Source organism: Sorex fumeus, unplaced genomic scaffold (assembly GCF_029834395.1).
Source record: "Sorex fumeus unplaced genomic scaffold, SorFum_2.1 ptg000131l, whole genome shotgun sequence".
In the NCBI taxonomy this organism is placed as follows: Eukaryota; Metazoa; Chordata; class Mammalia; order Eulipotyphla; family Soricidae; genus Sorex; species Sorex fumeus.
This window is the reverse complement of record NW_026606188.1, coordinates 14,043,619-14,331,976: the sequence shown is the minus strand read 5'-3', so window position 1 is coordinate 14,331,976 and position 288,358 is coordinate 14,043,619. Positions and strand designations below refer to the sequence as shown.

At 41.7% G+C, this 288,358-nt stretch overlaps 1 protein-coding gene across 1 annotated transcript; it reads right to left on the bottom strand.

Moving 5' to 3' along the window:
* Positions 1 to 75,162: 75,162 nt before the first annotated feature.
* MAN2A1 (mannosidase alpha class 2A member 1) lies at positions 75,163 to 280,733 on the bottom strand. Its single transcript, XM_056139074.1, has 22 exons — positions 280,246 to 280,733; positions 244,202 to 244,459; positions 241,846 to 241,990; positions 220,518 to 220,689; positions 194,282 to 194,409; positions 181,804 to 181,977; positions 178,717 to 178,903; positions 174,927 to 175,104; positions 170,188 to 170,390; positions 165,744 to 165,926; positions 156,680 to 156,794; positions 154,744 to 154,811; positions 145,319 to 145,484; positions 143,887 to 144,108; positions 142,317 to 142,439; positions 136,712 to 136,826; positions 118,163 to 118,296; positions 113,677 to 113,818; positions 110,735 to 110,868; positions 95,599 to 95,793; positions 79,112 to 79,222; positions 75,163 to 77,863 (listed from the first exon to the last, which is right to left on the bottom strand). The coding sequence occupies exons 1-22, from the start codon at positions 280,378 to 280,380 to the stop codon at positions 77,711 to 77,713; spliced, it is 3,441 nt and encodes a 1,146-aa protein (XP_055995049.1). The 5' UTR covers positions 280,381 to 280,733; the 3' UTR covers positions 75,163 to 77,710.
* Positions 280,734 to 288,358: the final 7,625 nt, after the last annotated feature.

The window sequence follows — 288,358 nt, the reverse complement described above, 5'->3', positions numbered from 1 at the left end:
AATTTGAAAACTAGCATTGGTACTTTCATTACAATGTTTTTGTATAAGGCTGAATCTAGGAGATGTAATGGTACAGCAACATGGGGGAGACAAAGTAAATGGACACAACTCAGGTAAAACAGAATATTTAAACAAAGACTGAAAGCAGATAAATGGTTTGTGTGTGTGTGTGTGTGTGTGTGTGTGTGTGTGTGTGTGTGTGTAGTGTGTATTTCAGTGAAACAGAACAGCATATTTCCTTAAATCAGAGCTTTTGGTTATGCTAAAGCATTATTCCATCTCCTTAACTCCAATTTCATTTCCAATCCACCCTAACCTCTTTTACACATGACCATGTCGAAAGCAAAGCTTGCTTGAGATCACAGGTCAAAGCTTGCTTGAGATCACAGGTCAAAGCCAATATTCCCAAAAATATAATGTAGTATCTATTATACAAAATCCAGATCCCATTCCTATTTTGGACAAACTTGCAGGCTGTCGAATGTAGCCTGCCCACAGGGCAGAGTCTGGCAAACTCCCCGTGGCCTACCAAATATGCCAAATACCAGTAACAATGATGGGTCTCATTCTCCTAAAGAGCCCTGAATATAATCTCAGGGCTAGGATGAAAGAGACGTTACTGGGGCCTGCTCGAGGCAATCGACGATTAACAGGATGATGAAATGAAAAAAAATTATACAAGACACTTCTTTTTTAAAAGGTGTGATTATTCCTATTTGTTGCTTGGCATGACACAATTATTGGTGCCTCTAACTTCATTATCATGAAGGGTTATGCCTCTATTTTCCTAATAAAATTATTAGGTTCAGATCTGATTTTGAGCTCTCTAATCCATTTTAACCGACTTTGTGCATGATGAAGGACAGCTATCTAATTCATGTTTATGTGTGACCGACCAGTTTTCTCAGAACCATTTGTTAAGGTGACCTTTCTTGCTCTACTTTTCTATATTTGCTCCTTTGTTGAAGATTAGTTATCCATATACCAGGGGATCTGTCTCTGGGCTCTCAATTCTATTCCATTGGTCTGAGAGTCTGGCTTTATTCCAGCACTATACTGTTTTGATTATTATGTCTTCACAAAATAATTTAAAGTTGGGAAAAGAGAGGCTCCCATTTTACTTTTTTCCTAAAATAGCTATGACTATTTGAGAAGTTTTATTACTTTCTAAAAATGTCCATAGCATTTGTTTTATGTCTAAAAAATTATAGAGTTAATATTCAAGATCTATAAATTACTTGTAAACATTAATTTTAAAAAATAAGCCCCCAAAAAGTGGGAAGATGAGATACATAGAAACTCTCAAAGAAGACATTTGGTCAGGAAGTACGTGAAAAATGCACTGCATCTTTTATCATCAGGGAAGTGAAAATGATAACAATAGTGAAATGTCATTCACACCAGTGAGACTGGCACACAGCACAAAGACCCAAAAGAACCAGTAATCATGTGCATTGGGGGTAAAGGACACTCATCCACAGCTGACGGGAATTTTGACTGGTTCAAAATATTTGAAAAGCAATATGAGCTCTTCTCAATAAATAAGAACTGAGCTGCCATTTTGACCCAACCATTGCATTTCTTGGCAACTAACTCAAGGACCCAAAAACTTTACCCAGAAAAGACATTTGAATTCCTATATTCATTGCAACTCTATCCACAAGAGCCAAAAATCTGGAAACAGCCCAAGATTCCAAGAACAGATGACTGAATGAACAAACTATAGTACTTTTAAACACAATGGAATAGAGTTTCACTGTCACTGTCACTATCCTCCCGTTGTTCATCGATTTGCTTGAGCGGGCCCAGTAACATCTCCATTGTGACAATTGTTACTGTGTTTGGCATATCGAATACGTCACAGGTAGCTTGCCTGGCTTTGCTGTGCAGGCGAGATACTCTTGGTAGCTTGATGGGATCTCCAAGAGGGGCAAAGGGATCGAACTCAGGTCGGCCATGTTGGCCGCTTGCAAGGCAAATGCCCTACCCACTTTGCTGTCACTCCAGCCCTGAATACAGTTTAGCTATAAGAAAAGATAAAATCATGTAGTTTGCAACTACATAGATGGTTCTGCAGAGTGAAAGGAATCAAAAGGAGGGGAAAATATCTGAGAACAGAATGACCTATCCTATATGTGAAATATAAAGACACACAGTAAGGGAATAACAATTGGCAAAATGCAACAGAGTGTGAAACTATTCTATAGAAATGAACTTACTATGATAGGAAATGGGATGGGGGAGGGAATGTTGTGGGGGGACACTCTGGTGGAAGGTGTGGTATGCCTAAAATGGAATTAATAATAGCAGTAATGACAACAACAATAATAATAAAGGCAGGGTTGGCAATTACCTCCAACTTGCTATTCAAATTTAGAAAATATCTTTTACTTTCCTTTCCTGAATAATTACAAAATACACTAAACGTAATAAAAATTTGAGATATCATTCAACAAAGAAATTTTAGCTTTGTCAATAATTAGAACCCACTTTTTCCAAACTAATCAGACTTATGCCTTTGAACAAACTTGAAATCCTGTGAAACCACTGATGTAATCCATAGTACCTGTTGTACCATCTGTAGATTCCAGAGAAAAATGAATGTGCTGGGCTTTAAAATCTATTAAGAATTTTCATTACATTGGCAGTTGAGCACTAACCTAAGTGTAAGGCAGTTATATGCATGAAACTCCAAAAGACTGCAAAGAGCTGGCTCAGTTATGAAGCTAGACTGAAAGTTCTATTATATGCAAGTTAGAAAGAGGAAAACTTGAAGAAAAGTGAGGCAGTCACTCTATTATTTCAGATAATAGAGTCAGTGATGGCACCAGATCTGACACCTGGGCCTTCAGATCATTTACAGTAACTGTCTCCTATAAGGTGCACCAGACATTTGGAGAAATGCGTACTGACTCATGTGAAATTAATCACTGCCGAGTAAGGCAAGCATCAACATCACTGCTTTTGACCCAACCTCCACAGCCTCCTATGCGGCCAATTCTGCAATGGCTTACCTCTAACATGCCATTCAATCCAATACCACCACTCTTTCTAGTCATTGTTCTGGTTTACTGCAACTGGTCCCAGAAACTAAGAAGCCATTATCAGAACAAACATGACATCTGAAAATAGTATAAACTGCTTGGTCAGATGAGTAATAAAGCAAGGTCAGGAAAGGGAGGAAAGGTCATGACTTGTCATGTTTTGTGTGAAAGAACAAAGTTTTTTCAAGTCATAGTCCATGAAGCATCATCTAATAAAATGTTAGTACATAGCAGGTATACAGAAATGAAAGGTACATCTTGGCACTAGAGCAATAGTACAGTGGGTAGGTAGGGCATGCTTTGCATGCAGCTAACCCAGGTTTGATCACTGGCATCACATCTGGTCACCCAAGCTCACCAGTAATGATTCCTGAACATAGATCCAGATGTAAGCCCTTAGCACCATCAGGTTCCCCCACCCCACCCCAAAAGGAAATGAAGATACATATCCTTTATCACAAGGAAACCAAAGAAGTCCACATGGTGAAACTCTAGTGTTTCTAGAATCTATAAATGGGATAAAGCAAGTTCTCCAAGAATAAAATGAAGTAGAATTTCAAAAGATAAGAATAAACTATGCAAAATGTCATCTGTATATTTCAGAAACAAAAGAATATTAGTATATAGAACACAGGTCCTTAATAGGAATATAGAGGTCAGGAATGTGGCACAGGGTAGCATAAATGCCACTATGTGAGGCCCGACATTCAATTTCTGGCAGGCACACACACACACACACACACACACACGCACGCACACACACACACACACACATAAACACACAATATGAATGTTAAGAGAAAATAAATGTAGAGAGTTTTCATTGCTTTTTGTTTCATTTTCTGAAGAAGTAGAAACTCTAGGAAATATAGAGACATAGGGTTAGGGAGAGATAGAGTGTGAGATAGAGATAGAAACAATTATGATAGATGTAGAATAGATACAGATATTGATTATGAGAAATTGACTCACATTATAGAAACTGACAACCTGCAAGAGCTCTGGGATGAGTCAGCAAACTGGAGGCCCAGGAGAGTTCATAGTTTAGGTTCAGTGGGACAGTCCAGGAAAGTGTGTGGTCTTGTCTGAAGGCCTGAGAACCAAGATAACCAATGGGAATGATCTCAATACAAACACTGGCAGACTGGAAACCCAGGAAGATGAAATCTTGGGCAGAAACATCTGGGAACCACTCTGTGTAAAGGATGTATCTAAAAATAATGCCAGCTGAAACTGAGAGCTGAGATACAAGAAGAAGAAAAGTGAGACAGAAAGAGAGAGACAGTGCTTAGATTCAGCCCTTAACTCAACTTTTTTGGTATTATTTAATTGCTTAAATTATATGAGTTTTTTTCTTAATTTTTATTAGTGAGACACCATGAGGTACAGTTGTAGACTTAGAAATTTAGTGCTTGGGTTTCAATTATAATCAATCAATCACGACCACCCTGTTGTTCATCGATTGCCTCAAGCAGGTGCCAGTAACGTCTCCTTCGTCCTAGCCCTGAATTTTTTTTTTAAAGTGCCATATTCAAGGCTCTTTCAGGGTTAGGAGAATGAGACCCATCATTGTTACTGGTATTTGGCATATTGGGTATACCATGGGGAGTTTGCCAGACTCTGCCATGTGGGCAGGTTACATTCGGTAGCCTGCCAGGTTGTCCAAAGTAGGAATGAGATGATAAGATATCGCGCGGCTGCGAATGCGGCCGTGCGCTTCCAGGAGCTGAGTGTGATAATCTCTGGATCCTGGCCGTTGTTGGGGTTACACGGCAGTTGGTGGGTGTAACTGTCTAGCTACTGGCAGGTCCAGTCCCAAACCGTGCAGGCTTGGAGATCTCAGCCCCGGGTCCCACACACCTGGGTTCCTCTGCCAGTTCTTTTATGTGTGAGGCTCATACAAGTGTGTGGAGAGTGGTTCCAGCAAGGCCTTGGCTGGGGCCCGGAGGTCTTCAGCTGTTGGGCCCTGGTGCAGACAGTCAGGCACAGGGTAGGAGACTCTGCCTTGTTCTCTCCCGGGACCTGAGTGTATACAATAATCAAATACCCATCCCTCCACCAGTGACCATTTCCCACCACCACGGATCCCAGTATCCCTCCCACCCCCGATCCCCCCATCCCTCCCTGCCTCTATGGCAGGGCATTCCCCTCTATTCTTTCTCTCTCCTATTGGGTGTTGTGGTTTGCAAAAGAGGCATTGAGTGTCAATCAGGTTTAGTATATAGTCTACTTTCAGTATGCTTCTTCCATCCTGGGAAGATCTTCCTAACACCCTTTATTTGGTGCTCCCTTCTCTATCTGAGCTGCCTTTTACCCTAGCATGTGTGGCTGGCATCCAAGCCATGGAGCAAAATTCCTGGTACTAATCTCAGCCATTCTTGGGTGTCAGTCTCCTATTTTGTTACTTTATGTTCTCCAGATGAATGCAATCTTTCTATGTCTACCCCTCTTTTTCTGAGTCATTTCGCTTAGCATGATACTTTCCACGTAGTACTACTTGCTTGTAAATTTCATGATTTCATCTTTTCTAACAGCTACATAATACTCCATTGTGTATATGTACCAGTTTTTTTTAACCAGTCATCTGTTTTCGGGCACTCAGGTTTTTTCCAAATTCTGGCTATTGTAAACAGTGCTGCAATGAACAAACAAGTGCAGATGTCAATTCGACTATACTTTTTTGCTTCTCTGGGATATATTCCCAGGAGTGGTATTGCCGGGTCAAATGGGAGATCAAATTCTAATTTTTTGAGAATCGTCCATACTGTTTACCAAAAGGGCTGAACCAGTCGGCATTCCCACCAGCAGTGAAAGGAGGATCCCTTTCTCGCCACATCCGTGACAGCACCAGTTACTTTTGTTCTTGTGGATGTGGCCCAGACTCTGTGGTGTGAAATGATATCTCATTGTTGTTTTGATCTGCATCTCCCTGATGATTAATGGTGTGAAGCATTTTCTCATGTGTGTTTTAATCATTCGGATTTCTTCTTTGAGAAAGTTTCTATTCATTTCATCGTCCCATTTTTTTTATGGGGTTTGAAGTATTCTTCTTGTGGAGTTCAGCCAATACTTTGTATATCCTTGATATCAACCCCTTGTTGCATGTGTATTCATCGAATATCATTTCCCATTCTGTAGATTGTCTTTGTATTTTGGTCACTGTTTCTTTGGAGGTGCAGAAGCTTCTCAGTTTAAGATAGTCCCATTTGTCTATCTTTGTTTTCACTTGCTTGGCCAGTGGCCTGACATCTTTGAAGATACCATTAGCTTCGATGTCATGGAGGATTATGCCAACTTTGTCTTCAATGTACCTATGGATTCTGGTCTGATGTTGAAGTTTTTAATCCACTTTGATCTTACTTTTGTACATGGCGTTAGGCAAAGATCTGAGCCCACTTTTTTTCATGTAGCCGACCAGTTTTGCCAGCACAATTTGTTAAAGAGGATTTCCTTGCTCCAATTCACTTTTCTTGCCCCCTTATCAAAGATTAGATGATCATATGCTTGAGGGGAGATGTGAGTATATTCAACTCTGTTCCATTGGTCTACAGCTCTGCCGTTGTTCCAGTACCATGTTGTTTTCATTATTACTGCTTTGAAGTAGAGGTTGAAGTTAAGGAGTTTCATTCCTCCCATTTTCTTTTTCCCAAGAATTGCTTTAGCTATTCATGGGGGCTTATTGTTCCATATAAAATTCAGGATTGTTTGGCCCATTTCTTTGAAGAATGTCATGGGTATCCTAATAGGCATTGCGTTGAATTTGTACAGTGCTTTGGAAAGTATTGCCATTCTGACAATGTTAATTCTCCCGATCCATGAACAGGGGATATTTTTCCAGTTCCTCGTGTCCTCTTTTATTTCCTACAGTAGCGTTTTGTAGTTTTCTTTGTACAGGTCCTTTACTTCCTTAGTTAAGCTGATTCCTAGGTACTTGATTTTCTGGGGCACAATTGTGAGTGGGATTGTTTTCTTAATGTCACTTTCTTCTCTTTCACTATTTGATTATAGGAAAGCATGGACTTTTGGATATTGATTTTATAGCCTGCAACTTTACTATACAAGTCTATTGTTTCTAGGAGTTTCTTGGTAGAGGTTTTAGGGTTGTTTAAGTATAGTATAATATCATCTGCGAATAGTGAGAGCTTGATTTCTTCTTTTCTTACCTAGATGCCCTTAATAACTTTTACTTGCCTAATCGCTATTGCAAGTACATCCAGTACTGTTTTGAACAGCAGTATAGAGAGTGGACATCCTTGTCTCACCCCTGATATTAGAAGGAATGCTCTCAGTTTTTTCCATTGAGGATGATGCTTGCTGTAGGCTTGTGGTAGATGGCTTTAACTATATTGAGGAAAGTCCCCTCTATCCCCATTTTGGTGAGGGTTTTCATCATAAACGGGTGCTGGATCCTGTCAAATGCTTTCTCTACATCTATTGATATGATCATATGATTTTCTCTTTTCTTTTTTTGATATGATGGATTATATTGATTGATTTCCAAGTGTAAAACCATCCTTGCATCCCCGGGATGAATCCCACTTGGTCACGGTGTATGATCTTTTTGATGAGTAGTTGAATTCTGTTTGCTAGTATTTTGTTGAGAATCATCGCATCCGTGTTCGTCAGGTATATCGGCCTGTAGTTTTTGTTTCTTGTGGTGTCTTTGTTTCCTTTTGGTATTATAGAGATATGGACTTCATAGAAACTGTTTGGGAGAGTTTCTGTTTTTTCAATTTCCTGGAAAAGCTTGAGAAGAACTGGCAGTAGGTCCTCTTTAAATGTTTGGAAAAATTCGCTAGTAAACCCATCTGGACCTGGGCTTTTGTATTTAGGAAGGCTTTTTTTTTTTCTGAAACACCATGAGGTACAGTTATAGACTTACAAATTTTTGTGCTTGGGTTTCAGTTATATAATGATCAAGTACCCATCCCTCCACCAGTACCCATCCTCCACCACCACGGGTCCCAGCATCCCACCCACCCCCCCCCCCCCGTCCCCTACCTCACCCTGCCTCTGTGGCAGGGCATTCCCTTTTGTTCTCTCTATCTCCTTTTGGGTCCTCTGGTTTGCAAGAGAGGCATTGAGTGGCCATCATATTTGGTCTATAGTCTACTTTCAGCTTACTTCTCTCATCCTGGGAGGATCCTCCCAACACCCTTTATTTGGTGCTCCCTTCTCTATCTGAGCTGCCTTTTCCCCTAGCACATGTGGCTGGCCTCCAAGTCATGGAGTAAGATTCCTGGTACTAATCTCGGCCACTCCTGGGTGTTAGTCTCCAATTTTGTTACTTTATGTTCCCCAGATGAATGCAATCTTTCTGTTTCTATCCCATTCTTTCTGACTCATTTCGCTTAACATGATACTTTCCATGTAGTACCACTTGTATGTAAATTTCATGACTTCATCTTTTCTAACAGCTACATAGTACTCCATTGTGTAAATGTACCAGAGTTTCTTTAACCAGTCATCTGTTCTTGGGCACTCAGGTTTTTTCCCGTTTCTGGCTATTGTAAAGAGTGCTGCAATGAACAAACAAGTGCAGATGTCACTTTGACTATACTTTTTTTGCCTCTCTGGGATATATACCCAGGAGTGGTATTGCTGGGTCAAATGGGAGCTCAGTTTCTAATTTTTTGAGAATCGTCCATACTGTTTTCCAAACGCTACTTCAGAAAAATAAAAGAGGACATGAGGAAATGGAAAAATATCCCCTGATCATGGATGGGGAGAATTAAAATTGTCAAAATGGCAATACTCTCCAAAGCGCTGTACAAATTCAATGCGATCCCTATAAGGACACCCATGACATTCTTCAAAGAAATGGAGCAAACTCTCCTGAAATTTATATGGAACAATAAGCCCCCACGAATAGCTAAAGCAATTCTTGGGAAAAAGAAAATGGGAGGAATCAACCTCCCTAACTTCAAACTCTACTACAAAGCAGTAATAATGAAAACAGCATGGTACTGGAACAAAGGCAGAACTGGAGACCAATGCAATAGGGTTGAATATACTGACATCTCCTCCCAAGCATATGATCATCTAATCTTCGATAAGGGGGCAAGAAAAGTGATGTGGAGCAGGGAAATCCTCTTTAATAAGTTGTGCTGGCAAAACTGGACAGCTACATGAAAAAAAGTGGGCTTAGATCTCTGCCTAACGCCATGCACAAAAGTAAGATCAAAATGGATTAAAGACCGCAACATCAGACCAGAATCCATAAAGTTCATTAAAGACAAAGTTGGCAAAACCCTCCATGATATTGAAGCTAATGGTATCGTCAAAGATGTCACGCCACTGGCCAAGCAAGTGAAAACAGAGATAGACAAATGGACTATCTTAAACTAAGAAGCTTCTGCACCTCAAAAGAAACAGTGACCAAAATACGAAGACAGTCTACAGAATGGGAAAGGATATTCGCCAAATACACATCCAACAAAGGGTTGATAACAACAATATACAAGGTACTAGTTGAACTTCAGAAGAAGAAAACACCCAACCCCATCAAAAACTGGGGCAAGGAAATGAACAGAAACTTTAGCAAAGAAGAAATCCAAATGGCAAAAAAGGCACATGAGAAAATGCTCTACATCACTAATCGTCAGGGAGATGCAGATCAAAACAACAATGAGATATCATTTCACACCACAGAGACTGGCCAACATCCAAAAGAATAAAAGCAATTGGTGCTGGCATGGATGTGGCGAGAAAGGGACCCTCCTTCACTGCTGGTGGGAATGCCGACTGGTCCAACCCTTTTGGGAAGACTTTTGATAAAAGTTTCAATTTCCTTGATGTTAATAGGTCTATTCAGGTACTCTAAATCTTCTTGATTCAGCTTTGGGAGATGATAGGAATCCAGGAATTTATCCATTTCTTCTAGGTTCTATTGTTTCGTGGCATTCAGACTTTCAAAGTAGTCTCTGATGATCTTTTGAATTTGTTTGGTGTCTGTTTTGATATCCACCTTCTCATTTCTGATTCGGTTTTTTAGGGTTCTCTCTCTGTTTCTTTGTGAGTGTTGCTAGTGGTTTATCTAGCTTGTTTATTTTCTCGAAGAACCAGCTCTTGGTTTCATTGATCTTTCAGATTGTTTCTTTGGTTTCCATGTCATTGATTTCTGCTCTAAGTTTTGTGATCTCTTTCCTTCTGCCCGATTTGGGCTCCTTCTGTTGATCCTTTTCTAAGATCTTGAGCTGTGAAGTTAAGTTGTTTATGTGCATCCTTTCTTCCGTCCTGAGAAAAGCTTGCAGAGCTATAAATTTTCCCCTTAATATGGCTTTTGCTGCATCCCATAAGTTCTGGTAGCTCATGTCTTCATTCTCATTTGTTTCCAGGTATCTTTTGATTTCGTCTTTGACTTTCTTCCTGACCCACTCATTGTTCAGCATTGAGTTGTTTAATTTCCAGGTGTTTGATTTGGTTCTCCATGTCTGTGTGTGATTCACTTCTATCCTCAGTGCATCGTGGTCTGAAAAGATGGTTTATACTATTTCTATCTTCGAGATTCAATTGAGGTACGTTTTGTGGCCTAGCACATAGTCTATTTTGGAAACTATTCCATGCACACTGGAAAACAATGTGTTTTCTTTCTTTTGGGGGTTTAATGCCCTGTATAGGTCTATACGCTCTTTCTCTTCTATTTCTTCGTTCAAAGCCAAAGATTCTTTGCTTAGTTTTGTTTTTGTTGATCTATCCAGTGATGATACGGCAATGTTGAAGTCTACAACTACTACTGTGTTGCTAGCAATGTCCTCCTTAAAATCTGTTAGCAGTTGTTTTAAATATTTAGCTGTTCCCTCATTAGGTGTGTATACATTTAAGAGTGTGATTTCCTCCTGTTGTACGTATCTGTTGATGAAGAGAAAATAGCCTTCGCTATCCCTTCTAATCTTTTTCAATGTGAAATTAATGTTGTCGGATACTAGTATGGTCATTCCAGCTTTTTTGATGGAACTGTTTGCTTGCAGGATTGTTTTCCATCCTTTCACATTGAGTCTGTGTTTGCTCTCACTGTTAAGTTTCTTGTAGGCAGCAGAAAGTTGGGTTCTGTCTCTGAATCCATTTTGCCACTGTCTTTTAAATGGTGAATTTAGACCGTTGACTTTGAGAAAGATTATTGTTATGGGGTTTTGTGTCGTCTTTTTGTAAGAGTCTGCTTGTAGGGTTTGTCTTGTCTTAGAGTAGCCCCTTTAGCCCTTCTTTTAGGTTTGGTTTTGAGTCTATGAAATTCCTGACCTGCTGTTTATCTAGAAAATATTGTACAGTTTCTTCAATTTTGAGTGAGAGTTTAGGTGGATAGAGTATTCTTGGTGAAACATTCATATCAGTGAGTTTTTTTCACTATATCTCGCCACTGCCTTCGGGCTTGGAGGGTTTCCTCTGATAGATCTGCTGTGAATCTAAGGGTTGCTCCTTTGTATTTGATTTCCTTCTTAGACCTTGGTGCTTGCAGTATTGTGTCTCTATTGGCAGCATTCATCATTCTAACTATGATATGTCTTGGAGTGTTTTTGTTAGGGTCTCTTTTAGCTGGCACCCTTCAGGCTCCTTGAATCCAGCTCTGGGAATTTTTCAGCGATGATTTGCTTAACCATGGCTTTTTCATTGGGATTGTTTCCCTGAGTTTTTTTGTATTCCAATGATTCTAATGCTGTTTCTCTTGAAATCGTCTCCTAGGAGTCTGATTCTCTCTCGAGCTATTTTGAGGTCCCTTGCTAGTGTTTGTTGTTGCCTGTTGGCTTGGTGCAGGTTTTCTTCTAGCTCACTGATTCTTTCCTCAGCTGTGGTCATTTCTACTTTTGAGGGCACATACTGAGTTTTTTATTTCATTTACGGAATCTTTGATTTGTGACATTTCTGTGCATAGCTTTCCAATTTCTGCTCTCATTTCTTCCTGGATTTTCTCGATTGTCTGATCGATTGTTTCTTTCATATCCTCCTTCAATTTACTGGATATCTGTCTGACTGTTTCATTGAGTTCATTGAACATCTTCATGACTTCATATCTGAATTCTTTGTCAGAGAGGTTCCGTAGGTGAGCAGCACCTACAGAGGCTTCTGGACTCTTCATCATGAAGAGTCCACACTTAAACTCCAACATGAAGAAACAACGTAAATCCCCACCACAACCTCCCCTTGTGGTGGGGATTTACGTTGTTTCTTCATGTTGGAGTTTAAGTGTGGGGACTAGATTCCTTGGAATGACTAAACTACCTGTGGCCACATGAGCCTTGGCCACGCCCACTTGTACAGAAGCCACCCCCACTTCTAAAGAGGCCACACCCCCACGGAAACCTGATTGGGGGGGGAGTAAAGACTGGGCGGGGAGAAGACCAGCTCAGCTTGGGGGACGAAGAGGAAGAGCAGAGGCTCAGAGCTGCTTTGTCTCTCAAGGTCCGAGAGGACGCCTGGGGGGCTTGCGGGGAGAAATCCAAGTCCCGGGTTCAAGAAGTGGCAGATAAACTGACCTGAGTGGGATGGAGAACATGGGTTATTTTTTTTATGCTTCATTTTGTACTTATGCTAACTTAGGTAAGTTCTTTGCTTTGGTAAGCAATGAGTTCTGACAGGTGCTGTGAGCACATGAGGAAGAGAAATGGACCTCCCTGTCTAAAGGCACCAACAGCTGACAGCTTTGCTTTTCAAATGGTCCTTTTGCACTAAGTTTGAGCATCCTTGAATGCAGACGACTGAGTTTGACTTAGCTTCTGAGCCTGAAGCTAATTTGTGAATTACTAATACCATATAAGTACTGAAAATTATTCTGTTCCTTTTGAAATTCTGGCAAGCTGGTGATAAAAAATAAACCAGTTGATGTTACTTAATGTGAAACATAAATTTTAATACCCCCTTTTATTGCTATGATTGGATCAGAAGCTGAGACACCGAGGTTCCAGATGAAAATTGCAGATGCAGACTGACTCATTTTTATCATAAACAAGAAGATCACTTGATCATTGACTTCCCGTTAATCATAGAGTTGTTCAAGCAGGCTCCAGTAACATCTCCATTTGTCCCTGTCGCCTGCCAGTGTAGCCCAATGGCATCTGTTCATTCTAGGAACATGAGGAGCCTCAAACCAATGGTTCAGGGTCTTGACAAAGTCTGACCATCTGGTAGGTGGGCGGCCACGTGATCTTTTGACAACCCGTGGAATCCAGTCTGTAACTGCTCTAGTCTAGTTGTTGTCTCCAAATCTCATTATGTGTCCAGCCTCTCTGATTTTTGACACCTTGGCAAATGAGACAGCATCCCTAATTCTTTTTTGTTTTTTTTCCAGAGTTTTATTTTTATTTATTTATTTTTTATATTTTTATTAGTGAAACACCATGAGGTACAGTTGTAGACTTACAAATTTTTGTGCTTGGGTTTCAGATATACAATTATCAAGTACCCATCCCTCCACCAGTGCCTATTTTCCACCACCACGGGTCCCAGTATCCCTCCCACCCCCATCCCCCCATCCCACCCTGCCTCTGTGGCAGGGCATTCCCTTTTGTTCTCTCTCTCCTTTGGGGTGTTCTGGTTTGCAAATGAGGCGTTGAGTAGCAATCATAGTTGGTCTATAGTATTCTTTAAGCATGCTTCTCCCATCCTGGGAGGATCCTCCCAACACTCTTTATTTGGTGCTCCCTTCTCAATCTGAACTGCCTTTTTCCCTAGCATGTCCTCAGATGAATGCAATCTTTCTATGTCTATCCCTCCCTTTCTGACTCATTTCGCTTAACATGATTCTTTCCAAGTAGTACCACTTGTATGTAAATTTCATGACTTCATCTTTTCTAACAGCTACATAGTACTCCATTCGACAACGGAGGTCGGAACTCCGAATTCTTTGTCTCATTTGAGTGAAACGTGATACTCCAAGCATAGCTCTTTTGATTCCCCTTTAGGAGACCTGAATAGTGCTCTCATCCTGTTTTCGTAGGGCCCAGGTCTCTGAGGAGTATGTTAATGCAGGAAGAACAGTGGAATAGAAGAGATGTGCCTGGAGCCATAGGTTCTTCATCCTCTTAGCTATTTCTTCGAAGCACTTGAAGGCATTCAAAGCCTCTCTCTTCCTCCTGCACAACTCAGGTGCCAGCCAGGTCATTTGTCATGTTGACTTTTCGAACTAGGTACACATAACTGTTGCATTCGGAGATGGTTGTTCTGTTGAGAACGAATGGAATGTCATGAATGAGACTGTTTCTCAAAAACATTGTCTTCGTGAGATTCAGCTGGAGTCCGACCTTTCCACACTCACAGTCAAAGTCAGCCAGCATTTGTGCCACTTGGCTAATGTTTGGTGGTATTAGAACGATGTCATCAGCAAAGCAGAGGTGGTGTAGTTGTCGACCGTCTATCTTCACTCCCATTCCTTCCCATTGCAGCCGTCACATGATGTTCTTGAGGGTGGCACAGAAAAGTTTGGGTGAAATGGTATCACCCTGCGGAACCCCTCTCTTGATGTCAGTGATCACTTCTTTGTAGAATGGTGAGATCCTGGTAATAAATCAGTAATACAGCTCACGAAGGATCCTGATGTATTGTGTTTGATAAACAAGAAGGTAGAATGGGAATTCCTGAATTCTCCTTTTCTTTACAGACACAATGATCTCACATCAACTTACAAATCGCCCATTCCTTCTAAAAGATTAGACAAGTGAGTTGTGTGTCTCCTCCAACTCCGAAAAATTACTAAAATATGTCAATATCAATGTATTTATATCAGAAAATAAATCATAAAAAGGAAGTAAAATAAATGCAAGAAAAAGAAAATTTTCAATTAACTTTCATCATGAATTATAGTTAATCAGAAATAGAACAATACTATATTCTAACAAACTGCTATTCAAAACAAAAGTTTATGGTCCATTGTTGTTGACATGAAGATTGAAATAGAACACGCTGAACTATTTTGGCTCTTGAATTTTATTACATGATTTTGGTAGGAATGCAAAACATTCTGCCAACCAACTCTAAACCTACATGTGCTTTTAAAATTTAAGTCATACTTAATTTGACTTAATTTAACTCCTTAAAACACTAATACATGAGCTCCCATCTGATGCAGAAGTTTCATTGCTTGGCATCAACCCTGATACCTCCTCCTCCCCCATACACACACAAAAAATCTGTTCAGAAAATACATTTGCTCTCTGATGTTCATTGTAGTACCAGACACACTAGCCAAAACTTGGAAACAATCCAAGTGTCCAAGAGTCAATGACTGGATAGAAAAAATCTGTAGCACAGTGGAACACTACTCAGCTATCAAAAAAGATGAAATCATGCAATTTGCTGCCACATAGATGAATGTGAAGAATATCATGCTGAATGAAGTTTGACATAAGGAAAGGGATAAATATAGAATAATGTCCCATATATAGGCTATAAAGATACATAGTAGGAAATAATGAATGTCCACAGGCAATGGAAACTGAAAACTGTCCTTAATAGGAAGCTCACCACATGAGAGAGATAGGTGGGCAATAGGAGAAGGAGGGACACTGAGAAAAAGGTGGCAGGAATGGGGTTACTGAGGGAGGATATGGTGATGGATTGTGTGATGCATGCATGAAACTGATCATTAACAGCATTGGAAAACCACAGTGCCTCAAATATAATTTTTGAAAGATCTTCAAGAGTGATTGTCAGATTTATGTCATGTTTTTCCAGATCTCTGAAAAGGATAATTGGAACTTGTCCTCTCCACCAATGCCATATATAATGAATAACACATTTTCCACAGAGAAAACTCTCCCTATGGCTCTCAAACCTTTGTCACGTGACTGCAGCGATGCCAGCACTGGTGCTGTCCACCACTGGGAAGCCGACCCTGCTGCTGTGTAGGCGGAATCACAGCTCCTTTTCCACTGGTGCTAGATCACTCACTTCTTGCTTCTGTCCTTCCTCTAGCAGAGAGAATTGTTCTTGTAGGGACCTAAGACAGTACAATGGGTAGGGCGTTTGCCTCTCATATGACTTACTGAGCTTCTATCCCTGGCACCCTGAACCCTGCCAAGATCCCTGAGCACAGAGTCAGGAGTAAGCCTGAGCACTGACAGAAAGAAAGGATGTTTTTATTTAACAGAGCAAGTAACTTAAAAAAGAAGAAAGGGGAAGAGGAGAAGGAAGAACAGGAAGAAGAAGAGGAAGAGGAAGAATAAAAAGGAAGAAGAAGAAGAAGAAGAAGAAGAAGAAGAAGAAGAAGAAGAAGAAGAAGAAGAAGAAGAAGAAGAAGGAGGAGGAGAAGAAGAAGAAGCAGGAGAAGAAGAAGAAGAAGAAGAAGAAGAAGAAGAAGAAGAAGAAGAAGAAGAAGAAGAAGAAGAAGAAGAAGAAGAAGAAGAAGAAGAAGAAGAAGAAGAAGAAGAAGAAGAATTCCTATGAAGTGTGCTTTGTGTGAAATTGGAGTCAGTCACAAACTAAAGAACAATTGACCCAGCAATACCACTCCTGGATATATCCCGAAGATGCAAAAAAAGTACAGTAGAAATGACATCTGCACTTCTATGTTCATTGCTGCACTATTCACAATAGTCAAAATCTGGAAAAAACCCGAGTGCCCGGGAACAGATGACTGGTTAAAGAAACTTTGGTACATCTACACAATGGAGTACTATGCAGCTGTTAGAAAATATGAAGTCATGAAATTTACATACAAGTGGTACTAAATGGAAAGTATCATGCTAAGAGAAATGAGTCAGAAATAGAGGGACAGACATAGAAAGATTGTGTTCATCTGGGGAACATAAAGTAACAAAATGGGAGACTAACACCAAAGAATAGCCAAGATAAGTATCAGGAGTTTCACCACATGGCTTGGAGGTCAGCTGCACATGCTGGGGGAGAAGGCAGCTCAGATAGAGAGGGGAGCACCAAGTAACGGATGTTGGGAGGATCCTCCCAGGATGAGAGATGCATGCTGAAAGTAGACTATAGACTGAACATGATTGCCAATCAGTGCCTCTTTTGCAAACCACAGTACCCAAAGGGAGAGAGAGAACAAAAAGGAATGTCCTGCCACATGCCACAGGGGTGGGGTGAAATGGGGGGGGGGGGGTTGGGAGTGATGCAGGGAGCATTGGAGGCAGGGAATGGGCAGTGTTGGAGGGATGGGTACTCAATCATTGTATAACTGAAACCCCAGCATAAAAATTTGTAAGTCTACAACTGTACTTCATTGTGTTTCACTAATAAAAATTTTAAAAAAAAGAACAAATTGTTCATGTCTGGTCCTTCATGCTGCCCACTAAAGGCCGGAGTTTTCTGGTGCTATCCTCCTGAGTTTTAGAAAGGACAGGTCAGTTTCCCTGTGACTTCATCAAATCACCGACATCAGCAGAATATTGCCTGCATGGACCTTCTCCTACACCAGTCCTCCACCCCTTTCTGCTTTTATCCACTTTCCCTACCAAAGCCCCAAGCTTCAGGCAGAGCCTCAAGTACTTTGGGGAACACGTGTAGCACTTGATGAGGTTGCTGGCATCTTATTTTCCACATCAACACAGTTTACTCGGATATTAGACCTGAAGTAGTCAACACCAAGATCTTGAAGGCACTTTTCAGGTTTTTTTTTTGTCTTATAAGAGAAAACTTCCTTTTGTGTTTCTGTCAATTTTGGGGAAAAGTTACTAGTGGATGTCCTTAATGAAAGCAGATGCTTTTCTGCTTTTCATACAAGCAGGGGTGATAACCCAAATGGTAGAACACATACCTCGCAGCTTGAGGTCCTGAACACCTTGGCACTGGAGAGTCCCCTTGGGCACTGCCAGGAGTGGCTCTTGGCTTCCCAGAACTTATCTTTGTTTTCTGTTTGTTTGTTTTTTCGTTTTGGTTCATTCCAATGTCACATCTGGCAGTGCTCAGGACTTACTTTTGGTTCTTGCTCAGGCATTACTCTTGGAGTGCTTAGGGAACCATATGCTATGCTGGAGGTTGGACCCAGGTTTCTAGGCAGAAGGCAAATACCTGAGCTGCTGTCCTCTCACTCTGGGCCTTCAGCACCTATTTTTTTTTTATAGTTTATGGTTTATTTTTTTTTATTTTATTAAACTTTTTTTTTTATTAGTGAAACACCATGAGGTACAGTTGTAGATTTACAATTTTTTGTGCTTGGGTTTCAATTATACAATGATCAGATACCCATCCCTCCACCAGTGCCCATTTTCCACCACCATGGATAATGTCCCCCCCACCCCCATCCCCCCATCCCCCCCTGCCTCTGTGGCAGGGCAATCCCCTGTGTTCTCTCTCTCCTTTTGGGTGTTGTGGTCTGCAAAAGAGGCATTGAGTGGCAAACATGTTCAGTCCATAGTCCACTTTCGACATGCATCTCCCCTCCCTCCTGGGAGGGACCTCCAAACACCCTTTATTTGGTGTTCCCTTCTCTATCTGTGCTGCCCTTTCCTCTAGAATGCCCAACTGGCCACTAAGCTATGGAGTAATCCTCCTGGTGCTGATCTCAGCTATTCTTGGGTATTAATCTCCTATTTTGTTACTTTATATCCCCCAGATGAATGCAATCTTTCTATGTCTATCCCTCTCTTTCTGACTCATTTCGCTTAGCATGATACTTTCCATGTTGTACCACTTGTATGTAAATTTCATGACTTCATCTTTTCTAAGAGCTACATAGTACTCCATTGTGTAGATGTACCAAAGTTTCTTTAACCAGTCATCTGTTCTTGGGCACTCAGGTTTCTTCCAGTTTCTGGCTATTGTAAAGAGTGCTGCAATGAACAAACAAGTGCAGATGTCACTTCGACTACACATTTTTGCCTCTCTGGGATATATTCCCAGGAGTGGTATTGCTGGGTCAAATGGGAGCTCAATTTCTAATTTTTTGAGAATCATCCATACTGTTTTCCAGAAGGGCTGAACCAGTGGACATTCCCACCAACAGTGAAGGAGTGTCCCTTTCTCGCCACATCCACGCCAGCATCGGTTGCTTTTGTTCTTTTGAATGTGGGCCAGTCTCTGAGGTGTGAGATGCTATCTCATTGTGGTTTTGATCTGCATCTCCCTGATGATTAATGATGTAGAGCATTTTCTCATTCAGCACCTATTTTTAAAAGGTAAGGGACTTAAAGCTATTTTTTATGAACCATCGAAAAGTGGGAAATACATATACATATGTGTGTACATACATATCTATTTATAACTGGGCTGAAAACATTACCAAACTCTGAGTTGCTGAATGATTTTTTTTTTTTTTTGCTTTTTGGGTCACACCCGCGATGCTCAGGGGTTACTCCTGGCTCATACACTCAGAAATTACTCCTGGCGGTGCTCAGGGGGACCGTATGGGATGCTGGGAATCGAACCTGGGTTGGCCATGTTGGCTGCGTGCAAGGCAAATGCCCTACCCGCTGTGCTATTGCTCCAGACCCAGAGTTGCTGAATGTTAATTTGCTATCCAGCTTATCTAAATGTCTATTTTTTTTTAGTAATGGGAGAATCAGATGTGGAACTCATATTAAAACAGGTCACTGTTCACCGATCAAAGAATTAGAAAGCAGAATAGTATCCAGATAGTCTAAGAGAACTTTCCCTAAAAGCTGTTGGGTGCAGATCTGACCCTCATATCTACTAGTCTAGGATAAATGCCCTCAGACCAGTGTCCACCTTAATTTCCTGTGAAATAAGAATAATGATTCCACAACATTGAGTCAATGTAAAGGAATTAATTTGTGTTAAATTCTAATATTATTAGTATTTAGTTTTTCATTGGCTCTTGGGGCTACACCCTGTGGTACTTAGGGCTTACTCCTGACTCTGTGCTCAGGGATTCCTCTTTGTAATACTTCAGGGACCATATGGGGTGCTAGACACTGAATGTGGGCCAGCTGCATGCAAGGCAAGCAACCTGTCCACTGTAATATCTCATTGGCCTACTACTAATAATTTTTAACTAAAAATACTAATAGAATTTTTAAAAATATGAACTATTTTTAAATAATAGATACCATTTTGTCCTTATTTATGCCAATAGTCTACTAGTACCATTTTTAACTGTTCATCTTAGAGCATCTTTTCAAAATCATCAGTACTGGCATGAATGAGATGAAACATACTTAAAATATTATGGTGGGAATGAGGTTTTTATTATTACAAAATAACCTTGCACATGGGACAGCCCTAGAATTTGCTGGTGCAAGTGGTTGAAAATTATGCACACAGAGGTGTGACATTAAACCTCTGAAGTTCCATATTATTGTAAACCAATGATCAGTTAAGGAATATTGCATACTAATGTATACCAATAATCGATCAATAAGAGTATAAAATAGAAAGTAAAATTGCCATCTATTAATACTTTTACTCTGTAAACTTAAATTTTACTGCTTTTGCTTAGGACAGGTATTTCATATCTTCCATTATCAGTCATATTCTTGCTTTTATGAACTGGTTGAAGCATTATGTAGGAAGCATTTGGAAATATCTTGAATGTTCAACAATAAAAGAATAGTCAGATAAATTTAGACATAATGTAGTTAAAGGTATCAAAAGTTTCTAGAACTGGATTTTTGTTTGTTGGTTTCTGTTTTTGAACCACACCACATAGTGTTCTTGGAGAATGTTCACATTGGTTCTGAGAGAGATGCTCAACCCCTAGGAGTGTTTGGTGAATCAGGTGGTATTAGAGCTCAAATCAAGGCCTAAAGCATGCAAAAGAAACACCTCAGCCTATTGTTTTTAAATAACTTTAAAATCATATAGCAATCAATCATCACAAAACTGACTTTCATTGATTTATTTCCTGATAATGCATTATCATTGCTCTAAGTCTTCTTAGAGCAAGCAATATAATGTAAATTTGTTATCTGCCTGCTAAAGGGACATGCTGGACAGGGGAGGGAAAGCAACTGGGGACATTGGTGGAGGGAAGGTCACACAGCTGGTGGGTCTGGTGTTGGAAAACCATATGCCTAAAACAATTGTATTATGAATAACTTTTAAATCGTGGTGTTTTAATAAGCATATCTTCTTTTTATTAAAAAAATTTTTAATAGTGAGACATCGTGAGGTACAGTTGCAGACTTACACATTTTTGTGCTTGGGTTTCAATTATACAATGATCAAATACCAATCCCATCTTAAAGAAAATAAAAGCAAATTGTTCTAGGGATCCAGGGAAGTCAGAAGCACCTTGCACGCAGAGACCAGAATTCAGTGTCCAGTAGTACATGCTCCTCCCTCAGCCCTGAGCTTTCTGGCCAAGATGCCTCCAGCAGGCTCTCACAGCTCTATCGGGAGCTCTCCTTCATAAAAGCTGAAGCATTTTTATACATAAAAATTCTAAAAGTATGGCCCTATGTAATTGTATGTAAGTAAATATAACATAGTAACATAAGTCTTTTTACATCAGCTTTTTTTCTCAATCATTTAAAATGTGTTTATGCTAACCTTACAAGCAACACCCACATTTTTGTAAATTTGGTAATTTGGGGGAATTTAGACCACAGCAGAGGTGTTCAGGGACTATTCCTGCCTCTGCGCTTAGGACTGTTTTCTAGCAGTACTTGGGAAAGTGCTGGGTAGGTCCCATGCAAGACAAGCACTTTAACTGCTAAGTGCCATCTCTCCAACCCAACAATCATGTTTTTATTTATTTTTAATTTTTTATTAGTGGAACACCATGTGGTAGAGTTGTTGACCTTACAAGTTTTTGTATTTGAGTTTCAGTCATACAATAATCGAGTGCCCATCCTTCCACCAGTGCCCATTCTCCACCACCAATGATCCCAGTAACCCTCCCACCCCTCCCATACCCTCATCCCATCCTGCCTCTGTGGCAGGGCATTCCCTTTTGTTCTCTCTCCTTTTGGTTGCTAAGGTTTGCAAAAAAGGCATTGAACACTAATGTTTTTTAAATGTAGAACTTTTACAGGAAATAAAAAGTTACATTTCCTTTGTAAATTCCACTTACTAAAGCTTCCTGTCTCCGAAACAAGCACAGAAAAATAAATTGTCCTATGACTGGACTTCAGGTCTTGAACACAGCAGTGAATGTAGTTGGCACAGTTTGAGCATGCCCATGGTCTAATGCAGCAGCTGAAGGGCAAAGGAAAAAACAAACTTTTCCTTGTTCCACTCACTTTCTTGATCTTCTTGAAATATTTTCTAATGAAGCCAGTCTCAGAACTTTTCTCTTTCTCACCAGCTCTTTCTTGTCAAATGACCAGAGTAAAATTATTTAACCTTCCTAAGTTATAATTTCCTCAAGTATAAAATAGAGATGATTTTCTCCATTTCACAGTACTACAAACTCTGTCCATGCAGTTCTGATACTGTATTGGAGGCTAAAATACTAACGTACTGAAGTACAGTTTGGCAAATGTCACTGGCCCTGACCCCTACTCAACCTTCAGTTCTCCGACTTAAGACATAGGGCCTCCAGGATCCCTGCTCCAGAATGATTCAAGGTTGTGAATCATGAAACTATGAAATCATCCGTGAAGCCTGTTGGTTAACTCTTGGTTATTATTTCTGGCTTGGCAACTAAACATAAATGAAGAGAATCAAATAAATGAGATTATTGATTGTAGAAATTTGAAGCTTATCTGACAACTATATCTTCAATAATTCCCCAAGGCAATAGGATATATTTTGTCCTTTGGGATAGAACTATTGCCTCTGGAAAAGCAAAGAGAACTTGAGGAGAAGATAAAACGATAGCAAATAGTGTGACCTAGAAGTGACTCTATTGGCCTTTACTTATGTATTTCCTATACCAAGTTCAGAGGCATGGTCAAGCCTAGCTGCATTGGAGGGTAGGCGAGGGCAGGAATGTAGATAATTAGTAGTGAACTTGCCTAGCACCTTGTGAGGACCTGAGTTCAATCCCCAATACAGAAAGAAAGAAAGGAAGAAAGAAAGAAAGAAAGAAAGAAAGAAAGAAAGAAAGAAAGAAAGAATGACAGTTTTTAACTCTATCTGCTCTACTTATTCTCTACACTTGCAAAGTCCTGAGGAAAAAATAAAAATGCAAATTCTTGAGCTCACATTTTTTGGCATCTACTTTGCACACCTGTTATACTGATTCAATACTAAAAAGGCTCCAGTAAACCTAAAGACAATCTTATAAACATTGTTGATCTTTTACTCCTTCAGGATCAGATAATCTTTGGAACCTAATAACCAGTCTTTGGAGGAGGAAAACCCATGCTTTTCATAGGTGCTCCTCTCAGTGACAAAGGACAAATTAAGTTTCTAAAAAGATTCATCTGAAAGGATTTTCTGACGACTTCTTTTTCAAGGTCTTCTCTCTCTAATTAGCCTCCCCAAATGGAGTGTTTAATACGTAACTAATCTTGAACTTGCTCTTTTCTCAGACTGAAGAAAAAAATTGCATATCATTTGGGTGAGCTATGATGCTTATGTTGCACATTTATCAGTGAGTGATGTTTTAGAATTCTAGATGGCAGATGTTCAGAGTTTCCTCATTGGCAGTATTAGATTGGGAATTACTAAGAGTGAATATATAAACCCTCTTCAATATGCAATCTAATCAAAATTGTTCTAAATATTAGCTTCTTAAATTCAAATAATTTCCCAAAGTATATTAGTTAAAAGTGAATAAAAGACATCCCTTTTAGGCTCCAGAGGAAAGTTGAGTCTTTATAGCCTTTATCATATGGTCAAATAAATCATTGGTAACAATAAGATGCAGTGTGTTGGTTTTAATATCTTCCTAACTTCACATGCACAGCAGTTAATCTATTTCAATTATTTTACTTTCACTAGTAAATAAGATATTTCAAACTATTTTATAAAAAAATGGCTATGCTGAGTTTGTTTTATTTTACCAAGCCATTTTCCAAAGTTTGCCTTTCTTTACTCTTTTACTTCAAATAAAGAAGCAGAACAAAATAAGTACCTAAAGGCTGTAACACAACTGACAGTAGAGCTCACCACATGAGACCTTGCAATGTTTGATTCCACACATTTGTAGACAATAAGCAACAGGCTCATCCATCTCTCCAAGCAGGCAGAGTTTCCTCAAAGAGCAGCAGAGACCGGTGGAAGAACTGTGACAAGTACTGAAGAGAGCACACACTCCAGGTATTGAGGGGAAATTCTCCAATTTCCTGTAGAATAGTCTCTTTCTTAATATTGGAGCCTTGAGTTGACTAAATGTTAAGATATAAAAGCAGCATATCTTCAGGTTTGGGGGCAGGGAGATATAAAACAAGGAAATATTCAATTGGGAAGAGTCAGAATCAAATAATAACTAATGGCATGAAGGAGGTGCCCTGGGCAGTGACTTTTCAGACATAGGGCTAAACAGAAAATGGAAGAGAAGAGAAGGCCAGGACATAAGAAAACACAGAGGGGGCTGAACACTTGGGGTTGTGGGCACACCACCCTGCCAGCCACTTGAACAGATTTGTCTTCTAGGAATGCAACAGGAGGTAAAACAGTATTTGGTCTCAGTTTAAGCTGAGATTCTAAAACAAGAGACAGATTTATAAGAAAATCTCTACAGGATGTATAATGGATGCGGTTCAATCCAGTGTTTGAACCTATAACCACTCTCACAGGAAGGGTATATAAAATGGTTGGAAACAAAACATCTGGAAAATAGCAGAGAAGGGGAATTCTTTTAGAGAAATTTTTTACAGCTGTAATTATCAATTTCTGTATTTCATGCTCTTTCCCCAATCCCAAGTGAGAGAGGAATTGATGTAGATTTCCTCTGACTTACGTCTAATTACAGGGGTTAAGTAATACCAACATCATGCTCTCTGAAAAGTAGAGTGAGTATTTAACTCACACCTGAGCAAAAGTTTCATATGACTAACAGCAGCCTGTGTGACTGAAGCTAAGTGGCTAAAGGAAAAACTGGCTATATTTTTGGAAGATACAGCAGTTAGTTTGGGGAGATAAATCAGACACTCAGGAGACTCAGGAGAGTGTTAGAAAAAGCAAAGTGATTAGTGAAATTGATAACAAATTCCTAGGAATGAGCATTTTCATGGAACCAGGAAAATCCTCCAGGATAAACTCAACTTTAAATATTCTTCCTAGATTGATGACAATCAAATAAGACAAACTCCTTGAAGTTCTTTCCATTCTCTTATCTTGTTAGGGAGTTAGAAGGAGTGCAGAGAATAACTGGCAGAGTAATTGATCGGTAGTCCATGTGGGCCTTCACAGATCACAGCTGGTGGGGAGAAACTTGAACTTTGAGTGAACTTTGAAGCTTTGGATGAACTGGAGACAGGTAGCTGAATGGACTCTACTCTGAATAACAAAGGTGACGATAAAAGTCAGTGACATCCTTCCCGGAATTTCATCTGGAAATTGGAAAGGGCTTTTGGATGACTTTGCAGCAGCAGTTGTAGCAAATAATAAAAATAAAAATAAAAATAATAATAATAAATTTACAATTTGTTTTTAATTATTTAGTTTTTTGGTTTGGGTTTTGTTTTTACAATAGTGCTAATTTGTATGCTTTTGGGGATTAAAGTTATTGTATTATCACCACCAGAGCATTAAAGACCCTCCACCAGTGTCCTTATGTCACTTTTAGTCTACCTCTACCCCTTCATTTCATAAGCTCAATTATATTGTCAGAGTTCAAGGGTTTGTTTCTATAGAACATTCCCTTTTTAGTTTCTTTATATACTGTAGATCAATGAGATTAGACAGCATTTGTCTTCCCTATGACTTATTTGTTTAACTGGACACCAACTAGTTCCATTCACGTTGCCACAAAAGACATGATTTGTTTTCCGTAGAGTTGAGTAGTATTTCACTTTGTATATAGGCCATTGATCTTCTTTTGATCATTTGAGGTGTGTTGAGAATTGGCTATTGTCAATAAAATGTTGCAATAAACAGATGCAACTTATACTTATCTTTTCAAATACATTGTAATCAAAATGACAAAAGCCAAAGAGTAACAGAATACTGCAAGTACCAGCTCAAGAAAGGAACTCATTCAAAGGAAATCCCAGAAGATTCATAGCAGACCAATCAAATTAGATACTATGGTCCAGAAAAAGAATGGAGGAAGGGGGAGTAAAGTAAAATATCTAAATGAAATGAGCACTTCAACAAGGGTACTTTATAAAGCTAGATTATCATTCGTATTTGAAGTAATGATATAACATTTTATGGACAAGTAACAACTTAGGAATTTCACACCCTCGAAACCAGTTTTGCATAAAGCATCAAAGGAGCTACCTTAAAAAAACAAAAAGACTTCACAACCATGCATAACTTATACAAAATGATGACAACAAATTCCTTCATCTCAGTAATCTAACTCAATGTCAGTGGATTGAACTCACCAACAAAAGAGCCAGAGTGGGAAGACCAGAAAATGAAACCCAACTTTCTTTTGCCACACGAAAGACACCCAAACTGTCAGGTAACAGTCTTGGGCTGAAAAAAAAAATTACAGGAAAATAGCTCTTTTAAAAGGTCCAGAGTAGCCATACTTCTATCAGAAAACATAGAATTTAAATTTAAGCAACAAAGACCATAAGGGACAGTGATGTGTAGGATAACATTGTTTTGTCCTTCCTGTGTAGCCTCAGGAAGTTTTGGTTTATTGGGTTGCTCCCATCACAGTGCTCCCATTGCTCTGTGCTTATTTGTAACTTCTTTCTTTGTGCTCTGTTGACTTGTAAATATTGTTTTTCTCTTCTCCCTAAGTCCTTCGCATAGTTAATTCAGAGAAATGTCCTTTTTGTATGGATACAAGAAGACAGTAAATGCTATGCTTTTGTAATGTGACTTTCAGTGTTATTTTCCTCCTGGGCATCTGTTCTTTCAACCTAAGCCTCAGCTGCCCTTACTTCCTAGCACCCTCAAAAGCAGGGTCCCAACAAGTGACTGGATGAAACCAGGGCAAGCGGTAAGCTATGTGCTACCCTGGCATCAAGATTGGCCTGGCTAGAGGTATACTCCATGGCTTGGAGACCAGCCGCACACTCTAGGGGTAAAGGCAGCTCAGATAGAGAAGGGAGCACCAAATCAAGGGTGTTGGGAAGATCCTCCCAGGATGGGAGATTAATGCTGAAAGTAGTCTATAGACCGAACATGATTGTCACTCAATGCCTCTTTTGCAAACAACAGAACCAAAAAGGAGAGAGAACAAAAGGGAATGCCCTGCCACAGAGGCTGGGTGGGATGGGGGGATGGGGGGGTGGGAGGGATACTGGGATTAGGGGTGGTGGAGAATGGGCACTAGTGGAGGGATGGGTACTCAATCATTGTATAACTGAAACCCAAGCACAAAAATTTGTAAGTCTACAACTGTACCTCATGGTGCTTCACTAATAAAAATTTTAAAAAAAAAGTTTGGCCTGGCTAAAATGCCATAATGCTTAACTATAAGTTAAGAGTTTGGTCATGGAAAAATGCTGTCATGATCCAAAAAGTAACTAGATTTGGACCCTGCTAGGGTTAGGAAAGATTGATCTGGTCTGAGCTCCGTAATCTGAGTCTGTGACAAAATGTTTCCAGGAGAGTTGCGTTACAAGCCTCAGTGTATCTCTTACTGTGTCCATACAAAAATAACTAGTATTAAGATGTTGATAGAGTTATTGGACTGAGGAAAGTAGAAAAATACTTTAAGAGATATTTTGCCCTTGGGCAGTCAGGAAGGGCTTTGAAATACCCCAGGTGGTGTTTCAGCCCTTGAGCCTGGCAGTCAGGAAGGGCTTTCTTTCTTCTTCTTTTTTTTTAATTTTTATTAGTGAAACACCATGAGGTACAGTTGTAGACTTACAAATTTTTGTGCTTGGGTTTTAGTTATACAATGATTGAGTGCCCATGCCTCCACCAGTGCCCATATTCCACCACTACATATCCCAGTATCCCTCCCACCCCCCATCCCCCCATCCCACCCTGGCTCTTATGTTAATTTTGCTACCCAACTGGGTGTAGTGTCTGACCAGAGTTCTGGGGAGTTGGAGAGCCAAGGGAGCCGGAGAGAGATGAAAGAGAGAACAGGGCGGCAAGATGGAGTGCAAAGAGACTAGCAAGGGGGGCAGAGAGAGAAGGATGTAGATGAAGAATACAGAAGCAGGCACATGAAGAGAGAGAGCCCAGTCTGTGAGATGGAGCATGAAGATATGAGCAGGAGAGACAGGAGACAAGAATGAGGGGCAGAGTGAGACTAGAACGAGAGGTTCAGAGAGACTGGGGCAGGCACATGGGGAGAATGGAATAAACGACATCTGATCAATCAAACGGCTTGGCTCTCATTTCCTCCCCCATCTGTCCCATGGCCCAGGCCACCCCAGGTGAGCTAGTGGCCTGGGGTCCCCCGAATGCGGGCAGCTAGGGGAAGAGCCGCTGGGGTCTCCCTGGCCACCCCGGAGATATTATACAATGATTACCATTTTTTAATGATAATGGGATCATTTCTCAATTTATCAGGAAGAGCTCACTCACATTCCACATATATGCTCCTAAAGATGGCCCACCAAAATATTTGTAACAACTGCTAATAGACATGAGGAAAGACATGAACAGTAATACAATAGTAGTAGAATAGTTTAACACTCCTATCTCATAGCTGAAGTAATTCATCTCAGCAAAAACCTAATAAGGAAGCACTGGTATTTAAGGAAAAAAAGGAAGAGATGAATATAGCAGATATATATATATATATGTGTGTGTGTGTGTGTGTGTACATATATATATGGCACTGCCCCCCACAAAATTGAGTACAAATTCTTCTTCTGTGCACAAGACATTCCAATGTAGACAATTATATTGTAGCACAAGTGTATACCTTAAAAACAAGAAGATAGAAACAGTATTAACCATTCTCTCAGATCACAAGGCTTTGAAGATGAAAATCAATTATAAAAAGAAATGGGGGTGTGCAACTCAAACACTTGAATATTAAACAAATATCTAATAAACAACCAGTTTGCAAAGAGGAAATCAGAGAGGAAGTCAAGATTCTGGAAAACAAATGAGAATGAAGATATGAGAATGAATATATGACCTACTGGAACATATGGGACTCAGCAAAAGTGGTGCTAAGAGGAAAATTCATGGAAATGCAAGTATTTATTAGGAAGCAAAAAAAAGCACCCACATAAATATCCTAACAGCACAGCTTAAGCAACTATAAAATGACAAATTAGAGGAACTCAAAGAAAGCAGAGTGAAGCAAGTAACAAAACTTATGGCAGAAATTCATTAAATGGAAACTAGAAGATTAATGAAACCAAGAGCGATTCTTTGAGAAAACAAATAATAACAAACCATTCACAAGACTCATAAAGAAAGAGAGAAAACTCTAGTAAACTGTATCAGGCATTAAAGGAGCATTATCATAACAGGTGCAACAGAAACTAAACAGAGCATCAAGGATTACTTTTGAAATCTTTTTTTTTTTATTTTTCACCACAAAACTGAAGAACTTAGAAGAAATTGAAAAAATTTTGGAATTCTAATGCTTCCCAATGTTGAATCAAGAGTAAATAGAGCACCTGAACAGGACAATTGCTAAGAAGGAAATGAAAAAAGTAATTAACATTATTCATAAAACAGAAGTCCAGACTCAGACTGGTTTACAAGTGAGTTCTTCCATATCTTTGAAGATCACTTCCAGTCCTTTCAGCCTCTTGGAGAAAGTTGAATAAATGGGAATCCTCCTAGTAAGGCATACATTTCATTGATACCAAAAGCAGACAGAAACTAAATAATAATAATAATAATAATAATATGTAGCACTGTAGCACTGTCCTTCTGTTGTTCATCAATTTGCTCAAGCAGGTCCAGTAATGTCTCCATTGTGAAACTTGTTGTTACTGTGTTTTGGCATATTGCATACATCACGGGTAGCTTGTCAGGCTTTTCAGTGCAGAGATACTCTCAGTAGCTTGCTGAACTCTCTGAGAGAGGGGGAGGAATCAAACCTGGGTCGGCTGGGTCAGCCTCTTGCAAGGCAAACACCCTACCTGCTGTGCTATTGCTACAGCCTGAGGGGATGCAAGAACCCATTAAAAAAAAAAAGAATTCAACTATCTTACCTATCCCACCACATCAATGATAGGAGCTGTTCCAGTCTTGTTTTTGGTAGCATTAACCCGTTTCTGCTCATTGACCAAAGTCCAGTTTGTCAAGATTTGTCAAAGTTGATCCTGTGATGATGCATGCCACCAGCGTTACCCCAACCTCCAGGGTGCTTCCAGTGTTGGCCGATGAGGCCATGGCCATGACTCATGTAGCCCCTGAGTTTTCGGGTCTTCCTCAGTCTGGACGGCATGTAATTATCATCATCATCATCATCATCATCATCATTATCATCATCATCACTGTATCACTGTATCACTGTCATCCCTTTGTTCACCGATTTACTCTAGCAGACGCCCATAACGTCTCTGTTCCTCTCAACTTGAGATTTTAGCAGCCTCTCCTTACTTGTCTTTCCCAATGATTGGAGGTTCTTTCAGGGTCAGGGGAATGAGACCTGTTATCATTACTGTTTTTGGCAAATCGAATATGCCATGGGGAGCTTGCCAGACTCTGCCCTTGCAGGTGAGATACTCTTGATAGCTTGCCACACACTCCAAAAAGCATACATATATAGTTGCTTACTGTCTGAACCGCATCAAATATGGTGTGGTAATTATGGAAAATGGGTAGGAAATGTCTTATGATGTGTCCAGCAGGGTGCGGCTTATGGGTGTGACCACTGGGTCGCTGGAGACTGGGAGAAGCAGGCAGAGGATCTCTGCTCCCGGGTCCCACTGAGCCCAGAGTCTAGGTCACAAAGTTCCATGTTACCTGAGTTCTGTGGGACTTCATTCGTGTGTGAGGCTTAGCCCGAGCATCCAGAAAGCAGCCTGGAGTGTGGCAGCAGTTGGGCAGCGGCTGCCGGGGCTGGGTCCCTTGGGACAGGGAGGGCTCTCACTCGCCCCACTCTGAGGCGTCCCAAGTGAAAACAAATTAAACAAAATAAATTATTCTGTATTCACGGGATATATTTTCATGAGTGGAATTGCTGGTCAAATTAGAGTTCTATTTTAAACTTTTTGATAGGTCTCCACACTGTGTTCCATAGGAAGGGATTCCGCGCTCATTTCCAACAACAGTGAAAAGGGGTTTTCCACAAGGTCCTCACTAAACTGGTTCCTTCTGATTCTCGGATGTAGGCCATTTGCCCTGGTGTTAGGTTGTAGCTCACCTATATTTTAGTAATCAGTAATGATGAACACATTTCAAATGTCTTTAGGTCATCTTTCTGTCTTCTTTTTTAAATTTTTATTAGTGAGACACCATGAGGTACAGTTGTACACTTACAAATTTTTGTGCTTGGGTTTCAATTATACAATGATCAAGTTCCCATCCCTCCACCAGTGCCCATTTCCTACCACCACGGATCCCAGTATCCCTCCCACCCCCCATTCCCCCCATCCCATCCTGCCTCTGTAGCAGGGCATTCCCTTTTGTTCTCTCTCTCCTTTTGGTTGTTGTGGTTTGTAAAAGAGGCAATGACTTCTTTGAGGAAATTTTCAGTTCCTCTCTCCATGTTTTGCATTTTGTTGTTGTTGAGTTTTGTGAATGTTTTATTTGGCTTGTTGGTTGCTTGATGTAGAAATGTTTTCTCCATTTTTTTGTGAGGGATATTTTAAAATTTAAAATTTTTAATATTTCTTTGGCAGTGCATAAATATTTTAGTTTATTTTTATTTTACCATTGAGTCATTGAAGACACCTCTGTAGTCAACATCAGGAGAGTTCAGCCTGTGTTGTTCTGAATGTATTCTATGTATTTCTCTAATAACATTTTGTTGTTTTGTTGTTTTTTTAAAATTTTTTTTTATTTATTGAATCACCGCGAGAACAGCCACAAAGCCTTCCAGTTGAAGTCTTGGTCTTACAATGATCAAACACCCATCTCTTCACCAATGCATATTTTCCACCACCAAGAACCCCAGTATACCTCCCTCCCACTCCTCCCCCTGCCTGTGTGGCAGAAGATTTCCACTTAACACTCTCTCTCTCTCTCTCTCTCTCTCTCTCTCTCTCTCTCTCTCTCTCTCTCTCTCTCTCTCTCCCTCTCTCTCTTTCTCTCCTTTGATAACATTAAATATTATGACAAAAGACCCACCAGTATTATTTGGAATTTTCCCCAACAATCAGACCTGCCAAAAAGGCATCATTAGATAACTTGCTTTCTATTGCTGATTATGAAAAGCATATGATATTGCGCAGCCACAATTGTGACTGTGCAATTTTGGATTTCTGATGTTTTTAGTAATTAGTCTGGAGGGATTTCTGCCAAGAGCCATTGGGTTCTGAGATTGGTTTGTGTGCCTCTGGGGTCATGGTCGTTCAGGAGCCAGAGGAGGCATTTGTAGGCGCCAACTCGGGGCCTCCTCAGGGCGGGGTGCAGGTCTGGTTCCATCCCCCATTACATGAGGTCTTGCATGCCTCATCACTGCAGTCTCATTCCTGGCTGTCTATTAGGCTCTGAAAGATGGCGACCACCATGCTGCCATTGCCAGGGGGAAAAGGTGGGAGGACAAACACCCTTCCCCTCCTGGAGCAGCATGGTGCCATAGTTAATTACACAGTCCATTTGCATTTCTGTTGGTCATTATATTTTGCTCAAATTTTCCCACCACTATTCAAGTATGCCTTCCAGGGACAGATGCTCGATCATTTACTTTCCATTGCTCACTTAGCATATCAGGAAAGGTCACATGGTCGCGTAAATAGCTGTGTGGTTTGGAGGAATAGTCCTGATGCCCACATACCAGAGTCATGGTTTTAGAAGCTCATGTCATCGGGATTCCATCTGGAGAAGGCGGGGAGACTGCATCTGATCCATTTGGGACCTCCAGGCAATACTGGCTTGGTATAGGGTCCAGAGAATTCCCCAGGTGTTGTGGTGCCTGATGGCCAGGATTCCTATTTTTTGGTTTTTGTTTTGTTTTGTTTTTGGCCATGCTTGCAGCGCCCAAGGCTTATTGCTGGCTCTGAGCTCAGGGATCACTCCTGGTGGACTCAGAGGAATCTATACTTGTTTAATATTTAAGCCTTTAATCTGTTTTGAATTAAATTTTGTCTACCGTGTGCAATAGGGGTTCAATTTTATTTATAGTAACCAGTACCTAACCAGTTTTCCCAATACTTTGTTGATGTGATTCTCAATTCTGGTCCATTGATGTGAGAGTTTTATTACATTCCAGGACCACACTTTTCTGATAAAATTATAGTAAAACTTACAGTTAAGGAATGCAATGCCTCCAATATTCTTTGTTTCTCAGAATTGAGGGGGGTATCTGAAGAGTTTTATAGTACCATATACATTTTAGTAGTGTTTGTTTTATGTCTTAGAAGAATGCCACAGAGTTTTTATAGGGATATCATCAAATCTGCAAAATATACAGATTTGGGTAGGATAATAATTTTAACATGTGATTTATGTATATACTTAAAAATGGAATACGTTTTCGTTGTCAATTCCTTTGTTGTTTTTTAGGTACATAATGTGTTAGAATGCAATGCAAAATGTGTATTCCTTTTCCTTTCTTTTCTTTCATTTCTCTTCTAGTTTTATACTAGAAATTCAACATATTTTGTGTATTTATTTTGTAGCCTGCTATTACATTGGTTTATTGATTCTAAAAGTATTTTGTGGACTCTTTAATAGTTTCTATGTATATCATCGTGTCAGTTGAAAGTTGCAATAATTTATATCTTTTCTCTTTTAAATTCCTCTAATTTTTTGGAAAACAGTATTCATAAGCTATTTTGTGATCATGATTGTCCTTTAATTTTTTTCTTTATTGCATACTAAGGCAACCAAAAATACATGTAAGTACATAAAGAGATAGGTAAAATCAAAATGCAGAATAACTCTAGTAGTAAAAAAGAATCTCACTAACCTAGAAATGAAAAAAGGTGAAAAAAGGTTAAAAAAAAAAAGTACCCAAATACACTTAGGAAAGTAGAGGAGTACAACTAGAGTGGGGGGGCTTTTATCAGAATTTGTTCTGGCAGTGTTTTATAAAATATCTCAGGACATACTATGTCAAAAATGTTCCTTTCTACCCTATATTCATGCCAACAATGGTTGGTTGTTCTTTTTGATGTATGCCAGTCTTCCTGGTGTGAGATGATATCTCATTGTTGTTTTGCTTTGCATTTCCCTAGTGATTAGTGATATAGAACAATTTTATATGTCTTTTGGCCATTTGTATTTCTTCTTTGAAAAGGTTTCTGTTTATGTCTTCATCCCATTTTTTGATGGGGTTGGACTGTTTTCCTTTTAGTGTTTTACAAATATTGTCTATAGCTTGGATATTAATTCATTGGATGAGTAATAAATATTGGCAAATAATAAAATGCAATGCAGAAAAGACACCTGCACTCCTATGTACATTGCAGCAATAGCCACAATAGCCAAAATCTGGAAACAATTCAAATGCTCAAGATCAGATAACTGGGTAAAGAAGCTTTGGTACATATGCACAGTGGAATACTACTTGCTACAAAAAAGGATATAGTCAGGGAATTTTCTGATAAATGATGGATCTGGAGAATATTATATTGAGTAAAATGAGTCAAAGGGAGAGGGATAGACACAGAATGATTGCATTCATCTGTGGCGTACGAAGAAAGAACATAGGGAAATAACCAAAGCCCAAAAGTCATAAAAATGGAGAGAAGGAGAACCATTCCCTAGCAGGGAGTTTACCTTGGGGCAGAGGGGAGATGGATAGTCAGGGAAGGAATCACCATGACAATGACACAGTGAAGTGGTCTCCCTGGACTAGGTTCTGAAAGGTGGTAAAGTGACTCTCATGTTACCTTTTCAGTAACAGTATTGTAAGCTAAAGTGTATGAAAAGGGAAAAGAACAAAAGAAAGTAAAAGAACAAACTGCCTATCATAGAGGCAGGCTGCGGGTGGGAGGGAAACTGGGGACCTTGGTGAAAGGAAGCTGACACTGAAGAAGGATTTGATTTGGAACATTGTAGCACTGTAGCACTGTCCTCCCGTTGTTCATCGATTTCCTCCAGTGGGCCCAGTAATGTCTCCATTGTGAGACTTTGTTGTTACTGTGTTTGGCATACAGAATATATCATGGGTAGCTTGCCAGGCTTCGCAGTGTGGGCCGAGACACTCTAGGTAGCTTGCCGGGCTCTCTGAGAGTGGCAGAGGAATCAAACTCGAGTCAGCCGGGTCGGCCACGTGCAAGGCAAATGCCCTACCTGCTGTGCTATGGCTCCACCCCTGGAACATTGTATGCCTGAAGTTCAATCACGAATAACTTTGTGATTCATGGTGATCCATGGTGGTGGGAAATGGGCACTGGTGGAGAGATGGGTATTTGATCACTGCATAATTGAAACCCAAGCACAAAAATTTGTAAGTCTACAACTGTACCTCATGATGTCTCACTAATACAAATTTTTAAAAAAACTAAAAAAAAATAAAAAGAATATTAAAATTGTATTCTCTCTAATGATACCGAAGTTCTGCTTTAAATGTCATATGATCTTATACATTATTTTTTCTATTTGTGTTTCTGCCTTTATCCTACACAAGTACATCAACATGTGCAGTATATTGTCTTTAGGATCATATGCTAGTCTCTGCATCCTTTCTGGTCTCTCATACATTGTAGAATGTATGTTTTTACACCCATTTTACAGTGCCGGATAGTAAAAAACAAGTTCAGGTGTGTTGTTCCCCACCTGGTCCCCTCAGAGAATGTGCTCAGATCTCGTTTTGAGTCTTCTTTCTAGCTTTAGGTTTCCTCTAGCCCACTGTTTGAACTTTCCTTCCCCATCCCTGCCCATCCTACTATCCACGGTAAAATGTAAAGAAAGACAGTGATATTTAAAGCTCAGTCCTCTATATGCCTTCCTCAGTCATTTCAAAAATCCTGTCTGGCCACATGTTAGATATGGCCAATTGTGGATATGTTCTGAAATACATACAATGATAATCCCAATGCTTTGGAACATGCTTCCACCATAAATTCCAACAAAATACAACCCCAAGGGGTTCAGACAGCTAGAATAATACTGTCTGATGTCTTGCATTTCTTATCCTTTCTCCTCCCAGCCACTCTCTGCAGAAATGTGAAGGACTTTTCAATTTGTCTCTCAGGTAGAAATGTTCTTTAGAACGTATCAGTTCTCTCTACACTATGGTTTATAAGAAAATTTAGTGTCCTGATTCCCCAAGCGTAGCATTTGATTTGTAAAAGGTATTTGACAAATGTAAACAACCGGTTTCCTCCTCTGAACAAAACGTGGATTTCAGAAATGCAGTCTCTAATTTTTTTAAATATGGCTTTCTACTCATAGCCAAGAAAGAACTTCTTGATTCTAACCTAAAATAAAATAATTAAGTCAATTGATTTATAATTGTATAACCCCGCAGTAACATTATTTCTCGGTTTAAAAAAAAGTCACTTTACTATTTGCAAAAACATTATTCCTGTAAAAATAGTTATTTACATAGATCTTTGTTTTATAAACCAGAATCTAAGAAAATAATTTGTGCAAACGTAAGCATATTATCTAGGGTCATAGATGGTAAATTCCTTAAAACCAAATATTTTTGTTTCTCTACTTTTGAGTTTCTTATATATATTATTATGATATATTATATGGTATTATATGATTATTATATATTATATAATAATATCATATATTAAAATATGATATAATAATTAATAACGATTATTTATATATTATATAATAATTTCATATAAAATTATAGGATATTATATAATTATATAATCTTTTATGATATAATATATTATTATTAATAGATGTAGCTCACTGACAGCAGTTTCTATCTTCGTTGTCTACGGAACAACATCCAATTATGATGAAGGAGAAATTAAGAAGTTCTACATAGAGCTGGTGAAGTTCTATAAAAAAGAGCACACCTTCTACAAGATTTTTGTTGGTGATTTTAATGCCAAGATAGGACCGAAAAGATCAGCCGAAGAACTCCACATAGGGATCCACGGCCTAGAATGGAACGATCAGGGTGAGAGACTGTCTGAGTTCATCATGTCGACCAATACCATCCGTGGTAACTCACAGTTCCAGAAGGCAGAATCTAAATGTTGGACATGGGAGTCTCTCGGTGGACGGTTCCACAACGAAATAGACTACATCATATTCAATCGATGGTTTTGCCTGAGTTATGTCACTGTTGTCCCAAAATTCCAAATGGGAATGGACCATCGTCTCCTTTGTGCAAAATTCTACTTCATGGACCAGGGAGAAAGGGCTGCAAAAGTGTAAGAAGAGAACCCACAGAACGACCACCAATTGGGAGCTCTTTGGCACTATTGAGGCAACATGGGAAGATGCCGTCGTTGAGAACACTGATGAAGAATACAATTGACTGGTTTAGCCCCTCCATGATTGTGCAAGGAATGCTGAGAGAGAGATAGCCACAAAAAGATGCCTGTCTTCAAAAACTCTCGAGCTTATTCACCAACGTGGCTTGGTGCAAGCCTCAGGCAACCTTAAGCGAAGGTTCAAGCTCACAAAGCAGTGCAGAGAAGCAATCAAGGAAGACCACAAAGAGAGAAGAGCAGCAGTGCTGGCAGAAGTGGTAGAAGCCGGGAAAAGCATTTGCAACACCCGCCTGTCTTTCACCAACTCCAAGACCAAGATGACTGCCCTCTGACGTCCTGATGGATCTATCACATCTTCCAGAAGAGCAATGCAGAAGATTATCCATGACTTCTCGAATCTCTTCAATAGCCACGTCCACCTGCTCACATACGAAATTCCGCAGGATGGATATGTCATTCCCAACGTTCTCCCTTTCGAAATCTGACATGCCATCTCATTGGTAAAGAAATAAACAGCACCTGGCCCAGACAAGGTCAGACATGAACACCTGAAGAAATGCCATCAGTACTCATCAGTACACTGGCTTGGCTCTTCACATGCTACCTGTCTGGATGCAAGGTTCCGTCCCAATGGAAAATGAGCAGGACTGTGCTACTGTACAAGAAGGGAGACATGCACAACATTGGCAACTATCGCCCTATCTGCCTGTTGTCTGTCATTTACAAGCTGTTCCCTCGAGTCATCCTGAATAGACTTGACAGAACTCTAGATGAAGACAACCATGTGAGCAAGCCGGTTTCCAAAAAGGATTCAGCACAATCAACCATATCCACACAATAATCAAACTCATTGAGGTTTCTTGGGATTTCAAGATGCCTCTCTGTCTAACATTCATTGATTTAAAGAAGGCCTTTGATTCTGCTGAGACTGAAGCGGTCATCGAGGCCCTACCTGAATAGGGCATTCAAACTCAATACATCAGGATCCTCTGTGAGCTGTATTGCAGATTCACTACTAGGATCTTACCATTCTACAGGGAGGTGATCATTGACATCAAGAGAGGGGTTCAGCAGGGTGATACCATTTCACCGAAACTCTTCAGTGCCACCCTCGAGAACTGTTGGGTAACATTGCTCTGTCCTTCAAGAAGCTTAGGTTTATCTGGTTACACCCATCAATCTGGTTACACCCATCACAGTGCTCCTGAAGCACTTCCACTTCCATTGTGTTTATCTGTAAACAATCTTCCCTATGCTCTCCTTCCCACCCAGTTAATCAGCTTTCCCCTTAATCAGACTTTGTTAATTTGTAAGATCAGTTTCCCAGAAATCTATGATTTTATTTGTATGAGTGAAATATTGCCTTTCTCCTCTCCCTATGCCTTATGAATAGTTTACCTTAAAGTAATATCCTTTTTGTATAGATACAGGAAGACCGTTAACATTATGCTTTGTAATTTAGGATTTGATTGGCCTTGAATATTATTCACTCCCGGGCATCTTTCTCGACTTAAGCCTCAGTTGCCCTTAGTTCCTAACACCCCAAAAGCAGGGTCCCGACGAGGGACTGAATGGACCCAGGGCAAGCAGCGAGCTACCCTGGCAGCGAAATGGGCCAGGCCAAAGTGCCACGATTCTTAACTATAAGTTAAGAGTTTGATCATGGACAAATGCTGTCATGATCCAAGATAACGACAAGACTAGGATCCTGCTAGGGGTGGGAAAGACTATTTGGCCTGAGCACCGTAGTCTGAGATCGAGATGGCCCTAGGAGAGCAATTCTATAAGTTTAAGATATTTCTTACTGTATCCATACAAAATGATTTATATTATATTCTTGTACACTTGTCGGACAAGGAGAGGAGAGGCACGCCCATGGGATTCTGCTCTAGGGTGGGTCCTTCTGCTGAGGAAGGATCTGTCCTAAGAGCGGTCTTCCCTGAGGCTAAGATTTCTACCCCTGTTGATCTCTACCCCTATTGATTGTGACCGCACCTATGTGTATTTGTTCCCCCAATTCCTCATGGAGAGAGGATTTAACTGTACTGTAGGAGTGGGGCAGGGGGCAGAAGGAAGAAGAGAGTTCAGAGAGGATGAGAAGGAAGAGGAGGATGAAGGGGGATGGAGAAGGAGAATGAAGTAGCATGGGGGCAGAGATAGAGAGACAGATGAGGAGAGAATCAGAATAAACTACGACTAATACCTACCAGCCTGGCCCTCGTTCCTTCCTCTGCCTGACCATCACCATCGACCTCTCTGGGGTGGGAGAAGGGTGAGACTACCGAATGCGGGCGGCAGGAGAGATAGAGCCACCACCACTGTGGGTGCCGTGCCCCCCTATCTTGTGTGAGTTTACACAGAGAACGTCATGTGATGACTGGAATGAGAAGGAATGGGAGTGAAGATAGACGGTCGGCAACCATACCACCTCTGCTTCGCTGATGACATCGTTCTAATGACACCAACCATCAGCCAAATGGCACAAATGCTGGCTGACTTCGACTGTGAGTGTGGAAAGGTCAGACTACAGCTGAATCTCATGAAGACAATGTTTATGAGAAATGATCTCATTCCTGACATTCCATTTGCTCTCAACAGAATGAATATCTCTGAATGCAACAGTTCTGTGTACCTAGGTTGAGAAATCAACAGGACGAATGACCTGGCACCTGAGTTGTGCAGGAAGAAGAGAGTGGCTTGGAACACCTTCAAGATTATTGAAGAAAGAGCTAAGAGGACTAAGAACCCCCAGCTCCAAGCACATCTCTTCGATTCCAATGTTCTTCCTGCATTAACATACTCCTCAGAGACCTGGGCCCTACAAAAACAGGATGAAAACGCTACTTGGGTCTCCCAAAGAGGAATAAAAAGTGTTATGCTTGAAATATCACACTTCACTCAAGTGAGAGAAAGAATCCAAAGTTCCGACCTCTTTCAATGATCAAGAATCGGGACGCTGTCACCTTTGCCAAGGTGTCAAAAGTCAGATAGGCTGGACACATAATGAGACTTGGAGATGATCGCCGGACTAGAGCCATTACTGACTGGATTCCATGGGATGTTAAAAGATTTCGTGGCCACCCACCTATGACATGGTCAAACTTCTTCATCAAGATCCTAAAAGATCAGTTTGAGGCTGTTTGTGTTCCTAGAAAGAGCAGATGCCATTGGGTTACACTAGCATGAGATAGGGATGAATGGAGACGCTGCTGACGCCTGCTCAAGGAAATCGATGAGTAACGGGATGTCAAGTGATCAAGTTACTATTATGACATAAAAATGGGAGTACAGAACTGTAACGATCAATCTTTACAGGGATATTTGGTACTAAGTGAAGATGGCATCTGTGAGAATAAGTAAGTGGTGTGAGATTAGTAGTGCCCATTCTCTCACAACTTGCACCCCATCCAGCACTCCAGTCCTGTTTCCCATTGTTCACCTGTGTCAACTTTTCTCTTCACATAACTAGCCAATCCAATGATCTTCTGAACCTCTCACTGTATTGATTTTTTTTTAATTTAATGAATCACCATGAGATAGTTACAGACTTACAAACTTTCATGACTGCATTTCTGTCAAAAAATGTTCAAGTACCTATGCCTCAAACACTGAACTTTCTCCACCAGTAATGGTCCCAGAATTCCTCCCCCAACTCCCACCCTTCCCATCCCCTATGTTACATTCTCTCTTAATCTCTCTGTCCTTTTGGGTGTTATGGTTTTCAATACAGGTATCAAACAGCCATCATTTTTGGTCCATAGTCTACTTTAGCATGCATCTACTAACCCAAGCAATCCCTCCTAACATCATTTACTTAGTGCTCCTTTCTCCATCTCAACTACCTTTTCTCCCAGCACATGAGATCAGCTTCCAAGACATGGGGTGATCCTCCTGACCCTTATTTCTACTGTCCTTAGGTTTTAGTCTCATATTATGTTACTTTATGTCCCACAAATGGCTGCAGTTGTTCTTTGTCCTTCCCCCTCTTTATGACTCATTTCACTTAGCATGATACTCTCCATGTTGATCCACTTATATGCAAATTTCATGATTTTATTTTTTATGGCTGCATTGTATTCCACTGTGTAGACATACCAAAGTTTCTTTAGTTTCTTTAACTAGTCAACTATTCTAACAGCTGCTAATATTCCATTGTGTAGATGTACCACAGTTTCTTTAACAAGTGGTCTGTTCTCTAGCACTCGGGTTGTTTCCCTATTATTTTGGCTATTGTGAAAAGTGCTTCAATAAGCATATAGGTACAGATATCATTCATACTGTGCTTTTTTGCACCTTTGGAATATATTCCATATGACCCTGCAATACCACCTCTCAGAGGTAATATTCTTAAAAGGGAAAAGGAGACCACCATCAACCGAGCCCACCTAGAATCTTTCCTTATAGCAAGTGTGGGTCACTGATAGTGAACAGGAGGGATCCACCTCCATACTACCACAGTAACATGAAACAGTGAAGATACCCGCCCAGAGGAGTGGATGAAGAAATGGGCCCTGAAGCCTCAACAGGGAATTTCCACAAATATAATCTCTCCAACAAAGAATTCAGAAACGAAATGTTGAGCATGTTCAACGGGCTCAAAGAAACAGTAGAACAGGCATCCAGTAAAGTAAAGAAGACATGAAAGGAACAGTGGAACGGACAGACAACAAAGTACAGGAAGAACTGAGAACAAAAGTAAGAAATCTACAAACAGATGTTTCACAAGATTTGGTAGACAAAATAAAAAACTCAGGGGGTGCCCTCAACAGTAGAATGACAACAGCTGAACATAGAATCAGTGAGCTTGAATATAAGCTGCAGAAAGCATACAGGAAACAAGATGTAATGGGGAAAGACCTCAAAAGAGCACTCAAATAAGAGACCTAGGAGATGAATTCAAGAGGAACAACTTAAGAATTATTGGAGTACCAGAAGGACAGAGAGGCAACCCCAATGAAGTAGCAATAATTAACGATATTGCCACTGCAAATTTCCTAGAGCTGAAGAATGCAGGCATCCAGATCCAAGGAGCCTAAAAAGGAGACCCTAATAAAAAGACTCCAAGACATGTCATAATCAGAATGACAGATACCACAGATAGAAACACATTACTGCAAGCAGCAAGGTCAAAGAAGGAAATCACATACAAAGGAACATCCCTTAGATTTATAGCAGACTTATCAGAAGAAACTGTCCAAGACTGAAGACAATCGGGGGTTATAGTGAAAAAATTCAATGAAATGAGCGCCTCACCAAGAATACTTTATCCAGCTAAACTCTCACTCAAACTCCAAGAAACAATACACTATTTCATGTATTCTTATGCCTGAGTCTTTCCTATTCAGGTCCTCTCAATGAGAATGCCTCTAGATCAGAGCTCTGTGGTACAGTGAATAAATCTTTAAGAATTAAGTGAATGTCAAAAATCTTGTGTTAGGGACAGCATGGCAAGAGGCAGCAGGAAACAGAGAGGACCCCTCCTCAGCCACAGGTGCCCAGATGAGCCCTAGGAGAGAAGGGAGACCTGCATTTTCAGTAGTGCCTGCAGTGAGACCCAAACTGTACCTCAGTATCTGTACCAATGCGTAGCCCCTCCCTGAACAGTCACCAGTGGCAGGGGCGTGGCCTCCCAGGCAGTGGCCATTCATGAATCCACCTGTTAATTTCCTTTTTCATAGAGAATTGGACTTATATCTTGATCTCTTATATGGAACTCTTACAAGGGAAGCCTGGCCACACAATCACATCAGACCAACTGTTCACTAGCCTATTTTAATCAAAATACTCCCCAAACTCACCGAAACAATGGTAAAAGCCAGAATCTATAAATCCAATCGAAAATTGCTCCTCTGAGTCAGCACTAGAAACACCACACAAGTCACACAGGAGCACCAAAGGGGAAAGTAATATCACTGAAGGGTAAAGAGGAGACCACCATCTACCAAGCTTTCTCAGAATCCTCCCTGGCAGTGAGAGGTACACTGATAGTGAACTGGAAGGATGCACCCCTAGACAGCATAATAGAAAAACAGGACAGCATCCCACCTCAAGGAGAGGATGGGAAAAAAAGCACCCTGAAACCCCAGCTAGAAATAACTACACATATAGTCTCTCTGGTAAAGAATTCGCAGACAAAATTGTGGGGATGTTCAATGAGCTCAAAGAAACAGTGGAACAGACAGCCAATAAAATGCAGGAGGATATGAAAGAAAGAGTGGAATAGACAGTAAAATACAGGAGGAAATGAGAGCAGAAATGAGAAAACTACAAACAGAAGTGTCACTAATAAAAAAAATTTGATAGACAAAATAAAAAAACTCAGTGGGTGCCCTCAACAGTAGAATACAAACAGCCGAAGTCAGAATCAATGAGCTTGAAGATGAGTTGCAGAAAGCATACAGGCAACAACATATAATGGAAAAAGACCTCAAAAATAGCTGCAGGGTGAACAAGAGACCTAGGGAATGAATTCAAGAGGAACAACATAAAAATCATCAGAGTACCAGAAGGACAGGGATACAACCCCCGTGAAATAGTAAAAGTTAAAGATATAATTAGTGAGAAGTTCCCAGAGCTATAGAATGCAGGCATCCATATATAAGAAGCATTAATGGTACCAGGTAAAAGATACCCTAATAAAAAGATTTTAAGGCATATTATAATCAGAACGAAGTCTACCATCGATGGAGACACAATACTGCAAGAAGCAAAATCAAAGAAGGTAATCACATACAAAGGATCATCCTTAGATTTAAGAAGACTTATCAAGCAAAACCCTTTGAGCCCAAAGACAGTGGTGGGATATAGTGAACAAACTCAGTGAAATGAATGTCTCACTAAGAATACTTTACCTGGCTGGATTCTTATTCAGATTTGAAGGAACAATACACAGCTTCATGAATAAACAGCAGCTCAGCAACTTCATAGACTCAAAACCAACTTTAAAAGAAGGAAAACAAGACAAACCCCACAAACATAACAAATCTCTAAAGAAAGATGGCACAAAACCCCATGACAATAATCTCTCTTTAAGTCAATGGTCAAGTGCACCAATTAAGAGACATAGAGAGTCAAAATGGATTAAAAAATTAAATCCAACATTCTGCTGCCTACAAGAAACACACTTAAAGTAGTCAGAGCAAACACAGACTCAAAGTCAAAGACTGGAAAACCATTCTTCAAGCAAACAACTCTTTCAAAAAAATCCATGATGGCCATATTAGTAACCAACAACATAGATTTTGGGCTGAAAAAGATTAGAAGGGGCAGCAAATGCCATTTCTTAACAATGAAGAGATTTGTAAATCAGAAAAGAACTACACTCCTAAACATACACATACCCAATGAGGGGCTAGCAAAATACTTTAAAAAAAAACTGCTAATAGACTTCAATGAGGTATTGGTAGCAACACAATAGTAGTTGGAGTCTTCAACACTGCCTTATCACCTCTGGATAGATCAATGAGACTAAAACTCAGCAAGGAAGTACTGGCCCTGAAGAAAGAAATGGAAGAGAGAGGGTTGGTACATATATACAGGGATTTCATTCCCCAAAAGCTGGATGCACATTCTTCTCCAGTGCGCATGGAACATTTTCCAAGTTAAACAACACGCTGGTTGAAAAACATACCTCAATAAAATCAAGAAGATAGAAATTGTATCAACTATATTTTCAGACCATGATGTGCTGAAAATAAAAGTGAATCACACAGAAACAGAATTAAATCTAACACCTGGAAATTAAACAGGTCAATGTTGAACAACCAGTGGGTTAGAGAGGAAATCAAGGAAGAAATCAAAAGATTCCTGGAAACAAATGATAATGAGGACATGAGCTACCAGAACTTGTGGGACACAGCTCAAGCAGTGCTCAGAGGAAAGTTTATAGCTTTGCAAGCTATAAGGAAGTAAGAAAAGGCCCACATAAATAACTTGACTTCACAGCTTAAGATCTTAGAAAATGGCCATCAAAAGGAAGGCAAGATAGACAGCAAGAAACAAAAATAAAACATACAGCAGAAATCATCAAGCCAAAATCCAAAAAAAAAAAAATTCAAAAGAACAATGAAACCAAGATCTAGTTATTTAAGACAGTAAACAGGATCAGTAATCCACTAGCAAGACTCGCAAAGAAAGGGAGAGGGAAAGAGAGAAAGAGAGAGAGAGAGAGAGAGAGAGACAGAGACAGAGACAGAGAGACAGAGTGAGAGAGAGAACACTAAAAACTGAATCAGAAATGAAAGGGGGAATTACAACAGATATCACAGAAATTCAAAAGATTATCATAGATTGATTGGGGAGTCTATATGCCATGAAACAAGAGAATCTAGAAGAAACGGACAATTTCCTGGATTCCTATAACCTCCCAAGATTGAACCAAGAAGACTTGGAATAGCTGAAGAGATTAATTACTATTAAGGAAATTGAAGTGGTCATCAAGTCTTCCCAAAACACAAAAGCCGGGACCAGGTGAATGCACTAGTGAATTTTTCCAACACTTTATAAAGAAAATACCTATTGCCAGTCTTTTTCAAGATTTTCCAGGAAATTGAAGAAACAGAAACACTCTGAAACAGTTTCTATGAGCCACATATCATCCTGATATCCCTATCTAGACAGAGTCACCATGAAAAAAAGTACAGGCCAATATCCCTGATAAACAAAGAAACAAAGATTCTCAAAGAAAATATTAGCAAATAGAATCCAACAACTCATCAAAAGTATCATACATCATAACCAAATGAGATTCATCACAGCGATGCAAGGATGGTTGAACATATGCAAGTTAATCAACATAATTCATCATAACAATAAAAGTAAAGATAAAAACTGTATGATCATGTCAATAGATATGAAGAAAGCATTTGACAGGAATTTTTAAAAATTTATTTATTTATTGAATCACTGTGGGAAAAGTTACAAAGCTTTCAGGTTTAGATCTCGGTCATGCAAATATCAAACACATTTCCCTTTACCAATACTTATTTTTCACCACTAAGAACCCCAATAAACCTCCACCCCCCCAACCCTCCCAATGCCTGTGAGGCAGATGAATTCTAGTTAACACTCTATCTACTTTGACTGGATTCACTGTTTCGACAAAAGATGCACCATTATTATTTAGAGTTTACATCCCCCAAATCAGACATGCTGAAAAAGCATTGTGAAATGATTTGCTTTCTACAGCTGGGTTCAAGAATTAAATGATGTCGCGCGGTCGCTATTGCCATTTTACTTATTAACCCTGGAAGTATTTCTGCTGAGAGTCAGATAATTAAGAGATTGGTTTCTGTGCTCTGGAGCCATGACTGTACCGGAGAGCCTCTCGTGGGGGGCAACTGGTGACCTCAGTAGGGCGTGAAGGACGAGCCGGGAATGCCCACCTTCCCATGAGGTTTTAGTAGCCCAACCGCAACCAGCTCATACCTGGCTTTCCACAAAGCTCCCAAGTGGCTGCCATCTTTCTTTCCAGAGGGAAGAGGGCGGAAGGGACCAACACCCTTTCCCCTCCGGGCAGACATGATGGCGTGGATTAACGAATAGTCCATTCACTTTTCTATTGCAAGCTGCTGGGCTCTGCATTAAGTCCTTGTGCTTCTGGAGCCATGGCCGTGCCGGAGAGCCACTTGTGGGGGGCAACCAGTGACCTTGGTAGTGCGTGAAAGATGAGCCAGGAACACCCCCCCTTCCCATGAGGTTTTAGTCGCCCTACCACGACCAGCTCATACCTGGCTTTCCACAAAGCTCTCAAGCGGCTGCCATCTTTCTTTAGCATTTGACAGGATTTAACACTTGTTCCTGGTGAAAATGCTCAACAAAATAGGAGTTGAAGGAACTTTCCTTAATATAGTCAAAGCCATCTACCACAAGCCCACAGAAAGCATTATATCCAATGAGGAAAAACTAAAATCCTTCCATCTAAGACAAAGTTACCCACCCTTGCCACTTATATTCAATATAATACTGGAAGAACTTGCCATAGCAGTTAGTCAAGAAAAATATATTAAGGGCATCCAGTGAGGAAAGGAAGAAGTCAAGCGCTCACTATCTGCAGATGACATGATACTAAAAGAACGCAAAAGACCTAACCAAAAAGTTCCTAGAAATAATACATTTGTATGTAGGGTAGCAGATTACAAAATCAGTACCCCAAATTTCATGGCTTTTCTATATGCAAAAAATTAAAGAGAAGAAAGAGATATTTAAAAACAATCATGTTCACAATCATGCCTCAGAAAATCAAGTACCCCAGAATCATCTTAACTAAGGAGGTAAAGGACTTATACAAAGAAAACTACAAAATGCTACTTCAAGAAATAAAAGAGGACATAAAGAAATGGAGACACATCCCCTGCTCATGGATTAGGATACTTCACATTGTCAAAATCACAATCCTCTCCAAAGCATTATACAGATTCAATGTGTCCCTATGAGAATACTTATGTCATTTTTCAAAGAAATTCCTCAACACTACTTAAATTCATATGGAATGATAATCCTCCACAAATACCTAAAGCAATCCTTGGAAAAAAAGAAGATGAGAGGCATCACTTTATGCAATTTCAAACTTTGCTGCAAAAAAGTAGTAATGAAAAGAGTGTGGTATTGGAATAAAGACAGACCTACACACCAATAGAATAAAGCTGAATATCCTGACACACACCCTGAAATACATGATCATTTAATCTTTGATAAGGGAGAAAGAAATATGAACTGGAGCATGAATGTCTCTTTAACAAGTGGTGCTGGAAAAGCAGGCAAAAAAAATAGTTTCAGTCCTCTATCTAAAGCCATGCACAATAGTCAGATCAAAATGAATTAAAGACCTCAACATCAAACCTACATTCATTAGGTACATGAAAAAAAAAGTAGGCAAAAATCTCCATGATATCGAAGCTTAAGGCATCTTCAAAGAAAAAATATCACTGACCAATCAAGTGGAAGCAAAGATAAAAAATTAGACTACATTAAACTAAGAAGCCTCTACACCTCAAAAGATACAGTGACTAAGATACAAAGACAACCTACTGAATTGGAAAGTTTATTCATCCAATACCCTTCTGATAAGGGGTTAATATCAAAGGTATACAAGGCACTTGTTTTTTACAAGAAAGAAAAAACATGGAAAAAATGGGCAGAAGAAATGAGCAGAAATTTCCTAAAGAATAAATTCGAATGGCCAAAAGGCACATGAAAAACATGCTAATCATCAGGGAGATGAAAATTAAAACAACAATGAGATATTATCTCACACCACAGAGACTGGCACACATCCAAAAGAACAAAAACAACCAGTGCTGGAGCAGATTCCAGGAGAAAGTGACTCTAATTCTTTGCTGGTGGGAATGCCCACTAGTCCAGCCTTTTTGGAAAACAATATGGATAGCCCTCAAAAAACTAGAAATTGAGCTTCCATTTGACCCAGCAATATCACTTCTAGGAATATTCCCTCGAGGCCCAAAAGCACACAGCAGAAACACCATCTGCACTCCTATGTTCATTGCAGCACTATTCACAATAGCCAGAATCTGGAAACAACCTGAGTGCCTGAGAACAGACGAATGGACAAAATAATTATGGCACATCTATACAATGGAATGCCACACAGCTGTTAGGAAAAACAAAGTCATGAAATTTGTTTACAAATGTGTGGACATGGAAAGTATCATGCTGAGTGAAATGAGTCAGAAGGACAGGAACAGATATAGAATGACTACATTCATTTGTTGGATATGAGAATATATATATATATATATATATATATATATATATATATATATGAAGACTAACATACAAGGCCAGGGAAAAATGGGACTAGGAGGAGTGGTCAATGGTTGGAATCTACCACAAGTGTGTGTGGGACAGAGGGTAGAGAAGGAACCAGTATAACAACAATAGTTGGAAATGATCAAGCTGGACAAGAACTGAGTGTTAAAAGTAGGTAAAGGATAAGTAGATACATGATAATCTTTCAGTATCTATATTGCAAACCACAATGCCCAAATCGAGAGAGAGAGGGAGGGAGGGGGAGAGAGAAAGAGAGAGAGAGAGAGAGAACTTTAGGGGCTTTTGCTCAAGCTGAGCATATGCTTTGCATGCAGGAGCCCTGGGGACACTGATGGAGGGAGGAGGATACTGTGAGGATGTGGGCTTTGTATCATTGCATGCCTGAAACAACTTTATTATAAACAACGTTGTAAACTATAACAGGCGCGAGATCCAAGAGACCCAGAGAGTCCCAGTGAAAATAGACTCTACTAGGAAAACTAAAAAAATTTAAAAAATAATATTGTATTAAACTTCTGTGTCCATTGTATAAGGACATTTTTACTGATATTAGAATGTAAGTACAATAGCTAAAGATTTCTTTTACTACAAAAAAAGTCTAATCTTTTATTGAATTATCATGAGATAGCCCATTACAAAACTGTTCATAATTGGGCTTCAGTCATACAGTGATCCAATACCCATCTCTCCATCAGAGTATATTTTCCATCACCAAGGTCCCCAGGTTCACACCCATACCCTCTCCAACTACCCCCCTCACCTGCCTCTATGGCAGACCCTTTTCTTCTCTCTCTCAGTCTCTCTGTCTCTTTCTTTCTCTCTTTCTCTCCCTTCCTCTCCCCTCCACATTCCTCTCTCTCTTTCTTTCTCTCTCCTTTTCGGCATTGTGGTTTATAATACAGATACATAAGTGTTATTCTACATACCATGTACATCAGTGTTTTTTTTCCCTTTATTTTATTTTATTTTTTTTAAAGTTGTAGATTTACAATTTTTTGTGCTTTGGTTTCAATTATACAATGATCAGATACCCATCCCTCCACCAGTGCCCATTTTCCACCACCATGGATAATATCCCTCCCACCCCCATCCCCCCATCCCCCCTGTCTCTGTGGCAGGGCAATCCCCTGTGTACATCAGTGTTTTGCACTTTAAGAACAATTATATATTACCAAAACACAATAATTAATATGAGGAAATTTAGAAATAATCTATTTTTATTCTCACCCTACTTTGACATAACTGTTGGTGTCTGTTCTTTCTGAAAATTTGCAAGTATAGATGCTAAGACCATGGATTCAAATTTCTGCTTTGCCACTTACTAGCTGTATGACTAAGCAAATGAACCTCTTATCTCTCAATTTCTTATTTGTAAATTAGGGATACTAATACTACTCCAAGTGTGAATGTTCTATGAACTGAGTGAGGTAATGAGATAAATTTTGCTAAGTGCTTAGTGTGGGGCTTCCTCACTGCTGGTGTGGAGACAGCAGAGTCTCTGGTGCCTTCTCATGTGGGCACTAACCCAATCTCAGAACTGCAGCTTCCACTGGGGAAACTAGCCTCCCCCAACCCCAATATTCTGCCAACAAGTAATATCACCCTGGGAGCTAGGGCTTCAGCGTTCAGATCAGGGACAATACATTGAACAGAAGGACATATTTTAAAATTACAAATGTTAAAAAGTTATGTTCTGGAAATTCCATGAGGTTCAACGTTTGGCTAGAGTATAGTCATGACCTATAAAGGACCAGGGAAATGCGGAATTAAGCTGGGCCATGTTGAAGGGTTGTGAATGCTAGATCAGATTGACCTTAGAAAGCTGTCAGGAGCCATGAGCTAGATATAGAAGAATCCATGAGGTTCCTCACAGAATGTCTCTAAATTTAAGGGGACATGAATGTCCAAATGAAGTGAAGTGACTACTCTAAATCACCCCTTGAGAACATATGCTTATTCTATCTTTTTTTTAAAAAAAAAAAAGCTACCAGTAGCTAGTCGTTACACCCACCAACTGCCCCCAGCACCCTGTAGTCCCATCAACGACCAAGACACAGAGACTATAAAACCAAGCTCTTGGAAGCACGCAGCCGCGAATTGTCTATTTCTCACTCTCAGATAATTCGGCAGGCTATGGAGAGTATCCTGCCTGCTCGGCAGAGTCTGGCAAGCTCCCCGTGGCGTATTTGATATGCCAAAACCCAGTAGCAATGATGGGTCTTATTCCCATGACCCTGACAGAACCTCTAATGTGGCACTTGCTAAAATCTCAGGGCAAGGACGAATGGAGACGTTACTGGTGCTTGCTCGAAGAAATCGGTGAACAATGAGATGACAGTGATACAGTGATACAGTAAAATGTTAATGCAGGTCTTCAAATTCTTGACAATTTGCCCAACTACTTAGTATGCAAGAATACTTCACATGCTACACTTCATCATTTCAAATTCTTTTGTGGCGAGAGGAGTTGTCTGGACCAAACCCCATGATTCTCAGAGGTTACTCTTAATTCTGTTTGGTGGATACTCCTGCCCGAATAACCCCAGTACTCAGGGGATTACATAGTTAGGATTGAATCTGGGTTTGCCATAGGCAAAACAAGAACCTTAACCCTTGTATTTTCTGCTTTCACTGTGGTCATCAGAATTGAACCCTGTATTTCATACATGCAACGCTGTGCTCTACCACTGAACCACATCTCCAGCTCTCTATTTTATTGTAATTCATTTATTCTTTAATAATCTGTTAGGTAAAACATTGCATGTTTAAAGTAGATATATATTTAAATCTTTCTCCAGATAAATCATTTATCAAATGATATTTCTTTGCCACCAGTTTGAAGTGCAATCTTTATATAATATTCTATATAGTGTATCTATAGAGGAAGATGATTGAGATTAATCTCTAATTTTCTTCCTTAAAATCTTTTTATGCCCTAGTCTCAAGCAAAAATATTTCCAGGGAAATAAAAGTATCAATTTGTCAGGTATATTGAGTCCAGTCATTCCCTAAGGAAAGCCGATAAGCAAGGCATAACACTTGAAAAAAATTATCTTTCAATCTGGCTTCCCTCATTAACTCTCTGACTTGAAGATGCACAACTTTAAACAGTCTATAATGCCACCTGTCTGACCTCTTTCACACTTAGAGTGAGACAGGAGAGTGTAAATTGATCTGCACATTAAAATTGCTCTAAAAATGAGAAACTCCTGAGAAGTGCAAATTATTCATATTCTCTCTTATTGACAAGTATCTAACAATTCATCTACAGAAGAATTTACTCAAATTGACTGAAATTAGATCAGTAACATTTGCTGGGAAGTGATGGCATATCACCTGAAGCATCTTCCTCTTTTCATTGTAAGTTGTTGGTTTAACTTCGAGGGGAGATATTGTCTCTAGTAGGAAGGGGTCTCTGTCTAGCTGAGGCCTTTCTCACGTGGCAGAACACCAAGACTGTGGCACATCCCCATGCTGAAGGCAGGTTATGCACGCAGGAGACCCATGTTCCACTCCCAGAGTTACAGGGGCCCGTAAACACTATCAGGAATAGCCTCCAAGCACTGCCCAAGGAGTGAGCCCTGAGCACTTCAGGGTGTCCCCATAAACAAACAAATAAAAGGGAGGACTCCCAGAAACCCAACCAAACAATCTACAGTCCTGCCACCATGCCGCCAGTGACTGACTCCCAGCAGGGCTGAGTGGAGCCCAGGCTGTTGCTAGAAGGGGTGTTGGGAAGGCTTGGTGAGGTGCTTCGGGCTCTTATTTATTGTTTTCTTGGCTCTGTAAGAAATCATACACACCATGGGGCAAAAACAATCAGTAGGGCACTTGCCTTGAATGCTGTGGACATGGGTTGATTTCCAGAATTCCACATGGTCCCCTGAGCATCATTAGGAGTAATTCCTGAGTCAAGAGCCACTAGCGGTAATCCCTGAGTACTGTCAGCCCCAGAGATCACCAGGGCTGAGAAATCACACTGATTCCCTCTTAGGTCCAGATACCAGAATCTAACTCAAAAGACCAGCAGGACCTTACGCCCTGTGGACAGCCCGGAGGCGTCTGCATTCATTGCAGGGCACTGCTTCTTATAAAGAATGTTCATTTTCAGAGTTAGGGCCCACCCATATCGCATCTCCAGGTCTTGGATTAAACCTACCAAGACCATTTTCCCAAATAAGGTTAGATCTGTGGGGTCTAGGAAGCCAGACATGAGGTTATTTTTGGTGGGTGCTGCCATTTCATCCCTCAAAATGCCTTGGCCCTTGACAAGAGGTCATTGCACAGCTGGTCAGTCATGTGCTGTCTATTGTTAATTTGAGACCCAACTGGTTCTGGCTGATGCTAAGGAAGTTCATGCCCCAATGGTGGCATTTTGCTGTTCCAAAAATGTACATCTAGAATCTCTGAGTCAAATTACCAAAAGTTGAATTTAAAGATGATATGCATATGATTATCTCCTTCCTGCTCCCACTCTACATTTCCCACTCTAAATAGAAGACAGTCAAGACACATACTTCCTGCTCCAATAAACCACATTGGCTCCTGGAGGAAGATGATGGCCACCATGCTGATCCTGGATGGCATCTAACCAGGAAGCTCTTCTCTCTCAAAGCAGTTCTTTCAGTCAGAGGTCAGAGTTACAAGAAGATGCACTGTGAAACACACGAGGGAAGACAACACTATAAAAATAAAGGAGGGAACAGGTCACTCAGGAGGAAGAGGGCTGTTGAAAGGAGGTAAAGTGTGATCATGAGGTCCAATCAGTAACAGCACCATAAACCACAGTGCCGAAAAGTTTTTAAAATGTGCCTGTCAGAGAGGTGGTGAGTGGGAGAGAAACTGGGGACGCTGGTGAAGGGAAGTGGACATTGGTGAAGGAATTGGTGTTGGAACATTGTATGCCTGTTAAGAATGACTTTGTGATACAGAGGGGGGAGAGAGAGAGAGAGAAAGAGAGAGAGAGAGAGAATGAGAGAGAGAGAGAGAGTAGATTGGGAGCTTGCTTTGCACATGGCCAAGCAGAGCTTGAACCCCAGCACCACATAAAGTTCCTCAAACTTCACTAGGAGTGATCCCTGAGCACAGAGCCAGGGGTGAGCCCCAAGAACTTCTGGATGTGGCCCCCAAACAATAAATAAACACAGAAGGCCAGAAAGGGAAAGGAATCTTTGTCCCTTGGTGGGAGATGCCCCTTACCCTGTGTCCCTGTGTTGAGCTGCCCCGTGGGACTTGCCAGGCCTGGCAGAAATCCACATCAGCTTTCTGGGATTTCTCACTCTTCCCTCCAGGCCTACTTCAGCCTCCCCAGAGAAAGTTTTAGGTTTAGAACGTTTAATGGGAAGGAAACTCTGACAGTCACAGGAGTAAAACAAAATAAAAATACATTTTCACTCTAAGCAGATCATTCTATTCTCATTCCTAAGCATCTATCTACTCAAAGGTACCATCACCAAAACATGGAGAAATAGAACTTAAAAAGGATATTTGGTAAGAACTGTGAGTGTTGCCATGGAGACCAGTAAAAATGCATTTTGTTTCATCTGCTAAAATAGCATATTGCAAACCAGAATAAAATCTGTTTGGGAAGCCTTTTGATTTGGAAATTAGGTGATGTAGCTTTAATTAGTAAATCAAGGAAAGTCTTTCTGGGGAGGTGGAGTGATTTGTCTAAAGTCCCAGGGCCCCACGGCTACTCTTTCACAGTGTTGGGGACGAGGGTTTGGGAAAGTCCCTAACTCTCTTCTACTTTAGCTGACCCATTTTTTATTTCAGTACAAAACATTCCCTGAAGAGCTGGCTCCAGGACATCTGCGTCAAAGCACCACCAGCAGGCAGAGGTGAGGCAGTTAGGAACCGGGCCCAGCATTGACAGCCGCGTGGTCCCGGCTCCCACCTTCACCTCCACCTTCCTGGTAGCCAAAAGGCAGCTTTGGACACAGGGTCACTGTGTTTCAGTAAAACTCTGTTTACCAAAAAAAGCCTTTGGACTAGTGAGTGACTTTCTCAGCATTGAACTACAGACTGATAGTGTTCTTAGGCCCCTATACAAGCCAAGGTTGCAGTTCAGTCTTATTCAGCTGCACTTCCTAAAGAAAAGGAGTATAATAATACCCTCAGATAGCTGTAAGGATTACATGGTGTGCCTATTCCATACGTTCCCAACATCTGGCAAATAATATGGTTCAGGTTAGCAATGATTATTATTACCATTATTACACTTCTGGTCTGCCCTTCTGAAAAAAAGAAGAGAAATGATAGCATCAACGTTTAGCATTCTTTTCCTTTACCTCCATCCCCTCCTTGTTCCCTGATCCAAGGACAAGTCACTGCCTGGCCCTGAGTTGCTGGTCAGCCACTGCTAGTAGCAGTAGCTGAAGGTTGCAGTCCTAGGACAGGCAGTGGGCAGACTGCGCTCCCTGATTTCCGCAGAGCTGAGACGCAGTCTTCTGTTGGAGCTCTGGAAAATTCTAAACACCTCCTGCTTCCTGGCTCCCTGACACCAGGTGCTTAAATAAGTCGTTTTCATTTAAAACGTTGAAGAGCTTTCATTTTGTTTACTTCTAGAGATTTTTAATGAAACCAGGTGCGTAGTTTCAAAGGCCAGTCATTTTTGCTGCTGCTCCTCTTCCTTTCCTCCCTTCTATTTTGAAATTTTATACTCGAGGGTCCATCTTTTCTGAGCTTGTTAAAACTATGGGATTGTGGCTTCCACTTTGCTGAAGTCTCACTTATCAGGAAAAGGGCTGGGACTCATGGTAAGGTTTACTTGATGTCTGTCATTTTTATAGAATTATAAAATCCAGCATTATACTGAAATAGCACAGCGGTAGGGCGTTCGCCTTACAAGCGGCCAACATGGCCGACCGGAGTTCGATTCCTCTGCCCCTCTCGGAGAGCCCGGCAAGCTACCGAGAGTATTTGATATGCCAGACACAGTAACAACAAAATCTCCAATGGAGACGTTACTGGGCCCGCTCGAACAAATCGACGATCAACGGGAGGGCCTTTACCTTTACCTTTACCTATACTGAAATGACATGGGTCCAAGGGATTGCACTATGACAAGGTTATTCTACTTTTATTTTTTTATTTTTTGTTTTTTTTGGGTTACAACTGGCAATGCACAGGGTTTAATCCTGGCTCTGCACTCAGGAATTACCCATGGCGGTGCTCAGGGGACCATATGGAATGCTGGGAATCGAACCTGGATCGGCGGCATGCAGGGCAAATGGTCTACCTGCTGTGCTATTGCTCCAGTCCTCCTACATTTAAAAATATTAGACCCTTCACAAGCTAAAAGTACTTTAATAGCAGATCTTGTTAATTCTTTGACCTTTTATCTGGGCGACAAATATTCCTGAGTTTGTGGTTGACAAATTAAACCCTAGAGACAACCCTGAAATAGACTGAGGATTATGAATGGTGCTAGTTACTTAAGTCCATGTTTAGTTTAGATGCTATTTCACTGATAAAGTTTCATTACACTACTGCAGATATCTGGAGTCAACAGTATCATGCCTGAGAGTTATATTTCATAGTTGTCTGAATAAAGTATCACATAGCTACCAAAGAAAAGGACAAATGCAAAGATAAAGTCTCCTTTCTTCATAATCATGGGCAATTCTGTCAAATTAAGGCTTCCTAAACTATCTACACTTCTTTACCTTTTATATTCTTTTGTTTCTGTGTGTGTGTGTGGGGGGGGGCATACCTGATGTTTCTCAGGACTTACTCCAGGTTCTGCTCTCAGGAATCTCTTGAGGGGGACCATACGGGGTCCCAGGTATTGAATCCGGGCCATCAGATGCAAGGCAAATACTCTGCCTGCTGTACTATCTCTCAGTCCCTCCTCTCACATTTGGAAATGTACTAAAAATCAGTCTTAATGCCATACAGCATATCTCCATTTTCTTCTACAAAGTCCAAAGAATAGAAGCCACCTACAGGGAGTCTTTAAGCTATATAGAAACATTCCTAGTCTAATTTTCAGTGATTTTTCCTTTACAACTTCCAATAAGGGCTGGAGAGTGAACTTAATGGGTTGGAGAATGAATATTTTTTGTATGCAGAAGGCTCAGGTTGAATATCTCCAGCTCTGCCTGGTCCCTTGGGCACTAAAGCAGTCCCCAAGCACTGAACAGTAGTTCCTGAACACCACTGGATGCGGCCCCCAAAGTAAACAAAACACAAATAACCACCAAATATAAGATATGTTTCTGTGTTGTTTCATGTCACACTCTTCTCTCACCCTATTGGTTATCTGTTCATTTTTTCCAGGATCAGCTTCCACCCTCCCACATCTTTGCCTTCATCACCTCTTTATCCTTATCTCTGCAGAAGGAAACAGTTTCTTTCCTCTGAACTGAGTAGCACTCACTGGTGACCAGTGCTGGTGTGGCCTTCCTGTTTTTTGTCATGATGGGTACATTTCCCTTTAGTAGACATGGGGAAGGGTAATTAAATTCTCATACCCTGGAATCTAGTAGATGTACCTGTCCCCAAAGACCTTCAATAACTGTTTATTGAACTCTCAAAGTAAGATATAAAATTACCATTAGGCTATTAAAGGAAGTCCTAACAATTCAATGAGGGTGAATTTGTAGGTTTCACTGAACAAAATTGATTTTAAATTTAAAGTAATCTTATCAACTGCACTTAAAACATCCATTGAGAAAGACGAAACAAATGAGTCAGATTTTCTTAAAAACTCATATCCATACAGCTATCCTGAAAGGATCTCAGTTGTGTTGTTGCAAGGAAACCCAGCCTATGAAAAATAGTTTTTCTGATCTCCTCTTCCAGAGGCAAGTTTTGTACTGAAACAATGTCCTCTTCTCAACTTCAGATCATGCTTTGAAAGTTAACCAGTGAGGGCTCCATTTAGCTTAGTGGAAAGAGTTTTTCACACATCCAGACCCTAAAGACACATATTGCTTGCTAGTGTTGCCATTTAGATCTGGGACCGGAAAACGAGCCTCAAGGCTAAGCTTGTGATAAAAATTGGAAATCTGTATAGAGCATGGTAGCCAAGAACACTAGACTCCATATAAAGCCTTTAAAATATGCCCTTTAAAATAGCACTGTTCCAGCTTCCTTCGCCTCTTTGGAGATTCAGAAACTGACTTCAGAGTTCTTCAAGGCTATAAATCTATCTGGAAAGATCTTTAAAAATATTTAGAGCTATCTGATGTACATCTAAGAAACTGAGCCCCACTGACGCATAGCTTCCACCCCAGTTATTTGGTTCACCCCTTTACCTTTTGCCTCCAGAATTTGCTTGACATTTGGAAGGTTCATTTTGCTATACAGGAGCCAGTCCAATTCCACATTTGAATTGAAACATTTTCTGAGTGTATGTGCCAAAGGAACTCTGCAATATTCAGGCATTTTGCTAGTATACACAGCCCTGATTCTCTTTGCTTTTTAAAAACACTTCTTTTATGTTCAAATATATATACATTATATACAAGTATATAGATTAAATATAATGTAATTACTTGAATGCTTGTATTAATCATTTTAAGTAAAATATGCAAGGTGGCAAGACCAGTGCAGAAAAACAAAGTAAGGGGCTGTGGAACTGAATTCACAATTCAGTATGTACTCAAGTATTTACACACACACACGCACACACACACTCACATGCAAACACACACTACACTTACACATCCATTCTTTAAAATGTCTAAACAAGAGTACAGGTATTGTGAGAAGCACACATTTAAATGCTTTTAGCTCTTTGCATCGTAATACTAAGCTTGAAATGACTCTAGTAGATTTTTATTTCGCATACCAACTGGGTTGAAGTTGGCTCATTCAGGAACTTCTCATCACAAGGAACCACAGTTCTACTTATTTCTCTCTGCATTATCCTATTGATCTTTTGTTTCTGCAGGGCTGCAAAATAAGCAGGCAGCTTCATATCAACAACACGCAGTTCTGCTTCTGAGCACTACAGCAGGACAGACACAGAATCATCTCTCATCTGCAGGATATAAGGAAAAAGAAGAGGAATGACAAATTCCCCAAAGCAGTAGACTGAGAACCAGTCTTCAGTAGGAAACTACCACAAGAGGTGAAGGGGCCCAGGTGAGGGGAGACATTGGTACACTCTGGGAAGGGTGTCGTGCTAGAGCGAGTTACGCATGCAATTCTCCATTAACCAGACTGCAAGCCATGGTACCTAAAATCAAATTTAAAAAGTTAAATAAGTTTTCCTTTTTTGTTCACTCAGGGTCGTGCTCAGAGCTTAATTCCAGGCATGCCTCTGGAGAGACCAGAGGGGATGCCAGGAATTGAACCCTGGTTGGTGTGTGTAGGGCAAGAGCCCTCCCAGTACAGTCTGTCCTGTCCCTGCAAGTAAAATCAGTTTTAAAGAAAGAAGGTAGAAAAAAAAACAGTGGCTGGCTAATAAGCAGCTGCACAAGGGGGTTACGTCTTTTGGGAGGATTAAGAAAGCAGCACAAAATTTTTATAATTGCTAGTAATGGGAGCTTGGTAAAGGAACAGGAAAAGAACATCAACTAATAAGTAAAATGAAGATGGAAGGGTTTTTGCAGCCTTTTGTTGTTTCTCAGCATCTACTGGTGGTAAGCATTTTTTCATTTAGTAAACATATTCAAAACTATTATCTTATGATTTATTTAATTTCATTGATGTAATGTTATTTACAGTACTGTATATGTTATTTTATTTTGGATTTTGGGCCACACCTGGCAATGGTCAGGCGTTACTCCGTGCACTGAAGGATCATTTCTGGTGGTGCTGGGCATCCATATGGGCTGCTGGGGATTGAATTCAGTTTAGCTGTGTGCACGGCAAGCATCTTCCTGCTGCTATACTCCTGTGTTTTAAGATTAAGATTTAGTTTTAAGATTAGCATCATACCTCAATAACTACAGTTTACCACATTACAACCACCACCAAGCTCAGGATCTGTCCACCCTTGTCCTTAGGATCTCCTGCCTGGAATCCCTCTCTTTCCATTGCTATTCCACATCTGAGGAGACTGGAATTCTGTCCTCACTACAGTGGGTTTTCTTGCAGGAACATGTATGAATTTCTAACTTTTTCTCAGTTAAGAACTGGAGTAAAAAATACTTAGTGAAGGAGAGTGGGGCAATTATTATTAAATTGACTTCAAAAGAGATTCTTGAGAAAATAACCTCTGACCCAAACCAGAATGGTAGGGTGCCTCCCTTGAGGAAATGGGAGAAGAGAATCTTTGAAAGTAAAGAAGAGCAAAGTACCTAACAAGCATTTCAGCATGTTAGAAATGGTCAAGAAAGCTAGAAAAAAAAAGACTTACCAAGAGAAGGGCTATTTAGGGTGAGGATTTCTTGAAGCACACACAGAGACACATACAGAGAGACACACACAGACACACACATGCACACACAGAGACATGCACACACACACATACACACACTTGAATGAACAGGGATCAGCAGTAGAACTTAAACACTGGTCAAAAGATTGTATGCTGTTCAAAGTGCAATGGAAAGCAAAACATTTTCAATGGAAAGAAACTTTCCCAATTTCACTTTTTGTATTAAAACACTTGCAAAAGTTTTTTAATTCAGTGTGGTCCCAATTATTTATCTTTGCTTTGGCTTGGTCAGGGGTGTTTTATCTTTGAAGATGCCTGTAGCTGCAATGTTGTGGAGGATTTGGTTTACATTTTCCTCCATGAGCCTTATGAATTCAGGTATGATATTAAGTTTTTTAGTTCATTTTGATCTGACTTTTGTGCATGGCATTAGAAAGAGGTCTGAGTTCATTTTTTTTTAACAGGTAGCTACCCAGTTTTCCCTGCACCACTTGTTGGAGACTCCTTGCTGAACTTAATATTTCTTGCTCCTTTATCGAAGGTTAAATCATCATATATTTTGGGTTCTGTGTCAGATATTCAACTCTATTCTATTGATCTGGGGCTCTGTCTTTATTTCAATACCATGCTGTTTTAATTGCTACTACTTTGCAGTACATTTTGAAGTTGGGGAAATTGATGTCTCCCATCTTCTTTTGACCAAGGCTTGCTTTCAGTATTTGTGGGGACTTACTGTTTCACACGAATTTTAGGAGTGTTTGATCTATTTATTTGAAAAATGTCATGGGTATCCTTATACGGAGTGCATTGAATCTGTATAATGTGTGAAAAGTATTGCCTTTTTTTTATCCGTTCATGCTTTTTTAAGTTTTATTTTTTTGATACACCACGAGATACAGTTACAAAACTGTTCATGATCAGGTTTCAGTCATACATTGATCCAACACCCATCCTTCTACCAGTGTCCATTTCCCACAACCAATGACCCCATTTTCTCTCTTGCCACCCCCTAAGCCCGACTCCATTGCAGGCATTTTCTCTCTCTCTCTCTCTCACTCTCTCTCTCTCGCTCTCTTTTTCTCTCTGTCTCACTTTCTCTCTCTCCCTCTCCCTCCTCTGGGCACTATGGTCTGAGTGTTGCCATTATAACAATGTTAATTACCCCAATCCATGAGCAGGAGGTGTGTCTCCATTTCCTCATGTCCTCTTTTATTTCTTGAAGTAATATTTTGTAGTTTTCTTTGAACAGGTCCTTCACCTCTTTTTTTAAAAATTTTTTTTTATTAGTGAAACACCATGAGGTACAGTTGTAGATGTACAATTTTTTGTGCTTGGGTTTGATTATACAATGATCAGATACACATCCCTCCACCAGTGCCCATTTTCCACCACCATGGATAATATCCCCCCCCCAATCCCCCCATCCCCCCCTGCCTCTGTGGCAGGGCAATCCCCTGTGTTCTCTCTCTCCTTTTGGGTGTTGTGGTCTGCAAAAGAGGCATTGAGTGGCAAACATGTTCAGTCCATAGTCCACTTTCGACATGCATCTCCCCTCCTGGGAGGATCCTCCAAACACCCTTTATTTGGTGTTCCCTTCTCTATCTAAGCTGCCCTTTCCTCTAGAATGCCCGACTGGCCACTAAGCTATGGAGTAATCCTCCTGGTGCTGATCTCAGCTATTCTTGGATATTAATCTCATATTTTGTTACTTTATGTCCCCCAGATGAATGCAATCTTTCTATGTCTATCCCTCTCTTTCTGACTCATTTCGCTTAGCATGATACTTTCCATGTTGTACCACTTGTATGTAAATTTCATGACTTCATCTTTTCTAACAGCTACATAGTACTCCACTGTGTAGATGTACCAAAGTTTCTTTAACCAGTCATCTGTTCTTGGGCATTCAGGTTTCTTCCAGTTTCTGGCTATTGTAAAGAGTGCTGCACTGAACAAACAAGTGCAGATGTCACTTCGACTATACATTTTTGCCTCTCTGGGATATAATCCCAGGAGTGATATTGCTGGGTCAAATGGGAGCTCAATTTCTAATTTTTTGAGAATCGTCCATACTGTTTTCCAGAAGGGCTGAACCAGTCGACATTCCCACCAACAGTGAAGGAGTGTCCCTTTCTCGCCACATCCGTGCCAGCATCGGTTGCTTTTGTTCTTTTGAATGTGGGCCAGTCTCTGAGGTGTGAGATGCTATCTCATTGTGGTTTTGATCTGCATCTCCCTGATGATTAATGATGTAGAGCATTTTCTCATGTGCTTTTTTGCCATTCGGATTTCTTCTTTGAGAAAGTTTCTGTTCATTTCATTGCCCCATTTTTGGATGGGGTTGGATGTTTTCTTCTTGTGGAGTTTAACTAGTATTTTGTATATCCTGGATATCAACCCCTTGTCAGATGTGTATTCGGCGAATATCCTTTCCCATTCTGTAGACTGTCTTTGTATTTTGGTCACTGTTTCTTTGGAGGTGCAGAAGCTTCTTAGTTTAAGATAGTCCTATTTATCTATCTCTGTTTTCACTTGCTCAGACAGTGGCGTGGCATCTTTGAAGATACCATTAGCTTCAATGTCATGGAGGGTTTTGCCAACTTTGTCTTCAATGTACCTTATGGTTTCTGGTCTGATGTTGAGGTCTTTAATCCATTTTGATCTTACTTTTGTACATGGTGTTAGGCAGAGTTCTGAGCCCATTTTTTTGCATGTAGCCGTCCAGTGATGCCAGCAAAATTTGTTAAAGAGGCTTTCCTTACTCCACTTCACATTACTTGCACCTTTATCAAAGATTAGATAATCATATGATTGAGGGGAGATGTCAGTGTATTCAACCCTGTTCCATTGGTCTGCAGTTCTGCCTTTGTTCCAGTACCATGCTGTTTTAATTATGACTGCTTTGTAGTACAGTTAGAAGTTTGGGAGGTTGATTCCTCCCATTTTCTTTTTCCCAAGAATTGCTTTAGCTATTCGTGGGGGCTTATTGTTCCATATAAATTTCAGGAGTGTTTGCTCCATTTCTTTGAAGAATGTCATGGGTATCCTTATAGGGATTGCATTGAATTTATACAATGTTTTCGGTAGTATTGCCATTTTGACAATGTTAAGTCTCCCGACCCATGACCAGGGGATATCTTTCCATTTCCTCATGTCCTCTTTTATTTACTGAAGTAGCGTTTTGTAGTTTTCTTTGTACAGGTCCTTTACTTCCTTAGTTAAGCTGATTCGCAAGTACTTGATTTTCTGGGGCACAATTGTGAACGGGATTGTTTTTTTCATGTTGCTTTCTTCTCTCTCACTGTTTGCGTAAAGGAAAGCCATGGACTTTTGGGTATTAATTTTATAACCTGCAACTTTACTATACGAGTCTATTGTTTCTGGGAGTTTTTTGGTGGAGGTTATTGGGTTCTCTAAGTATAGTATCATATCATCTGCGAATAGTGAGAGCTTGATTTCTTCCTTTCCTACATGAATGCCCTTAATATCTTTTTCTTGCCTAATCGCTATTGCAAGCACTTCCAGTACTATATTGAACAGCAGTGGAGAGAGTGGGCATCTTTGTCTCATCCCTGATCTTAGAGGGAAGGCTCTCAGTTTTTCCCCATTGAGTATGATGCTTGCTGTAGGCTTGTGGTAGATGGCTTTAATTATGTTGAGGAAGGTCCCCTCTATACCCATTTTGGCTAGGGTTTTCATCATAAAGGGGTGCTGGATCTTGTCAAATGCTTTCTCTGCATCTATTGATATAATCATATGCTTTTTATCTTTTCTTTTGTTGATATGATGGATTATGTTGATTGATTTCCGAATGTTGAACCATCCTTGCATCCCTGGGATGAATCCTACTTGGTCATGGTGTATGATCTTTTTGATGAGTAGTTGGATTCTATTTGCTAGTAGTTTGTTGAGGATCTTTGCATCTGTGTTCATCAGGGATATCGGTCTGTAATTCTTTTTCTCTGTGGTATCTCTGTCTGCTTTTGGAATCAGTGTGATATTTGCTTCGTAGAAACTGTTTGGAAGTGTTTTTGATATTTCAATTTCATGGAAAAGCTTAAAGAGCATTGGGAGTAAGTCCTCTTTAAAGATTTGGAAGAATTCACTAGTGAATCCATCCGGGCCAGGACTTTTGTGCTTGGGGAGACTTTATATTACCATTTCGATTTCCTTGATGGTGATAGGTCTGTTCAGGTATTCCAGGTCTTCTTGGTTCAGCCTTGTGAGTCTGTAGGAGTCTAGGAATTTATCCATTTCCTCAAGGTTTTGATGTTCCGTGGCATACAGTTTCTCAAAGTACTCCCTGAGGATCCTTTGAATTTCTGTAGTTTCTGTTGTAATGACCCCCTTTTCATTTCTGATTCGGTTTATTAGGTTTTTCTCTCTCCCTTTCTTTGTGAGTTTTGCTAGAGGCTTATCAATCTTGTTAATTTTCTCGAAGAACCAGCTCTTGGTTTCATTGATCTTTCGGATTGTTTTTTGGGTTTCCATCTCGTTAATCTCTGCTCTGAGTTTTATTTCCTTTCTCCTGTTCGGGTTATGCTCCTTTTTTTGGTCCTTCTCCAAGCTCTTAAGCTGTGAGGTTAGGTTACTTATGTGTGCTCGCTCCTCCTTCCTGAGGAATGCTTGTAGAGCTATAAACTTTCCTCTTAACACAGCTTTTGCTGTGTCCCATAAGTTTTGGTAACTCGTGTTCTCATTTTCATTCGTTTCTAGGAATCTTTTGATTTCCTCTTTGATTTCCTGTCTAAGCCACTCATTGTTCAATAGTGCACTGTTTAATTTCCAGGTGTTTGATTTAGTTTTCTGTTTTTGTGTGTGATTTACTTCTAATTTCAGCGCATTATGGTCTGAGAAGATTGTCGATACAATCTCTATCTTCTTAATTTTCTGGAGGCATGTTTTGTGGCTCAGTATGTGGTCTATCTTGGAGAATGTTCCATGTACGCTTGAGAAGAATGTGTATTCAGCTTTTTGTGGATGAAGTGTCCTGTATATATCTACTAAGTCCCTTTCTTCCATTGTTTCCCCCAGATGAAGTATGTCCTTGCTAAGCTTGAGTCTGGCTGATCTATCAAGAGGTGACAAAGCAGTGTTGAAGTCTCCCACTAGTATTGTGTTGCTATTGATGTCTTTTTCCAAATCTATGAGTAGTTGTTTTAAGTACTTTGCTGGTCTCTCATTAGGTGCATATATATTTATTACTGTAAGTTCTTCCTGTTGTACAGATCCTTTGATCAATAAGAAATGGCCTTCACTGTCTCTTATGACCTTCCTCACTCTGAAATCGATGTGGTCTGATATTAGGATAGCTACCCCAGCTTTTTTATGGGAGCTGTTTGCCTGTAGGATTGTTTTCCAGTCTTTGACTCTGAGTCTGTGTTTGCTTTGACTATTGAGATGTGTTTCTTGCAGGCAGCAGAATGTTGGGTTCAATTTTCGAATCCATCCTGCCACTCTATGTCTTTTAATTGGTGCGTTTAGCCCATTGACATTGAGAGAGATTATTGTTATGGGATTTTGTCCCATTGTTCTGTTGAAATTTGGTGTATTTGAGGGGCCTTTCTTGCCTTAAAGTAGCCCATTTAGTTGTTCTTGTAACCACGGTTTTGAGTCTATGAAGTTCCTTAGCTGTTGCTTGTCTGTGAAACTGTGTGTTGTTCCTTCTATTATGAATGAGAGTCTCTCTGGGTAAAGTATTTTTGGGGAGGCATTTATTTCATTGAGTTTTTTCACTATGTCCCACCACTGTTTTCGGGCCATGAGGGTTTCATCAGAAAAATCAGCTGTGAATTTTAAGGATGCTCCTTTGTAAGAGATTTCTTTCTTCGATCTTGCTGCATTCAGAATTTTGTCTCTAAGGTTTTGGTCATTTTGATCAGAATGTGTCTTGAGGTATTTTTATTCGGATTTCTTCTAGCTGGTACCCTTCGGGCCTCCTGAATGTGGTCACAAGTTTTCTTCAGCTCTGGAAACATTGTAGCAATGATGTCTTTGACAGTTTCTTCTTCATCAAGGTTTTCTTCCTGTACCTCTGGGACTCCAATTATTCTTATGTTACCCCTCTTGGCTTCATCACGATCTTCTCTTGCCATCTGTTCCCGAATTGTGAGTCTCTTTTCCATTTTCTTCTCTTTTCTGGAGAGTCTCTGAACTTCATTTTCGAGCTCACTGATTCTGTTCTCAGCAACTGTTACTCTGCTGCTGAGGCCTTCCACTGAGTTTTTCAATTCGCCTACGAGATTTTTCAGGTCTGACATTTCTGATTGCATTTTCCTCATTTCTGCCTTCAAATCCTCTTGTCTTCTATTGGCATTGCTTTCCATTGTTTCTTTTAGTTCCCTAAGCATCCTACGTAGCTCCCTTCTGAATTCCTTGTCAGAGAGGTTGTCTAACACTGCAGTACTGTTGGTGTCATCTGGGCTAGACTCTTCAATAAGAAAGTTTGGTGGGCTTTTGCTTTGCTTTACCATTGTGACAAGTGTGGTTTAGTCCTTCATGTTCACTGTTACTATTCTGCTTGATATGCAGTGTGAGTTAAGATAGGCTTATGAGTTATTGGCTACTATGTTTCTAGCTAAACTAGAGAAGTTTCCATCTAAGAAGGTAGCTTATGGTTCCTATGGCATATGTAGTGGGAAAATATTTCGCGGCCGCTATTGCGGCTGCGGCTCTGAAAAGAGTCCCTTGCACTGAGTGAGGAGTTGGGAACGTCGATGGAGCTAGCTGTGCATGCGCACAGAGGGTCCCAGGCCCTTGGGGGCCGGCTGTACCTGGTTGGAATAGGAGCCGTTCGCTTGGTTGCCCAGAGCTGGGCCTCCGTGCCCGTCCCACCCAGACCAGGGGTAAAACCGGCTTTCTAGGAGGTGGAGCTAGCTGGGCATGCGCACAGAGGGTCCCAGGCCCTTGGGGGCGGGCTGTACCTGGTTGGAATAGGAGCCGTTCAGCTTGGTTGCCCAGAGCTGGGCCCCCGTGCCCGTCCCGCGCAGATCAGGGGAGAAAACCCGGTCCTTCACCTCTTAAGCTGATTATGAGGTGATTGATTTTCTGAGACACAGTTGTGAAAGAGGTTTTTTTTTTTAATATCTTGTTCTTCTCTTTCATTTTATGTATATAGAAAAGCCATGGACTTTTGGATATTGATTTTGTAACTCGCCCTATTACTATACAAACCTATTGTTCCTAGGAGCTCTTTGGTATTCATTTGGAATTTCTAAGTATAGTATCATGTCATCTGTAAATAGTAATAGTTTAATTTCTTCCTTTCTGGATGCCCTTGTTAACTTTTTCTTGCCTAACTGCTACGGCAAGTACTTCCAGTACTATACTGAATAGGAGTGGTGAGAGTGGGTAACCTTGTCTTATGGATGATCTTCAAGGAAGGCTTTTAGTTTTTCCCCATTTTTAAATTCTACTTTCTTCGTTTTGGCAGCCTAATTCGACCTTGAGATTTTAACAGCATCTCCTTCCTCATCCTTCTTAATGCTGCCATATTGGTGGCTCTTTCAGGGACAGGGGAATGAGACCCATTGTATTTGCTGGTTTTGGCATATCGAATACTTCATTTTAAATTCTAAATTTAACATTTTAAATTCCCCATTTCCTCAATATAGTTCAGGACTATATAGAGGAAATATATATTGAGGAATTCCTCTTTCTATATATATTTCCTCAATATATATTGAGGAAAGTTACTTTAACTCCCACTTTGTTGAGAATTTTCATCAGGAACAGGTGCTGGATCTTGTGAAATGCTTTCTCTGTATCTACTGATATGATCATATGGTTTTTATTTTTTCCACATCTTAAAAGAAATGCTGTCCAGATACAAAAAGTAAACAGAATGGGAAAAAATATTTACGCAATACCAATTTGATAAGGGGTTAATATGGCACTGGTAGAACAAGAAGAAAACAACCAAATCCATCAAAACATGGGTAGGAGATATGAACATAAAATTCCTCAAAGAAAGAAAAGTGGCCAAAAGGCACTTGAGAAAAAATGCTTTACATCATTAATCATCATGAATATGCAAATCAAGACAAAAATGAGATATCATCTCACACCACAGAGACTAGTACACATTAAAAACAAGAACAGCAGAGATGGGACAGATAAAAGGAGACAGGAACTCTCATTCAACGTTGGTGGGAATGCTGACTGGCTCAGCCTTTTTGGAAAACAGCCTTTTTGGAAAACAATGTGGGCATTCCTCACAAAAAAAGGTAAAGGTAAGGTAAAGGTAAAGGCCCTCCCATTGATCGTCGATTTGCTTGTGCGGGCCCAGTAATGTCTCCATTGGAGACTTTGTTGTTACTGTGTTTGGCATATCAAATACTCTTGGTAGCTTGCTGGGCTCTCCGAGAGGGGCGGAGTAATCGAACTCGGGTCGGCCATGCCGGCCGCTTGTAAGGCAAACGCCCTACCGCTGTGCTATTTTCATATGACCTAGCAATACCACTTTTATGGTAATATACCCTGGGGACCCAAAAACACACAGTAGATATGTCATCTACACTTGTATGTTCATTGCAGTGTATTCACAATAGCCAGAATCTGGAAAAACTTGAGTGCCCAAGAACTGATGACTGGTTAAAGAAACTATGGCACATCTACACAATGGAATACTAAGTAGCCACCAGGAAAAATAAAATCGCAAAATCTGCTTATAAAAGGATGGACATGGAGAGTACTATGCTGAATGAAATGAGTCAGGAGAGGAACAGGCATGGAATGATTGCACTCATTTGTTATATATATATAAAAAACATAGTGTGAGAGTAATAGCCAAAGACAGTGGAAACAAGAGCCAGGAGGATGGGTCCATGGTTGGAAGCTTAACACAATTGGGGCAGGGTAGGAAAGCTAGGACAGAGAAAAGACCACTGTGACAATGATAGTTGGAAATTATCACTCTGGACAAGAACTGAGTGCATAAAGTATGTAAGGGATATACCTTTCAGTACCTGTATTTCAAACCATAATGCCCAAAGGAGGGAGACAGGGAGGGAGGGAGAGGGAGAGAGGGAGAGAAAGAGAGAGGGAGGGAGAAGGAGAGGGGGGGAGAGAGGGAGATGGAGAGAGAGGGAGAGGGAGAGAAAGGGAGAGAGAGAGGTATTTGCCATAGAGGGTAGAGGCAGACTGGGGGTAGGGTGGGAGGAAAACTAGGTACATTGGTGATGGCAAATGTACACTAGTGAAGGGAAAGGTAGCACTGCACTGTAGCACTGTCCTCCCGTTGTTCATCGATTTGCTCGAGCAGGTCCAGTAACATCTCCATTGCGAGACTTGTTGTTACTGTATTTGGCATATCAAATACGTCACGGGGAACTTGCCAGGCTTTGCTGTGCAGGCGAAATACTCTCTCTAGGTAGCTTGCCAGGCTCTCCGAGAGGGGCAGAGGAATCGAACACGGGTCAGGCCCGGTCGACTGTGTGCAAGGAAAATGCCCTACCCACTGTGCTACCTGCTGATTTCATATGGGATGCCGAGGGTTGATCATTTTCACTAACGGAAGCACCGTAAATAACTGTCTCTCCAACCACATATTGGTGTCTTTTTCCTGATAAAAAATTTCTGTTTCTTACAAAGACAGCCTACAGAATGGGAAAGAATATTCGCCGAATACACATCTGACAAGGGATTGATATCAAGGATATACAAAATACTGGTTGAACTCCACAAGAAGAAAACATCCAACCCCATCAAAAAATGGGGCAATGAAATGAACAGAAACTTTCTCAAAGAAGAAATCCGAATGGCAAAAAAGCACATGAGAAAATGCTCTACATCATTAATCATCAGGGAGATGCAGATCAAAACCACAATGAGATAGCATCTCACACCTCAGAGACTGGCCCACATTCAAAAGAACAAAAGCAACCGTTGCTGGCGCAGATGTGGCGAGAAAGGGACACTCCTTCACTGTTGGTGGGAATGTCCACTGGTTCAGCCCTTCTGGAAAACAGTATGGACGTTCCTCAAAAAATTAGAAATTGAGCTCCCATTTGACCCAGCGATACCACTCCTGGGAATATATCCCAGAGAGGCAAAAACGTGTAGCCGAAGTGACATCTGCACTTGTTTGTTCATTGCAGCACTCTTTACAGTAGCCAGAAACTGGAAGAGACCTGAGTGCCCAAGAACAGATGACTGGTTAAAGAAACTTTGGTACATCTACACAATGGAGTACTATGTGGCTCTTAGAAAAGATGAAGTCATGAACTTTACATACAAGTGGTACAATATGGAAAGTATCATGCTAAGCGAAATGAGTCAGAAAGAGAGGGATAGACATAGAAAGATAGCATTCATCTGGGGGATATAAAATAATAAAATATGAGATTAATACCCAAGAATAGCTGAGAGCAACACCAGGAGAATTACTCCATAACTTAGAGGCCAGCTGGGTATTCTAGGGGAAAGGACAATTCAGATAGAAAGGGGAACACCAAGTGGAGGGTGTTTGGAGGATCCTCCCAGGAGGGGAGATGCAGGTTGAAAGTAGACTGGACTGAACATGTTCGCCACTCAATGCCTCTTTGGCTGATCACAGCGCCCAGGAGGAGAGAGAGAACAGGGGGGAATGCCCTGCCACAGTGGCAGGGGGGGATGGGGGGATGGGAGGATGGGGGGGGAGGGATATTATCCTGGTGGTGGAAAATGGGCACTGGTGGAGGGATGGGTATTTGATCGTGGTATGACCGAGATCCAAGCACAAAAATTTGTAAATCTACAACTGTACCTCATGTCGTTTCACTAATAAAAAAGAAAAAAAAATTTCTGTTTCCTCAAGTTAAGTTGAAAAGCATCTCTCAATTCTTCGTCAGTTCCCTGACCCTGACAAGGCGACTCCGATTGTTGGGGTGAATATTGCATGTAAAGGGTTTTTTTTCCTTTAAAAAACAAAGGGTTATTTTTTAATTCTTTTCTATTTTACAAGGCAGTTTACTACATTTGATTACATTTAATATTCAAACACCAATCCCAGCTAGTTGGGTTTTTTGAAGATGGGGAGATATTTGTTTCGGGATCACTCCTGCTGCATTAGAAATTTATTTAGAAAGAGTCAGAGTGGTAGTACAGCGGGGAGGGCTCTTACCTTGCACAAGGCCAATACAGGTTCAATTCCTGGAATTCAAACGGTCCCACAAGCCACAACAGGAGTGATCCCTGAGTGCCAAGTTCAAATAAACCCTGAGTACTGCATGTTGTGACCCCAAAATCAAAACACACTCACACACAGATACACACACTCATGATAATTTTGTGACCAGAATGAGGCTAAAGGTTTGTTCATGCTGAGCCCCTGTGGCTGCCCGATGGCAGAGCCACTTTGGGGGCTGTGGCTGCTGTGGGCATCCCTGAAGCTCATGGTCTAGGAGGCAGCCTCTGGCTGGGCCCATAAGGACCTTCCTTGGGATCCAGGGAGGAGTCCCGGATCTCAGGGCTGCAACATCCTCCCCTGTACACTGAGGCCATCACTCCTATCCTGACATACAGCCCAAATCCCAGGCTGTTTTGCATCCCCTGGAGAGGAAGGAGCATCTGGCAGTGTCTCCCCCAGGTGGGGCTTGACCTGGTACCCCAGAGTGCCTGCCATCAGGACATTTCCGGGTCCAAGGCTGGAACTTTCCAGGTCAGGGCTAGAGGTTTGTGAGTAGAGACTCACAGCTCTGACTTCTTGTGAGTAGAGACTCACAGCTCTGACTTCTCCTCCAGGTCTTTATTTTGGAGTCTACTGCTGATTCTTGGGAATAACAGGAAGGATAAGATCATGCTGAGGCTTGCTCCTGGAGGTTGCTTGCATGGAATCTTAGTGAATTTTATTCTTTTCATGAAAACATGGGGCTGGAGCGATAGCACAGTGGAAGGGAAGGGTATATTAGTGAAACCCAAACATGAACTACCTGTATATCTCACAGTGATTCAATTAAACAAAGAAATAAACAAAACCCCACTTGCTATAAAAGCAGGTCTGGAAAGAGGTAGAGCAAAGGTACAGTTGAGGTTCAAGATGCGTGAGGACAAGGACTGCTCCATGGCTTAGGAGGTTGAAGCTGGCCCCTCAGGACAGTCCCCAGCACCAAGTGTGTTTCTGATAATGGTGCCCTTTATGTGCTCACCCAACAGCTCCAAGTGTCTGAACACGGCAACTAAAGAGATGTTTGGCCATGCTGTCAGGAATACTGCCTCCTCACAGAATGTGTGACAGCACCACAACCAAAGGAACACGAGCCCTCCAGCATGTTGGTGGGTGTAGGACCACTGGCCACTGAGACAGCACCTGCCATCCGGAAAACCTGGCTTTGAATTGATGGGCAATGGACAGAATTTATAGGGTGTTTTCTGACAGAGCTTGGAACAGGGTATAAACTTATGGTTAAATAATTCAGAAGAGCACTTCTTATAAACTGCCCCAGGCCCAGCGCAGATGGATCTTGCTTGTTTGTGGTTCTAAAATGCAGATCAGAAGTCAGCAGGCTTGGGTGGTGTAGGGTAACATTCGTCTGTCCTTTGTTTGACATTGTCTGACACTCCCATTCCTCTGTGTTTATTGGAATATAGCTCTAAACATTTTAGGCTTACCATTGGTTTGTCCTTTCTCCCTGGCCGCAGGGAGTTTGGATTTACTGAGTAATACCCATCACAGTGAACTTGAGACACTCCCATTCCTATTTATCTGTAACCTCTTACTTTGTGCTCTGCTTCCCCAACAGGTCAATCACTTGTATCCTGTAATTAGACTCTGTTAACTTGTAAGGTCATATCCTTCTAGGACCTGCTTTTGTAAGTGAAATATTGCCTTTCTCTTCTCCTTATGCCCTTTTACTTCAGAGCAATGTCCTTTTTGTACAGACACAGGAAGACAGTTAATGCTATGGGTAATTTGGGAGCTAATTCAACTCCAAATAATACTCACTCCTGGTATTTTCTCGACGTAAGCCTCAGTTGCCCTTACTTCCTAGCACCCCAAAAGCAGGCTCCCAACAAGGGACTGAATGGACCCAGGGCAAGCAGTGAGCTACCCTGGCATTGAAATGGGCCAGGCCAAGGTACCATAATACTTAACTATAAGAGTACAGTCATGGACAAATTCTGTCATGATCCAAAAAGTAACAACTAGATTAGGACCCTGCTAGGGTTAGAAAAGATTAATCTGGCTTGAGTACTGCTATCTAAAATCTATAGCAAGATGTCTCCAGGAGAGCTACCCTAGAAGCTTAATGTATCTCTGTGTCCATACAAAAAGGCTAATATTTATGAATGTTTATGTTTGCTGGACTAGCACAGATGTTATTTTGCCCTTGGGTAGGTGATCCTGATGAATGAGAATCTGTCCTAGAAGAAGCTTCCCCTGGGGGAAGGACTTTACCTCTGTTGATTGTATGACCACACCTACACGTAACTGTTACCCCAACCACTCATGATTTGGGATAAGGCAGTGAGAGTGGGTGGGGGGGGGGGAGAGGAGGGAATGAGGAAGAAGAATGATGATAAGACTGGAATAAACTGCAATTGATACCAACCAGTATGGCCCTCATTCCCTCCTTAGTCCACCCATTGAGGAAGCGGCCTGAGACCACCATGCAGGCAGGAGCGAGAGAGAGAGCGCTGCACCTTTTGTATTCATTTTTGGAATACACAGGGTGGGACTGAGACCTGTGTTCAGAGGAAAGCAAAATCAAAGCCAAACACAGTTCCTGGAGAACATCATTCCCGACTGAGTGACAGCCTTTGGGCCTGCTTTCTATCCTTGAACAACCAGTAAGTTTCTCATTTTTTTGCTTCTGATGGCCTATATTGAAGGAGTTTTGCCCATTTCAGCCTCCCGAGGCTTCTGCCTTGTGCAACACAGCTGCCAGCCCTGGTTACTTCTCCCAGTTCCCTTTAAGCCGTAGAGTAATCCAGGGCTACAATCACTCTTACTTGACTTCATCTCACAGATCTCTCAGACCTACATTAATGTCAGTGTTTTGATATATTGGTGATCAAATACTGAGAGGGAGACAACTCCCATCATCTGCTAACGAAATTTGTTACTTTTTATTCCTATGTCTCTAGGATGTTAGCTTTGTTTGCTAACATACTAAAAAAAAAAAAAAACCTGTTTACTTTTTCACTGATTCACTTCTTAATGCCAAAGAAGTCCAAACTTTCTACTTAGTATGCATTCTGTGCATGGCTAATCCAGATGTACTTGCAGAATTTGTAGTAGTCCTTGACTATCCCTCATCTCTCATGCCAATAAAACTCCACAGGAGGACAAGTTGGGTGCTGCGGTGGAATGCTTTGAGATTCCAGACTTCCACCCACCTTCACTGATGATCTGCTCAAACAGACCTTGCAGGCTTCCTGTCTTGGCTTCCTCCCCGCCTCACCCTCGTCCTGGAATATGTGAAATTTGACTACAATCTGCCTCTTTCCTAACTGGCTCAAAATAGCCCACAGGACCCCACTGCTGGGAAGGACTCTAGACTCGCCTCAAAGTCCCCTCACGCCCACACACAAATTTACACCCACTCTCATATGACATTTCCTCTCTAAAATAATCTTTTTTAACTAAAATTGGGCTAAAGAGTGATTTATTCACAAAGGAGAGAAAAAAAACCATACCAACTATATCCTATCCCAGAAAAATGTTTTAATATCTCTTGTGTACAAACAGGATTTAAGAACATAACTCTAGAGCACCATGCACATGGTAAGATTTATATTTTATTAGAGATTTTATATTACATATTCCCAAAAAGATATAAAATCTTCCAAGAGAAAATATCAAAACCTATTGGTTCCAAGGTAAGCACATAATCAAAATGAAAGCAAAGATTTTCTTCCAGATAAAGGAATGTGAAAACATTTCAGCACAAATACAACAAAGACATAGGAAGGTAATTACAATGTTTTACAACACATTTACAGCATTTTATTTTAAATCAGTATTTGTATAAAAGAAGGATGCTCTGTTCTCAAACAGTGCAGTTGAAAGCCCAAGTGGAAAAAAAATAGAGGAGAGGTTAATGTGCTACTTGGTCAACAGAAATATTTGTGATAATAAATGTAATGAAACCTAAGCAAACAAGTAGGCCACAGAGATCACCACTCCAAGTGTATGGTTTTCAGTGTGAGCTGGAGACACTAAATTATTTAATCAGTTCTTGACCACAACCCAAAGCAAAAGCATCCTCTCTTCATTTCCCTGATTTATCCTAAAAATAAAAAAGCAGAAACTTGCTGGTAAAGAGATTTTCTGCTATAGCTGGTGGCAAACACACACTGATGAAGATCCTGACTGACTAGGGACAGACAGACCCGGCTCAAACAATGTCAAGTGGCAACGTCACTGTTATTGCAGCGATACTGGATTCCAAATGATCAGAACTTCCAGGATGATGAAACATACTCACTTAACCACGGACCATAGGGAATGTCCAGAGGAAAGTTTTATAGTTAAGATGCAAATAGTGATCTTATTCCTGGGATTTGCTTCTGGCAATCCTGACATCTGTAGATGTCCAAGAAAAGGAAGCTTTTTTTCTCTTCTGTAGTTGTTTATTCCCCTCCAAAAGGAGGACAGAAACTTACAGTACATGTTTATTGCATGAAATTATTCCCTTATAATATCTTTATCAACACTGGTATTGTTTCTTTAGTTATTAAAGGCAAAAGAAATCTATAAATTTAATGCAACTTTCCAATAATCTTAGGAGCTGCATCTTGACTGAAAATTCAGATGAGCAGCAGAACACGTATGAAAGACAAGGTGTATAAAGTTCTTCATAAAGATGCTGGAATAAGAGACAGCAGAAATTTGAAAGTCATCTAATACTAAACCTATGGATTAACGGCTAATTTTCTAGAGTCTGTACTTAAAGAATCCTCTTTCAGTTAAAGCTGAAAGTTTGGAATGATACTAATGAAGCTTCTAGTACTATCAGTTAGCAATGATCCCCAACCAATACATCAGAAGAACTGTAATGGCACATAGGTTAGACTTCACTGAGGTCAGCACACAGGGGAGTTCAGAACTCAGGACAAACACACTAAAAAAAATCATGATGGATTACAAAGAAGTGAGTTTCCAGCAGGGTCAAATTTAAAGCATTCTCTCCTTCAGAAACCATGAGGGCTCTGATGTCCCAGAATCCCAGCTTCCAGCTGCCGGCTCCTTGGCAGTAGCTTATCTCATTGATGATATTTTCCTTCCTTGTTTTGTTTTCTGACATCTCAGTACATTCAAATAGTCAAAATGTATACGGTGACATCACTACAAACTTAATGAAACAGATTAGAAGGTGGCCAGCATTGTCAGGTGAAAATGATACAATTTATGTGTCATAGAAAGTACCCAGCCCCCCACTCCTGACAACCCCTCTTGACCCAAACAGTAATATGGACACCGAAGGACTTAACAAGACTTATAAAAAAATAAGGCACATTTATTCTGATATGGTAATTTAAAAATAGAAAACCCCTTCTCAGAACATCTGTATTCAAATGAGCTGTGTAAAAAGACACCATGGGGGTGCCTGGAAGAGGTCTTGGCGCCCGTGGAATCGCTCCTACGGTTTCAGTGGCAATGGAATGAATTGCACCTATCCCATGTGATCAAGTAATGAAAATAGTTCTCTTTTACTACTCTTTAATGATTCAGAATCTGTTACTTCTGGAAATACATACAAAGGGCAGGATGGGGCAAGTGGTATAGTAGAAAAATCAAGTTAGTCCCATAGTAGGGGTGACAGATTGCACTTTTCCACATATTTCGGCACACAAATTTTCCTAACATGTTTGAAAGATTGCAATTATTTTGGCCATTAGCTACTTATTACCCACCAGCTTCTTTATTCCATTTTAGTAAAAAAATGGGAATTTTTAAAAAGCAGTGAAGTATCAGCAACATGACTACTTAGAACAATCTCTTTACAACCTCCAACACAGATATAATTATTGAGCGTTAACCTGAGATACAATCTGTTGAAAGGTTGTCTTTATTCATTTCTTCATCTGTTGCATCGATTCATACTGATGGTGGTTGTTCACGGAGGAAATTGAAAGGAAAAAAACTGGCATAATTATAGCATGGCTTTTTTCTTTTTCTTTCTTACCATATTGGTTGAAAAAAAGGAACAGAATTTCTGTTAATCATAGTAGCCAGAGGCTAAAATAATGCACTTCCTTATTGCATGCCAAATCGAGAAACATCTAAAAGCCAATGCTTCCCAGTCCAGAAAGGAAAGCCAGGTTCACCTCAACCGGATTCGGAATGTGCTGATTTCCATGGGACTTAAGCTGATCTCACTTATGTTGCGGGCGTTGGGAGGGGAGAACATCAAGGATAACGATGAAGGTACGAGACTCTCAACAGTAAACTTGCTGAAAAGGGTCTGGACCACAATCTAAAAAAGTAAATGATAAAAATGAGCATATTTAGTTCAACTGTGAAGAAAGGTCTATAGGTGCATGTGTATGCTCAGGGGTAAGAGGATGGGAAGAGTCCAAGAAGATGTCGGAATTTCCTTCTCAGGAGCAATAGGGGAGACTGAGACACACTTCGTGATTTGCCGCACTCTGGTCACCCGGGGGCTGCATTTTGGAGGATCTGTGCTCTCTTACCCAGACCTGTTTTCCCTTTTCCGCTAGAGCTGAGAGAGCAGGGGGCAGACTCCCCGAAGGACAGAGGCTTATCAAGTCAGAGAGTCCCATGCCCTGCCAGGCTCTTCTGATACCCCCTGGACTTCAAACTCCTTCAAAAATCTCAACAGAACTACTCAGGGCCATGCAGACCCAGACTATCACAATGACAGCACACACTGACCACACAGAGATACCAGTGCTATCTTCATCCTGACTTCATGTTAGTGAGATTAAAACGAAAGAAGCATCAGAGCTCCTCTGTTTGAGTAGCCAGAGCCCCATCAGGGTTCAGCACCCCCCCCCCCCCCATCGGCTGCAGGGAAGTGTTCTCTGTGGCAAGCTGCTCCAAGGGTGTTAGAGCAACAAATAGGTTCCCGTAGCCTTGGGGAAGCAGGAAAATTTGTTTGTTGACTTAAAGAAAGGTTGATTTCCAGGGCCATGTTGAGTGATTTTTCTTTTTCCCCTAACAGTGGGTAGAATACCAAGAAGGCTTGGAGACCTCTGGGTGAGACCAGGGCAAGCTGAGGCCCAGTGAGGCCGGGGCTGGATCCCACCACTTCTCAGGTGGTACTGTCAACCTAAACAAGCCCAGGAGAGGTGGGCAGTCTGGTGAGTGAAGGCCAGAGAGTTTGTCCCACCTCAGAGTGAACTCGCAGGAAGTTCCCCCGGGAGCAACTGACTGGAGAAGTCCAGCTGCCCATGGTCCTACTGTTGGGCTACTATGAAACTAGCTGTGGCCAGCATTGCTGGGGTGGCCCCTGCTGACTTCTATCGCAGCCGAGGGCACGGGGTGGGGTAGGCTGATCTCTCAACCCGTCCGACTCACACCGAGGGAGTTTGTGGGCTGCAGTCCCCCAGCAGAGGACACTGCATCCTGAGAGGCACTTTCTCAGGAATGGAGAGCACTCCCCTGCATAGGAGGGCCCTGGGCAGAGAGCAATGGCAGTGTCTCCTGGTCCTGTCTGACAGGGGCAGGGTAGTACAGCCCCGGGAGTGGCAAGTGGGCTCACCTTGCCCTTGCTGGTGGAGCATGACAGCCCTGTGTTCTTGCTGGAGAAGCGGCAGTCGAAGCCCCTCCTGTGCAGGATCAAAGCTGCCTCATCGGGGTGCTGGCCGTCACCCTGCAATGGAAGGGCATGGGGTTAGGGCAGACATGGAAACCCACACACGCTACCGGCTTGGTGACCTCCTCCCCAGACCACAAACGTCTCCTGGAGCCATGTGAGAGCCCCTCATGGTGCCCAGGAAGGGTCCTATCATGTCATCTGATGCCTTGGTCATTTCCTCCACAGGCCCCCAAGACCAGGGCTACTGTGTCCATACACTACCTACTACATCATCACATAAAGCACTGCATTTTTCTCCATTTTCTTTCCAGTTTATTCATCAGCTGAATAAACTGCAGCTCTATTTAGTCTTCATCTGGTCAATGATGATGTATCACCCACCTTAAAATGAGAACATGCTCCTTTATTGAACACTAATTTTTGCTAATTGCATTAACATTTTTAATCAGCAATGTATTGGTTCATTATTTCTACAGAAGACATGTACATTAGTTAGGCTTATCACTTTGCTAGGCCAACCACATTTCTTAGCTCGATGTATCCCTGGGATCTGTTACAGAGGCTACTCCTAGGAGGGCGACAAGGGAAAGACTGCACGTGGCACCAGTCACAGGCCATGTACACTTTCCTGTGCCAACAGGTCTCACACCCATTTAAGTTATGGTCTCATAAAAGGTTCAAGTCTTTGAACTTTTAAAGTGATAATTATTTTATTAAAATTTATGTTTCCTAGAGTGGGAAGACAGATATGGCAAGGAAAAAAACAATAAGCTAAGTAAAGTGAAAATCTCCAGGAGAGGCAGTGGGAGCTGAGAGGCATGCCAGCGGCAGAGCCCATGTTTCATGTGTCTAGGGCACTGCAGAGCAGCAAGGAGGCTCGGGTGTTCAGTGAGCAGCTGGGTGCTGCCTTCACTGACAGTATGATGAAAATGATCCCCCTTTCCTTCTGTGGCCACAGACTCAAATCTAGCCCAATTCTGGATCATCCTCACTTGGGGACAGGATTTAATGCATCTGAGATGCCTTTTCTGAAGTGCTGCCAGCATGCCCACTGCTGATTTGATTTTAATGTGCCTGAACAATTTAGAGCTGTCTTCACCTTAGATTCTTGGCTGGAATCACCTGTTTTTTATGATATTTCACACTGATAAAGCTAAGATTTTGTTTGAAGGGAGAGAAAAATGTCATTTACAAAATCTGGCTCATCTCAGGACCACATGATATACATAGCAAGATGAAATCCTGATAAAATTTCTAATGAAATTTCAATAAATTTCATAGAGTACTCAAACAGTACAACTACACATATAAGAAAACACTTCATTTATTACAGATATAAGATCTTTCAAAAGAAAAAGAGAACAGTCCCAGGTCATATGTGAATGCGTGAAGAGTCACTGACTCTAAAGAGTCACTGTCTCTTTCTAAATATCAGTTTGTCCGTTAAATGGAATTAATCCATGTCTATCTTCTTCATGGAGTTGTGGTATGGGGTAACTGTCGAAAATTACTATACCAGGTAGCTTAGCTAGCAGGATAGAAAAAGCTAGTACTGAAGCTATAGATGTTTTATTTCTGGGGCCATATCCAGTGTGCTCAGGACTTACTAATAGCTGCACTCCTGGTGGGGACTGGGGGACCAAATGTGCTGACAGGAACTGGACTTCAGGCCAGTCAAGTGCAAGGTAAGCGCCTACCCACTGTACTGTCTCTCCAGCTCTGAGATATGGATGTTTTAGAACCTGGACTGGGAGGCAGCCTGATACGTGGATTTTAACTGCAATTTATTGGCTGCTAATTAGGTTATCCTTTACTAGAAGATGGAGACAAAATCTAATGAAATAGTGTAATCAGGTCTGAGGCATAAAGTAGCACTGTAGCACTGTCCTCCCGTTGTTCGATTTGCTCAAGTGGCCACCAGTAACGTCTGCATTGTAAAACTTGTTACTGTTTTTGGTATATCGAATACACCATGGGGAGCTTGCCAGGCTCTGCTGTGTGGGTGAGACTCTCTTGGTAGCTTACCAGGCTCTATGAGAGGAACAGAGGACTCAAACCCAGGTCGGTCACGTGCAAGGCAAACCCTACCTGCTTTGCTATCTCTCCAGCCTTAGAGCCATAAAGTAATATAAGAATAGTGTCCAGCACGTGGAAAGTATCATGTTAATGAAATGAGTCAGAAAGAGAGGGATAGACATAGAAAGATTACACTCATCTGTGGAATATAAAGTAACAGAATGGGAGACTAACACCCAAGAATAGTAGAGATAAGGACCAGGAGGTTTATTCCATGGCTTGGAAGCTGGCCTCACATACTGGGGGGAAAGGCTGCTCAGATAGAGAAGGGAACATCAAGTAAAGGGTGTTTGGAGGATCTGCTCAGGATGGGAGGTGCGTGCCAAATGTAGACTATAGACCAAACACAATGGCCACTCAATGCCTCTACTGCAAATCACAACACCCAAAAGAAGAGAGAGAACAAAAGGGAATGCCCTGCCACAGAGGCGAGGTGGGGTGTGTGTGGGGGGGAACAGGGTGGGGATAGTGAGAGGGGATACTGGGATCATTGGTGGTGGAGAATGGGCACTGGTGGAGTGATGGGTACTCGATCATTGTATGACTGAAAAGTAACCATGAAAGTTTGTAAGTATGTAACTGTACCTCACGGTGACTCACTATTAATAAACAAATAAATAAATAATAATAAAAAAGAATAGTGTCTAGTGCTTAAAGTCCTCAGTATGTTATCTATTATTATTTCTATAATCCCTTAGATTATATTCATAATAGCTAGAGATTTAATGATACTCAGATTCAATTTATTAACTTCCTTTACTGACATAACTTTGTAGCAAAGGAATCAGAAAACAAAAAAATCAGGTGTCTACAATTCACCTCAGTATCATAACAACACTTTAATTCAGATACCCAGATTATACTGTTAATGAGACACTTTGAAAAGTACCTATCACAATTAACCTTGAGAGCTCCAGCAGTTTAACTCACAGGTCACAACTCCCCACCCTACTGTCTCCTTTTCAGAATATTTTACTCCATGTTTTCCTGGAAGTCTATTTTCTTCAAACAGGAAATGCCCCCCTCAACTGCACCCAAGGCTACAATCACCTCTTAGGGTCAGTTTAGCACCCACATAGGACTGTATTCAATCATCTATACAAAATATAACAACTGCTGTTACAACTACCACTACATATTTGCTCCTGCAATAATGAGTAAAAGGTTTACAGCAACCTACAGGTGACCAGAAAAAGTGAGATAAGAAACACCTTTGGAATTTACTGTCCTTACATTTTATCAGAAGTAGAAATAAATGAAACAAAAGAAGAATAAAACCATACAAATTACTTTTCACTAAAAGCAAAAAGTTATACTTTCTCTGAAAGCACACTTTCCTAAGGACTAGAACACCAACTGAAACAGTAATCATCTCCTCCAAGTTTAAAAAAAAAATCAAATATTCATGAAAGTATCAGTTTTCAAGCAAAAATACCTGAGGCAAAGCGGTTTTTCACTTTCAAAGTCTGTCTAGACATTTTATTTCCAGAAAACTGTTTTTCCAAGTAGGGAAACTGTGAATTTAACTTAAGTACGCATGCAGGAAAACAGATAACCTTCAAGTAGTCACAGTTAATACTATAGGAGAGTAAATAGATTTTTCAAAGATTTATATTCATTACTGCATTAATAGTATCTGCACTTAGAAAAGAGGGACAGGACAGAGGTAAGAAAATTCACAAACTTTGACACTGTACCGAGCCTTGTGCTGCATGACCTTCAAATTAAGCATCTCTGTAAAACGCAAAATGAGATTGGAGTTTAACTCTGCAGTAGGACTAAGCAGAACCCATATCTAAGGATAAACCCACACCCAGTTCATAGTCTACATGGAGCAAGGGAAGGATTTCTCCAGGCACTGGGTGGAGGATGAGGAAGAGATATGGATTCACAGAATGAAGCCAACAGAGCTAGGCTAGCAAGGTGAAAGTCACCACAAAATAGTTATGAGACAGGCACTAATGATATCACGTAACTGCTAAAAATCCAGGGACTGAGGTGAGATGCATGGAGAGCACCTCAGAGGATCAAGGGCCAATGACAATGACGGTAACAGTAACTGCTGATAAGACTTATTGAACACTTGGGGGGGGACTCATTTTGATCTCATAGTACCCCTTGACAAAGCTAGTGGGCAGACGACTTGTAAGATGATATTCAAATGTACGGACATCCCATGCATGCATCACATGCATCGTCTCGCACCCTTCAATAGGAATCATGGCCAACAATGCCAACGACCAGGCATCAATGCCCTTGGACTCCGCCTTCTGCAGTCTGAGCAGAGAATGCCATGATTCCACTGGTCCCCAATGATCTCAGCTGGCTGAACAAGATCAATAGAGTGAACAAGAAACAGGAGTGTCTCCCAAGGTTAATGTGCAGTGAATAACTTGGGATCTTATAAACTGGAAGTCTGTGGTGAGAGTCTGGAAGTCTGCACTCTATTAAGCTCCCTGGAGACCCCAATGTTGCCTGTCCAAAAGGCTGTCCCAGGGCTGAGGGTACAGCAGAGCAGTAGGGCACTTTTCTTCGTGTGAGAGGCACTAGGCTTGATTCCTGGAGCAACAAATATAACAAAATGCTGCTCCCATCATCTGAAGAGGCTCCTTCTTTTAATCATCAAGATCTCAATATTCTGGAAATGACAGCCTCTGAAGGAAGAAAGAGCAGATAGAGAAACAATCCATCAAAATATACCAAATATGGGTAGAATTGCCTAGAAGGCAAGCAGAGACACAGGGTTGTTACCTGAGGAGGAGAGAGGGTTGTGAGGAATGTCATGGGAGCCCACCTAAGGTATCAGGGGCTTCCACGCGTGGCAGAGAAATGGATAACAAGAGGAGGAGGGGAGGGCCCAAAATCCCAAGGGCGTGACACACCATCATCATTGGTGCATGTAAAGAGCCTATTTTTAATTAGTTTATAAAAGTATTTCAGCAAGGATAGTGATGAACTGCAACATAAATAACTCGAGATTTGGTGAAACATGGTCATAGAGTAGGTGGGGAAGGACCAGAATGTAAGGGTTAGGGGTAGATAGTCTTATGATGGGAACAGCACCAGAACTTCCATAGTAAGAAGGGTGAGGCTTATACACACAGAGAGAAAAGAAGCTGTATTCTAGAAACATGGGTAGTTTTGTAAAAGAAAACGTAAAAATTAAAAAAAAATATATATATTTTCCATCAATAGTTGGTGATTATTACTAAGTAGACCAGAGAAAAACAGGCAGCATATTCCCAACATTTTTGGCACGACTGCTTTCCCTCTTATCCCATGCAAGAGACAGAATAAGGTTCTGAGAAAGGGTCTTGAGTCAGATATGCCAGACAGCCTCCCAGAGCCACCACTAAATGGTTGTGAACTGAAAAATTTATCTATTATCTTCCAAGATGCAGTGCCTTTCTTCACAGTGCTGCAAGAGCAAATGAGGTATCAAGCATAATGACCCCCACATTTCTGAAAATTCTAAGGAACTGGCAATTAAGTATATCAGAAGTACAAGTGAAAGTGACATCAAGATTTGCTTTGTCAATAAACACTCATCTCCAATGGCTATTCGAAAAAAGTGCTACTCTGTTTTCCCCAGTGTTAGTAACACTAGTTCTGCAAAATAGATGCTATCAAAATGCTTTAAAAGCATTTACTCACTTAGACCTTGAACATCTCTAAAATGGGAACTATTATCACCTCCATGTTAATAATCAGGAAAGTGAGACTTGTTCCAAATCACCTGGTCATCCAATAGAGGGAATATTGGATGAGCATGATATGATGGTTGACATCTTCAGCCCCTGCATGGCCCCTCACAAAACCTCCTGAACCAATGAATCCTTTTTCCATGAGGACTCAGGTGGGCTGGGGTGCAGGTGAGCAGGGCAGGTTTGCCTCACAACCTTTAGAGAAATGTCAGGCAGGAAGAGAGATATGCCCTGTCACGTCAGGTGAGCCTCAGATGCATTTCTCATGCATCTGTTAGGCAGTGCTTAGAATTTTTTTGGTTTTGGGGTCACACCTGGCAATGCTCAGGGGATTCTCCTGGCTCTTCACTAAGGGAAAACTTCTGGCAGGGTTCAGGCACCATATGGGGTGCCAAGAATTGAACCTGGGTCCACCACGTGCACGGCAAAGGCCCTACCCGCTGTACTATCTCTCTGGCCCGGTCAGGAGGATGTTTCCTTAACCATAGGCCAGTGTAGATGTCTCATATTTTCTGGAGCTTACCTCTGCATGCTGAAGTCAAGAAAGACAGAAAAATTATTTCAATTAAAAAAATACATTGCAACCTTCAAATGCAGAACTCATTATTGTAGAATACAAGATGCCAACACATGAAAACGGAACAATCTAAAATGCACTGGTCTGGCTTCTGGACGTCTTCTGAATGGCCCAATCAATCTCCTCAAATGATTGCTAAGTTTTTAAACAATAAAAATGTGTGCTAAGTGCGGAAAAGGAAGTTCAAGACTAAGATGCTTGCTTTAAGTGACCCCATCACTGCATGTTGGCTCTCAACAGAGACAGGTGTGAGCCCTGAGAGAGCAGGTGTGACCCCCAAACCAAAACAAAACAATAAAAATATGCCAAGAGTCAAAAGGTAATGAGGAAGTGGCAACAACTGACACAGCAATATAAGCCATTCCGAGATTCAGTATTGAACATGGGCCAGTATAATAGTTATCTGGGGTATCAATATTTGTTGGATTTTTCCTTCCTGGATGAACCTCTACACTATTAAACTGGTCTCTCTTTTTTCTTTTCTTTTTTTTTTTTAATGTAGGAGTACTGGTATTTATTCAGTCATTGATTAAACTCATTGAATTGGGCATGAACTCCACATTACTTTTTAAAATTTTTTTAAACTGAATATTCGCGAGATAGACCATTATAAAGCTGTTCATAATTGGGTTTCAGTCATACAATGATCCTGCACCCATCCCTCCAACCAGTGCACATTTCCCTAATACCATCCCCCGAGACCCCACCCTCCCACCCCCAGCCTCCCTCTATGGGAGGCACTTTCATTCTTGCTCTCTCTCTCCTTTTTCTTTTGTGCATTACGGTTTGCAATACAGGTGCTAAGAGGTCATGGTGTTTGTTAAGGGCGTTTGGTATATTTATCAGGAATGGTAAGGCTCGTGTAGCTTTTCAATTGTGTGGCCACTTTGAGGTGTGGATGTGACTGCCAATGCTTCCAGAAGTACAGGGAGTTGGGGGAAGGTAGTCCATCCCGACCCCGAGAAAGCCTGGAGATTCAGTCACAAAACCCACATACCCAAATTTTCAGCAGATTATAATCTTGGTGAGGTCCGACCTGAGATGGTAGAGTCAGGCCGGGGATATGGAAGCGATTTTGGATTGTGGAAGCAAGCGGCTGCCAGGGACTCTGCTTGGGCGGGCCCTTGGCCAACCCACCCCCCTCCGATTTACCCTGCTCTGTTCAGCAATGTGAAGATCCGCGATTAACTGCGGCTTTTGATCTCTTTCGAGATTTATTTATGGGTCTCAGAAATAAGGCCAATAAATGAGCTTGTATAGCTGAGCCGGAGGTGGTTTGTGGGTGTGGCTCCCACATACCTGACTTCTGGCTATTTAATTTCTTGGAAAACATGGTCATGAGTTGTTGGGTTTTGGCCAGAGGCACAGCAGCCGTTTTGGGGTATCAGGAAGCCTGAAGGCACCATCAGTGCCGATGCACTTGCTCTACAACAGCACTGAAAGTGCCTTCAGGTTGTACAGATTGACTTGGTGGTGGTACCATACCCCCTTAAGCTGGCCTTTATCCCCTCTGCTAAACCCCTATCTATACCTCAGTTGCTATATACTATAAATGTCATCAGGGTAACAACATGTTAACTAAGCTTGTGCGCTCTCTATCTCTCTGTCTCTGTCTCTCTCCCTCTCCTCTCTCCCTCTCTCTTCCTTTCTCTCTCCCTCCTCCCTCCTTTTTCTCTGTGTTTCTGGTCTACATCTGGCAATGCTGAGGAGTTATCCCGGGCTCTGCATTCAGGGATCACTGCAAGCAGGGCACTGGGGACATTATGGCATGCCAGAGATGGGAAGTGGGTGACTACATGTAGGGCAAATGCCCTGACCATTGTACTACTGCTTTGGCCTCATTCTTCCTTTCCTTAAAATTCAATTTTATTACAGTTTGGGTAAGATTTTTACATTATTGTCAAAGTATATGGGATTATGTACAAAGTCACTGTACCCCATGCCACCAAAATGCCCATAACCCTCCACCACTAGCCCCATGTCACTTCAAGTCTGGTCCTCATCTCCCTAACTATCCACACAGGACTTATTAATCATCAAGGGCTTGTTATTCTTTCTTTTCTTTTTGTTTCTGGGTCTCACATGGAAGTGCTCAGGGCTTACTTACTCTTGGCTCTGCATTCAGGCTTCACTCCTGGTGGGCTTAGAGACCTTATGAGGTGTCACAGACTGAATCCAGGTCAGGTGAGTGCACAGCAAGCATACTACTGCTTTAGCCCTGGCTTCTTATTCTTCAATACTATCTTTTTCCTCCTCTTATATTACTATAGCTCAAAGATTAGTGAGCTCATCCATAATTTGTACTCCCTGACATCTCTTAACATGACGTTCTCCAGTTCTGTCTATGCTGCCGCAAACTGTATGACTACATCTCCTCTTAGCTGCACGTACCCAAACCAAAGCTTCTTCACCTACTCACCTGTGGCTGGGCATTTAGGTCATTTCCATAGTATGGCTACTGTACAAAGTACTGCAGTGATATGGACATGAACACCTTCCTGTGGGGTGTGTGTGTGGGGGGGGAGGGGGGGTTCAGGGCACACCTAGTGGTACTCATGGCTTACTCTTGCCTCTGTGCTCAGGGATCAATCCTGGCAGTGCCTGGAGGACTATATAAAGTACTGGGATCAAATCCAGGTCATCCGTGTAAAAAGCAAATGTACTGCTCACTGTACTATTTCCCTGGCCCCTGCATATATCTTTTTTTATCTAATGTTTTTGTGTTTTGCGGGAGATGCAAGAACTGGAATCACTGGGTCAAATGAAATTTTTAGTTGTATTTTTTTTTATGAAAAATCTCTTACTGCTCTCCAAGCAGCCAAACCAGATGATGTTCCCACCTGCAGGGGATGAAGATTCCTTTTTTTCCACATCCCCACCAACACCAACAGTTTTTGGTCTTTCTGATATATGGCATTCTCATTAGTGAGATGACATCTCACCATTGGACTGATTTGCATTTCTCTGATAATAAGGTGACAATGAGCACTTTTCCAGATGTCTATTTGCCATCCTTATGTATTATTGGCAGAAGTAACTTTTCATTTCCTCTCCCCATTGTTTGATGGGTTATTAAATTTTTTTTTTGTTAAGCTTTGTGAATGCCTTATATAGTTTGGATATTAGCCCTTTATCTGATGTACTTGTGCAAATATCTTTGCCCTTCAGTGGAGTGTCTTTAGCTTTTCTTTCACCATTTTAACTTGATATAGTCCCATTTTTTGTTGTTGTTATTTTGTTGTTGTTGTCTTTTTCTCTGGAGTCAAATCACTGAAGATAACTCTGAGGTCCATATCCTGTACAGTTTTGCCTATGCTTTTTTCTCAGCATATTGATGGATTCTGGCCTAATCTTGAGATCATAAACTCACTGTGAGTAAATTTAGTGAATGGCATAAGATGTGGTTTGAATTTCAGCTTTTAAGATGTGACAATTCAGATTTCCCAGCACCATTTGTCGAAAAGGTTTTCCTTGCTCCACTTCAAGACCAAGATATTCTGTCCCCAAACCTAAGGGTTTACGACTCATTCTCAATTTTGTTCCACTGGTCTGAGAGCCTATCTTTGTTCCACAATTCTGATTACTTTGTAGTGTAATTTAGCTGCAATTTTGATTACTTTAGAGTATAATTTAAAGTCATGAAATGCAATACTTCCCATCTTCTTATTTTCTTAGAATAGTTTTTGCTATTTGGAGAGTTTTATGATTTCATACAAATTTTAGTAGCTTGTTCTAAATCCTTAAAGGATGTCATCATGGTTTTATGGGAGTTTTATTGAATCTGTGTAATGTTTGGGTAGGAGGGACATAGGAACAACATTGTTTCTTATAAGCCAGAGACACATTCTGTATTTCCATTTCCTGCTGTCCTCTTCTATTTCCTTCACGAGTAACGTATAATGTATGATGCAGAAGTCCTTCATTCATTGCATATATAAATGCAAACTTTCTGTGTGTGTGTGTGTGTGTGTGCATGTGTGTGTAGGTGCGTACTGATTTTGTAGCTAGCTATTTTGTTGTACTTATTTAAAAGTTTTATGAACTTTCTAGTAAAATGTTTAGAAATTCGTTGATCATGTCATTTGAGAAGTCCTTATTGGAGGAAGCTGTGGAGCAGATTCCTTAAGGTACACTTGGCGCAAACACTTGTGTGGGCAGCATTATTCTTCTGCTCCTGTAGCCTACTTCTTTCCTTTATGCTTCCTGTGTACAACAAAACACAGTCACTACACGTGATGAGCAGACCAGCAGTGAAGAACTTTGAAAGTACACGGTGATATCTCAGCATGGATCCAGGTCCTGCATTATTTTCAACTATGGCCAGAGTCTTTGTAATTTTCCCAACTCTGGAAACTCCTTTGACATGAGCGCTCAGCTCCTCCTGTGCTGAAAAGCTTTTCAGCCTGATGAAAGCTGGTCTGGAGGTGTGGAGGGCACAGCCAAGCAGACTGTGTTCTTCTTTTGTTGATATATTGTATTACATTTATTGATCTATGTATAATGAACCATCCTTGCATTGCTTGAATGAATCCCATTTGAGCACTGATGTTCACAACAGATATCAGTCTGTAATTTTATCAGTTATACATCTGTCTGTCTTGGGGATTAGGGTAATGTTGATTCATGGCAAAAGTTACAATTTTGATCCATCTAGTTAGAACTAATAAACAAGTGCTGAGGGACACAGAACAAAGTCTTTGATGTTTTGTTAAAACTTATTAGTGAGCCTAGATGGACCATTAGTTTTCATCTTTGGGAGATTTTAGGTTTGTTTTGTTTTGGGGTCACATCTGGCAATACCCAGGGGTTACTCCTGGCTCAGCACTCAGGAAATTACTCCTGGGGAATACTTACTTGGGGGATCATACAGGGTGCTAGGATCAAATCCCAGCATAAACTCTACCCACTATACTATCATTATGGCCCCACTTAGGAAGATTTTTAATAACATGATTGGTCTCATCAGGTTTAGTACTTATTTCCTTATTAATCTTGGGATGTTATGTGATTCTAAGAACTCATCCATTTCTTTCAGGTTCTCCAGCATAGTGGCATGGAGTTGTCTGTAGAACCATTTTATGATGACTACTATTTCTGAGGTATCTACTATAATTTGTCCCCTTTCATCTCGGTTGAATTTCCTCACCTTTTGTTTGTGCATCTAGCTAATGGTGTGAACATCTTACCTTTTGTTTGTGCATCTAGCTAATGGTGTGAACATCTTGCTTATTAGTCTTTCATAAAATCAGCTCTGGTTTCCTTGCCCTTGTGTAGTTTTCTTGTCTTGATTTCTGCTCTAGTTTTTATTATTGCCCTTCTCCTATTTACTTTTGAATCCATAGCTGTTCTGTGTTGTTCTCTATCTGATTTCTCAAGATTAAGTCATTAGTATGAGCTTTACCTTCTACTCCGATATACAGAATGCTGTACTGCGATAAACTTCCCACTCAGTGCTGAATTTTCCTGTATCTCAGGGTTTTTTTTTTTTCTTTCAACCCTGGGTTCTTATAGTTTGTCTTCATTTTCTTTTTCTCCTCTTTGATCCAATTGCATTTAAGTATGCTGTTCAGCTGCAAGTGTTGGTGCTTGCTCCTACTTTCTCTTTATTGTTAACTTCTACCTTCACGGCACACTGACATGAAGACGTTTGAGCTGTGAATCAGCATGTACTCTCCCCTAGAGAATACCGTGTGGTGTGTCTCTGCATGTGCTCTAATCTAGAGAAAACCGTGTCATGTATTGGACCTTTTATGGTGGGAGAGGGGAATCTGTTTATGTCTAAGTTCCAATTCTTTTGCTTTTTCACTATGGCTCTTGTTTGTATTAATGTTCTTTCTGGTTGATCTGTCTCATGCTGAGAGTGGGGTATTAAAGCTGCCCACTTCTACTGGGCTGCCACCCATGTGTCTCCACAGGTTGTGATTAGCAGCTGCATGGCAAAGTTTGCTGCCCCAACAAAGACGTATGTTGCTAAGAACTTAACCAGTGTATAATGTCCATCTGTATCCCTGACTATTTTTTCTATCTTGAAAGCTTTTTGGTTTGATAAAAGTATTTCTGTCCCAACTTCCTGCAGCTTACTGCTCTGGGCTGTTCTCCATATCCTCACTCCCAGCCTGTGTTGAGTGGGACAGTTCCACTGCCTCTCTTCAAAGTAACAGGGTTGACTTTGTTTCTTGATCCATCTAGCCATTCTGGGAGATTTCAGTCCACTGATATTAACGGACATTATTGAAATGAAGGAATTTGCTGCCCTCTGCTAGGGGTTTTGTTTCTCAGGCTGCTTTACCCTTGCGTCTACTATATGAGACCATTCACTATCCCTGTCAGAGGTGGTTTACATTTATGAATGTCTTCAAGTGCTGTTTTCTGAAGAACGTTTTTGCCCCTCCTTCAACTTTCAGTGATTACCTTGCGAGGCAGAGGATTCTTGGTTGGAGATTCTTTTCATTCAAAACTTTCTATGTACAATTTCATTCTCCTTTGACTTATAGAGTTTCAGCAGAGAGATCTGCTGTGAACCTTACACTTCCACCACTGTATTTGACGTTTTTCTTTCTTCACGCTTTAAGAAGTTCTATCTTTGGTTCTTGTTTTTTGATTACAGTGTGTCTTGGTGGTAACTGAATTTACTTTCACACTTTTTGGGCTTCTTGGACCAGTGCTCCAATCTTTCATACAGAGAAAGTTCTCACCTACTATTCCTTTGATAAGCAGTTCATCCTCCTTTTTCTTTCTTCTTCTTCTGGAATGCCTTATGATTCTGTGGTTGGTACTTTTGAGTATTCTCAATAGTATTGCATGTCTCTTCATTTTCCCTCATTCTCATTTCTCACTGCCAGTACTTGATTGCTGTAGCTGTTTACGCTAACTTTAAGTTCAATGATTAGATTTTCAGCTTCATCCATTTTTTCTGCTGAAACCCAATAACAGTATTCTTTAGCTCCTTTATTTCTCTTTGAATAAGGTCTTTCATTTTTTCCACCAGGCTTTCTTCAAGTCCACTGATTCTTTGTTCCAATGACTTTTTCAGATTCTTAAACACCAATATGATTGACATTCTCAAGTCCCCTCAGGTCAAAAAGATCTGAGACCTTTGGGGTGACTGCAAAGATGCCTGTCCCCCTCTGCTGACACAGCCCTTTGAGTTTATTCACTGTTCCGGGTGTGGTGTTGTTGGGAGGCTACAGCTGCTGCCCTTACTCCACCCGTGCCTCCCTCCCCTGTGGGTGAGATGACTCCCTCCCCACGCCCTGGCTGTGCTTGGGTCGCTGTGAGCTGGGAGAAGGCTGCCTAGCACTTTTCAAAGAGCTTTCCTAGCACTATTCTATCTGCTCCTCACAAATGACCCAAACAAGGTCCATCTGGGATCAGTCCCCTTTGATAAATGGCGCTCAGTCAGCATTCACTCACTTCTCTACGGCAGTGAAATGGGTGTTATCTGTCCAAAGGTAAGAGAGCAACGGGAAGCCAGATGGCAAGTAAGTGGAGGCAAACTGCTCACAAATGTGCCCTCGCAGTGGGGAATGGAAGTTTCCTGCTCTGGTTTTTGGACCACATATGGCAGTGGTCGGGGTTCAGTACTTGGATGTCACTCCTGGTGATGCTTGGGGACCATACAGTGCTGGGAACTGAGCCCGGTCATTTCTCAGAGCTTCTCTGCACTCAGGGATCAATACTGGTGGCACTGGGAGGACTGTACAGGATGCTAGGGATCAAACCTGGGCTGGGACAGTGCCCTATCCACTATGCTATCTCTCAAGTATGTCTTAACTCCTGTGCTATTCTTTTGCCCCAGGATGCTTTCATTCTTAATGTATCTCCTGCCTCCAGGCCTTCATACTTGGCTCTTAACACCTACTGAAACAGATGCCTCCCAAATCTGCATATCATTCCTTTTCTCTGACTTCCAACAGAGTTTTTCTCATTATCATCCTTTCTGCTGGGCTCTCTACAACCACTTCATTCAAATTTTATTACCTTCTGGAAATGCTCTTCTCTATTTGCTTCTCTTTAACAATTACCACCACTATGTAATACATATCTTAAAATTCTACATTTCTCTTGTTTTTTTTTCTTCTTTAAATATCCTCCTCCTCCCACTCAAATCTAAGATTCAAAAAGGCAGGGACTTTTGACTGATTCCCAACACTATCCCTTGTGTTGTCAGCAGTAGCTTCGTATCTGCAGCAGGAAACAGGTCCTGCAGGCTTACCCACACCATCAAAAGAGACTTCTGACAGAGAGGCAGTCACAAAAGCTAAGGTTTGACTATACTTAATATTATAAGCCACATATATTTCCTACAACCAGGCATTTAAAGTCCTTTATCTTGAACACAGAATTTTAAATCCCTAAATGTCAAAATCTGTAGGTATTTATCCTTACTTGATTTGGTTTTGCTATACCCCTTCATTTTTTTAAAAATTTAATTTAATTTATTCATTTATTAATTAAACACTACGAGGTACAGTTGTAGACTTACAAACTTTCGTGCTTGGATTTCAGTTATACAATGATCGAGTACCCATCCCTCCACCAGTGCTCATTCTCTACCACCAATGATCCTAGTAGCCCTCCCACCCCCACACCCCATCCCCCACACCACCCCACCCTGCCTCTGTGGCAGAGCATTCCCTTTTGCTCACTCTTTCCTTCAGGGTCTTGTAGTTTGCAATAGAGTATACCTCTTCATTCTTAAACTAAACATACTTCTCCTCTTATGCAGTCTTCAAATATGAATATTTTCTTTTTTTTCATACTCAGACATTGTAAGATATCCCACAGAATCAAGAAACACACACTCTTTCCAGCTAAGTACATGTCAAGTCACAGTATCAAAATAACTCCACAAAACTTGAAAAATGAAGCCAAATGTCCAGTCTTTATTCTTTTCAAATGCACTTTGACTTTAAATGTAGGCATCTATGTCAATGAAAAACCATTAAAATTTTATACCCAATAAAACCTCTTGCCCTTCCTCTATTATCATCTAGTTCCCTTCTCAAAGTAAAAGTTTGGGCTGCTGTAATTGTCAAGAAAAAGAAACAGACAAACAAACAAACAAAAAAACAAAGTTTCTGAAACTGAAATAACTGAATGCTCTGCTTTCTATTTTTCTAGTTCCTGAGAAACACTAGATAGCAAAAATAAAAAGGTAAAAAAAAGGTAAAGGCCCTCCCGTTGATCGTCAATTTGCTCGAGCGGGCCCAGTAACGTCTCCATTGGAGACTTTTGTTGTTACTGTGTCTGGCATATCGAATACTCTCGGTAGTTTGCCGGGCTCTCGGAGAGCAAAAATAAAGAAAAAAAAATGTCCCCAGAGCTAATCTGCAGAGGTCTGGTCCTTTACTGGTTGACTCCATACCTCCAGACCCACTTGACCTTATCTGTGCAAAGACATGACTTTCCTGACCTGCTTACCACACAGAACTTTTCTAAGAATGAACTAAAACAAACAAACAAACAAACAAACAAACAAAAAACAAAAAAAACTAAAATAGTCATTGACAGGTTCTAAATTCCAGAGTAATAGTTAAATAAAAAGTACAATGATTGGATGCAGAGTGGCAGTGCAATGGGTAGGTGCTTACCTTGCCAGAAGTGGCCCCTTAGAGCAGAGAGAGGAGTAAGTCCTGAGCACAGTTGGGTGTGCCTCCCCACCCCTTATCCTTCTGTCCCCCTGTGGAAAACAACAACAACACCCAAATACCCAAAACCAAAAGGGAAAAACAAAAACATATACTGATTTTATCTAAAGGTGAAGCTGGTTGAGCTGGAGATTGCTCAACAAAAGGAAGCCTGAGTCTGACCCCTGATACCACACCCTGAGCACCACCATGAGTGAGCCATAGACAGAGCTGGGAATGGCCTCCTAAGCACCATGGCAGGTGGCTCCCAGCCAAATAATCAAATGAAAGTGAAGTTTCTCAATCAAGCCTTGAAGGACAGTAAAACAATATATATATTTTTCCTTTTTCCCAATGTCTCATACCAAGTATGCTCAAAAATAAAATAATGTTTTTAAAGATTTTTACAAATCTTTATCTTTGGGGAAATCTTTGGGGAAATACCTTTGGCTGTATTGTTCTCAGATTAACCAGGTGAATGTCACAAGGCAAAGGTGACTTCAATGGAAAGAATCCGTCCAGCAGGTGAAGGGTGGGCATGTAGACTTTCTCTGTCATTGGGAAGATGGGATGATTCAGGAAATAGTTGGTCAGATGGCTTAGGAGGGACGGGTAACTGACTGGGTGCTTCTCTTCCTCCTGGTAAGTGAAAATAAATATGCTTCAGAGTTATGCATTTGCTCTTATCCTCATATTAACTGAATAAACCAACAAACATTAATAGAAAGATATGAAATGATCAACAGTTTTGTTTCTTCCATATTAGAAATACAAGTCTTAGAAAATGCCTAACAGACCTCCTAGAAAGCCGGTTTTACCCCTGGTCTGCGTGGGACGGGCACGGAGGTCCAGCTCTGGGCAACCAAGCGAATGGCTCCTATTCCAACCAGGTACAGCCCGCCCCCAAGGGCCTGGGACCCTCTGTGCGCATGCCCAGCTAGCTCCACCAACTAGAAAGCCGGTTTTACCCCTGCTCTGCGTGGGACGGGCACGCAGGCCCAGCTCTGGGCAAGCAAGCGAACGGCTCCTATTCCAACCAGGTACAGCCCGCCCCCAAGGGCCTGGGACCCTCTGTGCGCATGCCCAGCTAGCTCCACCTCCTAGAAAGCCGGTTTTACCCCTGGTCTGCATGGGACGGGCACGGAGGCCCAGCTCTGGGCAACCAAGCGAACGGCTCCTATTCCAACCAGGTACAACCCGCCCCCAAGGGCCTGGAACGCTCTCTGCGCATGCACAGCTAGCTCCATCTACGTTCCCAACTCCTCACTCAGTGCCAGGGACTCTTTCCGGAGCCGTGGCCGGGAAATATTTTCCCACTTCACATGCCATAGGAACCATAAGCTACCTTCTTCGATGGAAACTTCTCTAGTTTAACTCAGTCACTAGAAACACAGTAGCCAATAACTCATAAGCTTATTTTAACTCACACTGCATATCAAGCAGAATAGTAACAGTGAATGTTAAGGACTAAACCACAGTTTTCACAATGGTAAAGCAACGCAAAAGCCCACCAAACTTTATTATTGAAGAGTCTAGCCCAGATGACACCAACAGTACTGCAGTGTTAGACAACTTCTCTGACAAGGAATTCAGGAGGGAGCTATTTAGGATGCTTAGGGAACTAAAAGAAACAATGGAAAGCAATGCCAATAGAAGACAAGAGGATTTGAAGGCAGAAATGAGGAAAATGCAATCAGAAATGTCAGACCTGAAAAATCTCGTAGGCGAATTGAAAAACTCAGTGGAAGGCCTCAGCAGCAGAGTAACAGCTGCTGAGAACAGAATCAGTGAGCTCGAAGATGAAGCTCAGAGACTCTCCAGAAAAGAGCAGAAAATGGAAAAGAGACTCACAATTCGGGAACAGATGGCAAGAGAAGATCGTGATGAAGCCAAGAGGGGTAACATAAGAATTATTGGAGTCCCAGAGGTACAGGAAGAAAACCTTGATGAAGAAGAAATTGTCAAAGACATCATTGCTACAAGGTTTCCAGAGCTGAAGAAAACTTGTGACCATATTCAGGAGGCCCGAAGGGTACCAGCTAGAAGAAATCCGAATGAAAATACCCCAAGACACATTCTGATAAAAATGACTAAAACCTTACAGACAAAATTCTGAAAGCAGCAAGATCGTAGAAAGAAATCTCTTACAAAGGAGCATCCTTAAAATTCACAGCTGATTTTTCTGATGAAACCCTTATGGCCCGAAAACAGTGGTGGGACATAGTGAAAAAACTCAATGAAACAAATGCCTCCCCAAAAATACTTTACCCAGAGAGACTCTCATTCATAATAGAAGGAACAATACACAGTTTCACAGACAATCAGCTCAGGAACTTCATAGACTCAAAACCGTGGTTACAAGAACAACTAAATGGGCTACTTTAAGGCAAGAAAGGCCCCTCAAATACACCAAATTTCAACAGAACAATGGGACAAAATCCCATAACAATAATCTCTCTCAATGTCAATGGGCTAAACGCACCAATTAAAAGACATAGAGTGGCAGGATGGATTAGAAAATTGAACCCAACATTCTGCTGCCTGCAAGAAACACATCTCAATAGTCAAAGCAAACACAGACTCAGAGTCAAAGGCTGGAAAACATCCTACAGGCAAACAGCTCCCATAAAAAAGCTGGGGTAGCCATCCTAATATCAGACCACATCGATTTCAGAATGAGGAAGGTCATAAGAGACAGTGAAGGCCATTTCTTATTGATCAAAGGATCAGTACGACAGGAAGAACTTACAATAATAAATGTATATGCACCTAATGAGAGACCAGCAAAGTACTTAAAACAACTACTCATAGATTTGGAAAAAGACATCAACAGCAACACAATTCTAGTGGGAGACTTCAACACTGCTTTGTCACCTCTTGATAGATCAACCAGACTCAAGCTTAGCAAGGACATACTTCACCTGAGGGAAACAATGGAAGAAAGGGACTTAGTAGATATATACAGGACACTTCATCCACAAAAAGCTGAATACACATTCTTCTCAACCGTACATGGAACATTCTCCAACATAGACCACATGCTGAGCCACAAAACATACCTCCAAAAAATTAAGAAGATAGAGATTGTATCGACAATCTTCTCAGACCATAATGCGCTGAAATTAGAAGTAAATCACATACAAAAACAGAAAACTAAATCAAACACCTGGAAATTAAACAGTGCTCTACTGAACAACGAGTGGCTTAGACAGGAAATCAAAGAGGAAATCAAAAGATTCCTAGAAATGAATGAAAATGAGGACACGAGTTACCAAAACTTATGGGACACAGCAAAAGCTGTGTTAAGAGGAAAGTTTATAGCTCTACAAGCATTCCTCAGGAAGGAGGAGCGAGCACACATAAGCAACCTAACCTCACAGCTTAAGAGCTTGGAGAAGGACCAAAAAAGGAGCACAACCCGAACAGGAGAAAGGAAATAATAAAACTCAGAGCAGAGATTAACGAGATAGAAACCCAAAAAACAATCCGAAAGATCAATGAAACCAAGAGCTGGTTCTTCGAGAAAATTAACAAGATTGATAAGCCTCTAGCAAAACTCACAAAGAAAGGGAGAGAGAAAACCCTAGTAAATCGAATCAGAAATGAAAAGGCGGTCATTACAACAGAAACTACAGAAATTCAAAGGATCCTCAGGGAGTACTTTGAGAAACTGTATGCCACGGAACATCAAAACCTCGAGGAAATGGATAAATTCCTAGACTCCTACAGACTCACAAGGCTGAACCAAGAAGACCTGGAATACCTGAACAGACCTATCACCATCAAGGAAATCGAAATGGTAATAAAAAGTCTCCCCAAGCACAAAAGTCCTGGTCCAGATGGATTCACTAGTGAATTCTTCCAAATCTTTAAAGAGGACTTACTCCCAATCCTCTTTAAGCTTTTCCATGAAATTTAAATATCAAAAACACTTCCAAACAGTTTCTACGAAGCAAATATCACACTGATACCAAAAGCAGACAGAGATACCACAAAGAAAGAGAATTACAGACCGATATCCCTGATGAACACAGATGCAAAGATCCTCAACAAACTACTAGCAAATAGAATCCAACTACTCATCAAAAAGATCATACACCATGACCAAGTAGGATTCATCCCAGGGATGCAAGGATGGTTCAACATTCGGAAATCAATCAACATAATCCATCATATCAACAAAAGAAAAGATAAAAAGCATATGATTATATCAATAGATGCAGAGAAAGCATTTGACAAGATCCAGCACCCCTTTATGATGAAAACCCTAGCCAAAATGGGTATAGAGGGGACCTTCCTCAACATAATTAAAGCCATCTACCACAAGCCTACAGCAAGCATCATCCTCAATGGGGAAAAACTGAGAGCCTTCCCTCTAAGATCAGGGACGAGACAAGGATGCCCACTCTCTCCACTGCTGTTCAATATAGTACTGGAAGTGCTTGCAATAGCGATTAGGCAAGAAAAGGATATTAAGGGCATTCAGGTAGGAAAGGAAGAAATCAAGCTCTCACTATTCGCAGATGATATGATACTATACTTAGAGAACCCAATAACCTCCACCAAAAAACTCCTAGAAACAATAGACTCGTATAGTAAAGTTGCAGGCTATAAAACCAATACCCAAAAGTCCATGGCATTCCTATATGCAAACAGTGAGAGAGAAGAAAGCAACATGAAAAAAACAATCCCGTTCACAATTGTGCCCCAGAAAATCAAGTACTTAGGAATCAGCTTAACTAAGGAAGTAAAGGACCTGTAGAAAGAAAACTACAAAACGCTACTTCAGTAAATAAAAGAAGACATGAGGAAATGGAAAGGTATCCCCTGCTCATGGGTTGGGAGACTTAACATTGTCAAAATGGCAATACTACCGAAAGCATTGTATAAATTCAATGCAATCCCTATAAGGATACCCACGACATTCTTCAAAGAAATGGAGCAAACACTCCTTAAATTTATATGGAACAATAAACCCCCACGAATAGCTAAAGCAATTCTTGGGAAAAAGAAAATGGGAGGAATCAACCTCCCAAACTTCAAACTGTACTACAAAGCAGTAATAATTAAAACAGCATGGTACTGGAACAAAGGCAGAACTGCAGACCAATGGAACAGGGTTGAATACACTGACATCTCCCCTCAATCATATGATCATCTAATCTTTGATAAAGGTACAAGTAATGTGAAGTGGAGTAAGGAAAGCCTCCTTAACAAATTTTGCTGGCATCACTGGACGGCTACATGCAAAAAAATGGGCTCAGAACTCTGCCTAACACCGTGTACAAAAGTAAGATCAAAATGGATTAAAGACCTCAACATCAGACCAGAAACCATAAGGTACATTGAAGACAAAGTTGGCAAAACCCTCCATGACATTGAAGCTAATGGTATCTTCAAAGATGCCACGCCACTGGCCGAGCAAGTGAAAACAGAGATAGATAAATGGGACTATCTTAAACTAAGAAGCTTCTGCACCTCCAAAGAAACAGTGACCAAAATACAAAGACAGTCTACAGAATGGGAAAGGATATTCGCCGAATACACATCTGACAAGGCGTTGATATCCAGGATATACAAAATACTAGTTAAACTCCACAAGAAGAAAACATCCAACCCCATCCAAAAATGGGGCAATGAAATGAACAGAAACTTTCTCAAAGAAGAAATCCGAATGGCAAAAAAGCACATGAGAAAATGCTCTACATCATTAATCATCAGGGAGATGCAGATCAAAACCACAATGAGATACCATCTCACACCTCAGAGACTGGCCCACATTCAAAAGAACAAAAGCAACCGATTCTGGCGCGGATGTGGTGAGAAATGTTGGTGGGAATGTCGACTGGTTCAGCCCTTCTGGAAAACAGTATGGACGATTCTCAAAAAATTAGAAATTGAGCTCCCATTTGACCCAGCAATACCACTCCTGAGAATATATCCCAGAGAGGCAAAAATGTATAGTCGAAGTGACATCTGCACTTGTTTGTTCAGTGCAGCACTCTTTACAATAGCCAGAAACTGGAAGAAACCTGAATGCCCAAGAACAGATGACTGGTTAAAGAAACTTTGGTACATCTACACAATGGAGTACTATGTAGCTGTTAGAAAAGATGAAGTCATGAAATTTACATACAAGTGGTACAACATGGAAAGTATCATGCTAAGCGAAATGAGAGGCATAGACATAGAAAGATTGCATTCATCTGGGGGATATAAAGTAACAAAATATGAGATTAATACCCAAGAATAGCTGAGATCAGCACCAGGAGGATTACTCCATAGCTTAGTGGCCAGTCGGGCATTCTAGAGGAAAGGGCAGCTCAGACAGAGAATGGAACACCAAATAAAGGGTGTTTGGAGGACCCTCCCAGGAGGGGAGATGCATGTCGAAAGTGGACTATGGACTGAACATGTTTGCCACTCAATGCCTCTTTTGCAGACCACAACACCCAAAAGGAGAGAGAGAACACAGGGGATTGCCCTGCCATAGAGGCAGGGGGGGATGGGGGGATGGGGGGATGGGGGTGGGGGGGGATATTATCCATGGTGGTGGAAAATGGGCACTGGTGGAGGGATGGGTATCTGATCATTGTATAATCAAACCCAAGCACAAAAAATTGTAAATCTACAACTGTACCTCATGGTGTTTCACTAATAAAAAAAAATTAAAAAAAAAAAAAAAGAAAATGCCTAACATATAATCAAATTTGCTTCTAAAGATCAGTGTTCACTAATGAGATGTTTAAAACTTGGCTCATTTCCACGAAGATCTTAAGGCAAAGAGTAACTTATCAATCTCCACAAAACCCAGGAGATGGGTAGGGATATTCATATGTTGTATGATGTCAAATGTTACTGTCCCCTTAGGTCTTATTTTTTAATTGAGTCACTCTGAAATATACCTCCACCCCATTTCTCTCTCTTTGTCTTCCCCACTCTCTCCCCCGTCTTCTCTGTCCCTCTCTCTTTCTCCGTTTGGTCATTGTGGTTTGCAATAAAATACCGAGAGATTATCATATTTTTTCCTTTACCTACTGTCAACACACAGTTCTTATCCAGAGTAATCATTTCAATCTATCTTTGTCCCTTTGGGTTTTGCCCATAATATTCTCATAGCTTTATTTACACACTTAACTATTTCACAAAATCATGTAGTAACCCAAAATAAGGTCCTATAAGTATTTCTCAATGATTTTTAAAGCTGACAAAATAAAGGTTTTCAATAACACAGGTGGCAAATCTAGGTAATCTGTTTTCATTAAATCCTTGTGAATTGCTTTATTCTTCTATATTCCCCAAACAAAACACTAAATATATTAAAAAAGTTATCACGTTGTCACATACAATGAAACGGCACAACTTATTCCGTATATTTTAAAAATAGTCTATCTTCATTTTGATGTATATCTCTGAACACTTTCGCATGTTTAAACATTAAAAAGTTTATGGACTGGTGCAATGCATATGGTAAATGGTAGGTATACCCAATCAAATCAATGACTATGTATTACCGTAAGCATAATGATTCAGATTTAAAAGCTCAGAGAGTACTACTGATGTCAGAAGGTTCTTCTGCACCCAAAACCTTTGTAAATTTTGAATCTTACCTTTAAACTTTGTTTTTTGGGTTTGGGGCGGTAACGGGCAGAGCTCAGAGGCTTCCGGCAGCATTACTACCGGCAGGGCTGGGCTGAACTCACACCTCTGAAATGCAAAGCAGGGACCCCTGTCTGCTCAACTACTTATCTGGCCCTCTTATTTTTAAAAAATGACTATTATGTATTTTTATTTTAAATACAAGGCTCAAATCAAAGAACTGGATATACCCCATGTGAAAATAGAGGGTATATAGAAAGGACAGTGTCATAGCAGCGGACAGAGGATACACTGGATGAAGCGTGCCAATCATCTTGCCAGCAGCAAACTAGAGATGCCATCACAATTCAGGCCATGGAAAGAAAATAGTTTTAGGTACTTTTGGGGGCCATACCAGGTGGTGCTCAGGATTTTCTCCTAGATCTGTACTCAGGGATCATTCCTGGCGAACTCAGGGGACATTATGGGGTGCTGGGGACTAAACCCAGGAAAATCAAGAAAATTACCTTTCTAGTGTAGTCACCTCCTGAAAAGAAAAAAATTTTAAGGCAGCGGAGGGACATTACTGTATTAAGATCATGACAAAAAAAAAAGGTACAAAAAATCTGTAAAAATACTACTTCACATTCCTTTTTTAAAGGGAAGATTCAATAAAGCACACCAAATAATGCTCTATAATAAAACTGACACTTAATGCAACGTGTAAAATAACAACAGAGGAAATATTTTCAACAAAACATTTTCAGTGTACTCCAAGATCAAAGGAATTAATTATCCAGGTCAGGGCTGCTAACAAAAATCACTTTTTAACAATAAAAGATAAAAGACTCCAATAGAATGAAAAGTACCTGCCATATCAGATTTGGAAAGCATGAGTCCATTTCAGGTAAAAAAAAAAAAACTTTTCTAAAAACAGCTCTGACTTTGTGCTCGAAGAGAATCTCTGGACAATTCCACAAGAAGCTGGGCTACTCTTTGACCAGTGATCTCATCTCAGAACAGAAAGGTGCAAATTTCTAACACCCCCAACCAAAATTTGTTTTCCTGATCCTCAGTGCCTTTCCAAATTCGCCATGTCAAAATGACTTGGGTAAATTTAAAAAATAAAACAAAACCCCAATAAACTCTGGAGCTGAGCCTTGCAAATCTACTGAACTGGACTCTCAAGAGATGGAGCTCTTGGAAGTGAGGTTTAAAGATCTGAACAGGAGAATCTCAGGCGCAAGTTCCAAACTGTTTTTGTAGCTCTCCATTGGAAACTACTGCTCCAGACATCCTCCCAACCTTCTAGACGACTCAAGGCACAGCTTTTTTGTTGAATCAAAACTACAAGTTTTCATAAGTTTAGGATGAAAAACATCAAGATTCATAATTGATTTAATATTTAATAATGTCAGTGATGTCAAAGGAAACCATGTCCTGCATGTGACCTTTGAGGATTCAAGGGCTCTGCCATTCACTGTCCTACACAAGGCCAGAAGGGATTTTATAGAAGGCCTTGGGGGGGTGGCACATGAGGGAGTGCAGGAAGCTGCCTGTGAGGGGCCAGCTTCATGGGTGGCTCAACCTTCCCTAACTCTCCACAGTGCCCGGGGCCTCACAAGGGCATGGAGCAGCTGGATCCCAGCTATTTGGATTCAGGTACAGGAAAGTAATCTACTGGTTTCAAGATCAACTTAAGAGTTTATAAAGCAAGTTTGGTCTTGGGAAATTGGTTCACCTTAGCTATAAATAAATCCCCCAGCCATGTACTACTAATACACTACAAAACAGTTATCTCTTTTCATGTTAGCTGAAAGGCTTTAGACTACACAAGTCTAGGTTTCTCCCTGTAGCCCTTCTGAAATTAAAAGTATGCAGCACATTTGGATTCAAACCACACTAAGCTGCGATGATTTCCATTAAGCCTTTTTTGGGGGGTGGGTGGGGGGTGTTTGGGGCCACACCTGGCAGTGGTCAGGGTTTACTCTTGACTTAGGGATCATTCCTGGCAAAGTGCAGTCAGGGATCACACCCAGGACTTGTTGGATGCAAACTGAGTACCTCACCCTGTACTATCTCTTCATTGTCCCGGTTCTTATTTCTTAAGTCAGAATTTCTTGCCAGGTTCTCCTCTACCTTTCATGAAGGTCACTTGTGTTATCGACCCCTATATACCAAAGTGATGGTGTCTACTTCAAAACTCATTAACTAAGCTGTCTCCTTCCTCTTTGCTTAGGTTTATTGAGCTACTCCCACAACAGTGCCCCTGAAGCACACCCAATTCCATCAAGTACTAATAAAAAGACAGAGTCTTGATGAAGGGACTGGATGGACTCAGGGCAAGCTGTAAGGTACCCTGGTATAGAAAAGAGACAAGCTAAGTACCATAAGTATAAAAAGTAAAGAGATGGTCATGGGACAAACTCTGTCATGACCCAAAAAGAAGTAACTGAATAAGGACCCTGTTGGGGTCTAACCTGGCCTGAGGACTATGGTCTGGAATATATAGCAAGATGTCCCCAGGAATAGTCAACCTTTTAGCTTAATATATATCTTACTGTGTTCATACAAAATGACCAGAAACATTATAAGAAGTAAATTCACTATGACTGTTTAAATGGCTTTCTAGCTGAGAAAAGGAGAAAGCAATACACCCTGGATGAAATCCCACCCTTAGGCAGATCTAGTAAACTGAAGTACTGAACCCTTAGATGAGATTTTGTCCTTGAGTTAACCTCCTGAAGGAATGGCTTTACTTCTGTTTGTTGTTATGATAATGCTCAACACCACCTTTGTGTATCTCCACCCTTCATGATTTCCATGTAACTATGTGTAAGGGGTAAGAGGGGACTAGAAAGTCAACAACAAGAAAGAAGAGGAGAATTGAGACTTTGGAGACTCTGGAACTTTAGTACTAGAAGGAGGACAAGATGATGATGATGACGGAAGTAGAGGATTGTGAGACTACGATGAGACGAGGAAGAACAGAATGAAGTACAGGACTTTGAGGTCTACGAGGAAACTAGGATGATGGAACTGTGAAGACTGGGACTAAGACCAAAATAGACTACAACTGTGCCATAACGGAGAGATGGGACTACGCTGGGAGAAGAGAAATTGACTACTGACCAGCCTGGGGCCCAGGCCCTGTTTCTCCATTCCCCTGTCCTTCATCTGTCTGTTGCCCGTCATCTGGCCTGGGGAGGCGGCTCTTGGCCACTGAATGTTTGAGTCCCGCACGCACCCCCAGGTACCTTTTATTGGAAACTCACAGGGGTCAGATGAGTTAACCAAAACAAACAAAACCAGAGAGAAAGAGAATGAATGAAACCACAGAACTCTGCTGTGCAGAGCTAAACGTCATCAAGGCTGAGCTAAGCCTGAAGGCTCTTAGGAGCAATCAGCCTAGACACATGCCTTAGGAGACTTTCATGGTATTGAAAAGTTGTTTTTCAGCCAACTATTAAAAAAGGCAAATCTCATTGCTCAGGTATTCCACAGACCTGGTCTCCTAACTCCTACATTTGCTTTTAAAGTCCCCAACCTCCCTCATGCATCACTTCCGTAAGCCCTGCAAGCATTTGTGGTCACCCAACTCTCTCAACCTCTGTTCTGTAATGGTATCCAGAGGTAAAATGACCTAATTCTTAGACCCAAATATGTCCAGAGCATTATCTAATTTCCTACTTCTATACCCTTGTCTGTAACAGCTAAGAGGGCAGGAAGTAAGAGTCAACGAAACAAATCTTCAGGTGCTCAATGCCAAGGAGGTGGTTCTCACTGTTACCCTGTTTGTACTTAAGCACTGTTCCTATGGGTTAGAGAAGCTCTGGGTATCTGTGTCTGCTGGTGTCTGCACACACACGCGAGGCTCTTTAGTTTCAGTTCTCACTGTCTTTGAGAACAGGACTTGCACCCAGGCATTCATCAGTATTGTTCCTCTAAGGCTCCCACTCAAAAATTCGCCCACAGACATGAGTCTGATTTGAAAGTAACACTCCTTCTAGAAGATTTAAATGATCTGTAACATCCGTTAATCAAATTCATTTTAATCAATTTTATTAGAATTAAAATCTATTTTCTTTTGTCTGGTGCATTTTTATTTATTTATTTATTTATTTATTTTTTCAATTTAAAGGAAACTATTGACTGAAGTCTAAGACTCTTGGTTGTGTAAAAGAAAAATTTAGCCAGCAAGGGTTATAAAAACAGCGATCAAATTTAAATCAATTATTATCCAAGGAGTTCCGAATAGGAACAAATGCATTAATTAACTTCTAAGTGAAAGTTCTATCGATTGAACACGAAAATTCCTATTGCCATGATTAGCGCATGTTTTGTAAATTAGTATTTATCTACACAGAAAAATCATAAAAGCCAGAATTCTTTTCCTCAGGAGGAGAAAGAGACGGAGCTGCCTGCTCTCAGTCAATGGTTTTCCTGTACAGTGAGTGCTGAAGCTAAGTGCTCTTGTCAGGAATTGATGTAAATCATGAGTTCCAAGCACTGGCATACATCTTGACATCTAAAATGGGTAATAAAATCTTTTCTCTAAAAGATTCTAGATACTGGAATAATTCTTTGCTTTAATTAGCAGTTGCCATTTTCTTCAATCAACCAGTACTTTATAGAATGCCTAACACAGGCTGGCAGGCCCTGTGGGACAGAGGAAAATGAAGTAGACACATCCCTGAAATCCAACAGAGGGAAAAGAATATGCATACGGTGAGAAGGTAGCAGAGTAACTGCGATAAACACAGTGAAACAATGAGTGATAGAAGCTCATTCAGTACTGCCTTTGTAGATTCATTCCTGCAACCTCTCCTGAGAGAGTCCTCTGCTAGAACAATGCAGAAAGCAAAGATATGGATAGCTAACACTAACAGTCTGCACGACACACCGACTTGGAAGAGGGGGACAGTTCTGAGAGGGCACAGGGGCTTGACTTGAAAGTGAGCCCTGATGTGAACTCTTGCCAAAAGCCCTCGGGGGACAAAAAAGTGGCAGAGATGCTCCAGCTGAGGTGTGCACAGAATGGGGGCAGTGAGCAAGCACAGCCCAGAGCAGGGACAGGGAAAGCCGTGGCAGATGGACAAGGCTCGGGGCAGACGCACAGAGGCACACTCTGCTCAAAAAACACAAAGCACAGCTTCCTGAGTGCAGCAGAGGCAGTAGAAAGGCAAAGCAAGAAGGACGGGGGAGGGGAGTTCCAGGAAACACAGGGACTGGGAGTTCAGGCGAATGGAAAGACGTTTCCTGATTTGAACAATTTGGGCAAACGCTGGTGATTACTGGTGAGGAAGGACTATTTCTGGGGGTCGGGCAGGGAAAGCTTGTCACAGAGAGATCAGGTTTGAGGTTGTGAGAATAATTTTGGATATGATGAGCTGGAAGTCAGGGGACAGGCAGGTGTGGTAGACAGAGGGGAAAAATACCTTGGGCATTTGTACCTGCATGTAGGTGGACACTCGGCCTGTAAACAGAAGAACCACAGAGGGAAAACCTCAAATACCCAGAGAACAAGGCTCCTGCCAAGGCTGAAGGGTTCTGGTACTTAATGGCTGAATAAAGAACAGAGAGGAAAAGCAGTGTCCCAAAGGTAGAGAGGCTCCCAGGAAGATTGGGACATGGAACTCTCCAAGGGAATATTTTTACATTTTAAATTAGACATGTGGTTACAACTGTGTTAACGTTTTATGGTTCCAGTGTGCGTGAAAATTACTAAACTGATAGTAACAGAAAAGCAGGTAGGGTGCTTCCTTGCATGCAGCTGACCTGGATTCGATCACCAGCACCCGATATGATCCCCAAGCACACCAGGAGTGATCCCTGAATGCAGAGTCAGGAGTAGCCCCTCAAACCAAAAAATAAAAAATAGACACACAAAAAAAATCTCAGAACCGAGCAGCTCACCACAGAGATGCCTTTGGACCTTGCACCAGGTCAATTTCACCAGGGTCCCTCACACAGAGCAGGCATTGTCCCTCCATCTGCCCCCTAGGAATCCTGGCGGCTGCCAACTTCCAGAACCCAAGGAAAAGCCCAGGTACTGGATTAGTGATGGCAAACTCGAGGCCTCATGGGATAGGGGATGGGCTGGCCCTTCCCATCTCCCCCCCCCCCATCACAGGACCCTGGAGGTCACACCCACTTAAGCTCCTTAATGGCCATGATCCAGAGACACACAAAAGAATCTCCGAACTGAACAGCTCGCTGCAGAGATTTTGCTAGACCCTGGATTATCTAAAATTTTAGATTTCTAGGAAGCACAGCAGCTCTTGTGACCCCCACAAAATCCTATGTTACTCATAGTGGGCCCTCCCATTGATCATAGATTTGCTCGAGCGGGCCCAGTAACGTCTCCATTGGAGACTTTGTTGTTACTGTGTTTGGCATATCGAATACATTACGGGTGGCTTGCCAGGCTCTGCCGTGCGGGCGAGATACTCTCGGTAGTTTGCTGGACTCTGCGAGAGGGGCGGAGGAATCGAACTTGGGTCTGCCATGTTGGCTGCGTGCAAGGCAAACGCCCTACTGGCCCTACAGCTGTGCTATCACTGGCAGCTCACACACAGGAAGTGCCCACTGAGTGGCGCCTTCATTTGCACTTTATTTTAAGGAACAAAAAGAAACAGTGTTTAACTGAACACTTAACAAATGAAAAGAAACACAAAGGACCAGACCATAGGGAAATACCAGCTCTAGGGGCTGGGGGCGGGGAGGGGCAGGAGGCAGGGAGAAGCTCAGTTAGTGTCATTATAGCGTCCCCAGAGAGGGAATGAGGGAGCAGACAATGATGATGATCTATGTCATCCAGCTGTAACCATGTAACAGGCAGGGCAGGGTACAGCGGTCAGGGGGCATGATGCTGACCTGGATCAGGGTTTGACCTCGTTCGTTTGACTGCAAGCACCACATGGTTGCTGAGAACCATGAAGCAGCTGAGTTCTAGAATCCAGGGATGGACTGGTCCAGAGGAAAGGAAGGCAAAGGTTTCTACTGACACAGAAGGGAAAGAGAAGGGGAGCAGGTGACGGGCTTCTAAAACAGGAAAGACCAAGCACACGCTTGGCTCTCTCAGAAGATGAAAAGACTTGAAAGGGTCAAGAACAGGGGAGTGGAGTCAGGAAAAGGGTCTTGAGCAGGGCTGAGGGTTAGGTCGGGGCCAACTGGGGGCTACAGCCAGAGGAAACCATCTGTAGAGTTGAGAGCAGCCGGGCTTCTGCCAGGCTATTTACTGCGGAATGATGAATTTTTACTTGATGAATGAAAATCAAGTAAGACAGACAGTGAGTCTATTTTCAAAAGTTACTGATCAAATCTAATCTCCTAAATTTGCTTCATTTACTTTATAAATACACTTTGTCCTTTAACTCTTATTAAGCCCAATTCTTTAGCTCTCGTTTCTCTCAAAATATTTTTGGGAAATTTCACCACAACTACTTCCTGAAGATTATCTTATGTCTATGTAACTAGCATACATAAAATGATCTGCATGCGGTAAAGGGATGTACATGACAAACTTTCAGCATCTATATCGCAAACCATAATGCCTAAAATGAGAAAGAGAGAGAGAAAAAAGGTGTTTGCCACAAAGGCAGGCAGGGGTACAAGGGGAATTGAAGAGGTGAGAAGGAAGTTGGAGACACTGGTGTTGGGGAATTACACTGGTGAAGGGATGGGTGTTGGAACATTGTTTGACTGAAACATAATCTTATATAATTTTGTAATGCTCTAACTCATGATGATGCAATAAATAAATGACTAAGTAAATAACTAAATAAGAATGACCTGCATGTTAATCTTATAAGATATATAGCCTGAGTTCTCTTTAGTGATATATTAAATATATTAAATATATGACAAATATATTAAAAGGTATCTCAACACTGGAAAATTTTATCTAAACATTATAAAAATTAAAGCATAAAGTCCCAGTGTTAAATTCTGAAAGGCAAAGACCAGTATCAGATTATCTGAATCCCCAATCTTTTCATACCATATTCACAGCAGTTCTCTTTTCAAGTAGAATTCGAAACAAACTTTCTGTGATCTTGTTATCAAGGACCCCTTGTTCAAGGCCACGGTTATCGTCCTGCATCAGTCTTCGATCCATGATCACTTCAATCTGACCTAACAAACAAAAACCAAACCGGCCAGAGTTATTTAGTACAAACACCCTGTGAGACCCCTCGCCTACAAGCCCACTAGAGTCTTGCTTCCACACTAGGAGGGAATTTTGCCCTGAGCCACCTGATCTACACACGCAGTGTGGATTTTGCATTCAGAACACCTAAAAACAACCCAATGAATTCAGAAATTCTTAAAACATACAAAATAGAAGACTCCATTTCTGCTCTTCTTTATTAATCTCTAGTAAGGTCAGTTAAGTAATTTTGAAATGTAATAGGATAGATGAGAATTACAGTGGAACTTAAACAAGAATTTAATCAAAATTGTACATTAACTCTCCCAAGTTTCCAGAGGCAGCTCTTGGAATTTCAAAACGTTTATAAGGCTAATTGGGAAATACATGGCATGCATGGAATCAAAAGAAAAATTCAGATGGGTATGATCTAAAGAGATGTGAAATTAAATACAGGTTCTTTGCTAAGAATTTTGGGGTGGGGCCCCCACACTCAAGACTGCCTTTTCTGCCAGATGTTAAGTTAGTGGGATCAGCAATGCTCTTTGCCATTAGGTCACAAAGACGTATCTGGTTCCTTTCTGCTCTGCAATAATTGCATAGGTCTAGTCTGAACTGTAAGCTGAAGTTAGGGTAAGAGATCACATACTAAATCAATTTATTTTAAAAAACCCTATCTTTATATTTAAGATTACACTAAACACAGTTGAAAACATACTTCAAACATGTCTATTCATCCATGCATTTTTTCATTCACCAATTCATTCATAATTATGTTGATGATCACTAGCCATAACAAAACATATATGATAATTTTAGTAATTATTATGCTGACAGTCAAACAATTTCTTTCCTCCTGGGTCTAGTTTCAGTCATAAAATTACCAGTGACTGTTAGAACTTTCATTGTTATTAACTCTAATTTTAGAAGACAAAGGCCTATAACTCACCCCCTGCACCCTGGAATTGTCGCTGGGGAAATATTATTTAGATTTTGATCACCTGACATGAAAATCATATAACAATCCCTTGGAAAGTCTAACTCTTCTCCCTATTTCCAAATGTTACACCATATAGTATATGACACTCAATAATTTCCTGACTATGTGCTAACTGCCTTCATATTCTGTCGGAATTCAAACACCACGGCACCTGGGGGGTCTATGGCATTCAAATACCAGGGCACCTGGGGGTCTATGGCATTCAAATACCAGGGCACCTGAGGGTCTATGGCATTCAAATACCAGGTCACCTGGGGCTCTAACACATTCAAACACCAGGGCACCTGGAGGTTTATGGCATCCAAACACCAGGGCACCTAGGTCTATAGCACCTGGTCATGGCCCACAACAAAATCCTCTTCCCCAGCTCAGTTTTATCAGGGCTGGGAGGAAAGTGGATGGGATCATGACTGCTTCAGTCCTAATATCAAAGCCCCTATCTATCAGAGTCTAAATCTAGACCCTATTTTTGAGTTTAAGGCAGCATTTACAAATGGGTGGTTGAAGTGTCTTACCTGTCATAAAGATGTTTTTATTTTTTAAAATTATGCCAACACTTATGACTAAACAATTTCATTGTTCAGTGTGTGTTGGCATAATTTTAAAAAATCCCAGACTTCTGATATCCTCTTTAAAGACTGAAAACTTTGAGGCCAGGGACAGGGTACCTGCCTGGCATAAGCCCAACCTCGGTTCAATTCCCAGAGCCATGGGTCCCCCTGAGCACTGTCGCAGAGCCCTGGAGGCCCCCAGAACTGCTGGAGTGTACTGTTAACTGCAGGCTTGAATAACATCATTGCATCCCTGGGTTCTTGCGCCAATCCGATGGATGATTGGCCGAGACTCACTGGGGGGCCTGGAACCTCTTGAGATAAACCTGCGAGTACCCACATCCCACCCATGCCAAAAAAAGAAACCAAAACCACTCAGGACTTTGGCAGCTTGGGGCCCTGCATCCAGTCACTGAACTGGCGCAGGGAGCAGAGTCCCACAGACACAGGCACAGGCTTCCCAGTGGCTCAGTTCAACACCCCTGCTGGCCTAACTGCGGCCATCTTTACTCTTACAATGCTGTTTAGGTCTTTATGGCATGAACTCATTCCTGTCCAGTGAAGGCCATGAAGAAAGCTTAGTAGCAATTTGCTCTTTTTATAATTGTAAGTATAGTATAGTGTGTGTGTGTGTGTGTGTGTGTGTGTGTGTGTGTGTGTGTGTGTGTGTCTGTCCTTAAGGCATAATCTAACCAATGTAAAGAAAGGAGGTAAATCAGTGACATGCACATGATGATAAAGCATGTGTATCGAAAAGGAAAAGAGTTTCCCAGCATGAAGTGTTAAGAGAAACTGAACAGTGTCTGCCAACAGTGTCTCCACAGAAACCCTTAAGTCACGCTGGTCTCTTCCCCAATCTGAATCATGGCTACCTCCTTTCCTGCACCAGTGCTGCTGCCTGGGGAAGACAGTGATTCAGAGAAGCGTATAGGTCTGAGTTGTCAGCTTCCGCCTCTGCAAACTTAGGTGACTTCTTGTAACCTTTAGAAGCCCAGTGCCCATGTCTGTCCATAATAACCGACTTCTCTGGCTGAGAGAGAGCTCCTTAAGACAACTGTGCTAAGACTTGGTACATCCTCAGTTCTTCATCTAAAGACTAAACAGGTCTTCAGGTTGTTCTCACAAAACCCCAAATTAATTCTGAAGAAGAATGCTGATGACTGGTCATGAGAACAGACAGAACTGAGAGAAAAGGTATAGACTGGGGAATGCTGAGCAGCTACAAGAGCCTACACGATACGCACCACTTGTCAAACTGGAGACACCGAGAGACTGGGCGGAGTGCAGCGTCAGGCGGTGCTCGGCATCCTGGATGTAGGCCATTGTGGTCATGGGGTACACGTTGGCTTGAAGAGGCAACTTGCTCAATGTCATTCTAGGCTGAATCTGTAACAAACAATTCTCTTAGAAAAGAACCAGTGACATTTACATATGGACTTTAAAAAGTTGGTACTGACCCCCAGATGACTTTCTTTCCAACAACTACAACTTGTTCAAGGAAAGCACTTAAAAATTGAAATTCTTCAAAACAATCTGAACAACAATCACAAGAATCTTAGAAAATAATTTTTAGTGAGAAAGGTAGAACCTGTCCAGCTTTTTAATATAGGCATTCCCATTTAAATTCAGAATAAAAATGTTTCGCAAGTCTTCTAGCTCTTCAATATTTGCATAAAACAAATTATAAAAGTATTAAGTATTCATTTCTCATCTAAATCTAACATACTGCTTTTGTAATGAATCCTAAGTATAATAGCTCTCTATCCCCTTTCAAGAACTATCTCTTATAATTCTTAAATCAGTTTTAATAAATACTAAAGATATCCCCCTAAATCCTCTAACATTATAATAATCAAATGCATATTTATATTTCTATCTATTCAATGCTTACTTCTTCTGTCTAGTTTCAATATAGGAAGTTTCTGAATTTTCTTGCTTAGGAACCTGTACACATGGCATATACCTCTACTTTTCTTTCTGGAGAGAGACGTGCAGGATACAACACTAGTCTCAGTGAGAGAGAACATTCACCTCAGCAAGAGACATCATCACCCTGCCAAGAATCTTACTTGTGGGGCTGGAGTGATGGTAAAGCGGGTAGGGCATTGGCCTTGCATGGGGCTGACTCAGGTTCAATTCCCAGCATCCAGCTGGTCTCCCATGCACTGCTAGAAGTAACCCTTGAGCACCGCTGAGTATGACCCCAAAATCAATGTTTTTGAAAAAAGGAATCTTACTTTACCATATAAAAGCCAAAAGCCATCTCTCTTTTCAAACTCATGAAAGTCGGACATGGAACTCAAGAAGACACGGACAAAATTCAGATAATATACTTCCTGTCTTGAGGACACATTAACACAGGCACACTACTGGGTATTTTCACAAATAAAATCTCTAATGTTCAGAATAGTTCTAGAGAATCTGCTGCAGCTTACTGGCTGGACAGCACAGAAGCTTTCCTCCAGCCCCAAATTCAGCAGTAAATGCAACCTGAAAGAAAGTCTCTGGAGATAGGCCTGACCAACAGTGAACGAGGGTGGGCTCTAACCCAGAGGCAGAGGAAAAACACGGGGATACACAGAAACACGGAGCCACTACGTGGCAACAGATAGGCTCGAGTGAGTGACAAGTCAACAAGACAGACTGAGAACCTCCCCCACTTCCTGAGACATGGAAGAAGCAAGAAAGGGTATTTCCTTTGGAGAGAATGGGGCCTCAGTCAACATCTTGGTAAGGATTTCTAGTACCTAGCACTGAAAGGAATAAATATCTGCTTTCAGCTACTCATTTTTTGGTGGTAATTATATGACAGTGCTAGGAAATTAGGAAACTGGTGAAGAAAGATCTATAAAATGGTTAGGATACAAAAGATAGTTGGAAGAATTCTCTTTTTCTCCTTTCCAATCCTGATACCCCCACTTTAATGAATTCATATCCTCCCCCTTTTTGTTTGGGGTTACAACGGGCTGTGCTCAGGATTTACTCCTGACTCTGTGCTCAGGATCATTCTGGAGGTACTTTGGGGAACACTTGTGGTGTTGAGGATCAAACTGGGATCAATCTCTCTTGCAAGGTAAACGCCTCACCTGCTGTACTCTCTGCCCTCTTAACTCATATTCTTATATAAGAAAAATGGTAACTATCCAAATCCTTTGGCTATCAAGAGACAAACATTTGTAAGAGGTCAGAAATCTTCTTCTCCAACCAAGATAACTAAGGGAGGGTCCTGTGTGTGGATGGGCCTTAGTAAGGGGGCAGGACAAGATAGTGTCATGGCTGACAACCCCTCGACAAAAGGAAGCCTGGGTGGGGGGTGAGGCACTCAAGTCCAGGATCCAAAGCAGACATTCCACTTGAAAACTTCCTGGCTCTTGCTAGTGAAGACTGTACCTGTCTCTGGGTACTGACCAGGCGTGGCCTGTGCATGTGTGATTGGGGTCTACACAGAGGTGGCACAGGGCATGCTAGTAGAGACGCTCATGACTTCCCCTTATTAAGGCCACAAAGCAGCAGCACTAAGGCCAGGATCTGTCCCCTGCTGTGGGGGCCGTGGACTCTGTGGCCATCGGTGTGCTCTTAGTATGTGCAGGCTGGGCAGTGTTCTCCCCAGAGTGCCATCTGCTAGGAGTGTCTAGGCTAGGTTCTCGATTGGACTGAGGGTCCAAGGCAAGTTCAGTTCTTATTCTATTTCAAAATGACATTTAAAATGGTCACAGCTGTCTCACAGTCACTCACACACACCCTCCCGCTTCTGTGGGACTCGATTTCCGGTTTTGCGCCAAGTCCCACTCTTTCCAAAGCTCAAAATAATGACCCATTTTAAAAAGCAGAAATATTTAGGTTATAAGTTTTAAAATAATATTTTATTTATTCAAATGCTCAGTCCTTGAAAAGAAATTCACATTTTTATTAACTTTTACTAAAACTTTTTTTTCATTCATGTATACACCCACACATGGGAATAATTGCTTCTGTCAATTTTAAGAGAGCATTTCTTTTGTATATAAGGAAAATGAATCACCATAAAATGGGACTTCATTTAAAAACCAAACAGCTGTAGTAAGTTAACATGTTAATTCAAAATGCATACTGCAAATTTTCTGCTTTGAAAAAGGTTTAAATTTAACTTTTCCAGGAAATTATCACAATCCCTTCCACTCATCCCAGTTGAAAAGAACTAAAGCATTCGTGCTGAAATTATTTCTATTCATCATCAAAAATTTCCAAGATACGAATGTCTCAAAAACATGCTAATATCTTAATATATTATTTCAAAGACATGTTGTCACACATATATAGTCTGAATATAAAAATTAGGTAATAGTCAAAAGAATGTTTATGAAATTAGAGGACAGTTAAAAAATTATGAATTTTCTTTTTATGACTTCAAACTGGTGAAAGTTTTGGTTAAATATATACATATCTGCATTTCTAAACAAATATTTCTTTTGGGGTGACAGGGGAAAAAAATAGGTCCATGTAAGTCCAGCCAGTCCCAGACACCTGGACATCTCATGAATAGAGCCGTTCAGGCCACACTATCCCTAGCCCTGACGCCAGACTGAGAGCATGGGGTATGAGTGGGGGTCTCAAGCAATCGGAAGGGAGTTTTGGAGTCACACTGAAGGATGCCACATGCTGAAGTTCCTCTATACTGCCTTCCCCTGAGAGAAAGAGCTTTGTCTCCTCCTCCTGAGTGACCTTGTCCTGTGCTTTCTCTGCCCCCCCTAAAACTTCTGCTTTATGCAAACCAGCCAGAGCTTCCCCAGTGGGCAGAACACTGGCTCCAAGGCTGCAGGGAGGGCCACGGTGCCAATGGAGTACGCTCTGCCTGCTGCTTCAAGAAGGCAGGCTTCTGAGAGGTGCTGGCGCTTAGGAACCCCAGCTTGAGGGTCTTCCAGGCCTTTCTGCTTGCTATATAGAATGCAACTGATACATAAATTGAAGAGAAACACCAGATCTTTAACTTTGTAAATTTTAAACACATATGTATTTTCATATGTATGTATTATGTACATATCTAAGTATGTAAAAAGGTATACGCATTTACTAATAAAAGCAGGGGAGAAGTATTCTTGAAACTAGAGTCTAGAAACTGTTATACATTGGAAAAGATTTATGGAACAGGTTCAATATGCATGAGTTTATTATGAGGAAAAAAAGATATGATCCATTATTAAACCTTGATTATGATTCTATTATTTAATGCATTTCTGGGTCTTTTTTTGGATTTTTGGGTTATACCTCATGATGCTCAGGGGTTACTCCTGGCTCTGCACTCAGGGTTTACTCCTGGCACTGCTCAGGGGACGATATGGGATGCCAGGGGTCCAACCTCTGTCGGACACATGGAAGGCGAATGCCCTACCTGCTGTAATATTTGCTCTGGTCCCTCTATTACATAGTTTTGTATATATTTTGGCATCAAAATGTTTAACATGAAAAATGCCACCAAATCTTCCTTCAGTAAAACAAACATTTTGCGTGTTCATACCTCCAAAATATAAACTTTATAGATCTAAAAAATAGTCTTCCAACTATTTGTTCTAACTTTGGAAATCTAGTTTAACACAGAATCTACAACTATCTATTAAAAATGAACTTTATTTTAGAAGCATTCTCCAACATTAAGTATATTTTTAAAAGGGCCCAAAATAAATTGGACCATCACCATACATAATGATTAAGTACTAATATACCCATGGCATAGACATTTTAAAGAAGAATTACCTGGTATCCATTTAGGTCAGTATAAAATCTGTTTTGACTGTTTATTCGAGAAGAAATTTTCATTGCAATTTCATAGTTAGATTTTTTCCGAATGTCCACAGTATTGGAAACTTCCACAGATTGTCCTTCTATCCCTAAATTTTTAAAAAATGACACATTAGTAGAAAGAAATTATGTTAGTCTTCTTAGATACATTACATAGTACCTTTCCCAAAGTTACAAATATCTTTCTTACTATCATTTAACTCAAATCTCATGAGTTAAATTGTGCCATAGTTACCTTACTTAAAATTACTTATCAAATGGTAGGAATCATTTTTTCAGGGGCACATATAAATCAACAGAAGGAAAAAATTGGGTGAGATAAATGTTGGTGAAAAGGAACATGCAGATGAATCTCTAGCAAGTTCTGGGGTACAAGCAATAATCAAGAGGAGAGAAAAGCCAGTCACCTCTCTTTCCATTGTCATTTCTCAGCAAGACAGACATTCTAGCCATAATCTTCAACATTCTTTCCTTACACTGGATATTCTAAGAGTTAAAAATTTCATCTCTGTGCTCTAAAGACAGTACAGCAGGTAAGGTACTTGCTTTGCCTAGATTCGATCACCAAGTGGTACATATGGTCCCCAGAGCACCACCAGGGGAGATCCCTGAGCACAGCAGGTGTGTTCCCAAAACAGAAAAGGCAAAACAAAACAAAAATTCTATTTTCTGTTTAGTAGGCAGCATTATTGCCCATAATCTCTCTCTAGGAAAGGGCTCAGGAGATCCACGGAGATAATTTATGACTGAAACTGATATTATTATATTAATATTTGTGGTAACTATCTGGAGAATGCCCAACAACCTAAATCATTTTTAATTTAATTTGGTACTCTTAGGACCCCTTGTTAAGGATTTATTTATTTTGCCCTTTGCTATGTAAAGCAAAAAACAGCTTAAAAAAAGTCCCACATGGATCCAGCTCATTTACTGTTTTTTGTCTTAGATAAGCTTGAAGTGCTTTACCCTACCCTAACTCTATGTTCAGATCCTAGTGATATTCTGGGTGTTTCTGTCACCCTACCCTAACTCTATGTTCAGATCCTAGTGATATTCTGGGTGTTTCTCAGAGATGGAGAGAGAAGTTTATGAAAGAAGATGGAGTATGCCTAAGAGATACAACTGGATCTTACAAGAAAGAATACAATTAGGGAAGCGGCAAAAAGACCAAGACAGATCGAATTCCCCACCAAGGGATTGATGAGGAAGTTCTCTTCTGAGGCCAGGGAAATAGTACAGCAGGTGAAACACCTGCCTTGCACACCTGAGGTGGGTTCAACCCCGGCACCTGGCACACCATATGATTTCTGAAACCCATGAGGGGTGACCCCTCAGAGCAGAATCAGAAGAGACCTGGCATATCGCCTAGTGTGCCCCCCCCCCCACACCAAAAACAAAACAAAAACAAATCAAAAGGGTAAAGTCAACCAAGTAAGTTTGAGAGCCTCTGCTTCAGACAAAGGGCTGTGTAAGAAAAACAAGGAAAAAAAAAAGTAAATGATGGAGAATGGGCACTGATGGAGGGATGGGTACTGGATCATTGTATAACTAAAACCCAAGCACAAAAATTTATAAGTCTACAACTGTATGTCATGGTGCTTCACTAATAAAAATGGGGAGAAGTTATGAACAGAAACTTCCTCAAAGAAGAAATAAAAATTGTCAAAAGAAACATTAAAAAAAAAAAACCTAGAGTGGGGTAAGGGGGACAAGGATGGCTTTTTCTGAGAGCCGAAAAGATCCCAAACCTTTTAGAAGGTGACAGCAAGTTGGAATCTGTTGGCTCTGTGTAAAAGACAGGAAGTTGGAATCTGTTGGCTCTGTGTAAAAGAACATAAACGCAGAGCATAAGGGCCGTGGCTCAGAGGCAGTAAGTCTATGGTGCAGGTGTGAGACTGAGCCCCGGGGTCACGGTGCATGTGACTCCCCTCCACCCGAACCCGACACAGCACAGCCGAGAATGCATCAGACAGGCCCTCAGGGAAGGGAGGGGGAAGAATGTTCAGGCCCTAACCACCAGCAACAAGTACCACCGGTGCTAAGTTTGGTGATTTACCATGTTTAGAAAAGCTGTCATGTCATCTGCACTTGTTTGTTCATTGCAGCACTCTTTACAATAGCCAGAAACTGGAAAAACCTGAGTGCCCAAGAACAGATGACTGGTTAAAGAAACTTTGGTACATCTACACAATGGAGTACTATGTAGCTCTTAGAAAAGATGAAGTCATGAAATTTACATACAAGTGGTACAATATGGAAAGTATCATGCTAAGCGAAATGAGTCAGAAAGAGAGGGATAGACATAGAAAGATTGCATTCATCTGGGGGATATAAAGTAACAAAGTATGAGATTAATACCCAAGAATAGCTGAGATCAGCACCAGGAGGATTACTCCATAACTTAGAGGCCAGCCGGGTATCCTAGAGGAAAGGGCAGTTCAGATAGAGAAGGGAGCACCAAATAAAGGATGTTTGGAGGATCCTCCCAGGAGGGGAGATGCATGTCGAAAGTAGACTATGGACTGAACATGTTTGCCACTCAATGCCTCTTTTGCAGACCACAACACCCAAAAGGAGAGAGAGAACACAGGGGATTGCCCTGCCACAGAGACAGGGGGGATGGGGGGATGGGGGTGGGAGGGATATTATCCATGGTGGTGGAAAATGGGCACTGGTGGAGGGATGGGTATCTGATCATTGTATAATTGAAACCAAAGCACAAAAAATTGTAAATCTACAACTTTAAAAAAAAATAAAATACAATAAAGGGAAAAAAAAAAAGAAAAAAAAAAGAAAAAAAAAGAAAAGCTGTCATGTATGAAAGTAGCATCCGCATAAGCCTAGAAAATGTGGGGGGCTTTCTCTTGTAAATTTATTTTACAGTCAGGACAGTGGTTCAGACTGACCACTAACAGTCTGAACCACTAACCTCTGCCAGTTAAATATACAAATACATTCCTTGGTTGACAAAAGGAAAGCTGCTTCTCCCCGCCCCTCCTTTTTTTAAAAAAATTGAAGTTACCACGAATTACCAAATTATTCACGCTTGGGTTTCAGGCACATACTGTTCCCACAAAACACCAATCCCTTTACCAGGGTGCACTTTCCTCAGCCAACCAACCCACCTCTACACAGGCACTTTGAAAAGTTTAGGCACTGTGACTGACAGAGAGGCACTGTGACTGACAGAGCTATCAATGATAGATTTCATGCCCAACATCTCAGTATCTCAGTGTCCAATAAAGAGAGGATAAAGAAACTGTTATATCTACACAAAGGAATACTACTCAGCCATAAGAAAAGATTAAGTCATACAATTTGCTGCCCTGTGGATGAATCCTGAGAGTCGCATGCTGAGTGAAGTCGGTCAGAGGGGAAGGGACAGACACAGAACCATCTTTTATAATGCAGGATATGATAAAATACAACAGGGAAAGACCAAATGCCCATGGCAAAAGAAACGCAGAGCAAGAGAACTGGACTTCAGTAGGAAAGCATCTTTTAGAAGTAAGAAATGTGTCACGTTAAATGGAAAGTAAGCAGAATACATTCTCAAACCAAAGAAAATGTCTATGGGATTTTAACAGACAAGCATTTATGAATGAACTCATCTTAAAAATAAGAGGTGCCACAAGGATGGCAGTCCTCCATGTAGGATGTCATTGGTTTGTCCTTCCTCCCTTGCCACAAGGAACTATGTTTATTACAGTGCTCCTGAGGCACATCCATTCCATTGTGTTTATCTGTAACCTCTTCCCTATGATCTCCTCCCCACTCAGTTAATCAGCTTTTCCCCTAATCAGACTCTGTTAATTTGTAAGGTCAGATCCTTCTAGGACACTGAACTTGTATTGTAAGTTAATATTGCCTTTCTCCTCTCCTTATGTCTTATGAATACTTTACTTTAAAGCAATGTCCTTTTTGTATAGATACAGGAAGACAGTTTATATTATGCTTTGTAATTTAGGATTTAATTGGCTTTGAATATTATTCACTCACGGCATCTGCTTTCTCGACTTAAGCCTCAGTTGCCCTTGGTTCCTAACATTCCAAAAGCAGGGTCCCGACGAGGGACTGAACAGATCCAGGGCAAGTGGTGAGCTACCCTGGCATCGAAATGGGCCAGGCCAAGGTGCCACGATTCTTAACTGTAAGTTAAGAGCTTGATCATAGACAAATGCTGTCACGATCCAAAAGTAACAATGAGACTAGGACCCTGCTAGGGATAGGAAAGACTATCTGGACTGAGCACTGTAGTCTGAGATTGAGATGGCCCTAGTAGAGGAATTCTATAAGTTTAAGGTATTTCTTACTGTATCTATACAAAATGATTTATATTATGTATGCTTATATGTTTGTTGGACAAAGAGAGGAGAAACACACCCAGGGGATTCAGTTCTAGGGTGGGTCATCCTGCTGAGAGAGTATCTGTCCTAGGAGGGGCTTTCCCTGAGGGAAAGAACTTTACCCCTATTGACTGTGACCACACCTATGTGTAATTGTTACCCCAACCCCCATGCTTTGGGATTTAACTAGACTGTAAGAATGGGCTGGGGGATCAGGATCCAGACTCCAGAAGGAGAAGGAGAAAGAGAATTCAGATCCAGATTTCAGAGCCAAAAGGAGAATGAAGGGGGATGGAAGAGGAGAATGAAGTAGCAGAGGAGGCAGAGGAGAGAGACAGGAATGAATGGAGAAAGGATTGGAATAAACTGCAACAAAGACCAACCAGCCTGGACCTCATTTCCTTCCTTCGCCTGCCCATTGCCATTGACCTCCCCGGGGTGGGGGAAGCAGCGTGAGACTACCAAACGCAGGTGGAAGGGGAGATAGAGCTGCTGCGGTCATTTTGAGTTTACACACTCGAGACATTAGTGGGGAGAGTGGGGGCAAGCAACCCCCAACCTGCTGGAGCAAGGCAGTGTTTCAGTCTTGTCCATGTTTACTCTTCTCTGAAGAGGGTAATGATCTCAGGGATTAACCACAAACAATACAAAACAAAACGGTCTTAAAAAAGAACATCACTGACTTAAATCACGCACCTCTAGAAACATTCACAAAGAATATAGCATCAAGAAATAAAGGTTTACTTCCACATTAACTCTATAGCAATAAATTACTTCCATTGAGAAAATTTCCTACTCAATCTCAGAATCATGCTCAGATCTGACTGTGGCAGCAATGCTTACAGACCCTTTAAAATATCCCTATCTATTCATAATCAGCCAGACCTTAATTTAAATTTTGTGCCAGGAGAGACTTTTAAAATAAGATCAAACTTAATATACCTATTTTGATAAAACAAATTAAACTCCACATGGTATTAAAAAAGTCCCCAAGTTCTCAAAGATAATTTGTTGTTTTTGAAATACCCTCGTGCAGAAATGGAAGTGTGGGATCCCTAGGCGTGGGACGCGCATAGGAGCTGGGGGACGTGGGGGTCCGTGGGCTGTTGGGCCTCGACAGGGTGTAGCTGCAAAGCTACTTCTGCCAAAGCAGATCCACCTGGGCAAGGATGGCAGTGCTCCTAGATGTCTCTGGCTTTTCTTCCTCCGGAAAAGCGACCGGCACTGGCTTTATAAGTTGTCCATGGATGGGGAGACAACACAGGGATCTTTTCCAGATCTGAGCAGCTAGAAAGTGTCCTTGTTCTCTGCCCTGCAGCACAGGCTGGGGAGGGCTCGTTCCCCGCCGCCCCCCCTCCCCCCAGCACTAGAGGCAGGCCAGGAAAGAAGTCTTCCACCAGGGCTGGGCATGCCCTCCTGCTGGGGCCTCCACACTCTCTGTGGTGACTTGGGGGCTTGTTTTTGATTGGGGGCCACACCTGGTGGTGCTCAGGGCTGACTCCTCACCCTGTACTTGGAGATCACTCTTGGTGGGCTCAGGGACAGAGCCGAGATCAGTGGCATAAAGGCATGCATCCTACCACTGTATTCTCTCTTTAGCCCTGCATTCTCTCTCTCTCTCGCTCTTTTTTTTTTAAATTAGGGGTCATTTCTCCTGTTGTTTGGGGGCCACTAGGGCTCTATCTGACAGTGCTTAAGATCCACAAGGATGTTATCCTAGTGGTCTCCTGCGGGGCAGCAAACTGGGCCATGCAGGAGTAAGAGGAAGGATAAATGCTCCCTCTTAGCAAGCGTGCGTGCTGACAAGAAACTTCTCAAGAGATGGGGACTGTGGCTCAGCCTTTATGCTCGGAGCACAGCTCTGCTGGGGAGTAAAGGTGGAAGCCACACGGGGCAAGGACAACACACACACACACACACACACACACACACACACACGCTGTCCTGAGGCGACTCATCCACCCCTGACCCCAAGCTACCAAGAGCCAGATCCCGGGGCAAACAGCACCTCAACTCTCCACCACCCCGCCTTGCGGGCACTGTGGAAAGCACTGAAGCTTCATGGGGCCAGACTGGGAGAGGTTCAGAGTGGCCTGGGCAGGGAGGTGGCTCCCAGCTTACTCTGAATGAGTAGAGCCCGGGAGACAGCTGAGGGCAGGGACATGAGCACCGTGCTGGATCCCTGCGACCACAAGGGCCCCAGGCCCAGCACTGTGTGCCCATATCACATCAGCCTTGGTCAGTGGTGACCTTGGAGGTGCAAATCTTCAAGTGTTCTGCCTATAGTTTCCTCAACTGAACCCAAAGTTTCTTAAAAACACAAGTGTCTTGAAATAGTATCAAAAGCCAGAGCAGCTGCTGGTCAGGTAATGGATATTGAATGACACATTCAGACCTAATCAGAACATAAAACACAGGAGTAAAAAGCAACAGAGAGGACAATGTGATAGGTGTCCCTTGGAGGGAAAATGAAGAATAAAGCCAAGAGGCCCTGCAGGGGACGCTGCCAGCAAGTGAAAAGGAGCTGCTGGAAGGTATGAGGGAGAAAACCCACGGCAGAAATGCCAGACTGTGCCATACATAAAAAACAGATACACACAAAATACTCTATTTCTACATGTGTGTGTGTGTGTGTGTGTGTGTGTGCGCACATACACTCAGGTATTTGCACATATTCTCATGAATAGTGTCTAGGAGGTAGGCATGGATTCCATAAGGATTCAACTGACTGTAATATGGGAAATAGTTGTCAAGAGTATACACACATAGATGTATGTATGCAAATACAGAAATATGCCTGCACATATAAATATGTAAGTGCACAAGCATAGATATTAAAATGCATATAAATATCTGCATACATAAAAATGGTGGCAACCAAATATATACGAATGTCTAGATATGTACTATGTATTATTTGCATACTGCAAACGTGTACATAATTTCAAGCATCTAAAAAGAATTGTTTGTGTCCAAGAAGGCTGGGAATCAGCCAGCCTCAGCTGGGAAAGGCCAGGGCTAGGAATCCGGGCCGGTGGACGCACAGTTAAGGGAGGGTCTCAGCGCCGCTCTCCTGATAGCCTCCACTGAGTGGACAGGACAGAGGGGCAGAAGAGACAAGGTCTCACTCTCTTCCTGTTGTTTAGCACCAGGAAAGCAACAAGGGTGCCTGAGAATTCAGAGGTGGCCAGTGTCCCGGGGTCACTCCCTCTGCAGGATTGATCCTCCCCAGCAGCGGACTGGGATGAAACCTAAGCCAACCCTCATTTACGGAAGACAGTTCAAGCCGCTTCCCCTCTTCAGAGCACCCAGACACCATCTGAAATGCGGAGTGTGCAGCTGTTAGATCGGACACCGCACATAGCCCCAGGAGGCCCAGGGCCTGGAGGAACACAGTGAGAGCCCAGCAGCCCAGCTCGCACCCCCAGCTCGTAGCAGCGGAACAGACAACTCGCCGGAGAGAGAAGGAATGACAGGCCCTGCCATCCACCCACCTGGGCAGGTGCAGTGCAGCAGGACAAATCCCGAGAGACATGGTTAAGTCCTCAAACAAGTGTGACCAACATTTGTCATGCATATCAAGTCCCATACATCTGAAATGCATCTCTAAACAGACACGGTGGGGGAGGCAGTGCCATCACTTCCTGACAGAGAGAATAGCGCTAAGCTCGCACTTCCGATTCTCATGGTCTTTTCTCCAATCTGGAACTATTTAGTTTTACATACGGTCCTCCCGTTGTTCATCGATTTGCTCGAGTGGGCCCAGTAACGTCTCCATTAGAGACTTTGTTGTCACTGTGTTTGGCATATCGAATACATCACGGGTAGCTTGCCAGGCTCTGCCCTGCGGGCGAGATACTCTCGGTGGCTTGCCGGGCTCTCCGAGAGGGGCAGAGGAATCGAAATCGGATCGGCCATGCTGGCCACTTGTAAGGCAAACGCCCTACCGCTGTGCTATGGCTCCAGCCCAGTTTTACATACACACTGACAAAATTTCAAAGTACCTTCTCTAGTCCGGCTTTTGTGATACTGCTTTTGTGAATTTATTTAGCTGGGAGTGAACACAGTTATTAATGAACACAATGCTTAGGTCAACTTGGAAACTATGCGCCTGAAAAGCAAATATTCCTACTTGAGCTTTATTTTGTAAATACTATACTCACACCAGAACATCTCAGGATAAAAATAATCCACACATCTGGATGATCACTCTCTTCATGGTAACTTTAAATTTTTCCTTTCTAAGATCTTAGCTGCCATCTAAAGTCTCCTTTCTTAAACTCTGGGTTGGGATCCCACATGGACCACAAAATGGGATATGGGGAGTCACTAAACATTTGTTTTAAAATAAATCTATGACTTTTATATGAGTGAATTGTATGTGCACCATTCTATATAGCTGCATCCCAGGGTCAGGTAGTGAGGGCTCACGAGGGGAAAGTGTAAGAGTCCCTGAGCAACGTGTGAGCTGACTCTAAACCTGTGATATCCACAGTGATTCTCTTTCTACCAGAGAAAAATTTTACATCTGGTTTCATGAATATACAGGTTAGCAAGCAGCATTCAAGGCCCAAATTGGAGAGAAACAGCCAGATGTACCGTTTTATTCTCCTTATAAAGAACTAACCAACTACTGTTCCCTGATCAACTCCACGACACACACTTTGTGGTTTGTGTTTCAGTGATGCATACATGACTGAACCTGCCTAATAGGAAGGGCACAGCTTCTGATCACATAAGCTGTGAGTTTTGTTAGAAATAATACCAGTGAAGAGGCCTGGGATCCGGCTCAAATGGGTGCACAACAGCTAGTATGTGGTAGGGCTCGGGGACTCGGTCCCAGCACTGCACCTCCTTGCAGAGCACCCACAAATAACAGGAGAAAAGGAAAAATCATACTGGTTGTGAGGATAATGACTCAAGTGAAAAACATTCACTGAAATAGGAAACTATCCTTATATTTTCCTACCAGACACAAATTTTAAGAAAGAACAGGGCTTTGGGAAGCAGTCAGTGAACATCTTATCCGTAACTTCCAATTTAGGGGCTGGAGAGAGAGTCCAGTGGGCAGAGAGCTGGCCTTGCAAGGGACTAGCTCAGGAGCAACTCCAGGCCTGCCAGGACTGTCTCTGAGAATGGAGCCAGGAGGAAGCCCTGGCACCGCAGGGTGTGGCTCCCCAAAAACAAAACAACAAAACACATACTCCCCAACACTACAGAAGCAGCGGCAGGAGAGATGGCACAGCAGGTCGGGCTTCTGCTGGTCCGTGCCAGACCTGGTTCACTCTTCAGCACCATATAGGGTCCACCCAGCCCTGCCGGGAATGAGCCAGGAGCTCAAAGCCAGGAACAAAACCTAATGCTGCTGGGTGTGGGCCCCAAACAAAACTAAACAACCACAAATTCCAAATCAGATGAAGTGTAACTAAAGCCCTTGCCTGTGAGGTAAATAAAATCACTCCCAGCTCCAAAGTCAGAAGCTCTCCTGTAATTTTCATCCATGATTCATGCAAGGTGGCCTGGGACACGGGGAAGAATGCAAGAATAATAGCCGAGTCCATCTCACGCCATCTTCCCTGGTGACAGAACTATCTATCTGAAGGCCCTGTTCCTAATAAGCTGATGACTAGGTAGCAGGAACTTAATATACGCATTTTCCATAATATGTTCCTTTCCAAGGTACTTTTTCTGGGAGAAGATGGAGTCTGTATACTTCTCAAGGAGTTTAAGGAGCTGAATGAGCCACCTACTTTTTTATGTTAACATTCATTTGCCTTACATTTATAAAAACAAAGAATAAAAGCAATGTTGAAGGCTATCTCATTCTAGAAATAATATCCACGCAGAGAGAGACGAACATTTGGAGATACAAAGGGTCCCCCTTAATAAGATAAATGTTCCCACTAGACGTCACTAAAGTGAGCAGGGCTACAGAGACAGTCCAAGGTGGGTTGGGCATTTGCCTAGCACGTGTCCAACCCAAGTTTGATCCCAGGCATTCTATCTGGGCCCCAGAGCACTGTCAGGAGTAATTCCTGAGTGCAGAACCAAAAGCAGCCTAGGCCTCAAGGGGTGTGGCCTGAAAACAAAACAAATTATTAAAATAATCAAAATGGTAATATAATGAAATTGTTTTGATTAATATATTGAGATTATTTTGATATTATTGCATGGCAACAATCAAGAGTTTGTCACTCAATCCAGAAAATATATAGTACTTGGAATCTTAGGTTGATACATTTCGTTTTAAGCATCTTTTTCTCAATTTTTATTTAGGTATTATAATTCACAATAGTATTAAGTCACTGGCTTTAGGCGTACAACAATCCAAACACTCCCAGCTCAGTGGCGGCATCCCTCCACCAATGGCTCCCAGCCTCCTGGCAAACAGTTGTTTAAAAACAATTTAGACATTATAACTGGGCGATATTTATAACAGTGTAAATACCTTCTTATACACTGACCTCTCCAAACAGCCCCAGAGTGCTCCAGACCCCACAACATTCTGCCCTCATGTCCACTCTACCTCATCACTACTCTCAACACACACCTTTCTTTCCTTGGAGAATGACAGAAAATCCAAACTTAGACTTATACACACATATCTGTATCTACCACTATTTGTTTAGCACAGTGGGTAGGGCGTTGCCTCGCACACGGCCCACCCGGGTTCGATTCCTCCATCCCTCTCGGAGAGCCCGGCAAGCTACCGACAATATCCCGCCCACACGGCAGAGCCTGGCAAGCCACCCGTGGCATATTCAAATGCCAAAAAAAGTAACTACGAGTCTCACAATGGAGACGTTACTAGTGCCTGCTCGAGCAAATCAATGAACAAAGGGAGGACAGTGCTACAGTGCTAATAAAAGACTAATAACAAGCCCTCAAGCCTTTGGTATGACATTAAGATAAAATTCTGGGGGGAACTGGAGATCAAAGTTCAGTGAGAAAATAAGTAAGTTCAACTTGACTGTTAGAGTTGAGCCTGTCTGGGCTTTAAAAAATTGCCTAATTTGTTATCAAATTATTACTGATTGCATGTGCTTATTTCAAAATGTATAATATGCTCAAAATAATCCTTCCTAATTGTTTAGCTGTATAAAAGAAAGTTAGATGCTGCTTAGGAATAGAAATATAATAGACACAGAATTCTTCAAATGTTACAGCTCCAGAGAGGAAGATTTAGCCAAGCCTACTTCATGCTTGTGATAACATTTTAGTCTTTCCAGCCCAAACAAGTGACATTTCTCCAAGACATTGCATCTCAACAGCTCAGTTCTTTTACCAAATATCCCCCTGCCCTCAAGGATTCTTGGTTCCTGTGATACTTACTGCCTAACTCAACTGGTCAGAAACTGTGTCAGGAGGATCCAGCAGGTACGATGTTCCAGGACTGATGGGCACGAGCTTGTTCCTACAATACTCCCTGAGGCAGACCCTCCCCAACCCTGTGTTCAGGGTGACGAAATCAAGCTCAAAGAGGTGAGAACATGCACAGGGTTGAATAGTTGCTGAGCACAATGCTGGATAGAGTCTAGGACGAATGCAGAGGTGGCTTTCCAACCAAGAGCAATTCCCAACTCTTACCCACCCTCTTTGATCTTCCCTATCCCTCTGCCCTTCACATATTTTTGGTGGATGTTTCCCTCTGAGAAGCTCTGGGTTTAACACAGCAGCTGCTGTCAAACCTCTGAGTTCTGAATTTGTATAACAAGAATGTGCTTATAGTCCCCTAAAATAACTTTGTGTTTCGTGCCTGAAAGGAATAATCAGATTCGATACATAACTACTTATTTCAATTTTTAAAAAATTCCAATTAGCAGGGAAAAAAACCTTTAGCAGTCAATTGCTTATTATGGTATTCCAAAAGTGTTTTAATTACCTAAGTCTGCCTAGTCATAACTTACTTAATGCCTTTTACTCTTAAATCAAACTAAATATAAAATTTAGTCCCGGGGAAAAATAAGGGATTGATTACAAACCATTTTAATATCCTCATGAATCTTTATGGAATTAAAAACAACCTTAGTGAGACTTTGTTTACAAGTTGGAAGACTCCAGGTATGGAAGTTCAAAATTCAAGTATCCTTAATTCAGAAGAAAATTCAGAAGCAGCAGTCAAGCATAAGACACACTTTTTTGGTGGGGGGGGGGAGGGATATCTTCTTAGATCACTCTGAACAACACTAATCACAGTAAAGAATCCACCGAATTCTTAGAGGCAAATGAGCTATTTCCTCTGAGACATTAACTCGATGAACAGAACTTAGCTCAGGAAATGAAAAGGCAAAAAAGTGCCAGTACTGGGAATCCAGTATGAGCACAGGGAGCCCTGTATGAAGGATCTGGGTGGCAAGGAGCACGGCACTGGGGCAGGAGCAGTGGAAAGCAAACAGTGTAAAACCAAACTTGGGTGAGGAAATGGGTCTGGAGAGAATACACACTTCATATGATACTAAGTTTTATGAAGGATCTCTGATATTTAACGTCACCATTTCTTTTTCTGCACTGTAGGAAACTGAGTCCCTAAGAAATTGAAGGTCAGCCTAGTTTGCATAGAGATTCAGATCTGGTTCCAATGTAGTTATATACTTAATTAGTCGAAGCTAATCTTGACACCCTGAAAGTCAGGGGTCATGCTCCAAATCAACTGAGACTATACCAGGGAAACAAAGAAAAACTAAACAAACTCTCTTTGAGTGCCAAATATGGCTGAGCAAGAAAATGTTTTTGTCCTTTCAGCCAAAGGAAAAGTCTTTTTTTCCACATTTTGTGATGGCAGTTCATTACAGTTTCACCTCCAGGCTAACTTGTTTTCTTTTAGTAAAATCTATCACATACAATACTTTTATAATATGTTGGTGGGAAATAGGCAAAAGTATTGCATTTCAGATATTTCTCCTAAGGGTTGAAATGTGGTCTACACATGCATTACTCACCCACAAACACCTGTGCGAGCAAGAGCACACAGTCCCGGGGGACCCTGGGGGCCTTAAGAGGAGAAGAAAGCAGATCTAAAGCTCAACCCTGCACTGGTGACAATGTACACAACACACTAGAACCCAGAGCAACCTCATTCTTCAACAGAAAATCAGGGCACTAAAGTCTAATAATTATAGTTCTGAAGACTGAAGCAACAGCTAACTAATGTAACATACTGATCATTTTGTCACTACAAGGTATGTTCTTTTTTGTGATGGCAGAATATCCAATGTAACACAAGGGAATGCAGTGATTTCTGCTTGTCCTATATTTTATCTTTTAATCCAAGATTAACCCAAAAAAAGCTAATGTGGCCTATTTAGTAATAACTAAAGCTTCAATGTAATGAAATATGATTTACACTATAAGTAAAATTAATCTTCACCTTAATTAATCCTGCAGAAAAATGCTATTTTCTATAAACAAAATAATCTTTGAGAAATCAGCTTTATATTATACCTTTCTATATAATTCTTTCAAAGGGGCATTTCATTAATCTTGGTGCCAATAAAGTAGATTTTTATTTTACCTGGTATAAGTCAGGAGATTAATAGAATAGAATCATTAAAAATACCTGAAACCACTGATTTTTTTTTTTTTTTGCTCTCTTGAAGCAAGCAGAACACAAGATTTTCCCTAACATATTTCTGGAAACCTATTGATTAAAGTATCTGAACAATTGTAAAATGAAAAAACCTGTATATAATATAGTAAATGATGTTAAAAGACATTAAACTTTGCTTACCATCTCGAATCCAGAGAGGTTAACTGAGAGAAACTAGAGCTAAATACTAAAATAAGAACAGAACTCAAAGTCAGGTTAAACCCAGATTTCCCAATTCATTCTGCTTCAAAAATCAATAAAGTTTATGAAATTCTAGAAGTGCTGCCTCATTCTAGTTCTTGACTTTGTTTTCTACTCAAGTTTAATTTTAGGGAGAAAAGGGTTAAAAAATTTTAAAATAAGGATGGAAGAATTTAAAGATATTTTGTCAGATCTCTATCAGTTCAGCTTTTCATGTAGAATATTTCAAATAAACCACCACAAAACTGTTTAAAGAAAACAATAAAGATAGGAAATCCATGATAATGATTTATTTTTGTTTCTTTATTCCTGTTGATCAGAAATATAATCTTTTATGTAATTAGCTGGTTTAGTAACCTAATACCATTGTGCTATGAACTTTATCAGTCTGCTCCGGAGTCCCCATTTGTTTGTCAATCATAAATTTGCTACTAACAACAGCTCTATGCATCATAAAAATAACCCTTGCATCTGGTCAGCTTAAAGGGCAAACTTGTGGCTAGAGAGACAGGCTGGCAGGCAGGGCTCCTGCCATGCACTGGGCATGCAGACCTTGCCCCGGGCACATCATAGAGCCAACTCCCAACCCTGTCAGGAGCGACCCCCGAGTGCAGAGTCAGGAGTCAGCCCTAAGCTCCACTGGGTGCACCCACCCCCCAAAACAGCGGGGACGTAGTGAAGTAGCTAAGTTAAATTTCTGTGTGCGTATATATATGTGTGTGTATACGTATATACATATATATAATAGATATTTTTTGCAGTATCAGGGCTCAAAGCCAGGGTTTCATATAAGTGAGAGTCAAGCTCTACCACTGAGCTACATTTCTAACTATATATATATATATACATATACATACATATATATATATATATTTTGGTTTTTGGGTCACACTCAGCAATGCTCAGGGGTTACTCCTGGCGGTGCTTGGGGAAACCACATGGGATGCCGGGGATCGAACCTGGGCTGGCCACATGCAAGGTAAACGCTCTACCCGCTATACTATTGCTCCAGCCCTCCAACAGTATTTTTGTTAAAGGAATATTTTTGCTTTGCTTTTGTTTTGGAGCGACATTGGCAGTGCTCATAGGGGCCCAGGTGCAGGGATCATACCAGGGTCAACTATGCAAGGCAAACAACTTATCTCTCTAGCTCTTGAGAGATTCTTTTTTTAAAGTCAACCTACAAAAGTACAAAAGTCTGGAAGGCGGTGTTCTCTTTGCACTAATATGAACCGTCACATTCTGTCTGGACACACTAATCAATTACCCAGAGCCTGATTTACATGAGGCCAAAGCTGAAAAAAACAGGTGAGCTTTGGAGTGAGTGTCTCAGCACACACCCTGTGTTGCTGAGTCTCAGGAAGGCACCAGGAGCCCCCATCACCCGAAGGTCTAACCTCTCCGTCCCGGGTCCCAGTGAGTGATTTAATCCTAAGCCTGAGCCTTAGGGATGTGTGATGGGAAGGACAGAGCAAAGTCCTTCACACCGGCCTCTGCAAAAGGCGCTCTCTTCACAACTGCACTGGTTTTCTGAGAGGCAGGTCAGATGAGAGGAACTCAAACACAAACACAGGGGAAGTCGTTCAGCTGAGCTAATGCCTCTAATGCCCACCAGTTACTTTCAAGTTGGAAAGAAAAACGTGCTCTAAGCTCGGAAGAACAGAAAGAAAGATTGATACGATGCTTTGAGTCGTTACAAACCTGGTTTCAGTTCCAATCTAGAGAAGGACAGAAAAACAGGAACACTCTTAACGTCATATTATACCTGGGGTCTCTATCTGTCAGTTCTCACAACCTTCTGGAGTTTCCTGCTTTCAAACTATTAATATCTAGTATCAAGAAAAGATGGTTTTAGCTCAGGGTTATTCTACCCGCGGAGACAACCAGATCCAAGTATAAGGTCTGCATATTTACTTTATGCTAATACTAAGAAGTGCTCTGTACACAATAGTGTTTTTCTTAACTGATCAGAGCCCTGGTACTGCTGCCTTGGTGGCCTGGGGTCAGTTAAATCCCACTGCTGTGCCTGAGACCTACCCACACCCCCATGCCCACTGCAGGACTCTTGGTCAACCCCGGGGCATTTCAGCTGTCCCATAGGGGACGGGTGAGTGGGAGAGAGGAAAAGAGACAATCACTTAGTTCTGATGTGTTTGTTTGAAAAAGGGGCAAGTTGGGGTATAAATCTCCAAACTGACTGAAGTGTACATAGCAGGAGACCCTCTCCCTGTCAGAAGTCCAGATCCCCTGGACAACGTAGGAAGACTTGGATGACGTGATGATGGGGATAGATACAAGTACACAAAAGCCAGGAGCAGACAGACTTGCCCGAGACGAGGAATTTTTCTGAGCTGCTTCAGCATTTTCTCTGATAGTCTTTCCCTGAAGCAGAAATGTTGAAGGGCAGTACGCAGCCAAATGTGAGGGCACAGTTCTGTGCCCAAGTGGCGATAATGTCATACCCAATAAACAGCTTTTCCATTAATAAATGGAAGTTTTAAGCGAACGTAAAAGCATGTATGAGCATATACACATAATAAAGCTATTTTCTATCCATAAAGCAAAATCTCTGGCTATAGCTGGAAATGCAATCTTAGAACTCTCACTAATGTTAAGTAATGTCTTATGTGAGAGTAGAAAGTGGTTGATAAAAATACTATTTATGAGTTATTATGGAGGGTTGGGAAACTCCCTAAGAATGTTATTTCAGAACCATGTACCTTGTAGGTAGCAAAGTGACTGCAAATAACTGAACAGTCACACTGAGGATGCGAAGTTAGCTTAAGTTTTATTTTTCATACCTTATAGAAACTCTTGAAAAAACAACCAATCAATCGTGAAAACAGATTTCATTTTTACCTGTACAATGACATGAGAAAGTTTCTTGATACCAGGAATTCTAACAAACAGCAAAACAATGATGTTTAATTGACCTGGTCACTGGGATTAGTTCTGCAGTCTGAGAAGGAGTCTGCTCAATCCAAACCAACTAGCCTCCCCTCATGGCCTGACAGCCTGACCCACAGAAGGGCAACAGTCATGGCATGAGGAAGCCCATGAGGGAGAGAGAGGCAGGTCCACAGGCCGAGTTGTGGGGGGCTGAGGTGAAATAGGGAATCTACTGCCTCAAGGAAGGAAACAGCACTTCTCTCTGACCACCCCAGTCACCAGGAAGTGCTGGGGGTCTGGGCTGAGGGGAGTCGGCTGAAACCCTGACAGGCTCAGCAGGCCTGTGCAATAATCCGGCCACGGAGTTTCCTGGGAAGCGGTGGCACCAGGCTGGACCGAGGAACTGGCTCTCTTCAGGGAAGGAAGTCAGCTCAAAATCCATCCATCCCGGGATCCGGAGGACATGAACAGTAAATTCCTAAGTTTGTATTTAGAAAATGAGAGGAAGGAAAGAGATACATTCTCCTGAGGAACGAGGGCTTCTCTTGAGTGGAAAGAGCAAACACAGAGATCTGCAGCTAACCCCCAATACGCTATGGAGAACCATGCCCAGGGGCCGGAAAGCCTCCCAGGAGAGAATTGGGTGAGTGCTCCCAAAAACCCCCAGTCGGCCAAGCCCAGGGGTGCCGATGGGGGGATTCTCTGACATTCTGAGCACACGGCCTCTGCTCCCGTCACTCCTCCCAGAGGGACTAGCCGGCCCTTGGGCCCGGGCTCCACTAGGGCCCTGTCTCAATGGCCCTCGTGTCTTTGCGGTGGTTGGTTCCATGCAGGTTTTTTTCTAAATACACCCCCAGCCTCCTCCTACCCCCACCGACACCTCCATCTTTCTGGCTCTAAGTGACCCTTAAGGAATGAAAGCTAGTTCCTATCACTGGTTAATGGAAAGTCTGCTCTACAGTGTCCTTAGAGCAACAGCTATCTGCTTGCATATTTACCCTCCAGAGAGCTGTGAATGGAGTTAGTGTAGAAAGCCTTCCCTATTAAGTTAAATCGCAGAGCTATACAGTTACAGGAACACATTCTCTATGTATGGGTTGTTGTATGTGTCAGTGTCGGGGAGCAAATGATCCATGAACTGAAGGACAGATCTGATATAATTCCCATCTCCTCAAATCCTCCAGCCACTTCTCAGATCTCAGAAATTAAGACTTCAGTAAAGGATTTCAGTGAATGAACTCATGACCAACACAGATTATGGCAGAAAGGAGAAAATAAACACAAGAAAAAATATACAGTTAGAGGATTTAAATGCTCTACAAGTTATATTGTCAAAGAATATTGCTTTCAATCTCACCAAAAATATGATGTCAACTACATACATATCAATCCTGAAAAGCAACTGCCATTTTATTGAAAATGACATGAGGAAAGAATTTAAGAACCAGCAGACATTTACAAATGCATTACTGTGTTTCTTACCCTTTATGTGGTACAGGCGGACTCTATGTGTGATATGTTCAAAAAAGCAGGTCACATCTGAGAAAATACGTCCATGCTGCACCCTGACCAAGGGTGGTGTTCTGTACTCATAAGGCTGTGAAGGAAATGACATTTTTAAGGAAAATATTTTGGCTTTTAACTTTTCCAAGAAATTACTGTAGTGTCTAAACTGGCAAACACAGATATCACTTCATATTTGCTATTTTAAGTGAAAACAAACCTTACAAGATATCAGATATGCCTATGTCATAAAAATGGCATGCAGGACCTCTTGTTACCACAGATACTGCTTGAAATAGAAAATAGAAATGTTTGCAACCTGATTGGTCTAAATGATCTGCAAACATTCCTCCCAGTTATATCTAATTAAAATCCTTTATACTGTCCATACACTATTTATTAAAAATTGCAAGCACTCTGGAGAGATGAGGGTTTCCCAGGCACACAGCTATTATCTCCACTGCCCACTAATGTCCACAGTCCAGACAGGGGGCCACAGGTAGTAGGATTCAGAAACAGTGTCATCATGGTCAAGTTTACGAGGCTATAAAACACTGCCCTTTTTTCTTGAAAGAACTAAATATAAAGAAAATTTACAAATATAAAAACAAAAACTATGGCAACCACTGGTTCTGTTTTCATCTCTTAGAAGCTGAATTCAAGAAATATGGGCATAAAGCCCATTAATTTATGTGACATAGAGCAACCTCAAACTATTTATGAAGAATTATATTTTCTTCAGCATTACACTTCTTAGTGCAGCAACAACATAAAATACTAGGCTTGCAATGTAAACTATTTAAGTAGGATAATATTTTCAGAACTCTGTCATCTTCTTCCAAATTTAACTCTCTAGCTAGAGAGAAAAATATTATGAAACAGTATACTTTGGAATTGGCCAAGTTCTTCAACTTCTCACGGCAAAACTGGAAAGGAATGGAGGGCGCTAGAGGCAGAAGGGATGGTGCTTCCTTCCTGAGAGAACATCAGCTCATTACCCCACATTCTTCATTCCTCTCCATACACCTAGGGATCCGACACACCTATCTATCCAATATTAAAGTATCTGAAGATAACTAATTTTTCACAGGGAAGTAGAATACTAATTTTAAGGAGAATGTAGAATTTGAGACAGTCAAGAGAGCAACTGACAGGGAAGGAATGTGAGAGAGGGAGAGAGGGAGGGAGAGGGGAGGAAAACGGAGGTGGGGGAAGGGAGAGGACAAAGGAGAGTGGGAGGGAGACACAGGAGAAGGGAGAGGGAGGGAGATAAGACTAAGAAGTAAAGAAATGACACAGCCAGAGCTGGAATGCCAGAAACCCCAGACTGGAGCGCCAAGATGAAATAATTTTAAAGTAGTATTGTTAACACAGGGCCAGAGCGAGAGTTTTAGCAGGTAGGGATAGGGCATTTGCCTTGCACGCAGCTGACCCAGGTTCGATTCCTCTGCCCCTCTCGAAGAGCCAGGTGAGCTACCAAGAGTATCCTGCCCCCAAGGAAAAGCCTGGCAAGCTCCCTGTGGTGTATTTGATAAGCCAAAAAACAGTAACAACAATCCTTACAATGAAGACGTTACTGGTGCCCGCTCGAGCAAATTGATGAACAATGGGAGGACAGTGACAGTGATTGTTAACACATAGTATTTCACAGTATGTGTATTTCATAGTATGTCACTTATTTTTCCTTTTCGGGGCGGGGGGGAGGGCTGCGAGCAGTGGGTGGGCTGAGCACACCCAGCAATGGTCAGGGCTGACTCCTGGCTCTGAGTTCAGCCATCACTCCTGGCAGTGCTCAGGAGACCAAATGGAATGCTGGATATCAAACCTGGGTTAGCCAAGCTCAGGGCAGACGTCCAACCCGCTGTATTATGGCTTTGGCCATAGTAGTGAATTTTTTTGTTTTAATGTATCAAAGTCCATCCAAACAAAACACTTGCCAGGTGACTAAAGTTAAGTGAGGAAACACTGATTAATAGTTTATACTTGGGCTCTGCTGCTTGCCCTGGGATGCCCCCAGTGATCTGCAACTGACTTTAAATTTCTTACTCATTTAAAAAGAAAATAACAAACAAAAACAAGGACTTTCATAATCTCCTATAATGTGCATTTGATTCTGTTTTGCTTGTTTGGTTTTTGGGCAATACCCGGTGATGCTCAGGGAACCATACGTGCTGCAGTGCTGGGGTTCAAAGTGGGCGGCCACATACAGAGCAAGCTGCACTCTGGCCCCTGGATTTGATTTGGTTTGCAGTGTGTTAAATAATGGCACAGAAGCAGCCTTTTCAGGAACTGGAGCAACAGCACAGTAGGGGGGACACTTGCCTTGCATGCAGCTGCCCCAGGTTCAATCCCCAGAATCCCATATATAATGGTCCCCTGAGCACTGCCAGGTGGTTCCTGAGTGCAGAGTCAGGAGTGACCCTCAGCATTGCTCGCTGTGGCCCCCCAAACACAACCAAAACGAAAAGTAATAGCATTTTCAGAAGGCAGGTCCTATAGGATAACACTGGTTTGTCTTTCCTGCCTTGCCACAGGGAGCTTAGATTTAATGGGTTACTCCCGTCACAGTGCTCCCATTCTTCTGTGTGTATTTGTAACCTCTTTCTTTGTGCTCTGCTTCCCCAACTGGTCCAATCACCTTTATCTCCTAATCAGACTCTGTTAACTTGTAAATATTGTTTTTCTTCTTTTTCTTAAGTCCTTTGCTTAGTAAATTCAGAGCACTGTCCTTTTTCTATAGACACAGGAAGACAGTTAATACTATGCCTTGGTAACTTGGGAATTAATTGACTTTGAATTTAATTGGCTGGAGCGATAGCACAGCGGGTAGGGCGTTCGCCTTACAAGCGGCCAACATGGCCAACCCGAGTTCGATTCCCCCGCCCCTCGCGGAGAGCCAAGCAAGCTACCGAGAGTATTCGATACGCCAGACACAGTAACAACAAAAGTCTCCAATGGAGACGTTACTGGGCCCGCTCGAGCAAATCGACGATCAACGGGAGGGCCTTTACCTTTTACTTTTTACCTTTAATTGACTCCAAGTAATATTCACTCCTGGGCATGTTTTCTAGATTTATGCCTCAGTTGCCCTTACTTCCTAGCACTCCAAAAACAGAGTCCGGATGAGGTACTGGATAGACCCAGGGCAGCTGTGAGCTATCCTGGCATCAAAATGAGCCAGGCCAAGGTGCCGTAATACTTAACTAAAAGAGCATGGTCATGGACAAATTCTGTCATGATCCAAAAAGTAGTAACTGGAGTAGGAGTCTGTAAGGGTTAGGAAAGATTAATCTGGCCTGAGTGCTGTAGTCTGAGATCTATAGCGAGATGCCAACAGAAGAGCCATCCTATAAGCTTAATGTATCTCTTACTGTGTTCATACAAAATAATATTAAGAAGCAGAGTTAAGATGTTAATTAAGTTATTGGACTAAGGAAAGGAGAAAAACACCTAGGTGTTATTTGCTCTTGAGCCTGATCTGTGACCAGGAAGTGATTTGATATGTTGGTTGTGCTACCCCTAAAGTAGGGGTGGGGGGAAATGAGATAAAGTAGGGAGTGAGAGAGACCTGAGACCTGAGAGAGACTGAGGCAGAAAGTCGGAGTGCAGAGAGATGAGCAAGGGAGACAGGAGGAGATGGGAATGAGGGGCAGGATGAGACTGGAATGGAGAGCTTAGTGAGATTGGAACAGGAGCATAGGGAGAAAGGAATAAAGGCAATGATCACCAACCAGCCTGCCTGGCCCTTGTTTGCTCCTTCGTCCACCCATGGCATTGGCCATCCTGGGTGGGGATGTGGCCAGAGACCACCGAACATAGGCAGAGAGTGCCGCGGGATTTCCTAGTTGCCTGATGATTACACAGGTCCCAAGGCACAATTTGGGAACAATTATTGTATCTTGAAGGTGATAAAGATTGTGTAAGTCTAAAAGCAAGAAGGAGGGGCCAGAGCAATAATACAGCAGATAAGGCATTTGTCTTGCACAAGGCCAACCTGGTTTTATCGCCATGGTTTTATCGCCAGCACCTTCCATGGTCCCCAAATCTGCCAGAAGTTATTCCTGAATACATGGAGATAGCACACAGCTCTGAGCACCACAAGGTGTGACCTAACAACCCAGGCCCCCCTCCCCCAAAAAGAAAAAATAATAAAACGAGGAAAGGGGAAATATCAAGTTGACTCCATGAAAATTAAAGTGCAATCAAAATAACTTTTAAAATAAAATTCAAATTAAAAACTTAATACATAAAATCTGCAGGAACAGAAATAGTGAGATAATGTCAAATTAAATTGTTGAAAAAAACTTTTCAACATAGCAAAATGGAGACATTACTTTTAGCATGCCTATTATCATAGCGAATTTCAGCCTCATCACCTTTTCTGTGTCACCCCTGTGGTACTACTACAGTATTCCCCTCAGACCTTTTCTGTGTCACCCCCTGTAGTACTACAGTGTTCCCCTCAGACCTTTTGTCTGTCATCTCTCGTGGTACTACGATGTTCCCCTCAGACCTTTTCTCTGTCACCCCCTGTAGTACTACAGTGTTCCCCTCAGACCTTTTGTCTGTCATCTCTCGTGGTACTACGATGTTCCCCTCAGACCTTTTCTCTGTCACCCCCATGGTACTACAGTGTTCCCCTCAGACCTTTTCTGTGTCACCCCCTGTGGTACTATGGTATTCCCCTAAAAAATTTTCTGTGTCACCCTCCATGGTACTATGGTATTCTCCTCAGAGCTTTTTGTCATCTCTCGTGGTACTACGATGTTCCCCTCAGACCTTTTCTCTGTCACCCCTGTAGTACTATGGTGTTCTCCTCAGATCTTTTCTGTGCCACCCCCTCCCCCATCCCCCTGTGGTACTATAGCATTCTCCTCAGACCTTTTCTGTGTCACCCCGTGGTACTACGGTGTTCCTCCCAGCTAAGTGTAGGGGAGCCATTCAGTGTCAGGGACCAAAAACAGCCCAGTCTCAGAGTCACCCCCAGCCTCTCACTTAGTCAATATAATGATTTTTTGATTTTTCAATATAATTCTGTCAACTCTAATCACTCTCAAACATTATATCTTCAGGTCTATTTCATCTATAACTAAATCTTCTCAAACAGAACCGCATATCCAAAAAGTATGTTTTTAAAGAACATACCTTCAATTGTGAACTGTCACCATGAGAGACAAAATATGGACATGTAGTGAAATAAAACTGAACACGTGGGAAGTGAGGAAATGTATTAGAAAAACAGACCAAATAATTTAAAAAATCCACTTCACCATTTCATCAAAGCATTGGCAGTGGTTAGCATGGATTTGTGGAATAATCACAAAAATTACTGTTTTCTTTACTTTCAAAGGTACCTAAATCAGACAGAGCCTCCTTTATGAAGAGAACTTAATAGAGCATCTTAATTGATTCCAATAAGGAAATTTATTTAAAACTCAACTATAAAATTCTAAATATGAAAAAGGAGAGAACAGTGGGGCCAGCTGGATTATCCGTATGAGGTAGGTAATGGAATCATGACCTCACACCGTTTCTTCATGGCCTTCCAATCCATAGATTCCCTGCTCAGGTCCTCGGCACTTACCTTGGATTCCCCGTCAGGTAAGAAGAGGTAAGCACCACTCTTGTCTCTTTTACTAGTGGTTCCATACCATGAAAATTGCACTTTTACTTGATGAGGTTTACCATCTTCTTTATTTATCATTTCCTACAAACAACAACAAAATTAAGGCTACTAACAACAACAAAATTAAGGTCCAGCTTGTTAAGAGTCACTATACTGTATTTATCTCCATAGATATGTAAAAATAAAAAGCTGCCCTGGGATTCAATCTCTAATATTTAAATTATTTGAGAGAACATCCAAACACTGCCTTAGGATTAAAAATCTTCATAATACAAAAATATGAAATATAATTTCATCTATGAAGAGAATAATAAATTCACCTACTTAAGTCAACTTTTCTCTTCCTACAAACAATATGTAAATTAAACCAGTTATTCTCAAATTTTACATGGTAGAGAAGATGGTCTAATTTTTTTTATAATTTATTTTTAATGTAAATCAGTCGTGGTTAATACTGTGTTAATGTTTGTTATTGTTGTACAAAGTACTGCACCACGAACACCATGCAAGTGTCCAGAATTCTCCACCACTGCAGGTTTTATTTCCCATATGCATGGAAAAATATTTTCGTTAAGTACAGTAATAGTAACTTAGTAAAATGTAAAGTTTTAAGTGCTATGTCACATTATACTGTTTTTGTATTATTAGTTTCAGCAGACATACATTTACTCAGTCAGACTATTTTCGAAGCTTCCACAAACATTCAGAAAGTGTTTGCATTCTGGTGCTGGGGGCTAGTCCTGACTGTGCACTGCTCGGGAACTGGTCCTGGGTTCCCACACGCAGAGCACGTGCCCCAGCTCGGGAGCTTCTCCCAGCCCTCCAGGAATGCTTCTGAACAATCACAAGTTCTACAGATCCCAGAGCGGTACCACCCTGGGCCACACTGGAGAGGAGCAGGTGGCAAAGAGATCAACCCACAGACCAAAAAGAAAAAAAAAATCCCCCCGAAAACCCTGCGTGAACTACAAAGAGATGGTGCAAGGCAACATGGTAAATCAAGAGACTTCTTCCCATCAAGAGAATTCTTCCCACCGGTTCCTTCATCCACCCCCTGTCGATAGAAGAGAGAGCATAACTCTTAGAAGGAGGCAGAGAATATAAGGTGAAACCATCGTTAAGAGCAGATGGTTAATATGCAGACAATACTGTCCTACAGCCTGAAAGCAGGTCCTGGGGAACACTGCTGGAGGGAAGCTGACGCTGGCGGCGAGACTGTTGATGGAACATTGTAGATCAAAAACCCAACTCTAAGTAACCTTGTATCATGGTGCTTTAATAGAACTTGTCTAAAAATCTGAAAAATCAAATCAAATAAAAAAAGACATAAGGCTAACATATTAGGATACATATGTACTCAAAAATATGAGCGTACAGATTAGGGAAAAACATTATGTACAAATCTTTCCCCACAGACAACCGACTCTTCAGTCAACTTAAGTCACCTATCCCCTTCATACAAACAATATGTACAAATTATAATAAAAGTGATAAGCTGCCTAAAATCTCAGAATTGTTCGGAACATACCTCCATAAGCCCAGACTGGTTAAATCGAAGTTTAATAAAGGAGTTCTCTAAAGTTATATCTTCTTTGGCACTTTTCATATTCTTAATGTTGAAAATTCCTGTATCTTTTATGTCACCATAATTAAACAAGGCATATTCAGATAAATGAGGATTTGAACTTGTTGATTCCAAAATTTTATATACTTTCAATCCCAATGGTGGTAATTTTGCTAGAAAAGTGACCTTTAAAAGATTGAGAATTTATTAAAGATAAATATAGCTTACTTAATAGAAACCATGTATTACTTTCATTAATAATAACCAATTGTTACATTTTAAAATAGAAACCACAATTCTATTCTAAAAATGTTTTGCTAACATGTGGGAGCACATATTTTAGTTAATCCAGAGGACCTAAAACTTGCTGAGAGGACTATCAAGGGCATTCATCTTTTCCTTCTATTTATGAAACTCTAGGAACTCTTGATTTGTGCTTAGGAAAATTCTCTCCGATGAAGTAAAGCCTTATTGTGAATAATAATTTTCTTCTTAGAAATCTTCTCAAAATAGTGATATTTCAATACATTAAAAATGAGACTGGTAAATTTAACATCAGCCGTAAACTAATGATTTCAGTCAATGACTGCCTGAGGTCCAGCAGACGTGTACGCTGAAGCTCTGCCCAGGAACCATGGCACCAGCTCCGTGCTCTGGATGGGGACCCTCCTTTAAAGCCAGACTGAAATTCTTCCTGTAAGCTAAGGGGTTATGAGTCTTTCTGAGCAGCGCAGTATGGCTTTTAACAAGCAGAGGCAATTCTCCTTTAGAGCTCATCGCTTATGGCTGGATCTTCACAAGTAGTTTGAAGTGCCCTTCATGTTCAAAGCACAAACTTTCTAGTGATGCAGGGATTCAGTTTAACTCTGTTTACTCCAAAACAATTTCTTCCCAACAATTTATTACTTAGGAGCAGATTAAAAAAAAAAGTAAAGAAAGAAAGAAAGGCAAAAAATTACTTATTTTACGAAAGCTTTCTTTCCTAACATATTATGTTACCTTACCATTATGAGAATTTGGACATACCCAAAATTATTTGTCAGTATGATATTAATCTTGATTTCAATAGGCATAATCATCATCAAACTGAACTATGTTCAATAAAAAGAAATTCAAAAAATCCTTGAGTAATGCTTATTTCATTAATTTGGGGAGAAGCTATAAGCACAAAAGTTTCAGTGATAACGTGTTAATTGTAATTAGAATATACATATAATAAATATATGTTTTTGGAAATAGGACCTATTTCCTCTTATTTGGGCCTGGGAAACCAGCTGGTATTTACAAATTTAGCAATCTCATAAACAACTTGATAGTTTAAGAAGTTATGCTTTTATTAACTGGTTATGATTCTTTTTTTAAAAACACGTCTTTCAGTTCTGTGGCAACAACATACCTCGTAAGCTGCTTCTGAAAAAGTATCTGCTTTGTCCCACACTGCGCTGATTTGAATTTCCACAGGTGTCCCTAATGCAGACATCACCTGGACATTGGGGGAACTCACAAAGACTGAGACTACTGAGTTTCGGTCTTGTTCTGAAGGATTACAGACCACCAGATGCCTGCAAAGACAGCTGCTTTACTACCAGGTCTAAAAATAATCTATGCCCTATTGACTGCCTATCAACAGTCACAGTGCTAATATTGGAGAAGACATACAAGGCACATTCTGGTGAAGTACTTGAAGAACCAACAATTGCATCACAACAAATACCACATAGTACAAAGTTAACACAGTAACATGTACTTTCTAAGAATAGAATGGTTTATAAACAGAAGACATTAATAGAATTAATTTTTGTAAATTAGAAAATGACCTATATACTTAAGATTTTATTTTCTATTAATAGGATCAGCTAGCTCTATACAACCAGAATTTTGATCCATGCTTGACCTCACTGGTTAAGAAAATACTGGAAATACTGGTTAAGAAATTATGTTTGTAGTTTGTCAACTATTAATTCCAATTAAAATTTTGGAATTTGTTTTGCACCACTAACAGAAAAAAAAAATACAGCACATATTTCTTACACCCTATTTTATATACAGGAAGCCTGTACTATTTAAAAAGTTGGTTCTGGAACAAAGGCAATTTGAAGTGAATTCACTTAAAGCTGGGGGGAAAAAAACTAGTAATTAAGAAAGCTTTGATTGGAACTTAGGTAGAAAAATCTAAATATATACAATGGCTAGTGAAATAAGGCAACATCTGAATCACGTGCAAGTCTTAGAATCAAGAGAAAATGAATTCACGGCAGTTTGGGGACAGTGTTCCCAATGGCCTTTTATACTGTCCCAATGGCCTTTTATACTGTCCCACATCTCTCATTTGCAGAGGATGGCTTTAAACATGAATATTTTGTAAATATCATTCATGATCTTTATCACCACACTTCTTACTCTAACCCATCATTTCTTCAGTTTTCTCAGCAGTTTTAGACTCCCAGACTTCATTTCATGGCGTTAGGAGCAGAAATTGTCTACCCATCATATCACGGGCTTAATGGAATCCACAGCTGCAATATTTTACTTTATAATCAATTTGTACCACATTATCTTCAAATAAATAAGTTATTTCAAAGAGAAAACCCAAGCAGTAATATAATTGAGATTGATTTATGAATATTTTCATGATCTCAAGCATTGTTTTTTCTATCCTATTTTATAACTGTAGGAATACACACAAAATTAAAGTCAAATATCAAATATCTCCCTCTGGCCAGAGCTACATCAGAGCTTGTAGAAATAACTTAGTATCATTTATTTAATGTCCCAGATAGTATATCAGTGCTCCTTTACTCTACAAAAGTGTCTTATGTATTTCGGTTGCATTACACACCTACCGTTTAAAAAAATTATTACCTATGCTGACCAAATTACAGGGTAGGATAGCAAAAAAACGCTGAAGGAAAGAAAAACATACACAAAACATGTTTATTAGAAATACTGAGGATTGACTCTGAGACGCCTGAAAGGGACAGCATGACAATCAGAGCTTCTGCTTCCTGCCAGGGAAGCACAGGCTCTCACACCCGACACATCATTTATGGTCACTGAGTCCCCACATACAGGAGAGACGACAATAAAACTCCACTTTGCATAGATGCAGATCAATTCAACTCCGAGCACAGTTTCAGTCAACAAACATTCCTGAGAGTATGGTCCATCCCTTTCACCCTCCAACCACCACCGCCAGCGCCTACTCCCCAACCACACGGTTTGCACCAGCAAAGGGACGGAACGTGTTCTATCCCTAGTGGGCTGGGGAGTGAAACAGCTGACGAGCACTTTTCCTTAGGACTGCAGGTGCCCAAGCAGCATTCAGCAAAGAGGGACTGACTACTGCACCCCGCCCCGCCTGAGGCCTGCGAAGCCGGGATCTGTAATCAGCTGGGCCTGTCTCCTGATTCTGAGGCTTGCGCAGGTTCTGAATGAACCTAGAACTTACAACGCCAAATTCTTTAGGCACTTCACCACACAGCTGGTGACGAAGACTGAAAATCAGGGAACAGGTGTCCAAGCATTAAATTAGATAATAAGCATCCAGAATGCTGAAGCTTAACATTTAAAGTAAACAATAACAAACCACAGTTTGGTTTTATATATTATTAAATCACTTTTTACAAAAAACTGTGCAGCAGGCTTGGTTTTGTTTCATTCCAGTAGCTGATTAGTATTGGACCATAATGATGTTTCTACTGTACTGAATGATTATGTAATTATCATACCAGGAATCTATTCAAAAACTCAATGTGTAGAGTATATAATGAATATAATGCTGCACTAAGGAAATCATTTTTAAAAACATAATTAGAAATTCACAGCATGTCTTTCAGTGCACAATGGCACGAATTTATACAACACACACAAACTGCTATCTGTACATTTTAAGTAGAGAACAGAGAAAACACGCTCATGTATGAATTTCTTCCTGTGGAAACAAGAGCAGCAAAGGTTAGCTATTTCCTGTTATCCAGCACTTGGTAAGCCCTGTGATACTGATAAATCTAAAACTCAAGTTTTTGAAGCCCCTTTATAAACAGAGCCAATGAGTTCTATCATACTCATTTCTGGAAATAAATTTTTGATCCAATTCTAATGGAAGTATTATATTTATATCCTAAAAAGGAAGACAGTTTATGGTTTACCTTGGAAGTAACAATACCAGAAGCACAAACTCATTTCTCCCAACTTCCCTCACACTTGCATTAGTATCTTATATGTTACCAAGTCACATCAAAACTGTTTCATGACATTAAGCACCTACAATTGGGGGCTACAGGCAATTACCTCAGTTCTCAATACATAAGGAACCGCCACAGCTCATGAAGATACACCACCCCTGTGACCTGCCAATCAAATTAGAGGGCAGACACAAATCTACTGGGGCCAGCAGATAAAGAAATGGAGAAAAACAAAAGGAGCCTGTATGCACATGTCAAACTGAATCACTTTATAAAAGAACTAGAATTCTGCTCTAACTGCAGCCATAAAGATCCTAAGGATGAGAACCACCTCAGCATCCATCCATTCACCTGTCTTCTGGAAATAATTCATGTCAAGTGAAGGAAGAGAACTGGGCCCAGCCAGGTCCTCTCTCCACAGCAAATCTAGGCAGTGACAGGACTGGAGAGAGACCAGGGTGACAAGAGCTTTATCCAGAGCCAGATGAAGGGCTAAGTGGCGGGTTATAGCCCTGCTGTTCTGAGGGACTCTGGCGCTCTCACCAAAGCAAGCTCAGGGACTGGCTAGTCAAGCCAAAAACACAAAAGATCCTTTTAAACACAGAAAAATATTCTATTAGTTAATTCTAAGAAATGGTCTAATTACAGATGAAAAACAATAAATTTGGTTTAAAAGTAATGCAACCTCTAAAAAGAAACACCAACTTTAACAAGGATACTCCCTCTAGATTCTGGGATTTTAATGAGCAATCACAATTACTTTTCTCTCCTTCCAGAAGTATGAAAGTATAAAATACTACTCTATTAAAAGCACGGATTTTGTAAATAATTGGAGAAATAACAGTACAGACAAAAGAAAACAAAGATGTACATTCTAAGTGGAGTGAGAGAATGACTGTACAAATATAAGCAATTATTGTTATTTCAGAATATTCCCACCATCTATTCTAGCAGAACTTGGGTAGTGAAACACACCTCGGAAACACCTGTATACAGAGCAAGGAGAAAAGAACCTGAAGTCACAGTGAGGACTGAAGAATCGCTAAGTTATCACAGGCTAATTCATTATATGGTTCTGGTTTAGATTAAACTAAAGTTTTAAATCAAGCAGTTTAATTTTTCATTTTGTGCTATTATTTGGGAAGGGGGTCTCCAAAGCAGTGATTAAGAGTTCCCAGATACTGCTGGTGATTCCTGGTCAATGAAGCCAGACAATTCAGTACAGTTGTGCTTGGGCCAGGTGGTGCGTGGGGGGCATCAGGACATCCAGAACTGTTTGAGGCTACGTGGACTAGGGGTTAAACCTGGGTTCCCGTGCATGCAAAACACGTGTCTCTGGCCACCAAGCTGTCTCCTTCAGAGACTTTCATCTTATCATTGTCGTCGTCATCATCATTGTTTGCTTTGGGACTATACCTAGTTGTCATTTTGATTTATAGAATTACATCACCATTACTAAAATGAATGCCCAAGACCTTCCATTCATGTTCTTTTGAGAAGAAGGGGTCATACCCATCTGAGGTCAAGACTACCTCTTGGCTCTGTGCTCAGGGATCACCCCTGGAAGTGCTCAGGAGACCATATGTGGTAAATATATAAAACTCAGGTCACCCACATGCAAGGCAAGTATCATACCTGATGTACTATCTCTCCAGGCCCCAGATCTCTATTTTTAACTGATACTTCTGGTTGTCAGGTAGAAAACAAATTTAAAGATACAAGATGTAAACAGGAAGATCAAGTAGGCAGTTATAATAGTCCAGATAGAAAAGCTGACCTACATTAGAGGGAAAGTAGAAATACAAGATAAGGAATTTCAGAAATAGGTAACACATTTTGTTAGAACGGTTTCTCTCTCTATATTTTTTTTTAAAGAATGTGGAAAAGGTTGCATGGTGAATCAGAAGAAGAATCTTCCATGACTAGAAATTAGGGCGAGAGAGGTATGGTGGTGCATTAAAGATGAAATACCATTAGAAGGGAGTGACAAGAAGAAGGTGTTTGGACCAAGTGTCTAGCTGTAGGCTAAGCAAGGCCTCTTGAATACTGAAGTCATCTGAAGATCATCTTCAGAGTTCTAACCTGATGACCCTAAACTGTCTTTTGATGACAAGCAGAATAACTGTCCCTTAATGATTTACCAAAAACACTGATCTCCAGAACCATCTACAGCACCCCAAGTGTTGTGGTACCACCTTAGGCTCTGCAGCCCAGCCCTCCATCTAAACACCCCCAACCACACTGGGCCGTAATGCACAACTGGGAGAAAGTGGCTATCAGCAAGGTAATGAAGCCCAAGAACTTCTCTTACTTCCTGCAAGGACAACACCAACTGACCTTTTAGCAAATTCTCACTTTCTGCAAGAGATTGGGAGAATGGAATCACAGTATAATAGGCCTTCACTTTTCAATGTGGTGATATTTTGGAAACTCATTTCCTATGACACTGTCACTGTCACTGTCCTCCCACTGTTCATCGATTTGCTCGAGTGGGCCCAGTAAAGTCTCCATCATGAGACTTTGTTGCTACTGTGTTTGGCATATCAAATACGTCACGGGTAGCTTGCCAGGCTTTGCTGTGCAGGCGAGATACTCTTGGTAGCTTGCCAGGCTCTCCGAGAGGGGCGGACGAATCGAACTCGGGTCGGCCATGTTGGCTGCGTGCAAGGCAGACGCCCTACCCGCTGTGCTATCGCTCCAGCCCAAGACTGGTTATTTCGCAGTTGAATTTTCCTTTCCAAAACTTCCTCCCCTTGTATTTATCAAACCAATACTGTGAAAATGACATATCCCAACAGAGAAGAAAACCAAATGTTTGTTGGTAGTGGCCGTGGGAATCACCTTCTTTGGCACCTTCTTTCCAAGTACATACAAGTAAAGCCTTAACAAAAATGAAGCTGCTGAGGCGAAGGAGCCGAAAGCAGGAGAGCTCTCGTTCTAGTATTCCCTTTACGATATTTAAAGTATGAAAGTGAGACGCCCACAGTTCAGTGCTCCTGGGAACAAAAGAACCACACTCAGAATTAAAGTGATAACCCTCATCGATACAACTATGTATTTCAGGGCTTTCCCCAAGTGGGGAAGTATTTTTAAAGACATAAGCATACAACTAAAGTATAATCAATATGCGATTTATACCTTCTATAAGCAAAATAGTACCGAAACATTTTCCAATTAGATGTAGAGTGTAAGAAAAAAAACAGCAAGTTAATAAAAAGGATAAACAATCTGCTCAAACTATTCTTGTATTTTTGACATTAAAAATCATAAAAAAGAAACAGATGTAAAAATTGTATGTGATTTGCTGACCCCAGGAGACTGCTGCCAATTAAGGTACTTTCACTCAGAGTTTTGTCTAAAACAAAATACCATCTGTTTTACCTAAAACATTAAGATGTTCAATTTTCCTGTCAATTCCGAAATCACATCTGTAGTCATTTTGTGAAAAGACAGCAAAAGACATTATATTTATGGGTGACTACATAAGGAATGATGTTCAATCAAAATGTAATTTTCATCTCCTGGAAGAAAATCTCATTTCTTCAATGACTAGAATGCTGTAACTTTGAAGCAACACACAGTACATAAATAGGCTGATTTCCACAAATAAAAAAGACCTTAAAAGTTAATGCAGTAAAATAAGGCTGTCTTGTTGCTAAAGACGGAAAAGGAAAACATGTTTGTATTCATTTTGTGTATCCCTGTTGGCACTGGAATCTATCTTACATGAGGCTTTTAGGTGAGAAGAAAACAACAATTTTTTTTATTGACGCTGCATCTCTTCATGCTACTGAACCATTATATAAGTGGTAAAAATGAGAAAGGAAATAAACACAAACCACTTTCTATTTCCAAAATACTTTCAGAAACAATATTGGACCTGACAGTGACACTCTTCCTATACAAACACACGAGCAAAGGAGAAAGGTGTGAAACATTAGAGAAAACACCATTTCCGGGGAACAGAGTCAGAAAGGTATAAAACAAGGATATATTTTGAAGAAAAAGTCACAAGTCAATCTCATTATTTATAGGATTTTAAGCAGTCATCAAGGCCTATAAAAATATCTAAATTTCCTAGTCTAGCCCCAAGCAGAACCCCGGCAGCTAAAAACCTCAAGAACCCGACCACCGCCATGCACAAGGCCACACTCCACATGTTCGGACGAGCCTCACCCAAGAGGGGATGAGCCTCACCCAAGAAGGAATGAACCTCACCCAAGAGTGGACCGGCAGGAAAACCCAGGTGTGCGGGAACCTTTGACTGAGATCTCCAAGCCTGCTCGGATTGGGACTGGCCCTCCTTCCCCCAGCTCCCCAGTTTTCCAGTAGCTTGGCAGTCACACCCATGAACCACCCCGGGCGGCATGTAATCTCATCAAATGGCCAAGACCCAGAGACTATAAACTCCCAGAAGAGAATGGCAGAATTTCCTGGACATTATAGTCCATCCATAACAAGCATCACAAAACAAATAGTCTAGCACTGTCTTTTTGGCAGGTTTGAGTGGTGGTGAGACTGGTGTTGAAATATAGAATATAACCAAAGTAGAGGGAGAGTATGGGGAAGGTTGTCTGTCACACAGGCAGGGGTATGGTGGAGAAATACTGGAGATTTTGGTGGTAGAAAATGTACACTGGTGGAGGGATGGGTGTTTGATGATTGTATAACCGAAGCTCAAACATGAACGCTTTGTAACTGTATCTCAGGGTGAATCAATAAACGGGTGGGGGGGAAAATAAAATAAAAATATAAAATTAACATTCTGAATAAAAAAAAAGTAACATTAAGTTCATGCCCAATTCAATCCGCTTAATCAATGGTTGAATAAATAGCAGTACTCTTACATTTAAAAAAAAAAAGGAATCAAAGAATCTGAGAAACTACTGCCATACTTCTGAAAAAAACATCCCATTTTTACTAAGAGTGAGTATAATTATTTAACTCTAGTGCCTGTTCAAATTATCAAATTCTTCCATCCGAGAGTACCATGATTTCTTCATTTGTTACTACTGATTTCACTGAATCAGTAACTAAAAAAACTCATGATTGAGAAGTCAAAATACGGATTTTAAAATCAAATTTATCAGCACTTCTATTCATGAGATTCTAATTTCACCTAAGTATAAAGAGTAGCACTGACATTTGGTATAAAAGAACTGTGAAAAATACTAAGATGAAGAACATTATTTAAAACAAACTGTTTAAACAGGATTATTCAAAAGTTAGTCATTGTAATAGTTTCAAAAATTTTGTCTGCAATAAAACCTCAATTACAAAGTTCAAAAATATATGTTCCTTAATCAATACATTGTATTTTCCAACTTTCCTCTCTCAGTGTAAGTGAAACTAAATTCACAGTGCTAACTGAGCAAGGGCAGCGCAGAAGAGAGGGGCTGATCAAATCCCAAACACTCAGACCCACACCCACAGCTATGAAGATGCAGAGAAGGAATAAGTATTACTTAGAGCGAGCATAAGTCATACTACAGCATAAATTCAATAAAAGCAGAATTTCATCACCAAAACAGAAAAAGAAGATTATGTCAAAAGTCAAACTTTCCAGTTCATTAGGAACACAAAATTTAAGCATCAGTCATTTAAACCCAAATGCATCAAACTATTACATATTAGGTTAAAAAAATATCAATACAATTGTAATGATATAATTAATTTTTCTTTTCACATCATTATCTGTTCATCCTAATTAAGGCCTAGCAAGCTTTGAAGTCTTCATCAAGGCTCTAACTTGAAGACTAAAAATTAATAGGAGTATATATCTACGTAAAAATCATGAATTATATTTTATAACTATTCTCTGATCTCATTATTTATGATTTTCTCAATTATATAGTAATAATTTATATTACAAAAATATGCTGTGTATTCAGGTAAGGATACTGATGTATAATAAACCTGATCATTTGATGGGTAAACAACTGCCAATAAAAACATATGAAGTTTTCTTTGGCAATCACAGGCAGTCCCCAATTAAATGCCAAGGTCTAGTGGACACCTTTCTCATTTACAAAAACACAGATCAATCGACCAATAATGAAGCAGTTTGATTAACACAAATTAAAAGTTACTAGGAAAAAGGCATTATAAAAAAATCTCATCTTGCTAAAATCATCTTCATTTACAAATAGGTCAGAGGCAGTCTAGGGTCATGGCTCTTGCCTTACAGCTGCTAACCCACCTCTACCTTCAGGCACTACCCATGGTCTCCCTGGGCACAGAGCCAGGAACAAGCCCTAAGTCCTGTCAAACATCACATACACACAAAGAGGTTAAAAGATTAATAAAAATACAGCAAACAGAACATTATCAAACATAAGCTAAAAATAATATTACTAAGATTTTTTTACTATAAAGCTATAGAATTACCATTCCAAGCTTTACATGTAAGAAAAATGCTATAATAGTTTGAGTATAGGTAAAGCACTGTGATAATTATTAGTACTGAACACAACACAAACTTGAACAAAATTCACTTCTCAGGAAAAAAATTTAAAATAATAAACTTTATGCAAAATATTTCTTTAATGTTTTATTTGCTAGTTAGAGAACAGAATTATCAAAACAGAAAGCCAAGCTAGAAATGCAGAATGCAGTATGTTTATGGAAAATTATTTACCGTGGTTTGCCATTCAGAGTTACAATCTTTTGTTGTGGTTGTAAGTCGTCCTTGTTTTGTTTCAAATCCTACAAAAATAAGAATACTTACTTTAGCAGTTAAGATTCAAAATTAACTATGTGATTCAAAATTAACTTGCAAAAATCTTGAAGATGGCACAATAGGAAAACAGTTCTTTTTTTCCAGATACAAAAAGCTATCAAACTTCAAGATATTTCTTTGTATGTATATTTCTACAAACGTAATTAGTGTATATTACCAGGACCACGGGCTAGAGCGAAAGCACAGCGGGTAGGGCGTTTGTCTTGCACGCTGCCAACACGGCCGACCCGAGTTCGATTCCTCTGCCCCTCTAAAAGAGCCTGGCAAGCTACCGACAGTATCTCGCCCACATGGCAAAGCCTGGCAAGCTGCCTGTGATGTATTCTATATACCAAACACAGTAACAACAAAGTCTCATAATGAAGACATTACTGGGTCCACTTGAGAAAATCGATGAACAACGGGAGGACAGTGACCAGGACCAAAGTTCATAATGGGTAATTCCATTTAGGACCCAAGTAAATTCTAGAGCTCTAGAGATAATTCTGCAAGATAATCTTACTATATTTTTGTTTCTGTGTTTCAGACACTTAAAAACATATCTATTTACTGCACTTGCAACTTTAACAAGGATATCTATAATCATTGATTATAAACATCAGTATTTGAACATACTGAAGTTAGTATTTCATTCCAGAGGTATGAAATCACATTACATAAGTAGAATCTAAGAATAAATAAATTGAAATTTACAAATATCTGATCTGAGTTGGGCTGTAGCGATAGCACAGAGAATGGGGCATTTGCCTTGCACGCAGCCGACCCAGTCGACCTGAGTTCGATTCCTCTGCCCCTCTTGGAGAGCCCAGCAAGCTAACGAGAGTATCTCACCCGCATGGCAAAGCCTGGCAAGCTACCCGTGAAGTATTCAATATGCCAAACACAGTAACAAGAAGTCTCAGAATGTTACTGGGGCCGCTCGATCAAATCGATGAAAAATGGGAGGACAGTGACAGTGACAGTGATCTGAGTTGTCAAGTCTAAGTGTAAAGAGGATTACAATCAAACTGTTTTTCCTACTGTCCTTCCTGGTTTCAGAATTGCCTGGTCTGCCTCTCAGAGCACTTTCTTTATCATCATCTCATCTGATCCCAGGAGGTAACAAGCTACAACAGATGCTATCATCCTAACTTACAGATGGGCTCACAGAAAGTAACTTTTTCAAGGCCCAAGTGATAAGGAGCACAAATTGAAGTGGATAGTACATCTCTCAGTTCCTTCATTTTCTTAATTAGTCAGTATCACTGCAACATATGGCCCTCTGTTGGCCCCCAAGATATTCAAAAGGGGTCGCGGGCATAAGTCCTGGCGTTAAGTGAGACCTAAAAGGAAGGCAGGGGAGTCACTGGGAGGAAACCAGGCTCAAGCCGGCTCTTGTCAGGAAAGGTTGTAAACACTGCCCGCAGCACTATAAGGGTTCCTCCCCAACTCAGAAGACTACTTGGGGTCTTAACAAGTACAGACAAAAGATTTACAGAAGTTCAAATATCCAGAAACTTCTAATTCAAGTCACAGTTAAAAACCAATTAAAATGTTCAGTTACCTTATAATACTACCTTCAAAGTGTTTTAAATGCCTATATTTTCACCTATCCTACAATATGTCCAATTATTTTTCTACTGAGACTTAAGTTAGCACAAAAGTCAAATAAGTCAAATAGAAAAGTATTTACATGAGATAATATAAATTTAAATAATGTAGGTAGCTTGTGAATGCACAAAAATTCATATTTCAATGTCTTTTTCGTTAAGTATCTTACTTCCTATTCTAGTTCAAGACTACAAAAACAACAACAAATTTGCACATCTGAGAAATATAGAAGATAACAACTTACCATTTCTAGGAGGGTATCAAAAGAGAATAAGTCATATGAGCGTTTATCTTTCAAAAGAAGAAGCAGGGTCGAATGTCCAATTATTTTCTTCAAATCCAGTAATGAATGAGAGAGCCTGAAAGCAAAAATTTCAGTAGTATGAGAAGTAAAAACTTCGAATGTCTTCATGTTCATTAATAAGAAAGTAAATAATAAACAATTCATCCTGTATTTATAAAGTGAAACTTATAAGAGACCTATAAAGTACTGATTTTTTTTACTCACAACCTTGTTTTTAGGGAAAAAAAAGTCAATTGGAAGCCTTCACAGAAAAAAATTCATTTAAAATAGAAAACTTTCTAGACATGTAAAACACAACTGATTCAAAGAAATACATGAACTGATTCAAATTTCTTACACTTTCCATGAATTCAAAACATTAAAAGTATTCAGCATGATCAAACCAACAGATTTAAGACATTCTACAAAAATACAGTACTTTGATACTTTAAAAAAAGGACAATAGCAGAGATGAGATTAACTCTGGTCACAAGAAAATTTAATCAGTCCACACACTTCAAAGAATTAAAATTCCTATATAATTCAATTAGGTAGCTGGTTGAATCTAGTTTCATGTTCTTATTCAAAGAACTAGAAAAAAGTTCTTCGCAGATTTGGATAACTGCCTTTGTCCCTTCTACTTCAACTGGTCACTGAAACTGTGAACTGTATTCAAATTGTAATTTTATGTCTTTGAAACACAAAAAGGTTATGAATCAGCTGACTCAGGATTAATGTGATACCATGATGGTACATTACCATCACTGCTGAAGTATTACACATAGAAAAAAAAAACTTCCTTGAATTTTTTTCAAGTTTAGTCTTATTTCCTGAAAGCTCTACAGAGCAGGTACCCCTAAGCAAAACTTGGGGAAATATGTAGAAAAACGATTCCAGTTTATTGTGTTTGTAGAGTGATTAAATTATTATCTCCTAAACAGTAAGCTGCTCTGGATCTATGCCTAAACACTTTGTTGCATGCAATCACAAATTTGTAAAGGTTAAAAGAACTTCTTTGTTATTTTTTCTGTTTTTTTCCTTCTCTTTTTGGGTCACACTCTGCGATGCACAGGGGTTGCTCTTGGCTCTACATTCAGGAATCACTCTTGGCAGTGCTTGGGGAACCACATGGGATGCTGGGAATCGATCCCGAGCTGGCTGGATGCCAGGCAAACACCCTACTCACTGTCCTATCGCTCCAGCCAAGAACTTCTTTCTTAAGAGAATAATATCACTTTAAAGTTATAAGTGATAATCAACATTTACTTGGTTAATAACATAATTAGATAGCAAAGTTATATCATCAAAATATTGTGGATTTGAGTTCGTCATCGGGCTGGAGCGATAGCACAGTGGTAGGGCGTTTGCCTTGCATGCAGCCAACATGGCCGACCCGAGCTCGATTCCTCCGCCCCTCTCGGAGAGCCCGGCAAGCTACGGAGAGTATCTCGCCCGCACGGCAGAGCCTGGCAAGCTCCCCGTGACGTATTCGATATGCCAGACACAGTAACAACAAAGTCTCCAGTGGAGACGTTACTGGGCCCGCTCGAGCAAATCGATGATCAACGGGAGGGCCTTTACTTTTACTTTTTTAGTTCGTCATCATCCAGTTAATTTCAGTGCATTCAAATATCTTCTAAGTTGGTAAAATATATTTTTACCAGTTCAAAACATTTCATGAATACAGTTCAGTAATAAAAACAAGTTCCTCAACCTAAGTTTCGTATTGTTTACATAGCTATTTCTTAATTGGAACATCTAAACCTATAGAATAAAAGCATGTAACTACGTTCACTATCAGTTAAAATTCACACACACATATTTGTAAAATTTATGTAAGAATATGAATCAAATTATATGAAAGCCACAAATCAATATTCTCGTCCTAAAGGTACACTCTCAGCCTTTGACTGAGATGACAACAGGAAATAAGCTCTGCATTCTCAAACTCTTTCTCAGAATGTATAAAGCCATTTTGCTTTAAAACAAAACAAAAATTTTATTGGAATTCACTGCAAGGATGTAAGAAAGAATCAATATACAGAAATCAATTAATGTAATAAACCAGAGTAACAAAAGAAAAAGTAAAATTTATATTCAAATGATGTAGAGAAAGCTCTTGACAAGAGTCAACATCCACTCATGACAAAAGTCCTCAACTAAATAGGGATGAAATAAATGTTCCTCAAAATAGCAAAGGCCATTTAGCACATGCACAGCCAACGTCTAACTCAACAGCAAAACCCTGAAAATTCCCTCTGAAATCAGGCATAAGGACATGTAATTTCACTAATATTATTAAATCTATTTGTATAAGTTCATGCTGCAGCAATCAAACTAGAAAAAAAAGTAAAACAAAGGTATCAAATTAAAACTGTCACTATTTGCAGATATGATAATATACATAAACGTCTCTAATGATGCCAAAAAAATCTCTTAAAACAATATACCAAAGCAGCAAAATAGTACTCTACAAAATCAATTCATAAAATTCTATTGCATTCATGCAAATAAACTAAAATCAACTCCACTTAAAATTTTGGCTCTGGTGCTATAATTTGTTTCTTATTAAGGGGTATTCATTAACAATGCTCCACTTTCTCTAGCAGTACTTCACTGAACTGTAATAGGAAGTTTTGGCAACAATAACCACTTCTCTAAGTACAGTGTATTCAATGTGACACCCACATGTGGTGTATACCCTCGGTGATCACAGACACTGTCAATATGTCAGTGGATCAAAACATCAAACACCTAGAAAGTGTAGTCATTATTGAAAGAAAAAGGAGACCAGTAAATGAAAAATATTACATGTTCCATGAATCGAAAGATTAATGCCTTCAAAATGGGAGCCAGAGAGGTAGTTCAGTGCGTCAGGGCTCTTGCCTTGCAAGAGACTGACCAGGATCCCATATGATACCCAGAGTTCCACCAAGAGTCATCCCTGAGCACACAGCCAGGAGTCATCCCTGAGCACAGTTGACGGTACCTCCCAAACAAAACAAAACAAAACAAAACATAAAAACACTGTCAAAATCCAAATCATTATACTAACTCAAAAACCCAGGAACATTGTGATGACATTCTTCAAGAACTTCAAACAAACTCCACTGAAATATATATGGGCTACTGAAACTCCCCAGATTACCATGATCATTCTGAGAAAAAAAAAGAAATGGGGGACAGAAGTGATAGTAAAGCAGGTTGGGCTCTTGCCTTGCTTGCAGCAAACCTAGGTTCAATCCCTGGCACTACATACGGTCTCCTGAGCCCTGCCAGGAAAGATTCCTGAGATCTGAGCCAGGATAAGACTAAGCACCACCAACATGGCCCAAAACCTGTTATCCCACACCCCCACCAGAAAAAAAGAAGGAAATAAAAAAATTGGGAGGTATCATGTTTTCTAATTTAAATTATACTAATATACAACAAAGCTATAGTAACAAAAAGTGTGCTGCACTCTCAGAAAGATATACTTAGACTAATAGAACAGAACAGAGAGCCCAGAGATAAACTCTTAGATTTACAAAGAGTTATTCTATGACAAAGGAGCATAAAGTGGAATAAGGGATGTATCTTCAATAAATGGGATGGGAAAACATGCCAAAAGTGAAAATGCGGGGAGGCGAGTTAAAATGGGGACATTGGTGCTGGGAACGTACCCTGATGGAAGGAAGGATTTTGGAACACCGACTAATCTTGAACAACTTTGTAAGGGACTTCTTAGTGATTCAATTAAAAAAAATTTTTAATAAAAATGAATCTTTACCTCACATCATACACACATGTTAATTCAAAGTGGATAAAAGGATCTTAAGATAAGACCAGAACCCATATATAAATGTTATTACATCAAATTAAAACATTTTTACAAGGTAAGTAATCTCAGACCAAAGTAAAAATAGTAAGAACAGGCTGGTATACAAGGAACCCATGAAGCTTAGCAGCAAGAAAAACACAACCTCATCAAAAAATAGAAAGAAAAGATGAACAGATATTTTCCCCAAAATGACATCTGGATGGTCTTATGGAAGTGTTCATTACCACTTATAGTATCAGGAAAATGCAAATCAAAATGATGAGGTATCCTCTCCTATCAGTGAAAATGACAATTATCCAAAGGGCCAAAAACAGCCTGCATCGACATGGACGAGATAAAAAAGGAATCTTCAGTGTTGGTTGGAATGTTTGGTTCGAACTCTATGGAAAACAGCACAGTGATTTCTCAAGAGAGCTCTCATATGACCCATCAATTCCTTCTTGACATCTACACCCCAAACACAAAAAGATTAGTCTGAGAAGATGTACATACACCACACACACACACACACACACACACACACACACACACACACTCTCATTATAGTTCTAAGTACAATAGTCAGGATACTGAAAGTATTCAGATTTCCAAATACATGAATGTTTAAGAAGTTGTGAGTTATAAATGCAGCGGAATACTACATATCCATGAGAAAAGACTGAAATGTTGCAGGAATGGATATTGAGGGTATCAAGTTTATGTGAAATAAGCCAAAAGGGCAAAAGTCAAAGGATTTCACTCAGTATACGGAGAAACAAAAATAAAGCAAATAAACAGTAGCAAATGCTAACAAATCCTGGGTGCCAGATTACAGAACTGAAAACTCCAAGTCAATGGGCAAGGGTATGGGGGATTCAGGGGGAACAATGAGGTGGGCTGGGGCACAGGGACCCATGGAGAAATAATGAGGTGGACCAGGGCATGGAGGACACATGGAGGTAATGAGAGTTGGACAGGAAGTTAAACTCCGACCTCTGATACAGTCCCCCCTGTCTGCCAAGAGTGATTTCTGAACACAAAGTCAGGAGTAAGCAGTGGGCACTGCTGAGTCTGTCCCAAAATTTAAAACAAAAAAAGCATTATGCCAGTTGCCAGTCTAATTCATTTTTTTTGGGTGTGTGTGTGTCATGATTGGAATAATCCTTCCAAATGCTAAGATGCTTTCTTGCTCTGGTTTATAAGTACATAAAATGTTTGATCAACTGCTTGAGAGCATGATTGTGTAGGTGTAGCAGAGAAAGCTAGCAGAACAAAGACCCTGAGGATAGCACTGGACCATCATCCTAAACTGGCTACCTGACTTTTTCACAGACAAAAAAAAAAAACCACACAGATAAGATGTTGTCTGTTTGAGGCTGGGATTACTAGCAGCCAATTCAATCCCCAACTCATGTACTTGTACAAAGGGGCATTTTTCTCAAGATCTGAGTAAACAGTATACAACAGTCCAAGAACAAGGGAACAACCAGTGTGAAATGACTCTTTGCTTCTCATTCCTAACTTATGTTTCTTAAAATATCTGGGCTAATGAGTTGATTATTGTTTATGACTTTTCAATGAAGCAAAGCAAATTTATAAATGTCAAGCACTTGAGAATTATTATTGCATCTTATTTCTCTAACATGCAATTTTGTATGGGAATGATTTTATATGCTAAAAGTAATATAAGACATATGGAGGAACTAATGATAGGCCTTCTGGAAAAATTACAAGATAGAAAATGTCCTGTAGTAAAAACTCAATGATTTGTACCCATATCTCTCAAGATGGCAATCAAACAGACAGCAAGCAGGAGGTGGAGAATAATGACTCAGTTCTATTTCTTCTTAGAGCTCCTTCCAGTCTGACTCTGAGCAGCTTCACTTTCCCTTCTTTCTGATGGGGCCACCCCTAGAGGTGCATGGGGACTATGCAGTGCAGAGGACAAAGCCAGGTGCATGGGGACTATGCAGTGCAGGGGACAGAGCCAGCCCTTGGAGCAACCTACACGCCCTAGTCGCACTTTTGAAGCCTAAAAAGAGGAGTAGGTGAAAAGCGAAAATCAATACCTTGGCCTTACTTTCAAAAATGCTTTCTATGGAAGACATACCAACACCATTATCATCTTATAAGTGTTTCCACTATGTGCCAAGTATCTATCTATAGACATAAGAAAGATTAAAATATAGTCAGGACAGACCCTCAAATATATGTACATTTAACCTTTGATGGTGGCTGGTCCTGGAGGTCTTCGGCTGCTGGAGCCCCGGTCGGGGCGGGGAGGAAAGCTCGACCCGCTCCCCTCCAAGGGGTCCCGGCGAGGGACACCCAGGCGCGGGGGCAAAAGACAAGTTTTGGACAAACTTGCAGGCTATCGAATGTAGCCTGCCCACAGGGCAGAGTCTGGCAAACTCCCAGTGGCGTACCAAATATGCCAAATACCAGTAACAATGATGGGTCTCATTCTCCTAAAGAGTTGTGAATATAATCTCAGGGCTAGGATGAAAGAGACGTTACTGGGGCCTGCTCGAACCAATCGACGATTAACAGGATGATGAAATGATGAAATGAAATGAAAACCTTTGATAAAGAGGCAAGAAGTATGAACTGAAGCAAGGAAAGCTTCTTGTACAAGTGGTGCTGGGACAAACATGGAAGAAAATGTAAGCAAAGTTTACACTGAAGCTAAAGGTATCTTCAAAGATCAAATATCACTGATCAAGCAAGTGGAAGCAAAGATAAACAAATGGGAAGACATTAAAGTAAGACACTTCTACAACTAAAAAAGAAATGGTGTCAAGATACAAAGACAGTTCACGAAATGGGAAAAATTGTTCATACAATACCCCTCTGATGGGCTGAAGCGACAGCACAGTGTGTAAAGCGTTTGCCTTGCACAAGGCCAACCACGGTTCGATTCCTCCACCCGTCTCGGAAAGCCCGGCAAACTACTGAAAGAATATCTCACCCACACAGCAAAGCCTGGCAAGCTCTTGTGACGTAATGGATATGTCAAAAACAGTAACAACAAGTCTCACAATTTGTTGTGAGATGTTACTGGTGTCTGCTGAAGCAAATCAATGAACATCGGGAAGACAGTGATACAGTGCTACAGTGTTACCCCTGATAAAGGGTTAATATCAAAGTTTATATAGGACACTGGTAGAATTACAAAAAAAAAAATCTCCAACCCCATCAAAAAATGGGGAGACAAAATGAACAGAAACTTCCTCATAAAAGAAATACAAATGGCCAAAAGGCACATGGAAAAATGCTCTTTGTCAGTAATAATGAGGGAGATGCAGATCAAAACAACAATGAGATATCTCAAACCAGAGACTGGCACACATCCAAAAGAACAAGAGCCACCAGTGTTGGCGCAGATGTGGGGAGAAAGGGACTCTCTTTCATTGTTGGTGGGAATGCTGACTGATCCAGACTCTTTGGAAAACAGCATGATAGACATTGCTCAAAAGACTAGAAATTGAGCTCCCATTTCACCCAGCAACAACACTTCTGGGAATATACCCAGAGCCCCAAAACACACAGCAAAAACCCAATATGCACTTCTATGTTCATTTTAGTACATCCGCAATAGCCAGAATCTTGAAACAACCCCAGTGGCCGAGAACAGATGACTGGATAAAGAAACTGTGGTACATCTATACAATGCAATACTATGCAGCTGTTAGCATGAAGTAATGACATTTTCTTATGAATGGATTGAAATGGAAAGTATAATGTTGAGTGAAATGAGTCAGAAGGAGAGGGACAGGTATAGAATGGTTGCATTCATTTGTGGGATACAAAAAATATACATAAAGTATAATACTAATATCCAAGGTGAGGCTAAACAGGGGTCAGGAGGATAGGTCAATGATTGAAAGCTACTCACAAGGGCGTGTGTGTGTGTGGGGGGGGGTGAAGGGCACAGGTAAATGCATATACCTGATAACCTTTCATTATCTGTATTGCAAATCATAAGGTCCAAAAGGAAAAGGCTAGCGAGAGCGAGAGAGGGAAAGAGAGAGAAACAGAGCGAGAGAAAGAGAGAGAGAGACAGAGAAGAAAAGTGCCAGCCATAGTGGCAGGTGGTGGGATAGGGGTCAAGAGGGAAACTGGGATCACCGGTGGGAGGAAAAGTACACTGGTGAAGGGATGGGTGTTGGAATATCATATGACTGAAATCCAATTATGAACAACCCGGGTTCAATTCCCAGCATCCCAAACAGTCCCCTAAGCACCGCCAGGGTTAATTCCTGAGTGTAGAGCCAGGAGTAACCACTGTGCATCACCAGGTGTGATCCAAAAAAGAAAAAGAAAAAGAAGAAAAAAATATGTATATCTATTAGAAAAATAAGTGTATATCACTGTGATTCAATTTAAAAAAATAGAAAAAAAATAATAAAAATAAATCACCATTGGAATACATAAGGATACAAGTCAACCAATAAAACCAACAATATTTTTGCCCAAATTTCTCCAAGGAATTCCAAACCGTACCATCAAAATACAAAAAACAAAAACAAAAAAAAAAACTCACACATAATATAAATAAAATAACATAAATCTAATTAAAATTCATCTACTCAGCATCAGTTGATTCAGATTGCTAACTTTGTATGCTTTGCACACTTTTCTATACTTTGTGTGTTGGGGACCAAAACTAATGGCCTTACATATGCAGTCTCTGCTCAACCACCAAACTGCTTCTGTAGATGCTCTTTACTTTTCACAGAATGTTTATAAACCAGAGACCCACTTTTTGTTTGGTTCTTCATTTTCCTTAATTTTTTCAGGGGTGTGGGAGCCACACATGGAAATGCTCAGGACTTTCTGCTGGCAGTGCTTGGGAGACCATACGTGCTAAAGATGCAACCAGGGTCCGCTGTGGTTGGCAGGCACCGTACCTATCTACTATACATGTCTCCAGCCCGGAGATCAATTTGGAAATTGATTATACACGTGTGTATCTCATATACATAATATATACTTCTATTTATATATATAAATATATACATATATATCACACATAAGCAGTTTGAAATAATTTAAATAATCATCAAAGAACACCATTATCACAGAGATATCTGGAATAAAGTCTAGACGACAGTCGAAATTCTTTCACAATGTAGGAATTGTGTCTGCACAAGTTCCATTGAACTGTTATCTGAATTTGCAAGATAATGCAGAATCTTAAATTTTTTAAAAGTTCATTTGTATTACCTGGTACCATAATCCACAACCACCCAGTCCTTTGCGGTTCCTGCTATAGCATCATGATGTTGAAATAGTCCCAAATTCCTTCTGGCTTCTGTCAGTGCCGTGTAAAGGGGTGATGAAAGAAACTGACTTATCTCATATTTCTCAGCTTGCTTCAGGGCGAGATAGTATAGAATTTCAGCAGCCCTAATACATAAAACAATCACAGATTTTTATTTCAAAACAAATATTTTAGTTAAATATCTTAAATGTTTACTTACTGATACGGTTTTTAGCTGCTTTTAAATAATACACAATTTTGGTGTGATTTATAATCTTTCAATATTTCAATAGGCCAATAATGATCAATCCATCATATCTTAATTCCCTCCACTCAAAAACTTCTTATGTGAACTTATATTAAGGCACTGGTAGTTCTAGATGAGCCTATAAGAAATCAATATCCATAAGGTAGGGCAATATCCACTGGTAGTCAATATCCACTATTCATAGGCTTACTGATGGCTGGACAGTGAAGAGAGCTCCACACAACAGTAAGAGATTTATAAATAATTCCATCCTTTCTTCTCCTGTGCATACAGAAGGAGGGACAGTGGGAATACTGAATCCTCACAGGACGAGGGACACTGGAGACAGTGATGCCCACGGCTCAGTTAAGACTATGAGTTGATGATAAAAAAAAAAAAAAACAGAAAAACTATATTGTTGGGGCTGGAGCGATAGTATAGCGGGTAGGGAGTTTGCCTTCCATGCAGCCTGGGTTCGATTCCTAGCATCCCATATGGTCCCCTGGACACCACCAGGGGTAATTCCTGAATGCATGAGCCAGGAGTAACCCCTGTGCATTGCCAGGTGTGACCCAAAAAGAAAAGAAAAAAAAATCCTATATGGAGATTTTATCAAAATAAACTAAAAGCTAGTAATATATAAACTACCTTTCTCACTTTTTAACAAAAGAAATTTAACAAAAGTAACAAAAGGAATCCTTTAAGATTAGCCTTAAACAAGAATGTGGAAGATTTCCAATATTTACCTTTTCTCATCATGATAGTTCAGGGGAGGATTCTAAAAAGTTCTTTAAAAGAGACATGGTTTGAGGAAATAAAAATATAAGAAGATTCGCTGCGTCAAACTGTCTTTGACAAAGAAGAAAATCATCACAGCAACTTTAAAATGTATAAAAGTATTCAAGAGCCAAGAGCCGTTCATAACTTCCTGTGGGGAAGGGCTGGCTGGACATAGCCAGCTACTCCCGGCCTGTGTCTCTGAGTTACTCCTGGCGGTCTCAGAGGACCATCTGCGGGGAGGGCTGGGTGGACACAGCCACTCCCCTCAGCCTGTGTTTCTAGGTCACGCCTATGATGCCTATGGTCTCACAGGACCATCTGTGGTGCCGGGACCAGCCTCAGACAGTTGCACGCAAGGCGAGTACTTTAGCTTCTGTATATCTCTCTGACCAAGTTCAGAGTACATTTTGTGTGTGTGTGTCGGGGGGGGGGGGGCGCACCTTTAAATTGTTGAAATAACAAAAAGTGAAAAGATACTAAATAACTTCCACTTTTAAATCCTATCCTTTCTGAAATTTATTGTATGAGAATCATTAGTTAAAAAATCCGTTCATACCTGTTCAGATATATTAATAATGAATGTTCATGGTTTCATTATTACTTTTGGTTTAAAATAATATCGACAATGGTTTCTCATGGACAGTGCTACAAGAACACACCGGTCACCAGCATACCCACCTCCCTCCCCCAAGGACCCAACACCATGACTATTATTTTTTTCAAATTTCCTAGAGAAACTTTAGTCCACAGAGAACTACATTTAGTTTAAAGCAACACCGTGATTTTAAAGGATACATAGACATTTGATATTAAAAAAAAGAAACAAGCTAATTTTAAGACTTATTTTCAATAACTTCCCATTTTGTCAACATTATTTACAAATAATCATTAGGATAATCTGCAACTATTACCAGACAATAAACCTATTTTCAAATAAATTACATTTGAAATTCACAATTTTAGTATAGGATTTTTTTTATTTTTATGGTAGAATTTTCAAAATATATTGCCTAAAGTATTTACATCATTTTAAATATGCTCAGTAAATATAAACTGAACAAATATTCAAAACTCTTGCCAGAAAATACTAGCAATTCAAAGAAAAAGCATCCAAGCTCTAAAGAAACTATTATTTAGCACTTTCTATTCTTTTTTACATTCAGAATACACAGCAGATATAGCACATCTGAACAGCACTTGTTTATATGTTTGTCTGCTGTTTGAGGCCACACCCACTAAGGCTCAGGGCTACTCTGAGATAGCACTTCTGGATCATAATAGTGGTGACCAAGGGGTTACACTGTGCTCCAGCGCTCTGAACATTCATATTTATTTTCCATACAAATTTACCATATACATTCATTACAGCCATACGGAATTACCTGGCATAAGCACTATTCACAATTATCAGAATCACTCAGGACAAGAACTGAGTGCTGAAAGGAGATGAATAACCTCCCAGTATCTATTTCAGAGAGAGAGAGAGAGAGAGAGAGAGGTTTTTGCCATTGGGGTGGGTGAGAGGGAAATAGGACATTCGTGATGGGAAATGTACAGTGGTGAAGGGGCAGGTGTTGGAACACTGTATGACTGAAACCCCATCATCAACTTTGTATCTGTGTATTTCATGATGATTCAATAAGGAAGGGAGGGAAGGGAGGGAGAAAGGGAGGGAGGGAGGGAAGGAGGGAGGGAGAAAGGGAGGGAGGGAAGGAGGGAGGGAGGGAGGGAGGGAGGGAGGAAGGAAGGGGAGGGAGGGAGGGAGGGAGGGAGGGAGGGAGAAAGGGAGGGAGGGAGGGAAGGAAGGAGGGAGAAAGGGAGGGAGGGAGAAAGGGAGGGAGGGAGAAAGGGAGAGAGGGAGGGAGGGAGGGAGGGAGAAAGGGAGGGAGGGAGGGAGGAAGGAAGGAAGGAAGGAAGGAAGGAAGGAAGGAAGGAAGGAAGGAAGGAAGGAAGGAAGGCAGGCAGGCAGGCAGGCAGGCAGGCAGGCAGGCAGGCAGGCAGGCTTACCATATATGTCAAGTGTTATTTTTTAATTTTATTTCAAGTATCATGGTTTACAAAACTGTTAATTTTAGGGCTTCCTGCATGACGCAGTCTCTGTCTGCTCCCCTCCCCACTGTCCCAGTGTCCCAAGCCTTGAGCTCCTTCCTACTTCCCTCCTGCCTCCCTGTGGTAGATTCCTACTAAGGATTCCTACTCAAGAGCAGTTCTAGTTCCCGTTGCCTCTGGGTGTTTGTTATACCCCTATTGTGTTTATTTTCTCACAGGAGAGATCATACTGTGTCTATCCCTCTCTGTCTGAGTAACTTCACTTAAAAAATCCACCCACAGAGAGAAATTACATGATTCTACATTTTTAAAAAGGTGAATAGTATTCCATTGTACATATCTACCAATGTTTCTTTATCCAATCCCAAATGTTAGTCTTGAGGAATAACAATGACACATCAGTACCAAGAATAAAACAAAACTCTGTATCAGAGTATATAATCCCTGGAGAAATTAATGAATTTTATAGATTTTCTAAACACATTCTATTTCCACTAGCTTATAGAAGGTATATGTATGATATAGCTTCACTTTTAACACTGAGATTTATCATGAAAATTATGAATCAACACGAACTTTTAATTTGAACTGAGTTGAAAATATATTTCTCATGGAGATGAATGGGTGTGTTGGGTGCTCGAATGACGCACCCCTCAGGGCAGTCTGATGACACGGGGGACAGTTTCCCAGAAATAATCCCCTTCAGTTTCTAGGAACATAAATTTTTCACCGTGGTAGTCACAGGACAGATTTTACAAAAGTGCCATGATACAAGCTTCTGAGAGTCTACATGAGATGTGAGACTCAGCGTGCTCTGTGCCCGCCATCAAGTGCCAATATACCCCCATCACTGTCCACAGGCCCCACACCGTATCACAGAATGTGCCTCAGGTAAGTGACTAAGAACTGAGGTGAAGCTTCTTATATTCTTCCATATGGAAAATAAACGAGCTCTGGGGTTTGAACTCTGGGATCCACATGCACAGCCCTACTTTCTCCTTTGATCTTCACACCTATTTCAGCAATTCAGTTAACTATCCATAGAAACATCTGATTATGTCCCAGCATATTGTCACAGCATGCAAAAAATGAAGATGATTAGAAAATATAAATACAGAGTACAAGACACATAAAATTACAAGAACTGCTGAGAAAAAAACCCATGTAATAAGTGAATTATGCTTTAGAGATATATCTGATTGTACAATTTCAAAATGACAGTAAGTAAATTCTAGCTGCATAAAAGCGACATATTACATATGACTCTACCAAAAGACTCTTACAACAGAAAAGACAGCATCAAGAGACGGAGCTCTCCCCAGCACACATACCTTATATGGGACTCTAATATCCGATCTAATCGCTTGTAAAAGGGCCTGGAGGTGAAGTAGCCACTCCAGTAATGGTCATCTCGGTCAGCGTATGTGAAGAAATCTCCACTTGCCACAGGGAACAGGCCAGGCTTATTCTTGGCATTTTCTATCTCTTCCTTATTCAAGGCATCAAAGTAATCAGACAAAGTCCCAAACTGGATCTAGTAAAAAGACAAAAGTGACACTTCAATTATTTCTCTCCATCCTGAAATGACTTCTAGCACTGAAAAGTCACATACAAGGGGCCTGGAGCCGGAGGACACTGGGGAGTGCGCTTGCCATGCACACGGTTGACCGGGTTCAATCCCCAGCAGCCCACAAGGTCCCCCGAGCCTAGCCAGGAAGATTACTGAGTGCAGAGCCAGGAGTAAGCCCTGAGCACTAGTAAATGTGGCCCCCAAACAAAAATACCACAACCTCACCCAAAAGATAACCACTAAACAGGAAAGATTATAAACATTTACAATGAGCTTTCAAGTCAAGACATATATGCAGTTCAGATTTTACAAAACTCGAATGCAAAAGGAGAAAAGTGGGCCAGAGAAATAGCTTAAAAGATCATGTTTTGCATGTATGAGACCCTTGGTCCAACCCTGGGTTCAACTGCATACCCTCTGAAAATCTGTGTCCGCCACTATGAGCACTGAGCAGTGAACAGTGAACTGGTGTCCAAGCAACACCCAGAGTGGTTCTTAGCAACTCTGGGAGAGCAAGAACACAGCAGGGAGGGTGCTGGCCTTATTCACAGCCAGTCTGGGCTCAATACCCAGCAACCTATATGGCCCCTGGAGCCTGCCAGGGCGATCCCTGAGCACAATGCCGGGAGTTCTTACACATACTTGGCTGTGTCACCCCCACGCTAACTTCACACAGGCATGGTCCGTTCATTCGCATCAGGCTCCAAATTAAACTAATGGAGGAAGATTTATACACATCAGACACCAGAAGGGCTATTTAGATGAACAAATGTGAGGATATGAAAATTTCTTACATGTCTCTAGAATTTTAAAATGTGCAAGAATCACAGCACGGAATAACGCAGAGACGAGAATCATAGGAAAGGAGCAAAATGTAGAGACTGATTGGATCAAATGTTTCCGAAGTCTGGAAGAACAGCTCTGCTAGTAACTGAGCAACTACGCCAGAGCCATGCGCACATACACACAGTTCCTGCACCTCCCACGCTTCCTCAGTTTGACCTTTTGTAAGGAAGACAGAAGACACTTTAAGAACAGCAAGTAATTTTTTTTAAAAAAACAGGACTTCGTCTACCAGCAGGTAACACTGAATAAAAACTCCTAAGACATGAACCATACGAACTGCAAGGTTGACTGTTCAATCTTACTAGTTTCTGAAAGCTTCTCCAGAAAAGGTCTTAGCAATAATTTAAATAACCAATATATAATCCATACTGAGTCCCAACTAGTGTACGAAAACCAAGGGAAAAATGAAACACCCTGAGAAACCTTTACCCAGATATTTAAAGGTAATGGTGTTACAAATGCACTGATTGGAGGGCAGGTGGGGTGGGAATATGCTCCTGTTAGTAACAGCAAGCTCCTGATGTTGTTGGTCCCTACTTCCACATGCGCTCACAAAGATAGAAATTGAGAGTCCTTTAGAGTCCATTTGGCAAAAAAATAATGGAATGGCTGAAAGCAGTCAACAGCACCCTAGCAGGGCAGTGGGGCTGGCAGAGTCCACCTCCCATGCTAATGCATGATGGACGATGTCTGTGGGTTGTGTCATAGTGAACAGGGTTCTGAGCAAAAGCCTTCAAAACATGATGGAAGACGATGTGCTTATCTGTCACCTCTCCACTATGCGGGCAGAATTTCAGTGAGAAGTAAATTGGGGCAATTGTGAGAGCCTCTTGGGCATTTCTCTGGTTTTTAAAAACATTAAGTTTCAACTACAGCATCTATTCTTATTTTGGTTTCACCAGTCTAGGCCAAACTGCTTTATTTGTCTCTCAGTTCCCTTATCCATAAGCAGAGATTATAGTACCTTTGAAAATTAACCAAAGGGGCCGGGGTGATAGTACAGTGGAGGATGCTTGCCTTGCATCGGGCCTACCCAGGTTCGACCATTGCTATATCAACTGGTTCCCAAGAACTGTCAGGAGCGATTCTGAGTGCAGAGCCAGGAGGAAACCCTGAGCATTGCCGAGGTCATAAACCGTTTCCCGTGGGAAATAAGGAAAAAAGAAAAGAAAAGAAAAAGAACCAAAGACTTTACTAAATTAAAGTATAGCACTTTAAAAACCTAGTACTGTAGCACTGCTCATCGATTTGCTCAAGTGGGAACCAGTTAACGTCTCCATTGTGAGACTTGTTTTTACTGTTTTTGGCATATCAAATATGACACGGGGAGCTTGCCAGGCTCTGCTGTGCGGGGAGGATACTCGCGGTAGTTTGCCAGATTCTCCAAAAGGGATGGAGGAATCGAACCCAGGTCGGCCACATGCAAGGCAAAAGCCCTACCTGCTGTGCTCTTGTTCCAGCCCTTAAAAAGCTTAATAGCTAATAAGCACTAGTAATATTGTGTTACTTCTCAACTGCAAGTCTACGCTGATTATAATAAAAGGTAAAGGCCCTCCCATTGATCGTCGATTTGCTCGAGCGGGCCCAGTAATGTCTCCATTGGAAACTTTGTTGTTACTGTGTCTGGCATATCAAATACTCTCAGTAGCTTGCCGGGCTCTCCGAGAGGGGCGGAGGAATCGAACTCGGGTCGGCCATGTTGGCCGCTTGTAAGGTGAACGCCCTACCTGCTGTGCTATCGCTCCAGCCCGATTATAATAAACGAAGTGTTAATCATTTTCTATAGCACATATTATAACATAGGGAGCAGAATATAAGTATGTGTGTGAACATAAAAGTCAGATATACAAAGACATTTCACATGAATTGAATCGGTTCAGGTGAACTCAATCAAGCATTCAAATTGATAACAGAAATATTCAACAATCTAAAAATTTCTGATTTCCTCACTTATATAATGAGGGCTTTACAGTAAACATTTCTTTCTATTTTAAATTTTCATATTCTCTGGCATGTTTCTAACAACATATACCCTTTTAAGATACTTAATTTCTGACACTGCCCAGGATGAAAATAATTTATTTATTTATTTTTTGGGGGGGTGACACTGTTCTGTACTCAGAGACCACGTCTCATAGAGCTCAAACATCAAACTCATGCTGGCTGTGTGCTAGAAAAGCACCTTACTCTGTGTGCTTTCTCTCTAGTTCCCAAAGATAATTTTTTCTTGCTAGTTTTCCAAAGCCAAGTTTAAGTGGCCTTTGATTCTTTCTCACAAACTTAATTCAATCTTAAAGGACTGCATATAATTTTTCACATGTGAGGTTAGCTTTAAAAGGAAATGCTTAAAATAAATTTTTCTATAATCCTTTGTTGGCTCAAAGAAAATAATTGGATGCCTAAAACCAAAACCAAATAAAGATGCCAAAATTATTTTATTATTAAAAGGCAGTACATCATATCTTCTGTGAAACAACATTATTTCAAGATTATTTCTAGATAAACTCCTCTATCAGGATACAGGAAAAATTACATAAATGATTCAATAAGAATAGATGTCACTCACAAATAGGCCATCTTGCTTATCACTGTTTTAGCCAACTTAACTCAAAGATTTTTATTTTTCATTTGAAGAATAATAAATCAGTACTCTCAAATTAGGCAAAACAACTTTAAATATCCCACAGAGAACAGGTATAACTGTTCACATGGGGTGGGGGGCGATGGTTTAAAAGCTCTTTAAAGGGTCAAAAATTCTGGTAAAGAAAATAATTACAACAAGGTTCCTGGGTACAGTGCATAATGTAAAAATCAGTTTTATTTTTATACAGGGAAGAGACCAGATTTATCAAGATATGGCCCCGAGCCCTTCAGGAGCGACTCATAGTCAGAGCAAGGAAGAAGCCTGGGCCCGAGGGGCAGGCTGAGACAGAACAACAGCATACTATTTTCAGATCAGGAAAACCTGGACAGGGATATTGAATCAGCGATCACTTTTACTTGAGACGTGCTGTCTTGGTCTTTCTGACACGGGCACACATACTACAGTGGCTGCAGACAAACAGGATGACGCCTGAGATACACTAAGGAATCACCCAGGGACAGGAAGGGGTGGAACTGGAGAGCTGTCAGCGGGGCCTCATGGCCGTCTCCATCAGCCTTGGAGTGCGTGAAGGAGCACACTCGCTCTTTGCAAACTTCAAGGCATACTTTAAATGTGTCTTAAGTTACAAAAAAGGAGTAGAAACTATACAGGCCAACGATTAATTTTAGCTATCTGATTTAAGGAAGTACTATGTGTTCTAGATGAAAGACACTTGTTCGTAATATTCATAGCATGTCCCTCTGTGTCTGTGTGTCATACAGCTGTATCACAAAACGCTCAACTCTCAAGTGTAGAGAAACAGGACGGACACCACTGAGAAACATATGCAAGGGGGTGCATATTTTCAACCACAATCACGTGATTTGATTGGAAAAGGAAAAGCAGACAAGCATGAACCAAGAAACTAAGGCACATACACGTAACTCAGTACAATTCCCTCTCATAGAAGAGCTGCAAAATACTGGGGTACCAGTCAGAGAAACTCAGGCAGGCCACTGTGCTTCATTTCCTAATGAAAGCTGGATCGCAACTCACTATTTCCTTATTACCTTAACATTAAGCCCAGGTTGAGAATTCATGTAGTCAAATAGCATCTGATAGTTCTTGTACTGAGAATCCCATTCCCGGCGTTCACAGTAGCGGAAATCATCCCCCAGGGGTGCCAGGACAACGTTAGTGCGGAAAAGTTTAGATTTCTTTCGGTACTGGTCTAGAAGGAGCTCAGCTCTACAAAAGAAAAGGGGAAATGTGTATAGCCTGATGAAGAGGACAACATCAAGAAGCATTTTCTTCAACAAAATGATAATGTATATTTTACCCATATTCCTGATGAGTATGATTTACAAGGCAGTCTTAGAAGCTACCATATTGTCATGATCCACTTAGAAGATTCATGTGAAGTAAAGTGAACACCAAGACCATAAATTTCAACACCATTTTAAACACATTACCATTTCTATAATAAATTTAAAAATTAAGATTTATGATGTTTTATCAGTTTTCAAAAATTTAATCATTTTCCAATGGTTCATCATATGGAAATAAAGTCATGTCAGTGTATGGTTAGAGGGAGCATTAATGCCTTCTTCATGTCCAGTCACAGAGACTAGACCCTACATATGTGCTTTAAAAGTTTGAAGTATTTCTTAGCCGTATTTAAAACTGCCTAATTAACTATCACATAGTTTTGGGGAAAAAAATCTTAAGACTTGATTTCCTCTTCAAAAGGAGTAAAATCAACCTCACACCAGCCATCATTGTGCTTCCTGATTCCTTGCTGTAGTCCTCAATGCTGATCAAAAAATAAAGATTAGGAGTCAAATGTGCTATTTGGTATCCACCTCCCTAAGCTCTAACCCACAAATCATAAGGTCAATCGAACAGAAAAGTGATATGCTTTTCTATTTCAGATTCTAGCATGATGCAGGAAGCCTTTGGGAAATGTTGAGGCACCATTTGAAGAAATCTGGGAATATAAGCATATAAGCAAGAGAAAGAATAAAAAAATTAAATTTAAAAAGAAGCAGTTATTTATTTTTATGAGAACACAAATTACTAATAAATAACAAATATATCAAACTCAGCATTACAACTGCCAAGTAAAGGGTTATTCAGAAATAAATTTCAATTTAGAATGCAAAATCTCATGAAGAAACTCAAAGAACATGAATGGAAAAGAGGCATCTTACAGAAATTATGAAAAACACTTAAATTTAGAATCTCATTGTATCTTCAATATTGATAGTATCTGAAAACACTGCAACTAAACTGTTAGCAAAAATGTAATCGCTCAGAGAGTAAAATGTAACCATAATATTCCTATATAACAATGCTTAAGTTTTATAAAATCAGTATTTAGAAGTTACATTTGACTAGTAATTTAATAATTTCATATTTCTCCAACATAACTTTATTTATAATAAAAATACATGCACAATGATATTAACCATACAGTATGATAAATAAGAACCAAAAACATATATATACATCATAGGTATAAACTACTACTCTGCTTGCTCATCCCCTCTCTCCCACGAAACAAGCTGAAGCACGATATGGGAATCTTAAATGCATTCCTAAGTTCACTGTTTGGTATACCACCTCTCACATATAAAACCTCAAATATTAACGATAACTGTTTCATTTGGAAACTGTTTCGCTGGATGACTGTTTGGAATCTGTTCTAATTCTCCACTCCCGCTCTTAATGTGGGAAGTCAACAGCCACGGTCAGCAGAAGTGGAGGTTTCCTCTATGGAATATGGAGGGGGCAGTGGCTGGCAGGGGCTCCTGGGCCAGCAGCTGACGGGCGCAGGGCTGGGATGGCTTATGAATGAAAAAAAGTGCAACTAAGAGTACTGTGAATCCCACTGCTGCAGTAAAAATGGTAAAAAATAAAATCAAATAAAAAAATCAATGACTAATTTTCAAAAGGCAGAGTCTCCTGCCCCCACGCCTGGCTGTCCTTTCCAAGGCCCCTTGGAGGGGGCTGGGTTGAATTTCCCTCCCTGCCCCAAGCAGAGCCCCGGCAGCCGAAGACCTCCGGAACCAGCCACAACCATGCTGAGACCACTCTCCACAGGCATGAAGGTACCAGCAGAGGAACAAAGGCACGCGGGTCCCGGGGCTGAGATCTCCAAGCCTGCTTGGATCAGTGCTGAGCATCCTCCACCCAGATCCTTCATCTTCCAGTAGGCAGGGGTCACACCCACCAACTGCCCCCCCTCCCCCCCTTCCCCGCGCCGTGTAATCCCATCAACGGCCAAGACCCAGAGACTATAAAACCCAGCTCATTCTGACTTTGGACAACCTGGCAAGCTACTGAATATAACCTGCCCACACGACAGAGTCTGGCAAACTCCCCGTGGCATACCCAATATGACAAATACCAGTAACAACGATGGGTTTTATTCTCTTAACCCTGAAAGAGCCTTGATTATGGCACTTTTTTAAATCTCAGGGCTAGGGCGAAGGAGACATTACTGGTTCCTGCTCGAGGCAATCGACCAACAACAGGATGATTGTGATCGAATTTTCAAAAGAAAGAGAACTTTCCTCTCTCTGCCCAGCTGAGAGCTGATGAGGAGCATGCCACAGCCTCGCCCAGCCCACAACTCTTCTCCTGGAGAGTGCAGTCCTTCCCCTCCTCCTCCACTCTGCCACCCCCTACACCTTTCTGCCATGTTATATCTTGTATTTTGATTCGATGCCTGACTGGCCTACCCTGAGCAAGCAGGAGGTTCGGTGTCATGTACTGATTCTTACTGCTGAAGGAACTAAGAAAATGAAACTAAGTTGATGCATAAGTCTGGTCAAAACCACTGATGTCATAGTGAGAGAAAGGGTGCCCAGGGTGCCCGGGTCCCAGCAAACATGCTGCCATGTCTGTTACTGTGAGGCTCAGACGGAACAATCTTTATAGAATCACAACTAAAGATACCCAGTCTGACTTTTTCCTCACATACATCTTTAAAAAAAAAAAAACTTTTTATTAAACAACCCGGTAGGACCATAGCAACTTTGACAGGCAAGTTGTATAGATGACACCAAGCACAATGAGCAAAATGATATATACATTTTTTTAAAAGCTCTTTTTTAAAAATAGATAGATATGACCATAATGCTATGTTACTTTTCCCAGTGGACTTGTTTTGTTTTACAACATGATGTTTTAATTATGCACAAACAGTTTTTAAATGAAGAAATAAAATTTTGAGAGGACCAAAATTAGAACTATATGTACAAGGGCATAAAGAGTTGCTTCTATAACTAACTCAATTTTCTTCAAAACAAAAAGATTAATTCCTTTGATTTTTACTTAAGTATCTTAGAGTATAAATATTCCTAATTAAAATTTTCAGTAAGTCAAAAACATCAGAAAGATAAAAAGATGTGTATTCATCAGAATGGAGAATTCATTATTACTAAAACTGTTATTAAGGGAGCATATATAATTACACTCCTTATGTGTTCTATTTCTATAAATGTGTTTTTACCATTGGATTGCTTTTCTTACAGATTTATATAATAGACCAAAAGTTTTATGATCAACCAAAGCACATGAAATCAATCAAATACAGTAGAAGGATTTTGTAATGGGAGCAAAGGCGATGGTAATAACTGGATCTCAAATTGCCCACTGTACAATGATCTAGTGTTCTTCATTTTCTACTAAGCTGTAACACATGTGGCCCAGTGGGGGCGCTGGCATTGTAAGCCCCTCCATCTGGTCTGGAAGAATACCTTGACTATGCTGACAACTAAAAGCCACTTACTCCACCCTTCAGCAAAGGGCAGCTGAGCTGCTTCTGAGATTGAGATGAAATGCCTATTTTCATACCTGCTTTGGACATTTTGATGAGTTATTGCTTCTGGGGGGATTCCCCAGGGACAACCAAACCTGCCTCCAGGTAACCGTTTAAAATCAAACTGGCAGCATATCTTGGGGTCTGGCCCGCAGGTGTGAGGGATGTCGTAGCTGTAGAAAGGCATCATGTGGCAGAATATGTCCGTGTCAGAGCCCAGATCTGGAACACAGAGCCAAAACACAAACCTGCATTCAGATATTCTGTGTTTCCCAAAACTGTTCAAAATCCATACTTTCCACATAGAGCAAATACTAATATACACCCACAACCCCGTTAACTACTGGCACTATGTCCCAGCAGCACTGATATCTACCTACTAAAGGAAAACCTCATGCCTCATTCTCTCTCTAACTCTTCTGTTTCAACTTAGCTGTGACCTGAAAAACCCGGGGTGACCCTGCACATGCTGACCTGGAAGACACAGATGGAGCCAACACACCAGTTAGAAAGGGCTTGTCCAGACCTAATGGTCAGTGCCTGCCACATCTGTCATCAACCTAGTGGGAAACTTGTGAGACAGGATTATAGTAGCTCAAAGAGGCTGAGTGAGAAAAGAGGCAGTCACTCGAGGAAAGGGACAGATGGGATACTGGGGGCTTCTGAAAATACAGGGCCAATTCCAATTCTTTCACTTTCCATTCCAATTCTTTCTTTCTCTTCACTTTCTTCGAATTCTTTCGATTCTTTTCTTTCACACAGCAGCGTAAGGGAAGTATGGACTGGGAGTCTATCTCCTGTTCACTGAAGGTCACTGGAACTCTTTAGCAGGAAGATTCAGAGGAAAAGAACAGGTATGTTTCATAAAAACAAAGAGGACAAAAGAGGGTGTGGGAGATGCACACGGATCCCATGGCAGAGCTGTGAATGAAAACCTTTGGGACAGCATGTGCTGCTCTCTCTGCCCCAGAAGTGAGACATCTGACACGCAGTGAGATCAGAGAAAAATTCAACTAGCAGCTAAAAATGACTCTTCGTATGATCTTGACCTCTGAGTACCTCCACCCTTTTATTTATGTATGCATTTCCAATTTCCAGCAATGGATTTATCACTTTCATACTAGAGAAAAGGGAAAAAATCTATTTCAAAGAATAAAAATAACTGCTTCATTAGAACCAACACACACAAAGAAGCTCAACTCAGTTGTAAAACATGCTTTTAAAGCAATGGAGAAGTGCATATGAGAGACGCCCTGAAATAGCACATTTTTTTTCTCGCCTCCATCCCTTCAAACAATCCTAAGTTGATGCTCCCATTGAAAAGCTACTTCAGTGGGTGTTGGCGCAGTCCCAGGGTCAGGCGCAGACACTGCTGGCTCCTGCAAGCGCCCAGAGCTTCTCCCCGCCCCTGAAGGAGGAGACTTCTGATCCCTTCCTCCTCTGACTCAAGCACACTCCCCCACCTCACCACACATCTCCCTACTAGCAGCTCATGTACACATTTCAGCAGACCAACTGCATTCAGTGTTATTTGCCTTTTATAAAATTAGACTAATTTCCTGTTAGGCAACAACGTTTTCTATATTTCTTCCGACGCTTTCTATATTTCTTAATACTTATGGTATTAAGTTCATAAAAGTTCTTGGTACTTTCTTACTGATTTATATTTACGGGCAACTTGAATATAGGCAATTGTTTAAGTAGTGTTGCTTCAATTAGTAATCATTCACTAAATAGTTACCATGAGGGGCAAGAGATATAGTACAGTAAACAGGGGCTTTGCATACATGCTGCTGACCAGGTTCAATCCCCGGTGCCCCAGAGGGTTCCCTGAGTCCCACCAGGAGTAATTCCTGAATGCAGAGCTGGGAGTAAGCCCTGATCAAGTTGTATGTGTCTCCAACCCGACAAAAATGTTAATATGACTCTTTACATTTTGGCCGAACTATCCAAACTATAACCCTAGACAAATCTTGTTTTCCCCAAACATTTAATTTTCCAAATTAAGAAATTACCTAACTTATATCAATATTTACAAATGATTTTCTGTACATTTTTAAGGGAAAGTCTATAGAACACAGAAAGCAAATATAAAATATAGCAGTAATTCTGGACACTACTATCGATAAGATTCTTCAGTCAGCTAGTCTTATGAGAACTCAATAATGGAAAGACAATGTGTGCCAGAACAAGGCCTGGCCTTCAAAAACTCGAAAAAAATATCTTAGCTTTACCCTTCCTTCCTGTTTAACTTCTGACAACGAATTCATGTCATCTATGACTTTAATTCTTCACCGTTTAAAAGGGTGAATGACTAAGCAAAATTTCAAAGATCACTGTTCCAACCCATCAAGAGTGGTGACAGCAGATATAAGCCAATGTGCAGTTCACTGTAAAACCTAACATATGAATAAGAAATCGGAGGGTGGGAAAGGCAAAGACCTCTCTGGTGGACTAACCCTTGCTTTTCTTTTCTTCCTCAACTAAGAGCTGCAGAAGTGTATCCTTGGGATGTTTGGGTGCCTACAACACTCAACAAAACTAGATACTACAGGAAGTAGGAGGGCTCTGGGAATCAGCTTCTGAAAGGCTCACTTTACTGTGTGTGGGAACCAGCCGGAGGAAAAAAAGGGCACTGGCTGACGCCAAGCTAAGCAGCCCACTGACTTTGCTCCCAAACCTGGCCCACTTCTGACTTTGTTTGAATCCTGTGGCCAGTCCTGGCAGTGGACACCTACTCTCATATCATGGCCCCCAACTTAGGCAATTTTCCTCCTTATAACCCCCTGGAATAAACTGGAATCTACTTTGAATATATGGCCAGGCTGAGTAGCACTGCTTTAAGCCAAGTTCAACTTTGTGAGAAAAAAAAAAAGACGCCTTTAAAAACAGAAGTTAAAATCATTTAAAAGCCGAGTCCTAATATTTATTTACTTCCTTAGGCATTGCCATGCTCTTTAGGCAAATATCTTCACTACTGCTTAAAAAATCTTGACACAAATACTTAGGAAAAATAACTCAAAGAATGAGCATCTTTAAACAACCAGGTTTCACGATATGAGATCCTGATTCTTATGAGGCAGGGTCCAGTGAGATAGTAACATAATCAAACCTTTACATACCCCAATTCTGTCTCCAAAAAAATTCCAGTGTTTTGTGCAAAGCAAAATATTTTTTAACTGCATAATGCACTCTCTGGATCAACATACGAGAAAATCCAGCACGTTTTAGAAGATAAGCCATTGTTGGTGAATGTCCAAAAGGATCAATAGCCCAACCGGATCGAGGTTTCACTCCTGTTGGTAAAGAAAATAAGTATTATTCTTTAACAGTTATAAATTAAGTAATAAGTTACAAAACATTCAAATCCAACAAAGTTCACTGGAGCGATAGCACAGTGGTAGGGCGTTTACCTTGCACGCAGTCAACATGGCCGACCCGAGTTCGATTCCTCCGTCCCTCTCGGGAGAGCCCGGCAAGCAACCGAGAGTATCTTGCCCACACGGCAGAGCCTGGCAAGCTCTCCGGGACGTATTCGATATGCCAAACACAGTAACAACAAAGTCTCCAATGGAGACGTTACTGGGCCCGCTCGAGCAAATCGATGAACAACGGGAGGCCCTTTACCTTTACCTTTTAATTCCAGTACAAACACATAAAAAAGTTATAAAAAATAGTTAATTTCAAGGCTGAGGCCAGAAACATACAAGATAAGACTAATTCATATTACTGGGTCACAAGATTTAAAAAAAGAAAGGAAAACCAAAGAATCAAGGGAATACATTAAAATAACTCAGGAAAACAACCTGAAGGAACTTCCTCTGGCCAAGCTGGAGAAAACTGTGGTGTCAAAATATGGCAGCACTACATTATACCCTACTTAATAAGAATCCAAGAGCCCACAGATGAAAGAAAATGGAAAATTCTTCCTTTTAATTGAATGTCAACTATTAGAGAAGGAATAAAACAATTTCCTCAGTGGATCCTAAAAGTACAATAAGAAGCTTGATGAGCAACACTAGTATTCTCGATATATCTCCCACAAATTAATTAAGTAGGAAGGGGGTAAAAGCAACCATACAACACAGAAACAACCAGTACAACAGGAAGCTCTACCTGACAGAACTATGTGAGAAGGACATGAAGTCAGCCCAAGGGCCATCTATCAAAATAGATCAAGCAAGATACTAATCCTTGCATGACAGGATTCAATAGGAAATACCCTGCTCTATCCATGAGGAAGTAGACAAACTCAACTTTATCCAATAGAGAACTCTCTCTGTCAATATCAAGGCCATTATGGGCCAGAATCACCCAAGTACAAGGGGAAACCACCTACCCTGGGCTCATTAGCATCAATCCTCTCACCTAAAAGCACTCTGCTGGTAGGTGAACAGTCAGGAGTAGCTTTCCTAGTTGGGAAAAAATGCTCAGTTTTGCTCTTTTATATACATATATATATATATATACATATATATATGTGTGTGTGTGTGTATATATACATATACATACACACACATATATACACACATATATATACACACACACATATGTATTAATTTCTTTTAAAGAACTATGACTTACAATCAGTGGTAGTTGATTTTTAGGTATACAATAATTCAACACCAATCCCTCCACCACTGTTTCCCTCTCCTCCCAAACCCCCAGCCCTCCCTGCCTGCTGGCTTGGCATGCACATTACAGTTTCAGTGGTCGCTGCTTAGAGCTCAAGTTTACAGTTCCGTAGAATCTGTGTTTCGAATATATGGCTCTACCTCTCCCCCAGATCACTAGGATAACTAAAGCCCTGATGCCTTTTCAAGCATTACTTTTTGCTCTCTTCTTCCTCCTTGATTTCTTTCCTTCCCTGTCCTCCTCTCTAAACACTGGGGTCGAAGATATTCTAAGCATCCCTCTTTTACTACATTTCCCCATCCAGTGTTCTATATCCCACAGATAAGTGAGGTCATCCTGTGTTTGTCCTTCTTCTGGCTTACTTGAACATGATACCCTCCAGATCCAACCAGGTTACAGCAAATTAGTCACTGATGGACTCAGGACAATAGCTAAGACATGGAATCAGCCAAGGTGTCCAGTGACAGATGAACAGATTATGAAGATGTGGTGTATATATACACAATGGAATACTATGCAGCTGCAAGGAACAATGAAATCATGCAACTTGCTTTCTACTGTTTTTAAAAAAGAAAGAACAAAATCCAGAAATATCCAAAGAAATTCTAGGGAAACTTTTCAGATTAGAGAACACTGAAAACAGACTAAATACAATATGTGACTCTAGGTGTGAGATTCCAGAAAATCCCAGTAAGAAACTTTTCTAAGTCTAAACTTTCTAGGGGGATGGAGGTGGGGGGTAGGAATGGAGGTGAGGGTTTCTCCGAATGGTGCGCAGGAGGCCCTGGAGGCCCTTCTGGCAATTCCTGAACCACAGTAGGCAGTTTGGTGCTAGGGCCAGGGATGCAGTGCTGCAGGTTACTTGCGCCATCCTGCTAGTGCTCAGGGTTGCACCCACAGGTGCTTGGGAGGGCTGGGATCAAACTGCAGTCAGCCACATGCAAACCGTGGTCCTTAATCCCTGTTCTATCTATCCAGCCACAATTTGAAATTATATGTTATAAAATAAATAGGGAAGTTTTTTAAAAAAAAAAGAGCCCAAATCAGCATCAAATACTGCAGAAAGACCAATCACTTTAACATCACTGATTTGTTTGGTGCTACACCTGGTGGTGCAAGGCAAATGTCACACCCGCTAGGCTACAGCTCCAGCCCCTCATCCCTAAGGATTTTTATTCCATCATAAAAGCAGACACGAATCTGCACTGAAATAAAAGAAACTCTTAAAGGAAGGAATGTCTTAAAGAAAACATGTCAACATTTTCATAAACTTCTGATACAAATTAAAGAAAAAAAATGACACCCAGTGAGAGCAGAGAGGAATCACTGGGATTTCTTTGGTTTGGGGGGGGGGGGGGGAGAGGACATTAAAAGATCAAAGGATGTAAGGGAAAGGGAAATATAAGAAAAATCCAAAATTTCATAAAAAGGAAATGGTGTCCAAGAAAACCGAGAAAGTTCATGGGGAAGATTTTGTGCCTTTATACAAGGGTAAAATAATTAAGCATACCAACTGAATAAGACAAAAATTTCCATATACCATATATCTGACAAAGATAATAAACAAGATATAGAAATATATTAATAACTCACAAAACTAAACACAAAAAATCACAAACTTCATTATAAAACCAGGAGAAATGATGACCAGACACTTCTCCAAAGAATGGTCAGCAGGCATCTGAAAAAATTAATGATCCCTATTGATTATCGGAGAAAGGCAAAGGAAAACAGCAGTGAAGGCACTGCTCATACCATGAGAATGGTCGATATTACAAAGGCTAAAAACAGTGAACGCTGGTAGGCAGTGCAGGAAAAAGAAACCCTCATTCACTGCTGGGGGGAACAAAAACTGGTTAAGCACCTGTAAAAAACTTCTCAAAAACTGAAAACAGAACTACCACATGATCCAGTTGGAGCATTCCAAAGTATCTACACCAAGCACACAATAATTCAGAAAGAAACTATGCACACCACTGTTCACTGCAGTACTGGTTACAATAGCCAAGATCCAGAACAACCCAAGAGCCGTGAACGGAGAGAAGAGACAGGATACAGATAGACATATACAAACAGTGGAACGCTCCTCACTTGAAGGAGGATGAAACTCTGACATCTGCTATGTAAATAAAACTGGAGAGGGCTATAGGGAGCAAAACAAATCAGAAGGAAACAGATCCTGAATGATCTCGTTGATATGGGTTACATGAAGAACCAGTGGGAGGACAGGGATGGAGGGGGAGTGGCTGAAGGGTCCACAAGCCATACTAGCACTCTGGGGGTGGGTATACTGTAATACTAGATGTGTAAAAACTATAAATATTTACTCTTTTAAACAGATATTATCTCAAATAAAATACTCAAATATACAAAAGTTAAAATATTAGATAAACTACAGGAAACAATCACTAAAATATGGGCTGGAGCGATAGTACAGCAGGTAGGACGTTTTCCTTGCACGCAGCTGACCCAGGGTCAATCCCTGGAGTCCCCTGAGCACCACCAGAAGTAATTCCTGAATGCATAGTCAGGAGTAATCCCTGAGCACTGCCAGGTATAATCCAAAAAGAAAAAAAAATCTAAAATAGAATGAATATGCCATACAATTTTTGAGAACCTTTTCACTTGTATCACTTGTCATTTCATTGCTCATCTATTTGCTCGAGCGGGCGCCAGTAGCATCTCCATTTGTCCCTGTAGGGTACTAGTGTAGCCCAATGGTGTCTGCTCACTTGAGGAACATGAAAAGCATCAAACCGTTCATTCAGGGTCTTAACGAAGAAGTCCAACCATCTTGTGGGCGGGCATTCGGGCGTTCTTTTGATGTCCCGTTGAATCCAGTTGGTAATGGCTGTAAGTCCAGCATTTGTCTCCAAATCGCATTACGTGTCCGGCCCATCTGATTTTCGATACCTTGGCAAACGAGGCAGCGTCCCTGATACTTGATCATCGATGGAGATCGAAACTCCAGATTCTTCTCTCATGTGAGTGAAGTGTGATACTCCAAGCATAGTTCTTTTGATTTCTCTTTGGGAGACCCAAATAGCGTTCTTATCCATAGGGTACAGGTCTCTGAGACATATGTTAGTGCAGGAAGAAGGGTGGAGTTCCCCTCAATGGTTCACTGCCTCATCATGGCGGGGTGGCAACAGTGCCAACCAGTGAGAAGTGAACCAGCAGGTGCTGCCCAGAGACACAGGCAGGTGCCTGTTTGTCAGTGTGCATATCATTACAACATATCGGTCAAACAAAAGCTTATGCCAATCAACCAAAAGCTTGCATTCGGTAGACTGGGAGCACCTGTAAGGGCGATTGGAGGCTGCCTTAAAAGAATCTGTCCCTCTCGGAGAACCCAGCAAGCTGCCGAGGGTATCTTGCCCACATCGTAGAGCCTGGCAAGCTACTCGTAGTGTATTCGATATGCCAAAAACAGTACAAGAATGGGTCTCATTCCCCTGACCCTGAAAGAGCCCTCAATATGGCACCGTTAGGAAGGACCAGCAAGGCGAGGTTGATAAAATCTCGGGGCCGAACTAGGCTTCCAAAACGAAGGACTAAAATAACTGTACTTTCAACGCATGTACGCTGGCATCGGAAGCATTCATTGAAGACCTGATGGTGCAAACACAGAAGACCAAGTATGATGTTACTGGATTGACTGAGATGAGAAGGCATCGATGACATCCCGCCGTTTTCAACACTGGAGAAGAAATGTTCCTTGGAACATGTGACAGTAGAGGCATGGGTGGTGCTGGTGTCCTTGTCAACATGAAATTCTCCAAAAATGCTCCACATGGCTAGCCATCAGCGAGATGCAAATCAAAAGAACAATGAGATATCATCTCACACCATAGAGACTGTCACACATTCAAAAGAACAAAAGCAACCAGTGCTGGTGTGGATGTAGGGAAAAAGGGACACTCTTTTACTGTTGTTGGGAATGCCTACTAGCCCAGCCTTTCTGGAAAACAACATGGACAGTCCTTCAAAAACTAGAAACTGAACTTCCATATGACCCTGCAATACCACTTCTGGGAATATATCCCAATATATTCAGTAGAAATGACATCTGTACCTATATGTTCACTGCAGCACTGTTCACAATAGCCAAAATATGAAAACAACCCAAATGCCCTAGAACAGATGACTGGTTAAAGAAACTTTGGTACATCTACACAATGGAAAACTATGCAGCTGTCAGGAGAGATGAGGTCATGAACTTTGCTTGTAAATGGATAGACATGGAGAGTATCATGCTAAGTGAAATGAGTCAGAAGGAGAGGGACAGACATAGATGGACTACACTCATTTGTGGATTATAAAACAACATAACATGTGGCTGACACCTAAGGATAGTAGAAACATGGGACAGATAGATTGCTCCATAGCTGAAGCCTGCCTCATTAGCAAAGGGGAGAAGGCAGCTGGAATAGAGAAGGGATCACTAAGGAAAAGATGGCTGGAAGAATCAGTCGAGATGGGAGATGTGTGCAGAAAGTAGATAAAGGACCAAACACGATAACCTCTCAGAGTCTGTACTGCAAACCATAATGCCCAAAAGTAGAGATTATGGGGAATCATGACTGCCATGGAGGGAGGGAGGGGGTGGGAAAGGGGGGTATACTGGGGATATTGGTGGTGGGGAATGTGCACTGGTGAAGGGATGGGTGTTTGATCATAGTGTGATTGTAACCCAAACATGAAAGCTTGTAACTATCTATCTCATGGTGATTCAATAAAATTAAAAACAAACAAAAAAACCATGAAATTGGCCATGAGCATCAATTTGTTTGAATGCCTAACTAATCAAATAGGACACTTATGCTTGAATGGATGTGGCTTGTTGCCGGCAGTTTCTATCTTTGTCATCTACACACCAACATCCAACTACAATGAAGAAGAAACTGAGAAGTTCTGCATGGAGCTGGAAAAGTTGTACAAAAAAACCTCACACCTTCTACAAGGTCATTGTTGGTGATTTTAATGCAAAGATAGGACTGAGAAGGTTGCCCGAAGAATTCCACATCAGAATCTACAGTCTAGAATGGACCAAACAGGGTGAGAGACTGTCTGAGTTCATCATATTGACGAAAACCATCCATAGTAACTCATAGTTCCAAAAGGCCGAATCTAAATGTTGGATATGGGAGTCTCCCAGTTCCACAACAAAACTGACCAAATCATATTCAACTGACAGTTTTGTCTAACCAATGTCGCTGCTGTCCCAAAATTCCAAACGGGATCAGACCACCGTCTTCTTCGTTCAAAATTCTACTTCACAGAGTAGGGAGAAAGGGCTGCGAAGTTTAAGAGAATTCCCAGAATGACCATCAACTGGGAGCTCTTTGGCACTATTACAGAAATATAAGGAAGATGCCGTTGTTGACAACATTGGCGAGAAATACAATTGACTGGTTCAGTACCTCCATGATTGTGCAAGGAATGCCGAGAGAGAGAAAGCCACAAAAAGACGCCTGTCTTCGGAAACTCTCGAGCTCATTCGCCAATGTGGTTTGGTGTGAGCCTCAGGAAATCACAAGCTCACGTCTGAGCTCGCAAAGCTGTGCAGAGAAGCAATAAAGGAAGACCTCAAAGAGAGAAGAGCAGCAGTGTTGGCTGATGCGGCAGAAGCCGGGAAAAGTATTCACACTGCCTGCCTGTCCTTCGCCAATTACAAGACCAAGATGACTGCCTTCCGACGTTCTGATGGATCTATCACATCTTTCAGAAGGGCAATGCAGAAGATTATCCACGACTTCTACTCGGATCTCTTCGATAGCCACGTCCACCTGCCCACATACCAAATTCTGTAGAATGGATATGTCGTTCCCAGTGTTCTCCTTTCCAAAATTTGACACACCATTTTGTCGGTAAAGAAGCGAAGAGCACCCGATCCAAACAAAGTCAGACCCGAACACCTGAAAAATCTGCCACCAGTACTTGCCTTTAAGAACCTATTATATCTAAAAATTAAGTCTTGAATAATATTAATAAAACTAAACTATTCCAAACAGGGGCTGCTAAAATCTCAGGGCTGGGATGAGTGGAGATGTTACTGGTACCCACTCAAGTAAATCGATGAATGGGATGAAAGTGATACAGTGACTCCAAGGATATTTTATATGAATTTTTATTTAAATTAGGATTAAAAACTAGTATGGACAAGAGACAGTTATAAAACCTCAAATTTTAAAAAGTTGGCAAGTTAATAGAAAGGAAGGAAAGCAGGCATGCAGGAAGTAAGCTCACACTCTTTGTTTTGTCTTGGTGTCTCTACAGCAGGTCCTCGGGGGACTTTTCTCTGTAACTGAACCCGCGGTTCAATGCAAGGGTCCAAGACTGCAGTGTTTCTCAGACCCTGCAATGCTGGGGATGCCAAATTACCCCTCAGTGCTGGGGTCTCAGAGCTGCACTGTGCAGTGTTGGGGGAACACAGGGAGACAGAGATTAAACCTGGAAAAAGTTAATTCATAAAAATAAAAATAACACTTGTGAAACAGTGTGTCAAGAAATTTGAATCAAGAACATATATAAGCAATTTCTACAGGTATGAAAACACAATGAGCCCATCTAAAAAGTGATTTGAATAAACACTTTTCCAAAGAAGATATGCAAATAGCCAAAGAACACATGAAATGATACATAACATCTTTTGCCTACAGGAAAACGCAAATCAAGGCCATATTGAAGACAGTTGGTTAAAAGAAAACTATAAACAACAATAATCATCAATTGCTAGTGGGGGAAATGAAAAATGGGGTGTTTCCAAAAAGCAATTAAATGGTTCCGTGCCATGCTAAAAAGAAACGGGTTACCAGAGAACCCTAGAAATCTCACCCAAAGATAAGAAAAACATACGCTAAAAAACTTACATAAAGGTGTAGGAAGCATTACTACAATAGTTAAAAAGTGAACAATCTAAACATTTACCAACTTAATGGATAAACACAGGATAGTTCCTACGAAAAACTATTATTCAGTCATAAAAAGAAACACTGAAAAGTCCTACAATATGGAAGAAACAGAATAGCTCAATAAGTGAAAGTCACAAAAAAAAAAACCGCTGTATGACCATTTATGCTGATTATGAACATTAGCATACATAATTAAATAGAGAAATGCAAAAAATAGGTTGGTGTTGTCAGTCTCTAGGGCAAGAAGAATCTTCTAGAAAGTGAGGGCCTATTAGTGGGAACAAAGTTATTCTAGAAGATGAAAAAAACCAAAAGCTTTCTACAAAGAGATGGTGAAGAAAGTCGCATAACTCTGAATATAGAAAGGAAGAGAGGGAGAGAGGGAGGGAGGAAGGGAGGGAGGGAGAAAGGGAGGGACGGAGGGAGGGAGGGAGGGAAGAGAGAGAAATTAAAGAAAGAGAGAAAGAGAGGAAGGGAGGGAGGGAAAGAAAGAAAGAAAGAAAGAAAGAAAGAAAGAAAGAAAGAAAGAAAGAGAGAGAGAAAAAGAGAGAGAGAGAAAGAAAGAAACCTTTTTTTTTCTTTTTTTGCTTTGTGGGTCACACTCGGCGACGTTCAAAGGTTACTCCTGGCTGTGCACTCAAGAATTGCTCCTGGCATTGCTCAGGGAAACCATTACGAATGCCAGTGATTGAACCCAGGTCGGCTGCATACAAGGCAAATGCCCTCCCTGCCATACAATCTCTTCAGTCCCCATGAATCCACACTTTTAAAAGGTGAATTTAAAAAGACTGTAAGGATGTAAGGAAAAAATTATGGTGAGCAAAAGAAGCCACATTCAACAGAGTTCAGTTCATAGAAACAAGTGACAAAATATACACACCCAATCAACAGTGATGGAAATCAGAGCAGTTGGTCACAGAGGGAGTGTTAGGGATGGGGAGAATTCTCTGAGGTGATGAAAGTCTTAGTAAAGTGCGTTCATTCATTTGTCAAAACTTGAACTCTGCAGTTTAGATTTATAGGTTGCACTGCATGTAAATTATGTAAATACAAGCTAAACATAAAGAAAACCTCCATAACAACTGAGACTTATGAAAGGAATACTCTTGGCTTAGAGTCTTGTTAAGAAAATGTGATATTGAGCTGGGGTTCTTCAAGGAACCCCCCCCCCCCCAATGGTAATGACTTGTTCGGATGACTTACAGGACTTGGCATATAGTCACACTTCAGGCTATGGTGAGTACAGTAAAGGAAATGAGGCAAAAAAGAGCCACGGGAATGGAAACACAGAGTCCTGACATGGAACCCAGCACTGACTGGTGACTCAATGCCCAGGGCTTGGATTAGGAGTCAGGTCCTTTACCTTCTGCCTAGAACATAACAAGTGTAGGGTAACATTGTCACAGGGAGCTTAGGTTTATCTGGTTATACCCATCACAGTGCTCAGAGTCTCTCCCATTCCATCTGTATTTATCTGTAAACTCTTTTCTGTGCTCTCCTCCCCAATCGGCTAATCACCTTTTCTCCCTAATCAGATACTGTTAGCTTGTAAAATCAGATCCTTCTAAGACACTGAACTTGTATTGTAAATTATGTCTTTTGCATAGTTTACCTTAAAGCAATGTCCTTTCTGTAGGGACACAGGAAGACAGTTAATATTATGCTTTGTAACTTGGGAGTTGATTGACTCCGAATAATATTTACTCCTGGGCATCTGCTTTCTTGACTCAGTTGCCCTTAGTTCCTAGCACCCCAAAAGCAGGGTCCTGACAAGGGACTGAAAGGACCCAGGGCAAGCTGTGAGCTACCCTGGCATCAAAATGGGCCAGGACAAAGCGCCACAACACTCAACTATAAGTTGAGGGCATGATCATGGACAAATGCTGTCACGATCCAAAAGTAACGATGAGACTAGGACCCTGCTGGGGCTAGGAAGACTAATCTGGCCTGAGGACTAAGGAATATATAGTGAGATGTCCTCAGGAAGAACCAAACTGTAAGTTTATATCTCTTACTGTGCTCATACAGAATGACATTGCTAGAAATATTGGAAGTAGACTTACTACAACTATTTAAGTAGATTACTATCTGAGGAAAGAACACACCCTTGTTGGGATCCCCTTGAGCAGATCTCCTAGTAATCTGGAATAATCTCTTTAGATGAGATTTTATCCTTGAGTTAATCTCCTTGAGGAGGAGGAGGAGGGAGGAGTGGGATTACCTCTCTTTGCTGATTTGTTAATGCTCAAACCACCTTACATGATTGCTATATGAACTAAGACTGTAAACTCGGAGGGGGCGGGAGGCTGAGGAGGAGGCTGAGGCTCAGACTCAGTCTTGGGCTCCAGAGGGCAGAATCAGAGGTGAGAGGGGGTCAGGCTTGAGAATGAGAAGCAGAAGGGGAGTGAAGATTGGAATAAACCGACCAGCGTGGCCCTCATTTGTTCCTTCACCTGCCCATCGCCATCAACCTCCCCGGGGTGGGGGAAGCGGCCCGAGACCACGAACGCGGGTGGCAGGAGAGACTGAGCGCCACCGGACCTCTTGAAAACACACAAACAGGGTTCTAGATTCCCAGGAGGAAGTAATTATTTAGGGTAAAGTGTGCTGTCTTTCTGAACCATTTGGAAAGGGAGTTCCTCTAACATTTAGGGAACACTCCCTCTGTGACCAACTGCTCTGACTTCCATCACTGTTGATTGGGTGTGCATAGTTTATCACTTGTTTCTATGAACTTAACTCTGTTGGATGTGGCTTCTTTTGCTCACCGTAATTTTTTCTTTACATCCTTACAGTCTTCTTAAATTCACCTTTTAAAAGTGTGGATTCATGGGGACTGAATGCAAGTGACTTAGCAAGATTTAACAAACGAGATCTTTCTAAGGACAGCAGCCTCAGACCTGCCACGTTATCTGATTTCTGCATGAGTAGAACAGCTGTGCCTCACCCTAAAAATAACATGGACAAGGCCCTTAAGAGCAGGTGTGCTAAAATGTCAGTCACTGTTACTGGGCACTCTTCAAGAGTCTTTTCTTTGTTCAAAATCATTCCAAAACAAAAGAATTAATGGGTGTGAGGATTTTAAACAAAAAAAAAATTCCTTAAATGATATCTAGAAAAAATATCAATAAATATAACTATACTTACCAAACAGAAAATTATATAGTACTGAGAGACAAGAAATGTTTGAGAAGAATCACACGCATGTTACAGGCTACAAGCATAAACATAACAAAGGCTCCAGTGAGTCAGTCCCGAGTCTGTAAGATCAGTATGCTTCTGATTTTATCAGCACAGCATTGGCCCAGCAGCCTGATAAAGGATCCTCATAGCCCAAGGAGGATCCAGCCATACAGTGGCTGAGGCAGTCCCTGCCCTCCACGCAACCCTCCTCACAACTATTTCACCAAACTGACCCCGCCTGCAGTCCTGATTCCCTTCCCCATCTCTGGCCTCAGTAGCTGCCTCAGAGAAAAGAGTGTCTGAGTCAAGTAGGGCAATGGGGGGAAGGTACAAAGCACAATTCCTCTGGCTGCTGTCAGACTGATCAAAGACACTCCGAGGTGGCCAGGGCCATCTTATTAATTATGTGAGGGAAAGACAAGAATCCATGGAAAATGAAAAAGGAGCCAGTGCCCGGACAACAGACTCCAAGTCCTCTGGTTCCAAAAGAATCTGAAGCGACCTTATCCTAGGATTTACCAAAGGAAATTCTAAGACCTTTCTTTCCATCTTACTTTATCTTTGCTTGCTTTTATTTTCTTAAGTGAAAAAATCTCCCTGATAGCAACCAAGAATCTTAACATAATATGAAATTCCCAGAGTAATTTTTTTATAAAAAGTATTTTAAAACATAAAATTTTAAAAAATTAACAAGAGAGAGAAAAAAAAAGTAAAGGTGGCCATATTAGATCTATATAGCTGAGTTCAACAAACAAAATCATAAATTAATGGCTGATAAATTATTCAACAACTATCAGTATTGGAAAAATAATTCAAAAATCAATTGTACAAAATAGCTCAAATGAAGGGGAAAGATATTGATACATACCAAGATTTTTTTCCAGCCACTGATGTCCTTCAATAAGCTGATCAATTATGGCAAAATAATGTGCAGTGGCTTCATCAGACATAACCCAGCCACCTGTCACAATTTCCAACTGGCCATTTGCTAGTAAACTAGGAAAGAAGCAATGAGTTTACATTAACATACATATAAAAACTTCGGATAAACTAAACAGTTAACAGAACACTAGACAACCCTTAAATATAACGCATTTTATTATACACTTAAAAAAAACACACTTTTATTTTCATTTGGAGCCATCCCAGATAGTACTTGGGCGGGGGGTGCCCCCAGGCTCTGATGCTCAGGAGTGTCCCCCACCCCCCTCCCACCCGCAGCAGATGTTGAAGGTGACCTTCAGACACTCAAACTGAATTTTTCATATCACACGGGTATAATACTCTACACAACCTCAGTGATTCTTAATATTAACAGTCAGGTCTGATTTTAATTTTTCTGAGTCTTACATGGCCAGCTTCTGTGTAGGGTTGTGTAACTAAACGTGGCAGTCACAAAAACTTTGGCAACATTAGATGTTTCTAACACAGAATGAAAAATACTTTCAAAATCAAATGTATAATGAACGAAAGATGCTAGGGTTGTACTTCTCGGGCGCAAAGGAGTCCAGCAGAAACCCTTCAGGAGCCCTGTCACAACACACACCTAACATGCCTGCTAAGTGTCTGCTATTAAGGCAGTCATTTTAAGTATATTTTTAAACATATCTATAATTTAAAAAAAATAATTTATTTCAGTTCTGAGACTGCTAAGTTAATCACGCAACTATACAACAGTAATAATAACAAACCTAGAGTCTGTATACATCACAGGCCTCTGAGATTACAGAGTGCATTATAAAGCACCATTCCAGACCCAGTCAAAATGTAAGTTATCTAGTTTCTCTCTCATTATTGCATGAAAAGCTTTAGCATGAATATTATCTGTCCACTGAGTTCACCTTTACCAAAATACCATGACGGATAACCACGTGACCAGCTCTGGGTAAACTAAAGACCAACAAGAAGCTTCCCTGGAAGGGGAGGTTATGACACCGATGGGTGGAACGGATCACTCAGGATGGGAGATGTGTGTGGACAGGGGGCAAAGGACCAAACAGGGTGGCCTCCAGGATCTGTATTGCAAACCATAATGCCCAAAAGAAGGGAGGGAGGAGGAGGAAGAGGGGAGGGAGGGAGGGAGGGAGGGAGGCTGGGGGGCAGGAGGGTTACCGGATCTTTGGAGGGAAACATGCACTGGTGAAGGGACAGATGTTGGAACACTCCAAGACTAAAACCCAAGCATGAACAACTTTGTAACTGTGTATCTCACCATGTCTCAATTTCAAAGACAAAGTTTCTCTGGAGTCATGAATTAGACCCACCCCTAGACCTCATGACCATCTCTTTGGAAGTTCAGGTGTCAGGAGGGATTTGGGATTCAACCCCCGAACATCCAATAGAGAAATCTGGCCTCTGCCTCTTAGTATCATAATAAAGTAATCTTCGGGGAAATTTTAGAAATAAAGTTGTCAAAATAAAATCTTTGCTCTTCTTGAGCAGAGAAAAGCAAACCAATTACAAATTCTGAAGCATAGATAGAAGAGAAAAAAAAATCCACCCCAATGATAGAATTTCTTCCTTTTTCAGTTCTGTTAATATAAATGCTGTTCCACTGGCATAAATGAGCTCTAAAAAATGTCAACTAAACAAACAAACAAAAAAAATTCAATTATCTTTTCCCTCTCCCCTGGGTGGCTGAAATGCTACTGTGACGTGTTTCTGAGATTTTATCCATACCCATAGTTAAAGACTATCCTGACTACTAATTTGGAGGAATGCACGAGAGTCTCTTATTCATTACAATGTTCTTCAAACTTTCTTACCTGCTTATTTTCATTGGATCCCAGATTCCCTCACATCTCATGTCCTCCAAGTCTCCCTGAGCTTCTGGCGTAAATCACCCACTGCACTACCACACTAACCTCCAACAGCACTTTCCAGCAGCAGAATTACTATGTTGGCTTAGACGTGCCCTCTCTCCTGCCCGACAACCAGCCACATGAGCATGAAGCCTCACAGCCCCACCTTGTGCTGACTCTGCTGCAGCAGCACTGAGAGAGAGAGGACCCTCAGATAAGAAGAAAAGAGTGGGGAAGGAGTGGACGTGGCTGTCCATTTCAAAGGAGCACTAACACCGATTCTAGGGGCTGGAGCAATAGCACAATCAGGAGGGCGTTTGCTTTGCACACAGCCAATGCCGGTTCGATTCCTCCATTCCTCTCAGAGAGCCCTGGCAAGCTACCGAGAGTATCCCACCCACATGGCAGAGCCTGGCAAGCTACCCGTGGCATACTCGATATGCCAAAAACAGTAACAAGTCTCACAATGGAGACGTTATTGGTGCCTGCTTGAGCAAATCGATGAACAATGGGAGGACAATGCTACAGTGCATGCAGCTCACAGACATATGCAAAGGGTCAGTTATAAAGAGTTCTGAATAATCCAGGAGAGGAGCAAGACATTTCATGAAACACCATCAGAAGATTTAGGAAATGGTTAGACACAGAAGCAAGATGTATTCACCTGTGACTGGGAATATGAATTTCAGGCACGGTGTCACCAATGCACAGCCAACTCAGATGAATGGAAAAGGCAGATTATTTTGCAATGATGGGTATGTATTGTTCTTTTTGTTGTATTTGAAGTAGAGCATGTTGACATTAATGTATATAATACACAAAGTTACTGCACCCACCAAGTTACTGCACCTACCACCCCAAAATGCCATAGGCCCTCCATCACTGTTCTTATGTCACATGAGTCAGTCTCTTTCTTTCCCACTCCTCACCCACTGATTCTCCCCTACTTGGTAGCCTGAGTTCTAGTCAGGTCCACAGGTTTGTTATCATTGGATAGTGTCCACTCACTGGCTCTGGCTCTGTCAATATCCGGTGAAAGATCATCTGGAAATCTGTCCTTCTCCCTCGGGCTTAAGTAGTAAGAACTTGGACAGGGCTCTTTGACATGACGGTGAGGCATCCAGAAGGAACAAGGAAGGAAAGTTTAGAAGGACAAGCCAATTAAAAAATAAAACAAAACAAACAAAAACCCAGCTCACTTTTAGGGGACTAAAACCAAGAAGAAATGGGGAAAGGAGGAGAAGTATGAGGAAAACAATGAAGTCTCAAGCAGCAGGAAAACAGAGGAGGAGCAAAATGAAGGGGGAGAAATGCTGAGGTAAAGATGGAAAGAACAAATCTGTGATTACAGCATGAAACATTCTGTAACAAGAAGCAATCTGCACTTTCTCTTGGAGAAAAAAAGTCGATTTTATAATCGACTCTATCATAAGTGACTTTCCCCACAAACAGACATATTGGTGGGTCAGAGTATGAAATTAAGAAAGAATTTTTTAATGTGGGATGTTATTGAAATAGCTAACAAATTAGCAGAAAAGAAATTGCCTCGTTTGTTTTTGTTGCTTGAAGCTTCAAGCAGAGTGATTTAAAACAAGCTCCTAAGGAGGCCAAATAATCTCATGGAAAACAAAGAACGATAGAAACAGCAGGTTCATGGAGCTTTCCAGAAGAATGACAGGAGTCCATCACCACAGGCATTAGTGACGTCATATGATGAATGAGAGAACAGGAGGCACAGGTCCTCTTAGCATGGTTTTCCCACCCAGCAGAGTGAACATGTGACTGAGGAAGATTCAGACTGAGCAGTGAGACTCAGCGGGCCTGGCCTGGTCAGTGGGAACGGCTCAGTGAACTGTTCGCTTCCTCCGAATGTGACAGGCAAATCAGCAACTGGACAGGAAGCTTTGGCCTGATGCCATTTGTAAGCTAAAGGGCCAGGGCAATGGCATGGGGGTGACAGCATTAACCACCTGCAGGCTGCTGCTCAGGATGGCTCTCGCTCAATCCCCTGCACCACGTGGCTCCTGAGCACTGAACATAGAGCCAGCTGTGACCCTCAAACCCCCAAACAAAAATATGAAAGTCATTTTTTATACATATTTACCACTAAATAATAAGCCGCCTAAGGAAATTCACAAAAATGTCAGTGTGGTCAAATATCTTTAGAAAAAGACAGAAACTGATTTTCACCCTGCCACTGAAGAACACCCTCCCCCTGATGCCCCATCCCCAATCCCATCACAGAAGTCAGAAAATACACAACCACACGAATTCACCACATGTATCACACATTCTAAAACACAAGCAAGACACACTGAAGTAGTTTCTGATGAACGAGAAAGAAAAAGGGTTAAAAAAAAAAGACTGCAAAACTGTGATGATATATTGAGAAGCACTAAAAAATGTAGGGAAATGATTATAAAAGGCACCTCAAGAATTCTTAGAAAAAGTTACATATAACTATAAAAAGGAATTTTTTTCATGAACCACAGAGAAGCTATTTATCCTGCAGAAAAGTATCTTGGGGGCTAAAGAAATAGTAAAGTGGGCAAGGCATTTGCTTGGCACGGAGCTAACCTGGACTTAATCCCTGACATCTCATATGGTCCCCCATAATGACTAGGAATAAACCCTAGCACAGCTGAGTGTGACCAAAAGGTACAAAATGAACAAAAATATAAAGAATCATATTTTAAATCCCCATTATTAGAAATATGATAAAAATTTAATTATGACCAATTATAGTTTTATATCTGAAACTCAAAAATTTTTATGAGGCAAAAAGTAAGCGATACCTAAAACTAAGAGAACAAAAAATCTGTCTACTTCCAATTTAGGAAACGTAGAATACAGGAGTGCCCAAGAATTTCCAATTACTCAGTGTTCCACAAGCAACAACTGAGTGATTTCTCTGTCAGAGGAGAAAACAAAATCCTAGATGAACTCCCCAATATGCCAATTTTTCCCAAAACATTGGCTCTGGCAAACTTTGGGCACACACACTTTTTCTATTTCCAAGGAAACAAAAACTCTTGAGACAAAAGCAAAAATACCATGTAGTCAATCTAGAAAACAGGAAAACATGCACTAACTTTCAAATTTCACAATACCCGGTTTCACTTTTGAAAATAAATTGTCTTGCAACTGCTCTTGAAAACATTACTTGAATTCTTCTTGTACTTTACTGTTGGGGATTTTGGTATTAAAAGCTTAAGAAAACAAGGGATCAAAATGAAACCTATGTATCACAACTCATTTTGCCCAAGATGCAGAATTCACCCTTAAGAATTCATTGCCTAGAACAGAGTTGAATATTCTGTCACAGACACTCAAATATAGAATTACTTAATCTTTGACAAAGAAGCAAGAAATGTGAAGTGGAGCAAGGAAATCCTCTTCAACAAGTGGTGCTGGAAAAACTGGACAGCTGCCTGCAAAAAAAATGAACTCTGACCTCTGTATAACACCATGCACAAAAGTCAGATCAAAGTGGATTAAAGACCTCAATATCAGACCTGAATCCAATTTACGTGGACTAAAATGTAGGCAGAACCCTCCATGACATTGAAACTAAAACCACCGTTAATGATGAAACACCATGAGGAAGCAAGTGAAAACAAACATAAACACATGGGACTACATCAAACTACGAAGCTTCTGCACCTCAAAAGAAAGTGACCAAAATATAGAGAAAGCCCAGAGAATGGGAAAGAATATTTATTCAATACCCTTCTAATAAGGGATTAATATCCAGGATATACAAGACACCAGTGGAATTGTATGGAAAAAAAAATGCCAAACCCATCAAAAAGTGGGAGAAGAAATGAACAGAAGCTTCCTCAAAAAAGAAATACAAATAGGCAAAAGCCACATAAAATAATGCTCCACATCACTAATCATCAGGGATATGCAAATCAAAGCAACAATGAGATATCATCTCACACGACAGAGACTGGCACACATCAAAAAGAACAAGAGCTTAACTAGTGCTGGTGCAGATGTGGAGAGAAAGGCACTCTCTTTCATTCTCTGGAATGCTCAGTGGTCCAGCCTTTTTGGAAAACAATATGGACAGTCCTTAAAAAACTAGAAATTGAACTTCCATATGACCCCGCAATACCAATTCTGAGAATATATCCTGAGGGTGCAAAAAAGCACAGTATAAATGACATCTGCACCTGTATATTCATGGCAGCACTGACCGTAATGGTCAGAATCAGGAAACAACCCGAATGCCTGAGAACAGACTACTAGTTAAAGAAACTATGGCCTATCTAGAGGTGATAAGGCGACGGTGAAGTCTGACTACTATTGTGTCGCTAAGCAATGTCCCCCTTAAACTCTGTTAACAGTTGTTTTAAGTATTTAGCTGGCCCCTCATTAGGTGTGTATACATTGAAGTGTGTGATTTCTTCCTGTTGAACGTATACATTAACAAATAGAAAATAGCCTTCGCTGTCCCTTCTAATATTTTTCAACCTGAAATTTATGTTGTTGGATAACAGTATGGCCACCCCACCTTTTTTGAGGGTGCTGTTTGCTTACAGGATTGTTTTCCATCCTTTAACTTTGAGTCTGTGTTTGCTCTGACTGTTGTTCAGATGAGTTTTCTTGTAGGCAGCAGAATCTTGGTTTCTGTTTCTGAATCCATTTTGCCACCCTGTGTCTCTTGATTGGTACATTTAGACCACTGACATTGAGGGAGATTATTGTCATGGGGTTTTGGGCCATCATTCTGTAGGGGTTGGTTGTGTTTATAAGTGTTTTCCTTCTTATCTTGACAGGACCCCCTTTAATCTTTCTTTTAGATGTGGTTTTGAGTCTATGAAGCTCCTGAGCTGTTGTTTAGCTACAAAATGGTCTATAGCTCCATCGAGTTTAAGTGAGGGTTTAGCTGAATAAAATTCTTGGTGAGGCGTTCATTTCACTGAGATTTTTCACTATATCCCATCATTGTCTTCGGGCTTGGAGGGTTTCCTCTAAAAGGTCTGCTATAAATCTAAGGGGTGCTCCTTTGTATGTGATTTCCTTCTTTGACCTTGCTGCTTGCAGTACTGTGTCTCTATCCATGGCATCCATCATTCTGACGATGATATGCCTTCGAGCCTTTTTATTCGGGTCTCTTTTAGCTGGCAACCGTCTGGCTCCTTGGATCTGATATCTGCATTCTTTAACTCTGGGAACTTTTCAGCAATGATTTACTTCACTGTGGCTTTATCATTGCAGTTGCCTCCCTGTCCTTCTGGTACTCCAATGATTCTACTGTTGTTCCTCTTGGTGTCATCCCTTAGGTCTCTGATTCACCTTAGAGCTATTTTGAGGTCCTTTCCCATTGTTTGTTGTTGTCCATACAATTTCTGCTGCTCATCTGCAAGCTCACAGATCCTGTCTTTGGCTGTAGTCATTCTACTGCTGAGGGCACCCACTGAATTTTTACTTTCAAACACCTGGAAATTAAACAACTCAATGTTGAACAACAGGTGGGTCAGGAAGGAAGTTACGGACGAAATCAAAAGATACATGGAAACAAATGAGAAGAAAGACATGGGCTACCACAACCTATGGGATACAGCTAAAGCCATGTTAAGAGGAAAATTAATAACACTGCAAGCATTTCGAAGGAAGAAAGAAAAGGTGTACATATATAACCTGACATCTCACAGCTGATGATCTTAGAAAAAGACCAACAAAACAAAAGGAACCCAAATTTGTCTGAAGGAAAGAAATAATAAAACTTAGAGCAGAAATCAACAAGATGGAAACCCAAAAAACAACCCGAAAGGTCAATGAAACCAAGAGTTGGTTCTTTGAGGAAATAAACTGTCACTGTCACTGTCTTCCTGTTGTTCATAGATTGGATAGAGCGGGCCCAGTAACTATGTGAGACTTATTATTATGTTTGGCATATCGAATAAGAGAAAAAAAATTGATAAACCACTAGCAAGACTCACAAAGAAAGAGAGAGAACCCTAACAAACAGAATCAGAAATGAAAAAGGGGACATCACAACAGAAACAAATGAAATTCAAAAGAGCATCAGAGACTCCTTTGAGAGTCTGTATGCCACGAAACAAGATATCCTAGAAGAAATAGATAAATTCCTGGATTCCTATAATCTCCCAAGATTGAACCAAGAAGACATGGAATACCTGAACTGACTCATTCATATCAAGGAAATTGAAACTGTAATCAAAAGTCTTCCCAAAAACAAAAGCCCAGGCCCAGATGAATTCACTAGCAAATTCTGCAAAACATTTAAAGAAGACCTGTTGCCAGTTCTTCTCAAACTTTTCCAGGATATTGAAAAAACAGGAACTCTCTCAAGGAGCTTCTATGAGCTTCTATATCTCCCTAAAACCAAAAGCAAACAAAGACACCACTGACAAAAAAAGGAACTATAGGCAAATATCCGTGATGAACACGGATGTGAAGATCCTCAACAAAATATTAGCAAATAGAATCCAACAACTCATCAAAAAGATCATACAGCACGACCAAGTGGGATTCATCACGGGGATGCAAAGATGGCTTACCATTCGTAAATCAATCAACATAATCAATCATATCAACAAAAGTAAAGATAAAAACCATAAAATCCTATTAATAGACACAACGAAAGCATTTGACAGGAGTCAGTACCCATTTATGATGAAAACTCTCAGCAAAATGGGTCTTGAAGAAAGTTTCCTCAAGATCGTCAAAGTCATCTATGACAAAACCATGGCAAGCATTATCCTCAATTGGAAAAAACTAAGGGTCTTTCCTTTAAGATCAGAGACAAGACAAGGATGACCACTACCATCACTTCTGTTAAATATAGTACTGGAAATACTTGTAAATAGTGATTAGGCAAGAAAAAGACATTAAAGGTACCCAGATAGGAAAGGAAAAAAATCAAGCTCTCAGTATTTGCAGATGACATGGTACTATATCTCAAGAGTCATAAATCCTCTACCAAGAAACTCCTAGAAACAATAGCCTTGTACAGTAAAGTCACAGGCTATAAAATTAATACCCAAAAATCCCTGGCCTTCCTATACGCAAATAGTGAGAGAGAAGAAAGTTACATGAAAAAAAACAATTCCGTTCACAATTGTGCCCCAGAAAATCAAGTACCTCAGATCACTCTAACTAAAGAGGAAAAGGACCTCTACAATGAAAACTACAAAACGCTACTCCATGAAATAAAAGAGGACACAAGGAAATGGAAACATATCCCAGCTCATAGAAAGGAGGAATTAATATTGTCAAAATGGCAATACTCCCCAAAGCATTATACAGATTCAATGTGATCCCCATAAGGATACCCTGAAATTCTTCAAAGAAATAGATCAAGCGCTCCTTAAACTCATATGGAACAACAAACATCCATGAATAGCTAAAGCAATTTTGGGGAAAAAGATGTGGGGAGGCATTACCCTCTCCAACCTCAAACTCTACTATAAAGCAGTAAATATTAAAACAGCAAGGCCGGGTCACAGTCCAATGGAATAGGGTAGAATATTCTTACACACAACCCCAAATGTATTAACATCTAATCTTTGATAAGAGAGCAAGAAATGTAAAGTGGAGGAACGAAAGCTTCTGCAACAAATGGTGCTGGCATAACTCAATAACCACATGCAAAAAAAAAAATGGCCTTAGACCTCAACCTAACACCATGCACAAGTCAGATCAAAATGGATTAAGGATCTCAACATCAGGTTAAAATCCATAAGGAACATTGAAGACAAGGTCGGCAAAACCCTCCACGATATTGAGGCTAACAGTATCTTCATAGACAACACTCCACTTACCATGTGGAAACAGAGGTAAACAAATGGGACCATATTAAATTAAGAAGCTTCTGCACCACAAAAGATACAGTGACTGAAATACAAAGACAATCTACAGAATGGGAAAGGATGTTCAACAATACCCATCCGATAAGGATATACAAAGCACTGGTTGAATTCCACAAGAAGAAAACATCCAACCCCATCAAAAAATGGGGTGATGAAATGAACAGAAACTTTCTCGAAGAAGAAATCTGAATGGCTAAAAGGCACCTGAGAAAATGCTCTACATCACTAATCATCAATGAGATACAGATCAAAACAACAAAGAGAGGGACAGACAGAAAGATTGCACTCATCTTTGCAACATCAATCAAATAATCATCAATGAGATGCAGATCAAAACAACAAAGAGATATCATCTCACACCACAGAGACTGGCCCAAATCCAAAAGAACAAAAGCAACCGGTGTTGGCGTGTATGTGGGGAGAAAGGAACTCTCCTTCACTATTGGTGGGAATGCCGACTGGTTCAGCCCTTTTGGAAAACAGTATACATGATCCTCAAAAAATTAGAAATTGAGTTCTCATTTGACCCACCAATACCACTTTTGGGAATATATCCCGGAGAGGCAAAAAAGTATAGTCGAAAAGACACTTCTATGTTCATTGCGAAAAGACACTTCTATGTTCTATGTTCTATGTTCATTGTGAAAAGACCCTTCTATGTTCATTGTGGCACTATTCACAATATCCAAAATCTGGAAAAAACCCGGGTGCCCGAGAACACATGACTGGTTATAGAAACATTGGTATATCTACACAATGGAATACTATGCAGTTATTAGAAAAGATGAATTCATGAAATTTACATACAAGTAGTACTATATGTATCATGCTAAGTGAAATGAGTATCATGCTAAGTGAAATCAGTCAGAAAGAGAGGGACAGACAGAAAGATTGCACTCATCTTTGCAATATAAAGTAATAAAATAGGAGACTGACACCCAAGAATCACGATCACGAACACCCTGTTGTTCGTCGATTGCCTCAAGCAGGTGCCAGTAACGTCTTCTTCGCCCTAGCCCTGAGATTTTTTTTAAAAGTGCCATATTCAAGGCTTTTTCAGGGTTAGGAGAATGAGACCCATCATTGTTACTGGCATTTGGCATATTGGGTATACCACGGGGAGTTTGCCAGACTCTGCCATGTGGGCAAGGTTACATTTGGTAGCCTGCAAGTTTGTCCAAAGTAGGAATGAGATGATAAGATGCCGGGCGAATGCGGCCGTGCGCTTTCGGGAGCTGAGTGTGATAATCTCTGGATCCTGGCCGTTGTTGGAGTTACACGGCAGTTGATGGGTGTAACTGTCTAGTTACTGGCAGGTCCAGTCCCAAACCGTGCAGGCTTGGAGATCTCAGCCTCAGGTCCTACACACCTGGGTTCCTCTGCCAGTTCTTTTATGCGTGAGGCTCATCCAAGTGTGTGGAGAGTGGTCCCAGCATGGCCTTGGCTGGGCCCCGGAGGTCTTCAGCTGTTGGGCCCTGGTGGAGACAGTCAGGCACCCAAGAATAGTCGAGATAAATACCAGGAAGTTCGGTCCATGGCTTAGAAGCCAGCCGCACATGCTGGGGGAAAAGGCAGCTCAGATAGAGAAGGGAGCACCAAGTAAAGGGTGTTGGGAGGATCAGCCCAGGATGGGAGATGCATGCTGAAAGTAGACTATAGACCAAACATGATTGCCATTCAACCTCTTTTCTAAACCACAGTACCCAAAAGGAGAGAGAGAACAAAAGGGAATGTCCTGCCACAAAGGCGAGGTGGGACTGGGGGGTGGGGTTCCGGGGTTGGGGAATACTAGGATCATTGGTGGTGGAGAATGGGCACTGGTGGAGGGATGGGTACTCAATCATTGTATAACTAAAACCCAAGCACAAAAATCTGTAAACCTACAACTCTACTTCATGGTGTTTCATTAATAGCACTGTCCTCCTGTTGTTCATCAATTTGTTCGAGCTGGCCCAGTAACGTCTCCATTGTGAGACTTGTTGCTACTGTGTTTGGCATATCGAATACGGCATGGGTAGCTGGCCAGGCATTGCCATGCAGGTGAGATTCACTAATAAAAATTAAAAAAAAAAGTTTTAAAGTTTGTATAATATTTTTCATAGCAGAAATATAATTTCTGAAAATTAATTTTGGTTACTAAGTAGACATATCTATTCTTTTTCTTACTTGTAATACAATTTTTTTCTCATCTCTGAATATTAATGTAGAGGACTACTTTATCTTTCAAAAAATAAAGAGGATATGAACCAAATTTTAAAAAAAGAAAAGAAACAAAACAATGGCACATCTACACAATGGAATACTATGCAACTGTTAGGAAAGATGAAGTCATGAAATTTTCTTCTAAGTGGATGGTCATGGAGAGTATCATGCTAAGTGAAATGAGTCAGAAAGAGAGGGACCGACATAGAAGGACTGCACTGATTTTTGGATATAAACATAACATGAGACTGACACCCTAGGGCAGCAGACACAAGGGCCAGGAAGATGGCTTCAAAGTTGGAAGAACCAAAAAGAACACCTCAATACCCCACTGTGTCTGCGGGCTCTCCCCACTTCTCGCCCCTACTATGTCTGCGGGCCCTCCCCACACCGCCCCTACTGTGTCTGGGGGCCCTCCCCTCACCCCCCCCCAGTGTCTGCAGGCCATCCCCACATCCCAGGTACTGTGTCTTCGGGCCCTCCCCACACTTCTCTACTATGTCTGCGGGCCCTTCCCATACCTTGCCCTATTGTATCTGTGGGCCATCCCCACTCCCCCTACTGTGTCTGCTGGACCTCCCCTAACCCCACACCTACTGTATGGCGGGCCATCCTACGCCCTCCGGGTCCTCTACTGCTGCCCTGAGCCCTGGTGGCATCCTCCTGCACCCTGCTCCTGGCTCCTGCTTATCTGGCTGCACAGCAGCATGTAGCACATTCACACTCTGCACACCCAAACCTCCTGTCCCTGGTGAGGACGGAGGAAGGAGAAGAGCAATGCTCAGTCTGCTCCCTCAGAGACCTTCACGTGGGCAGAGAACAAAGATGCACCTCAGAGCCTGCAGATACAAGGGGTTCCCCGGCAGAAGACCACCAGGCCTGAGGAGTGAAGGCGGCAGCGAAGGCTCTCACTCCATCTGTGATAGAGACATGGAGGTGAAGAGGGCAAGGGAACAGTGGCATGGGTAGGAAAGGACAAGACAGTATGAGAGTGAAAATTAGAAAACTACCATAACTTGTCAGAACTGAAGATCACTGAAGGTGAAAAACACAATAAAAGCCTCAGTGACAAATAAACAACAGGGGTAAAATCATCAAGTTCCTAAATTAGATGCTGGAGACCCCTAGTAAACAGTGAAAGATGGAAACAGTGTAGGAAAGAAGTGAGGAGCAGGGTACCAGAGAGCTAGGGGATGACGAGTCCAAGAGAGACATTATAGAAAAAAATCTCTGGATCTGGAGTCCCTGAGGAACAGGAAGTTGAATTTGATGAAGAATCACCACTTAACTAAATCACATGAACCCAGATCCAGGAGACCCCTAGAGTCCCAGTCAAAACAGATCCAAATAAAAAATAAAAATAAAGAAACACTGTAATTAGAATGACAAAAGTCAAAGCTTAAGAAAAAAATATTGAAATCAACAAGATCAGAAAAAGGTATTTACAGGGGCCAGAGCAATAGCACAGCTGGTAGCCTCTTGTTTTACAGGTTCAGTCTCCAGCACCCCATTTGGTCCTCCAAGCCATAAGGAGTGATCCCTGAGTACAGGCCAGCACAGGCCAGGAGTTATCTCTGACCAATTTGAGGTATGGCAAAAAAAAGGGGGGGGGATTTATATATACAGGAACTGCCATGAGATTGAGAGCATATCATGCATGATTCTGCAAGTCAGAAGAATATGACATGGTACAGTAAAACAAAGCATACATCCTAAGAACCCAATGCAGTGACCCTCCCCAAGAACCCACTCTCCAGCTAGACTCATCCAGATCTGAAGGAACAATACAGAGCTCCAGGGACAGGCAAAAGTGGAAGTTCATATCCCTGGAATCAATTTTCAAGAAACATTAAAGGAACTTCTTTAAAAGACAAGAAAAATTTCTTCACACTTCCCCATTTACGGCATTTGCTCATGGGCAAATGTTTCAACCAGATTAAAAAAGAGTCTATTTATTCCTTGCTTCCGAGGGATTTTATACTTTCTAATAATGAATTAATGTTTCATTGACTCTGAATGTTCTCCAATGTTTATTTAGGTGATTACTTTCTTATCTACAGACATTTTTTCCTTTGCTTATTAATGCACAAACAAGCATTATTTGTAATATTTTCTAACATAAAGTCAGCGTTACCAGGGCCAGAGAGACTGTACAGAGGGCAGGGTGCTTGCCTTGTAGGCGGCCAGTCTGGGTTCAGTCCCCAGCACCCAAGATGGCTCCCCCAAGAACGTAAGGAGTAATCCCTGAGCACAGACCCAGGTATAAGTTCTGAGTACCACTAGGTGTGACCCAAAAGTCAAAGGGAAAAAGAAAAAACAGTATTACCTTTTGAGTGTAAAACATACTTAAATGTTTTTGGAGAACTATTCAGAGCTTCCTTAATATTTTTATTCTATTTTTACTCTCACTGATTGTGTATATGTGATATTATCTATTTCACGTAAATTTCTAAATGTAGTAGTATAAGATTATACTATTAACTTTTTAAATCCATACATCTATAAAAACGTTTGTAATAAAAATTGATCAATTTTACAATGATTTACAATGTTATGAAATTCTATGTGTTTCATCGCCACCACAATCAAAAAGATTTCTTATATACAGAATATAAAGAAATACAGTAAAGAAACAACAAATGAACAAAGGCATCAAAACTGGGGAGTCTTGGGGGGCTGGAGTGATAGCACAGCAGGTAGGGTGTTTGCCTGGCACGCGGTCAACCTGGGTTTGATTCCCAGCATCCCATATGGTCCCCTGAGCACCGCCAGGAGTAATTCCTTAGTGCATGAGCCAGGATTAATCCCTGGCATCGCTGGGTGTGACCCAAAAAGAAAAAAAAAAACTGGGGAGTTTAGAGAACTAAGATCACATGTCTGTATGTTTGTATGTGTGTATTTGTGTGTATGTATTTGTGTGTATGGAATGTGTGTGTGTGTGTGTGTGTGTGTGTGTGTGCGCGCGCACACGCGCACACATGTATTGGGCAGAGGGAGGAAAGAAGGAAGGGGAAGGGTCTCTGGGACACAGATGGTGAGACACAGGTGAAACGATGTATGTATAAAACCATCATTAACATTACTGAAAATCCTAGTACACCTCCATAAAAATTGGGAAGCCAAAAAAAAAAAAAAAACTCAGAGCAGTCAAATTTAGGCAGGAGTGAAAAAGAACAGAGTTAATGTTTATGGGGACAGAGTTTTAGTTTGGAATGATGAACAAGCTCTGAGATGCCTGGAGGTAACTGACACAGCGCCATGTGGGGTAACAACCCATTGAACAGTGTACTCAGACATGCCCGACTTTCCTGTTAGCTCTTAGCCAAAATCATCCATGTGGAAATGCTGTGTACCCAATCCCATGTCCTCTGGCGTTTGGGTGGTCGGGCGGCTGGCTAGTCTCCATACCTTGGCTACGGTCCTAAGTGGGTAATGGGTATATAGGTAAAGGTGGATGTCCTTTCAGAGCAAGGTTTTCATGTTTGGAAGACAGTTACCACGATACTAAAGGTTTTAAATGGTTTTGTTCTGCTTTTTATGCAAAAACCAAAGAGGACAATTTCCATGGCATGGTGCCTTCTATATGTTCCCCAGGTGTAGGACACAGAGTCTGGGTCTGGTGGCCCTCCCGTGCAAGGACAAAGGAACAGTCGGGACCGACATGCCACTGTGTGATCTTTATATGTTTAGGTTCTTATTTAAAAAGATATAAATGGAAACTTTTCTACACTATACATACTATACCCTGCCTTCTCTTAAGCACTAAAAACTAGACAAGCCATAGCCTAAAATAGCCATGCAATCTAATTTCAAAAGGCTGCTCAGAGCTGTGGGAGCTGAGGTGATACCAGAGACCTAAGTTCTGTCCAGGCTGCCCTTGTGCTGCCAGGAGTGGTCCCAGGTCCCTGAGAACTCCTAGAGAGACTTGTTTTAGATGATTTGATTCAATAAATAATTTGTAGAAGCAACAATGAACAACATATTTTAAATATTTCTTCATATAGTCTCTATACATCTCATTTTTCCAAAATTTTCAAAGTACACCAGGAAATACGAGACAAAAATAATAAAAAAAATTGATAGTCACTCTTGATATCCTGCTATGAATGCCTAAGGGATAATGGTCGGGAAAGTTTTTAATCAAGGTATTTTACTTTACATTATACAATGAATGCCTTTCTGTGATTACACATCTATAGTTCCATTGATAATTTATTGTATATAACAATAACTACATTATATTTTAATTAAAATACAGCATTACACTATATTTGTAATTTTAGGCTAATATATAGATCCCTGTAAGTATGATCCAAATGTGCTGTGGAGTACATCTATGGAATGAGGTCACTCCAATTACCCCAAACTCTCAGTCTCAAAAAAGGAAAAAAAAGACAGAGAGAAATTTTGATGCTGTGATTTCGATCACAACAGACTAGTTTAGTGACCAGTAAACTTCATAAAATAGAACCATACAGTATTTGTACTTTTCTGTCATACTGTTAGAATGTTTCTTTGTATTTATTTAACCTGTGTGAGCTTTAAAAACATGACTATATAGTCTAGAAATTAGCTTTCATTGCTGAATTGTATTCCACTGTCTAAATACACTAGCACATAGCTGACATTTTAATTGTCTCTAGTGTGAATTATGAAAAACGATACTGCTAAAACATCCATCGAAGGGAACACCAAATAAAGGGTGTTGTGAGGATCCTCCCAGGATGGGAGAAGCATGCTAAAAGTAGACTATAGACCAAACATGATTGCCACCCATTGCCTCTTTTGCAAACCACAACACCCAGTAGAAGAGAGAGAACAAAAGGGAATGCCCTGCCACAGAGGCAGGTTGGGATTGGGGTTGGGGGGTGGGAGGGATACTGGGATCCGTGGTGGTGGGAAATGGGCATGGTGGAGGGATGGGTATTTGATCATTGTATAATTGAAACCCAAGCACAAAAATTTGTAATCTACAACTGTACCTCATGATGTCTCACTAATAAAAATTTAAAAAAAAATCCATCAAGTTGCTGTGAACAAGTTTCTATTTCTCTTGAGCAGCCGCCTCTGCCGAAGCTCCTGAACTCTGGGTGGCATTTCAAGTTGCTGTCCCATTCTGCATCCCCCCCTAGCAGTAGATGAGACCCCCACCTGCTATCACCTCACCAACACTCAGTGCTCTATGGTTCTGTACTACAGGCATGCTGAGGGCTTTGAGACGACACACTGTGGGAGCTTACACCACCAGCTTGCTGGTCACCAACACACCCAGGCACCGGTGCGCACACACTCCCTGCTCATCACTTCTTTCAGGCGTATGAGCTTACCACACACACACGAAATCCTCTCCCGTAAACTCTGCTCCTCACCTGAAATTTCTTCCCACCCTCTGCCGACCACTTCTCAACTGCTTCGTCCTAACCATCTTGCAGGTTGCAGCTTGAACACCACCTGTTTGGGAAGACTTCCAAGGCATCCAGGAAGGGAACGCTTTACTGGGATAATGCCATTACTGACAAGTCTTCTCCGCTCAGCCCACTCACCTCCTGCATCCCAGGTCTAGCCCAGGAATAGGCTGCACAAATGATGAAGCACAAACAAGGACAGGCTTTGAAAATGAGGTGATAGTTTAAGCTGAGTTCTTACAAAGATGAGGAGGAGAAACATTCTAAGCTTGTTAATTAGGCAAATTATTTCCACTGTTCTTCAAGTGTGTGTCTGTGTGTGTATATGATGTGGTGCCAGGGACCAAACCTGGCAACTTAAACAGTCTAAAGTCCACCTCGAAGCAACAGCCCTGGCTTTCCCCAGGCAAATTCTCAAGGGGTATAAACAGTCTTTGTCTGAGAGCAGCCATGAGATACAGCACCAGGAGAGGCAGTAGAGAAGGCACAGAGAGACTGCCCCTGACTAGAGAGGAGGACGAGACCCGAAGCACTGACAGGGCTCAGCCTAGAACCCGCTGCGATGCAAGTAGGCGCCAACAGGCCGCGGGCAGCAGGAGGGAGGTGGACCACAGCAGGCAAGGGCCAGGACCCGCACCGACCCACACTTAACCGGCCTTGCACCCAAGCTGTCTTCTCTGAGACCCTGCCTCAGCTTCCCAATAACAGGAAGGGGCTGATGACTCCTAAACGCTGTATGACTGGATCCTGATGTGCTCACAACAGATCAGAGACAAGGCACTCGAAGCATCCCCACTGATGACTGCATCACAGCTTTCCCACTGCGACGATCTAGGGGCTGACTGGGGGGGCTTGGGGGGGGTCTAGGAACACTTACACTTAGACTTTCTCTACATAAATAAACAAAAACAGGTTCCCATATCCCCCAAATAACCTGCCATACGATAGCAAAGAAGAAAGCTCTCCTTTGAGGGGGTGGGGGAATTCACACCATTAGTGAAGAAGAAGGGGTTGAGTTTAGAGCTTCATATCCGCACCAGCCAGGATGAGCAGGAAAGGATCACAGAGCAGGAACTGGGCAATGGGCAGGAGGCACTCAGCAACAGAGGGGCACACGGGAAACGCGCTCCGAGACACAGGACAGAAGAGGTAAGAAGCAGAGGGAGAAGCCAGAGTCAGGGCCCTGGGGAAACCCCCACCGGCAGGAGCGGCCAAGAGCTCTTATACTGCCATCCAGGGTGGGGCCGGAAGCCAGCAACTCAGCAGAAGGGAGAAGACAGAAAGTAAAGCTGCCAGGATGAGAGCGAGTTAGGGTGGAATGCACTTTATAAACAAAGCCTGCCCCTCCTATTACCAGACTGGCTGTATCAGAGACACTGCTTTGATTCCTCTGAGGAGATGCTGCCTCTCTTTACGCTCAAAGCTTAACCCAAATCTGCAGTTTACTCTGAATATCACAATGACACTTCTCAATGCTTCGGCCAAATACTGCAAAATCTAACCTGTATAAAATACACAACAAATTAGCCTGCATTGGAATGCTAGTAGGCACCTGATCCTGGGATACCTTTCACTTACGGAACTAACAGTGTGCCCCGCCCACCTCCACACAGCAGAGAAGCAGCCCAGTGTCACTGCATCAGAGCCAAATCTCCCTAGGCCGATGGCCCAGGCTGAGAACTCCAGGGTCTTCTCCATGGGGGACAGGCGGATTCCCTTCCTGCCTGGAGGCTCAGCTTCATCAGTGGCACCCGGTACCCTCCAGAGGGACTGCCCAGCTCCACCACGGACCCTCCCCATGCTGCCCAGGCACGAAACCTTTCAGCGCTACAGCTCCCGATGGCCTGGCTACGCCCACCAGATCCCACAACACCATCAGCCCAGCGTGATCACAGCTGATCTATGTAGAGGCTGCACAGAAGTCCACCCAGCCCAGTGAGCCTGAACTAGCACACAGAAGCCCACCCAGTTCAGGGAGCCCGAACTAGCACACAGAAGCCCACCTGGCTCAAGGAGCCCGAACTAGCACACAGAAGCCCACCTAGCACCAGCCAGCTCAGGAGTCTCATACAGGACTTCAGTAACATCTAAGGAGACAGAACAACAGTCACAAATTGACTTGTATGGATCTGTTTTGATAATTCATATTCCGCTGCATTGTAACAATATGAAATAAATTTGTTTGTGCCTGCAAGGGGACAGGCTAGAGTGATGGGTGGGAAATCGGGGACACTAGTAGAAGGAAGGTCACACTGGTGGTTGGATCAGTGTTGGAACATTGAATGCCTGAAACTACTCTATTGTGAATGACTTGCAAATTATGGTGTTATAATAAAAAGGTTTTAAAGAAAAAACAAAGTAACCGCAAACATTTCTGATTTCAGTAACAAACAAAAAAAAAAAACCCTAAATGTAGAGGAGGACGAAGTTGTAGTACAGCAGGTAGGGTATTTGCATTGCCTTGCACATGGTGGAGCTGGGTTCGATTCCCAGCATCCCATATGGTCCCCCATGCACTACCAGGAGTGCAGAGCCAGGAGTAACCCCTGAGCATTGCCAGGTGTTAAAAACAAAACAAAACCTAAATAAAAATAAACAAATATAGGGGAGGTTGGAGCAATAGTACAGCAGGTAGAGTCTTTGCCTTGCAAGTGACCAAACCAGATTCTACGTCTGGCATCCCATACGGTCCTCTAAGTACGGCCAGGAGAGATATATAAGCACAGAGCGAGGAGTAAGTTACGAGCACTTGCAGTGTGAGACCAAGAAAACAAAAATAAAATAAATATGGATGGGGAAATAAAAGAAAATGGTATAAATATTAATTACTAGCAATTAATGAAACCCAGGAACATCTCTACTAGCTGATGGACCTTTCCTGCACCACACAGTTCACACCAAGTTCACATCAAGACCCTGTGGCAAGGACTTTCCAATGGACCTGAATGTGATCAGGACCATTCTAGATCTAAACTGCACTAGTCTCAGTGAGAGCAGATGCAGCATTAGAAGAGGTTCAGTGTCACAGAGCCCAGAGAGGAAGAATGAGTATGTGGTGTGATGTTCTAGAGAGCAATCAGAGGAAATGTGAAGGCTAATGTCTCAGCTGTTCTGAATAAAGGCTTATATTTTGATGCATTATAAACACATGCAGTATTTAGCTGTATTTAGCCAAGAAATATTCAAGCATGAGGACTAAAAAGAAAAAAGAAAGTTAACACATCAGTCATTTTCAAAGTATAACAAGCACTGACAGAAAATGCGCTGATTATTTAACAGAAAGCAGTTTCTTTTAAATCCCCTGGATATGTGCTACAAGTAGGCACCATGACTATAATTGATTCAACTACTTTGAATCACAAAAAAATTAAAAAGCTAGATGCTGTTTGCATGGATCTCCCTTTAGTTAACTAGATTTTCATTTACAAAAGCTTACAGAGCTGAATGCAGCTGACACAGGGGGAAGAATCAAACAGGCCACTGCTAGAATAGATTATGGGGATCATTTGAGTTATGTTTCTGTTAAGTTCCCTCAATCAATTGATATTCTTCAGGGACAATAACAGCTTACATGGAACTCTGCCGGAATTAACAGGTTTGGCTCTGCAATAGCTAGCTTGCAAATGTAGGGACAGGCATTTAATCCATAGGCTCATCTTCAAAAGAGGAAAAACAAGCCTCTGTATAAGTATTCCATTAGAAGAAAAAAATTCCTATCAATAATGCTACTCAGTGCAAGCTCAAAATTTCAACTAATGGAATCAAACCTACACATTTATTTAATTTCCCCCCAAACATGCATTTAAGTGATGCATACTCAAATGTTATTTTTTAAGTAGGAAGAAAATTCTATTACTGTAGTGCAGAAAAAAGGGGAGTAAATGAATAAATGGGAATGGTTACAGCAAAAGAGGGGACTTTAGTAGTGCTTTATTAGAATCAAAATCCAATTCCCTTAATGTGGCCATAAAACAACTTTTTTTCTCAAGCAAAACGATATCAGTAAGGACCACACTACTGTTTCAGAATACTTCCCACTGCCAAAGAGTTCTCACAAGGAATTTAGTGAGCGTTTGAGAATTTGACAGTGTTGGAGCACTAAATTCTAATTTGCAGTCCTATCACCCCCCACCCAATATCCTCCAAGCTTAATTCATCCGATGGTTGAGTGTCCGAAATTGGCATTTCTGTACATCAGATGTCAGCAACTTTCTAAGACCCAACCAAGTAAAAAGACCAGGAGACTGGGAGAGGACTCCACTGCAACACAACGGCGGGGAGGGGCCTCACACTCCTCGCAATGGACAATCTTGCACAGGGGACAGCTTCGTGCAGGGGACAGCTGTGCTCTGGGGACAGCCGCGCTCAGGGATGCCAGAAAGGAGAATCCTTGCAGCCCACAGCAAGCTCAGCCCAGATTCGAGGGCCAACAGAGCAGATCTGAGAGATGCTAGCATTCCTTGCCCGGGAGGCTGGGGCTAACCCTGGACCCGACCCACAGGCTCAATCACTCGGAAGCCCAGCCCTGGCTGCTGGAGAAAGCGCTGCCACACTAACCCGCAGTCAACCGGGATCTCTGGGTGCTGACCAGGGCTTCAGCACCTTCAGTCAGGTGCCCAAGTTTCCCCTCTCAGAGCACAAAGCAAGGAGAGGCAAAGAGGCAGCCACGCCTCCAAGGAGACCAGCAGGCACCCAGTGAGATTACAGTGGGGAGAGTGTTTGCCTAGCGTGCAGCCAATCCAGGTTTCATCCCCAGGACCACATACATATACCCTGAGCATAGAGGCAGGAGTAAGCCCTGAGCACCTCCAGGTATGTGCAGCCCCTGTGCATCATCAAAATAGCCCAAGAAGCCCCAGGCCCCTCTGGACCCAGGACCTGTGGAGGTGAACCTTAATTAAAAAAAAAAAAATTAGAAACAAATTTAAAATGAAATAACAAAAGTTGCCGTTGTTTATTAAGGGCACAAAATGAGCCCAGCATTGGGTTAAGAACCGTATTTGTGCACTCGTGTAATTTCAAAAAAACTCAAAAATCCATACTTGCTAAAAGTAGAAAATGAGGCACAGAGAGGTTCTGTAACATGCCCAAAGCCACACAGTAGATAAGGACTGCCGGGATTCATCCCAGGCAGCCTGGTTCAGAGGCCATCTGAACTACCACATGATATTAGTTATTCTTTCAATAATGAATATAAAATTTACAATCAAGAAAAAGAAATACCTAGCGCAGAACCTTGCAGGCCCAAACCAGAGCACAGGTCCAGGAAGTACTTGAGGAAGAAACGAGGATGCAAACAAAGATCAGGCGTGGAACTTTTACTGAATTAAGCAACAGACACCTAAAATACAAAGATGCTACTGAAAAACAGTGACAAAACTTAGGCAAAGAAAGTTCTGCCATAAAAATAATAATAATAATAATTACTTCCAAATGCTTGCTTATATACGGGAGCCAAGTTTGCTGTTATTAGTTGAAACTTACGACAACAGCTGAAAGTAAAATCTCACTCTGCTAAATCCAACCACATGGGAATACGCAAGACACCCACCCCTGTGTGGGCATTCAGAGACACACAACACACTTCACACACCGTGCGCAGGTACTGTGCCCGAGGAACTATACCTCACAGTCACGTCTGCTGAACAGTCACATCTGTCAAACTGAAGAGAACCCACTTCCTACTGCTCAGCACAACTCAATCCCCAAAGCCCATCAACTCAAGAAAATTTTAGAAAATTTAAAATTTCTCGTCAAGCAAACGAACATAATTAATGAAACATCGATGCATCCCATAATCTTTCCACATGTGTACAACAGTACTATTCTCTTTATTCTTTCCATCTGTAGCAAATGTTTAGCCCCGTAACACACAAATGTTTAGCCCCTGAACCCAAACTTGTATTTCGCCTGAACTGTTTTTGATTTTGTGTGACATGATGAGGCTTAAAAGTATATGCTGCAATACAGCAGGTTTGACTACACACAGGTGAAAGGGGTCACTGTGAAACACTGAGGTGACGAATCACCACAGCCAGTGTTCCTCAACCTTGCTCCAGTGACCCCTTCGACATGGCCTCATGTTTCCTTCCTGCGTCCCCAATGCTTCATCCTTCCAGGTGATCCCCTAGTCTTGTGGCCCAGTGCATTTATGAGATTTCCATCTGGGACCCTGTGGAATATACAAGCAGCGTTCCCAGGGCATCTGGGCCTGGCTAGGAAATGCTGCTGTGAGCTGTAATGACCTTCTTCTCAAGAACTAGTATAAGTTCACTGACATTGATCACATTATGATGTCACAAAGAAAATCTAAATCTAAAAAAATCTAAAAAAAAATAAATAAAATAATGAAGATAAAATTTTTAAGTTCAATATAAAATCTTAAGATATTAAAACCAATTTCAAAATCTAAGGTGTAACTGAGAAAAAAAATGGCACTTGGAAGTTAAAAAATTACTTTCCTAACAGAAGTTTTAGAAAAAGCAGTAGAATTATACGGTATTTAGAAAAATAAAGTAATAAAAATACAGCATATAAACATTTAAAAGCTGGTATAGATAAGTGCTAATAAGGGGAGTTACAGAGATGTGCGCCATACTAAAATAAATGAGCTTGTCCATTTGGCACAAGGAATAAATATGAAGAGAAAAGCAGAAAGGTTAAGAGTATAAACCAGTTAAAACTACAGTCTCTGAAGACAAGGCAGGAGGGAAAAATCCACCCAATAGGAATTGCCAATCTATTCAACATGAATAAAAATCAGACTCCCAAAGTCAAGATCGGAAAATGAAAGTAACAATGTGAAAAGTCCTTAAACCATGAAAAATATAAAATTTCTAAAAAGATTCTAAAAACACATTTTTACTCAGAGACCCAAACAAATATTTCAAATCTAAAAACTTCGACCTATAAGACAAAATAGAGTTCTATGAGGCTCTCCATTTTTGTAAAAGTTGCTAACTGGTAAGTACCTTGCTCAAAACTAAGGATTCTGCCAGAGAAAAAGTGCAGTGGGGAAGGTGCTGGTCCTCATGTGGCGAACACCAACTCAATCCCTGGTAGCATAAAGGTCCCTGGAGTACTTCTAAGGGTGACCTCAACAAAGGCAGGAGTCATGGCATTCTGGAATTCCAGACTGTGCAATTGGAAGACTATTGTGATGGGATTATAGCCCAGGTCTCCTCAGGGAGTCCCCCTGGCTACAGCACATCTTCTCCGCTCATGCATGCAACTGAACTGGGTCTGATTCCTGGCATCCCACATGGCCCCCACCCTGAGTCTGCAAGGAACGATCCCTGGGCACAGAGTAGGAATAAGCCCTGAAAACAGCGAGTATGGCCCAAAAACAAACAAACAAACAAAAAAACATGATGAAGAACTTAGATTAATCGTATTACTCTTCAGAAAAATTTAGTAGCACTGTAGCACTGTTCTCCCATTGCTCATCGATTTGCTCGAGCAGGTACCAGTAACATCTCCATTGTGAGACTTGTTGTTACTGGTTTTTGGCATATTGAATATGCTATGGATAGCTTGCCAGGCTTTGCCTTACGGGTGGAATACTCTTGGTAGCTTGCCAGGCTCTCCGAGAGCAGCGAAGAAATAGAACCCGAGTAGGCTGCATGCAAAGCAAACGCCCTTCCCACTATGCTATCGCTCCGGCCCGGAAAAATTTAGTAGTGATTAAAATAAATTATAATCATTAGAGAAGGGAAATTTTAAATTAAAAAAAATGCATCATGGAGATTCAACAATTACAGTCCAATGAGTTCCATAAAAGAGAGCACAAAACCTCAGAATCAATGCATACTGAAAAACAATCAAGAGGGCATGACACAACAGTAGAAATGGAAGGTCTCTTCAAGTCTGAGGGACTCAGCCCATGTAGACACGGGCTGAACAATGTCTGAGCACAGGTCTCCAGGCAGACAAGCTGGGATGGCCTGTGTAGGCAGCTGTACAATAAGGGCCTCTGGACCGACTTCCCAGCACTGCTGCAGAATTACCAGTTAGCAGCTGTCAAGAACTTGGCACAGACATGAATATGACAGTACGAATATGTAGGACATTGCAGAAACACAGGCTCAACTAAGCCCTAAACTCCCAAGGCGGGGGCAGACAGAGGCGGGAAATGGGATCTTTGTTCAAAACACACTATGAAATCAATTTAAGAATAAAAAGTGAACAGAAAATATAAAACTAGGAGAGAAAAGACTACCTACCTGAATTCTAACTGGAGAAGACCAGTTATGAACATTGACAGCAAATTTACGAAAAAGAAAACAATGGACTTCACAATATAAAATTGCAATGTCACATGCTAAAAATTAAGAAAAAACAAAAACAAGGAAAACTAAGGGTTGGTAGAGGGGTGTGTATGTATGTATATGCACACAAACATATATGAAGGTATAAACAAGTACATGAACAAGTCGTCACAAAAAAAAAAATTCATTTGCTTCTGAGAAAATGCTTAAGAGAATCAATAGCTACTGCTGGTTCAGGTTTGGATTAATTCCTGGGGCGGTGCCCAAAGGATTGAGTAACACAGGGAAAGCAGCACTTGTGACAATTCCCCAGTCCCTCGAAAGTTTCTAAAAATTGAACATTTTTGTTGTTGTTTTATTGGGGGACCACAACTGGCAGTGCTCAGAACCTACTCCTGGCTCTATGCTCAGGAAGCACTCGGGGGGCTGAGGGGGGACTCAGGCGACTATTTGGAGCTCCAGGGATTGAACCAGGGTTGGCCAAGTACAAGACAAATACTCTACCTACTCTCCAGCCTCTTCACAATGTGAACTATATCATTAATGTTTAACATTAACAAACTTCAAAAGAGTGTTAAGACCAACCTTTTTAAAGCATCCTTCTTGCTGGCATCTACAGTACTCCACCACTTCGCAAGGTAAGAGATCTCAGCCCAAATAAATTTCCTCCGTGAGTCTTCTTGCAGCTTGGTCACCATGTTATTAAAAATATACTGAGTCTTCTCATTAAAGTACTCATTGAAAGTCCTCAACCAACCTGGATCAAAACACAAACATACCACAAAAGTCTGATTCCCAAGTCTTTATTTTATTTATTGAATCACTGTGTGATAGAGCCTTACAAATCTATTCATGATTAGGTTTTAGATGTAGAGTTCCAACACCCATCCCTCCACCAGTGTATATTTTCCAGAACCAGAGTCCCCAGTTTCCCTCCCACCACCCCCCTGCCTGCATCTATGGCAGTGAGGCAGGTGCTTTTCCTCCCTTACCCCTGCCCCTCTTCTTCTCCCTCCCTCTCCCTCTTTCTCCCTACCTCGTCCCCTCTCTCCCCTCCTTTCTCTCCCTCTCCCCCCATTTTGGGGCATTGTGGTTTGCAATATTGATACTGAAAGGTTACCAAGAATATCCCTTACCTACTTTTAACACTTAGATCTTGCCCAGCAAGATCATTCCCAGCTACTATTGTAATACTGGTCTCATCTTTATCTTACCTACGCCCTGCCCCACAAACAATTGTGGTTGATTCCAAACACTGACCAGTCCTCCCAGCCTCTGTTTTCCCTGGCCATGGATAGTACTCTTCATAAATAAATATATATATATATATATATGTGTGTGTGTGTGTGTATATATGTGTGTGTATATATATATATCTTTTTATATGTGTGTGTGTTCCACAAAGGAATGCAGTTATTATCTGTCCCTCTCCCCTGACTCATTCACTCAGCATTATCCTCTCCATATAAATGGATGATGACCAAGTCCTGTTTTCACCCATCCGAGTGCACTGCATTACCTTAGGATACCCTTAGATGCTTTGTCCAGAAGCAAATTTTAAATAAAGCAATTTCAGTAGCCTTCTTTTATCTAAAATTCAACCAGTTATTTCAATTAATGAAATTTAATATGGACATGTCACTTAAAAAGTTAACACTGAAATGATAAAAGTGCTTTGAAAACTACACAAATTTTGATAGAGTTCCAAAAGATTAGCTCTCATTGAGGAAATGTTTTGATTTTACAAATCTGAACAGTATTTTAACAAGTTAGCAGTACTGTTCTCATATATTGGGATTAACTTCCAATCCTGTGGTGACACATCTAAAATACGCCACCTATTACCTAAGTTAAACTAAATAGAAGAAAATCACAAGTATAAATTAGAACTAGAAGCCTGTAGCAGAGCAGTAAGATAATACAGCACGATTATAAATACCGAGAAGAATTTTGCCCAAAATAGGCATTTAGCTCCCAAGAGGCTGTTCAGTACTCCACTTTTCAGAAGCACAACCTGACCCTAATGAAATGATAAACTTTCACACATCTATCTAAAGTTTTCTGCTGAGGAAAAAAAATGTAGCTATTGCCAACTTTGCTGACTTTCCCCTACTAAAAATACCAGGAAATTTTATCAATAGGCAGTTAACAGTTAGTGTGGACCGTATCTGCCTACAAAAATTAATCAAACCTGAAAGCAGACTGCCGGATGAGGGGCCGACTATCCTGTAGCGTGAAGAGGAGCCTCTAGAAGGCATTGCTGGCATGAACACAGTGTTCCTCTTGCTTCCCATGGAGAGCCCGTTCCTTCTGGAGCTCCCACTGGGCACGTGTGTCAGGGAAGAGACTACATAAACAGGGATGCACTGAAACATTCCACAGAGAATCTCGGGTCTGGGATACTGCTAAGCAGGCTGGTCGCTGAAGATTGCTATGATCACCAAATAGTGATACTCGCACTAATCAATGTAAGCTTCTTTAAATAAAGGCTTAAATATTTTTATTTACTTCATTATTCTGGGGAATGGAGAGATAGAACAGCAGGTAAAGCGTTTGCCTTGACAGGCAGCTGACATGGTGAACTGGTTGAATTCCTCCACCCCTCTTGGAGAGCCCAGCAAGCTACTGAGAATATCTTGCCTACACGGCAAACCTGGCAAGCTCCCCGTGACATATTGAATATGCCAAAAACAGTAACAACTTGAACACTTGATCACTTGACTTCCTGTTACTCATCGATTTGCTCAAGCGGGTGCCAGTAATGTCTCCATTCGTCCCTGTTGCATGCTAGTGTAGCCCAATGGCATCTGTTCGTTCTAGGAAAATGAATAGCCTCGAAACATCATTCAGGTTCTTGACGAAGAACTCAGACCATCTTGTAGGTGGGCATCCACACGGTCTTTTGACGTCCCACGGAATCCAGTTGGTAATGGCTCTAGGCCAGTGGTTGTCTCCAAATCTCATTATGTGTCCAGCCCATCTGATTTTCGACACCTTAGCAAATGAGACAGCGTCCCTGATTCTTGACTCTCTACGAAGGTCGGAATACCAGATTCTTTCTCTCATTTGAGTGAAGCATAAAACTCCAAGCATAGCTCTTTCAGTTCCTCTTTGGGAGACCCGAGTAGCATTCGCATCCTGTTTTCGTAGCGACCATGTCTCTGAGGAGTATGTTAATGCAGGAAGAACAGTGGAATCAAAGAGATGTGGCCGGAGCCAGAGGTTCTTCTTTCTCTTAGCTATTTCTTCAACGATCTTGAAGGTGTTCCAAGTCGCGCTCTTCCTCCTGCAAAACTCAGGTGCCAGGTCATTCGTTATGTTGACTTCTCAAACTAGGTACACATAACTGTTGCATTCAGAGATGGTCGTTCCGTTGAGAGTGAATGGAACATCAGGAACGAGACTTTCTCATAAACATTGTCTTCGTGAGATTCAGCTGTAGTCGGACCTTTCCACACTCACAGTAGAAGTCGGTCAGCATTTGTGCTGCTTGTATAATGCTTGGTGTTTTTAGAAGGATGCCATAAGCAAAGCAGAGGTGGTGTAGCTGCCGACCGTCTATCTTCACTCACATTCCTTCCCATTGCAGTCGCCACATGATGTTCTCGTGGGTGGCACTGAAGAGTTTCAGTGAAATGGTATCATCATGCTGAACGCCTCTCTTGACGTCAATGATCACCTCCCTGTAGAATGGTGAGATCCTGATAGTGAATCTGTAATACAGCTCACGGAGGATCCTGATGTATTGAGTTTGAATGCCCTGACTGGCTAGGGCTTCAATGACCGCTTCCGTCTCAACAGAATCAAAGGCTTCTTTAAATCACTGAAAGTTAGACAGAGTCGCATCTTGAACTCCCGAGAAACCTCAGTGAGCTTGGTTATCATGTGGATGTGGTCGATGGTGCTGAATCCTTTGCAGAACCCGGCTTGCTCGCATGGTTGTCCTTCATCTAGTGTTCTGCCAATCCTATTCAGGATGACACAAGTGAACAGCTTGTAGATGATAGACAATAGGCAGACTGGGCAATAGTTGCCAATGTTGTGGATGTCTCCCTTCTTGTACAGTAGTACAGTCTGCTGGTTTTCCATAGGGACGAAACCTTGCATTAAGACAGGTAGCCTGTGAAGAGCCGAGCCATTGTATTGATGAGTACTAATGGCAGGTTCTTCAGGTGTTTGGGTCTGACCTTGTCTGGGCCAGGTGCTGTTCATTTCTTTACCGAAATGGCGTGTCATATTTTGGAAGGAAGAACGTTGGGAACAATAAATCCACCCTGCGGAATTTGGTATGTGGGCAGGTGGACGTGGTTATCAAAGAGATCTGAGTAGAAGTCATGGATAATCTTCTCCATTGTCCTTCTGGAAGATGTGATAGATCCATCAGGATGTCGGAGGGCAGTCCTCTTGGTCTTGTAGTTGGCAAAAGACAGGCGGGAGTTACGAATGCTTTTCCCGGCTTCTGCCGCATCTACCAGCACTGCTGCTCTTCTCTCATTGAGGTCTTCTTTTATCGCATCTCTGCACTGCTTTGTGAGCTTGGATGTTTGCTTGTCGTTGCCTGAGGCATGAGCCAAGCCACGTAGGCGAATAAGCTCCAGAGTTTTCGAAGACAGGAGTTGTTTTGTGACTAACTCTCGCAGAATTCCTCACACAATCATGGAGGTGCTGAACCAGTCAATTGTATTCTTCGTGAGTGTTCTCAACAATGGCATCTTCCCATGTTGCAGCAATAGTAACAAAGAGCTCCCAGTTGGTGGTCATTCTGGGAGTTCTCTTCTTAAACTTTGCAGCCCTTTCTCCCTGCTCTATGAAGTAGAATTTTGCACAAAGGAGACGGTGGTCCGATTCGGTTTGGAATTTTGGGAAAACAGTGACATTGGTCAGGCAAAACTGTCGATTGAATATGATGTGGTCTATTTCGTTGTGGAACCGTCCACCGGGAGACTCCCATGTCCAATATTTAGATTTGGCCTTCTGGAACTGTGAGTTACCATGGATGGTCTTGGCCAACATGATGAACTCAAACAGTCTCTCACCCTGTTCCTTCCATTCTAGGCCATGGTTCCTGATGTGGAGTTCTTCGACTGATCTTCTCAGTCCTATCTTGGCGTTAAAATCACCAACAATGATCTTGTAGAAGGTGTGGTCTTCTTTATAGAACTTCTCTAGCTCCATGTAGAGCTTCTCAATTTCTCCTTCACCATAATTGGATGTTGGTGCAGAGACAACAAAGAAACTGCCAGCAGTGAGCCACATCTATTCAAGTGTAATCATCGGATTCTGGTTGTTAGGCATTCAAATGAATCAATGTTCATGGCCAAGTTTGTGTTGACAAGGACACCAACGCCTCCGACGCCTCTTTTATCACGTGTTCTGAGGAACAATTTTTCTCCAGTGTCGAAAACAGCGTGATGTGATTGATGCCTTCTTGTCTAGGTCAGACCAATGATGCTGTACTTGATCTTTCGCTCTTGTACCTTCAGGTCCTCAGTGGATGCATCTGATGCCAGCGTACGTGCAATGAAAGTATAGACAATCATTTTTGTTTTTCTTTGTTTCGGCAGCCTAGTTCAGCCTTGAGATTTTATCAGCCTCTCCTTCCACATCCTTCTCAACGTTGCCGTATTGCTGACTCCTTCAGAATCAGGGAAAGCCTGGCAAGCTCCCTGTGACGTATTAAATATGTGAAAAACAGTAGCAACAAGTCTCAATTTTTTTGAGACGTTACTGGTGCCCGCTCGAGCAAATCGATGAATAATGGGAAGACAGTGCTACAATGCTACATTATTTTGGATGGTAGATCACGCCTGGCTGTGTTCAGTGTTTACTCCTGCCTCTGCCTAGTTCAGGCTTTATTCCCAGCAGATTTGGGGGTGGGCAAGTGTGGTGCCTGGGACTGAAGCTGGGTGAGCCATGTGCCAGGCAAGCTCCCTGCCTGTTACTCGTTTTGGCCCCAAAAGACATGTTTTCACAGAAAATGCAAAAATATCTTAATGAAGTAGAGGTGTGCACAGAATCTACTCCTGCTCATAAATTTAGCAAACAGGAGTCCTGGGCCCTGAGCCCAGGGGAACTGACAAGAGAATTCCACGAGCAGCCAACACAGCCCAGGGGCCCGGACAATGCTCAGCCAGAAGCCTGGCCTTCACACGCTCAGCAAAGCCTGGCCTTGAGAATTCACACCATCAGCACTGACTCTCTTGTCGTGCCCCAAGTCTACAACGAAATCACATAACAGGAGAACAGGCATGTCTAACATCTGATTTTGAATTCATTTAAACACATAAATAAACGACCAGAGTCCCAACTGGTCCAGAACTCATTCTGTGCCCCGATTATGGACATGATCAAAACCCCTCAAAATTCAAGCATATGCTGCTGACACCCAAAGTCAATATGACTATTAAGTTTCCAAACGTTTTAGGAAGTGAAAGGTCACAGGGTTAGGTCCCATAGCCAGTTTTTTAAATTAAAGGTGTGGGAAATGATGACACACATACAAAAGGACGATGATGTGAAGGCAAGAGATGACCATCTAGACACAGGACTAAAGGCTGAGAGGCACCCAGACTCTGGACTTCTGACCTCCAGGACAAGGAAGCAATAAATTGCTGCCATAGGAAAACTCTGGGTCGCCCTCAGGAGGAATCAGGCCAAGTCCCATACTGCTGGAGCCCCAGCAGCACTGCAAAGGCTCACTGTCACACTAACACTCTGCAGAGTGTTCAAACTGAGTGATTTCAGACATCCTGGGGCCCAGGCTGAGAACTCTGGTGTCCTCTTGGAGGAGGAACGACTTCCTTCCACCCCCTCATGCCTCCAGACACCCTGGTGGCCATGCCCACCACCCATAGCCACGCCCATGTCACCTCACTGACCCAGACCAAAGACCCTGAAGTCCAAAGTCCACAACACTGAAATCCAGGAGGAGCACAGCAAATTCAATGGGAAAACAAAGAAAAATAATAACATAGAAGGCTCAGCTAGCAACAAATAGCTCAGTAAACCCTCCGACAAGAACTTAACAACCCACTAGAGACATATATATCAATATTTAAACAAAAAATAGAATTTTTAATACTTATCCATGTTAGTATTGGAGCTTTGTTATGTAATCAATGTCAGCTCTAGAATAGTATCAGAGTGTGGCTTTTGTCAACATAAAAATAAATGTTTAAAAATAAATACATTTCTATCATTGAAGTCACTGATTCTGTAGAAAATCTGTTAAACAGTAGCATTGCATATTGGGCTGGAGCGATAGCAGGGCTGGAGCGATAGCACAGCGGTAGGGCGTTTGCCTTGCACGCAGCCAACATGGCTGACCAGAGTTCGATTCCTCTGCCCCTCTCGGAGAGCCTGGCAAGCTACCGAGAGTATCTCACCCACATGGCAGAGCCTGGCAAGCTATCCGTGATGTATTCAATAAGCCAAACACAGTAACAACAAAAGTCTCCAATGGAGATGTTACTGGGCCCGCTCGAGCAAATCGATGAACAACGGGAGGACAGTGAGAGTGACAGTCACTTGCATATTGACACTGTCTAAAACACAATCGTGATGGAAGGCGTTTTCCTGCTGCTGTTGATTTGGGGGACACAGCCAGAGGTGACGGGGTTATTCCTGGCTCTACACACAGCGGTTGTTCCTGGGGGCTCAGGGGCGTACATGGGAAGCAAGGTAGGGCCCTGCCACTCTACTCTCTCCGGCACAAATATGCACTCTAAAATATCACTATGATACATAATATACATCTACTCCTGGGCTACTAAGGTGGAGGAGGAATCAAGTACATGTAAATTTCTATTCGTGTCATTATTCATGTGTAGTAATAACTAAGGATATCATTTATATGGTGCTGTCAGATTTATTGTGTTTAAGGTATCATATATATATGTATATATATATATATCTTTTTAAGAATAGTTAAAATGTATCCCTAATGATTTGGCTAAAAACTGAAGAACTATGAAAAAGGGTTGGCCTCCAAGAGTAATTTAATAATCTTTTATTTAATAGAAAGGATAAAATAAGAAGAAAATAGTCTTTATAAAGATTAGTAGACAGGGTTTGGGGAGTTCTTGCTTTTCTCTTAGTCTGAGGGGGTGAAATGGGCCTCTGGGCAGCAGGCCGGGGCCACTCCCAGCTCTGTGCCCAGGAGGGACCCCGAGCCATCCACAGGAGCCATTTATGGTACCAGAGACTCAGACTGGGGTTCGCAAATGCCCTACCTCCTTTATCTGCTCTCCAAACCAAGCAAGACTTTTTTTTAAAGTAAAATTACTTATTTTCATCACTTATAATTTGTTATGAAGTAAGACCACTTCTAAGAATTGTTATGATGAGGGTTTTCTTAAAGGAATCATGATGATTGATAAATCTACTTTCCCTTCAACACTCCATTCACCCTTCAACAATCATGCAGAAGTATGTCAAAGACATTTATGTGAGCCAAAATAAAAGCTCAAAAACATCAACTTAAAAGCTTGCCATGATCTCATCTATAATAGATACTAATATCACTACAATACAGTGCAATTAATGAAGAATGAGTTCAAAGATAGCCTCTTGTCAGCTTTCAATACTGAGTAATATAATAGTAAATTAGCTTTTATTGCTCTCATACAATAGAGTAATCAAGTATTCTCTTTTCCACTGAATTCACTCTTTTTTTTTCTAAATTACTGCAAAATTACAACTGTATATTAACATGAGACCATTCAGAAAGAATTTTATAAAAAGTTAAACAGGATGAGGTTTTGTGACATCAAATTATATTCCAACCTCTAGTTTAATAATCTTAGGAAACTGAGTTTTTGTAAAGTGGTCAATTGACAGTGTTTTTCTTTCCCTTGAATACACTTGAAATTACATCAGGGTTAAAAATGCATTATGAATACCCCTCAGTGTAGTTTGTTACTCTAACAACATATCAGCTATAAAAACACAAAAAGTGAGGAAATATTTAAAATAAAGGGTGCATAATCAGAAGTTATCATAAGAAAAGCAGGCATAATTTAACATCACTCCTTTATCATTCAGAAAATGGAACTTCTAAAATGGAACTTCTAAAAATGTAACCAATCAAGTTGGAGAAGCTACTGCTTGTTTTTAGCAAGCAAAGTTAAGCACTTAGTTCACTAACAAAAGTTTGTTTGGGTGTTCAGTGTGTTTGTTCTGGTTTTCCGCCATGTCAGAGCTGCACTAAGGCCTACTTCTGACTCTGCCGTGCCTGGGGTCAGGCCTGGTGGTGACAGTACTACAGGGGCTGCCGGGGTCAGAGCCAGGACAGCACAGGCCAGGAGCACACCTCCCACTGCACCAGCTCCGTGGCCCAACCATTTGCTCTGTAACTCTAGTCCTGATCGCAGCTTGAAGTCTGCAAACGTGGCCATGTGATGCTCTTTAAGAACAGGTAGTTCTTTTTTTTTTTTTTTTTTTTTTTTTTTTTTCCCCTTTATTTTATTTTATTTTTTTTAAAGTTGTAGATTTACAATTTTTTGTGCTTTGGTTTCAATTATACAATGATCAGATACCCATCCCTCCACCAGTGCCCATTTTCCACCACCATGGATAATATCCCTCCCACCCCCATCCCCCCATCCCCCCTGCCTCTGTGGCAGGGCAATCCCCTGTGTTCTCTCTCTCCTTTTGGGTGTTGTGGTCTGCAAAAGAGGCATTGAGTGGCAAACATGTTCAGTCCATAGTCTACTTTCGACATGCATCTCCCCTCCTGGGAGGATCCTCCAAACATCCTTTATTTGGTGCTCCCTTCTCTATCTGAATAGCCCTTTCCTCTAGGATACCCGGCTGGCCTCTAAGTTATGGAGTAATCCTCCTGGTGCTGATCTCAGCTATTCTTGGGTATTAATCTCATACTTTGTTACTTTATATCCCCCAGATGAATGCAATCTTTCTATGTCTATCCCTCTCTTTCTGACTCATTTCGCTTAGCATGATACTTTCCATATTGTACCACTTGTATGTAAATTTCATGACTTCATCTTTTCTAAGAGCTACATAGTACTCCATTGTGTAGATGTACCAAAGTTTCTTTAACCAGTCATCTGTTCTTGGGCATTCAGGTTTCTTCCAGTTTCTGGCTATTGTAAAGAGGGCTGCAATGAACAAACAAGTGCAGATGTCACTTCGACTATACATTTTTGCCTCTCTGGGATATATTCCCAGGAGTGGTATTGCTGGGTCAAATGGGAGCTCAATTTCTAATTTTTTGAGAATCGTCCATACTGTTTTCCAGAAGGGCTGAACCAGTGGACATTCCCACCAACAGTGAAGGAGTGTCCCTTTCTCGCCACATCCACGCCAGCATCGGTTGCTTTTGTTCTTTTGAATTTGGGCCAGTCTCTGAGGTGTGAGATGGTATCTCATTGTGGTTTTGATCTGCATCTCCCTGATGATTAATGATGTAGAGCATTTTCTCATGTGCTTTTTTGCCATTCGGATTTCTTCTTTGAGAAAGTTTCTGTTCATTTCATTGCCCCATTTTTGGATGGGGTTGGATGTTTTCTTCTTGTGGAGTTTAACCAGTATTTTGTATATCCTGGATATCAACCCCTTGTCAGATGTGTATTCGGTGAATATCCTTTCCCATTCTGTAGACTGTCTTTGTATTTTGGTCACTGTTTCTTTGGAGGTGCAGAAGCTTCTTAGTTTAAGATAGTCCCATTTATCTATCTCTGTTTTCACTTGCTCGGCCAGTGGCGTGGCATCTTTGAAGATACCATTAGCTTCAATGTCATGGAGGGTTTTGCCAACTTTATCTTCAATGTACCTTATGGTTTCTGGTCTGATGTTGAGGTCTTTAATCCATTTTGATCTTACTTTTGTACATGGTGTTAGGCAGAGTTCTGAGCCTATTTTTTTGCATGTAGCCGTCCAGTGATGCCAACACAATTTATTAAAGAGGCTTTCCTTACTCCACTTCACATTACTTGCACCTTTATCAAAGATTAGATGAGCATATGATTGAGGAGAGATGTCAGTGTATTCAACCCTAAGAACAGGTAGTTCTTACCTGGTTCCTCTGCACACTCTGTTTCAAGGGTACCACCCTGAGGACCTGGACTCGGGTGGGGCTTGGGGGGGGGAGTCATTTTCCCATTCTTCCTCTACCACCTCTCTTCACATGATGGATAGACGACACCAGCTAGGAAGCGAACAGGTGCCCGTAAGCTGTCCCCACACACCACACCACACCACACCACAGGGAGCTAAGCACCCGGGCTGGACTCTCCTGTGAGATCATTAAGCTTCTTCTCAAGGCCAGAGAAAATTGTTTAATTTTTCAATTGCTGTTTAACTTAGCAATGTATTGTTTAAGTTATGACTTTCAAACATCCAGTCAGAGCGTCTGAGGGACTCCCTGGGCATGATCCCCAGGCCCTGTACACTTTAGAAACAGACCTGACAACACTGCAGTCCACACCAGCCCGTTATCATCAACCCAGCACCCAGTCAAGTACTTGAACGGTGAAAGAAAAGGCATGGCCAAAGAACTGGGGGGAAAAGTATGGGGCAGAGACAGTACAGCAGGCAGGTGCTGACCTGCACGTGGTAGCCAGGCGTCAGTCCCCAGCACCCCATTTGCTCACCTGAGCACCACCAGGAGTGGCCCCCGTGCAGAGCAAGAGGAAGCTCTGAGCACCACGAGGACTGATCCCCATGCAGAGCAGGAGGAAGCTCTGAGCACCACCAGGAGTGGTCCCCGTGCAGGGCAGGAGGAAGCTCTAAGCACCACCAGAAGTGGCCCCCTAACAGAGCAGGAGGAAGCTTGGAGCACCGCCAGGAGTGGGCTCCATGCAGAGCAGAGGAAGCTCTGAGCACTGCCAGGTCCATTTTGTGATGAAAGAAAGGTAAAGTTACTACTTTCAACTAGAATGAAACCAAAAGATATTGTACTTAGTTCTGGTATGTTCACCACCTTTCTGAGGCTAATCTAATGATTTCTGAACACATTCAAAGTATATACAGGATTTCTATGTCAAAAGGAGTGTCTGTCCATAGAGGATTTTAAACTGCCATCCCCAACCCCAGGGGCATCATTCACATCACCATTAGTTACCCAGAGGATTTTATCAACATAGAGATTGTTTAATGATTTCACTCAAAAGATAAACAAGTATCAAATGTTAGAAAAACATAAAAGCTTAAGAGTCAGAAGTAACTATATACAGATAACATTTTAAAAACTGCAACTTAAGCTTCAAGTCATTTCCATTTTAATGTATCTCAAATTTAAAAATAAATACAAACCAAGATCATAAAAAATCGCTCTTCTATTTAAAAAACAATATATTTCTAGCAATACTGGTCAAATTTTGCAATATTTTATTACATCATCTAGTACTAAAGCCAGAAATACTGCTAATTGTATGACCATAGCTCAAATGCTGGAGCGATAGCACAGCAGGTAGGGCGTTTGCCTTACAAGCGGCCAACATGGCCGACCCGAGTTCGATTCCTCCGCCCCTCTCAGAGAGCCCAGCAAGCTACCGAGAGTATTCGATATGCCAGACACAGTAACAACAAAGTCTCCAATGGAGACGTTACTGGGCCCGCTCGAGCAAATCGACGATCAACGGGAGGGCCTTTACCTTTATCTAGCTCAAATATGATTCTGATTAATTCTAATCCCAATATTTTAAGTTTGTTTGCCCTTCAAAAAAAAGAAAAAACTGTTTAACGTTTTAATTAATTTTCTATCCTAGTTTATCCAACCAAACTCAAAATAAGCATCAGATAAAACGAAAACAACAAGGCCAGCTAAATGAAAACAGATTCTGTTGTGAAACAGGAACAAATTGCCATGGGAATAAAGAAATGGTAAATTTCTACCAGGACAGAAGGCTTCTGAGATGAGTCATCCTCTGCATTGAAGAGCGAGGTAATAACCGAAAACGGGGAGAAGCATGTGGAACCCACCGAGCCCTGGATGAATGTGGCAGTCTGGAGATGCACGCACCGCACAGCCCCCAGGGAGGCCGGGTGAGCAAGAACAGCAGGCACGGCCCACGGACATGGCTCACTTCCTGTTTCTTAGGGACACAGGGAGGAAGGAAATCAGGGTATTTTGATGTATGCTTTCAGAAATGACTTCCGGAAGTGGGAAAGGCAGAATGAATGGTAAAGAGAAAGAAACAGGAAATGAGAACCCTGCAGTGCTTCTGCGGAGATGTGGCTACAGGTTACAGTGGGCATCACCAGAAGAAAACAGGCCAAAAGGGCAAGATGAAGACAACTTGGAGGCTGCCAAAGATTTACAGGAGCGAGTAGACAACTGAGGTCTTTCAGAGATCTGTGAGTCAGTGGGGACCACTTACCAGCTGGTTCTTCTTGGTGCCTTTAAACCGAAGATTTCCAAACTAGCCTTTCCTCCAAGTACTCAGCGCCTCCCATCCTTTTCAAAGCACTCAGCCTTCACTTCCACCCATAAGATATAGCACTTTTTGACCCATGGAAAATGGCATCGCTGGAAATTCTACCATCCACCTAAGAACCTACCTCCATCTTGTTAAGAGAGCTTTTCTGTTTCTTTTCATTTTATTTTTAACTGAGGCACCGTGGTTTACCATTTTCTGTTATGTACTGATTTCAGGTGCAAACTATTCCAGCATCACACAGGGGGCCCACATGTCCCCTTCCCTGCATCCCTGCCCCAGGGCCCTTCCCCCGTCCCAGCCACCCCCCCCCCCCCCCAACAGCATGGAAGCTGCCAAGTGAAGACAGTTCTCGGTTTCTGCTGCCTTCGGGCACTGTTACTGCCCTGTTCTTTCCTTCCTATCCTACTTATGTGAGACCACTGTGCGTCTGTCCTCTCAGGCTCTATCCACATAGAAGTAGATTTCAGGATTCTTATCCTTACAGATGCATAGTTTTCCACTGTGCATATGTGCCATGTTTTTTGTTATCAAGTCAGTTGTTCTCAGATATGGGTTTTGGCTATTGCCAATAGAGCTTCAATGAACAGTGGAGTGCAATAATTTTCTAAATTGAGTTTTTGGGCCCTTGGGATAGATGTCCACAGAAGTGGAATTGTTGGTTCCTTTAGCTCAATTCCTAGTTTCCTGAGAAGTATCCAGTTGTTCTTGAAGAAGCCTGAACCAGTCCACATTTCATCAGCAGGGAATGAGGGTCCCTATTCCCTACATCCATGCCAATGCTAGCTGTTTTGTTCTTTGTGATGTGTGCCAGTTTCAATGCTGTGGAATGATATTAAATTGTTGTTTTGATTTGCATCTCCCAGAGAATTAGTTTTTTCCATCCCACAGCTGTGTTGGTCCAGCTATGATGCTTACAATTCAGATTTCTACAGGACCCTCTGAATCACCCACAAACGTTCATACTGGATATGTACAACTGTAAGACCCTCCAATACAGTTTCGTTATTTTTTTCTAAAGTAACTTGTCTCCCTTGTCCAAACGAGGATACTCCGGGCCTAATAATTCTTCCCCAAACAGATCTGGGTTGTTTGAAACAAGGACAAATAACATACAATATGAGGAATACTGTCATAAGAAAAAGGAAAAGCGACTTCCCATGAGAAGAAACTATGAAATGTATGGAAAGAGGTCTAGAAAAAAGCAAATTAACTAAAGCAAGTAACAACGTTTCTAGAAGAAACCATATTTTTAAAGCTAGAAAATATGACTTCTAAATCACATTCTAATTGTAAATACACAGTGATGACGATCCCCACTAGATATCCATCACCTATGAATGAAGTATTTAAGGTCAGAATCACATTTCATAAGGATGGACTGGAACTATGAAAAGAAAAAGGCATAAAACTGTGCGGTGACATATCTACTATTCTAAGACAGTGAATAAAATCTTTCAGATTAGAAATATTAAAGCAGATGACATCTGACTTCCTAAAAGTGCTGTCATGAAGTATTCCCACAAGAGGTAATATTAAATAATGGCTGTGAGTGCTAATTTCAGAGCCAGTTGATTTCATTTGTTTGGGGGAGGGGCTCAGACCTGGCAGTGCTCAGAGGTAACCCCAGCAAGACATGGTGCTGGCAACTGACTTCAGCTCTGCCACATGTAAGGCAAGTGCCTTAGGCACTCTAGAATCTCCCCAGCCCCTAAAAAAAAAAAAGTTAGGAATAAGATAAGACATCTCTGTGGACTGCAGTCTTGTGTTCTGAATGCAGGAAGTTTGCTTCAGTCCTAAGCACCCACGCAGGAGCAGACCCGAGTACTCCCAGGAGTGGTCCAAAGACAACAACAACAACAACAAAAAGGAGTCAGACTCATCTCCAAGCTACTAAATATCTCGCCCGCACGGCAGAGCCTGGCAAGCTCCCCGTGACGTATTCGATATGCCAGACACAGTAACAACTAAATAATACAAAAATTTAAAAAAATTATGCTTCCTGGGGGAGAGCAGGTAAGACTCTGGCCATGCATGGCACATACCTGGGTTTGATCTCAGCACACCATAAGGGCCCTGAGCATTGTCCAGAGAGATCCTAAGTGAAGAGTTAGGAGTAAGACCTGAGCACAGTGAGGTGTGCCCACTCCCTCTCCCCCCAAGATCTGTTTCTTAATTTTAAAAAAGGTGAAAATTCTAACCGCTCACTTGCAACAGTAAAAATTCTGCAAAAATCACATATGCGTCAAGACAATTTCTGCCCCAACGTGACTGCTGGCTGGGCCAAGTCCTCCTCCTGCTCTGGAGTCACACCACATGGGGATGATCTTCTAATGTTCACACCACAAACTGCTTGACCAAACAATATGCTGGTCAACCTTCCATTTGGCACACCTTATCTTTCTTCGCACTATAATTTCTTTGAAGGAAAATCAACTATTTCAGCAATTTAATAAATGGGAAGCAAAGAATTAAGATTGCAGATACAAAGGTGTAATTGTGTCTTCATCAGCTTATTGAAGACAGCGTGTACATGTATCCATTGACTAACATTCAATTTCACGGTCAGTGATTCAGAACTTTTCAAAAGCATGAAAGTACAAAACTATCAGTACTTACTCAAGAATTCCTTCCTGATTTTGTTTTAAAGCATATGCAATGTTTACATTTCATTACAGATTAAAAAAGATAATTAGGAAGTTTTGATAAGCAATTGCATATTTATCTTTATTGTGAAGAACATTACCAACTCAGTTCAAAAAGAAATATACTAACATTCATAAAATACTGTAATAGAATTTTGAAGGCATGCGAGTTTCAAAAGAAAGGCATGGGCGCACTGTGGGACAAGCATTCAGTGGCCAAGAACTGTTCCCCTGGTCGGCTCATGGCAACAGAGGAACCAAGGACAGGGGAACGGAGAAACGGGGCCCAGGCTGATTAACAGTCAGTTTATTTCTCTCTCCTCCCCAGCGCAGTCCCCTTACAGCAGAATCATAGTTTTGGTCCTAGTCACAGTCATCACAGTTCCCTCATCCTTGTCCTCCTCATCTCCTCTAGTCCCTCTTCCCACTTGCAGCACAGTTATATAGAAACCACACAGTTATATAGAAACACATAGCTGGGGTTGAACACTGTCATAACAACAAACTGAGGTAAAGTCCCTCCTTTAGGGGAATTCTAGGAGATTAATTTAAGGACACAATCTCATCTGAGGGTTCAGCACTCCAGATTACTAGGAGATATATGCAAGGTAGGGATTCCATCTAGGATATGTTGCTTTATCCTTTCATCAGCTAGTAATCCACTTAAACAATCATAGTAAATTTACTACTTATAATATTTCTAGTCACTCTGTATGAACACAGTAAGAGATATAGTAAACTTAAAGGATGGCTCTTCTGGGGACATCTTGCTATATATCCCAGACTATAGTCCTCAGGCCAGGTTAGTCTTTCCTAGCCCCAGCAGGTTCCTTACTCAGTTACTTCTTTTTGGGTCATGACAGAATTTGTCCATGACCATGTTCTTAAATTATTATACTTCTTATGACACTTAGCTTGTCTCCTTTCAATGCCAGGGTAGCTTACAGCTTGCCCTGGGCCCATCCAGTCCCTTCGCCAGGACCCTCCTTTTTGGGGTTTTAGGAAGTAAGGGCGACTGCGAGGCTTAAGTCAGTAAATATGATGGGTGCCCAGGAGTAAATATTATTTGGAGTCAATTAACCCCCATGTTACAAAGCATAGGATCAACTGTCTTCCTGTGTCTATACAAAAAGGACATTGCCAAACCATGCAAATGACATAAAGGAACTGAGAAAAAGCAATATAGGATTATCAGTGCTTGATGGAATTGGGTGTGCCTCAGGGGCACTGTTGTGGGAGTAACTCAATAAACCTAAGCTCCCTGCAAGAGGACAACCCAAGATTATCCAACAAAGGCAGAGAAAAACATACAGATTTTTTAAAAAGTATTTCAAATACTTCTACCCCCAACAGAGGGGTACTGCTATTGCTGAAACTACTGAGCTACAGTTTGTTTTAAATTACTAATGCAGAAAATGCAAACGAATCTCTATAAATCTCATTTAGAAAGTAAATTGCTTAATTGCACATCCATTCAGGAGTATAATACAAAGATTTCCTATTACAGAGTCACATTTTGACTTGGAAGATATGTGCACACATATTTATCTCTTTTCCTAATAGAAGGCTGGTTTTCAAGATGTAAATGGTTCCACTTTTTCACAGAATAATTCAGTTTATCTAAATTCTACTTTTGAAAAATAGTAATAAAAATCAGAACAAAAATTACAAGGCTCTTTCTGCTAGTCTTTGGCTTGATATTAAAAACTGTTTTAGCTTTAAAAGATCTGTTTCTGACCATTTTACTTCTCAAGCGGAGAAGGGTCTGCGGGTGAATGTCATTACCACCTTTCCTAAGACCAAAGACTAGAGACTCAGCAGCTTCCGGGGTACTGAGAGTCAGATTCATTCGTTGTGACCACAGCAGCTATTCTCAGAGAACAACACAGGGAAGAACAAACACAACTTCTTATTTTAGGATTTTCTCACAATTTTATTTTAATTTTCTCGGAATCTCCAAACTGCCTTCAATAAGGGTTGTACTAATTTATATTCCTACTAACTTTATCAAAGACAAAAAAATTCTGTCTCTGAAGAGCATTTGCTGTTGGTACATAAAATTACAGAGCACATTTCAAAAAAGACATATGACAAAGGAAAAAACTACTTTAAGTAGACATAAGAAAAAAAGGGAAGGAAGGAGGTTAAACACAGGCCAAGAAGCAAGTCAAATGTCTCACCCTGGAGCACGGAACCCTACTCCCAGCCCGGGTAGGTTAGGGATCACTGCGGGTCTGTAGACCCCCATCCCGGGTAGCTTAGGGCTCACTGCGGATCTGTACACCCCCAGCCCGGGTAGCTTAGGACTCACTGCAGGTCAGGACTCTGCAGTGACTGTTGGGCATCATCATTTTGAAGACTTCTAAGATCAAGCTCAAGTCCTCACTGAGTCCAACGAGGAGCCCAAGGAACAGTGCTGTATGTATTTCCAAGTGTGCTTACCTGTAGCTGTATGTATAAATTATACGAAAATGCAAAGGGGCACTGAAAGGAGGACAGAGAAGCTCTTATATGAGAGTTTCGTCTGGGACACCATTTCTCAATCAGGGGGCATTCAGCCCCATGGGTCCCCAGGGTATTCCCAGGGGTGAAAATCATGTGAATGGGTTTGGGAGATGTCCATGCTTTGAGACTAGGGGGTGACCACAGGTCAGAGGGCTCCACAGGAAGGAAACAAGGTTAGAACGGCCTCCTGTAATCGAATGCTGGGAAACACCATCAGGCGAAGAGAAAGTAACGGGCAGGATGTCCCTGCCTCCCTCAGAGAAGATCCCGGTAACGAGCAGAAAATCTGGCACTGCTCACTGCCTGCTACGTTTGCAGACTGCTTCACACGAACGGTGGCAATAACCTTCAAGGGTTACTGTGGCAATACGGAGTTATAGTACACTTGGCACAACGCCTGGGAAGCACCAGTGCAGAAAGCAGAAAAAAAAAAAAGGATAGGTAGAAATAGATAATGTCAGGAAAGGGGAAAAGATAATAAAGTTCTTTAAAAGATCAAAAACCAAAAAGGGAGGATTGGGCTAATATCAGGAGGATTTACAAGATACGACAATGTGTATTTATATATCTACATAATGGAAATCCATTACACACTCAATTAGTGACAAGAATCAAACCTCAAAGGACAGGCACTGTGAAGAAAACCACACGCTGCCACGAATCACTCAATAAGGGAGTAGTTCCAATCAAGTGAGATTTCTAAAAAAAAAACTATCCGCATCTCAGAGCCTATCCAAGAAGTGTGAGCATGATACCTCACTAAGTATGAGTGCAGTTTTAAAGAAAGATGTGTTTTTCAATGTATACGCAAAAGACAACTACTTAATCTGGTGCTCATTAAACAGCAAAGAAAATATGAAACGATGTGATCTTCATTGCCTTTTACAGACCTTCTAACTAGATTTACCACATTACTCCATCATACTCCATTTTACTGATGCACTGTGTCCATCCATGGTCAGCCTCAAGGCAGTACGCCTGCCTTTACCCCGTCTGCCCCAAACCCCTGAATCCTTCCAAAATGTCCAACCATCTGAGTTCAGATAGGAAGGGACAGGTTAAGACTAAGAAGAAATTAGGCAAACTGTAAAAAGAAAAGTTGTCGCAAGATGGATCAGAAAATTAAACCCAACATTCTGCTGCCTGCAAGAAACATATCAGAGCAAACAGATTCAATGTCAAAGGCTGGAATACAATTCTACAGGCAAACAACTCCCTCAAAGAAGCTCGGGTGACCATTATGGTATCAGACCACATTGATTTCAGACTGAAGAAGGTCACAAGACACACAGTGAAGGTCATTTCTTATTTATCAAGGGATCTGTACAGCAGGAAGAACTTATACTCCTAAATGTATATGCACCTATTGAGGAACCAGCAAAATATTTAAAACAATGACTCATAGGCTCGAAGAAAGAAACTGATAGTAACCCAAGCACAAATATTTGTAAGTCTACAGCTGTACCTCATGGTGTTTCATTAATAAAAATTAAAAAAAAAATCTAAAGAGGTGAAGGACCTATACAAACAAAATTAAAAAAAAAAAACTAGTTCAAGAAATGAAAGAAAACACTAGGGAATGGAAACATATCCCCTGCTCATGGATTGGGTGTATTAACATTGTCAAAATGGCAATAATCCCCAAAGCACTATACAGATTTAATGCATTCCCTATCAGGGTAAACCTGACATTTTTCAAAGGAATAGGCAAAACACTCCAGAAATTCATAATGAACAATAATCCCCCACAAATAGCTAAAGCAATCCTTGGGAAAAAGAAGATAGGTGGCATCACCTTACCCAACTTCAAACTGTACTACATAGGTGTAGTAATTAAGACAGCATGGTAGTGGGCTAGAAACAGACCCGCAGACCAATGGAACAGAGCTGAATATTCTATCACAGACTCTCAAAGATATGACCAATTAATCTTTGATAAAGGAGTAGGAAATTTGAAGTGGAACAAGAGAAGCCTCTTCAACAAGTGGTGCTAGGAAAACTGGACAGCTACCTGCAAAAAAATGAACTCTGACCTCTAACACCAGGCTCAAAAGTCAAATCCAAGTGGATTAAAGACCTCAATATCAGACCTGAACCCATAGGCAACATGGAGGAAAATGTAGGCAGAATCCTCCATGACATTCAAGCTAAAAGCATCTTTAAGGATGAAACATCACTGACAAAAAAAAAAATCGACATTGTGACAAGTCAGAATTTCCTGTGTGGTAACTGCTCATCCCAAGTTTCCAGAACAGTATCAATGACATGTGTTTTATGCCCGTGGACATACCTACAGAAGAACTCTAGAAACTCACACTTTTCACCAGGCAAACTCTCTCAGTCTACCTCTCACATTCAAAAGGAGTATCACATCATGTGTATGAACACAGAATAAATATGGGAATTTATAAAATAAACTCGGAATAGAACACAGTAAGAAATAAGTAAAAGTTAGGAGGAAGGGAAAATCTTCAAAGTATAGGGTGGATAGTGGAAGCTTTAAGAGTATTGATGAACTTAAGAAACTAAGAAAAAAATAAAAAGACTCATAAGCAAGTTGATACAATGAAGCCTCTTTTAGTAAATTTCCACAAAAAAATCTTATCATTAAGTTCACTTGTCAGGCACTTATTACATGCTTGTATCTGTACTCACACTAGCAGTATGCCAAACTGTATTATCTATTTTATATTAGAAATTTCCCCCATTTGACGGAAAAATCTCAGGCCCACTCCCAAAAATTTCATCATATTTGAATGAAACTATACTAACACCACACTAACACTATACAAGTTATAAGTCATACAACATTCCTTTAAGTAATCAGTCCATAAAGCAGATACTTGTTATTATTCTGCCAGAAGAACCTAGGAAAGTCTCAAGACCTTGCCCAGTGTTGTGGAAGACCAAAGGGGTAGCATTCACACTGGCCTGGGCCACCCAGACACATCGGGCACCTCAGGGTCTTCTGAGGTTTAAAGATTCTCACTTTCTCGTTACTATGCTATGGTTGTTTTTTTTATGTAAATTTATGAGCATGAAATTAGACTCTCACACAATATATTACAAGTAACTAAAGCAGACTTTAAGTACCTTAAATGTATGCAATGTTTCATCCCTCAAAAACTAAGACTTTTTTGTGTTTATTTCTAATTTATAAGGCAGAAGTACCACCCTTTAATAGCACACCAACTGATAAATGAGAATTCAAAGTACAGTGGCTTAGGAAAGGAATCAATTAACTGTTAAAAGTCAGGAAGCAAAGTTTCAAATTTTGGACAAGCCAGCTCAACGGGATTCTCATTAAAATTCCCAGTGAATACAGGGGTTTAATAACCTCCTAGTTTTTTGAAGTGCAAACTTTACCTGGGTCATTATGAGAATGAGGCACCACAAACACCTGAAGAGGAGATGAGTTCCATTCATTTCCGTCATAGCTAATGTCAAATCCTTGCTTCCAAACTCCGCCATCTGGATTGTCAAAAGGAATTATATTGTAAACATTCAACATCTAAAAAACATAAAAACAAAAGAGAGTAAGTATAACCATGGATAACCATCAACTTGGTCATGGAAAATATTTGCTCTAAAGTACTTCCTGCTAAGACCAGAGTTAGGACAGGGGCCAGCAAGCTTGCCTTAGGCAGCTGGCAGTGTATACAATCCCCTGCACACTACCCAAAATTAAATGAACAAATAAATCTAAAAATATCCCCATACTCCACATATTTTATTACATAAAACAATTTTTATAGTCTATGCAGATTTTAAGCAGAAAACAATTTGGCACCAACATCTTAAAATGCTTACTTATATAATTGCCTGGGAAATAATACCCTCCCTCATCTGTTTCTAAGAAATTATGTTATTCCATTTCTTCATCCCTCCTTCATCCCCTAAAAATAGCTAAAAAAAAAAACCTGAATAGCAAACAGAAATGAGGAAATATAAATATGACCCAATATTTCAGGATTTTTAATCCAAAAATTAACAACTTCTTACTCTGAGTTGTCTTTTCAAAATTTATTTTCACTGGGGGGGATTTGGGGCGACAGCCAGTAGTGCTCAAGTCTTAGTCCTGGCTCTTCTGGCGGTGCTCAGGGACCCTCTGCTGAGGCAGGAACACAACACAGGGCGGCCACAGGCAAGGCAAGTCATGCACACTGGGTTATATCTCTCTGAATTGTCTGTATCTGAACCAACTGCATAAGGTTTAAATTATGTGACTATAAATGTATCTAGAGATCTTCTTTCTCTTCCTCTATGTTATGTTTACCTGGTGTATTCTAAAAATAAAACAACAATAGGGACAGCTAGGCATCATCACTGAAAAAACAAAAAACAAAATGCAATATAATTTTCAAGTCTCCAAGTGTCTTTAAGTTTCTATTGCAATATACTTTCTAGATAACAATCTACTTGGACAAACATAAAAATACTACAAAGTTTAAAAACTTGTTCTTCCTAGCCTCCGTAATAGTAAACCTAGCAAGGAAAACAAATCACTCATCTTTGGTAAAATTTAAATTTTAAATGAATATTAGATCATAACTGATTTATAAGTGAGTCACTCTTTGTAAGATATCAAGCACGTTGTATAAAAGTACAAAGGATTTTAAGGCAATCACTTTCAGCAGGTCTCAAGTATGTGACTTTACTCGTCTGAAATGCTCCCAGGACAGTGTGTCGGCCCCCTCGGTAGCCAGTGGTCATGTGCAAGCATTCCCGACTCCCCAGGACTCCCGGCTGCCAGGATTCAACACTCCTTCCTGCCCGGCTCAGCTTGGAGAGAACAAATGCAGCCAGCACAGAACCTGTTCTGCCCTGAACCAGGAGCGGGAAGGTCTTGGATGCATTTGAAGGCAGAGCCCACAGATGCAGCTCCATCGTGCAGGCAGATTCTTGGAGAGAGGCTGGCACCCAGGAAGGCCGCCAGCTGGGGGCCTGGCACTCTGCAGCCTGCCCTCAGTGATACATGCCGGCCTGCTGTGGGACAGGCTGCCCCACACACACTCTCTCAAGGCATCAGGACCCAGGACCCTGCTAACGGGCCAGCAGCCCCAAGAGCGACAGATTACAGGTCAGAGGGGCTAGTCTGCAGCGTCCGGGTACAGGAGTCCTTGCCTAAGACAGAGCAGATGCTCCATTTTCCAGTAAGCCAAATTACAGAAAAGCCAAAATGCCATTTGAAGAGGTCTGCAACATAAAGACCGTGCTCCCAAAGCCACAACAATGTGTGTCCAGGATGCAGAGGAGCTCAGTGTAAAGTGGACACACTAAAAGTGGCCACAGGCTTGTGGAGACAGTGGCTTCCATCCAGGGAAGAATTCTGGAATATTCCCTTCACTCTCCTCAAGAGACAGGAGAAAAAAAAAAAATCTGCCATTACAGCGTACGCCACCTATATGTAACACACAGTGAGGGAAGGCCTCTTCCAAACGGTAAGGAATCTCTGACTAAATTTAAACTTCTGTATGGCTTCAACCAGGACAGAAAAGAAGACCTGAGAACCATACAAAATGGTTATATTCATACCATATAACATAGAGAAAAGAATTAAATTACAGAATTGTATTACTAAAAAGAACATAAATGATTCAAAGAGCAATCAAATCACTTTACATAGAAACTACAACTACATGTATTTGTTTCTTTCCATAGAAACAAATCGAAAGGATTTGCATAGTTGGACCAGTTAATGATTGACACGCATGTCCCTTACCTGCACTTCTCGGCTCTGGCTGTTGCTCTGGGTGGCGAACAAGCACTCTTCAGGGGACACTGGGAGGCCCAGCGCCTTCGACAGCTGAGGTGGGGGTCCTGCGCCTCGGCTGAAGTTGCCTTGTGAACTTTTCGAACCATCTTCCACTGATTCGCTCAAATTAATCACTGAGTCTCTGATGTTTGAGATGATCTCATTATTCTCGGCTAGTAAACGCTCCAAGTGGTCTATTTTTTGTTGCAACATTACGAGCTGGCCCTACAATTAGAAGGAAAAAGCAGCTATATCAAACTCATATAGATCTGCTGATACACACTTTTTTTTTTTTGTTTAACATATGGGGCCTGCTCAAAAGAGCGGCCCTTCCCACTTCACTCTCCTGACGGGGGTCACAAGAAACGTCGACAGCTACCAGGTCCAAGCCCATGGATGGAGAAAATCTTCTGCAATACTCTGTCTCTGGGTGTACAACAGAAGAACCGAAAAGGATGGGAAATACTTTTCCATACTTCAAATCCAGACCCCCAGAGACCAAGGGTCCCTAACCCACCAATTACTTCAACCTATTCCACTTCAGGAGGAAATTAATCATTTAAGCATAATTCGGAGAAGTCAAAGGATAAAGAAGAAACTGCCTAAAAAAATTATTCCATCTCAATGCTTGCAAATAATCCTGCACTGCAGCACTGTCCTCCTGTTGTTCATGAATTTGCTCTAGCAGGCACCAGTAACGTCTCCATTGTGAGACTTGTTACTGTTTTTGGCATATCGAATATGCCATGGGGAGCTTGCCAGGCTCTGCCATAAGGGTCGGATACTCACAGTAGCTTGAGGGTTCTCCAAAAGGGATGGAGGAATCGAACCCGAGTTGGCCGTGTGCAAAGCAAACGCCCTACCGCTGTGCTATTGCTCCAGAATTTTGCTATAGTTGCTAATATAAATATATATATATATAAATAAATAATCCTAAATTACTGTCCAGGGGCAGGGAGACAGCACAGGGGTCTGTGGAGGGGTCTCTGGAGGGCTTAATCTCCACGATTCTATCTCCAGCACCACAGCACCCCTCAGCACCACCAGATGCCTGGAGGACCCAAGCACTGCCAGGCAAGCCCTGATGATCACTGGCTCTCCGGGTCCTGAGCAGCAACTCGCTGCTGAGCCCAGGCACTGAACTATCTGACCCAGTTAGCCAACTACAGGTGGCAACAGCAGCCCAGAGCCCCTAATAAGTGCCTGGAGGGACAAAAAGAAAAAAAATAATGCATAGAGAGTAACAAGAATGCTATCACAGAGAGAGTACATATCTGAGGGAGTGTGTCCATCGAGAGTGATGAGAATACTCTGATGATGCAGTGAGTATGCATCTGAGGGACTGCACCTATACAGAGTAACGAGAATACTCTGATCAAAAAGGGAGTATGTATCTGAGGAACTGTACCTATAGAGAGTGAAGAGAATACCCCGATCACATAGGGAGTATGTATCTGAGGGACTGCACCTATAGAGAGTAGAATACTCTGATCACAAAGGTAGTATGTATCTGAGGGGCTGCACCTATAAAGAGTGATAAGAATAGTCCGATCACAAAGGGAGTGTGTATCTGAGGGAGTGCATGTATTGAGAGTGGCAAGAATACTCTGACCATGTAGGGAGTATATATGTGAGGGACTGCACCTCTAGCGAGTAACGAGAATACTCTGATTATGGACACAGTGTATATCTGAGGAACTGAGTCTTCTGCTACTCATGGACAGCTCTGGCCCTCCTTGAAGAAAGTAGGAACACACCAACATGCTCATACTTCCCTGATACTGGATCATTCAGTTTCATAAAAATGAAGGCGTCCGGCAGCTAGACAGTCCTGAGGGGTTGGCACTCGCACTGTACACTGTTGTAACCCCCAGTATATGAGGACATTGTGAATGGCTCCCTGAGCAGAGCCAGGAGTGAGTCCTGGGGTGGGGAGAGCTGTATAATATTCCAGTGTCTAGACAGATGGTCTCCGGAAATGGAACAGCCTCGGTTGCAAACTGAGACCACCAAGCAGGAGCAGGACACGGAGAGGAAGAAGAAGTGGACAGGAAGGGACGAGAGGACAGTGGTGGAAGGTCTGGGGCACTTTGGTGGTGGTGAAGGTGCAGTGAGCGTGCATCAAAAGTAAAAATATTAACACTTCTATTACAATAAAAACTAAAAATTAACTTTTTAGGGGCTGGAGCGATAGCACAGCAGGTAGGGCGTTTGTCTTGCATGCAGCCAACATGGGCGACCTAGGTTCGATTCCCAGTATCCCATATGGTCCCCTGAGCACCGCCAGGAGTAATTCCTGAGTGCATGAGCCAGGAGTAACCCCTGAGCATCGCCAGGTGTGACCCAAAAAGCAAAAAAAAAAAAATTAACTTTTTAAAAAAATTGTTATCAAAATGATTTCATACATATCAAAACCTACTGCCTTTAAGGTAATGTCACCTCTGGGGTGATATGGGGGGACCACAAAATGGACAAATCGCTGAATCCTACTTGTCAGCATGTGCAAGAGTACATGGTCTTAGCACAAAACTCACCGAACAAGACACTAAAGCCTCATCTGCTTTAGAGAAAGAGGAAAAATATACATTGTGGATGGAGAGCTAATACAGCAGATAAGGCACTTGCCTTGCACACAATAGACCTGGGTTCAATCCCCAGCACTACTATATATAGTCCATGGAGTGCCATCAGGAGTGATTCCTGAGCACACAGCCAAGAAAAAGTCCCGAGGAAAGCTGGGTGTGGCCCAAAAAAACAAATTTTAAAAAAGAGTACACATCAATTCGCCATTCAAAAGGGCAAAGCAAAGGACATTTCAGTGGAACAGCTCAAGTTCAGGACTCAGAGAGAAGCAAGAAGAGCCATACAGATTATTTTCGATGGCCAGTGCTGAGCAGTACCATCCTATCAACCCTGCTAACACAGGGATAATGACGGGTGTTTCTCAATGGGGGAGAGAACGTGTCCTTGACAGAAATCAGTGTTCACACCCTCCAGAAACAAAGAATATTCGAGTCAGGCAGTATGCCGACACATATCTGTAAATATTTCCCTGATGAAACATGCCCTCAAAGGCCATCTAAAATACACGAGAAACCTATTCACTCATTATCGTACACAAAATATACAAGTCTATTCCAGGAATGCTTATGACTTTCAGCACAGCAGGGAACAACAGCAGATCCAGTTATCTGACTCCAAAACTATACATATCTTGATAAAATAAACCCTTAGCTTAGATTAAAACCCTACTTAGAAAAATGACAAAAGTTTTGCAGAACCTTTCAGTGTATAAATTAAGACATGTGTACATGCATTTTTTCCAGATGTTTTTTGGTTTTTGTTTTTATACTTTCAGTAACAGATCATTTTGGAGCCAAACGCATAGCAAAACTGATGTTCAGGGCGTGAACCCTAGAAAGTATAGTAGTTCCTTCCTGAAATAGTTTAACCTTGGCTTCCGTCCCCAAACTCAGGGGTGAGAGTATTATTCTAAACAAACATTACAGGAGATGGTTGTTGCATGAAAGGGACCCTGATGAGCTCGAAAGAGGACTGATGAGGACTCCCAACCTCACTGGGTCTTCAGAGATGCACTTAATGATTACTACCTGGAATTCTCAACAGAACGAAGATTCACAGAGAACAATGGCACAGACATTTGTCAGCATCATGGTCATAAGTTCGATTCAATAAAAATCATTTTTAACTTAAACTCTAATATATGAAGTACAGCAGTATGTCCAACCAAATGCTAAATTTTTTTTGATATACAAAATACCTCCAAAGCAAATTCTGTACATATGACAACATAACAGACAAGAGTAGTGTGATCATAAAGGGGTATGCTAGGAATCCACGTTTAAGAGAAATCACAGATAATGTTTCGATTATGCTGACAAGTCAGAGAATACTGATGGCAATATTGAAAACGACAATTTTCTGTAGGGGAGGAAAATCAGTGGGAAAGCCATTCTAGTCTTTGATTTGCTAATCAGTTCTATAGGGAGGTGACATTGTTGTGTTGCTGAGAAGCAGGAGTGGGAAGGAAGTTCTGACATCTGATTTATTCTGCTTTGGATAAAAGAGGAAACTGAGGGGCAGGGCGATCATGAATATCAGACTTTTGAAAGAGAAAATTTAAAGCACACTCCAAGGCAAAACAGAACCACTGCCCACTCCGTTCTGTGAGCAAAATAAATGAACATGCATCTAGAGTTAATCCCAGGTGCCGTTGGTCACCAGCCAGGGTGGAAGGGGAGTTTCCAGCTTCCCCCTGCAGCCAACAGTGGGTCACCGTCCCTTGGGTGCCCCACTGGGTGTGCGCAGTTTACAGGGACCCTCAATAATCTGGATATCAATAATCCGAATTACCCTGGTGCCACATTCTTTCATCTCATGCTCTAAGATACTGTATTTCACCACATTGTTTTTAATGCCTGCCTTTATCAGATGTTAGGTTTTTTTTTGCTTTTTTGGGTCACACCTGGTGATGCACAGGGGTTACTCCTGGCTCTGCACTCAGGAATCACTCCTGGCTGTGTTCAGGGAACCATATGGGATGCTGGGAATCGAACCCGGGTTGATCGTGTGCAAGGCAGACGCCCTACCCACTTTGTTTTTAATACCTGCCTTTATCAGATGTTAGTTTAAAGGGGAAACACACCATTCCTGGATCATAATCTGAGCTTCAGCCCTTGCTTTGAAACTGACATCCATGGTGGCCATGAAGAAGGCATGATTTTCAGGGGCAGTTAGCTGAGGGGCAAAATGCCATGCTTAAAATGGCAGTATCTAACAGTAAGAAAGCACTGGAAAAGAGACTATCCTGCCGCAGATATCGGAGCTGAAAGACAGCTTCCTCAAATCATGCTGACAAGTGCAGAAACAAGACCAGCCAAGAGTACAGCGGGTGGGCGGTCGCCTGACACACTGCTGACCTAGGGTCAGTTCCCAGCACCACATACTGTCCCTCGAGTGCCACCAGGAGTGACCACTGAGCACAGAGCCAGGAGTAAGCCCTGAGCACCACCGGACGGGTATGTGTGGGGTTGGGGGGAGAATAAAGGCAAACTAAACAACAGACTATGTTCACTGCATGTCCAAGATCCAGAAAAAACTCGAGAGCTCAACAACAGATGTGTGGACAAGGAAACAGTGCGATACAGAGAGGGAACAACACTCAGCTAGGAGAACAGATTCAATCTTGCAGGCCCCCATGACTTCAGTGGAGAAAGACAGGCAAACTGAGTGTGTCAGAATGCAAACTACAAAGACCGGATCAGCTGCATCCAGAGGAGGAGTATAGCCTGGAGAAACAGAGTGAGACTCAACAGTCCCCATGAAAACAAGCTGAGGGAGGCCCTGTCAATGCAAGGAAAGAAAGGGGCTGGGGGAGGGGCAGACACACCGGTGGGCAGGAGGCAGTGCTGTCACCTGCAGTGCTCTCAGAATCACAGTTTCCTACTTGGATCATGGCACCGTTACTGATGGCTGCACACCTGTGGAGAGTGCACCCCTTCCACTGTCCCGAGTCCTGGCCTGCTACTCCTTCCTCCTCACCCCCCTCTGTGGCCGATTCTCACTAAAGACCAGTTCTCTATAGTCTGTGGATGTTGGTTACTCCCCTACTAGGTTCCTTTAGACCCCACTTAAGAGGGGCCATTCTGGGTCAGGTAATTCCCACTAGCACTTTGTTCCGCCTGGTGCTCTCCAGATCCATTCACATAGGCGCCAACTGTATGATTTCATCTTTTTACTGACAAATAGTATTCCACTAAGTCAGTGCTTTGTTCAGTCACCATTTCCTGGACATATGGTTGTTTCCAAATTTTGGTTATTGTGAACAGTGCTGCAGTGAACATAGGAGTGCAGATGGCTCTTCGGAACAGACTTTGTGGGGCGGGGGGGGGTTGTGGGGGAGGGCTCCTGGAATTAGCAATACTATAAGCCGTAATACTCAATAAAAACAACTCACCTTTTTAATATTCTAAAAGCCTGGCAAACCCGAAGGTAAGTTCCCCTCCCTGCCCGAAGGACACAGGCCCAGCAGCCAAACTCCTCCAGAATCCAACTGCCGTCAGGCTTATGGCCACTCTCCACACACTCGGGCTGAGCCTCACCCACGAGTGAATCCTCAGAAAACCCAGGTACACGGGACTTGTGACTGAAAACTCTGGGCTGACCAGAATCGGGAATGGGGATCCTCTCCCCACCCGCCTTGATTCAGCAATCACGTCCATAAATCACCTCTGGCTGGGGCCAGATAATCTCATTAAGGCCATGATCCAGAGACCCATTATGAATCTCTAGAAAGAGAGAAAATGACTAGCCTTAGCCATGCTGCTGACCCCTCACCAAGCTGTTTCATTTCGGGCAACCCAGAGCGGGGCAGGTGAGTTCCCCTCCTTGCCCCAAGGACCTAGCCCTGGCAGCCAAAAGCCTCCAGAACTGTGAGCGCACAAATGCAACCACGCAACATGCCATACCTCACAGCACTAATAATCTAAGAGTAGTGCACCACATTTGATGGGGGTTCAAGTACAAGGCATCAATCTTAGAGGGAAATATACTTTTACAGACATATACAAACCCACATATTTAAGAACACAAGGCTCAAACTTAAACAACATATTAGTAATCTCTTATAGAAGGGCTTAATGGCCCCTGGGTGAAATACAACAATCTTCATGCACTCTCCTCTAAGGATCTTGGATCAATTTCAGTGGCTTTTCATAACATATAAATAATTTGGGGTTTACTTTGGGGCAGGGGTTGGGGTTCGGGAAGGAAACTCCTAAAACATGGTAGTGGGAAGATGTAATGATGGTGGGGCTGGTGTTCAAATATTGAAAGTAATCAAATATTGTGAACTACTTTATAAAATTAAAAAACAAAATAAAATAAATAAAAGCCTGGCGGCAGTTCAATATCTGTCTTGCAGTCATAAAGCCCAATCCAGTCACCTTACCCGCCTCACAGTCACCTTACCACCTCACGCTGAGTGCAATTCTAGCTACTGCCTTGTAATCTCTGACGGTGGAGAAATACTGATGTCCAGAGCACTGCAGCCAGGTGTGCACACCACGACTAAGATGGTGCAGTTCTTCCCCCAGGCCCAAGGCACCACTTAGTGTACATCCTCTCCTCATGAGCAGTGAAACCCAAGAGCACTGGAGGATGGCAGTCTGTATGCAACGCGACCCTCCACCATCACTAAAAGAGCACGGAGAGGAATAAGGGCAGGGAAGGACAGACTAAAGCCAGACTCTGTCCTCCCTGAAAGGGTCAACAAACCATAACACATCACTCAACGATAAAAGCTGAAAGCTTCCCTCCAAACCAGCACAAGACAAGGCTGCACACTCTCCACCACTGTTTAACACACACTGAAAGCCCATGCCAAAGCAATTAGGCAAGAAAGCAATACGAAGGGCCTGCAGCTTAGAAAAGCAGAAGTCAAACTCTGACTTGCTGAAGACTACATGATACTATACCAGAAATCCCTAAAACACTTAAAAAAAAAAAAACTCTTAGAAATAATACTTGTTCAGTAAAATGGCAAGCTGCACAATCAATACAGACTTTTTATATGCAAGTAATAAAATAGAAAAGAGGAATTATAAAAATCCCATTCACAGGACAGCCGCTTGGGAGCTTTGTGGAAAACCAGGTATGAGCTGGTCGTGATGGGGCGACCAAAACCTCATGGGAAGGGGGGCATTCCCGGTTCGTCCTTCACGCCCTACCGAAGTCATGAGTTGCCCCCCATGAGCGGCTCTCCGGCACGGCCATGGCTCGAGAGCACAGAAACCAATCTCATAATTATCTTACTCTCAGCAGAAATACTTACAGGGTTAATAAGTAAAATATCAGAAATCCAAAATCGCACGGCTGCTATTGCGGCCGTGCGACATGATTTAATTCTTGTGACCAGCTGTAGAAAACAAATTATTTCACAACGCCTTTTCAGCATGCCTGATTTGGGGGTATAAACTCTAAATAATAAGGGTGCATCTTTTGTCAAAACAATGAATCGAGTCAAAGCAGATAATGTTAACTAGAATTCATCTGCCTCATAGGCATTGGAAGGGTTGGGGTTCTCCGTGGTGAAAAATAAGTATTGGTAAAGGGAAATGTGTTTGATATTTGCATGACCGAGACTTAAACCTGAAAGCTTTGTAACTTTTCCCACAGTGATTCAATAAATAAATAAATAAATAAAATCCCATTCACAATTGTGCTTCAGAAAATCAAGTACCTAGGAATCGGCTTAACAAAAGAGGTGAAATATTTATACAAAGAAAACTATAAAGAACTAGTAAAAGGAATGAAAACATATTTCCTATTTATGGATAGGAAGGATTAATACTGCCAAAATAACAATCTTCCCCTATGCTTTATACAAATGAAATTTCTATAAAAATACACAGGATTTTAAAAAATTCATAGATAAAATACTGTTAAAATTTATACAGTGTAAGTTACTCCCTCTGAACAGCTAAAGCAGTCCTAGAAAAAAAAATGCAAGGCCTCTCTCTCCCCAAAACTATACTACAATCATAATATTCAAAACAATGTTACCGAAATACAGATACACTTTCATGCCAATGGAAAAGACTTGAAAGTCCAGAGATAGTTCCCCAGGTACATGGACAGGTAATCTTCAAAAAAAATGAAATGTGCAAAGAAAAACAAGAAATGAGCAAGGAAAATCTCCCAAATAGTGTTGGGAGGTCTAGTTAGTCACATGCAAAAATATGAATGAGTGAAAATATCTTTTTACTCATTCAATTTGAGTCTGTGTTATGTCCTAAAGTTGTTATACGTCAAATGTAAAAAAGAAAGGGACTTTAAACCAGAAGTAATGCCACTGTACACTGATAAATGTCAATTCACCTCATTTTGCTATATATAACTTCAGCAGGTCTCTTGAAGCTGTTAGATCTATATTATGTCATATAGATAAGCTGCTATATAAGTTTAGTAGGGCTCATTTTCCTAGATCTCACCTTTCTAATGCCATGCACAAAAATTAAATCAAATGACTCTAGTGAAAAAGAGAACAGAAGGGGTAAAAAAAAAAAACTCAACTATTCATCTAAACTGTAAAAGAGATTTAAGAAGTTTTTTCCAATAAAAGCTCAAGACTTTATCACAAGACATGCCTTACAGGAAATACTGATATAAATTCAAGCTAAAATAAAAACATGGCGATCAGTAATTTGAAAACACATGAAAATGCACAACATACACAGAAAGGGAAGTATTATGCTAAAGTTCAATGCTATAACACTGCCAAATTCTAAATACTCTAATACTGCTGAAGTCAGAGTACTCTAAACACAGCCAAATTCAGAATACTCTAATATTGCTGAAGTTAGAGTTATACTGCTAAGCACTGGGGTGCTATGGACTGAGCTCTGATGTATAAATATTAAAGGATAAATATATTTTTAAATGCTAATTTTAGCAGATATACATTCTATTCAGAGGTTAAGAGGTCAGAGAGAGAGAGAGAGTACAGAGGGAAAGGTGCTTGCCTTGCATGGGCTCAGTCCAGGTTTGATCCCAGGCATTTCAAGACACACCTGGTGTGATCCCTGAGCACAGAGCCAGAAAATAGAACTGTGAAGAGTCAGGGTGGTCCAAAACCAAAGCAAAGAAATAAATAAAAGAAGGGGGAGGAAGTGAAAGGGTAGAGATTTTTGTATCCAATCAAAAATAACTGCTATCTTCATAAAATACCATTATATCTATAAACGGTATAGATATAATTATATTACATTAAAGTCTCATATTAAAGTCTCATATTAACCACAGAGCAAAACACTCACAAAAATATGAGAGAATCACAGCATACAATGGTAAAAATCAACTCACCAAAAGGAAACATAAAAAAAAAGAAAGGAACAGCAAAGCAGTCAGAAAACACCAAGAAGGTTCTTGTAAGTCCTCACCAGTTAATAATTACTCTAAAAAAGCAAAAGTTCTAAATGCTCCAATCAACTTTGGGTGGATGATTAAAAAAAAAAAACTGCTATATAACTTTAGTAGGTCTCTTGAGGTGTGAGATCTGAAGGTGTGAAGACTGAATCAGAAATCAAAAACCTCCCAACAACAACAACAACAACAACAACAACAAAAAGCCTAGGGCTCAATAGTTTCACTGCTTGAATTCTATGAAACATAATTAGCATCAATCCTTACCAAGCTTTCGCCCAAAACTGAAGAGGAAATACACATTTTACAAGGCCAGGAGTTACACCGATAACCAAGTTAAAGTTTTAAGAAAACTGCAGAAAGCATTACCAAGGGTGAGGCGTTTATATGCAGAAATTCTCAACAAAAAGCTAGCAATTTAACAGCATGTTAACCACAAACCATGATTAGGTGGCATTCTCCGAGTGCTCTCATCAGTAATGCCAACACCCCAAGCCTATAGTCACGATACATCACATTAATGAAATGAAAGAGTAAAATATCAACAGATGCAGAGAAAGCATCTAACAAAAGATACCTTTCATGATTAAAAGGAGAGACAAGGGCCAGGAGGACCGGTCCAGGGTTGGAAGTCTGCATCAAGCCATGGGGGAGAAGGCAGACAGGACAGAAAAGGGACCACTGAGACCATGAGAGCTGGAAATGATCACTGCACAAAGACTGCATACTGAAAGTAAGTAAAAGAACAGACGTGACAACCATTCAGTACCCAAAAGGAAAGAGAGACAGAGACAGAGACAGGGAGACAGAGACACAGAGAGAGAGAGAAAGAGAGAGAGAGAGAGAGAGAGAGAGAGAGGGCTACTATAGAAGAAAGACAGAGGATGGGGGTGATGGGAGGGAACCTGGGGACACTGGTGGTAGGAAATGTACACTGGTGGAGGGATGGGTGTTGGAACACTGTATGCCTGAACCCCAATCATGAGCAGCTTTGTAACAGTGTATCTCACAGCGATCCAATTGAAAAATAAATAAAATGATGAACAAACTGGCATAGAAAGAACATGCCTGACGCAACAGTCTAACAAACCCACAGTTTACACCACAATGAAAGAGACAAAGATCAAATTAAAATCAGGAACAAGGTCAAGTGACCAGCCTACCCCTCCAATGAACACTATGCTGGCTACTGTGGCGAGAACAATCAAACAAAAAGTAATCCAAGAAAACAATTCTCTGTAATATGATGTCAGAATGACCTTACATATAGATATCTTAAAACTAACCAAAAACTGTTAGAACTAAAAAAATTCATCAAAGTTACAGACTATAAAATCAACATGTAGGAATTGGAGATTTCTATTCACTAAAAAAGAAAAATTATCTTAAAAGTATTTTTTCTGTTCAGAGTAACATCAAGAAGAATCAAGTATTTGGGGATAAGCTGAACCAAGGAGAGGAAAGTTTCACTCTAGAGATGTGTCCACTTGAAGACCTTAAAGACAAACACTGAATACACGAAGAAACGGAATGATGCTTTGTGTCTGGACTGAAGCAGCTGACACCCACACTACTCAAAGCCAACTGAGGGTTAAATACAACCTCTATCAAAATTCCAGTGGCATTTGTGACAGAAATAGAAAAATCAATTCTAAAAATTTGTAATAGAATCACAAAATAATCTCAAACTAATAACGCAGTCCTGAGAAAGAAACTGAGCAGGTCTTGCATGTCTTGGTTTCAAAACGTATGACGAAGCTGCAGCAATCAAACACTACAGAAAGGGCATAAAAATAAACATCAATAATATTTATTTATGTGCCCTTTCCGTATGTGGGAGCCACGAATATTCCATGGGAAAAGGATATTCTCTTCATATTCTCTTCAATAAATGGTGCTGGGGAAACTGAATAAACACATGAAGAACATACTTGAATCCCTATTTTACACTTCGCAAAAAATCAATTTGAAGGGTACTGAGAAAAAAAAACACCTAAGAACCAAAATTATAAAACACACAAAAATATAGAGAAAAGCTTCACGACAATAGTTCTATCCCACTCCCACCATTCATTAACAGGAGCAACAAAACAAAAATCAACAAGTGGGACTACAACAAACTAAAAATCTTCTGCACAACAACAACAACAAAAATTCAACAAAATGGAAAGTCAACTCATAGGATGCAAGTAAGTTATAACATCCAAATTCTAAAGAACTCACACAACTCCCAGGGTGGTGCTTAGACTGGGTGATGGATGGAGCACGGCGGCTGGGAAGCAAACTGAGGATACCCCTGGCCTGGACCATTCCCAGCACCACGTGGGTCCCAGAACACTGCCAGGAGCAGCAGTAGTGCCCTGAGCACCCCTTAGCACAGGGCTTGAGCAGCATCACACGATAAGGCCCACACTGAACACCAGGCACAACAGAAATCTGCAGCGGTACCCCTGGACCACTTGAGCACCACTTGAGACCTCCTCTCTCTCCAAAAAAGATGTACAGACTAACAGTATTTGCCCAGAAAACAACTACAGAGTGCCCCCAGATGCATGACAGAAACGCTGAACATTAATCATCAGGAAAGTGCTCATCAAAACTACAGTGAGATTATCATTTCCAATTGCTGTGCCAACCAACAGCAGGAAAAGGTGTCAAGCGTGGGAGAGAGCGCAGTGAGAGTGACGCCTTAGATGCACCCAGCCTGCTCTGACCCCTGAGCACCACTGGTGCTAGCCCTAGGCAGCGGCTGTGCCGAGCTTCAGGAGAGGTGAGCTCAGCCACAAGCAGCCCAGGCCCCTGAGTGCTGCGTGTAGACTCCCTGAGAACAAAAAGTTAAATAAAAATGTTGTCAAAGATGCAGGAGAAAAAGAGAACCAGGTGCACTGATGATGGGAAAACAGTACAGAAGTTCTCAAGAAAAGAAAATTTGATAATTGTATGTTACAGTAACAATATACACCAAAGCAAATAAAAGCAGCACCTCAGAGAGATGTTTTACATCCATGTTCAATGCATCATGCACAAAAGATAAAATATAGAAACAAGTGTCCAATAACACATAATGATTTTTTTTGAATTGGTATATGTGTATACATACACACGTGCGTGAGCACACACACACACACACACACACACACACACACATATACAAACAATTCAGTCCCTCAAAAGAAATACTGCCATTGGCAGGTTCTGTGGACATTATAGTAAAATAATGTCCACATAGTAAAAAAATGGATTGAAGTTGAATCCACTTCAATTAAGTTTTTCAAGAAAGTCTGACATGAAAAGACAAATAATTATAATGTCACATGTATTTGGAATCTATAAAAGCTAAACTCTTAGAAAGTAAGATAGTTGTTGCCAAAGTTTGGAGGGGTAGGGAAATGGGATGATAATGACCAAAGGGTCTAAATTTCCCATTTTAAAACAATTCTGGGAATCTACTGCATAACATGGCGATTGTAATAGTACTGCACTACACACTTGACAGTTGCTTCTGAGAGTTTACCTTAAACATTCTCACCAAAAGAAGAAATGGTGTATGTCCATGAAGGAGGTGCTTTGGATCAAATCAAGATTTGTACCTTAATCTTCCATAGTGTTACAGGTCATCTATAGATCAGTAAAGCTGGAAAATAAGATAAAAAATGGAGCCCAGGACTGGAAAGGTAGCTCAGTGGCGCAAGTACACAATTCATGCAAAGAGGCCCAGGATCGAGCCCCAGCGTTTCCAGGAAGCAACCTCAAGCCAAGATAGCCCTGGGCACCACATGGTATGCCTCCATTGACTTTAAAAAACAAGGCCAAGGAAAATTTGAATCATGGCTCTATTAGAATGGCTGTTACATAACTCTGTGCCCAAATGTCTTCATTGGCAAAGTGGGATAATTAGTAACACCCAACCTGAACCATAGGCTGATTATGAATGTTCAATCAGCAAATGCAAACTCACTTTCAATAGTCTTGTGTGCATGTGGAGAGAATGTCCCCAATCCATCACTGAGTCCCAGAAACTTCTGAGTTTCCTTCTGTGTGAAAAGGAACTTTGCTGATGTGCTTAACTCTAGAATCCTGTTGAGAAAACTGTATTTGGACACCCAGCCAGTGTAATCTCAGGTGTCTTCATGTGGGAACAGGAGAGAGAACATTGATAAGTCAGTGCCGGTGAAGACGAGAAAAGGAAGAGATGGGAACTGTGACACTGAGGCAGCTTCAGAGGGGCAACACGCTCTCCACCCCAGGCTCCCGAGGGAAGGCAGCCCTGCCGCTCCTCGGTTTTAGTTCAGCAAGACCCACACCAGACTTCTACCTCCAAAACGGGGAGGTAGCACAATTTTTCCTTGTTCTAAGTCCTATTTGCTGGTTCAAATCACATTTGCAACAGGGAACAAACACTTCCTGCAAAGAGATAAACCTAGAGAATAAAGCTGAGAATTATCTTGCAGTCCCTGTTGACATACACAATTATACCTCCCCCGCCCACCACCACCACACAAACACACTTTGCAGAGTAAACATCCATTAGCCACAGAGCAATGCAGGGAGAGACCCGGGGTCTCTGGACACTGCTTGCCAGCGGCTTATTTTGATCTTACCCACCTCTGAATAAAGTGGAAGGAAAAGACTGTGCTTAAAAGCTTTCAGAGAAATGAAACACCCACATCTTTACCTTAGATGGTTTTAGGACCAATAAACATTAATTCTGTTCAATTCCAATCTACTCTGAATTTGAATTTCTTCTGGAACCTTGGTGGGAACAGCAGACAGGAGCTACTTACTGCCTCTTCCTGAGGCTGTACGGAATGGTCAACAGGGACGGAGAAACGGAGAAGAGCTGAGCAGGACAGACAGACTAGGAAAGGAGCTACTGGGAACGAAAAGAAGGCTTTCCTCCTGGGACAAGTGGAGGATATTGGTGGCATTTTAGGAAAGCTACACAGAAGGAAGGAGCAGAAAGGTAACCATGGAAAAGCTAGGCAGTGGCGCCAGCTAGAAGTCCCTGTCAGAAACTCAGAAAAACAGAAACTTGAATGGCTACTTGTTAGAAATATGAATTCTAAGCAGCGGACAAGCGGCGCTGGGAGAGGGCACAGAGCAGACGGGCCTTTTGTGATTATAAAGACTCATCAGGCGCTCTCCCACATCCGCAGTTAAGAACCACTGCATTAAAGCTAAATATAGGAACTGGGATCTGGTAAAAGAATCTGTATTTCCAGCAGGGGTGTCATCATTACAGCAGTTGCTCCAAGTCAGTCAGCTGCTATTAACTACAGAAACACCATGCTAGTCAGAACCTAAGCACCTAAACAAGGCATGTGGCTCAGTAAAATGACACATTTTACTGTGACCACTCACATAATGCCAAAGGCCAAAAAACATTAGTAGAAGCATGTCCCAGTGACGTCTGTAAACCTACTTCCACACCAACAAGCCACCAGCCAAGCAGAGATACAAATGAGACTTCATTTTGGTCCTGAAAGCCTTGAAGGTCACTCCTGGCAGCACTCAGGGAATGATGGGGGACAGGGACCAAATACAGGCCTCCTGCATGCAAAATATATTCTCCTCCCAGTGAATGATCTCTCTAGCCCACAGATGACCCTCAGCCGTCGCTTCCAGCCCTAGAGACTATCACACTTGAACCTCTTCCAAGGCCTTAATGCTTGCAGTTCTCCAAAGATGCAAATGTCCACCACGTGAGCATAAATAATATCTGATTAGATAAAACCTGGCTGAAGCACGGGCAGCAGAGCCCGTGCCAGCAAACCAGGATTCAGAAATCTCACACCTGGTCGGCTGGGTGTCAGAGGTCACTCTGGTGTCCATTGAGGCCAAGAATGCCAACTGGCGTGAAGGTCTAAGCTGCACAACACAAAGTTCACCATTTCACACCCACTGGTTGAAAGGTGGGAGCCCAGTCTGCAGTGGTCACAGGGGAGTCGGCTGCCTCTGGCTGTTTCCACCTGGGACTCCAGATGCAGATTTAGATTAGTACCCAGAGCTCTGGCCACACAGCCCTCAGGCAGCTGCCCAGAGTTTCTCTCTCTGTGCTGACCCAGCACCAGGCTATGGAGAGGAAGATTCTGTGACAGACTCTCTTTGAAAAACGACTATTGGAAGGGGCCATTACAAGTAGGGCAAAATGACTGGTTATAGAATATTTTCATATAATGAGGTTTTACCGCTTTCAAAGGTATATGTTAAATGTCTTTGAACAAAAGCAAATTACTCATCAACATAATTCTTTAGTCCAATGCTTAACAGTCTGCATTTGGGTTTTTTACAGAAGTAAAAATTTTATAATTTTTCTACTAAAGTGTATTTTCAGTATAGGTCTATGCTCCACTTAAGGGCATGCATAAAACTTTGTGAACTCAGACAGTTATCTTAGGCCATCAAACTGCTGGCTTCTGGCTTGCACTAGTAATCTGTTTATGTTTTTTAACATATATCTTTGTCTTTGCATACAAGGATTAGCATGCAATAAATATCTTCACTCATGGGCAAACACTAGCAAAAACACCCCAATTGTTTTTTTAATAATGTTTGGTCATTCTGTGTTCTAAAACCATTCACTATTGCCAACATTTTTGGAAACTCCCACATTCAGTGACATGACCCCCACAGCTTAAGAAACAAGGATTTTTACAATCTCACTCACCCTTCATGGATGGGTGGCATATATGAAGGATCCACTTAAGTTCTATCAACATAATTTTACACAAGTAATACTGAAACACAATGGCAATAACCATAAACTCTGAATTTTCTAAATAATCATTAAAAGCACCAAAGACTCAAATGGAGCTACCTGAGGGGACTGGTTTTGGGGTCATAGTCAGTGGTATTCAGAGATCACTCCAGGCAGTGTTTGGGGACCATAGGTGGATTTAAACCAGATTAGGGAACACACATGGCAAGGGATTTAAAACCTGTACTCTCTCTCTCATGCTCTCTCTTTTTGGCTCCATAAGAAGCAAGTATTTACAACTTCTATCCCACTTTCTTCAAAAAGTTCTACCTGAATTAATTTATCGACAAGGGCAAGGTGGCAAATGGAAATATCACAAATGCATAAGTGCAATGATAAAACACACCATAAAACATAAGAGCATAATAATACCAAACATCTAACATAACCTCTGCTAGCAAAGAGGACTTAAAGATACACATTTTCTGGGTTCTCCTCAAAGCTTTTTCTTTTGAAAAACGATCGATTAGTAGACACAGAGAAAGCATTTGACAAGATCCAAGGCCTAATCCTAATTTTTAAAATCTCAATAAAATAGGGGTTGGAGGTACTGTCTTCCACATAATTATCGTCATTTGCCACAAGCCCACAGCAAACAAGTTGGAAGTCTTCCCTCACAGAGCAAGCACATAACAAGTTGGCCCTCTCTCACAACTGTCCAGTATAGCTTTCTAAGTCACTGCCATAGCAATTAGGCAAGAAAGAGTTCTTAAGGGCACTCAGATTGGAAAAGAAGTCAAATTCTCACTTTTTGCTGATTATAAACTATACCTGGAAAACCCAACAGACACTACTAAAAAGGCTCTTAGAAATGAGATTGTGCAGCAAAGTGCAAAGTGGGAGGCTACAAAATCGGAGCACAGAAATTCATGGCTTTTCTCTATGCAAATAATGACGGGGAAGGAGGGGAGAGAGAGGTTAAAAAAAATTCACAATTGGACCTCATGAAAATCAAGTACCTAGGAATCAGCTTAACAAAATAAGTGAAACACTTACACAAAGAAAACTATAAATCACTACTAAAAGAAATAAGAAGTCAGGAGGAAAAGGAAACCGCATCCCCCATTCAAGAATTGATTAATGTTGTCACACTGACAATCTTGCCCAAAGCAGTATAAAGATTCAAAGTGGCCCCTATAAAAATAGCCATGACTTTTTTGTAAAGAAATAGATCAAATGATTTTGAATTTAATATGGAGCAATATGCCAGACACAGTAACAACAAAGTCTCCAATGGAGACGTTACTGGGCCCGCTCGAGCAACGGGAGGGCCTTTACCTTTACCTTTACCTTTATGGAGCAATAAATCCCCAGTATAGGTAAAGCAATCTTAGGGGAGGCAGAGAGGGGGGAGGGGAGCAGATAGGAAGTTTCTCTTTTCCCAATTAATTTTAAATTATACTATAAAGCTGTAATAATCAAAACAGTTGGTAATGACATAAGGACAGACTCTCTTACTAGTGGGATATAGCTGACAGTCCTGAGACAGATCCTGAGGTATATGAGCAATTAGTATTTGACAAAGGAGCAAAAAGTTAAAGTGGAGCAAGGACAACCAGTTTAATGGTGTAAGAAAACTGGTTGGTCAGATTTTTTCAAAAATCACCATACACAAAAGTCAAATCAAAATGAATTAGAGACCTCAATATCATACCTGAATACATAAATTAATCTGAGGAAAACATGGTTAGAATACCTCATGATACTGAATCTAGAGGAATATTCAATGATGTAATAGCACTAGACACCAAATGGAAGCAAACGGACTATAACAAAAGAGCTTCTCCACTGCAAAAGAAATGCTGACCAGAATAAAAAGACACGCTATACAGACTGGGAGAAAATATCTGCCCAGTACTTACTTGTCTGACAAAGGATTAACATCCAAGATAGAAAATACACTGGCAGAACTTAAAAAAAAATTCAAAATATGGGAGTTGGGCGTGGAGTATGAACAGACACTTCCTAGGAAAAGATATGCAGATGGCCAAAGGGCATGTGACAAAATATTCTGCATTACAGGGAAGTGCAAGTCAAGACAACAACAACACAGTATCACCTCCCACCAGTGATAGTGGCGTACATCACAAAGCACAGAAAACCCGTGTTGGCGTGGATGCAGGAGACCTCCATTCACCACTGCGGGCAATGTCCACTTGTTCATCCTTCTTGGAAAATAATATGGACAATTCTCAAAAACCTAGGAATTGAGCTTCCATCTGAGCCAGCAATTCCTCTTCTTGGCATCTACCCCAAGGACCCAATATCTCTATTCAGAAAAGACATTTGCACTCCGATTTCCCTGCAGCACTATCACAATAGCCCGAATCTGGAGATAACCCAAGTGCCCAAACACAGATGACTGCATAAAAAAAACTATGGTACAACCACAGCTGGGCATTACTCAGCTAGAAGAAAAGATGAAATCACGCAATTTGCTGCCACGTGTATGGATCTGGAGACTAATGCACTCAATGAAGCTGGTCAGAATTCAAGCATCAGACATGGCTGATATATCTCACGTGGGCAATAAAGAAACAGAGTAAGAGAACAATAAATGCCAAGGCAACAGAGAGGAGAACTGGGTCTTGGTAGGGGAGCACAGTGCGGGTGGGCGGATGTCCTGGGAGGAGGAACTCTGATGGAAGGCAGCTGACAGGTGGAGGGTGGGCTGAGTCTGTGGGGAGGGACTCTGACGGAAGGAGGCTGAAAGGCTGGTGGAGAGTGTGGTGTTGAAAAGGGTGTGTGCATGAAACCCAGACATTTTCAATACTGTAAATCACGGTGCTTAAAAGAAAAATATTTTATTAGTGCTTTTCCATAAAAGTTACAAGAAATAATTTGCACCTCCAGCACCTTCACTTAACTAGCACCAGGACACAACAAATAGTTCTTAATTTCTGTTTTATTTGGAGGCCACACCTGGCGGTGTTGAGGGTTTGCTCCTGGTTCTGTGCTCAAGGATCACTTCAGCAGTTCTCAGGAGACCAGATGGGGTGCTGAGTACTGAAATCTGGATAGCTGCAAGGCCACTGCCGAGCCACTGTGCTCTCTAGGGCCAGAAAGTTCTTAATTCGGGAGGCAAGGAAATCAAATCCCATCACACTTGAGCAGTTTAGAAGTAGCCTCAGAAATCTGCTCTCCAGAACCATCTTTCCTGAAGTCCTCTGAGCCTTAATAAACCTGCTTTCACCTTTATGACCTCACTCACTCTCTCCCCTTCCACCTGTTTTCTGTTCTTACAACCTAGAAATAATCATCTGGCCCCAAGTTTCAGTCAAAGATGACATGAGACTTCCTCGTTTCTCCCTGCATGGTTCTCTGGAAACTTTCCTTGTGACAGTCATATTCAGTCTTAGGTACACTGATCAATGAGCTGCTTTCTGACAATCTCAATACAAGCTGCTTCATTTTATTAACATCTGCCTCCCAGTAAACTTAATGTAAGGAGCCTCGCTTTCTGGCTGTTAGAAATGTACCTGACTCGGCACAGCCCCGAGAGGCCTCGTTCCCACAGAGCCTCCCGCCACCTCTTTCTCCCTCCAGCCCATGTGGAGATTTCCACTCACACCCACCTTTCATCACCTAAACGGCTCTTGGCTTCCAAAATTACCTTAAACCAAACCATCCCCCTTTTCCTGCTGTCTGCAAGTCTCCAAGGCCCTAACGGGAGAAGAGCAAGTTTTAATTCAAGCCATCCACCACTTCCCTTCATCAAATCTGTGACCAAGTCCTGAGCTTGTTGTTTTCACAGCATGGAGGTTTTCCCTCCTTTTGGACTCTAGTCAATGTGATACTGCAGCAGGGAGTTACTGCCCTAGGTGTGTGCTATCTCAAACAGCTTCTCAGCTGCCTTTCAGTTCCTGAGTCTTCCCACACAATGCTACCAGGGAAAAAAAGAAAAGAAAAGAAAAGAAAAGAAAAGAAAAGAGAAGAAAAGAAAAGAGAAAAATTTGGATTGCATAGTCTCTGAAACCTCTTTTAAAATTTTCTATGAAATTTATTCTCCAACACTATGCTTCTCAACGTCATGATTTGCTCAAAAACTCAGAACAGTTGCTGCCAGCTAGCCCAGAATGCCACAGATTAAAGGCAAGTCACAATTTCAACCTCACCTGACTATTACCCACACCAAGACCCTCCTGCTTCTCAGGACACCAGGTCCTGTCCGAGTCCAGAAGCATGGCTTCACACTGACAGTGCCCGTTCTCCCTTTAGAAGCCCAGCCAAGGCTGGACACAGTCCAGCGGAGAAGGCACTTGCTGGTTTGATTCCCGGCATCCCTGATCACCACCGGGTGTGGCTCCCCCCACCCCCAAAAAAAAGACCCTGCTTCTGGCCCAGATACCCTGGTTCATCTGAGATAGGCCATTCACCAAATCAGTTCCTGAATTCCTTTATGACCTCTGCCCTGGGCCCACCCAGCCCAGCCTTTTCTCTGCACAGGTGTGTCCTTCTGTGCTCCTGTGCGTTCCCATCCCGTCCCGTCCAGCCCATGCTTCCGATTGGCCGGCCTCCAGGACAGCCCTTTGCGAGCACTCTCTAGAGTTCTGCCTTGCACGCTCTCAGCCCCCACCTTTCCTCTGCACAGGCCCTTGGGTCCCGGTCTGTGGACTAGCATTAGGATCGGCTGGAGCGTGGCCTCCACTGTAGGGGGCATGGCCTCCTCAAAAGTAGCCGTGGCCTTCTCTGTGGTGGCCCCAGTTATATTTTCCACTCCCAACACTCTCCACTCACATCCCAACCTTTATCATCAAATTCTCTGGAAAAAGCCTGGTCACCTCAAACCTAATACGACAATAATCCACGGGCCTACTCCAATACCAACAAAAGACCCATACACAAGAAGCTGTACAAGCCCAATATAAAAGAGCACCTCCTCCAATGCTTCACTAATGCCTATAAGCCACAGATTAATGTCTGAGAGGAAGGACATATTCTAGAAGGGGAGAAGGGTGACCACCATCAACCGACATTACTCAGAATCCTTTCCCACAATGAGAGGGAAAAGTGCTAGTGAACTTCAAGGTTTTACCTCTAGGCAACCACAACAGCATGAAGAAACAGCACAAATCTCCACTACAAGGAGAGAACGAAGAAGAGAGTCCCGACCCCTCGATAGGGGTCACCCACAAATACGATCTCTCCGATAAAGAATTCCGAGATGAAATGCTGTGGATGTTCAAGGAACTACTCAAAGAATCAATGGAGAAGACATCCAGACAATTAAAGGAAGAAATGAAAGAAACAGTGGAAAGGATAGTCGAGAAAATACAGGAAGAAATGAGAGCAGAAATAAGGAAACTACAAAAAGAAGTGCCACAAATAAAGGATTCAGTAGATGAAATAAAAAATTCAGTGGGTGCACTCAGCAGTACAATGACTACAGCTGAAGACAGAATCAGTGAGCTTGAAGATGAGCAATAGAAATCGTAGAGGCAACAACAAACAATGGGAAAAGACCTCAAAATAGATCTAAGGCGAATCAGAGAACTAAGGGATACTCCAAGAGGAATAACATTAGAATCATCCAAGTACCAGAAGGACAGGGAGGCAATCCCAATGAAAAAGCCACAGTCAAAGAAATCATTGCTGAAAAGTTCCCAGAGTTAAAGAATGCAGACATTATATCCAAGGAGCCAGAAGGGTGCCAGCTAAAAGACTAAAACTAAAAGACTAAAGCTAAAAACACTCCAAGGCATATCATAGTCAGAATGATGGATGCTGTGGATAGAGACACAAACCAGCAAGCAGCAAGGTCAAAGAAGGAAATCACATACAAAGGAGCACCTCTTAGATTTGCAGAAGACCTATCAGAGGAAACCCCCCAAGCCCGAACACAATGGTGAGATATAGTGAAAAAACTCAATGAAATGAACGCCTCACCAAGAATACTTTATCCAGCTAAACTCTCACTCAAACTCAATGGAATGATACAACATCTTATAGATCCAGCAAAACTCAGAAAGAGAGAGAAAACCCTAATAAACCAAATCAGAAATTAAAAAAAGGGGACATCATAACAGAAACCAATGAAATTCAAAAGATAATCAGAGACTACTTTGAGAGTCTGTATGTCACAAAACAAGAGAACCTACAACAAATGGATAAATTCCTGGATTCCTACAATCTCCAAAATATGAGCCAAGAAGACTTGGAATACCTGAACAGACCCATTCATATCAAGGAAATTGAAACCGTAAACAAAAGTCTTCCCAAAAACAAAAGCCCAGGCCAAGAAGGATTCACTGGAGAATTCTTCCAAACATTTAAAGAAGAGCTGTTGCCAGTTCTCCTCAACCTTTTCCAGCAAATAGAAAAAACAGGAACTCTCCCAGTTTCTATGAGGTACTTATCTCCAAATACCAAAAGCAAAGACACCACTAACAAAGGAATTACAGGCCAAAATCTTTGAGGAACACAGATGTGAAGATCCTCAATAAAATATTAGCAAATAGAATCCAATAGCTCATCAAAAAGATCATACACTAAGACCAAGTGGGATTCATCCCACGGATGCAAGGATGGTTTAACATTCAGAAATCAATCAACATAACCCATCCTATCAACAAAAGATAAAAACCATATGATCATATCAATAGATGCAGAGAAAGCATTTGACAAGATCCAATACCCGTTTATGATAAAAACTGTCACCAATATGGGCTTAGAAGGAACTTTCTTCAAGATAGTTAAAGCCATCTACAACAAACCCATGGCAAGCATTATCCTCAATGGGGAAAAACTAAGGGCCTTTCCTCTAAGATCAGGAACAAGACAAGGATAACAACTCTCGCCACTTCTGTTCAATGAATTACTGGAAGTACTTGCAATAGCAGTTAGGCAAGAAAAAGATATTAAGGGCATCCAGATAGGAAAGGAAGAAATCAAGCTCTCAACAGATATGATACTACATCTAGATAATTCTAAAGCCTCTACCAAGAAACTCCTAGAAACAATAGACTTTCACAGTAAAGTTGCAGGCTATAAAAATCAATACCCAAAAATCCGTGGCCTTGCTATATGCAAATAATGAGACAGAGGAAAGAGACATGAAAAAAGCAATCCCGTTCACAATTATGCCCCAGAAAATCAAGCAGCTCGGAATCAGACTAACTACGGAGGTAAAGGACCTCTACCAAAAAAAAAAAAAAAAAAAAACAACTGAAAAAAGCTACTCCAAGGAATAAAAGAGGACATGAGGAAATGGAAACATATCCCCTGCTCATGTATAGAAGAATTAACATTGTCAAAATGGCAATATTTCCCCAAGGCACTATATAGATTCAATGTGATTCCTATAAGGATACCCATGAAATTCTTCAAAGAAATGGATCAAGCACTCCTAAAATTCATCTGGAACAACAAACACTCATGAATAGCTAAGGCAATTCTTGGGAAAAAGACGATGAGAGGCATTACCCTCCCCAACCACAAACTCTACTACAAGGCAGTAACAATTAAAACAGCATGGTACTGGAACAAAGGCAGAGCCGCAGACCAATGGAACAGGGTGGAATATCCCTATACCCAACCCCAAATGTATGAACATCTAATCTTTGATAAGGGAGCAAGAAATGTGAAGTGGAGCAAGGAAAGCCTCTTTAACATGGTGCAGGCAGAATTGGACAACCACATGCAAAAAAATGGGCTTAGACCTCGACTTAACACCATGCACAAAAGTCAGATCAAAATGGATTAAAGACCTCAACATCAGACCAGCATCCATAAGGTACACGGAAGACAAGGTTGGCAAAACGCTCCACGATATTGAGGCTAATGGTGTCTTCAAAGATGAAACTCCACTGACCAGCAAGTGGAAACAGAGATAAACAAAGGGGAATATCTTAAACTAAGAAGCTTCTGCACTGCAAAAGATACAGTGATCAAAATACAAAGACAATCTATAGAGTGGGAAAGGATATTTACCCAATACCCATCTGATAAGGGGTTGATATCAAGGATATACAAAGCACTGGTTGCACTCCACAAGAAGAAAACATCCATCCTCATCAAAAAATGGGGTGATGAAATGAAAAGAAACTTTCCCAAAGAAGAAATCCGAATGGCTAAAAGGCACATGAGAAAATGCTCTATATCACTAATCATCAGGGAGATGCAGATCAAAACAACAATAAGGTATCATCTCACACCACAGAGACTGGCCCACATCCAAAAGAACAAAAGCAACTGGTGCTGGCACGGATGTGGCGAGAAAGGGACCCTCCTTCACTGCTGGTGGGAATGCTGACTGGTATAGCACTTGGGGAAAACAGTATGGACGATTCTGAAAAAATTAGAGATTGGCTCCCATTTTACCCAGCAATACCACTCCTGGGAATATATCCCATAGAAGCAAAAAAGTACAGTCAAGTCCCCACAAGCGGCTCTCTGACATGACCATGGCACCGGAGGCACACAGACCTAATCCGGAGCCCAGCAGAAATGTGAATGGACTATGCATTAAACTACGGCGCCATGCTCCCCCGGAAGGGCAAGAATGTCTGTCTCTTCTGCCTTCCTTCGGCGCTCGGCTGCTCGGTGGCCACCACCTCAGAACTTATTGGACAGCCAGGTATGAGCTGGCAGTGATGGGGCAACTGCAGCCTCATGGGATGGGGGGCAGAACCAGCACATCCTTCACGCCCTACCAAGGCCACAAGTTAACTCCCACAAGTGGTTCTCCGGCACGGCCATGGCACCAGAGGCCCACAAATCAATCTCGTAATCATCCGGCTCTTGGCAGAAATCCCTCCAGACTTAATTAGTAAAATATCAGAAATCGAAAATTGCATGGCCGCGACATCATATGATTTTCATAACCAGCAACAGAAAACAAATTATTTCACAATGCCTTTTCAGCAGTTCTGATTGTTGGGGGGAAATTCCAAACAATAATGGTGCATCTTTTGTTGAAATAATGAATGTTATCAAAGTAATAGAGAGAGAATTAAGTAGAAATCATTTGCCTCACAGGCATCAGAAGGGGTGGGAGGGGGGTATATTGGGGTTTTTGGTGGTGAAAAACAATTACTGGTGAAGGGATGGGTGTTTGATCATTGTATGACCGAGACTTAACCCTGAAAGCTTTGTAACTTTTCTTATGATGATTCAATTAATAAATTTAACTGAAAAAAAATTAATAAATAATTTTTTTTAAAAAAGTATAATCGAAATGACATCTGCACTTGTATGTTCATTGCTGCAGTGTTTACAATAGCCAAAATCTGGGGGGGAAAAAAAACCCCGAGTGCCCGAGAACAGATGACTGGTAAAGAAATTTGGTACATCTATACAATGGAATACTATGCAGCAATTAGAAAGGATTAAGTCATGAAATTTGAAAAACAAGTGGTTCTACATGGAAAATAACATTCTAAGTGAAATGAGTCAGAAAGAGAGGGACAGACATAGAAAAAGTACACTCATCTGGGGAATATAAAGTAACAGAATGGGAGATGAACACCCAAGAATAGTTGATATAAGTACCAGGAGGTCTGCTCCACGGCTTGAAAGCAGGCAGCACATGCTTGGGGAAAACGCAGCTCATATAGAGAAGGGAACACCAAGTAAAGGGTATCTGGAGGACTCGCTCAGGATGCGAGACGTGTGCTGAAAGTAGACTATAGACCGAACATGATGGCCACTCAATACCTCTATTGTGAACCACAACACCCTAAAGGAAAGAGAGAGCAAAAGGGAATGCCCTGCTATAGAGGTGGGGTAGGGGGGCTCTGGGGGGGGTGGGAGAGCAACTGGGTTCATTGGTGGTGGAGAATGGGCACTGGTGGAGGGATGGGTACTTCATTATTGTATATCTGAAACCCACACATGAAAGTTTGTAAGTCTACGACTGTACCTCATGGTGTCTCACTAATAATAAAAAAAAAAGAAGAAAAAGAAACCTCTGCCCTATATGAGGTAAAAATTAAGATTATAGGCTTGTTTTATTACTAGTGCCTGAATTCAGAGAACCTCGTACAGACCAGGTTCTCTACAAATCCCCGTTTATTAGCAATAACTATCACTTACTACATACTTACTGTTAGGCGCTATTTTGTCTTTTGGTGGTTAATTAATAACTCTTACAACCTAATTATTACACAAATAAGTGTAAAGTCTCTTGAAACACTCAGAAAGAACCAAGAGAAAGAAGTCCTTTCAAAGTGAAATGATCCAGTGGTGACCAGAGTGGCTAACCCACAGCAAGGCCTTGAATCTTTGTGGGAATAGAACGAGAGAAACCCCACTCACTCTAAGCAAGGAGACCGCCCAAGTCTGCAGTGGCTCTTAGGAACTGGGTATATTGCTGAATCCGTGTATGTGTCTCACTGTCCTCATCTGAAGCAACAAACTGTGATGTGTATGACCTGGAAGGATTCTTCCTGCTCTAATATTCGATGTGTGACTTTTTTATAGTATGACTTTGGAGAGGTTTTGGTAATTTTTCAAGTTATTATTTCATAAGATCTAAAAATCTCAAATTCTTTTTATTTAAAAACAAAATAATTCTAAGAGTGATTTCTATTCCCAGGTTTCTCTGAAGGCTCACAGCTGAACTGCTGGCACATGGGTCAGGCCTTAGAGTCCCTCAAGCCCCCACCTGTGGCTGCAAAGTGCAGAGTCGGCCCAGCGCCCAGCCTGGCCCTGCAGAGTCAGACCCGCCACGCCAGGAGTTACGGCTAGTGCGGCCAGGAGCTGGTCCCCAGATTCCCGAGCGGCAGCCACAGCAGTCAGGGCGGCGCACCTGCTCAGCCCTGGGCAAAGCATCTCATTTCATTTCCATCTGCAGAGGAAACCAAGACACACATCCACATAAGATGCTAATGGGCACATTTCAAATGGAGGGGCCGGGGAGGGGGATGGGAGATGGCCGAGAACTGCAGCACCACTAAAGGAGACCAAGCACACTCATTGGGTTGAGAAACCTCTCCAAGGACACAGAGGAGTGGTGACCTGTTCTTGGACCCCAGGGGTGGAGTGACAGAACAAAGTAGAGGTCCCCGAGCTCGCTAGGGGCGACCTCTGAACCCAGAGACGAAGAGGAAACCCCGAGCCTGGGCCAGAGTGGTCAGGAAACAGAAACCAACAGGAAAGAACAAGTCTCAAGCGGAGAGAAGAGTGAAGGCATCATGGCCGGCGGAGGTGGCCCTGAGCAAGGCCCCATACATGACCCGACCACCACACCACAGGCCGCCCACCATGCCCAGCACAACTGAGGGTGGTCCCAGTGGCCTTTGGGCACTGCTGGGTGTGGTCCCTATCAAAGACCAAAACAGGCCTAGTGACAGCAGCTAGGGCACTTGTCTGGCACATAGCCAACCCAGGGTTAATTCCCCAAGCCTGTCAGGAGTTATCCCTGAGTGCAGAGCTAGAAGTGACCCCTGAGCACTGCCAGGTGAGGCCCAAACCATCCCCCCCCACCAAAAAAAAAAACCCACAAATGAGCAAGAGTTGGAGGAAGCACCCAGATTCCGCGGCACTCCCTGCAGCCTCCCAGGGCGGCCTGGCTAAGGCCACGTGTCATGCAGAACATCGGAATCCAGGCTGGCCCCTCAGAGGAGCTGGGAACCCCAGCCAGGCTCTGTGGCTCCAGGCCAGGCCAAACTGCACAGCTCTGCACAGGATCCTGCCCAGTGCAGCCATGCAGTAAGATGTGGAGACATCGGAGGTGACAGGAGAGAAACAAATGAAGCCGCCAAGCATGTCTGCCCTCAAGCGCACAAGTTCCCAGAGGGTGCTTGGAAATCTACAGCCCAGAACGCTCATTTTAAACCACCCTCTGAACACACTACAACTTATCAAAAAACAATTCACAGGAATTCCGTTTGTTTTTAATTAACCCACTTCTGTTTCCACAGATAGGACTGTGCTCCTTGCTCCAATGTGAACAACAGACAAAGACAACATGAACCAGGGACTGGCAAACTTTTTCTATAAAGAGCCAGATAGTGAATATCTGGGGCTCTGTGGGCCAGAGGGTTTCTGTCACAGTTACTCCATTCCACCCTTGGAGAGGGAAAGTAATTCCTAGACAAGAGTGTATGGCTGACCTTAAGTATTCAACTGTGGAAGAACATAAGAATCATTCTTGGTCTGTGCCTACAACAGGCTGCTAGGGCCAGTCACAGATGTAAGAAGCTGTTTGCCCAGAACAACACTTCTTTCCCGCCATACCTCCTTCCATCACTTAAAAAAAAAAAAGCAAACAAACTAGAATCAAGAAATATATACAGGAGGGCAGTTTCCATCACTTTATTTCCCAGTTACCATCCCTGCCTCTTCTGCAGAAGGAATAGAAAATACAATAACCAGAACTATCAGAATTAATAAATATACTAAACATCAGAAAATCAAGAGCTTGCCTGAGAAAACGTCAAACTCTTCAAATTATTTTTTATACCACTTTGGCACAAATTATTAATCAATACACCTTACCTTCTTGTGATAAAAGACAAGGGGAATACATCTGGATTACTCTTCCTCAGTTTATCAGAAAGTAACAATGAACTATTTACTACCATCTGAACATAATGCTTTTCTCAGGATAAGTATAAGCACTGTAAGCACTGTCCTCCCGTTTTCCATCGATTTGCTCGAGCAGGCCCACTAACGTCTCCATTGTGAGACTTGCTGTTACTGTGTTTGGCATACTGAATACGCCACGGGTAGCTTGCCAGTCTTTGCCGTGCGAGCGAGATATTCTCGGTAGCTTGCCGGGCTCTCCAAGAGGGGTGAAGGAACTGAACCCGGCTCAAGCAGGGCCAGCTGCATGCAAGGCAAATGTCCTACTGCTGTGCTACAGCTAAAGCCCTCAGGATAAGGATATCCAATTTTATTTGCAGGGGAGGCATGTTGGGGTCACACCTGGCAGTGCTCAGGGCTTCCTCCTGGCTCTGCATTCAGGGAGTACTCCTGGTGGGGTTCTGGGGACTATATGGGGCGCCAGGGAACAAAACTGGATCAGCCACATACAAGGCAAATGCCCCACCTGCTGAACAACTGTTTTTGGGGTAGGGACACATTCAGCCGTGCTCGGGTAATCACTCCTAACAGGACTCAGGGGACCATATGGGATGCTGGGGATCAAACCAGGGCCGGCTGCAGGCAAAGTTCGCACCTTAGCCACTGTACTATCACTCCAGCCCCAGCACATTCAATTCTAAAAAGTAACTTTCATTATAACAATCTTCTTTTTATCTTCAATTTGCATATAAAGGCAATCCACCCTTGAATTTTCTATAACCTATTATAATTTAGAATCCTCAAAATATAAGTGAATTATAGGCATCCAAAGTAAGGTTATAAAGCTAATAATAATTAGCTAAAAATACTAATAATCCTTTAAAGTAGAAATAGGCCTTGCGAGCAGTCTCGTTCCTACAAAACAAAAATGCTAACAAAGTAGAGTGGTTACAAAGAACAGGCCTAACAGGGTTCATTTTTCTTCCAAAGCATATTCACAAAGAGGCTGAGGACATTTTCAGTCACTGAGTTCGGGTTAAAGGGGGCAAAGTATATAGTGAGATCACCAACCACTCTTAGACACCTGTCTCTCTGGGAGAGACAAAACCGGATTCGGGGCTGGCCTGCAAGCCTATACCTGTCTCCAGCCCCAGCACTGTACACGTGGCCCTGAACACAGAGTCAGGGCAAGGCCTGAGCCGCAACCTCCACAAAAGAAATACCCTACACAGAGCATGGTTCCCACACCAAAGAATTCCCAGTCTAAAATAACAAGAGCAAGAATGCCCTGAAACACTGGTCCAGCAGCAGCCCAGCGGAGGGAGCGTTCAGTTTCAAACTAGAGTGCTGATCTTTTCTGTAGGAAACAATTTACAGATTTAATATGAAATATTTACTGGGACCTACTGTGCACTTATCTGCATGAGAACAAATACTATTACTTTCATATACTCACAGCAAACCTGCAATATGTCCACAACAGATCAAGTCCACTCAAATAAAGTCATTTACTTGCTATCACATGGTAAATTTAGCAACATTCAGTCACTCAGCCTAAATTCCACCTCAGCACAATTCATTTTCTGACGTATTTGAATCTAAACATGGTTTCAACCTTAAAATTTGCAACCTGGCCTGAAATCTGCAACTGAAACAGAAACATACTTTATTTAAAATGGTCTACTTCCTCTCCCAAACAACTCAGTGATGACTATGAAAAACAGCAAAATCTGCTGGTTTAGAGTTCCTTCTCGTAAGTGTGCGTGTACTATAAAAGTCCACGCTAGCAGGAACCTGAACACCGGACAAAGAGCATCAAAGATGCCATATGGATTTGGTTTATGATCCAGAGACCATAATATCCTGAGTATCCTCCCAACCTTAAAGATCTCCATGGAAGTAAAGCTACACCCAGGGAAAACTCAGTGGCTTGAGGGGTTCAGAAAGCAAAGTTACAGCAGGCAGCAGCAGCTACTTCTGAAACTTTCAACACATATTCCAGCCTCTCAAAAAACGCCCAAGGATTAACAGCTACCACCAAAAAAGGCATTCGCTGACTCATGAAAATAGTAAATGGACTCGAGGTTTTTGCCCACTGCCTGCAAATCCCTGGGTGGAACTACCAGGAGTTGCAGTCAAAGTCCCCTTGGATAAACCGAATTGCAACATCTACCTAAAACTCGGTTTCAAAAACAACAGACTGAGATCCCCAGACAGGAAGCAGTCACAAGTGTCTGTCCCAGCAGACGTACAGGGGGAGAAGTTTAGGAGTCGCTGCAGCCGGACTGCAGCCTTCAGCAGTCAGCCTCTGAGGGCCTACCAAACCCTCACCTTCCCACTGCCTGATTTTAGCGCCACTGTTCTATCACTTTCCAGTAGTCAGACATTAAACATGATCCCTTGGGAAACAAGGCAACCTCTCTCAAACACATGCACAAACCCCAGCAACAAGTGCTGAGACACAGCAGAGGAGCCGGGCATGAGCAGGGAAGGGCAGAATTCCCACGAATTCTCAGGCAGTCATAGATCTTCTAAAGCAAGAAAAACGATAGGGGAATTGAGGACCCTTACTAAACATCAACGATTTTAAAGCTACTAGCGTGGCGAGAGACTGTCACAGAGGGATACTGGTGCAGGGGTGATGTGTGAAGGGAACATACACTGGAGAGGTATGAAACTGTACTCCTGAAATATACATACTCCTGTAAGCTAACACTATCTGAATGAAAGTCAAACAAAACACAGAAAACTTTATGTAAATAAAACACACTAGAGATGTAAAGCATTTAGATCTCTTGTTGTATGTGCATTGTAAGCTGCACAATAAAACTTTTTAAAGGCATAAAAGTCCCCACCTTTAATCAAGTATTAAAAAATGTTTAACACTTCCCTGACTTGATAAGTATTATCTGGCACAAAGGTAAAGTCTAAATACCACTCTCCCATTTTCCATCTGTCCTAATCTCTGAAGAGCCCATGTCATTTGACAAAACTGCTCTCTGTTAGACAAACTGATTTAAGGAGGCATCAATGGTTTAAAAAGGAGAATGTTTGTTTTACAGATACGACGCCACCATGCCTACAGTCCCTATTACCAGACGGATTCTTCTCCACCACACAGAGCCTTTGCCCGTCAGCTACAGCAACCTGCCTTTACCTGAGTTCTGAGGCTAGCGGCTGAAGTCTGGTTCTGCTCTTCTTGCTGTTCCTTGAACAGTTTCTGTCGCCTTATTTCCTTCCAGACCACACACCTGGCATTTGTCTTTCTCCTGACTTACAGGGTGTCATAAGCCCCTCCAGTCTAGAGCAAAAGGCAATCTTGAAACTTTTCTTACAACCTGTCTTCCTATATGTGTATGTACCACATCACATTTGTCCATCTGGCTACTGTTGGCAGCAGTGGGCTTCCAAATCACAGTGGATACAGAAGTAAATACTGTAGCACTGTCCTCCCGTTGTTCATTGATTTGCTTGAGCAGGCTGAGTAGCAGGTAGCTTGCCAGGCTTTGCCAGGCAGGCGAGATACTCTTGGTAGTTTGCTGGGTTCTCCGAGAGGCGTGGAGGAATCGAACTCGGGTCGGCTGAGTCGGCCACGTGCAAACGCTCTACCCACTGTGCTATCGCTCCAGCCCACAGAAGTAAATACATATTTTTAAATTAGTATTTTGTGTTCTTGGGCTAGACACCCAGAAATGATTATACCATACTGTAATTCTGGTTTTATTTTTTTTAGAAGTCCCAGATACCACTGTAACTGAGGGTTCCTTTCTCACTGCATCCCATCCAGCATTTGCTATTCCCGCGCCTCCGTGACACATCACTCTTTGATTTTCATTCAGGTGTAAGATGATCTTATTGTTATTTCAAATTTTTGTTTCCCTAGAAATCAATGAAGATAAACACTGTTTTCAGGTGTGTACCCTCCCTCACTGTCTTCCTTGATACAATGTTTATTCAGCTCTTTTCCCTACTGTTTCCTATTGGCTTGGCTGTTACTGACTTGTTGATTTAGTTCTGCCAATTCAAGACTTTAATATGACATTATATACTATTACATGCAACTTAAGACAGGAAGCAGGTATGAAATCAGTTTCTAAGAAGTGATGGAAAAGTTCAGGAAGCTCTCAGGAATGTTTCTCTCTTCCATCTGTTTGGATTCTTATACGTGTTCTTGGCCCTGCCCAGCCTCCATCCAGAAAGGCACTTTTAATTTTTCTAGCAGTGATTTATTAACCCTGAAACACACACACAAGCGAAAACAGACCCGGCCACCTGTTGCACCCAGGCCTAAAAGGAATTCCAGAAGTGTGGGGAAAAACTTCTGAAGACTTAGAGCAGGCAGGCAGTAGCTCTGGGTAAGAGGTACTGAACTACCACGGGCTGATCAGTTTCAGAGTCCCACCAAGTGGTGGGAAAAGAGAGTTAGAAAGAAAACAAGCACAGAATAACAGCAAACAAGCTGTGTCTATCTGCCGTGGTTCAAATAAGCCTTGCATACAAGATGGGTCTATAGCCCACTGGACGGTCTAGAGTAAGTGAAAGGGAGCAGATGGAAAATTCGTAGAAAATCAGCCTCTTCCAAGGTATTCTACTTTGCTTTGATGGCTAACTACCTTGGCTGTATCGCAGGAATCCAGTACTCAAACTCACCAAAGAAACATAATACACTGCAACCTGCTTTCGTTTCTCATCAAGTAGAAGTTTACATGGGAGTTAGACTTACAGATCTGCTTGAAGGCTGGAATCTATGCTACCCAAGACTTTCATCATACCATTCAGTTCTGAAATTGGCAGAATTTTGAAGAGGCATTAAATGCTTCAGGGAAAAAAAAAGTGGCTCCTTCACTGAGGCCTCACAATAAAAACTTATTTTAAGAAAAGTCACCCAAGGTGCCACAGAATAACCCCCAACCTGACCCCTCCCAACCCGCCCATAACTCTGATCTTATCTTTACTCTGTAGGCTAGGACTAAAACAGTAGGCAAAAGAGTACAAATTGGCAGGAGCACAGGGCTGCCAGCCAGACTCTTGGGCCCAGCTCTAACTTGTAGCTGGAGGACTTGGGGCAAGTTAATTTCCCTACTGTCACTGTCACTGTCCTCTCATTGTTCATCAATTTGCTCGAGGGGGCCCAATAACGTCTCCATTGTGAGACTTATTGTTACTGTGTTTGGCATATCAAATACATCATGGGTAGCTTGCCAGGCTTTGCTGTAGAGGCGAGATACTCAGCTTGCCGGGCTCTCAGAGAGGGGCGGAGTAATCAAACCCTGGTCAGTCAGGTTGGCTGCGTGCAAGGCAAATGCCCTACCCGCTGTCGGGTAGTGAGCTATGGGGATCATGTTACTGTGCAGGACAAAAAGACTGATGTCAGACCCTCAGCCTGTCCCCTGATGGAAGATCAGAGATGTAAAGTGACAGGCCAGCACAGGGCCCCTAGTTCAACACCCAGGCGGGAACACCTCCACAGAAGCCTGAGTGCAGAGCTGTGCTCCTGCATCCCTGGAGCAGAAATGAGGCCTCTGCCAACTGCTGTCCCCGCCACATGCTAACAGAACTCCAATCCCATGGCAGGGTTCTCGGCGATGGATATTAAAACACTGAAATTAACTTTGCCTAAAATTTCCTAGAAGCTGAATGAGTCACTCCTTTAATAGGAGTAAAATGTCAGGGCTGCACAGAACCCCAGCCCCAGACGTCAAGCTGAAGCTGGAGGACATTATTCAACATAATGCTTTAAGTACAATATATCACTTTTCATGCCTTTGTTTTCCTGTAATAGAAAAAAAATCAGAAAGGGGGTTACAGTGGGCAAGGAGGGATGTCACAGAGAATGTAACCGCTAAATTCTAAACATATTAAGGGGGCTCTGAACACCTCTTTTTGCTCTCGCTTCGGAGGGTTTGTCTTTTTCCCAACTGTATTCTCCAATCTAATCAACAACCACATTAAAAACGCTTAAGTCCAGATAGAGAGCTAGCCCAAACTCTTATTTTAACTATTATTTATTTTTCTAGGTGCAAGGCCTTGTTGAAAAAAATGGGAACACGTGTACGCAGCTGGGTTAATACCCCCTCGCTTGCGAAATGCAGTGTTCTGAAAAGACTTCTATCTCCACAACGGAATTTGTCCTCACTTTTCAGAAGTCAAGCAAATTCTGCAATGAATTTTCAGCGAAATCCAACCCATTCACCTGAACCTACGAAAGAACAATGGGTCAGGAAACTGTTCATTTAAATCTTCACAGAAGCGTATGGGAAAACGGCACTGTCCGGGCGCCCGGGTTCCGCGGCGCGGGGCCAGCTGCTGACCACCGGCTCGGACAGTCCATCCCGAGCCGAGACACTCGGCCCGGGACACGGGCTGGGATCGCGGCACGGCCACGCGCCCCGCAGCCCGCGGCGTTCCCGCAACTTTAAATGAAAGCCGGGAAGCTCCCCGGAACCCGCTCCCGCGCCCGGAACCGGCTCCGCTACCCGGCCCGGCCCGGCTCCGCGTCCCCCGGCCTCGCTCCCGCTTCCTCTTAGCCCGGCTCCGCGTCCCCCGGACCGGTCCCCACGTCCCCCCGGTCCGGCTCCCACGTCCCCCGACCCGGCTCCCGCGTCCCCCCGGCCCGGCTCCCGCGTCCCCCCTGCCCGGCTCCCGCCCCAGCCCGGCCAGCCCGGCTCCGCGCTCCCCCGGCCCGGCCAGCGCCGAGCCCCGCGGAGCCCACGCGTCCAGCGAACTTTCCCTCCCGGGCGCCGTGGGGCCGGCGGGTCGGTGCCAGGCTCAAAGCGCGCCGCGGGGTCCGTCCCTGCGCCCCCAGCAGCAGGTGCCCGGCGGGGTCCCCGGCGGGGTCGGGGCTCACCTGCTGGAAGGAGCCCTCGAGTCGCGGGCTCCTGGGGTAATCCAGGTGGCCGCGGTCCAGCATCAGGTAGAGCGAGAAGATGACCACGCAGAAGATCGCGCTGCCGAACACGGTGAACTGGCGGCTCAACTTCATGGTGCGGCGGAGGCCGGCGCGGGTGCCGGGCAGTCCGGAAGGGGCGCGCGGGGCGGCGCGGGGGCCGGCAGGGGGCGCGGGCTCCGCGGGACTCTCCGCCCCGCCCGCTTCCTGCCGCCGCCCGACCCGGCGCTGCAAAAGTTTCTCGGTGCCGGGCCGAGCGCGGCGACTCCCCGCGGCGGGGCGGGCTGGGAGCCCGCCGGGCCTCGCAACTCAGCCCCGGACGGCCGGGCCGCGCCCTCCCCGCCGCCCGGCCGGCCGGCCCGCTGCGCCCTAGGCGCACGGAGCGGAGGGTCCCCGCGCCCTGCCTCCCGGAGCCCGCCGCCTCCGGGCCCGCCGCGCGCAGAGAGCCGGAGCAGCGGCGGCGGCGGCGGCGGCGGCGCGGCCGGGAAGGGAGCAGCCCAGAGCCCAGCCGCGGCGCCCGCAGCCCAGCGCCTCCCTGCGCCCCGCTCGGAGATGGCGACGCCGGCAGCCGCGGCCGTTGGGTCAGCGCGCCCGCACCCGAGCCGGGCCTGGCCGCGCCCCTCCGACGCCGGCTGGAGGCGGGGCCCGCGGCGGCCAATCAGGGCCCGGCCGGTCCCGCGCGCCCCGCGCCCGCCAGCCCCGCGCCCGCCTGGCGAGTCGGGACCCGAGCGGCCGCCGGCGCCGCGCCGCCTCTAGGCCCGGATGGCTCTCGGGCGGGGCAGAGGGAGAGGGTGGGCGCCACCCCCGGCGCGCGCAGGGGGGCTCTGCACTCGGGAATCGCTCCTGGCGGGGCTCGGGGGTCGAACCCGGGTCGCGCGCGCCAGGCGAGCGCCCTGCCCGCCGGGCTACCGTTCTGCCCCGTCTGAGGACGTGCCCGGGAAAGCCGGCGCCCGGACGCAACGGGACGAGGAACCCTGTGACAGATGCGGACTCCTCGGCCGCAGGATCCACGAAAGGAACCTGAAAGGTGATGCTTGGGCCTATCCCACACTCGGCCTTTGCCTCTGCTCCGTGGACAAGGATCGGACCTTTGGAGAGGTGCCACAGGGTACGACGAGCACTGCAGGAGATCCCACCCGGGCCGCCAGCCCTGTGAGCTACCCCTCTGGCCCCAGGTTCTGTTTGGGTTGGGCCGGGTTGGGTTTGGGCAGTGCCAGTCCAGCCCAGAGCCTCCCACGCGCTGCCAGAGCTCTGCAGCTGAGCCGACGCCTCGCTCGTCTTCTTGGGTACAGGGTGCACAGCCTGCGGGGATGAAGCTCGCCGCCACCGGGCACTGCTGGCTCCCTTCGGTAGACCTGGAAGGGCGCTGGCTTTACTCAGAGCGAGCTGCTGGAGCGCTTCGAGCCTCAGTTTCCACTCGTGCTTCTGTTGCGGGGTCAGCAGCAGTCCCATGACTCTCCCAGCTTGTCTCCTAGACACAAGCTTTCTAGCAAACTTAGGGCAGATTTCCCTCGGAATGTGCAGGTGTGACATCACAGTGCCTTCTTTGCATCCAGAGAGGCAAGCTATCCCCTCTCTGGAGATGCCAAGACAGTTCTTGGGCAACTGTCTCCCTACCCAGGTTGGTTATTTCTTCTTCCTAGTTGCTGTGTTCTCCACAGCCTAGCTTAAGCTAACTGAATGTGGAGGTCACTAAAAGTCTTAAAATTTTGCTTTAAAATGTCTCTGTAATTTAGTTACCATTAGATTTTCCATTAGATTTACCACTAGTTTTTCAAACCAGTTTTGTATACCTGTATACCTCATATCATATAAAAGTTTCTCTGGCAAAAAGAAAGGGGGGAGGGGTACGTGAATAGAAAAGATTTAAGAAGCGCTGGTCTACAATGGCCTTCTTGCAACAGACTCCATCATTACTCTACTTGCATGTAATGGTTAATAATTATTTATATTAAGCTTCATCTGTTCCAGAACTTGTCCCTAGGAGAGGATAAGGAAGGAAGCTGGATTGATTTTTGCCTTTGGGCTTGAGTTTAGTGTTTGTCCTGTCCCCTTGCCAAAGGAAAACCAGATGCTGGTAATGTTTGCTTGCAGGACACCCTATCCCCTGCTGCTCTGATGCAACTACTGTCACATGTGCCTTATGGGCTCAAATGGCAGCGACACTTGACTTTTTATGATTTAAGGTGATTAGAACAAATATGACTTAAATAACTCTAGAATCATGGTGAAAGGCGGCAGTAACAAGCACAGTTCAGAGCTATGATGTGAAATCCGAAGCTTCCTTAAAAATTCTGAGGAGACTCCTGTAAGGTAGAAATGACACTTATTACTGAAAATCAAACAAATTGTAAAATTTCAAATTATAAATTACAGCTGCCACTGAATCACCGATATGACATATTCCTCATAAAAAATGGTATTGATTGTTAAATAAGTTACACAAAAGTGGGATGGCTTGGGTCCAGCTAAAACTGACGGTCTTGAATCTGAATCTGCTAGTGGAAGGAAATTGTACTGTGGAATTTGAGGAGGAGGTTAGACTCCTCTGCTTAAGACCCATGTGGTACTGGAGGAGTCCTACAGGGCTTATGGTGCTTGCCTCACATTGCAGCTGACCTGGTTTGGTTCCCCAAACCTCAGGGTTACCTGACCACCACAGGTGTAGACCCCCCCCCCAAAAAAAAAGAAATCAAAAAATCATCCACACAACAAAGCTTATGACAATGTCTTGGTAGGCAGATGCCTTTGGAGGAATTTTTAGTCTCCTCAATTTCAGGGTTTAGGCAAATTTCTTTTATAGAATCTACAAACTCACTCCTGGCCTGTGTTCATGCAAAGACTAGAAGACACTTATGTCACTGAAGAATTAACGAAAGGAAAATATGCATCTTTGGAAATCTGTGCATTTTATCACTAGAGATCATGTATGATAAGAGAAGATGCCACTATGACATTGGTGTCCTGATTTAAATAGGGATGGCAGGAACCAGAATAACAGAAACCACGCAATACTTAAGCAGCAAATAAAATTTGGTTTATCTGCCTTAATGGGCAGTGAGAATAGGGAATTCAAATGTCTTGGCCCACAGAGAGTCTATAGCAATGAAATAGATAAGGACTTTAACAGATTATTGATTGAGATTTATGTCAGGGAAAGCACTGTTCTGCATCACCAAAATCTAACTTGAGTGACCCTTGTGAGCAATCAGGCTTTCTGTATACAGAACTAAATCTGGACTGAAGAAAGTGTGTGCTGCCTTTGGAAAAAAAACCTTCAGCAGTACCACATATTGCAAATGTTCTACAACCAAGATTTGTTGCAGTTGACAAGAGTGATGGGGCTTGGAGAAAAGAAAAATATGCAGTTCTTCTAAAAATTTACTACTTCAGGATTGATGTTAATTCCAGGAGACCAAAAAGTAAAAGGAGGCGCTGGAGAGACAATACAGCAGAAAAGGTGCTTGCCTTGCATCAGGGGACCCTGGTCTGGCACCAACACCCTACATGGTCCTCAGAGCGCCATCAGGAGTGATTCCTGAGAGCTGAGCCAGTAGTAAGCCCTGAGCACAGCTGGGTGTTACTGAAAAACAAAGGAACCAGCAGTATGGTCATCTACCAAAGTTGGTGATTATCTTGGCTCATACATTCAAGTTTGGTCATTAGTGCAGTTGATCCAACAACCGTGTGATTATTTTCTGTCCCTTTACTTAGATAAACTTACCTGACAGTATCCTCACATTGGCCTTTTTATCATTGAGAAGTGTCTTTATAACAAGAAGAACTAAATAGAAATGCCTAGAACTTTCAGGCTCTTCCCAGATAGTAATTGAAGCAGCTAATAAAGAAAGACTAGGACTGGGTGTATCTGTCATATTCCCATCTAACTCAGCAGCGCAGAGGTCCGTGAGGCAGGGCCAAGCAAGCCAGATAGGGAAAAGCTGTGTTTATATTCTCCTGCCATGTGATCACAGCAAATCTACTCCCCAATTGGACTTAATCTACAATGAAACCTATCTGAGCCCTCAACAAACAGAATTCACAGGAGGGTCCAAAAGACAGTATCTAAATGGATTAGATTCAGAGAAGCAAAACACTCCCATAAAAGAAATCTTGAGGTGAATAACAAGGCTTGGTCAGGAAGAGATGGTTATCATGGGAACCTATATCCTCAAAGGGCCTGATGTGGCATTGCACTTAGCACCCAGCAATTCTACAAGATAATACTGTCAACATTGGAATGGAGGCAAGACACACTGCAGTACAAACAAGGGTCAGAGTCCCTTGGAGGCCCCAACTTTAGGATCTCTACAGTGGATGCCATACAGAGCTCACATTTATTCTCAAAAGTACACCTTGCTACTCTCTTCTTCCCCACATTTAATGATTTACAGGTGTGCTGCTGCTTTCCATTGGAATTTATTTTACTATCATAGATGAGGACTCTTATAGAACTGATTACTACTACAAATATGATAACTTACCTGGGCAGAATATTCTTGATTGAAGATATTTCCTATTCAGCACATTGAATATATTAGGCCAATCCATCTGGTTTGAAGACGTTCTGTTAAAAATTTGATGATGGTTTGTGGACTCACAAACCTCGCATGTGACTTTTGTTTTTCTCTTCCCCTTAGAATTGTTTCTTTTATTTTTGCATTTTACTTATTTCCCATTTTACTTGGATGTAAGTGTACAATCCTAGAGTTAAGGCTCAAAACAAAATAAGAGAAGTGAAAAGAGACAAATGACCATGACTGAGCAAAAGCAGAAAACAAAATACAAGGGAGGATAATAAGAAAAGAACAAAGGGCCAGAGCGACAGTACATCAGGGAAGGGCTTGCTCTGCATGTAGCTGAATGGGTTTAGTTTACAGCATTCTATGTGGTCAACTTAATAAAGGAGGAGAAAAACTTGTACAATTAACATTATTAAATCACTGTAAATAAAAATAGAATGCAAAGGAAAATGGGAAGATATTCCAGGCTAATGGAATGGAAGAATTAACACTGTTAATTTTTGCTGCTCCTAGAAAGATTTCATATAATCCCTATCAAAAATTCTAGGGATTACATTAATTGCATTCTTTTAATGGACCTTTAATAGCCAAAAGCAATATTGGAGAAACAAACAGCATCGTGTTCCCCAGTTTTGAACTCTTCTACATAGCTATAGTACTGGAATAAAATGATATACAGATGAATGTAATAGAATTGAGAGCCCAGAAATAATTCCTAATATATGTGGATAGTTTTTTTCATAGTAAAAGAAGCCAAGAGCATAAAATAAAGGGAAATTTCTTCAACCATTGTTTTTGGGGAAAAATGGACATGGGCAGTCACAAGCAAAATAATGAAATTGGATCACTATTACACAAAAAGTAAAAGTTCACTCAAAATGCTTAAATACTTAAATAACCAAAACACAACCATGATATATCTTGAAGTAGAAATAGTCAAAACACTCCATGATACTGGCTTTAGTGATATTCACAGGCATTGAAATCCATCAGCAAGGGAAACTGAAACAAAAATATATAGTATTATATCAAATTTTTGCAAAGCACAAGAAAATTTCATTAAAATAAAAATACTACTGAGTGGGAGTAAATATGTATACCATACATCTACCAAAGGACTAATATCCTAGAAATACAAACTCACAAACTGCAACTATAAAAAATTTCAACAACCCTGTGTATTTGAAGAAGTGAACACTACCCTATAATATGTCCAACAGGCTCATGGAAAAATGACCAACAGACAAATTAAAAATTTTTATTATCCCTTACTATCAGGAAAATGCAACCAAGACAAGAATTAGACATAACCTCACACCCGTGAGAATGACCTATATCAAAAAGGTCAGAACAAGGAGTTTTGTTCTTGGATATAGAGAAAAGTAAGCTTCGTTTACCATTGTGGTAATGTAAATTGGTTCAGCCTCTTTGGAGATGCCTCAAGAAATTAAAAGTAGAATTACCATATCATACAGCAATTCTATTCTTTTTATTTCCAATGTTTGCTTTCTGAAAGTCACCTTAAGATAAATAGAATAAGGGGTATGGTGCCGCCGGCAGGTGGATCTGTACCTGTGAGGCGAGTGCATCAGCAGCCTGATGGCGCCTTCAGACTTCCAGATACCCCAAAGTTGCTGCTGTGCCTTTGACCAGACCCCAAAAACTTGGGGCAAAGTTTAGCAAGAAAGTAAATGGCCAAAAGTTAGGTATGTGGGAGACACACCCACAAACCACCTCCGGCTCAGTTATATAATTGGAGTCATAGCCTCTCTGGTTCCTGATTGAACTGCTTAACAACCATGATCCCAGGTGCTTAGAAACAAATCTCGAAACCTAACGGCTTTTGGCAGAAATGTATCCAGTCCCTGCAGTAGGTTACAGGTGCTGGCCACCCCAGGTTTCGTGCCTTGGCCTATTCCCCCCTGGCGGCCTAGTGGCTGCCATCCTCCAGAGGCCACTGGACAGTCAGGTTTGGGCCCACAGTGACGAGACACGCGAGGCCTTACAGGATGGGGGTGGAGCCAGCCCTTTCCTCCCCGTCCCAATGAGACTCCGAGTCACTGCCCACAAACAGCCTCTCTGGCTCCTGATCAAGCTGCTTAACGGCCAGGTTCCCAGAGACTCAAAAACAAATCTCAAATCCCAGCAGCTTTTGGCAGAAATGCATCCGGACCACGCAGTAGGTTACTATCGCCAGGCCACCCCAGGGATGAATGGGTGCTGTCCCTCCGCTGCTCCCCTTTGGAGACTCACTGGCTGCCATCCACCAGAGGCCATTGGACAGTGAAGTTTGGGCCTCACGGGACGGGTGTGGAGCCGGCCCTTTCCCCCCACCCCAACAGACCCTGAGTCACCGCCAACGAATGGCCTCTCTGGCTCCTGATCAAGCCGTTTAATGGGCATGATCCCAGAGACTCAGAAACAAATCTCAAAACCCAATAGCTTTTGGCAAAAATGCGTCCAGTCCTTGCAGTAGTTTATTGGTGCTGGGCCACCCCAGGTGAGAATAGGTTTTGTGCCTTGGCCTGTTCCCCCTGGCTGCCTGGTACTGGGCCACCCCAGGTGATAATAAGTTTTGTGCCTTGGCCTGTTCCCCCTGGCTGCCCGTTGGCCGCCATCCTCCAGAAGCCACTGGACAGGCAGGTTTGGGCCCTCAGTTACAAGACAGGCGGGGCCTCATGGGGGTGGAGCCGGCCCTTTCCTCCCCTTCCCAATAAGACCCCAAGTCATAGCCCACAAACAGCCTCTCTGGCTCCTGATCAAACTGCTTAATGGCCATGATTCCAGAGATTCAGAAACAAATCTTGAAACCCAATGGCTTTTGGCAGAAATGCATCTGGACCACGTAGTAACTTACTGTCGCTGGACCACCCCAGGGGGGAAAGGGTGCTATCCCTCCACCTGCTCCCCTTTGGTAACTCAATGGCCACCATCCTCCAGAGGCCATTGGATAGTCAGTTTTGGGCCCTCAGTGATGAGACACGTGTGCTTCACGGGATGGAGTGGAGCCGGTCCTTTCCTCCCCATCCCAACAAGACCCCAAGTTGCCACCCATGAACAGCCTTTCTTGCTCCTGATCAAGCTGCTTAATGGCCATGATCCAAGAAACTCAGGAGCAAATCTCAGAACCCAGCAGGTTTTGGCAGAAATCCCTCCAGATTTAAGTGTTAAAATTTTGGAATTTCAAAATCGCACGGCCACTACTGCAGCCACTCGACATCATATGTTTTTCATAACCAGCAATAGAAAACAAATTGTCTACGGTTGCCTTTTCAGCAGATCTGAGTGTTGGGGTAAAATCCCAAATAAATAATGGTGGGTCTGGTGTCAAAATATTGAATGTAATGAAAGTAGAGAGAGAGTGGAAATCATCTGCCCCACAGGTAGGAGGAGGGTGTGGCATGGGGTATACTGGGGTTTTGGGGGGTGGAGAATTGGCACTGGTGAAGGTACAGGTGTTTCATTGTATGACCGAGACTTAAACCCGAAAGTTTTGTAACTGCTCTCACGGTGATTCAATAAATAAAATTATAAAAAAATGAAAAAAAAGA

Excerpts from the sequence above, each read along its gene's own strand:
- MAN2A1 (XM_056139074.1), bottom strand. The coding sequence starts at position 280,380 with ATGAAGTTGAGCCGCCAGTTCACCGTGTTCGGCAGCGCGATCTTCTGC. Across the intron at positions 165,927-170,187 it reads ATATTAGAGTCCCATATAAG|GGCTGCTGAAATTCTATACT; the intron begins GTATGTGTGCTG and ends TTTATGTATTAG. Across the intron at positions 145,485-154,743 it reads ACTCTGAATGGCAAACCACG|GCATCTGGTGGTCTGTAATC; the intron begins GTAAATAATTTT and ends CTGTCTTTGCAG.